The 288,358-nt window shown below is 40.9% G+C and overlaps 2 protein-coding genes across 9 annotated transcripts; one reads left to right on the forward strand and one right to left on the reverse strand.

Moving 5' to 3' along the window:
- Positions 1-18,748: 18,748 nt before the first annotated feature.
- Positions 18,749-54,032, forward strand: THOC3 (THO complex subunit 3). 4 transcript variants are annotated; one of them, XR_014491165.1, is made up of 8 exons: positions 18,749-18,974; positions 21,162-21,318; positions 21,715-21,919; positions 23,347-23,508; positions 25,957-26,057; positions 49,629-49,799; positions 52,054-52,094; positions 53,047-54,025. XR_014491165.1 is itself a non-coding variant. In XM_083352273.1 (6 exons), exons 1-6 carry the CDS (start codon positions 18,792-18,794, stop codon positions 26,682-26,684), a joined length of 972 nt encoding a protein of 323 aa, XP_083208399.1. In that variant the 5' UTR covers positions 18,749-18,791; the 3' UTR covers positions 26,685-27,245. The 4 variants fall into 4 exon arrangements, 1 of the variants encoding a protein (XP_083208399.1); XR_014491166.1 differs by having other exon boundaries at positions 49,629-49,836; positions 53,047-54,023; XM_083352273.1 differs by lacking the exons at positions 49,629-49,799; positions 52,054-52,094; positions 53,047-54,025 and adding an exon at positions 26,521-27,245.
- On the reverse strand, positions 33,323-186,094 carry CPLX2 (complexin 2). 5 transcript variants are annotated; one of them, XM_083352284.1, is made up of 6 exons: positions 186,001-186,094; positions 185,664-185,823; positions 169,562-169,649; positions 47,487-47,601; positions 44,662-44,837; positions 33,323-37,946 (listed from the first exon to the last, which is right to left on the reverse strand). In XM_083352284.1, exons 4-6 carry the CDS (start codon positions 47,515-47,517, stop codon positions 37,749-37,751), a joined length of 405 nt encoding a protein of 134 aa, XP_083208410.1. In that variant the 5' UTR covers positions 47,518-47,601; positions 169,562-169,649; positions 185,664-185,823; positions 186,001-186,094; the 3' UTR covers positions 33,323-37,748. The 5 variants fall into 5 exon arrangements, with proteins under 5 accessions (XP_083208410.1, XP_083208407.1, XP_083208408.1 ...); XM_083352281.1 differs by lacking the exon at positions 185,664-185,823 and adding an exon at positions 117,471-117,556 and having other exon boundaries at positions 186,001-186,062; XM_083352282.1 differs by lacking the exons at positions 169,562-169,649; positions 185,664-185,823 and adding an exon at positions 117,471-117,556 and having other exon boundaries at positions 186,001-186,026.
- Positions 186,095-288,358: the final 102,264 nt, after the last annotated feature.

A 288,358-nucleotide genomic window follows, 5' to 3' on the forward strand; every position in this document is an offset into this window, starting at 1 on the left:
ATCAACAAAGTTCTTTTGAAATGTTAAAAAGGATACTCACCTCAAAAAGGTGAGTAAAACAAGATAGTGTAGTGACGGATGTAAGGAAGTTGTTACAATAAGTCTTTTGGAAGTAAAGGTTCAAAGAAGATCTTCTAGAAATGTAAATGACTTCAAAGACTAACTTAAGTTTCTTAGGGGGGGCATATATCGAGAAAAGAAAGTATAAATGCTTGCTTTGAAACTTGCTTAGGGCGCTCTTCGAACCCAATCCAACTTGGGAAGGGTCTAAGAGGCCGCGTTTGCAAACGCTTTCTTTCTTTATTATTTTCAATTTCTTTTCAATAAATCTTGGTTTTTGTTAACCAGAGTTGTGAGTATCAAATTTTGGGTTTTTAAATCTCACAATCTTGGCGCCCAACGTGGGGCTTGAAAGAGCCTCTTGTGGGGAGCTGTTCTCAGTAAAGTCCAGGGGCGCGCCTGTTGATTTCAACTGCCTGGAGTTGTCTGAGATCTAGCTTCCCATTGCAGGCTCTGAGCCAAACTAAATTAACAATTCTGGTCTACAAAATCAAAGAATAGGAAAAAAAAGGAAGAGAGTCAACAACTGAGGCCCAGGACCAGGTAACCCAGTGCACTGGCCCAGGTAAGAAACTTTTGCCCCGAAAGAGGGAAACGCGCAATTGTACCTGGGTGGTCAGGAGAGCGATTGTGGGAGGTTTCTGCGATAATGGCTGTGTGAGTGTGATGGGCTGTGTTCTGGGAACACTGGTAAGTCCAAAGCGAGTGCGGACCTGAAAGGTTGCATTTCCTTAACCTGCGAGGGGAAAGGACAGCCTGAAGGGAAGCGAACTGGTGTTGAAAATTTTGAGTGGCCATAAAATCGAGAACCTCAGGGAACCATAATCAGGGAAACTCTCAAAGAAGATGGGCAATTGTAGTTGTTGTTGCAAACCTGAAAAAAAGAAAAAAAACTACAAAATTAACTAATCGAGATATAGAAATTCCTTCTGATAGTCCATTAGGACAATTACTAAGTCAGTGGGATGATGAAAATTTGGAAGCATGGACTTGTAAGATAACAAAGAGCAGAATGATAACTTTGTGTTTAAAGAAATGGCCTCATTATGTAATTAGTCCACCTGCTTATCATTGGGACCGGTTGGGAGAGCCAAATAAATATTGGATAGGAAAGTTAGAGCAATATATTCTTAAAAGACCTACCCTAAGCAGTGAAATACCATACGTAAAGCCATGGTATTTTGTGAATTGGGAAGGACCAGTACCACCAGAGGAAGATAAGATTTTTAAATTGAAGGAGGAAAGACCAGGATGAGATCCTTTAGAATGCCTCCCTTTCTCACCTCCTCCTCTTGCTCCCCCTCCACAAGTAATACCAAATGCTCCAGCCTTAGAGGATGATCAAGGAGCAGTAGGGGGAGTTGAAGAACAACCTATAGCCGAAAGAACACGAAAGAGAGAGAGAGAGAGAGAGAGAGAGAGAAAATGAAAAAGAAGAAAAATTATATCCTTTGCGGCAAGTCCCTCAGGGCATAAATGCACAGGGACAGCCAGTGATGGGTTATGTAGCAGTAAATATCACAGCTACTGAATTAAGGGAATTTAAGCAAAGAATAAAGAAGGTTCAAGAGGAACCCCAAACAGTAGCTGAGTAGTTCTCTGCCTTTTTAGGTCCCAATACATACACATGGGATGAACTCCAGTATTCTCTGGGTTTTCTATTTACTCCAGAAGAGAGGGATCTAATCCGAAATGCTGCTATGGCATATTGGAAAGACCATCATTCGGGGGCAAATGATCCAACTCCTGAGGAAAAGTTTCCATTACAAAGACCAGATTGGGATAATAACAATCCCGCCCATAGGCAGCAAATGGATAATTTAAAACAAATAATTATAGAGGGCATTCGGAACTGTGTGCCCCAAAGCAAAAATATCAGTAAAGCTTTTAATGTAAAACAAAAGAAGGAAGAGTCACCAGGGGAATACTTAGAGAGACTTAGAGATCAGATGAGAAAATATGGAGGAATGAGAGAAGAAAGTGAAGGTTTTAGACAATAAAGAGTCAGTTTGTGATTGGAGCATATGGAGATATACAAAGAAAAATACAGAAGATGGAAGGATGGGTAGAAAAGAGTATAATGGATTTGTTAGCAGAGGCTCAGAAAGTATTTGTGAATCGTGATATACAAGAGCGAAGAGAAGATAAGAAAGTGTTATTGTCAGCAGTAGGACAAATGATGGATAAGGAGATAAGAGGGGACAAAGAAGAGAATTTGGGAATCAAGAGAGAGGAAGAGGAAGAGGAAGAGGCAGGAAAACTATGGGATTGGGTAGCAAGAACCAGTGTTTCAGTTGTGGAAAGGAAGGGCATTTCACAAGAAATTGCCCACAGCTAATGAGAGAAAGGGAAAGAGAGCAGCAAGTATATAGGCTAATGGATGAGGATGAAGAATAGGGAGGTCAGGGGCCCTTGATATTAAGGTTCCACCAAGAGCCCTTGATAAACATACAAGTGGGACCCAAAAAACAGGAATTAGTGTTCCTAATAGATACCAGGGCTTCTAGGACATCTCTGACAAATATACCCCAAGGCTGCCATTTAATTAATAGTACAATAAGAATTTCGGGGGTAGCCGGACGATCTTTTGAAGTCCCTCAAATAGAAGAAATAACTCTTAAATGGAAAAACTATGAAACCAAGATTCAACCATTATATGTCCCAGCGGCTGGAGTAAATTTGTTAGGAAGGGACGTACTCAAATATTGGGAGTGGGGAATACAAATACTTAGGGAACAGATGTTAATATTGACTGAACAAAATGAGGAAGAAATAACTCCAATAGTTTGGGCCACAAAGGGAAACTGGGGAGGATTGCAAATAACTCCTATAAAGATTACTCTTAAAAACACAGAGCCCATAAGGCAGAAGCAATATGAGATTAGTTTAGAAGGAAGAAGAGGGTTAAAACCAGTAATAGAAGAATTAATACAAGACGGATTGTTGGAACCAGCCATGTCTCCATATAATTCTCCTATCTTAGCAGTTCAAAAACCTGATGGAAATTTCCGCTTGGTGGTGGACTTGAGAAAAGTGAACAAGATAATTGTATCTCGACACCCTGTAGTTGCTAATCCCTACACATTATTGAGTAGAATCCCTCCAGAGCATCAATTGTTTAGTGTAATTGATTTAAAGGATGCTTTTTGGGCTTGTCCACTTGATCCTGAATCTCAGGATGTGTTTGCATTTGAGTGGGAAGATCCAGATACAGGAAGAAAAAGCCAACTCAGATGGACAGTGTTGCCCCAAGGGTATACTGAAAGCCCTAACTTATTCGGCCAAATCCTAGAACAAATTCTGGAAAATTTGAAAAAGATCCAAAATTATCTTTGATACAATATGTGGATGACATATTGCTCTCAGGGGAAAAGAAACAGGATGTAGAGAAAGGAACTAACGACTTGCTAAATTATTTAGCATCTCAAGGGTTGAGAATATCTAAAAACAAACTCCAGTATGTAGAAAGGGAAGTGAAATATTTAGGGCACTTGATAAGTAAAGGCAGCAGAAAAATTACTTCCTCTAGAATAGAAGGAATAAAAACACAACCACTGCCAAAGGATAAAAAAGCCCTTAGGAAATTTTTGGGATTAGTAGGGTATTGTAGACAATGGATTGTAAATTATGCAGAAACAACTAAACCATTGTACTCAAAACTGATAGATTCTGAACCATGGGAAATCCAATGGTCGGAGGAAGAGAAAGGGAAATTTCAGGAACTAAAGGAGAAATTAGAAAAGGCACCTGTCTTATCGTTACCAGACTTAGAAAAAACATTTCATCTTTTTGTCGCTGTAGAGACTGGAGTAGCCAAAGGGGTTCTAGCCCAGAAATGGGGAGGACTGAAGAAACCTGAGGCATTTTTATCAAAACTGATGGATCCAGTAATAAAAGGGTGGCCGGTCTGTGTACAAGCAATTGCAGCTACTACCTTGCTAGTTCAAGAAAGCAGGAAGATAAGTTTTGGAGGGGCAATTGTAGTGAGTAGTCCACACCAAGTAAGGAATATTTTGAATCAGCAAGCTCAAAAGTGGATGACAAATTCTAGGTTAATGAAATATGAAAGCATTTTATTAGAAGATCCAAGTTTAGTGATCGTGACTGAAGCTAATGTAAACCCAGCTCAGTTTCTAAGTGGAGAAAGAGATTCACAAGAAATAGAACATGATTGCCTAGAAGCAATTGATTATCAGACCAAAGTGAGGGATGATCTAAAAGAAAGTTGAATAGGAGGATTAAGGACTTTGTTTACAGATGGAAGCTCCAGGGTAATAGAGGGGGAGCGAAGAAGTGCCTATGCCATAGTTGAAGGGGAAACATGGAAAATTGTGCTAGCTGAGAGATTACCAAGTCAGTGGTCTGCTCAGACTTGTGAATTATATGCATTAAAAATGGCTCTGAAGGAACTGGGAAAGGAAGGTGGTAACATATACACAGATTCTATGTATACTTTTGGAATAGCGCACACTTTTGGAAAAATATGGAAAGAAAGGGGGTTGGTGAATAGTAAGGGGAAGAGATTAGCAAAAGAAGAGTTAGTCATTAACATTTTAAATTTAATAACTATACCTCAGGCATTAGCCATAATACATGTAGAAGCACACCAAAAGGGAGAGAGATTTGAAGTCTATGGCAACAATTTAGCAGATGGAAGAGCCAAAGAAGCAGGACTCATGGAAAAGGAAAAAGAAAAAGTTTTTATAATGGTACCTGAAATGGAAGAACAAAGGGTACCAAAGTTTTCCAAGGAAGAGGAGGAAGAAATGGGGAAAGAGGGGATAGTTCAAAATGCAGATGGGGAGTGGATATTGCCAGATGGGAGAAAGATGTTAAACAAACCTATCATGAGAAATCTGATTGAGAGGTTACATGAAGGGACACACTGGGGGGCACAGGCTTTAATAGATTTGATACACAGAAAATATGTACGTAAAGGAATATATAGCCTGGCCTTACAAATACTTAGAAAATGTATGGTCTGTCTAAAAACAAATAAAACAGCGCTCTTCGAACCCAATCCAACTTGGGAAGGGTCTAAGAGGCCGCGTTTGCAAACGCTTTCTTTATTATTTTCTTTATTATTTTCAATTTCTTTTCAATAAATCTTTGTTTTTGTTAACCAGACTTGTCTTTGAGTTGTGAGTATCAAATTTTGGGTTTTTAAATCTCACACTGTCTTCCTTCCATACCTTGGCAATCTAAAGACATGCTAAGAAACAGGGGATATAAGAATGATTCTTTTTGTATGCCTTTTCTTCCAGCAAAACTGAACAGGAGCATTTCTAAAGAATGACACGGTGGTTGGGGAAACACAGAGGGGAATCAAGAGATCTTCAAGTAGTCTTTCTCTAGCAGAGTTCCAGCAGTCCAAAGAGAGAAACTGGAAGGCAGACAAGAAAAGACTGTGATCACTGTGTTTGGTTCTAATTGACGAGGACTCAGAGTGGTTTAACAATGAACGAGTTTATTGAATACACAAAGTCAACTGTCAACTGTCAAATGTTGCAACCCTTTTATAGAGAAAGCCTTTGAACTGTAACCAATCAATGGAGTCTCTTTTCCCGCTCCTAGGTTGTGGCGTCCAATGAATGCACCTTAATTTCCCGCTCTGAACCTTGCTAAGCTGCAATGTGTTTGCAATCTCTTGCTTGCCCTGTTAATAACTATTTACATACACAACACCCCTTACCCCCCCGTTGATGTTATTTCTTTACGAAATCCTTTAGGTATTTTGGTGGCCTATGTATTCTAGAAGGGTATCTGTTACTTTGGCTGCTAGGGACCCCTCTTCCTGGTTGACTGCTTGGCTGCTTGTCACTGCTGGGCCTGGGCTCTGGGTTACTGGCTTCAAATGTGCTGTCTTGTGTATTAGTTTGTGTTTGTAATTCAGTGGTCACTGGCCTACTTTGCAGGGGTATTTCCCGTTCAATTTGACTGAATTGTTGTTGTTGGGTGCGAGGGGATGAGTCCTTTTGCCCCTCCTCTACGCCACTCTCTGGCCTGTTGTTATCTGTACTGTTTCCCTTACTATGCTTAGGTCCCCCTCAACTGGCACACAACCACTGGATCTTTTCCTCAGCTGGTCTATGTGTCTTTTACAGATCCTGTTCCCTTCCCCCTCAATAGTGTACGACAGGGGACCTAAGATTTCAGTCACCACCCCTGGAATCCATTTGTCCCCTTGGGCATAGTTTCTGGCCCAGATCAAATCCCCCACTTTAAATGTTCTGTTAGGAATGTCAAATTCAATGTTTGTTTGCAGTCTGTCAGGGTGCAATCTGTCCAATTTTGTGGATAGTCTCCTGCCCCACCTCATTTCAGCTGGACTTTTCCCTGTAGCAGAACATGGGGTCGTGTGCTGAGCCAACAAGAACTCTGCCAGTCTCTGATGCCAATCACCTCGAATAATTCTTTTTAAAGCGTCCTTCGTGGTCCTCACATTTCTTTCAGCCAATCCGTTGGTGGAGGGGTGGAAGGGTGCTGAAGTCTTGTGCTTAATCGAGTTGGCCTTGAGGAAATCCTGAAATTCAATAGATGTGAATTGTGGCCCGTTATCAGACACAATTAAATCCGGCAACCCGTGAGTGGCAAAGAGGCCCCTTAATGCCTGTATTGTTCTGCCTGAAGTTACTGAGCTGACCGGTACTACCTCTAGCCATCTAGAGTGGCTGTCAACCACTACTAGGAACGTTAACCCTTGGAAGGGTCCAGCAAAGTCAATATGAATCCTGGACCAAGGATTCCTAGCTTGTTCCCATTTATGTGTGCGGATATGTTGTTGTTCAGGCCTGGAACGTTGGCACAGATGGCAATTGGCAACACATCCCTCAATGTCGTTGTCCAGTCCTGGCCACCACAAGTGACTCCTAGCCAACGCCTTCATCCTTACTATTCCAGGATGTCCCTCATGCAATTCAAGTAGAATAGCTGATTTGTGGATTCCTGGAATAACTACACGAGTTCCCCAGAGTAAGCAACCCAAATGAACTGACAGTTCATCTTTCCTCCTGAAATATGGACTGTATATTTCATCCGGTTTGGCGTTAGGCCAACCGCTCATGACCCAGGTCATTACTCTCCTTAAGGTGAGGTCCTTATTGGTTGCCTCAGCAATGTCTTTTGCAGTTAAGGGCAAATCAGGAATGTCCTGTAGGGACATTATTTGTCCCACTGGGGCAGGGTCCTCCTCTGTTGTGCTTAGGGGCAATCTGCTAAGAGCGTCTGCATGACCCATGTCCTTGCCTGGTCTGTATTGGAGGGAAAATGAGTATGCTGAGAGGAAAATGGACCACCTCAGCATCCTGGGTGACATAATTTGGGGAGTCTGTTTATCTGTGGTAAACAGTCCCAGCAAGGGTTTGTGGTCCGTCAGTATAGTAAAGTTCCTACCATACAGGTAGTCGTGGAACTTTTTAACTCCTGCCACTATGGCTAATGCCTCCCTGTCTATTTGCGCATAGTTCCGCTCTGCCTTGGTTAGTGTGCGGGAGTAGTATGCAATGGGTCTTTGTATTCCCTGGTTGTCTAAGTGGCTGATCACAGCCCCTACGCCATAGGGCGAAGCATCGCACGCCAGGTAGATTGGTTTGTTTTCTATAAAGTGGGTTACAGTTGAATTACTGGAAAGGATGTCTTTTAAAATTTGGAAACTTACTTTGTGCTTGTTCTGCCACTGCCAAGGGGTCTTCTTATCTAAGAGTCTGTGTAAGGGTTCTGCAATGGCAGCCTTGTGTGGCACAAACGTGTGGTAAAAATTTACCAAGCCAAGGAAGGCCTGTAGTTCCGCCTTGTTCCTTGGTTCTGGGGCCCCTTTGATTGCTTTAATTTTTTCAGGGGTAGGGTGGATTCCACTTCTGTCAATCCTGAACCCCAAAAAATCAGTGGATTTAACCCCTATGCTACATTTTTCCTTCTTTAGTTTCAACCCAGCCTTCCTAAACCTACCCAGTACCTGTTCCAGCCGCTCTACTAATATTCCTTCATCCTTTCCAGCTATTAGGACATCATCAAAGTAAGGGCATACTCCAGGTATGCCCTTTAAGGTCCTCTCCATCACTTCTTGGAAGATGCCTGGAGCTGCTGCAATTCCAAATTGCAGTCTGTGGACTCGGAACGCCCCCTTGTGGGTAACGATCGTCTGTGCCTCTGCAGCCTCTTTAGAAACAGTCAACTGTAAGTACGCATGCGCCAAGTCTAACTTGGCGAAGATGGCGGCGTCCTGGATCGTGGCAAGGACCTGCTTCACCGTCGGGACCGGGTAAGCATGCTTTTTCATTCCAATGTTGAGGGTGGCTTTGTAGTCAGCGCAGATTCTCACATCCCCATTGGGTTTGAGGGGTGTGACAATCGGCGTTTCCCACAAACCGCCCTCAACAGGTTCTAATACTCCTTGGCCTACAAGCCGGTCGAGCTCGGCCTCGATTTTTTCCTTTAAGGCAAAAGGCACCCTTCGGGCCTTAAGCCTGATTGGTTTTACTGAGGGGTCTAGGTTGAAGTTAATGGGGGGCCCTTTGTACATGCCCAGAGATCCATCGAATACGTCTGCAAATTCATTGCAGACGGATTCGAGGGTCTTATTTTTAATCACTGAATTTATTCCCCCGATCCAAATTCCTAGGGCAGGGAACCAATTAAGTCCGATTAAGCTAGTCCTATTCCCCTCTGTAACTATTAGTTCTAAGACCCCCTTAAACCCCTTAAATTTTACACTAAGGCTGGTCTTTCCTTTTACTTTTATTGGACTTTTTTGAAAGTCCATTAATTGAATATTTGTTGGACTAAGTGGAATTCTTTTTCCACTTCTTTGTTCAATTCTCTCAAGGGTTTCAGTGGAAATTATCGACACTGAAGCCCCTGAGTCAATTTCCATTCTGCAAGGGACCCCTTGCAGAAGGACTGTGATTTTTAATTTTCCATCCGGAAAATTGTGACCACTTCCCAGCCTTCTCCTATTGACTCGCGCCACCTCCCCTAGATTTGGAATTTTAACCCGGTTTTTAGGGGTCTCCTTGCCACTAGCAATAGGGGTTACCTTACCCTCAGGCCACACATCGACTTCGTTCAGACGGTTGTCGCGAGCGCGGTTTCTGCAGATGGCCTGGATGTGGCCGGTCTTGCCGCATGCCCTGCACTTGGCGGTACGGAATCGGCAGGATGCGCGGGGATGGTTGCCGCCGCAGCTGCCGCATCGGTTCTGGCTGTCGTTGTCGCGCGGTCTGGTTGCGGTGTCCCGCCACGGTCGTTGTGCTCCGGTCGGTTGTCTTTGCGGAGTTGCGGGTTGTTGACGGCGGCCAGGTTCGGGCCCCTCGCTTCTGGGTTGTCTAGGTGCCATCTTTCCAAATCGCCTGGAGACTTCGGCGATCTCTTCCTCCCACTGCTGGTCCACCTCCCCGCAGTCCACATAGCCCGCTTGGTTGATCTCGGGCGCTGCTGCCATGCTACTGCGGGGGGGGTCGCGATACCCGGTTGACTCGTAAGTTAGAAGTTCGTCGAGCACTTCCTGCAAATCGCCGGTGGGTTTGGCGATTATTCTGTTTTGTAGTTGTTCATCACGCAAGCCCAGTACTACTCTGTCCCGAATTCTTATTTCTAAATTATCGTATTTACATCGTACTGCGGCTTCCCTGACGGCAGCGACAAACTTTTGTATGGACTCTCCCGGTCTCTGATTCCTCTTTTCGAAGATGCGCCGCCAAAAGAGTTCGGACCTTCGGGGTGTAAAGTGGACCTTTAATTTAGCGAGGAGGTCGGCATAAGGCACGCTAGAGACTGGTTGCGGTTGACACAATCCGACAGCGACTCTGTAGACCGGTGTGCCACAGATCGTCAATAATGCCGCCGCTTTTTTACGGTCGTCTGTGATTCCGTTCACTAACAGGAACCCTTCGACTTGACCGATGTATTCTTCCCAATCTTCAGTGAAGTTTGGGTCGAATTCCTTCAATGACCCGATTTGCGCCATTCGGAGAATTTTTTTCTTATTCTGCCGCGGCCGCTCGGTTGACTGTGACTCGCTCTGAATTTGCCGCCTTTCGCGACAATTCCGCCGGTTCTCTGGTCTTCTGTCAATCCCACCTTCGTCGCCAGTTGTTTGGTTCTAATTGACGAGGACTCAGAGTGGTTTAACAATGAACGAGTTTATTGAATACACAAAGTCAACTGTCAACTGTCAAATGTTGCAACCCTTTTATAGAGAAAGCCTTTGAACTGTAACCAATCAATGGAGTCTCTTTTCCCGCTCCTAGGTTGTGGCGTCCAATGAATGCACCTTAATTTCCCGCTCTGAACCTTGCTAAGCTGCAATGTGTTTGCAATCTCTTGCTTGCCCTGTTAATAACTATTTACATACACAACACACTGAGACACCATAGGCCAGACGTGTCAAACTCGCAACGTCACGTGACGTCGCACAATGTATCGGCACAGTTTTGCCATTGCTGGCAATGGGGTGGGCGTGGCTTCCGGATGATGCATCTGGCCCGCGTGGGCTGGGAGTTTGACACCCCTGCCATAGGCAGTCCATCCACTGCTGGCTGTATGCTATAAAAGCAAAGATGGGTAACTGGAAGCCTCAAGATCACATGTGGCCTCCAAATCTCGTTTTTCCAAAGATCACATTCCTTATAGTCATAATTACAGAAAATCAAAGGCAGGAGACAGGAAATACATGAAAAATGTAATGTAAGCCTTTAAATAGATTAATTAGCTGTTCACCCAATTGACACTAATTGTTTTTCTGTAAAGATGAACAGAATAAAGGAAGCCATTAATGAAGGTAGAACAGACATTTCAAACACAAGTGGTTTCATATGGCCCGCGAAGCCATCCTGGAAACAGTAAGGGAACAACCCCTGCTGCCTTGGCCCCGGCCCAGACTGGCCGGGAGCCAATGTACAATTTCATGGTGGCCATCTATGCTGACATGCATTCAGTCGTAGCTCCACAATGCTGTCTGGAAACAGCGAGGGACCTGCCCCTGCCGCGTCGCCCCTGCCTCCTGGGCGCGCGCTGGGGAGGTATCACCCTTTGTGAGGAATGAAGAAATGCACCATCGCCTGGAAGTGGCCAGCACATGGCCCCGCCTACTTCAGGCAGGCTAGGGCAGTGATGGCAAACCTTTTAGAGACCGAGTGCCCAAACTGCAACCCAAAACCGACTTATTTATCACAAAGTGCCAGGGCTGCATCAGCATTGTGGTACTCTCAGGGGGTTGGGGGGGGCGTGGCCCACTGGGTGGGTGTGGCTGCAGTGGTCACGGCAGACCTTCCCTTTCACTCCCTTCCTGAGCCAGACAGCCATGCTACGGAGGATGGGCGGGGTAGGCCCGGTCCCCCTCCTCAAGATGTTGGAAAGTCTGACTGAATTTTTTTTTAGTACCACAAACTCCATTTCCTTGCAGCAGGAGAGAAATGCACCAGAGCTAAAAAGGTTAGTGAAGAAATTCACAGGTTAGTGAAGAAATTTTTTGCTTTCAGAAAGAGGGAGGAGTTGGGCGGTAGTGCACCAAGTTCTATAGAAGTGCCAGGAGAAGTGGCAGGAAACGGGGCTACCATTTCCAGAACAGAGAAGGGAGACATGGGACGATGCAGGGCAGCAAGCAAGTGCTCTTCTCTGCTCTGCATCGCTGTACAGAGCCACTCCACTCCCCGTTCTCCATTCTCTCCAGTGGCAGCAGGGGAGGCTTGCGCCGCCCGGTCACAATGCAAGCCATGGGAGATTTGGCAGAGGAGAAAGAGGAGGCCGCTGCCACTGAGCAGGTGATCTGTGGGGTGAAACGTGAAGCCCCTCCAGCAGAGCCTTTTGCTGTCACTCTCCCCGGCTCCAAAATGGCGGAGGGGGACCAGGCCTACCCCCCCATCCTCTATAGCATGGCAGTCCAGCTTGGGAGGGGAGTGAAAGGGAAGGCCGCCGAGCAAGGAGTGGCCTGGCTGGGGGAGCTCTGAAGGAAGTGGATGCGGGGTGCATGGGGCAGCTCCACCCTCTCCCCCACCTGCCTCATCTCATTGTGCCTGCAGTGGCGTGATGTGCTGTGCGGCCTCCTGACCCACTGTGGCAGCGAGGTGAGATGGAGTGGGCGGGGTCCTAATTAGGGCTTATTTTTGGAGTAGGGCTTATATTAGGCCCATCGCCAAAAATCAGGATAGGTCTTTTTTGGGGCTGGGGCTTAATTTTGGGGAAACCGGTAGAAATACTTCGAAACAAATATAAACAAACCCACCAACGTCTTGGCATTGATAATGCAACAAAAACACTTCCACGCTTCTGTTTGCATGGAATCTATCTGTCTTATAGACACAAAATTCTTCTCCCCTACTTCACAACTGGGAGAAAAAATGGTTCATGTGGAATCCAGTTGACAGGAAAACAGATAAACAAAACATAATGTTCTATTATTTATATACAGTATGTAATGGCATAATAATATTTCTCTTTTTACCATTAGCTTTGATGGCTTTCAACTGCAGCTTTGCAGTACTGCAGCAAATTAATTAACACATACAAAAACTGCTATAATTAAAAAAAATCATCTTCAGTTGCATTTCAACTCTACGTTGCACACGTCTCAAAGTTCTTTCAACGTGTGGTGTAAAATCCATCATGAGTTTCATCAGAGCGCTGAACAATGGTGCTTCTTTGAGTACCCTTAATAGGATTAATTTTGATTGACCAAATTACAAAGAAAAGGTCTGGAGACAATGATATGTTGGTTGCTGAATTGAAGCAGCAAGTTTCATTCAAAAGTTGTGGCCAGAAATGCCAGTAGCGCCCAGTTTTATGTTATTGTGGCTCAGTTTATGTTACGCGGTGGCTCAGTGGGTTAGGATGCTGGGCTTGTCGATCAGAAGGTCGGCAGTTTGGCGGGTTGAATCCCGAGTGCCGCGTAACAGAGTGAGCGCCTGTTACTCGTCCCAGCTTCTGCCAACCTAGCAGTTCGAAAGCACGTAAAACTGCAAGTAGAAAAATAGGGACCACTACGGTGGGAAGGCAACAGCGTTCCGTGCGCCTTTGGCGTCTAGTCATGCCGGCCACATGACCACGGAGACGTCCTTGGACAAGCGCTGGCTCTTCGGCTTTGAAACGGAGATGAGCACCGGCCCCTAGAGTTGGAAACGACTAGCACGCATGTGCGTGGGAACCTTTACCTTTACCTATGTTCTTTTAACCAACCAACCAACCAACCTACCTTCATAAGTTTCAGTTGACAACAATTTAAAGTTCTCCAGTTTGTCTAATTTATTATAACTGTCCAAAAGTCTCTGCCAATTTTTCTGTAAATAAGCTTATCTTTTTATTTTGAAAAAGAACAGTCCAGCTGCTTCTGTGGGATGTCGGCTGCTTTCAGCTGTGCTAGCTTTTTCATGTTCTTTTTTTGTGATTTCATTATCTGCAGCCTAATTCTTTTTTTTTTACAAAGTGGGAAAGTTCTGAGGCTTTATCCCATAAGTTCATACATTCCTTCCTGATTTGATCTGCTGTCAGAGCTGAGTATAGCTCCTCCTTCAACTGGCCTTCACCCCTTTGTTTTGCAGATTCTGCACTCCCCCTCCACTGGTATCTTCCTGGAGGCCAAAGACTGGAGCCAGGCCACCGATATCTCGTCAAGTAGATGGGGCTAGCAGATCAAGGGAAGGGGTGAAGGGCACAGTTTTTTTAAACCACCACCTCTCCTCCCATGAAAGGGATTCAGTGTATTTGTCAATTTCCCTGTGCACAATATGACCACTCATTTTTACTCTTTCCATTGCTCCATGTATTTAATCACTCCCAGTCCAAATCAGTGTTTCATAAACTTTGGAGCCTCCTGTACAACTCCCTGAGACTGCAAATTTCTCATTTGCCTTCCTCCCAGAGATTCTTACATTTCCCCTTTCTATCCACATTTAGATTTGGACCCTATTCCTTGCTGGGCTTCCCTTTTCCTTTCCTGTATTGATTATTGTGGTCCTTGTATACATGTCTCAGTTTGTTTCTGACTGGGAAGGAACAAGACTTGGGGACAGTCCTTGTTCAACACAGAAAGGTCAATACTCACCCCTCCAAAGCCAAATTTCCCCTTCGTTTCCAATGCCTTCAGTCACTGTTCAGCACAGCAGGGGCAGCTGGGAACTGGAATGAAAGGGACCACACTCAACAAACCTCTCTAGCTAAAATAGACTTTTAGACACAGACTGTTGCCTTACATCTGTTCCTAAATGGTGTCCTTATGTGGTAGTGGAAATGGACATGGAATCAATCTCACAACACTCACCCTATGGGGCGCCCCAGCTGTTGTCCCTGGCTGCAGCTCAAAGATTGTAAATCCCACTTCTAACACCAGTTTCTGTTTAATCAAACAAAGAACACTCCCCCTAATTAATTAAGGCTCACTGCAGTTATTATTTATTCAATGTACACTGGAATTCCCTCCAGAAAATAGTGGGAGGGATTCTTACAAACAAAAGGATGCACTCCTAAATACATTTCAGGAAAGGAAGAGAAAAATATAGCTATACATAGGTACTGGATGATGTAAGCATAAATATTCATAATCAGCAAGCCTCAAGTTACTTCTCCATTCATTTTCTGTTATTATCCTCAAGAAGGAGTTACAGGTAGTCCTCAACTTACAACAGTTCATTTAGTGACCGCTCAAAATTACATCATCATTGAAAAAGGTGACTTTTGACCCTTTTTCACATTTAAGACCATTGCAGCACCCCCATGGTCGCATGATCAAATTTCAGATGGTTGTCAACTGATTCATATTTATGCGTTGCAATATCCAGAGGTCATGTGATCACCTTTTGCAACCTTGTGAAAAGCAAAGTCAATGGGGAAACCATTTTCACTTAACAACCGTGTTACTAACTTACCAACTGCAGTGATTCACTTAACAACGATGGCAAGAAAAGTTGTAAAATGGGGCAAAACTCAAGAAATGCTTCGCTTAGCAACAGAAATTTTGGGCTCAATTATGGTCGGAAGTTGAGGACTAAAAAGAAAATATCAGTTACATTGCCACAGCAGTTTCGATAAATATACTGAGAAGTGAAGACTTCAAGGCCCCAGTTAGCATACATTCCTTATAGGTTTCTGTCTTGCTAACATGCTCCCACCCGTCCAGGAATTGTTCTCCTTACAGTATACAAAGCAAACCTCATCTTGAAGAGAGAAAGCTTGTAAGCCACAAATGGGATGGAACAGCAATCCATTTGTGCAGATTTTTTTTTCAAAAAAATGTACTTTACACAATATATCAATCTTTGTGTGTATTCTTGATGGCATAAGATTGTTAAACACTAACTTCCTTAAAGAAATATATCACTCCATAAGCACACAATCTGGATTATTTATAACATCTTATATGGTAACAACCTATAGAATATGCTTTTGGTTAGTACCAAGACTCAGATTATATGTCAATGATCCCTTGAAATCCCAGTTTTGTACAATTTTGATTGCATTCTATTGCAGTACTGATGGGCTGGATGCCAAAATAAAGCAAGAGCCAAATATCCATCACAATTTTGTCAGTCACAATGGCAGAGTGTAGGTTTTTGTAGGTAAAACAGAGGAGCAGTTTGCCACTGCCTTCTCCTATAGAGTATGAATTGATGTCTTTGCCATTGTCACTAAAGTGACCATCTACCTCCAACATCTTTCTGTATCTCTGCTACGCAAAATAGGTACCTGTTTGCTTTAGCTGGGCTTCTAAGAGTATAAACAGTCTTGATGTACTCTCACAACATTTTTGATCCATCCCTTACATAAATATCAATCTCCAGTATAATAAGGCTTGAGGGGACTCCTCATAGTAAGTTACTCCAATAAAATTACCCCTTAATTCGCTCAATGTTTGCAGCTTCCTCAATTTGGTATACTCCAAGTATGTTGGGACTGCAATTCCTAGAATTCCTAGGTATCTGGGAACACATTTTCAAATTCCACATTTGAAAAGCCTGTTTATGGCATTATAAATTAAGTGCCTTAAATTTAAGGTAGACAATTGGATAAGCATGAAGGATTTTAGACATTCAGCTACAAATGGCATTTTCTTGCTTAGCAACCAGAGATACCAGATTCTAAAAACTAGATCGTTTTCTTCTGTGATCTCTCTCTATGTGCTATCTCTTTCTAAGTTCTAAGAATATACATCTGTATAAACAGCCTAACATCCATTCCTCTTTTCATTGTATGCCGCATACGGTTCAAGAGTCCAGGAAGTCTGTAATTCGGGAGTTTGTCTGGCAAGAATAAAGAATGCTTATTCACAAGATATATGCACCTGTAAAGCTTGTAACAATTCTGAGTGATTAGAGAGCTGATAAAAGTAATGAAGAGTTAGGCATTTTTCAGACTCAGCTAAAAGTTAAGAATAGGGATAGCCTGGAGCAAACAGGATGTGTATTAGATAACTCCTGAAGCATTCATTAGCCAAGGATTAGGAATAGGGATGGCTAGAGACCAATAGAATAATTGTTAGATTATTATTGAAATGTTTATTAGATGATATTTCTTATATATACCACCTTATATCGCTTTCTGCTTTAGAGAAAATGTATAAAGCTTGATTAATTCTGTGGTTAGGGGTTCCTTGGCATTTTAGCCAGGATCCCTTTTCTTGGAGTGCTTCAATAAAAGACAACAAAACCTGCACCTCGTGTCTGGTGTTCTTCATCAGGCTCAGACCCGAATTGGGGACAACAGTACCATAAAAAGGAACAATACCAATGAACCTTAATATGTTAAGCAACACTACACTATTTCACTGTTATAAACATATGTATATGCAAATTAAATAAAATAGCAGCATCAAACATTTATAACTGCTAGTCCTGAAGATTTGGGAAACTTTAGAGTGGCTTTGGAGTCACTTGCAGTAAGCAGAAAATCAGATGATATTACTAATTCCATGGTACTGTTTTCTTAGTGACCTTATATAACAGTAAGGAAGACAAAGGAGAACTTTTGTCTACATTACAAAAATTGCATAACAAGCCCGGTTTGAACAAATATAGCTCTTGCCTCAGAATGTTGGAAAGAACTGCAGTTTGAGAGCAAGAAAACCTTTCAAAAGCACTTGATTTTCCTAAAAGGATACCCTGGCCACATCAAAGATTGGTATTTCAATAACCTCAAACTTCTGCAACCTAACTTTTTTCGTTTGCCAGGGTGCAGGTATCAGCCTTATTATACATCATTGCTTGGAAGTTAAGTCCGGTGAATTGCTCACTTCCACACATGCATAGATGTTTCTTGAAAATCTTAGAAATATTTTTCATTTATTTCCCTTTTGACTTTCCTGCATAAACACAGATTTTTGAGTTTTGGATGGCTTTGAAACAAACATCATTTCAGCTGAAGAGGATCTATTTTTGGTGCACAGACCGACTTCCCACTTTCTCTTTTTTTGATACTATGTGATAGGAAACAGGGCAAATAAATGAAACTTTACAGTGTATGTCATAAGTAGGGCAGCATTAATTAGGTTGAGCAGCAGTTATAAAACGCATTTTTCATTGAATTTCTCATTGTGCAGTCTAAATTTTATCATACAATATGGCACTTGACAGGAGTAGACTATTAATCAGAAATGTCTAGTGATTCTAAAGGTCTGCAGGAGAAGCCACCTGAAAGTCATAAACTCTTGACAAGTTAACTATATACAAATAAGAAAAGCAGCAGTTGCTGCCTAACTGAAAAGGCAAGTAAACACAATAAACTGAAGGTAAAGTTTAGAGCTTAAGCTAGCAAAGGTATAACTGCTGCAAAGAAATATATAAATAATTATAAGAATTGAGCTTTGTTAGCAGAAAACTAGATGGTGAGAGATAAGACGTGCACAAGGGGGGGGGGCTTCCTGGGACATGGGGAGGGAGGAACGGTTTAGGGCGCTTCGAGTTAGTTTATCGGATGTTCAGACGAGAGGTGTTGAGAGCGATAGGGAAGGGGGGAATCTACGTCAGGGGTAGGATATAAAAGTGTGTTAATATCTCTTTAAGGCAGGGGTAGGCAACCTCGGCTCTTTTACGACTCGTGGACTTCAACTCCCAGAATTCCTGAGTCAGCTACGCTGACTCAGGAATTCTGGGAGTTGAAGTCCACGAGTCGTAAAAGAGCCGAGGTTGCCTACCACTGCTTTAAGGTGTGGCTGGACTTCTACGTGTGCTTCCGCCCACCAAGCCTTTGCAAATACTTCTTTTCAAAGAGCGTTTTGTTTCTGGAACACCAAGTGAGTTTGTTTGTTTGGGGATCTTGAGCCACGTTCCAAACAGCATTCTTCCTTCTGTTAAACCAGGAGTCTTCAAACTCGGCCCTTTTATGGCTCATGGACTTCAACTCCCAGAATTCCTCAGCCAGGCATGCCTGGCTGAGGAATTCTGGGAGTTGAAGTCCACGAGTCATAAAAGAGCCGAGGTTGCCGACCCCTGTGTTAAACGAACGGACGTCTTTCCTTTAGAAGCCACAGCGGACCTTCCCAAGAATCAATAAAAGAGAAAGTTTCACCAACAAGATAAATTAGCGCACCAAAGAGACCCCAAGCGATACTAGCCAAAGGACGTCTCTCTGGTAAAAGTATCACTCTTTCCTCATATACCTCTACAGCGCTCAGGAACCCGTTCCTCAAGAGACTCCTCCCTCTTGCCCACGTGAATAATCTACCGGAAGTAGAACCTTTGCAGCTCGGAAGGAAAGGCGGGGGGTGGGGGAGAAGGGGGTTCTGCTGGCTCGAGCCTGGCTGAGTTGCCATGGCTGTTTCTCCTTACGTGAAGAACATGCAGGAGCAGTTCCGGGCTAACACGCGGAGCCGTGAATTCCCCGCGCACGGGGCCAAGGTCCACTCGGTGGCCTGGAGCTGCTGTGGCCACCGTCTGGCCTCCGGCTCTTTCGACAAGACCGCAAGCGTCTTCGTGCTGGATAAAGACCGGCTGGTGAGTCCAGGGACGGAGGAGTGGAAGAAGTGGCGAGTCGGTGCCAGCGCAGCGGCTGCAGAGAGCGTGGCGGGTTTATTGGACTCTCGACGGCAGATGTGGGAATTGGAGCATATATGTGTGTGTGTATATATATATATATATGTTTGTATGTGGATCTTTGGTCATTCGGGTTTTTTCCCGCGTAGAGTTGAAGGTGTAGGAGCAACGTTTCGACGGAATCCCATCCGTCATCCTCAGGCTGGTGGCTTCAGCTTCCTTCCACATGCTTCTCCCAGAAGAAGGAAGCTGAAGCCACCAGCCTGAGGATGACGGATGGGATTCCGTCGAAACGTTGCTCCTACACCTTCAACTCTACGCGGGGAAAAATCCGAATGACCAAAGATCCATACACACACACACACACACACACATACACACACAATTTTTGGGTGGCTTACGGATGCTCGTAACGGATGCAAATCGTTTTGTCTGAATTATCTGCCAATAAATCCTCTGACTTCATAAACTCATCCTAGTGTTGGCGGTGAGGCTGCTTTCCAACTTTCTCTCCCAATTGCCTCTCTTTGGTTGCGTTCGATTTTACCAAGTCTCAGGCTCTTCTCTAGTGATTCTTTCCTTAACGTTACATATTTTTTTAAAAAAAACATTTAGACTTTAGCTGCTTTATTAATGCTTGTACTGAGCTCTATAACTTCAGTTGTTATTGAAAGATTTGTTCTTGGGGGTATTCTCCAGTTTTCTCCAGTGCTGTTATTGAAAAGCATCAATTTCCCAGCTTTCATGACCATATGTTACAAAAGCATGGTCTTAACAGTACATATCTGTGTGATTACTTTCATATCAAAAGTTTGTCTGGATCTGTTATGGTCTACCAAGCAGCAGACATATTTTTATTTCATGGCTACAGTCACCGTCTATGAGTTTTTGAGTCCAGGGGGGTAAAGTCAGCGTCAACTTATTTTCTGCTTATTTGTATTTCTGCGTTGACATCAGCTTAAATTTCTTAAAATATTGGGCAGCAGACTAGCTTTTGTATTCCCTTTTTTCACCTTCAAAAAGTGATTCCTTAAGTCTTCCTTTCTTATGGCCATCAATATACCCGTGGTGTTTCATTTTCTGATGAACAGTTTTACTTTTAATTACTATTTCCTCTGTTCCAGCATTTCTCATAATATATTTTGCATGTGTTACATGAATAAGATGACAGATTACATCCTTGACACACTTCTTTCCCTATTCTGAACAATTTAATTATTCTATATTTAATTCTAACTGTTGCTTCCTGATCATCATATAAAGTGACCAGTATACCTATGAATTATTTTAAGACTATTCACGGTTTTTTATATCTATATAGTCAAAAATCTTAATAATAATCAATAGAGGAAAAAAAAGACGTTTTTAGAACACTCTTGACTTTTCCACTATCTGTGTATACTAGCAGTCTGATCCACTATCCATGGATACTAGCAATGTGATTGCTTCTACTGGATTCAGATTGTTCATCTGTTAGGTCTTGTTCCATAATATGGTTGAAATATGGATTGTAAAATCTTGATCATTTTTTATTGATATGTGACAGGGCAATTGTTTAGTAATGTTCAGTATTCTTTAATAAAGCCTCTTTTTAGTATTGAAATAAAAATGGATGCTTTTAAGTTTTTGGCCATTTCTTTGTTTTCTACATAGTTTACAAAGCACAAGTAACACTTCAGAAACATAAGATTTTAAAAATCACTTTCTAGTATGTTTGTTTCCAGTTCATTGATCTAAACTTTGTATCTTTGATTTTGAGATATTTTTAAATATAATTCTTCTATGTTTGGAGTCTCATTTCTTGGGGCAGAAAGATAAATTGGGAAGCTGAAAAACCATCCTAGGAGAAGGTGACAAGACTCTTCCATATTAGTATCAGTAAACTAAATTGTTATCTTTAAACCATCTGAGACCAGTTGATTAGAGAGGAAGACAGTAGGGTGAGAAGTGAAGTAACTTCTACCTTACTTAGTCAACTGTTCTTCTATAATTGTATATAGAGAATCAAATCCTGCACAAATCCTTGAATCAAATCCTGCACAGACAACTATATACAGTGGCATTTAGATTATGATGAAGTGTAGGTGATAAAATGATTGTGAAGGGCAGAAGAGTTTGTTGAAGATTTTTGTATTTTTTGCTCTTCAGGTCAAGGAAAACAATTACCGTGGCCATGGAGATAGTGTGGATCAGTTGTGTTGGCATCCTAGTAACCCAGATCTATTTGTCACAGCATCTGGTGATAAAACCATTCGTATATGGGATGTTCGAACCACTAAGTGCATTGTCATGGTGAATACAAAAGGTATTTTTCTTCTTAATTAAATAAGAGATCTTGGGGGCAAAATTACTCCATATTTATTTCTAACTGTTGCTTCCTGATCATATAAAGTGACCAATATACATATGAACACATGCTTTTAATATATGTTGCTTTTAAGGGAGAAACAACTTGTTTTTCATGGTATTTGACCAAATTATTCTCTTTCTTTTCTCTTCTTCTCTTTTCAGATAAACGGCCATGGCCAAATCTGAAATGCACTCGTACTGTTGTATTATAAAATTGTTAGTTAATAATTGTATTAAAAAGTTGCCTTTTCTGTTTATCATCCTTGCTTTGCAAATACAAAAGCCTGTATAAATTGTTCTTGCTGCAATTAGTAAATCAAAAGATTTGTTTTTCCCTTTTTCTCCTTTATAGGTGAAAACATTAACATCTGCTGGAGCCCTGATGGTCAGACTATTGCAGTAGGGAATAAAGATGATGTTGTCACATTCATTGATGCTAAGACATATCGGTCCAAAGCTGAAGAGCAATTCAAGTTTGAAGTGAATGAGATATCTTGGAACAATGACAACAACATGTTTTTCCTCACCAATGGCAATGGTTGCATCAACATCCTCAGGTACCTTCACCACGGTCTTCTCTAGGAAGGGTAGCAAGTGAGTTGGCTGTCCTGTCTTTTGATCTAAGTGGTGTTGGGAAAGTGGATTTGCCTTTTACGTAGATGCAGCCTTGTTTATAGATATTTTTTATTTGTTCTGCCTTCCATTTTTGCTTCTAATTGGAGTTCATATCATGATTTCAGTGATACCATTAACAGCTGCAAAGCTTTTGGCAATATCTTCTCATTTCAGGATTGTACAGTTTAAAGCAAATAGAAGACAATATATATATAGCTCAAGTTGAACTGTTGGGTTCTTGGTGTTCTCTGAGCTTGGCTGCTTTCTTGCACGCTGGTCAGGCAGAAAACAAGCTCAGAGAGTACCAAGAACCTAACAGTAATATAAATACTGTTCTTTCATGGATATCTCTGAATACTGTTTCCTCATAAGAGTTCTTTCTGTTCCATTTATTATTCCTGATATATTAATGTTAAGATCCAAGATATCATGAATTTAATTCTTCTTAATAGTGGCCATTGCTACATTTTTCTTTCTTCAGCTTAGATATTCATTTTTAATTGCTCTTCAAGGAAAGTGAGATGGCACACCTGGAGATATTCCCTTGTTTTCTCAGCAATCTTCTGAGAGGCCCTGGAGTTAGAGTCTCCTAGTGAGCTGTACGGTTAAGTGGGGATTTGTATTTCAATTGTCTGCTTCATTTTGACACTAATGAAAGGTATTCCAGTGAAGGACTACTAGTCAAGTATTTTAAAAACTAAATAAAAATGTCATATTTTATTTTCCTCTTTTTTAAATCAGTTTATCACTTAACCAGATGAGGAATATTGGGATATGATCTCAGATCCAGAGTGTTATTCAGGCATCCAGATCTGCTAGCAGAAGAGGAATTTCACTATTAGGGCCTGCTTAGATCTTTATTATATTAAAACAAATTTCCTTCTTGTATTTGAACTGACTTAAATAAGGGCAATTATTATCCTGTGCGTTCTCATTTCCTTATGTCTGCAAACCATGAAAAAACCTCCTTTTTCAAAATACCTCAGTTTTCTTTGTCTTTGAGCAGACTTTCCAGATTAGGATAGATGTGCTTTTTGCAGCAATGAACAGAATCTTGTGGTATCTTAAAGATCCTTATATTGGTGTAGCATAAACAGTTATGAACAAACTTTTCTGCCTTTTTTTACTTTACATTTGTTTAAATTTTAAAATGTATTAAAGGGGTCGTACATGCTCTTTTATATTTGCTTATAACCCTTCAGTGCTAAAAGAAAGTAAGATATGCTATTCAACTATGCAGCTTGTGGTTCCTGATATATAATAAGGAGCCTGCCTTACATTTAGACATTGTTAAACAAGATTTCAGGGTATGTCCTAGTTAGTGAATTGTATGTGCATTTAATAAACTGTTTTTATTTCTTTTCTGCAGCTACCCAGAGCTGAAACCCATTCAGTCAATTAATGCCCACCCCTCAAATTGCATTTGTATCAAGTTTGATCCAACGGGCAAGTATTTTGCTACTGGAAGTGCTGATGCATTGGTTAGCCTCTGGGATGTGGATGAGCTGGTATGTGTACGATGCTTCTCTAGGTAAGTTGTATTAAAAGTGTTAAAAAGTACTTTTCCAGATTTTGGGCTTGTAAAATAAATGGTGCTTTTCTGAGATTAATGGAATGAAACGTATTTATAATCAAAATACTATGCTAAGTCCAAAGTAATTAGAAGGATATACTATAGAAATGCAATAGTGCAATATGTGAGCTATGCAGTATAGCTTAATGTTACATAATGGAAGCATATCCTAGGGTTTGGGATGATATAGTTATCCTGAAAAAATGATGATGGTGATGACTACGGCAATGGAAAACAAGAAGAGATTCAATGTAACATTTATTACACTGTTTTTAAGTTCCATTCTTGTTCTTTCATTGCTGCTGTGATTTATTATTGTATAGATCGTATCTGTAGTAAGTTGATTAAACAGTAAATCCTGCTTTGTCTTTAAAAAAGACAGTGAGCTTGGATATTTCAAACAATTTCAAATTTCAAATTAAATTTAGAATCGATTTAAAATAATTTGAAAACAAATTAATAAATAATATGAATGCTCCATCTTAGTGCTCATGTAATACAAGTAGTCCTCGACTGTGGATCAAAACTGAGCACAAAATTTCTGTTGTTGAGTGAGACATTTGTTAAGTGAGTTTTGCCCCATTTTATTAACTTTTCTTGCCACAGTTATTAAGTGAATCACTGCAGTTGTTAAGTTAGTAACCCGGTTGTTAAGTGAATCTGCCTTCCCCATTGATTTTGCTTGTTAGAAGTCACAAATGATGATCCCAAAGATACTTTTTCATGAAGCAACTGGACTTTCTTGTTTTGCTTTGAAGATGTTTCGCTTCTCATCCAAGAAGCTTCTTCAGCTCTGACTGGATGTTGGGGAATGGAAAGATTTATACTTCTTGCAGACAGCTGTTCATCTGCATTCTTTTAGCAAGTCCTTAAAGGTACCTGGAGGCTTCTCAGGGTCACCTTCAAAGAAAAACAAAGTCCAGTTGCCTCGTGAAAAAGCATATTTGGGACAACTATGACCTGGATGACTGAGAATCTCCATAGACATTCACAAATGATGATCACATGACCTCAGGACACTGCAACCGTCATAAATATGAGTCAGCTGCCAAGCGTCTGAATTTTGATCACATAACCATGGGGCAACACCTGTGGCCGGCGTCAACTTCCCTCCGTCCAGTGCGCTCCCACAGAGAGGGCCTCCTCAGGGTGCCTCCGATCAAAGAATGCCGATTGGTGGCCCCCAGGGGGAGAGCGTTCTCTGTGGGCGCGCCAGACCTATGGAACCGCTTACCGGTCGAGCTCCGGATGGCCCCCCGACCTTCGCTCCTTCCGGCGCGATCTCAAAACCTTCTTTTTTGAACAAGCTGGCCTGGTCTGATGGGATGGGGTTGGGTTTTTTATAATTAGTTTTAATTTTTAATATGTATCAATTACTATGGGCATAGTTGTTTAATCACTTTTTAATTTTTGTATCCTGTTTTTTATTATGTATTGCCCTGTTCACTGCCCTGAGTCCTTCAGGAGAAGGGCGGTATACAAATTAAATTATTAAATTAAATTAAATTAAATGTTGCAATGGTCGTAAGTGTGAAAAATGGTCATAACTCACTTTTTCCAGTGCCATTGTAACTTGAATGGTCACTAAATGAACTGCAAGTCGAGCAACACCTGTATTAAAGTGTAACTGCATTTCTAGTGTGGGGTCAAGTAAAGGATTTTCTCTTAAGAAAAAATAGAGACCAGGATGCAAATGAGTTAACTATTATTTTATACCTAATATAAATTAGGTAGTATAGTTACTAACTAGGGAGAGTTGTCCTTCTCTGTCTAATAAAATGAGAAATAGGAGTAATCCAACAAAATCAGTTGGCAGTAGATTAAGTAGATTAAGAAAAAAAAATCATACAGCACAAAATGTGTTACTACAAGACATTGTGATCTCTGTCTTAGAGAACTTTAAAATGATATTAATAACTGAGATACAAATTAGTTACTGTACTTAAATGACATCTCCATAGTGAGTGGCAATATAATAACAACAACTTTATTGTCACTGAATGTACACCAATTGGCATACATCAAAATGAAATTTTGTTGCATGCAGCTCTCAAAGGGTCACCACCTCCGATATACACTCCTTATTCATGGCCAGCTCAAGTTACAAATCTTCCATTTTAGTCTCTAGGAGGCAAACTGGCAAACAGGATAGTTGGAAATGGAGCTCCAGGTGGATTTGCCCTCAAATTAGCTTATATTCCTGCACGACAACCTTGCCTCCTTTCCTTTTTCTGATCCTGTCTCTTCCACCTTTTTCTTAAATATTTAATATTTAAAATTAATATTTCTACTTTTGAAAGACTAGATTCTAAGAATGATAAACTAGACTGTTTAGTGGTGCCCAAAGGACTTATCTCGTCTCTTGTAATCTATTTCTCTATTTCCTTCTTTGCTTCCTGATCTTAGACTTGATTGGCCTGTCAGGACTTTGAGCTTTAGCCATGATGGCAAGATGTTGGCTTCAGCCTCTGAAGATCACTTCATTGATATTGCTGAAGTAGAAACTGGTGAGTATGGCTTTCTTGCTGCCTAGCTGGAAAGTAATTTAGCCTTTATTAGGAGAAGAGATCAACTGAATGAAGGCATTTTTTAAAGAAGGGTTAGTAAAATATATGCACAGATTGATGTATCATATGTTTTTTCCCCTATCTTCTGCTTTTTGGTTTTGATTTTTGATCTCAGTTTAAACAGTGTATCTCTCACAGAATTTTATCCTTGGGTAAGCATAATATCTAGGCAAAATATCTATGAATGTAATATATAATGTAATGTATGCCTTAAGCTGTTTTGAAAATCTTGCTGTTTTCTTGTTGAAAGAGGTTTTTTTTCTGAACTGCCCTTTTGATTCTGAATAAAAGGAACACTTATTCAACAGTACTTCCTAACTTGCATTCTTGTCTATAGTGAGCTACGGATATAGGGTCTGAGTTGTCCCAAAGACAGTATCTAATTATGTCTTTGTTTTTTTAGGGGAGAAGCTCTGGGAAGTACAATGCGAGTCCCCAACTTTCACAGTCGCTTGGCATCCGAAATGTGCGCTATTAGCCTACGCCTGTGATGATAAAGATGGCAAATATGATAGCAGTAGGGAAGCGGGCACCGTAAAGCTCTTTGGTGTTCCCTATGACCCTTAAGAGAAAGCTGCTAGAGACTTTATTTATAATCTAGGATTATAAGCCAGTGTAGAACATTCAGAAGACACTCAGCTTCTCTCTGGGTTTGTTTTTCTTTGTGGAAGAGAATAATGCCATGAATTTTAATTCCCTTGTCTGGGAATTAGGTTTTAAAGACGTTTTTATGCATTGTTAACTGTCCTAGAAGACAGAGAAGCTGAAATGATCTGGACTTCTTTGGAAGGCGTGGGTCATTCAATATTTTGATTGCAGAATTATAGGGGAGCTATCAGTATTCTAGCTGCCAATGCATTTGTGTTCTCCATCATAACAGTCTCTGTCCTCTGTTTAATTGAGAGAGTCAAGAGGCAAAAATTGCTGCAAACACGGATTATACATCACTGTCATTTTTCTGTGTCTTCTTTTGAGAATGGAAATTCCGATTGAGAATTATGCTAGTTTCTTCTAGACACGTTTGAAACTTTCCTTTTCATAGTTAACTTTTGAGAAAATGTATATAAGTATGTGTCCAATTCTTTTTGTACCTTAGGATAATAAAAGGAGTAAGGCTGGAAAATGATATTAATTTTTGAATGATCCTGTTTTTGTACCTTGGATAAAGATGTTTGCTAAAATATTGTGTATTATGGTTTAAAGGGCAATTTACTGAACTTCCAGAAAACTATTCATACAGTCTTCGAATATTGATTCTCTCATCTTATCTTCTGTGGAATATTGCAGCAGCACTCAAAAGAGGCAAAGAAAGGTGGACTTAAAGGATGTTGTTACCTTAATTGAAAGCGTTCTGGGAGCAATTTGTTGATGAGTGAGAATCAGGACATTGACTGGATCAAGCTTTGATTTGACATAGCTGGCTGTTGTTACGGATGAGTATGTACCGTGGTTCTGCGGTTTTTCATTTTCAATCAAAAAAGTTGTGCTGTTGGAAAACTCTTTCCAGAAAAGGAAATGTAGCAGTATTAATATTTTTAGTCTTGCCATTATTACCCCAATTCAGGTGTCTCAGCTCCAGTTTCCTAATGTGAAAGCCCTTTCCTTCATTATTTGTAGAAAATCCAGACAATGAGTAGTTGTGGAAGAGCCTGATGTCACGATATGTTTTATCCAATTTGTTTGGTTTTATGACGTACTAATGTTAGTGAAGATGACTGAAATCAATTCAGAATGTTCCCTGCACAAGAGAAAATACTGGAAGCATTATTGGGGGAAAAGTTAAAAATAGGGTAGCACTTTTTAATTACAATAGCATGCATTTTTATTCAGGTTTAGTAATTCACTCTGTGAGTAAAAATACTAGAAGATATGGGAAGAGACTTCAGGCTTGCAATAGCTACTTTGTTTTCGGGTAGCTATAACCAAATCCTTAAGCAGACCCTCAAACAAAATGCCTCTGAAGATATTCAACCCAGAATTTGCATTTACTTAGTTTAGAATTTGCTTTTCAAATCTTTTTTTTTTTAAAGAGGAAGCCATTTGTGACTGGTGCCAGATACTAAGTTCATTTACACAAAATACACACTTTAACTACCCCAATATTCTTTTTTATTTAAATAATTAAACTTTTGTTACTGTCATTAGGTGCCTTGAGCTAGAAGCAATTGGCCCTTGCAATGCAGTCATTTATGCCCTACTCATTTCTCAGTTGGAATATTGCAACACACGCTACATGGGCTATTTTTGAAGATTATTTGAAAGTTACAGCTGGTACACAACGCAGCAGCGTGTCCAGTTCTGGGGGCCCCCTCAGTGGGCACATATAACCATTGTTGCGTGAACTGCATTGGTTACCAGTTTGCTTCCAGGTCCAGTTCAAGGTGGTTGGTTGAGTCATTTTGCAAACATCTTTGTGCACGGTTGTGTTTGTAGATGTGTTTTAAATATCATGGATATTTGGACTGATTTGTTATGACAAAGTGAAAATATTGTTCAGTGTATAAATAATCAGCATAAGCATGAGGGTTTGGGGGAGGATTCTGTATAAAAAGCATGCAAATAACCAAGGGACTATTTTTAACTTACAAAGGCAGGGTTTTGTGCTGTTCCCTTTTTCATGTGGCAGGTTTCCCTGATCTGTTAAGTTAGCCATTCTAATTGGGCCCTTGAACCTCACTCAAAATCCAACATGCTGCTGCATACATACAGAAATTACATAATGAATATATTGGCAAACATCTTAGGGTCATAAGCTTTCTTTTGCAGCATTAAACTAAACTGGATTTTTTTAATGAAGAGGAATATAGTACCTATCCCTACCTGGGACAGGTAAGCAAGCATGTCTTGACCTAAATACTGAAAGGGAAACCCACCAACTTAAATTGGGCTCTTATCCATTCCATACTTTCCTTTACAAATGGATTTCTAAGCGTATTTCTTCTATTGGCCTTCTATCTGCCTGATGGGAATTAATTATTACTGCCATTGGAGGGCAGTGTAATGCTTAAGTTGGGAGTTTGGAATAAAATAACAATTTGGTTGTTTTTCTTCTAATTGGTTCAGCTTGAAACCTTTGTATTTGTGGTTGCTTTTTGTATTTTTCTTCCTATCAAATCTCACAGTAATTTTCTAAAAAGTGTCAGTTTACTGGAAATAAGCCTAGGACTGCAGCCTGTGACAATTGCGAGCTCCAATTATTGGCCTTTGTGTTATGCATGCACAAGGAGCTGGTAGGTATTTAAGCTGGAAGGCATTAATCCACTGGTCAATGTTACTAGCCTTGTCCAAGAGCCTTCAGCCATACAGAGTGAATGGCAATTACCACACACTTAACAACAGGTGTTCTCTTGACCTCTCTGTAGGCTCTCTTTGAAAAACCTTAAACACAATGAACTCAACTGCTAGCCCTCCATTCAGGATCTGAAGTAAATGTTTGATATCTTCCATGATTTCTGCCTGAAGCTGTCCAGCTCTCATTCTCCATTTTGAAACTTCAGTTGGATCTTTTAGGGGGTCTTAGTTGGCCCACTCCCTTATTCCTCTGTCTAAAGTTCCTTCGGACCAGCCAGCATGGCTAAAAGCAAGGGATTGTGAAGTTGTCGTTCCCTTCGCATAGCAAGTGGCAGATGGAGTAAAAGAGACAAGAACTGCTGTCGTCAGACTTGCAGTGGGATATATTTTCTCCCTTGGGCTCATCTCTGCTGTACCTGTTCTGCTGAGGGCTGTGAGGAGTGGAGAAATGGTTCCAGGCTACATTATATATAAAAGAAAAGAGAGGGAGGGTGGTTCAGAAATGTGAAAAATAAAAATAAATGACCCAACGAGTCATGGGTTGTCTAGTACAGGGGTAGGCAACCTCGTCTCTTTTATGACTCATGGACTTCAACTCCCAGAATTCCTGAGCCAGCTATGCTATGCTGGCTCAGGAATTCTGGGAGTTGAAGTCCCTGAGTCATAAAAGAGCCGAGGTTGCCTACCCCTGGTCTAGTATAAATTTAATATCTTTAGAAAAATATATATATAAAAGATGTACAGTATTAACTTTTGGAACCTACTGTATGTAGTGTGGCTATATGAAATTACATTATTTACAGCCGATCAGTCTGTTAGGTTCTCCTGTGTCTCAGAGAAGAGAGATACTTTCCCGTTCTCTTTTTTTTATCGTTTTAACTGAATTTGAGAATGTTGATTTGCAAAACATTTGCTCCATTCCAAGCTATTCCACCCCCCACCCCCCAGGGTGCTCAGTAGACATCTCTCACTGAAGCTGAACTTAAGATTTGACTTTGCTCATTAAGCCATTGTGAAATAACTGGACCAATTGTCGAATCTATTTATATAACTTACATTTATATAAGTTATATTTATATAAGTTATATTTATATAACTGCCGCACATTACTGTTTATAGACAAAAAGATCAGTAGGATTTTTTTAAACTTATCAGATCCAGTGTACCATTTCTGTTAATACACACGAGATGTCTCTAGGAAGTCTAGAAGAACATGAGTTAATCAAATGAGAGAACTTTCCATCTCTCACTTACGCATAACCCCAAGCACACGAAATCTAGTTTTTTGTCGTCTCTGGCTACTGTCAGAGGAGAGCCAGCAGAAGAGGTCATTTGGAAAGGTATAGGAACATCGCAGCCTGGGCTAATACCAGAGGCCTGCCAGGGATCTTAGCAGGCAGCCCACTGCCACGGCTTTCCAGGAGACTAATCACAGCCATTACTTAATTTTAAGCTGAATAGGGTGGAACCCTTTCTCCCAGAGAGCTGCTATTATCCTCTCTCCCTCTAATCACGGTTGCCTTGGTCCTTGCCTTGGTCCTAATGCTGCCTTCAGGAAATTAGCAGATCAAGAGCAGTAGTGCTTCCTACTCCGTTCAGGCAGGCTGCATTTCTGCCTCTTTGTGACCCCGCTCAGCTCTGCATGGCTTTTCTCCTATAGAATTTGCAAGGAGCAAGGCAAGTAGTATTTGGCATCCTTCCACTGTTACGCATCAGGACCTAACCGCTGAACCCTCTTTCTGAACTAGAGGAGAGTTTCTCTCAAAAATGCTGTAGAGGCAACATTTAGAAAAGGATTGAGTCAGTGTTGGTAAGGCAAGGTTTTTGGGTTGGGAACATATCTGGAGAATTTGGGTGTTTAAAAAACGGCAGCAGGGAGGTCATGATTAACCATAAAATCCTTGTTCTGACAAATAGCTTCCCAGGTGCTCTGTGCCATCTCTTACTGGTCCAAAGGAACTGAAAATAAATATGAGACAAGGGTCTAGCTCAGGGGTGTCAAACTCAATTTCACTGAGGGCCACATCAGCATTGTGGTTGCCCTCGGGGGGGGGGCAGGTGGGTATGGCCAGGGTGGGCGTGGCCTACTGGGTGGGCGTGGCTGGAATGCGTATGGCCTACTGGGTGGGCATGGCCAGCTCTACATCATTGGCATCAAGGGTGCCTATGGGGGCCTGGGCAGGAGTGGGACAGATCTGGGGGTCTGGCAGAAGGAGGGTCTCTGGGCCAGGGCCAAGGCAGTGGGGGCCGTTCCCTGTTTCCAGGATGGCTTCGGGGGCCACACAAAACCACTTCGCGGGCCGGATCTGGCCCCCGGGCCTTGTGTTTGACATGTCTGGTCTAGCTGAATGGGGCAGTTTGATGGCAGATGCTACCAACACCATATCTAAACGATATAATAATCAGCAATGATGAATGCTGCAGCAGTGACAGCCTTTAATTATCTTTGGCTGATCTACAGCCCTTCTTCCAAAAGCTTTAGACCTGGTTAATAGTTAAGGCACCACCATGAACTCCATGGGTTATATAGTAGATTTGTCAAGAAAACGTATTAGAAGAAGGTAATGAGGAATTTTTCCCTATTATTTCTATATTACTAATTATTTTATATTATTAATTGTCCCAGCAACGATACATAATTCCCAGCAACTGAGTTCAACCATGGAAGAATTTACCTTTTTGTATTAATGGAAATACTACTCTATTAAGTTAGCCACTACTATCTTTAGTCTAACAGTTAATATGGCAGGCATAATAGATAGCACTTTCTTATTAATATTGGTTTCCATTTTTTGGAATTTAATGGACAAGCAATATTTGTCAGATTCCATTATTACTGATTTCTAGCAGGCTAGATTCTGACTTCTATATAAAACACAGCAGGGGCCTTAGAGGTCTTAAACATATCTAGAAGGGAGGGAGAGTGCTTGATTTTCAACTATGTTTCTTATGAATTGTTGTGAATTGCCTAGAATCATTATATGAGACAGGAAGCCATATAAGTCTTCTAAATGAACAAATAAGTAAATAAGCCATGCAATCAAAGCCCTGCCCCTTTATGTGCAGCACATGCATGTTAAAAATGAGCAGGGCACTGATTGTATAGATTTGGCTGCCAGCTTGATTCACTGTGCACACTCTTGCTACTGTTACTTCAGCAAAGAAAAGACTTGCAAAGAGACATCATCTCCACTTTTTATGACCCAGTTGAGGGTGCTCTCCATGTTCTACCAAAGAAAGGCAGAGGAGGGGAGTCAAGTGCTTCCCATTGGAAAGCTTTCACATTTGCAGAAAGTGTAAATTTCTTTCTGTCAGAATTCTGTCTTTTGCTTTGTTTTTGTTCTTGCTACACTTTGCTATGAAGGAAGGAGGAAATATCCCAGTTAGGGATGTGCACATTTTAAGATAGCTTCCAAAGATGGCTTTAAAGCTTGAGCAACCACAAACTGCACTTTTATGCCATTCAAGCACACAAGACATTTTCAATGCTCCACACCAGCCTCCCCCACCCCCGAAAAATAGAGAGAAAAGCTGCTGTTGTTGCCTTAAGAGGCAAAGTCAGTGATTAATGTGACTCTTAACTATATTAATGATGGTAATTATTTGATTTGCTAATGCAGCAGTATAAGCTTTTTTTAGACTAGCACAGGATTCACCTTTGAAGTACACACAGCTCTAAGCTCAGTTCCGTCTCTGGCATGTCCCCCTCAGAAAAACAGCCTCCCTCTGTAGCCTCTACAGACACGCAAGCCATGGGCTTCTTCCAGGCTTCTTCTGACTCCCTGATCATCCATCCCCCCCAGGTGCATCACTGGGTCAATTCGCTGTGTGTTATGAAGCTGTGCTTGTGTCGAGGGTGGCCAGAATCTCTTCTGGTTGGAACTCAGAGACAGTTGACACAGGGCAATGTACAAACTTCTTTATTTTATTATTTTTCTTCAAAGACTAGGTAGAGCAGAATGGTCACCATAGGATGGATGGATGGAGCCCTTCAAGTCTTCCCTGCCCCTTTTGCTTGCATCTTTCACCCCACACAGACCGGGAAAGGGGCGTAACCAAATCTCTGCCAGCTCCCCAGGTTAAACAAAAGAGTCAGAAATCAGGTATCCCTTTGGCTCAGATTCAGCTACACAGCTTGCCTTTCAGCTTCCCCCCACCTTCTCCCCCCCCCCCCCCGGCCTGGCAGCAGTAACCTGAAGGGCCTGAGGGAGCTGTATTTGCACTGGATTGGCCCTATAACTCATTTGCCCCATCGTTGTGACAGATGCCCTTGGTGGTTGCAGGTGGGACGAGGACTAGCCAATTAGACACAATGATTCTAGAAAGCAGATGGCACGAGCAAGGCAGAATGGTTCATACAACCCCTTGGCTTAGTGCGTGGGCAGTCAACTTCCTCAACAGATTAGTGAGAGAAAAGTAGAGAAGAGCAACTCCATGCTTATGACAACTAGCTCTTGGGCACCAGCCAAGGAGGGGACAGGATGCATTGGAAGGCTGGAGTCAATTATTTTGTGATAATAGTGAATTCCCAAAGGATGTCCTATTGTAGAAGCCATTTGAAAAAAAAAGGCCCATATTTTAACTGATTCTTGGGAAACAGATTCAGACATTTCTCCTGGTTTCATGGCAAGACATATTTGTTCCCCGAGGCCTTTACAGCACATAGACAGATACACTACTAATTTGTCTTGTGATCTCACACATCCATGTGCTTGGAGGAAATGTAAAAACATTCAACACGCCTTCTCACCCTGTTATGCTATTTTCTCTCATTCACTTTTCACCCACGAATGCTTACAAATGGTCATTCTCTGACATTTAAACATTCATTCATAGCAATGACAAGCAAATGCATCAGATTGTGTGATACACATGTACCTCCCATTGTAGGCAAGCCTTCTATGTAAGTTCTATGGCTGTAAAAAGTGATGGAACCAAAAAAAGAGTCTAATCCTCAGCCTCTCTAGGGAGTCAAATTGGTCAATCTGAGCAAAGCAGAACCATGACACGGGATACGCCTTCTGTACACATGCATGTCATATTGTCTGTATGTCCAGAAGGGACTTTCAACACAATAGTATGACACTGCTTTTATCATTTTGGCAAAAGCAGCTGCAATCTACAGATACCCATCAGTCTGGTGACCTAGAAGGATATCTTAACCTTTATATGTGGGATAAGGTAGAATTCTTTAGATATGGTGAGATTCAACTTGAAAATTCAGGGAAATGAATCCCAACACAATTGCAGGACATCAAGTTGGGAAAAGCTGGTTGAGGGAGACTGATCAAAAGGCATCACTAAACTTGTTTTGACTTTTATCTCTTGTTCTTTTCTATCTTTCTCTTATTCATTTACTCACTCATTCACATACATATATACATACATACATACATACACACATACATACATACAACACATATACTCTCTGCAGTTCATGTAGATTTCAAGTTGGAAGCTGATCCAGCTCCATTAAGTAAGATTTGAAGAAGAACATTAGGGGTTTCTCCTGACTTCTTCAGTGACCTGGAAACTGCGTCCTGCAGCTCCCTCCCCTGACATGCAAACAGTGTCAGAGGTCTGAGGTCACAGATCAAGGGGGACCAACAGAGGATGCTGAAATGAGGAGCTGCAACACAAGTATGTCTCCTGTGGTTCAATGCTTCTGCTCTTATCCTAGTAGTTGATGAGGCTTAGATTTCAGATTTGTATATTCTTTGTGTGAGACTGCCCTACTGACATTTGTCTCATTTTTGTGGGCATTGCTACTTCATGTCCTTCCAGTATTTTACGACATGGGTTTTTTTTTGCCTCTTCTTGCCCAGAATGGAGTTCTCAGATTGGTAGGGTCCAGAGACTTACTGGTACGTCTCTCTGCCTAAATACCAAAGAATGAATATAGTGGTAATTTTGTCAACTGAGAGCAACAGCGTCACCACAGTGTGGGAAGCTGGCTTCAGCATCAGCCCTTTGCCCCATGTGAAAAGTAGATTTATTGCAATTTTCAACATTCAGTCAGGAGGATTATGTAGACAATAAACAACTGGTGTCGCCTTGGCAAAGTCCTGCCATTTTGGCACAGAGTTTACTTGCCTAGCCACCAGCATGAAACTTGCAAGACTCTCACAGTCACACTCTTTTGTCCTATGGGATGACTGCAGACAAGCTCACATTATATTGACAAAACAGGTGCTAATGGGCTGTCCCCTGACCACCTCCAACCTGGTCCCCTTTTCACTTTACCTGAGGACCTTTTGTTTCAGCTCCATGGGGCTGCATGATGACCATCTAATGAGTGACTAGCAGAGACAATAAGACAAATAACAGGTGTTTTGGGTGATTTACCCTGTTACAGAGATACCTATGCAAAACATGTTGGGCGGCCAGAGACACAGACAAGCAGGCAAGGGGGTAAGGGGATGGTCCCCAACCCCAAGACGCTCCTTTATACAGCATGACAGAGCGCAGCCTGCAGAGTTTTTAGCGTTGATAGTATTGCAGTCTAACTGATATGGCTTTAACTATTAAGGAAGAAAGGAAGGATAAAAAAGAAAGAATGGTGGATTTTGGATGCAGAGAGATAACTCCCAAAATCAAACTTGACCCCATCCCCAAACAAAAGTAGAAGGGACAGAGTACCAAGAAAATTTACCAAATAATCCAGGCCTTCCTTCTTCCCAAATAAACACAAGAATGAAAACTACAAAACTTCCCCATAGAAGGATGGACATTTGATTTTGTTTTCAGCAGTGGCCAAGGACTCTTGGTACTGGGGAGAGGGCAGTAGGCCAAATCAGCAGTGAGGCTTCCTCCTTTTCTCATAGTCACCCCTTTTTGCGTAATGTTGTGGCTTTGAAGAAACAATGGGGAGAATCGGCCTCGGTGTGAATGCAACAACTGTGAAGTGAAGGGGAAGGCGTATGCTGGAGAGTGGGTCGGATGCCCACCACACTCCCAGGCCACATTGGGCTGCAGAGATTGAAAAATGGGAAGGTTTTCTCATAGACCATGAAGGACCCATCCTTTGGAATCAGCATGCGTGTCTGGGTATGCATGCCTGCAGTCTTTCTAGACACTTCAGTGAAAAAGAAAAGGGAACAATTTCTATCTTGGATGCAAGAACAATTCTGCTAATATTTGGGCTTGCCATTATGTTTCCATTGGGAAAGAGATTATCAGCATCCTAGGATCAAGATATATCAGGGATGGGTTTACTGGCTTTAACATAGACCCTTTGGTCTAGTAGTAGGCAACTGGAACTCCCTGGCCTTGAGAGGCTGTGCTGCTGTCTCTATAAGTGTTAGTGCCGGGCACTCCTACAACCTCCTAAAGAAAGCAGGGATCAAGCAGCCCAGGTAATTTTCTTCTATTAGTAACTCAAAATTCTTTGCAGTGGGCCTCCATGCTAGGCGTGTGGTAGGAGTTTGATTCTTTTCAGAAATGAGCTCTTCTTCCACAAGCATATGACCAAGCTATGATTTGCCAACAGCCCTAAAGTGAGGCTCGAGAACTGTGTGTGTGTGTGTGTGTGTGTCCGTATCCAACTGGTCCTTCCCTTGGTCAGAGATGGAATGTGCAGGGGCTGCCTTGGCCCCCATGAATTAGGCAGGAACAGCAGAACAGAGATTAACAGGCCACAATCTCTGTTTGGCAGTCAGCACAGGGCTAAGGAATATGGGAGAAGGAGGCAGGCTCAGAGGATTGTGCTGGGGCCTGGCCTTCCTCTGTTGCCTCCTCCTCAAAAACCCCATGAGGTTGCGTAATTGAATTTGGTCCCAGTTCCCATTTGTTTTTGCTTTGATTTGACCTTCTAGCCAGCTGGCCCTTTGGCACCACAGAACTCCATTTCAGCTCTGTGTTGGGAAGGGAAATCTCAGGTGAGGGAAAGGAGATAAACTCCTGGCAGTGCCCAGCCTGTGACTCCAAGGAATCCAGCAGCCTAGAGCAGGGGTAGGCAACTTTGGCTCTTTTATGACTCGTGGACATCAACCCCCAGAATTCCTGAGCCAGCCATGCTGGCTCAGGAATTCTGGGAGTTGAAGTCCACGAGTCATAAAAGAGCCAAGGTTGCCTACCCCTGGCCTAGAGTGATGATAGCAAGAGGACGGGGTAGGGAGCACGTCCCGTGCCTGATGTGCTTCTCTTGGGGACCGAGAAGAAGGCCTGGGAAAGGCCTGTGGCACAAAGACATGTACGAAGTCTCCCCTTGAAAGAAAAACTGGAAAGGAAAATGCCCCATGAAACCCCAAAAGGAAGTCCCTTCACCACCCAAAAGCCTGAACCAAGTGTTGAGCTGGCAACACCAGGAAACTCTGGGTGGGGCTTGGGCTGGTATGGCGGCTACTTCTTGAACATGTCCTGCAATGGACCTGGCAGATACTTGAGCACCGTATCCAGAATGCTCTCCTCATCCTCATCTTCATCATCTCCACAGCCAGCTGGGATGGCTTTCTTGGGTCGCGTCAGGCTCCCCTCACAGGGCTGTTCCAGCGCTGCCTTCTCCTCTGCCTCTTTCTCCTCTTTCTTCTTCAGGCCGTACTATGTGGGGGAGACACACAAGACTTAGAGAAATGCAGGAGAAGGTGGAGCTTGACTGCAACAACGTTGGGCCTTGGGTCATAGGTCTCCTAAATTAAGATTGCATTAACTTAATCACTGAGGCTTCTGAAGACTAACCAGCTGCTCCAGTAAATGACATCAGCTGCTTCCATAGTGATACAGTCTGTTCTTAGGGTTACAATCTGGCATCTGAATGCTGTACAGAAAAGACCTTTAAATTTTACTGATAATTGAGACAAAAACTGCAACTTCTGTTGCCTTTATGTATTTCCTTTACCATCTAAGCTAAGACAGAATCTACACTGTGTGCACAATTATTAGGCAAGTGAGTATTTTGACCATATCATTTTCATGCTTATTTTCCACTTCCAAGCTGTATAAACTTGAATGCTTAGTGGATATAAGCATATCAGGTGATACGTATTTGTGTAATGAGGGAGTGTGTGGCCTAAGAAGATCAACACCCTATCAAGATATGCATACTTATTAGGTATGCATACATCTTTTCCTCAGGCAAAATGGGCCAAAAAAGAGAGATTTAACTGACTCTGAAAAGTCAAAAATTGTAAAAAGTCTCTCAGAGGGATGCAGCACTCTTGAAATTGCTAAGATATTGGGGCGTGATCACAGAACCATCAAACTTTTTGTTGCAAATAGTCAACGGGGTCGCAAGAAACATGTTGAGAAAAAAAGACGCACATTAACTGCCAAAGATTTGAGAAGACTCAAACGTGAAGCTACCAGGAACCCATTATCATCCAGTGCTGCCATATTCCAGAACTGCAATCTACCCGGAGTGCCCAGAAGTACAAGATGTTCAGTGCTCAGAGACACGGCCAAGGTAAGGAAGGCTGAAACCCGATCACCACTGAACAAGACACATAAGTGGAAACAGCAAGACTGGGCCAAGAAATACCTGAAGACAGATTTTTCAAAGGTTTTATGGACTAATGAGATGAGAGTGACTCGATGGGCCTGATGGACAGGCCTGTGGCTGGATCAGTAATGAGCAGAAGCTCCACTTCGACTTCGAACCCAGCCAGGTGGAAGTGGGGTACTGGTATGGGCTGGTATTATTAAAGATGAACTATCTGGACCTTTTTGGGTTGAAGATGGACTCAAAATCAACTCCCAAACCTACTGCCAGCCTTCCTTACCTTGGCCATGTCTCTGAGCACTGAACACCTTGTACTTCTGGGCACTCCAGGTAGGTTGCAGTCCTGGAATATGACAGCACTGGAGGAATAATGGGTTCCTGGTAGCTTTACGTTTGATTCTTCTCAAATATTTGGCAGTCTTTTTTTCTCAACACGTTTCTTGCGACCCTGTTCACTATTTGCAACAAAACGTTTGATGGTTCTGTGATCACGCCCCAACATCTTAGCAATTTCAAGAGTGCTGCATCCCTCTGAAAGATGTTTTTCAATTTTTTACCTTTCGGAGTAAGTCAAATCTCTTTTTTGGTTCATTCTGCCTGAGGAAGAGAAGCTGCCTAATAATTATGCACACCTTGATATAGGGTGTTGATCATCTTAGGCCACACCCTCATTACACAAATACACATCACCTGATATGCTTATATCCACTAAGCATTCAGGTTTACACAGCTTGGAAACAGAAAATATGCATGAAAATGGTGATATGGTCACCAAGTATTGAAACAATACATGGACCCTGAATTAATCAGAGGTGACACTAACCCTTCTCTTTCATGTTAATGGAAAATCTGGAAAAGTATTTTATGCTTTTTCATTCATTTAGAAAGTAGCTTCCTTGCCCACTCTGTTAAGTATGGCTTACAATAACCACAGGGACGCGGTGGCTCAGTGGGTTAAGATGCTGAGCTTGTCGATCATAAGGTCAGCAGTTTGGCAGGTCGAATCCTGAGTGCCGCATAACAGAGTGAGCGCCTGTTACTTGTCCCAGCTTCTGCCAACCTAGCAGTTCGAAAGCATGTAAAAATGCAAGTAGAAAAATAGGGACCACTACGGTGGGAAGGTAACAGCATTCCGTGCGCCTTTGGCGTTTAGTCATGCCGGCCACATGACCACGGAGATGTCCTCGGACAAGCGCTGGCTTTTCGGCTTTGAAGCGTAAATGAGCACCGGCCCCTAGAGTCAGAAACGACTAGCACACATGTGCGGGGGAACCTTTACCTTTACCTTTACAATAACCACAGCTAGCATGCCAAATGACTATGCTGGATGTAAGCAATGACAGTTATAGTTTGAATGACATTAACGCCCCATGTTGGAAGATGGATTAAATGGTGTACGTTCTACACTGGATATCAGACTAAAATATTTGAGGGTGCTATGTGCCTGCATAACATTTCCCTCTCTTCTCATGACACAGTGAAGAAGGGCAGGGACATATAAAACCTAAACTAATGCAAAATATGAGTTCCTTTGCATAATCTGCAGTCTTCTCGTCTGCCCCCAGTAAAAAACATACCATGGACTGGTACCTGGCAGCCACAAGTGCATTATCTACATCTGGAGAAAGATCTTGAGAATTGCAGATAAGGGCACATTGCCTTAATATTGCCACTTCTAGGGTGAATAATAAAGATAGACCTGCAGCACCCCTGCTCATAATTTGAGCATGACTGGAGCCAAAAGGGGTGTTATGATTGGAAAAGGTAAGGACTCTGGAAAGACAGCCTACCCTATCTTCTAGCAACCATGCATTTTGTGGAATTGATGCTAATTTTGCATACAATTATCTTTATACAAGTAGTCCTCGGTTTACAACAGTTCATTTAGTGACCATTCAAAGTTATAACGGCACTGAAAAAGTGACATGGCCATTTTTCACAATTACAACCTTTGCAGCATCCCCATGATCAAGTGATCAAAATTCAAATGCTTGGCAACTGATTCATACTTATGACCGTTGCTGTATCCCAAAGTCACGTAATTACTTTTTGCAACCTTTTGGCAAGCAAAGTCAATGGTGAAGCTGCATTCACTTAACCGTGTTATTAACTTAACAACTACAGTGATTTACTTAACAACTGTGGCAAGAAGGGTTGTAAAATGGGGCAAAACTCACTTAACAAATGTCTCACTGAACAGAAATGTTGGGCTCAATTGTGGCTGTAAGTCGAGGACTACCTGTATATATATATATATGTATATATGTATGTAATTTTTTTGGCTTGCTAACAAAAAGCCAAAAAATTTACACAAATATGAGCTGCCACTGCTGTGGCTACTGCCTGTAAGATGGCCTTGGGCTAGGCCGAAACAGGAAATAAGATTTGTCCTGTGTCTGGGACTAAGCAAGTGTATTCTGAATGCTTAACAAACATTTAACGTATATATGTATGTATATATATGTATATATACTGCTCAAAAAAATAAAGGGAACACAAGATAAGACATCCTACTATTAAATACAGTACATTGTGTTGTTTAAGTGTTCCCTTTATTTTTTTGAGCAGTATATATATGTGTATATATGTGTATATGCATGTATGTGTATATGCATGTATATGTGTATGTATGTATCTGTATATATATGTATGTGTATGTATATGTATGTGTATGTATGTATATATGTGTGTGTATGTGTGTGTATGTATATATAGGTGTGTGTGTGCGTGTATGTATGTATGTATGTACTCTCAACTTCAAATCTTCAGTAGCAATAAGAAAAACAGGAGAAATTTCCTGGAGGATGTGCCTTTAAGAAGCTTACTAACAAAAAACGAAGACAATTTCCTCTTCCACTTAGGTCTTCTTCATTCAATTTTTGGTATGCTATCAATACAGAGGTTCTGTGATCTTCTCTTCCAGCGAAACGTATTCTCAATCTTATTGGGCAATTCCTCCAATTTTACTCCTTCCAGTTTAGCTGATGCTTTGCATTTATAGCAATTTTTATGTATACAATATTTCTAGTCTATCCCTTTTTGATGCACATAATGTTTTCAATTCACATTTCTATAATTGCTTCCTTCAGCTGGGATAATTTCCCTTTAATTCTTTCTGGTATCAGCTTTGACATCCAGCCCTCCAAGCTTGATTTGCTCTGGAAGAGCTCAATAAGAGCATTTCAAACTTCAGAAGATGCAGAAGACTGATGGAGTAATCGTATCAGTGCTGCTTCTGTCTTGGTGCCATAGAATGAGGAACTGGCCTAAAAGATGTTAGGGAAATGAGTGACTAGGTAACCCTTATGATGAATTGGAGCGTGTCTTCATTGGGCTCACTGTCTATAAAGAAGGGCCAGGCATGAATACTTTTAAAAGCAATGTAAAAAAAGGGCAGATACACCGAAGGGGAGCAAACGATATTGGTTCAAATTCTCCCATCTCTGCATAATTATTTAAAGGGACAGCAGAATCTGCTCATGCTCACTGTTACTGTCTTAATTTTAATCTTTTAAAAAAGGCAGATGACAGAGACTGAACTTTAGTTATTCCCAGTCGTCTATATTCTTCTCTTAGAAGACAAATACGCCAGGAGGAGAGGAATGACTGAGTGAAAGAAAATGGCAAAAGAGGATGCCAAAGAACACTCTAACAGCATCCAGCTTCAGCGCAGGATATGATGGCTCATGCCTAGTCCAAAGACCATTTATTTATTGAATTTACATGCCCCTTGAGACCATATGCCAACACTTTATGAATGATTCTCCTCTTGCTACAGTGCAAACAGAGAAGCGGGACCCAGAGAGAAATCGTTCGTGAGCAAGTACATATAATGCAGGGAAAGAGCTGGCCTGGAAGCGGGGCTGGATCACATCACTCTGCTGAACAGACTGTCACTTTTCCAGGGATGTGGCTCCTAGGTCTGCCTTCTGGAGATGAGAAAAGAAAAGTCAAAGGAAAAAAAAAAGAAACAGTGGGCGGGCACTGAAGCAGTGAGTCTAGACTCAGCTGGATGAATGACAGTTGCTAATAGCAGAAACCGGCCTTTTGTCTTAACATCAGGAAGCTGAATATTGGCCAGCTTCAGTACATTTAAGGATTATCAGCAACAAAAAGGAAGTTCACATCAAAGGAGCTCTAAGATGGTAATCTTAAGACGGCCTGGCAGAGACCACTTCACCTCTAGTTGTTGGACTCCAATAAAAGCTCTTTAAACAATTACAGCTGGCCCTGGAATAAGAGCTTTGGCAAAGAGGAAAGAAAAAGAAGGAATAATGTTTAGAAGGTGAATGAGTGTAACCATGTTGTGTGCAGGTGGGTTTCTCTTTCTTTCATCTGGAACTGCTGCAGCAATGCTGGGATGTTCCAGTGGGGTACAAATAGATTCAAGGGCTCATGGCAAGAGTCCTTGTTGCTTTAGTTCACTTTCCCTCGGGGGGGGAAGAGGGACAAAACTGTGAGGCTTTGTTCTCAATAGGCAGGGTCAACCTACTGGCATAATGTTGCCAATCAAGGGGGAAAACAGGATTCAATCTCTTAGCAGGGAGCAGATGATTTCTTGGCTATGGTCTGTTTCTCTTCCCATTCTCTGGATGCCACCCTGTTTCTGGGGAGGAATCATTTCCAGGTATCAGAAACCCTTTCAAGGAGCTGATCCCTGAGGGTATCTTTCAGGAATTCAGTTGTTCCATGCATTTCCCAAGGCACAGGGCAATGAATGGGTATAGCTGGCTGAACCCCATGGACATCAGGTTGAGAATGGAAATGCTGGAATAAAATGGGCCTTGGTCTGATCCAGCAGGGCTATTTTTATATTCTTACCTTCAGGTGCTGGCTGCCCAGGTGCATCTTTGCCCAATCTTCATTGTAAAGGGGAAGCCACATTTCAAGTGCAATAGAGACCTGAAGGTGCAGCCCTTCATTGGGAAGGCAGATGGGGGCAGGGTTTCAGGGAGAGAACAGGGGGTTCAAGGAAGGAGAGGGACTTTGCTTGGGTCTCTAAGGGCCAGATGGAGCAACTAGGAAGGGTTTATCCCATGGACTGGAAGATCTCCATTCCTGCTGTAGATAATTGTCCAAGATGCTGGACCTGTAAGGGATATTATCTATTGAGTTTTGCAATATTCCCATCTCCTGTAATTGCTCTAGCCCGTGCTAGACAGAAGCCCTGTGCCATGGGAAGGGTACATTAGATATGACATGGTTATATGACAACATTTCTGGCTTCCTTTCTCCCTTTATTAAAAAGCTGATGCATGAATGGAGTTGGAGTGGCCATCCAAATGTCAAGCCTTTGGGGCAGAATTACTACACCTTCAGATGTCGTTAAACTACAACTCCCAGAAGCTGATGCATGGCCAATATTAAAGAATGGCGGCCTCTGTAACAAGGCATGAAGAAGTCAAAATGATGACACTGATTATGGAGTCATCATGAAAACGGCATGCTGATGTAATGACATCATGATGTCTGAGGCAAGTATGTTCCCCTCAATTCTTGCTCCTTCACGGATGACCAGTAGGAGAGATGCTCAGTTATAGTTTAAGAACAACTGCTTAAAAGTTACAACTTTTTCTGGGTAATCAATGCATATCTCAAATAATTCAGGTTAGATTGAGTGGCTCCTCAAAACTGAGTTTTGTACTTTAAAAAAAGAAGCCAAGTCTTGGCCATCCTGATCAAGAATAATCACTTCTTCAGTTTCCTGAAGCTCAGTCTCCTTACTCTCAATCCTTTTCTTGCCATTTCTTCCAAACCACTCCCTCAAGATCTTAATGACAGAGAGATTATTTGGAAAATGGCAGGGAGGTGACCCACCTTATCACGTATTTGCTGCCGAACCTTTTCCCGTTCAGCCTCCATGCGGGCATGCTTTGCCTTGCGCTCTTCCTCTTGCTGGCGTAAAGCTTCTTGTCGTTCTTCTTCCTTCTTTTGCGCATCGGGGTCTTTCTCCTCTTCTCCTCCCAACATTTTACCCATGTCCTTCGTGGCCCCTGCACATGGCATGGTTGAAAACATAGTAAGAGGGACTGCTGTGGGAAATCCCCATTTCTTTTCAGTATTTCCCAGAAGGCTGGTGTTACCCACTTCTACTATTAAGGAAAAATAAGGAATTGGTGGATTGACAGATGAAGTTTCTTCAGGCAGGCAAAATGGCTATGAGCTTTTCCATCAGCCTTATTTTTAAAAAAAACCCTGAGTAGACATTATTATTATGCGCACTTTTTTCCCTAAATGGAAATCTAGATGGGTGCTTTAGGCCTGAAAGAGTGACCTTGGGGCAGTCACAGAATTGTTTTTGTGAAAAAAACAAAGTATAATCCCAGAAAAAAGAAGAAAGAGAATATTTTCAAACTTGGGACCTATTTTATCAATGGTTAGAAAAAAGATGTAGGGATTAGGAATTTAATTTGTATTAGTGAATAAGGTACTCAGACAACACGTTTTTGTTGAATAATTATTATTGAACTCTGTTAAAGTAATAAAACTTTTTTTAAAAATTGTTTTTTGGGGGAAAATGGGAGGAGTATTAGATATGCTCACTGCCTTCAGTTATTTATAACAATAATAAAGAGGATAAAAGCAAGCAAACAAGGCAGGATCTCAGAAACAATAATCTTTCTGGTTGTGAGAAGTCAGTATTTTCACCGAGACAATTAGTAAATTTCTTTGGCGGACCTCTAGGGGGAGCTCAGATGTCACAAGACATCTGAATAAGAACCCTGAATTTTTCAGAAGGGCCTCTCTCATATTTGTCTTGGTTTTCCCATTACTGCAACATTTCTAAGCTTGAACACAATATTATATAAGCAATACTTTTGTACGTAGGAATAGCCACGATTGTGTCATTGTGGGCAAATGCCTGGAGAGCTCTATCTGCTTAAAGAAAATAAAATAACAAGAGAAAACTTCTATATTAGCAATGAGTCAAGTCCAAAAGCTAATCAGACAACATAGTATACAGTAGCTGTTAAGGAGTTGGTCTGGGACTCAGAAATCCAGGTTCAAATCCTATTTTGACATTGGAGCTCATGCAATAAAAATGAGCCAGTCTTTTCTCTCAAAGCCACTACTTTATAGACTTTTTATGGTGAAGACACAGTGAAAGGGGATCTCCTTTGATCTCTCAGAAGCTCTAAAGCAGAGATGGATAACTTGTGGCCAAGTCCTCTTTTTTTAATGGACCTTGAAACTCTCTCCAGTCACATCCATGGGCATTCACATTCTGTAGTAGATGTCAGCTGAGAACTTACCAGGATACTTTTTTTGGCCTTCTCTATTGTAAACTCTATGTCAGCACTGCAACGATCCTGGCCAAAGCCATTTTGTTTCATTTTCGGTTGCCACAGGACTGGGAGGGGGGGGGGTTGGGTGATTTTAATGTTAGCCTAAACATTATTTTGTCCTGTGGGAACCAAGGTCATCGCTGCCTGGGAATACATTGGAGGGAACTCCAGATTTGGTTTCACTTTTGACTTTGCCTATACTTTGTAGCCAATAAACATGTTCTTTAAGGAAACCTCTAGCCTTGGAGTTCTGCTTTTACTGGTCTCATCTGTTGGAACAATGACACTCTTATGTTTCAGCCATGAGAATCAGTTACTTTTACTTCCAGCTGTGCAAGGCATCTACAAATTTGATAAGCACTATACATATGGGAGATCCTGCCTTATTTCTGGATATTCACTGTAAAGTCTGATCTTCATAAGATAGGTTGTAGACGTGTGCCACTGCTTGAAAAAAGATTTCTGAAGAGCTTGGAAAAACAACTGTTGATGCCTATCAGACTGAAAAAGTTTACAAAACTATTCCCAAGTGTTTGTCAGGAAATTCATCACCATTGTTACCCTCCCTAGAGTGGATGACCAATCAAGAGCAAGAGCACGGTATATTATATTTTCAGACGTCTCAAAAAACCCCAGGGTAATGTGTAGGGAAATAAAGGCCTCTTTTGCATTGACAAATGTCAGTCTTTGTGATACCACTATCAAGGAAACACTGAGCAATAAAGGTGTGCTGCATGGCAAGGTTGTGAGAAGAAAGCCACTGCTCTTCAAAAAGAACATTGCTTCCTATCTGCAGTTTGTGAAAGACCATGTGGATAAGCCAGAAGACAATTGGAAGTATGTTCTGTGGATGGACAAAATCATAATAGATTTTTTTTGGCCTGAATGAAAAACATATTTGTTGAGAGCAAATACTGCATTCCAGCATAAGAATGTCATCCTATCTGTGAAACATGATGGTGGTAGTATCATGATTTGGGCCTATAGACCCAAATTTGCTGCCTCTGGACAGCAAATGATAGGAATATGAATTCTGAATTTTACCAGCAAAATTTACAAGAAAATGTCAGGGTATCTGTCCTTGAACTGAAGCTCAAAAAAGTGGGTAATGCAGCAAGACAATGACTCAAAACACACAGGTTGTACCACCAAAGATTGGCAAAAGCAGATGAAAGGAATGGCCAAGTCAAAGTCCTGACCTTAATCCTATAGAAAAGAGGAACAGAAGTAGACTTTCATGCAATGAAGCCCACCAGCATGCCTGGATTGAAGCTGTCTGCTTCCACCAGAAATTCAGTCTTATTAAGTGCTTAGAATAGTGGAGCTAAGAGAATATTGTGAGGAGGTAAGACTTACCCCCTAAAGCTTGTTTCATCACAAAATCCATACTGCTGGCCACGTCAGTGAGCTCTAGGAAGTTGTTGAATTCTCATCCAGTGCTGCTGATGGAAAACTTGGAGTCAAGGGCTACCTGGAAGGGAAGTGAAATCAAATGAGCTGGATGAAGTGAAAATATATATACACAGTGACTGTTGAATTAAGCTCTGACCAGTGAGTCATCCATTCCTTCACTCTGTGTCCAGAAGCCCAGGTCTAATGCAATGAATGTAATGAATAGCAATAGAAGAGTAACTGAGCTGTTAAGGAGCCTTGGTGGAGCAGAGGGCTAATACCTCCTTAAGTAACACCAACTGCCTGCAATTATTGCAGGTTCGCATCCCACCAGGCTCAAGGTTGACTCAGCCTTCCATCCTTCCGAGGTAGGTAAAATGAGGACCCAGATTGTTGGGGGCAATAGGCTGACTTTGTAATAATGCCGCTTGGGGGGGCGAAAGCCCTAATAAGCAGGCATATACATAGAATGAAGGCTATTGCTAAGCACATTGATTTGTGCTTTAAATTGTAAGCCGCCCTGAGTCTTCGGAGAAGGGCGGGATAATGGGATAAAAAAAAAGAGACACAAGTGTACCAGACTTTAGGTGTGTTTAAACATATTATGGTGTCATATCCATCCTTTCTACAGAAATGAGCATAGCTTCAATATTTTTTTAAAGTCAAAACTACAATCAGTTAAATTTATGGATGTATCCCTCATTCTTTGGACCCTGTAGCTTTTCTGGCACCAAGGATAATGTTTAGATAATGAACACAACAGGACTGCAAAACTGCAATTGTGAACCAGCATAAAACTTTAACCATGGAACTACAATGAACTACATGCTCTTTAAAATTCTGCCTCTTGAATCTTTTTTTAGATGTTTATCGCAATATTTTTTAAGAATAAATGTACCAAATAAGCAATGCACAGCCACATGTCTGAGTTTTGTAATGAAAATGCATTAAAATTACCTCTAAGTGCTGTTCAGCTAAACTTGAATTTAAAATGTCCCATCTTTTAAAATTTGACGACTGTCCATTAAGAACAGAGGCAGTTTATGAAATTATGAAATTGCACTCTATGGATTGTGCTGACACTTCACAAGCAGCATGTAGGAACTACCATGGCTCAAATGAAGTTAGCATCTGCTGACAAAAATTCATGCCATGAATAATTTGTTACTATTTAAGCCCCACAGATGAATATCAGAACTAATGTTTTTGCTGCAAGAAGCAAATATAGCCAACTTTCTAGAATGCATTTATTTTCTCAAGTAATGTTTTAATATTAAATTGAGCTGACCACTGATAAAAAATATTTTAATGGTTTTGATAAAAAGTATTGCAAACCTTCTTGTTTTGTAGATTAACTTCTACCTATATCTCTTGTTTATGACTGGTCCATGTCTAATATTGGCTGAGAATGTGATTGCTAGAATATTAGATCTCAGGGTGTGAGGAAGGAGATTCCATCTTGAAAATACTTGATATCCTGCAAACCATATCTAGACTTATAAAGAATTGATGAGTGCCACTCATTTTCCACCTCTTGATACCAAATAATCCCTGATTATTCGTATATTCCAATTTTCATCAGCCTCTGCCCACTTCCCTGAGTCTGAAAATTAAAGCAGCCTCAACTACAAAGAAAAGGCTTATACTGCTCCATTTAAATGCCATAAATACTTTTTTTTACTGATTACTTTCTTTAGGCAATGCCTTGCTGGGAGCCAAGGGAGCATTTATTAGGTACCATCTCCAGAGAATGAGATACGTGCTCCAGTGCATGTTGCATTCAGGATGAAGCCCTACCCAATTTATTGGAACTCAGTCCTACGTTTGTGTCAGTTTGAATTATGAAAGAAAGGTTTACTCCCAAGAAGACTTAACATAATTCTGAATATAAAACTGGAAAGTTCACAAAGATAAATACACATATGTATAAAACTAGTTCTCATTGTTATTGATTATAATTCTAACCTGTCTTTTTTCCCCCTGAGGCTGATTGCAACAGTGATCTGGGTGGCTGGATCGCTTTCAAATACCTAGCATGATAAGCTGACTTTAGTAAGTAAATGCAAGTCCTTTTTCCATATTCTTTTTTTCTTGGTCTTTCTCCAGATATAGTTTGCCAGGGATCAGCTGATTCTAGGAACAGATCTTTGAGGAGCTGGAGCAGCCTGAAAGCAACTGTCCATGTGTGATATATCTTGAGAAGACTAGATGTGAGCCAGGCTCCATCCTATAAAAATGGCCATGGGCGAAGCTTAGAGGATTTTAAGGAAGAGAAAGGTATATCCACACACCTCTCCCCAAGTTTTCATTTCAGGTAGGGTCTTTGTGTACCATTTTCACTTAGGTTTGGGATAGGAGAACAACAGAGTATTGCTCTACAATCATAGAAACTATAGGGACATAATTTTGAAGGCTTGATCTTAGATACTTCAGGTACAGATAATTCTTTATATATTTATTACATCATAGAAAGAGGCATCTTATAAGGCAGTGACTTTTGGATTCATTTCTCCTCCCACAATATGACATTGTGGAAAAAGAGGGCAGAAAACCTCCAAGCATCGGAACTGTATTTTATTATGTGCAATTTATTTTAAATAAGGGTTTTATGCAAAGTGAATCTTAATCTTTCATCAATGTTATTGTTTCAAAGTAGTTCCTGACAGCGAAGCAAATTCCATAATTTGAGTTTAGATTTGGAACAGACTAGGGATTATGCCCAACTTAATTAGTTTGCAATCAGGGAGTGAATCCCACTGACCTTAGTGGAACTTAGTTCTGAATAAAGATGTTTAGGATTGCACAGTTGAGTTTTGGATGGTTAAACTCAAATGGGGTAATAACAGCAACAACAATAATAGGAGTTGGAAGGGACCTTGGAGGTCTTCTACTTGAACCCCCTCCTCAGGCAGGAAACCCTATGCCATTTCAGACAAATGGCTGTCCAGTCTCTTCTTAAAAACTTCCAGTGTTGGAGCATTCACAGCCTCTGGAAGCAGGTTGTTCCACTGATTAATTATTCTAACTGTCAGGAAATTTCTCCTTAGGTCTAGGTGGCATCTCTGCTTGATTAGTTTCCATCTGTTGCTTCTTGTCCTGCCTTCAGGTGTTTTGGAGAATAGCTTGACTCCCTGTTCTTTGTGGCAACCCCTGAGATAATGCTAAATGACTTTGTTGTTATATGCTGCCCATATGATTCAGTATTTGGTTCATGTAGTACTGCAGCGATATTGTTATGGAATGCGCAATCCAGAAGAACAGAAAATAGCAATAGCACTTAGACTTATATGCCACTTTATTGTGCTTTACAGCCCTCTCTAAGCGGTTTACAGAGTAAGAATGTTGCCCCCAACAATTTGGGTCCCCATTTTCCTTGGAAGAATGGAAGACTGAGTCAACCTTGAGCCAGTGAGACTCGAACTCAGCAATCAGCAGAAGTAGCAAAATATTTACAAGGATAATAACAGTGTGCATGCCATTCAGTTCTTTAAGGTGTATTTCAATTGTCCGCCCCCGAATCACCCCCCCTTCCCCAAAATATCTGTTTGAAGCAACTAGAAGTAAAAAAGAAGACAAAAGAAACTGGATTTTATCAGCCTCCTTTGCCATATAACTATACTATTAACCGATGCTCTCTTTATCATTTGGAATGTTTATGTCACTCCAACATTTGCAAACTTCCATTTGTAAAAATGTGGCCTGATTGGGGGGGAAAAACCCAACATTAGCTGATGTAGAGACCTTAATCTGACTCATTTGCTCTAATCTTGAAATGTGGGTTGCTATCTATCTCTAAAACAGGGATGCGGTGGCTCAGTGGGTTAGGACGCTGAGCTTGTCGATCAGAAGGTCAGCATTTTGGCGGGTTGAATCCCGAGTGCCACGTAACAGAGTGAGGGCCTGTTACTCGTCCCAGCTTCTGCCAACCTAGCAGTTCGAAAGCATGTAAAAATGCAAGTAGAAAAATAGGGACCACTACAGTGGGAAGGTAACAGCGTTCTGTGCGCCTTTGGCGTCTGGTCATGCCGGCCACATGACCACGGAGACGTCCTCGGACAAGCGCTGGCTCTTTGGCTTTGAAACGGAGATGAGCACCAGCCCCTAGAGTTGGAAATGACTAGCACGCATGTGCGGGGGAACCTTTACCTTTACCTTTTCTATCTGTAAGAAACTGTGCCAACAAAATAATAATAATAATAATAATAATAATAATAATAATAATAATAATAATAATAATAATAATAATAATAAATAATAATAATAATAATAATAATAATAATAATAATAAGTTGGAAGGGACCTTGGAGGTCATCTAGTCCAACCCCCTGCTAAGGCAGGAAACCCTATACCATTTCGGACAAATGGCTGTCCAGTCTCTTCTTAAAAACTTCCAGTGTTGGAGCATTCACCTCTTATGGAGGCAGGTTGTTCTACAAGTTAGTTGTTCTAACTGTCAGGAAGTTTCTCCTTAGTTCTAGGTTGCTTCTCTCCTTGACTAGTTTCCATCCATTGCTTCTTGTCCTGCTTTCAGGTGCTTTGGAGAACTACCTGTAATTGCTGTGGTGAGCTGAGGTGAGAAATCCATATCATCTCTATGCTAGTTTCTAAAATGGAAAATATGAACTGATTTCTTTAGATGTTGGGAGTAATGCATGTCCTTGTATGCATTTCCCCCCCCCTGCTGTTGACTTTCAGGCAGCCTCCCTTCTAAGTTGATCCTGTCCTGTCCACCATAGATTAGCTACTGCTGTTTCTTAGTAATTAAGATTATTTTGGAAGGCAGAGAACACTGCAGCGGTCCAGGTCACAGGAGATAATGGCTTGTTATTAGTGTGTTACACTTAACATCAATGCTCTATTTTCCACAGTGCTTTTAAGCCCCACCACAAAAGCAGTATTTGTAGTTCTGGGCTCTCTCTCTCTGATGCAATGCTTTGGTACAGAGTCAGTCCAAAGAAGAGGAGACTCATCTGAGCCAGTTGCAGCAACGTTTGGCAGAAAAGTGTCCCAAGTCTCTGTTGACTTGAAGGAGATGTAGCATTATTAAGCTACAGTCTGGAAGGACTGTATTCTGGAGGGATAGTCTCATTAACAGAAATGAACTTCCTTTAGATTAAGCACTGACAACGGCAACTTAATTTTTTTTAGAAACCACATAGAGAGAAGGAACCACCTTCATAGGAGAATGGAATTCCAATAGGATGCAGGAGAAGAGCTGGAATTGTTTTCCCCCACTTTGAGTACATACTGTCCGTGGGGTAGTCTATATCTTAATAAATGAGGCTCGGAAAATAAGGTCCGTATAATAATTCCCATTGAGCAATAGGCAAGATAAATCCTAGCAATAACAATAAGCCAGGGAATAATAACTGTTGGGAGACATAAAGGGCCTATGAGCTCATTTGTTGCAACTGCCCACTAATGGCAAATAAAACTGTTTAATATGTTCCGAGCCTACAGACCATCTGGCTGAATGCAACTTTCTTTTCACCAATCAGCAGCATTTGTATTTTGTGTTTTTCAGACTGTGGGAGAGAGACAAATTAATTATAAACTAATCAATAATGCACCTCAGAAATGAAAAAGAAGAGGCACGGAAGGTGATACTTTCAACAACTGAGTGATTCACTGAACAGTAGTGGCAAAAAAAAGTCATAAAATTGGGCGCAACTCAATTTTAACAAACTATCTTGCAGAGCAATGGAAATTCTGGTCTGAATTGTGGTCATAATCCGGGGAGTGTAAGGCAATTTCTCTTTTTTAAATATCATTAGGTTAAAAAGAAACTTTATAAGGGCTTACAAAATTATAGTAACAGTGCACAGTTAATAAGCAGTGTGGCTTTTTAAATAATTCATTAATGTAGTAACTAATGTATCCGTGAACTTTTACAGGATAAAGTTCTTCTTTATCACCACAATTACCTTATGTGTTACAATTTTAGTTCCAATATGTTTTATTTGTCACCATTTCTCTCACAAATATTCCCCCTTTTGTAACAGAAAAGTGGGGTTAGGCAAAAATTTGGCAAACCTATAACTAAATTTGACTTTCTCTCTTTAGAAAGAGTGTATCAGTTTGGTGTAGTAGTTAAGGCATCAGGCTACAGACTGGGAGACTAGGAGTTCTAGTCCCACCTTAGGCATGAAGCCGATCAGGTGACCTTGGGCCAGCCAGTTTCTCTCAGCCCTAGGAAGGAGGCAAGGGCAAACCACTTCTGAAAAATCTTGCCAAGAAAACTTTAGGGACTTGTCCAGGAAATCTGAAACTTGGACATGATTGAAAGGAAGAAAAATAAAAGAGACCCAACTATCTCTGCTGATATTTCATCATGCCAATAAATAGAATGGGATGTAGCAGCTAGATATTGTATAAACAGGACAGAGTGAGGATCCTGGTATAATGACTGATCATCACAATAAGAGAAATACACCCAGAGATTTTATGGAACTTTCTATAAACAGCTCCTGTCCATTCATCCTTGGACACATGCAGCAGAAGAGAGGTTTTTTTCCCACCAACATGCCAATAAGCTCTCTTCCCTCAACAAATCACCTATAGAGCTTCAACAGCTTGCTTCCTGTGTGAGCTGATGACAGTCAAGCAAGCCCCTCTGTAGATCTGCCAGGAATGCCAATTGCCTGGCCTCAGGACCAAGTTCTGCATTGGCTGCCACACACAGATTCAGAAATTAGTTCTGCTGTTGTGTTCTTTATCTGCACTGCCCTGTTAATTACACAAGCATGCTTGCTTCCTCCCCGCTGTCTGTGCATGCATGTCTCAATGTGCCTTCAAGACACACAATCGTACGATCTCCTACAAAGATGCTTCTAGAAAAAACACAAAGAGTAAAATTAGATTTAATATGTGCAAAGATGGACAACAATTATAATGCCAGATGGTGGGAAATTTAAGCCCTTTCTCTCTCAGGAGATTTGAGGAGCCTGAGGAAAACACCTTCTTAGAACGGAGATTTCCTTTGGATCGGATGTCTGATATTTAAATGGGACGAGATCATCATAACATGGGTGTGCTGCCTGACTGGTTGGGAATCATGGGAATTGCACTCTTAAGACATCTGGAAAGCATTAAGGAAGGAAAAATTGTGTTACACTTTGCAAGTAATGGTTTGATTGCTTACACATACCCCTTTCATTTTTATACCAGATCCTTGCATAAAATATTTACGTATAATACATATTTCCCCCTTTTTTTAATAGACAAATTTCTTTATGGTCTCTCTCCATTTCTTGCACAAGCACACATACGGTAATTTTTCATTGTTACACAGTCCACTAGAGGCTTTTATAATTATTTTCACTGGCTACACTTGCACACTCTCTCTTTCCCAACAATGCAGTTCTCTCCTTCTTCCACCCACACGGTGTCTACCAGCAGCCATACACTCATGCTGTCTTGCACAGAATGGACACATGAAGAGACATATACATCCATAGTTTCTTTCGCACCTATCAAACGCCCCCCCCTCCTCTTCCACTTCCTTTTCTGTCAGTTTGGTGAAAAACATGACTCTCCCTTTTCATTTTTCCTCTTGGCACACCTTTCACTGCCTTAAACTTCTTCAGCTTTCTCACATATGTGATATATATATTTATATGCACACGTATTTATGTTAAAGACACTTCAACTTGACTAAATAATGCACAGTGGTGATGTGGGGGAGGGGAACACAAGAAGGTAAGCTCTGAGTAGGCTGAAGCTGGTCAATTTACATTACTATTGGGCAATGGGTGGTAAGAGGAAACCATGAGGAAATACTATCTACGTTGGCTTTCAATCTATAGATTCATGAATCATTAAAATGCCGCAATGTGTGGGCCTCTGTATTGACCATTCTATCATGTATTTCTAGTGAGAGTAGTTTATTTTGACAGTATATAAGATTATGAGTATTTCCTCCTGCACATGACCAGCTCACCTAAGGCAGACAACCAATTTCCAAATTCTTTCACACAAAGATATTGTGATCTACCCAGTGTATATATATTTTAGCCAAGTAAATCAATCTTCAGAAATCCAGGTAACTCAACAGGGGTTTGCTTTTTCTACAAAACCCATATGCTTATCCTTTCCAATCCCGTCTCAATTCAGTAACGATTGAGAGAGTGAGAAATACTAGTCAGCTTTTTGCATAATGTGTGAATTGTGTGTGCAAGAGGGTGAATGACTGAATGAAATTCCATTTGGATACTGATTTCTAATCTCAAAGGAGCCACAGGTGGCAGCATCCTTCAGCATCTGTCTAGTTTTCCTACAGAAACTTCCATTGCAGAGTCTGGAACCAATGAAAGTCAAAAAAACCCAGCGGGATTTGGACTTTTGACACAAAGTAAGTAGATTGGAGGTTGGTTGACATAGCCATGTTTTGTACTGCACTGCACCAAACATGTGACCAATAAAAAAAAATCACAAAAAGACACGCAAAATGTTCTAAGACAGATTTAACCATTTTAAAGCAGCATCAAGAAATGTTACATTGCCAAACCTGCTAGTAGATTCCCCCAATTAAAACTATCCTGCAGCTGAAATGCTCCCTCTTTAACATTTTCAATAAATTCACGCACAGAATAAAAACATAATTTTTTTGACCCACCTGATTTAGGCTCTGCTTCCTACTCCCTAAAAGAGGGCTGACTCCTGCTTTCCTTGCTTACACATGTGCTGAACCTAAGAGCTATCTGTATTACATAACCACACTTTATTTACTACTGGGAAACAAACATATGGTCAAGTTGTGCCGAAGCTGCATTTTTTCTTTATGAATGTACTCAGGTGATACAATGTGAAAAAACAAACAAACACATTGTATATGCAACAGGTGCGTAAAGGTTGGGCTGTAGTTTTTAGTTTTTGTATATATAAAAGTCAAATAGGACACACGTAGTAGATAAAGGTCCAGCACAGAAACAAGCACAGCACTGAATTTGAGCCAAGATTCTCAATTCTTCTCTAACTCAGCCCTGATTTCAATATACTAAAATACACTGAAATATACTAATATACTAAGGATATAGTGAATGAATTTTACACATCAGCAATTTTGATATCAACAGAATTTTGGTAAATGGGCACACTAATAATCCTCAGTGAGTATGAGCAGTTAATGTGTAAATGGGGACATTAACATCCAAGGTCATCCCGAGTTTCCTCTCAAAACTCCAAGATTGAAAGTTTTGTTTCAAACAAAACCCAATATTTCTATGAAATTATTTACGAGAGGCACATGAGTTCCTATGACAAACATGTACACCCAGCACACAATTGATGCCGTTATTGTTAAACAGTGGTAGAAGTTAATGAAATATCAAAAACTGTAGAATATTCTAAGAGTAGTGCATGCCATGTTAGATTGAGTAGGAATGCTAAGCAACCTTTTGTAGGATCCACACTTATACATTATCTACAAATAATATGCTGTAAGATACATGAAAAGAGATACATGCGCAAAACAAAACAAGTACAAAGATGCTTATAAAAGTAACTTGCTACAAAAGTAAGAAACCAGAAGAGGTGCCTCAAATAATTTGAAAGCCATAACAACCATGATCTGAATGATGGAGGCAAGCTAGTTTGTGCTCTGGAGAACTGTTTGCACACAAAATATAATCCATTTGTTTTATATGGCAGGGAGATTCCTCCCCCCCCCCCAATTACCCAAAGTGTGGGATCCATATCTGTGAAATAACCTTTTCAAGAAATATTCTAGGTAGGAAAATGGGCAGGAGGATGAAGTAAAAGCATCCCAGAGAAACTATACAATTGCTTTTTCTTGGAGTATTTCATGGAAAGACTGGGTCTGAAGGTATTGGTTGATATTGGTATAAAAAAAGAAACATATCACTCAAGGGCTTTTTTTTAAAAAAAAGTTGTATTTGACATACTTTATGAGTGTCATATATGAATATTCACATACACACCCATACACGCGAATAGAAAATTGAGACGGAGAGATTCCCTATTTTATTTTTTTTGTTTTTTCCCCCTGCTGAAATCTGAAGAATTTTGAATCTCTGAGCCACCTTGCTAGGGGTCAGTGAGTCTCTTGCCGATTTTCTTAATATCTCAGGAGTTTGAAGATGAGATATTGCACCATTTGCAAGCTCCAACTGCTGGAAGGAGAAAGTGAGGTAAAAAGAGGGCGGGTTGGTGGTGGTAATCCACTATGAAGGGAAGCACGGGAGTCATGCAGCAAGAGCTTTCAGAGGGTTGGGGCAGAAAAGATGACTGGGGGGGGGGAGTCCAGATGGCTTCAGTCCCACCAACTGAACCTCACTGACTAAATGAAAAGAATACTACGGGGAACCTTAGGGTTCATTTCTCACAAAGCTGTCTGGCTGGACAGAGAAACTCTGTTCATTAGTTCATTAGTTCTCTAGCAGATGAATTAAAGCCATGGAGAGCAGAGACCTCCAAAACAAGAAACACCTGGGGGAGGTCAACCGCAAGCAGCCCCTGGGCAAAACATAAAAGTGGGCGTGGCTGGAAATCTCCTTTTCCCTATCCGGATAAAGATACGGACACAAGTTCTCCAAATACCTCACCCCAGGATTTTGTCTCATTTCCTGAGCCAGAGGAGCAAGTGAAGGAAACCCATGGAACGTTTTTCCCAGGTTTTTACTTTTGTGCAGCTAAAGCTGTACTACTTATGATCCTGAAGACGGGCTTTTTCTGGCTTTTCAGTCCACCCCAGTTTGGATAACGTCATCCAACAAATGTGACATTGAAGAGATATTGTGTACTCAAATGAGGGATAGGGAAGGGAGATGGTGGCGGCTAAAATCTACAATCTCGTTACGGTTGAGCCAAAGCTGGTTCTTCTCCATCCAGACCCAGACCAGCCTTGGCAGTGTCACTTGGCTGGCCTGGGATTGAGTATCGCCAGCATTTCATTCCTGTCAGTGAGAAGCCTCCCATCTGGGCAGAAGCCTGCCCTATTGCCCTTCTGTAAGGCTGGGAAGACACGGCCCTCCTCCTGGGCACTGGGTTGGGATGTTAGCAGGGCAGTTCTGACATTTTATTTATTTATTTTATTTTAATTCCATTTATATCCCGCCCTTCTCCGAAGACTCAGGGCGGCTTACAAGCGTAGCAGTAGCCTTCATTCTATGTATATGCCTGCTTATTAGGGCTTTCACCCCCCCAAGCGGCATTATTACAAAGTCAGCTTAATTGCCCCCAACAATCTGGGTCCTCATTTTACCTACCTCGGAAGGATGGAAGGCTGAGTCAACCTTCAGCCTGGTGGGATGCGAACCTGCACTAATTGCAGGCAGCTGGTGTTACTTAAGGAGGCATTAGCCCACTGCTCCACCAAGGCTCTTGGTCCTCTCCCTTCAGTTTTCACTCTCTAACTTCTGGTCCATTTCTCCCGCTCCTGATACACGGCGAAGACCGTGCAGTTTTCCCTCACCTTCCCTCTCCGCATCCCGCAAGACATGGGCATATCCGCCTGGTGTTTTATTATGAGCATCGAGCATCGACGCAGTTTTAGTTTTTTTTTTAAAAAAACAAATTTGCTTTTGTTTGCCATTCAGAGGCTCTTAGATAGCTGGATGAATAAATGAAGTGTTTCCACCTCTTGCTCACTGGCCACCTGTCTCATATCTCCAGAGTTTGCCTTCCTATCAACGAGCAGGTGCAACAATTGTTCATTTATTTCCACGATTCACCTTTCACTGGCCGGTTCCAAACTACCAGGATGACGGTGGGAGTTGTGGGGAGTACAGGTGCACAGAGCAATAGGAGAAATGGGCAGAGCAGCCATCCGAGCCCTGTGGACCCGTGTGTGTCAATCTTTCTGGGACTTTCAGCATTTCCTAGGGCTCATGGAGGGGGGTGGGGGAGGGTGTCAATCCACCAGCTACCAGGTAGGTCGGTGCCTTCTCGTTTGCTTGGAAGACCGCGTGTGACAGGTTGTAGGCAAGTTAACTTCACTGCACACGACACCCCTTTTTTCTCCTCTCCCTTCAGTTTTCACTCTCTTAACTTCTCCCGGTCCATTTCTCCCGCTCCTCATACACGGCGAAGAAGACCGTGCAGTTTCCCCTCACCTGCCCGCTCCGCATCCCGCATTCTCCAACCACCATCCGCACTGCCGACTTATTCAACATGCAGAGCAGGAAAGCTCGCGGCTCCGATCCGCCCCGGGTAGCGGGCAGAGACCGCAGCCTCCCTGCCGGGTCTGCCAGCCTCGCTTCCCGCCAACGAAGCAGGGAGCTCAGTCCCAGAACTTGGGACAGCTCCTGCCCGGGGAAACTCCCGGCTTCCGGCGGGGCGATTCCCAGCACAGCCTCCAGGCAGCGGACACAGAGAGGCGGCAAGCTGGGACCCTGCCCGGCGCGCTCGGCCAACTCGGCCCGCGCGCTGCAAGTTCCCGCTCAGGGCTTTAACTCAGCGTTTCCCAACCTTAGGAACTTGAAGATGCGTGGACTTCAACTCCCAGAATTCCCCAGCCAGCATAGCTGGCTGGGGAATTCTGGGAGTTGAAGTCCACGCATCTTCAAGTTCCTAAGGTTGGGAAACGCTGCTTTAACTAACCGAGGCGAGGAGCGCTGGCGGGGCAGCCCCGAAACCTCTCGCCCTACTCAGCCTCGCAGAGAGGCTGTTGCGGCAAGAACGTACAAAACCCCCCCACCAACCCCCGGTTTCGCCACTCCACCACCCCCCCCCCCCCACCCCGGCCAGGGCGAGCTTCCCGAGGCGACTCTTGGCTCTGCGGGTTCTTCCCTGGACGCTCCGCGGCTGGAGAGACCCCTCCGTCCGTCCCCTGGCGGCCCGCCCCTGCCCTTCCCGCGGGGCTCCCGCCTGGCCCGCTGGCCCACTCACCGCAAGCCCGCGGCCGGGAAGAGGGAAGGGGCTGCCTCTCTTCGGTCTCCCGCGGCGCCCAAAAGCCCGCCTCCCGCTCTTCCCGCAGCCTGACGGGACCGCTCCAATCACTCCCCTGCAACCCTGACGCGCCTGCCCGTCCGTCTCTCTCTCTCTCTCTCCCCGCGCTGCCTGACGGAGTGGGCCGGCTCCGGATGCTGGGGATCCTGCGAGGGGCTCAGCCTCCTCGGTCTCCCTGGCTGCCCGGCTCGCTCTGCCCCCCCCCCCACCTTCGCATCTCCCCGCCAAGCAAGGGCATTCCTCCTTTCCCCCTCCTCACGTCTCCCCTTTCGCCCCGCCCCGCCCCCGCCCGGCTGGCTAGTACGAATCACGCGTCCGAGCTCTTAGAAGCTCTTAGAGCCTTGGTGGAGCAGTGGGCTAATGCCTCCTTAAGTGACACCAGCTGCCTGCAATTAGTGCAGGTTCGCATCCCACCAGGCTCCAGGTTGACTCAGCCTTCCATCCTTCCCAGGTAGGTAAAATGAGGACCCAGATTGTTGGGGGCAATTAAGCTGACTTTGTAATAATGCCGCTTGGGGGTGTGTGTGAAAGCCCTAACAAGCAGGCATATATACATAGAATGAAGGCTACTGCTAAGCTTGTAAGCCGCCCTGAGTCTTCGGAGAAGGGCGGGATATAAATGGAATTGAAATTAAAATAAATAAATAAATAAATAAATAAATAAATAAATAAATAAATAAATAAATAAATAAATGTAGAGTAGCCTTCTCAACCGATGGCTCGTTTGGCTCTCTGCCCCCCCCCGGCAATTAGGCACAGAGCCACCGACACGGACCGCTGGCACTTCGGAGGGAGTATTCCACCAGCCCCCCCCCCAAGCGTATGGCTGGGTGTGGGTGTAACAGGTCAAGGATGCCAGTAGGGGAAACCGCTATCACTTTGCAGCTCCTGAGACTGGTGTCCGTAGGACCCCTTTGCTTTTCTGCAAACCTTAAAGGTGATTGCAAAATATTGAGGGACAAGGCAAGGACAAACCCACACCCATACCAGGGGGGGAAAAAAACCCCAGTCTTACTAAAAGTGTCAGGCTGCAGCTAAGTGAAGCAGCGGGATACAGTTTGCCCAAGCAGAAATCACATTAGCCCTTTCTTTCCCTATTCAAGAACTCCCAGGGAGCAAGCCAGCTGGTCAAAAGCTTCTCTGGTCACTAGTGGGACTTTCAAGAACAGAGAATTGCCCTGGGGAGGATCTGGTATTTTTCAGACAGATCCTCTGAATCTAAAAAGCTGAATTTCATCTCACTTTAACAGGGTTCCCTGAAGGACGAACTCTGGTGTGCCACTATCCTTCACCTCATTTGTAGCACTGGGATAGTAATCATGATTACTATCATGAAAGAGATGAGACTGAGCAAAAAATACATCACAAGAAAAAAAAGAGAGAAACAATTTCCTAATCTCTTTACTTTAAGGAACCTCAACAGGTGGCAGCATCTGACTGACCTGTCTAGGTTTGCAGGCTGAGCCCTGGTTAGTCCTTGGTAAGAAAGTAAGAAATTCCAAGCCCAGAGCATGATTTTTAAATTTTTTTACACGTGTGTTTATGGAGTCACCAGTCGTTCAGCCAGCTCAACTTGAGGATATCTTTATTTTCTCTCTCTCTTTTTATGGAAGGATTATTTATTCTTAAAGTTTGACTAAGCAGCTGGCACAATTAGTATGTAAAAGAAGCTCAGATTGTGACTCCATGGATGTGCACAGACAGTGTCCTTGAGGGCAATGTGGAAGGGGTTCCTTTTTCCTAGGCAGGAGTTTCCTTGATTTTCTAGTCGGCAGGACTGCCTATAGGCCTGGTGGTATGAAGGACTCCTTCTGGGCAGGAATAATGGGGATACTTGTCGGGTATCAGGAGAAAATTGTGGGGCACTGATTAACAATCCACCATGACTGGGAGAACAAAATGCTGAGGTTCTTTCAGGTAAAGAGCATAGGAAATGGTTTATCATTACAGGTAGTCCTCGAGTTACGACCATGACTGAGCCCAAAATTTACTTTCCTAAGTAAAACATTTGTTGGGTGAGTTTTATGACCTTTTTACAACCCCATTTTATGACCTTTCTTGCCACAGTTGTTAAGTGAATCTCTGCAGTTGTAAACTTAGTAACACGGTTGTTAAGTGAAACCGGCTTCCCCATTGACTTTGCTTGTCATAGTCACAAAAGGTGGTCACCTGACCCTGGGACACTGCAACTGTCATAAATATGACTCAGTTGCCAAGCATCTGAATTTTGATCAGGTGACCCTGGGGATTCTGCAACAGTCGTAAGTGTGAAAAACAATCATAAGTCACTTTTTTCAGTGCCGTTGTAACTTTGAACACTCACTAAATGAACTGTTGTAAGTCGAGGACTGCCTGTATTATTATTTTGCTGTTTTGCATGGAACATGCATTGCCTCTTTTTTCCTAACATATTTATATCCTGTCCAGATTCTCTTTTGATTTTTGGTTACAATGGATTAATGTGGCTCTACTCCTACAAAGTCCTGAATATTAACTCTGGAAGCTGGTTGTTGAATACCAGGGTTACAATTAATCCAGAAAGGTAATAAGATATAAAAGTAGAAAAATTGCATTATTTAAAAGCCTTTTGCCTTTGCTCTTGGAATCTGACATTCTCATGCTAGTTCATTATAATTTTGTTATGTCTTCAAGATCAGCTGAATTAACGAATTGCAACAATTATTCTTTTATACTTCAAATACAATCCTAAAAAGTGCTACCAAGAATGGCCTTAAATTTGAATTGTTCAAGAAGATGGCATGCAAATGTTAGAATTAATTAACTAGCAAAATTCAAGCTGATCTGTTCCTCTTTTTTTTACTCTAGCTTTCTTTTTGTAGTTGTATACGTAAAAGAAAATCATACATACAGTACACATATCTATCCCTCCATAACCATCCTGCTATTTATTTTTCAGGTAAGCAACATTATGCAAAGTCTAGAAGAGAAGAAAAAAATATATGGAAACCTTTAGAAATTCAAGGCAAGAAACACGGTTAAAAAAGAAGAAAAGGGTCTGTAGCTAAACCAGGTTTAGCTGTACCTTCCAAGTTACATTTGGGCTTTACAAACCATCCTATTCTGTACCAGCCTGCTACCGGCCCTGCAGAAAAGGCAGGGACAACCCCTTTACAAACGGCAAGAGGCTGGAATTACGCCTGCCAAATTTATAGCTACAAAAACAAACAAGACACGAACCAAGAAACAGGAACTTTAAGAAACACGAACTATCCAAGCGGTTGCCTTCAGCAAACCAGCCCTCCCCACACATTCCCCTTATATAGAGTTCAGGGCGTGGCTTCTCTCTGCCTCCTTCTGAGAAGCCCCATTGCCTTCCTCTGTTTACTCCTAATTGACTGCCTCCTGCGTCGGGCATCCTTGAACAGGGCCAGCTGTGGGTCATCTTCATCCACGCTGTCAGGCTCACACAGCTGGGTCTCCGTGGTGACCAAGTGGGAGGGGCCTGGCTGAGGGCTATCATCAGCAAGATCCTCAACCCCCTCAGCAAGGTCTTCAACACCCCCCTCCTCCTCCTCTGAGTCATCAGACCCAACTGCCGAACCCACAGGCTGACCCTGAATCACAACACATCCTTTCTTCCTCCACATTTATATATCACTTCACACACATTGTATTTTGTTCTTTAAATTCTGTCACCTCCCTTTTGGGAATATTATTGTCTCCACCCAACACAGAGTTTCTCATCCCTCTGTATCTTCTCAACCCATTCATTCTTCCTTCGTATATTTTGTTTTGAGATTTTATTATTCTCTCTGTATGACCAAAGCATTTCTGAGTACTTCTTTTCTACCAAACACTTTTGCATTCAGTACGCATTCGTTCCAGAACCATTCAGGCTTGACCTCCTCCTCTCTTCTGGTTTTATCACATACTTCTTAAGTCCTCCATTCCCACACGATTTAGTTTTTGTTAATCCTGCCGCATTCCGCATTTATTTCCATATAACATAATGGGCACAAGCACGCTTCTGCAGGAGTTTTCACTTATTTCAATAACATATAAACAATGTCAAGACTTTTTTCTTTTCTAGTTTTGATAAATGTCCTACCAAATTATACAAATGCATTTATTATGCTACACTTTCGCCATGAATACATAATTTGCAATTGTTCACTCTGTTCTCTACAGAGTTACTTGATCTTGGGTGCACTACATTATAGATTCATACGCTTTGTTGCATTAGAACCATGGAAGATTTTCAGAGGTCATCATGTCTAACTCTCTGCTCAGGAAAGATCCACCACAGATGATACTGTATCCAGACACTTTGGAAGAGCTCTAGTGATGGGAACCTTACTTTATGTGGAAGAGCTGGTGGACAGCTCTTATAGATAGGGAGTTCTTCCTGATGTGTAGCCTGAAATACCTTCCCTTAAAAATTAACCTATTGTTTCTGGTCCTTCCCTTTGGAGGAACAAAGAATAACCCATTCTTTCTATGTGACAATACATTAAATATTTGAAGACTGTGACTTTTAATATTAACTGTTCCTCGCTCATTTTTTGTAATTATCCTTTTCTCTCTCTATATGTTATGCAATATCTGTCAATTTTTTTTTGGCATGCACATTCTCTTAGTGCTTTTCCTCATCCTCAGCCCTTTCACCTTATCATTCCTCCTTTTCATTTCTGTACTTTATAGCATAATTCTTTTTCTTCTGTGAAAATGAAAGCTGTTTTAACATCCTTTTTCCTTGTCTGCTTTCTATTCATTCAGTTGAGATTTCTAATATTTTTTTCATACAGGACTCATACTTACTCTCATTGTGGTCATTATATTTACATTTTAATTTCTTTCACTTCTTTGATTTTCTTTCTTATGAATGGTTCTGAAGATCTACTTGTAACACTACCTTATAATCGTCTGTTCAGGTCTCCAAATATTCCAGTCAATTTTTCCTGAATATTCTTTTTTCTGTTCTTACCCATCCATTCGTAACAACTAACAGAATATTTCCTCCTGTCCCCCCAGATTACATTCATTCAACCACTTGGGCAATTTTTATCAAAACCCATATCTGGTTCTCCAATATTATGTGCCCTCAAGTCCTTTTTCACTCTATATTGTAATGATGGACTTCAATTCATCACAACTGAAAAATATGAAACTGAAGACAAATGATGTAAGGCTTGAGCACCTTGAACTGTTTCCCCCAAAAGTTCAACCAGACCTCCAGTGGCGTAGTGTGGGGGGTACAGGGGGGGCCGGCCGCACCAGGCGCAACATCTGGGGGGGCGCGCTCGCACTCGCAGCTCTCTGCCCCTGCCTGGCTCACTCACTCTCTCTCACTGCAGTGCTGGCTGTGCGAATCCGATCCGAGCCGCCGGGTCGCCGCCCACTCTGGAGGGGTGTGTGTGCCAGGCGTGCGGTGCCTTGCCCCGGGTGCTGACAACCCACGCTACGCCACTGCAGACCTCCAAATGTTCAGCCTGAAATGCAACTATGAACAACAAATCATTTCTCTGGAAAACTGAGGTGGTCCTGTCTCAGTGCTTCTTTTGTAAAAAAAAAAAAAAGGTGCTGGAACTCATACACATCATACAACCCACCTTGCCAGCCCTTCAAGGTTCCATCCAAAAAATGTGCCAGAATGTGATAAGGATTTAAATTCCAAGGTATATCCTTCCCTTCCCCTTCCCTTTCCTTTCTTCTGTCCTGTCCTTCCACTTCCTTTACTTGCTTGTTCATTTATTTATTCCTGTATTTATAAAAGTAATTCACGCAATTCCATCTCTCCAAAGATGACTGGTTATAATTTAAATGACAGTTCTAAGAGTGCGCAAGTTTTCCTACTAGTTCTGGATTTTTCTGTAAGAACAAGAATGTTGTGTAAAAGGTAAAGGTAAAGGTTCCCCCGCACGTGTGTGCTAGTTGTTTCCGACTCTAGGGGCCAGTGCTCATCTCCGTTTCAAAGCCGAAGAGCCAGCACTTGTCCGAGGACGTCTCCGTGGTCATGTGGCCAACATGACTAGACGCCAAAGGTGCACGGAACACTGTTACCTTCCCACTGTAGTGGTCCCCATTTTTCTACTTGCATTTTTACGTGCTTTCGAACTGCTAGGTTGGCAGAAGCTGGGACGAGTAACAGGTGCTCACTCTGCTACGCGGCACTCGGGATTCGACCCGCCAAACTGCCGACCTTCTGATCGACAAGCTCAGCGTCCTAACCCACTGAGCCACCGCGTCCCTAATGTTGTGTAAGAAGGTGCTAAAAAGTGAGGTGTGTGCACACTTTTTGCTAACTCACGATTAATGTTTCTGTGCAACACTCTTCCAAACAGCTGCTGATCTGAGGAGCCACTGGGGCTCAAACAATTGGCTTCTATCAGCCTGAGGGAATATCCTCCCTCACTCCCTTTGAACAGTAGATTCCCACATTTTAAACCAGCAGCTTTTAAAATTGTAAGATATACAATTCATTGTAACAACATAATGTGTATTGCAAAATAAAATGAAATAAAAACAGCATACTGCATACTTCTAGGTATTTTGATCACATTGCACAGTGGATTATCAGCTGTATTGACCCCAATTTATTGCTGGGCTTGGTGTAAAGCTGTTACTTTAAGATTTAAAATAACTTGGGACCAGGTTATTCTTATTTCTGTCTCTGAATATATTTGAACCCTCTTTAGAAACTCTGCTCCAGTGCTCCCTTCAATAAAGTGGGACAAATAATGACTGGAATGGGATCTTTTTGACTATGGTGTTCTGCTTTTACAACAATCTTTTCAGAAATTCTTCCTTGCAACCACATTTATATATGTCCAAGTTTTAATGCCTTTCCAGTAAGATCAGATAGGGTTGGTATGTTCTGGATCCTGTTGATTAAAAAGTGTAAACTTGTGGAACCCAGAATGTGAATCTTCTCTTTGAAGTGTCTTCCTCCCTGATACTCCTCCCTGAGATTCCTGTGTCTCCCATCCTAATGACATTCAGAAAATCATTAAACACTTGGTTGTTTTCTTATGCCTTGAGATAGGGTGGCTGGCCCCTGGTCTGGGTTTTATTTGAATCAGTAGAGTGTAGTCTTATGGTTGGTTGTGATTTCCCCGCCCATATAACTTGTTTTTCCTCTTTTAATTGCCCAGAGTCATTAAAGAGATAGGCACTCACACTATTCTTTTCAAAACCAGATAAAGACCTATTTATTCAACCAGAACTCTAAAATTACGGATGCCTTTTATTTTAAACCTCTTTGCTCTGAAATTATACTTCTTTCTGAACAGTAATAATTTTATTGATTTCAATTGTACTTTAATGCTGTTAGTGCTCAAAGAAATTGTATTTTAGAGAAACCTAACAAGAAACTAAGAGAAAGGAAATCTCTTTTGTGATGTATACCTTCTGAAAAGGAAGGGCCAGATAAGGAGTCTTATAGCTTGTTCATTGGTTCAAGTCACTTAATGGAGTATGCATCATTATTCATACTCTCCAATCAGCTAATTTGTTTTTTTTTAAAAAGCCAGACCTTATGGCTCTTTCCTGGTTTACTCATTTCATATCTGCAGGACCATAACAATCAGAAAAGAAATAGTGAGGGGCATAACAAGGAACATATATCTTTGAAACAGCAGGTTTAGGCTCCTCTTATTTAGGGGGTGAGCATTTCAGCTCTTAAAGGTATCTGCTTACAAGTAAATATTCAAATTCATCTAGGGGTAAATGTGCAGTGAACTCCCTTGTTTGAAAATAGCACAGGATTCAGAGCATCATGAGAAATGTCACGGTATAAGGTCTGGCAAGGCAGTGGCTAGTGCTGGCATCATCTCTGACATGGGAAGAACTTGAGCCCTGCTGAAACTGCAGCTGGCATTCCATTTCTTCATTTTGTAGAGTGGTTCCATATAGTTGAAATGTAATTCATATACTCTCTGATGCCTACTCCTCCCCATTATGCCTCTTTCCCCACATACTCTGCTCCATTGGCCATGGATTGTGTAAATTAAATATCAGAGCCTGCAACCCTAGACAGAAATTAGTAAGAGGTAAGCCCCACTGAGCTTAGAAGAATTTGTTTCTGAGTAAGCATTTCTACCACTGTGTGCACATCTGCATGAATGTTTATAATGCTGAATGATATTTGCTTTCTTCTCTTATGCTTGCTTTGGATTTTGGAATGCCAGCTTTTTAGGGTTTAGTATTCCTAAAAATCTGAATTTGTAAAAATTAATGAATCTAGAAGCTGTTATTGCTGGGCAATATTATTGTAATGATGCCTATTGAGTCACAAAGTGTTGGAAGTGAATGAACAAAAAAAATGACAGTAAAATGGATCTAAGGTATATTCAACAAGTTATGTCATTGCAATCAGGGTAAAAAATGCCCATTTTTCTCTAATAAAGAATTTATTTAAGATAAAGCAGCATGTCTATTATCCCAGAGAGCAGTTTAGCATGCCAAACCTGGAAGCGTTATAACATCAACTTGTCTCTCCATAAAAACAGATTTGTTCCTTAGCCACAATGAAGTTATCTGAAAAAGCACTATTCCCTTTTGCATAACTAATGGACCATGGCAAGAAATACAAGGTAGGTTTCTTTAAGAAACTGTGGAGATGGTGATGGCTTTGGAAGAAAGATTAACGAGATAGTGATGTTATTCATTTCCTTGAGCAGGAAGGAGAAAGATGATGAAAAAACCTCCCATCAACCACTGCTGCAACCTGAGGACTGTTAAATTCTGCACTAGTTTTTGTCAGAGCCTTTCACTTAATGGTTGGTGCACATAGCAGAGCATTACAAGGAGAGAATTTGGAAGTTGATTAAAACAATCCCTATGGGAATCTCTAGAGATACAAGTTATTTGTGATGATAGGCACAGATACAGCAGAAGGACTAAACCTAAGAAAGCACTCTTCGATGAAACATTGTTGAATGCAATCACTCAGCTACAGCTCCGTGGTGTTTTACTACCTAACTACCTCAGATGTCTGGCTGCAAGACACAATTGAATTATCAAACAGTGCCAGCCTAGCAGAAGCTACAATCTTACTCTATATCACTATTAACACAGCTAGTGCTTACAGGCCCTGGAGGCAACAGAAAGGAGGAGAAAGAAACAGAACCCAAAGTGGGTTTCCCTTCTGCACATGTTTAATGGAACTGAACCAGTGTCGAAAGAAGCGAGTCACTCGAGACAAGCGGGGGAATGATCCAGCAATTATCTCCTGCCAGCTTCCTACTCACATTAGGACTGTTGCAGAAAAGTTATTTTCTCTGTCCCAGGTACTGATGCTTAGGGGGAAGCTACAGTAAGGAAAACATAACCCCAGAAGAGCAGATGAATGGCTTGAAGACAGGTTGGTCAAAGCAAGCTGCCCGTAAGCAGAATTCAGATGTAATAGATGATGGATAATCCTGCTCAGGTTTTGCTCATGTAAATGTGTACTCATTGGGGGAAACATTTTCAAAAGGGCAGATTTGGATAATAAGCATACAGAGCCTCCCTTTAAGCAAGCCCTACCGGAATAAAAGGCTTTTGATATGAGAAACATGCTGTTACATAACTACCCAAAATGGCTTATGCAAGAGACATTTCCAGCACCACTTCACTTCCTGAGAATGAGAAATGTGGGAGATTCCCAGTGATAGACTTTATTGCCTTACACAAACAGCAGAATCCAATGGCAAAGAGGTGCAAATCTATGCTACGTATGCTTAAATTTAGTTTATGGGAAAGAATCGGGGTGGAGGTAAGTTCAAGCTACCAAAGGAATTGGAGTAAAATACATGTTTTTCCAGCAATGATTCCATTTAAAAAGTTTACATTCCCTGCATTTCGGTTTGGACTACAACTCAAAGCGTATTTCCTTCTCATGGATCGAGCTTTCTGAAATACTGCTTCATTGGTGCACGTTACGGAGATTTTTACTGTGAACTACATTCTAAACGAGGTCTGCCTGCCAAAGCGACTAACAGAGGAAAGGCTTTCAGTTTGAAAATAGGAAAGAATCCCTCAATTGTCCCTTTTTTTCCGGGTCGCATTTTTCCAAGGTTAGGTTGCTTCAACCAGAGGCTGCATTTTTTAAAATTGGAAAATTTATGAAACGTTTCTCCAAACAAAATTTTGTATGCACTATGTCCTAATTTGCCCAGATCTGATAAGTTTCCCAACATCTACATGTTCCCCAGTATAATGTATTTTGGTGTGTATATTTTTGGGTTGTGATATTTTTCACAACTGAAAAACTCAAGACTGATATTTCTGTTCCAACTTGGCAACAGTCAGGAAGTGTGAATTGAATAACTTTGGACTTCGATGGAATTTGAACAAATTCTGTTCCTTTCCCCTACTCTCTCTTTTCTGTGGGCTGAATATCCAGGATCAGTTCTGCTGCAGTGCTTGAGAAGTTACTGGCATTTGTACTTTGAACAGCTTCATTAGAAACACATCCAGTAAACAGGATTCCATTTATTTATTGCCAAATTCAGTTGCTGACTCAATTTTTTGTCCAGTAGAAAGGCTGATTGCCAAAATTCAGCCCATGGATGAGAAACTCAGCCCCTTTTACAGCCGTCTCCATTTCCCAATATTAATTTCTTCCAGTACCTTGCTCTGAGGTAACATGTCCTCTGCTTTCCTGCTATGATGCTGCTGTCAAGAGCAGTGGCCAATAGCCCCTGAATTAAACTCATTAATGAACAGGACTATGAAATCCTTAACATGGTATTACTGTCAGCATTCTCACTGATATCAGAAAGACAAACCCTGATAGACAAAACAGAGCAGCTGCATTCTCTTTTTCCATTAGTCCAGTCAAACAAACCCTCCCCTTAGAAAGGAGAACAAAAGCCCAACCTTCTGGAGCCACCAAGCAATCCAATAATTGCCAGCAAAACTATGGGAGCAAGCTATGAATGAAAAAAAAAACAAACGACATTTTGTAGGGGTGCCAAGCTTTTGCAAGAGCCACGGTGGTGCCTGTGTAGATCATGCCCCAAAGTGTCACTCTTCTCGCTTCAGCCTTCGGTTCTGTGACAACAATTAGACGACTGCATGTTATGTGGGACATGAACTTCCTGGATGTTTTTCTCTCTCCCCCCCCCCCAAACTGAAGGGCAGTTAGTGTATGTGTGTGCATGCATCCATTTCTGTGGAGAAATAGCAGAGGTAATGGAGAAAGCTATTTAACCTGCCTGCCTTTGTTTTGCTTTCCCCTTTGCACATTTGCCCAATTAACAGTCTGTCTCACTGGCATGCATTTTTTCACAAGCAAACACACAGAGCAACAAGGGGGTATTTTTAACTGAGAAACTGCACAAGGGATCTCCTGTAAAACATTTAAACAACCCTCAGATCTCCAGAGAAATGATTTGCTCTTCGTAGTTGCATTTGAGGCTGAACTTTTGGAGGTCTGGTTGAACTTTTGGGGAAAACAGTTCAAGGTGCTCAAGCCTTACATCATTTGTCTTCAGTTTCATGTTTTTCATTTGTGATGAATTAAAAGTCCATCGTTACACTACAGACTGGCCTTTGAAAATGAAGACACATGTGGTTTAAGATATCTTGAGAACACTTCATTGGGGGTTTGTGGCATTGGATCAGGCAAAGACATTCAGTTTGATAACTCATTTGCTACAAGTAGTCCTCAACTTATGAGCACAATTGAACCCCAAATTTCTGTTGCTAAGCAAGATAGTTAAGTCAGTTTTGCCCTATTTTATGACCTTTCTTGCCACAGTTGTTAAGTGAAACACTGCAGTAGTTAAGTTAATAAAACAACAGTTAAGTGAATCTAGCTTGCCCATGGACTTTGCTTGACAGTGCAACTATCATAAATATATGCCAGTTGCCAAGTATCCAAATTTTGATCACATAATCATGGGGATGCTGCAATTGTCATACGTGTAAAAAATGGTCACAAGTCACTTTTTTCAATGCTGTTGTAACTTTGAGTGGTCACTAAATGAATGGTTGTAAGTGGAGGCCTACCTGTAATGGTATATGAGAATGGCATTGAGAGACAGGAGGAAAAGCCGCAGCTTAGAAAACTGTCATGCAAAATGTATCTCAGCCCACAGAAAGGAGTGGGACGCAGCTGAAAAAGGACACTCCTTAGTTTTCTGGAAAGTAGAAGTAAAGGAGGGGAGAAATACTTTCAGACTTGTGAGATTCTGTTACTGTAACCTCACAATAAAAGTAATGTTAGTACCCATGGTTGATGCTCCTTTCTGGATTACCTTGAAGGGCTGACATTTGCATAGCATCCCAGCCCTGGCTTAAAGATGGCCCATCTACCATTTGTCAAGGACACATCCTCACAAAGGGCTTCCATATTGTTGCCAGCCTGTTGCTGAAGCAGGCTGAAGTTGGATCAGAAAGATCCAGCAGGAAAGTGATGGAAGAAGATCTCCTACGCAGACATTCTGTACTGCATATAGGATGAGTCTTCAGAGGACTGGTGATCTGCTGGGATCTACCTGGCTCATTTTCAGGACCTTTCCCTACTTTCTAAAACAGACGAAGGATTGTGTGCCTTTGTCCCCAGTTTTACTGTGGCTGCCAGAGAGAACAGGCATCTTTTTAATACAGTTATATCCTTTTCTTTTGTTTTCAGTTTAAAGGCAATTATTCACCTTTTGGGAAATCAGATGTAGGGTTTTCCATGGATATTCCCATTTGTAAGCAGGCAGTTGGGCCTCACCAGTAATTTTTACTTAGCCTACAATTTGAGTGTTTAGTCCATACATTTTATCATAAGATGCTTAAGATGTCCTCTCTTCCCTTCTCTCCCAGTCACATCAAAAAGTGTACACAGTAAAGGTACTTATAGCAAAGCACTCACCAGATAGTATTGTACAGAGTGATCAGTTAAATAGCAAGCTGTCAGCCAACTATCAGCTGGTAAGAATTGAGAGGCAGGTGTGGAAAGCCTGTGGTACTTTAGTGGTGTCTTCCCTCCTCACCACCTGGCACAGATGGGAAAATAAGAGCAGCTGCAGGAAAACTGAGCAAGGTGGGGAGAGATGGCTGAGTTCTGGTGAGCAGAACTCAAGGAGAATAAAGAGAGCTCTTTTGCTACTCTTTCTTTGCAGCGACTCAAAAGAGATGCTCAGGCCAAATCATCCTCGTCATTTTGCTCCCTTTTAGGCCTCTCCAGGCCTGGTTTGCTGACCTTCATGGCAGCAGCTCTACCAGCCTTCTTGCTGAGGAATGGTGAAATATATGCTAGAGGTTCATTGGATTTCAAACTGTCTTGTGAATAGGAAGAAAAATATGTCAGCCAGGATGTGTGGATAAGTTCCTAGTTGGAGCCAAATATGCTAAAAAAAAAGTTGGTTTCACCACTTTTGATGGTTAATGATATCATTTAAAAAATAATTTTCATGAAATTTCAATCAAATCATAATAGATCTGATATCAACTTCTTTTTATGGGCTTTTGCCCTGCTCCTCTAATGTTCAATTAGATGCAATTCTTCAGGCTTCTTTAGTATTATATCACTTTATTTGTATCTCCAACTTGCTCGTGGCTGCTCTTCCCAAAGCAATGAGGGTAGTTGTAAGTTGAAGTATCTGTCTGATGATCTATCAAGCACAGATGCTGCATTAGGGTTAGTGTGGACCGTTTCTGCAACCTTTTTCCATCTGCATCTCAGCTCAATATTCAGGGAGATCTGCCCACCTTAAGCTTTTTTTGTCATAGAAATACTGTCAGGAGCCTGGCTCTCTCACTCTTTTTTTTATTATGGTAATTATTCTTGTTCTCCCTCTTCTGTTGCAAGTTGGGTGGGAAATTATAGGCCTTTTATTCCCTTGCATAGCAAATATTTCCTTTCATCTCTCTTGCTAATTACTTCCTTCCCCTTCATACTATTGTCTAAGCAGCATTAATAATCCAATCCTGAAGGTTCAAGGATTGTAAAACAAAACAGGTAGAGCCATTGCTGGAAATAAACCTCATACACTCCAGAAGAACAGGTTATCTTTTAAACTCAAAGGATTACCTTTCAGAATAAAGCAATAGGACCATGAGTCCTTAGGCTACTTCTGTTATAGCCCAGAGATTTACAAAGAGAATTGCCTATTTGTAAGAATTCTTCAAACTTTTGCCTCATATGCTCTAAGCCAGACATGTCAAATACAAGGCCCGGGGGCCAGATCCGGCCCGCGAAGTGGTTTCATGTGGCCCACGAAGCCATCCTGGAAACAGTGAGGGAACGGCCCCCACTGCCTTGGCCCTGGCCCAGAGACCCTCCTTCTGCCAGAGACCCCCAGATCTGTCCCACTCCTGCCCAGGCCCCCATAGGCACCCTTGATGCGAACCATGTAGAGCTGGCCACGCCCACCCACTAGGCTATACACACTCTAGCCACGCCCACCCAGTAGGCCACGCCCACCCTGGCCATACCCACCCGGCCCACTAAGGGCAACCGCGATGCTGATGCGGCCCTCAATGAAATTGAGTTTGACACCCCTGCTCTAAGCAATCCAGATCCAAATGATTTTCTAATTGAGATTGCTGGTAGGTTAATGAACATCAGTTAGGGAAAAAGGCACAGCTATCTAGAAAGTAATAAAACCACCATGGAGAGTCCCAGGGACACAGAACTATGGAAGCTTGAGAGTTGAATAATTACAGATGGTATCCTAAAAGCACTTGACAGGAATCAATGAATTTAAAGAATGGGCTACAAAGAGAGATTTTTTGGGGGAGGTGCCTTTGAATCAGTGTTGACTCCTGGTGACTGCCTGGACAAGTCCCTGCAGTTTTCTTGGCAAGATTTTGAAAATGCTTTTTGCCACTGCCTCCCACCGCTCTACCAGCTGGGTCAGCTTTTCAAAAGCAGGCCATTACTATTTCCCTTTTCTTCCATGGTTGGGTATGGTTCTTTCCCATCTTTAATCTGAATCAGTAAACTAAACTGAAGGAAAAAGCTGGGATCATTGAATTTGCACCAAGGAAGTAAAAGGGGAACCAGTGATTTATTTCTGAAGGCCACCAGCCTTGGCAGAGTTACAGAGGGAAGGTAAGCTTCTTTTGTGTTCCTTTGTGTGTCTGGGGCTTTGGCTGAGCACCAAAGAATTGAAGCCTTTGAACTGTGGTGCTGGAGAAGACTCCTGCGAGTCCCTTGGACTGCAAGGCGATCAAACCGGTCAGTCCTAGAGGAGATCAATCCTGACTGCTCTTTAGAAGGCCAGATCCTGAAGCTAAAATTCAAATACTTTGGCCACCTAATGAGAAGGAAGGACTCACTGGAGAAGAGCCTAATGCTGGGAAAGATTGAGGGCAAGAGAAGAAGGGGACGACAGAGAATGAGGTGGCTGGATGGAGTCACTGAAGCAGTAGGCGTGAGCTTAAATGGACTCCAGAAGATGGTAGAGGACAGGAAGGCCTGGAGGAACGTTGTCCATAGGGTCACGATGGGTCGGACACGACTTTGCAACTAACAACAACAAAATTCTTTTTAGTGTATCTCCATCTGTGTGTCTGTGTCTGCAGGCACACTTCCATTTATCCATTAAAGCAGGAAGCAAACAACACGGAAAAGAAGGAAGAAAAAAATTGTGTTTGGAAGATGCAAATTCTAATGGGTGTAATGTTGAGGGAGACAAGTATAAAAGTGAAGTGCCTGAGGAGATGTTACCCACCGACAGAACCAGCAGACTACTGAAAGATCAGAGCATGCTAGTAGGAATCACTTTAAAAAATAAATAAATCTGATTCTTCCTTTCTACTTCCAATAGATCCACGGTCACTTGGTCAAACAGCAAGTTTCCTTTGGTTTTTTGATCCAGGCAAAACATTTGATCATTTCAGCCTGAGCTGTGAACTTAGTCTTTAGCTTCTAGTATTCCCCCCTTTCTCTTCCCCTGGAAGCTCCAGGGGAGCTCTACTCTCACCACCACGAATGATACCTCTTGGCCACAATCAGCCAGTGAAGATCTTATGAAAGTACACATCTGGATGCCATCGTACCCTGGGAGGATGGCAGAGCCATTGGCCAAGCCATCTTCTCATCATCCTCTGGGCTCTCCCTAGAGCACAGGTGTCAAACTCGCCATGTCACATGATGTGTTGCAACATATTGTGACTCTTTCTGCATTGCTGGCAATGGGGTGGGCGCAGCTTCGGTATGATGAAACTGGCCCACGGGCTGGCAGTTTGACACCCCTGCCCTAGAGGGATTGCTAAATGAAAAACCACCTGAAAAAGGACCTTGTTCTTTCCAGAGAAGTAAATGCTCATTCCACATATTTCTTTTCCTTTCAATCTTGTCACTTTGTGTATGTGGGTAGGGAAAAAGGTTTATTTCTTAAAGAGGAATGATTGTATTAAAAAAAAAACACCAAAGGGAAGAAGGATTTTAAGCATCCTCCCCCACATACTTGGGTGCTCTAACACCATGGAAATAAAAACCAAGAAGCCAAATTAGCTGCATTAATGGAGTGTGTGTGGGGGGGAAATTTCTGCTAAAGCAAAGGGACAGCCCAAGTTAGTCTGGCTTAGGGTTCTCAGATGAAAACAGCCCTACATATAAAAGCAATGCAGGTTTGCCTTCCTTTTTTCTATATAGTCTTTTTTATTATTATTGTATACTCTTTTTTAAAATTAAAGATCTTTGTGATCTTTACTGTAAAATTGGTTGCAACTCACTTAACAACCACTTTAGTGCCAGTTGAGGTTGTAAGTTGAAGACTACCTGTAACTACCTCCCCGTAAAGGGGGGCTTATATTGTTTTAGATTTTAAATTAGCTACTGACCATAGGATGCACTCCATCACTAAATTTGTCTTTATTGGACTCTTCAGTGGAGAAATGTGTTGTGAAAATATTACAGTTTGCAGAAATGGTGAAACTGCCCTGACAAACACATACTTTTCAGAAAGCCTGGAACCCTATATGAACTTTCTGCTGAATGAAGAAAAAAAATATATGAAAGGATGATTTACAGATGTGAAGATTAAGAAAGAAGCAGAATAAATGAGAGGATGAGAGACCTCTAAAATATTTAAGAAGTATGAGGGATAATAAGATTGCAATTATCTCTTTAAAAGGTCAGAAGTCAGTTATACAGTATATTTCTTTAGTTTCCTTTTTCTTTTCTTGTACATTTTTTGGTTTTTTTTCTTTTGATTTGGCTTTTATTATATGAAAATTTTTAATGAATATAAATAAAGTCTGGGTCTCTTTGGGTGTAGTTATCGTCCATTCAACCCTTTAGCAGGATTTGAACTTAAAAGCCTTGCACTTGATGCTTATGCAGTGTATTTAGCTTTACAAGTCTGGGTCTACTTGTCAGTAGCTTACATAAAGGGAAACTTTATGGAAGCTACATAGTTTATTTATTGATTTATTTAATTAGTTTTCTATACCGCCCTATTCCCGAAGGACTCAGGGCGGTTTACAGGGCAGCATATAAAAGACAATTTAAAAAGATAATATAAAATTAAAATGAATTAAATTAAATAAAGCCCAACAGTTAAAACAATATTAAAAAAGCTAAAACCCCTTCAGTCCAGGCCTGATAGATCGAAAAGCCAGGTTTTCAGGTCCCGGCGAAATGAACGCAGATCGGGGGCGGTCCGGAGTTCCACAGGTAAATCATTCCAAAGGGCAGGCGCGCCCACAGAGAATGTCCTCCCTCTGGGGATCACCTGCCGGCACTCCCTAACCGGCGGCACCCTAAGGAGGCCCTCTCTATGGGAGCACACAGGACGATGGGAAGTTGATGCTGGCAGCAGGTGCTCCCTAAGGTACTCCGGACCCATGCCATGTAGGGCTTTATAGGTCATCACCAGCACCTTGAATCTCACCCGGAGGGCAACTGGAAGGCAATGCAGCTTGCGGAGAAGAGGTGTTACACGGGAGTATCGGGAGACTCCCATCACAACTCGCGCGGCTGCATTCTGTACCAGCTGAAGCCTCCGAGTGGTCCTCAAGGGCAGCCCCATGTAGAGAGCGTTGCAGTAGTCTAACCGGGAGGTCACGAGCGCATGAGTTTTTCCTTTCCTTTCCTTTCCTTTCCTTTCCTTTCCTTTCCTTTCCTTTCCTTTCCTTTCCTTTCCTTTCCTTTCCTTTCCCCTTTCCTTCCTCATAATATTTTTTATTGATCTCGATCTTATGACAGAGGCCTCAAAACCACCTCCCTTATGGGGAGGCTTATAACATCTAATTCTATATATGTACAACAAAGTTCAGACTAATTTAAATGGGGGAATTCTTCACATAACAAATAAAATTGGGTTTATGGAGGACTTCTATTAACAGATTTTGTTCCTGTACTTTTCCTCCTCTGGCTCTTGCTGCCTGGAGCGTTCTTCTTTTTGGGTTGGATTCTGAACCTCAGCCGGGAAGAGAGGACAAATCCATTATTTGCAAAATGGCGAAAGGATGCAGAAAGTGTGGAAGAAAAAAAAAATCACACTCTCTCTGATATGTTCCTCTTTCTATGAAACAAAAATAGCCAACCTTTTGATGCTAGGAGACAAGTGGAATTTGAAGTTGTAAAGTGCTCTTATGAAATGCTTGCCTATTGATAAAAATAACTGCCATCGTGAACATGACCATTCACAAATTTAGAAAGTAAATATAGTAGATGAATGTATAACTAAATATGCAGCATCTTTCTCACCATCATAGCTCTAGGATGTATCTTAGCTTCGTTTTGTATTTTTTTTTCTCCTAAGTAGATACTTTTCCAGTGAAGGGTTTTGGTTGCAGCCACCAATCTTTTTATTTTCTAAGGAAATCATTAGAACCCCTATGTCATTCCCAGAAATGTAGATGATACTAACAACTTGTAGCAAATCAGCTCTTCCTTATTTTTAATGGAAAGATCTTAAGCAAAACTAGAAAGTTGGCTGAAGCAAGGAACTCAGCAACTACTAAAGGATATATAAGCAGGCACAGTGATGGCTACAAATGCCAGGTTGATTTATCTCTACTATCTTTGCATGACTTCGATATCTACTCTAACCCAAGAATCTAGGTGGGACATGGTGGTACATTCATCTAAAGGAGCTGTTACAGGGACTTTTGTGTGAAAGTGATTGAAGGAAAAACAGAGGGTGGAACAAAGTGTTATGAAGTGGGCATCATAATAATATACAAACAAACAAGGGAACAATGTGGTATATTTGCTGTTCTTGTTATATACAAATCTCCTCAACGCATGGGAGGGCTCCAGGCTGCTGAAAAAGTAAACTTTTGGTTCCTACCTATTTGTCTCTATGGACTTGCTGGCCGTTGCTCAGCTTCCTGATGATTTAAAGGAGGATATATGTTTGTGGAAGGGAGGAGGTTGAGAATACAGTTGTTATTCACAGTACTTTCATTGTTCTTCTTCCCAGATGGTCTTTCTTGCTGATTTTCTGAAATGTAAATACTTGGATCTAGAAATTCTTGCTGCTGAAAACTCAGTCTGCTATTGTGTTTTTTGCAGCCAGGGGCTAGGTGCAGGACCCAGATTGTTGGGGGCAATAAGCTGACTTTGTAATAATGCCGCTTGGGGCCCCCCGAAAGCCCTAATAAGCAGGCATATACATAGAATGAAGGCTATTGCTAAGCACATTGGTTTGTGCTTGGATTGTAAGCCGCCCTGAGTCTTCGGAGAAGGGCAGGATATAAATGGGATTAAAATAAAAAAAAATAAAAAAATAAAAATAGAGAATTCCATGCAATCACCCAAAAAATCCAAAAGTGTGACAGAAGGGTTTTAAATTTCTAGCTTTCATATATGCAAAAAATAAAATCAAATGAAAGACTAGAAAACATACAAGGGATGCTTATTAAAATGTCAGGTGTACTTTCATAAGATCTCACTGGCCAGTCCCGTTTTCCTCATGACAAGGAATAGAAACCAAATAAATGATGCAAAGTCATGAAGTACATTATAAATTCAGTTTGATTGATTACATATTTCAGGTTTCTTGGCTTGAAACAGTGGTTTCTTTTGCAGGACACACATAAATTTGCTTATGGTTGCTAGCATTTTATCTATAGCTTCTGCCTGTCTACAGCCAGCCATGGTGGGGAATATTGGGTGTTGAAGTCCAAGCATCTCAAAGTTGCCAAGGTTGAGACACTCTACTCTAAAATAAGTAGTGTTACCAGCAGAAGAACAGCATGATCTTCTGCTTTTTGTTGTGCATAATAATGTCTTCAGGATACCAATAGGAACACCTTGATGTGGCTTAATTCGGTGGAGAGAGAGATATGTAAGGGCAGTTGTTTATCAGAAGAGTTGGAATGATAGTGTCCTGCCAGGATTGATAAAGGCTCAGTGAGCCTGATTTTAACTTGCATAGAACTGCTAGAAGGAAAGCAGAGGCGAATTGATTCTGTGTGAAAAGAGAGAGGCAGTGGGGAGGGGGGGATTCCATTGGGCAGATGCAACATATAGTTGAAAGTTTATGGAGATTCTCAGTCATCCAGTTCATGACTGTCCCAAAGCTGCCTTTTCAGAAGGTAACTGGACTTTGTTTTTCCTTGAAGAGGTTTCGCTTCTCATCCAAGAAGCTTTGGGACAAACACTACCTGGATGACTGAGAATCTCCATAAATTTTGGGATATGGTTGAAAGTCATCAGGTCTGGCCGAAATGTTGGGACAAGGAGGAATCCTTCACAGTACAGTATTGGAACCCATTAGCCTCCAATTGCTCAGCCAGCCCTGTGAATTTCTCAATAATCGGTGCTTGGCTCCTGGAACCTGATAGTGATTAATGGGAAAGAGACAGAGGGGGGTTGCATCAAAAATGATTAAAAGGCCTGATAAATAGTGTCACAGTGCCCCTTGCTAATGGCTGCAGTTTGATGAAGAGCTGTGTTCCCCTGTGCCTCGAGGTGAAAAACTGATCTGAGTGACAAACAGGAAAGCAAACTCAATCTGGAAGAGTGAAAGGATCATTGGATTTTGCTGCTGAGCTAAACACTTGAGTGACCCTCTGCATATTGAATACCGCACAGCAGCCTTTTAAGAGACATGCAGAGCTCTCAGGGCTCCACATCTCACAGCATATCAGCCTCTGCCAACCTGGTATCTGCCAGACAGCTTGAACTTTTGCCTTCCATCTTCCCCAGCTAACTGGTGGGATTCTGGGTCACAAAATGCAACATATCTGAGGGCTCTGGGTTTGAAAAAGAGGACATAAATGGGAGTCCTCCTAGATTCACGGCTCACCCTGGAAGACCACATAGGAGCTGTGACTAGGGGGGATTTCGCCCAGGTTCGCCTGGTGCGCCAGTTGCGGCCCTATCTAAGCCGGGATGATCTATGCACGGTCACTCACGTGCTCGTGACCTCTCGACTAGACTACTGCAATGCTCTCTACATGGGGCTGCCCTTGAGGACCACCCGGAAGCTCCAACTGGCACAGAATGCAGCCGCGAGAGTTGTGTTGGGAGTTTCCCGATACTCCCATGTCACACCTCTGCTCCGTGAGCTGCATTGGTTGCCAGTTGTCTTCTGGGTGAGATTCAAGGTACTAGTAATGGTGTTTAAAGCCCTACATGGCAGGGGTCCGGAGTACCTTAGGGAACACCTGCTGCCGGCGTCAACTTCCCTCCGCCCTGTGCGTTCCCACAGAGAGGGACTCCTCAGGGTGCCACCGGTCAGAGAATGTAGATTGGTGGCCCCCAGGGGGAGATCTTTCTCTGTGGGTGCCCCGGAGCTATGGAACCAGTTACCGGTTGAGCTCCGGACGGCGCCCGATCTTCGCTCCTTTCGCCGCGATCTGAAAACATACCTGTTCGAACAAGCCGGCCTGGCCTGAGGGGGGATTGGTGGGGTTTTTATTATTATTTTATTGGGGTTTTTTATTAATGTACCAACTGTTTTTATGGGCATGTATTTAATTACCTTTTAATTTTTGTAACTCTGTGTTTTATTCTTGCCCTGTACACCGCCCTGAGTCCTTCGGGAGAAGGGCGGTATAGAAATATTAATAAATTAAATTAAATTAAATAAATGGTTAGCATTACTCTGGCACTGGTAAGACTGAAAAATTTCTTCTCCCCCCCCCCCAAATCCAAGGCACTTTTCTTTAACCTTGTGCCCTGCAAATGTGGGTGCTCTCAAGTGTTAATAACTATAGGTAGTCCACGACTTAGGGCTATAATTGGGATTGGGATTTCCATCGTAAGTCAGTATTGTCATAAAGCAAGTCATCACATGATCAGACTTGATTTTATGACCATTTTTACTATGGTTGTTAAGTGAATCCAGCTCCCCCCCCAATTGATGTTGCTTTTTGGATTGTCACAAATTTCAATCATGTAACTGCAGGATGCTGCAGCTAGTTGTAAAAATAAGCCAGGTGCCAAGTGCCCAAAATGTGATCGATTGGCTGCAGGGATGGTGTGATGGTCATAAGTGTGAGGACAGGTCGTAAATCACTTTCCAAGGCTTTTCCACTTTCCTGTAACCCAATCTCTCTAGAAGCCTAACTTAAGATCTCATGTACTAACTATACAGTATATCAAATTAACCCACCTGAAAACAGCAGATAAAAAACATGGATATTATGGATTACCCAACAGTAGTACTATTTCTTCTTTGAACCATTAACCTTTATGCAAATTTAGGCAAGTGACCTGATACTATAACTCTGTTTTTCCCCACCTTCTTTTGTCCTGACTCCCGTGAGCCAATGGGCAATCCAGCCAAACTGTAAATTATATTTTATCATGGGACTTGAGCATTTAGTCAGGAGGAACTAACACCTAGCAATAATTGAACACTTAGTAATAATTCAGACCTGACTGTTAGGTTCTGACAGACGAGGACTCAGAGTGGTTTAACAATGAACGAGTTTATTGAATACACAAAGTCAACTGTCAACTGTCAAATGTTGCAACCTTTTATAGGGGTAGTGTTTGAACTGTAACCAATCAATGGAGCCTCTTTTCCCGCTTCTAGGTTATTGCAACCAATGATTGCACCTGAATCTCCCGCTCAAAACCCTGCTATACTGCAATCTGCTAATTCCCTTGTTAGTAACTATTTACATACACAACACCCCTTACCCCCCAATTGTTGTTATTTCTTTACAAAATCCTTTAAATATTTTGGTGGCCTATGTATTCTAGAAGGGTATCTATTACTCTGGCTGCTAGGAACCCCTTTTCCTGATTGACTGCTTGGCTGCTTGTCTATGTTGGACCTAGGCTCTGGGTTACTAGACTCTGATGTTTCCCTGTTGCTGTTTTGTGCATTGGTTTGTGTTTGATAATCAGTGGTCACTGGCCTACTTCGCAGGGGTACCTCCCAGTCGATTTGACTAAATTGTTGTTGTTGTTGTTGGGTACCAGGGGAAGAGATGTTTTGCCTTTCCTCTACCGCACTCTCTGGCATGTTGTTATCACTGAACCTGGATGTACTGTTTCCCCCAAATATGCTTTGGTCCCCCTCTACTGGCAAGCATCCGCTGGATCTCTTCCTCAGCTGATCTGTGTGTCTTTTACAGATCCTATTCCCTTCCCCCTCAATAGTGTACGACAGGGGGCCTAAAATTTCAGTCACCACCCCTGGAATCCATTTGTCCCCTTGGGCGTAGTTTCTGGCCCAGATCAAATCCCCCACTTTAAATGTTCTGTTAGGAATGTCCAATTCAGCGCTTGGTAGAAGTCTGTCAGGGTGTAATCTGTCCAATTTGGTGGTTAGTCTCCTTCCCCACCTCATTTCAGCTGGACTTTTTCCTGTAGCAGAACATGGGGTCGTATGTTGGGCCAACAAGAACTCGGCCAGTCTCTGATGCCAGTCGCCCCGAATGATTCTTTTTAAGGCGTCCTTCGTGGTCCTCACATTCCGTTCAGCCAAGCCGTTGGTGGATGGGTGGAAGGGTGCTGATGTCTTGTGCTTAATCGAGTTGGCCTTGAGGAAATCCTGAAATTCAATAGATGTGAATTGTGGCCCATTATCGGACACGATTAAATCCGGCAACCCATGAGTGGCAAAGAGGCCCCTTAATGCCTGTATGGTTCTACCCGACGTTACTGAACTGACTGGTACTACCTCTAGCCATCTAGAGAAGCTGTCAACCACTACCAGAAATGTTAACCCTTGGAAAGGTCCAGCAAAGTCAATATGAATCCTGGACCAAGGATTCCTAGCTAACTCCCACTTATGCGTACGGATGTGTTGTTGTTCAGGCCTAGAGCGTTGGCACAGATGGCAATTGGCAACACATTCCTCAATGTCATTGTCCAGACCTGGCCACCACAAGTGACTCCTAGCCAACGCCTTCATCCGTACTACTCCAGGGTGTCCTTCATGTAATTCTAGTAAAATGGCTGATTTGTGGATTCCTGGAATAACCACACGATTTCCCCAGAGTAAGCATCCCAAATGAACTGACAGTTCATCTTTTCTTCTAAAATAGGGAATGTATTTTTCGTCCGGGTTGGCGTTTGGCCACCCACTCAGGACCCAGGCCATTACTCTCTTTAAAGTGTGGTCCTTATTTGTTGCCTCAGCTATGTCTTTAGCAGTTAGGGGCCAATCAGGAATATCCTGTAGGGACATTATTTGTCCCACAGGTGCAGGGTCTTCCTCTGTTATGTTTAGGGGCAATCTGCTAAGGGCGTCAGCGTGTCCCATGTCCTTGCCCGGTCTGTATTGGAGGGAGAATGAGTATGCTGAGAGGAAAATGGACCACCTCAGCATTCTGGGCGACATAATTTGGGGAGTCTGTTTATCCGTGGTAAACAGTCCCAACAGGGGTTTGTGGTCAGTCAGTATGGTAAAGTTCCTACCATAAAGGTAGTCGTGGAACTTTTTTACTCCTGCCACTACAGGGAGTGCAGAATTATTAGGCAAGTTGTATTTTTGAGGATTAATTTTATTATTGAACAACAACCATGTTCTCAATGAACCCAAAAAACTCATTAATATCAAAGCTGAATATTTTTGGTAGTAGTTTTTAGTTTGTTTTTAGTTATAGCTATTTTAGGGGGATATCTGTGTGTGCAGGTGACTATTACTGTGCATAATTATTAGGCAACTTAACAAAAAACAAATATATACCCATTTCAATTATTTATTTTTACCAGTGAAACCAATATAACATCTCAACATTCACAAATATACATTTCTGACATTCAAAAACATAACAAAAACAAATCAGTGACCAATATAGCCACCTTTCTTTGCAAGGACACTCAAAAGCCTGCCATCCATGGATTCTGTCAGTGTTTTGATCTGTTCACCATCAACATTGCGTGCAGCAGCAACCACAGCCTCCCAGACACTGTTCAGAGAGGTGTACTGTTTTCCCTCCTTGTAAATCTCACATTTGATGATGGACCACAGGTTCTCAATGGGGTTCAGATCAGGTGAACAAGGAGGCCATGTCATTAGATTTCCTTCTTTTATACCCTTTCTTGCCAGCCACGCTGTGGAGTACTTGGACGCGTGTGATGGAGCATTGTCCTGCATGAAAATCATGTTTTTCTTGAAGGATGCAGACTTCTTCCTGTACCACTGCTTGAAGAAGGTGTCTTCCAGAAACTGGCAGTAGGACTGGGAGTTGAGCTTGACTCCATCCTCAACCCGAAAAGGCCCCACAAGCTCATCTTTGATGATACCAGCCCAAACCAGTACTCCACCTCCACCTTGCTGGCGTCTGAGTCGGACTGGAGCTCTCTGCCCTTTACCAATCCAGCCACGGGCCCATCCATCTGGCCCATCAAGACTCACTCTCATTTCATCAGTCCATAAAACCTTAGAAAAATCAGTCTTGAGATATTTCTTGGCCCAGTCTTGACGTTTCAGCTTGTGTGTCTTGTTCAGTGGTGGTCGTCTTTCAGCCTTTCTTACCTTGGCCATGTCTCTGAGTATTGCACACCTTGTGCTTTTGGGCACTCCAGTGATGTTGCAGCTCTGAAATATGGCCAAACTGGTGGCAAGTGGCATCTTGGCAGCTGCACGCTTGACTTTTCTCAGTTCATGGGCAGTTATTTTGCACCTTGGTTTCTCCACACGCTTCTTGCGACCCTGTTGACTATTTTGAATGAAACGCTTGATTGTTCGATGATCACGCTTCAGAAGCTTTGCAATTTTAAGAGTGCTGCATCCCTCTGCAAGATATCTCACTATTTTTGACTTTTCTGAGCCTGTCAAGTCCTTCTTTTGACCCATTTTGCCAAAGGAAAGGAAGTTGCCTAATAATTATGCACACCTGATACAGGGTGTTGATGTCATTAGACCACACCCCTTCTCATTACAGAGATGCACATCACCTAATATGCTTAATTGGTAGTAGGCTTTCGAGCCTATACAGCTTGGAGTAAGACAACATGCATAAAGAGGATGATGTGGTCAAAATACTCATTTGCCTAATAATTCTGCACTCCCTGTATTGCTAATGCCTCCCTGTCTATCTGAGCATAATTCCGCTCTGCCTTGGTTAGTGTCCGGGAATAATATGCAATTGGTCTTTGTATTCCTTGGTTGTCTAAGTGGCTGATCACAGCCCCTACACCGTAGGGCGAAGCATCGCACGCCAGGTAAATCGGTTTGTTTTCTATAAAGTGGGTTACAGTTGATTTACTGGAAAGAATGTCCTTTAAAGTTTGGAAACTTACTCTGTGTTTGTTCAGCCATTGCCAAGGAGTCTTCCTATCTAAGAGTCTATGGAGGGGTTCTGCAATGGCAGCCTTGTGTGGCACAAACGTGTGGTAAAAGTTTACCAAGCCAAGGAAGGCCTGTAGTTCCGCCTTGTTCCTTGGTTCTGGGGCCCATTTAATTGCTTTAATTTTGTCAGGGGTAGGGTGGATTCTGTTTTTGTCAATCCTAAACCCCAAAAAATCAGTGGATTTAACCCCTATGCTACATTTTTCCTTTTTTAGTTTCAATCCAGCCCTCCTAAATCTACCCAGTACCTGTTCCAGCCGCTCTACTAGCATTTCCTCATCTTTTCCAGCTATCAGGACATCATCAAAGTAAGGGCATACTCCAGGTATGCCCTTTAAGGTCCTCTCCATCACTTCTTGGAAGATTCCTGGAGCTGCTGCAATACCAAATTGCAGTCTGTGGACTCGGAACGCCCCCTTGTGGGTAACAATCGTCTGTGCCTCTGCAGCCTCTTTAGAAACAGTCAACTGTAAGTACGCATGCGCCAAGTCTAGCTTGGCAAACATGGCGCCATCCTGGATCGTGGCGAGGACCTGCTTCACCGTCGGGACCGGGTAAGCATGCTTTTTCATTCCAATGTTCAGGGTGGCTTTGTAGTCAGCGCAGATTCTCACATCCCCGTTGGGTTTGAGGGGTGTGACAATCGGCGTTTCCCACAAACCACCCTCAACAGGTTCTAATACCCCTTGGCCTAGAAGCCTGTCGAGCTCGGCCTCGATTTTTTCCTTTAAGGCAAAAGGTACCCTTCGGGCCTTAAGCCTGATTGGTTTTACTGAGGGGTCTAGGTTAAATTTAATTGGGGGCCCTTTGTACTTACCCAGAGATCCATCGAATACGTCTGCAAATTCATTGCAGACTGATTCGAGGGTCTTATTTTTAATTACTGAATTTATCCCCCCAATCCAAATGCCCAGGGCAGGGAACCAGTTAAGCCCAATTAAGCTAGTCCTATGTCCCTCCGTAACTATTAATTCTAAGACCCCCTTAAATCCCTTAAATTTAACGCTAAGGCTGGTCTTTCCTTTTATTTTTATGGGGCTTTTTTGAAAGTCAGTTAATTGAATATTTGTTGAACTAAGTGGAATTCTCCTTCCACTTATTTGTTCAATCCTCTCAAGGGTTTCAGTGGAAATTATTGACACTGAAGCCCCTGAGTCTATTTCCATTCTGCAAGGGACCCCTTGCAGATGGACTGTGATTTTTAATTTTCCTACTGGAAAATTGTGACCTTTTCCCTGTCTCCTCCGGTTGACACGCGCCACCTCCCCTAGATTTGGAATTTTAACCCCGGGTTTAGGGGTCTCCTTGCCACTGAAATAAGGGTTTACCTTACCCTCGGGCCACACATCGACTTTGTGAAGGCGGTTGTCGCGAGCACGGCTCCTACAGATGGCCTGGATGTGGCCGGTCTTGCCGCATGCCCTGCACTTTGCGGTACGGAATCGGCAAGAGGCGCGGGGATGGTTGCCTCCACAGCTGCCGCACCGGTTCTGGTTGTCCGTGTCGCGCGGTCTGGTTGCGGTGTCCCGCCAAGGTCGTTGTGTCCCCGTCGCTTGTCTTTGTGGAGTTGCGGGTTGTTGACGGCGGCCAGGTTCAGGCCCTTCACTTCTGGGTTGTCTTGGCGCCAATTTTCCGAATCGCCTGGAGACTTCAGCAATATCTTCTTCCCACTGCTGGTCCGCCTCCCCGCAGTCCACATAGCCCTCTTGGTTGATCTCGGACGCCGCTGCCATGCTGTTGCGGGGGGGTCGCGATACCCAGTGGACTCGTAAGTTAAAAGTTCGTCGATCACTTCCTGCAGATCGCCGGTGGGTTTGGCGATTATTCTGTTTTGTAGCTGCTCATCACGCAAGCCCAGTACTACTCGGTCCCAAATTCTTATTTCTAAATTATCGTATTTACATCGTACTGCGGCTTCCCTGACGGCAGCGACAAATTTTTGTATGGATTCTCCCGGTCTCTGGTTCCTCTTCTCAAAGATGCGCCGCCAGAAGAGTTCGGATCTCCTAGGTGTGAAGTGGACCTTAAGTTTGGCTAGGAGGTCGGCGTAAGGCACGCTTGAGACCGGTTGCGGTTGACACAGTCCGACAGCGATTCGGTAGACCGGTGTGCCGCAAATCGTCAATAATGCTGCCGCTTTTTTACGGTCGTCTGTGATTCCGTTCACTAACAGGAACCCTTCGACTTGTCCGATGTATTCTTCCCAATCCTCGGGGAAGTTTGGGTCGAATTCCTTCAATGACCCAATTTGCGCCATTCGGAGAATTTTTTTTTATTCAGCCGCGGCCGCTCGGTTGACTGTGACTCGTTCTGAATTTGCCGCCTTTGCGCGACGCTTCCGCCAATTCTCTGGTCTTCTGTCTATCCCACCTTCGTCGCCAATTGTTAGGTTCTGACAGACGAGGACTCAGAGTGGTTTAACAATGAACGAGTTTATTGAATACACAAAGTCAACTGTCAACTGTCAAATGTTGCAACCTTTTATAGGGGTAGTGTTTGAACTGTAACCAATCAATGGAGCCTCTTTTCCCGCTTCTAGGTTATTGCAACCAATGATTGCACCTGAATCTCCCGCTCAAAACCCTGCTATACTGCAATCTGCTAATTCCCTTGTTAGTAACTATTTACATACACAACACTGACACAGAAAAACTTGAAGGGAGTTGGAGTGGAGGTTGTAAGTATCCTTTGAGTGTTCTCCCTTCCCTCAGTGCTGTTTCCGATATTCTATTTTTCCATGCGTGGAAAGGGCTGGGGGGGGGACAGAGCCCAATGTACAGGCCAGGGATGCCCAACCTCGGCAACTTTAAGACTTGTGGACTTCAACTCCCAGAATTCCCCATGTTGGCTGGGGAATTCTGGGAGTTGATGTCCATAAATCTTAAGGGTGCCAAGGTTGGACACCCCTGGTTTAGGCTTGGCATGTAGTACGTTTCTACTTCATCCCATGGTATCACCAGTTGTTGCTAAAAAAGAGAGACAAAGCTTATCAACATAGGCATAGGTAGGCAATCTTTTTCATATGTTAGGTATAAGTCAGTCTCCTGGCAGCTGACCATTTGCAAGACACCTTTGAGTGTAAATAGATGTTTGAGGGCTATGTGTGGCTATGGTTTATCTTCCCTTGGGGTTAACAGAGAAAATTAGATGGTGTAATGGTTTGCTTCCCTCACTCCTAAGTATCATATTAACTAGCCTTTCTCGAGCAAAATCCCACTCAATACTGTGATATGTGTACCTTGACCAACTGGCACCAGTTCTATGCACCTCTTATAAACCAGAAAGCCCAAAATAATGAGGTTACTAACCACATTGTTATACCCATTCAGTAGAGGAAATAAAAACTAACCTATAAAGAATAGTGCATAAAATCTGCCTCAAATAGGAAAACAGCATAACTAGAAACAAGCTAAAAATATTTATTGTATATGGACCTTGCTTAGCTTGGAATTCAGCCAAGGTTACCTAACTGTTGCTCTGCTTTAGGCACTGCCCCAATGTCCCAACCAAATGATCTCAGGAGCACAATAATAGCACAAAGACAGTGTCTCATTCAGAAACTTCTACACTATCAGTAGAGGTGAAGTTATGTCCTACCTCTCAGCCCAAACAGAGGCTATGTCCCTAACTTAGCACTGGTACTTTAGAGCTGGGGAAAGGCCTGTACCCAGGGTCAAGTTGTCAATAGTTTTTCTATGAGAAGTAGCAAAAGAAGTGAGAATCTTATTTTTAGTGATTATGTACGAACTGTGTACACAAGAAAGGAAGATTACATAATGCCAGCTGTTTGATTAGCACTATATCTTGTTTGTAAACAGGAAAGCACATTTGCTGACACACACTATAACAGTTCTCTTAGCAGATATGGAATGTATCTTTAAAAAAATCCAAACAAATATAATGTGTGAAGCAGTTGATGCTCTAGATCAGAAACCACCCAAATTTTGCTGTTGGAAATTCACCTAATTCTATGGAGCTACTTTCCACTTTTCCTTCATCATTCCCACTTGCACAACAAATACCATCAACCAAGAGCCTTACGCTTTATGATTCAAGGAGGTTGACCTTTCCTCTTCCTCATTCTAATATGTAGGATCATATTATTCATATTATTCATAATATTCATAATATTCAGATCAATAGGCTAGGAGCTTGGGGATATTGCAGACAGGAACTTGGCTTGAATTTGAGCAAAGTATTTCTTAAGATGCTCATGAGTAAAGACAAGCTTCTTGTCAAATCTCCTACAGGTAGTTGAGAGAGGCAGATCCATTGTGACAGCCAGTTAGAATGCAAAGCTTCCTTAGTCTGATTTCGTGTCCAACCTGGGACATAGGGCTCATTTGTTTTTCTCGCATTAGAAAAAAGAAAAATCCCAGTGATTTATCTAAAAGCAAGAACTTTTTAAATTCCAGGCATGCAACTGGCAACAAGTTCAGAGTTGTATTCCCTTTGCAGCTGAGGCCCAGTAACTTGTTCTTCATCAAAGTTGATCAGTGAGTATTAATATGCAATTGATGAAAGGGAAGAATATATTCATTCTAAAATTCAGTGTCCCCATATAAAGAACACAGAGGATTTTGTCTTTTAATTTCATCCCATCTAGCATTTAGATCATTGGGTCCCTCCATCCTCCTCTCGATGGATACCAAAAATAGTTTAATCAGTTTTAATAAGAGTCCACTAATTAGAGCTGGGTGTGTTCATTAAGTTCAAGGATTGAAGATTAATACACCAGTACTTTTTCCTATGGGATCAGACTTCACTCAGAATAAAAGCTGCTCTGGTGGTTAATACGGCTGTGTAACTGGGTATGATAAATTATGGACTATTCCTGTTCTAATGTCAAAATAATTCAGTGAGCAGAGCAAGAGGCTTTTGATTTGGCTTACTTGGCTTCATCAAGGAACACTGAAGACAAGATCGAAATGCTGCTATACTAAAACTGGTTATTGGTTGATCATCCAGGCTTAGTTTGGGCTTCTCTGGTGTAGATAAACTCTGGTTATCTCTTTATGAACATAACACCACCTATGCTTTGTACAACCTTAGCAGCCTTGAAAGGATTAGCTGGTGACATCATTGTCACCCAGGGGGACATCTGAGGGGGCTACTTTCATGTCCTTGGTATTTTCCCACCAAAGTGGTACCTATTTATCTACTTGTATTTGCATGTGTTCAAACTGCTAGGTGGGCAGCATCTTAGGGCAAATTGACAAGAGCTCATTCTGTCATGTTGCTTGCTCTTCGGTTTTGAACTGCTGACCTGTTGACCTCTCAATGGACAGTGTTCTAACCACATGAGTCATCCTGGTCCCTAAGGTTTACTACTTACACCATCTTTAACAGCTTTCTACCTTAGAAAGTCCATTTTCAAAGACATGCCTTGGTCCATACATAGAGATTTGTTGCTTTCTCTCTACCTCTAGAATCCTCAAATATTTAAATATCTTCAAGGTTCCTCACTTGATTTATGAAAATAAGAAATTAATTTTTAGAGAACAGGTGTTACCATGGTACAAAGAAAAATAATAACAGTAGTCTTTATTTCCAAAAATGTCTCTGATTCCCACTAGAGGCTCATAAGCTAAATTAGAAAATGATTTGAGGCCAAATCCAATTCATTACCTGATTAGGAGATATGTCCTTTTTCCAAGTACTGTATGAGGCAGGGTTGGGTGGGGATGGAAGCTCAGCTACGAAGGAATTAAATGGAATGCACTGAGTTAAGCTGGCATGGAACAACTGTGTGAGTTTTCCCACAAACCAAAATATTGGATTCATACAACATTCTAACAACAAACAAATTTTGGTTTAGCTTGAAGTGTCAGCCAATCCATAAATTCTTAAAAATACAAGTTAATCTAACTTAACCCTTAATTAGCAGCAATTATTCTCAATACCATTTTGTTTCTCTCACCCCCTATCAGGTCACCCCCCCCCCACTACATTCAGTTGTGTTTTAAAAGTTTTAAACTTTATCGTCTTCTATCCCACTAACAGATAAAAGTAGGGTCTAGAATTAGGCGGTGTCAAAATTAAACAAAGTGACACCAATCTCTCTTCCCAAACTTATAAGCACAACTCTGTAGCAAAGAAAACTTCCAAAAAAATAATTGGTAAACATTTGCTTATTTGTTTGTAGTTTATTTATTTGTCCAATTTATATGGGCACCCATTTTAACATACTCCCAAGAAGAGAAATGATACGGATTAAAAATGTAATAATAATAATGAAAACTGAAAAAATCAAAATGTCTCATGGAAATAACATCAAGAATCTGGATGAGAACAATCACTACAAATACCTGGGCATCTTTTAAGCTGACAACATTAAGTGCACTGAAGTCAAGAAAAAGGTTAGAAGTGAATACATCAAGAGAGTGAAGAAAATCCTAAAATCCAAACTCAGTGGAGGAAATACCATCAAGGCAATTAACATTTGGACAACTCCACTCATTAGATACACAGCTGGAATAGTGGAATGTACTCAAGAAGTCCTAAAAGTCCTGGATAGGAAGACCAGAAAAATAATGACAATGAATCATGTCCTTCATCCATAGAACAATGTTGACAGATTTACTTACCGAGAAAAATAGGTGGACATGGAATGTTGCAAGTATACCAGACAACTGAAGAAGAAAAAAGGGCATTGGAAGAATATTTGAAGGACAATGAAGAAGATGTACGGAACCTAGCAAACAATGAAGGCTTACTGAGGACTGGAGAGACCAAACTGGCTTACAAGAAAGAGCAAATGAAGAATAGAAAAGAGACATGGCAAGGCAAAGTATTACATGGCTAATACATTAAAAAAAAGAAGAAGGCAAAGCAGAGGACAACAAGACCTGGAAATGGGTAACAGAAGAAACCCTGAAGAAAGAGACAGAAGGGCTAATTCAGGCTGCACAAGAACAGGCCTTAAAAACAAATGCATACAAAGCCAGAATTGAGAAGGCAGCAACAAAGAGAAAATACCATCTCTGCAAAGAAGCTAAAGAAACCGCTGGTTTTCACTTAATTAGCTGCTGCAAGATGATCACACAGACAGACTACAAACAATGATATGACAAAATAGCAACAATGGTGCTTTGGAAGATGTGCAAGAAATGCCACTTGCCTGCAAACAAGAACTGGTGGGACCACAAAATAGAAGAAATAATAGAAAATGAAGATGCTAATGTGCTTTGGGATTTTAGAATTTAAACATACACCTCCACATAATACCCGGGCTTAGCAATTTCAATAAGAGAGATTAAAAATAAGCCTGGATAGTGGATATGGCAGTACCTGGAAACATTAGAAGAGAAGAGAAAGAAGTGGAGAAGATAACAAAACACAAAGTCCTGCAAATAGAAATAGAACAATTATGGCAAAAGAAAGCAATGGTAGTACCAGTAGTGATACAGTAGGTGTCTTTGTGCAATCCCAAAGCAACAACAGTTCCACTTGAACACCATTGGCATTAACAAAACCACAATCATTCAGTTGTAAAAGGCAGCTTTACTAGGAACAATACCTTTATGCCAACCACAGCCACTCTTTAGTAGCTTAAGTCAGCAGCGTTATTGACTTCTACCTATATTACAAGAATGTCACCAGACTGCTTGCCTTCCTCTGGAATGAAGCAGATAAGGTTTTGTGGATCTTGAGGAAGCAAGGAGTCAAGCTTATTCCTCTTGTGACTGTATAAAAACTCAAAGCTAATTCACCACTTGAACTCTCCTCCTAGCTTGGCTGGCAGTTTCCCAACTCTTTAATACATCCAAAAACAACACCTGCTTAAACCCAGGTTCTTGGGAAGGACTAGATAGGTAGATAATGCCAAATCTAATCTAAACATCTAATTAACTATATGAATAATAACAACAATAACAATAATACCTGATTATACCTAAAGGATTTCCTTGATATCTGGAAATGATGAATTTATCAGACCTGAACACCCTAATTTTACAAAAAAAACCCCAACCCCAACCCCACCCTGCTTTGAACTGCCTATATTCTTAGATGTTTCTTTAATAATGCTTAGGTCCTTGGTTAGGACTTGAATTATTAAGTTTCCACCAGTCTTAGACTGAGAATCTAACTGTAGATTACCCACAGATATAATATACAGCAATGGTTTTTGAAAAGCACAATAAAGGAAAAGAAAAGGCTCATTTTAGCATCTCAAGAACAGTTGTGTACAACTGAAATGAAAGCTAAATTTGAGAAAACTCAGCACGACAGTAAATGGCAGTTATGCAAACAACAGGAGGAGATTGTTGAACACCTCAAATGGATGTAAGAAGATTGTGCAAACTGTGTATTTAGAAAGACACAATAAAATGGCAATTTGATTCATTGGAATCTTAATAAGAATTACAATTTAGCAGCAACAAAGAATTGGTCAAATCAAAATATTGAAAAGATGGTTGAGAATGAACATCCTATGGTATTTCTAAATACAAACTGATAAACATTTGGCTCACACTATGCCAGAGATTACTGTAGTTACAAATAGGGAAATATAGATATGAAGTGAATATAGATATGAAGTGAATGTAAAAAAAGGAAGTAGTGCCAATAACGGTTGATATACCTGGTGCTACACCACAATATTTAGAAAAACATTTGGACACAATAGGAATGAACAGAATCTCAACACATCAATTACAAAATGTTGCATTACTTGGAACAGCATGTATATTACAATGGCATTTTTAGCTATCCTAGATTTTGGAAAGGATCCAATTCAATCAGAATTATCTCATGGAGTTATCGGAATCATCTAATCATAACAATCACCACTGCCGCTGCCACAGAATATAAGTTTGAAGTTATCTACTTTAATTTCCTGTCAAGCACAGGAATCACTACTACAGCATTCTCAACAAATGGTTTATCCAGGCTCTGTTTAAACCTCTCCAGCAAAGCAGAGTCTAGACTTCCTAAGGCTGTCTGCTCTACTGTTGAACAACTCTTATTGTTATGATTTTTTTCTGATACTCAACTAAACTTTCCTACCTTGTGTCTTATGAACAGAAGTGCTTTTGATTCAGAAGAAAACTTTCTAAACTGCAATCAATATTGTGGTTCTTAGAATCATTTTCAACAAAAAGCCATAATCTCTCCAGGGGTAAACTTTCCCCTAATTTTCTGTATTTTTAGAGTTCAACTGTATATCCACTCAAGTTCCTTTTACAAACCCGAAGTGTTTTGCTGTCCTTACTGGTATTCAATAGCTCTTGAAATATCACCAGACTAGCCTTTTTTGAGATGGACTCTTTACATACAAATGAATGTGTGTTTCTGACTTTGCTGTGATAACATGTGTTTCGCTGTCCCATGGGAAGAGGCAGACATGGAAGAAGATTCAAATGCAAGGTGCAAACAGCCTTCTAGCTTCAAATTAAATCTTGGCTCTGTGGAATCCCTGTGGAGGTACTTTTACATGTTCTTGAAACCTACTGGAGCATTCCAGTTGTATTAGGGAATGAGATTAAAGTGATTGTTTTCACACACAGTTAGGTTTCTATTGGGCTTTACTCCTATCACCATTTCATTCCAGGAACCTCTTGGGGTTTTACAAGAGGAAAACATTAAGTCTGGTACTTACTGTTCCTACTACAGGTTATATGAGTATGTTAAAAGGAAAACCTGGTCACTGAGTTTAATACCCTAAAATGGTAAAAATAGGAGCTGTTATCTATTCTGTAGAAAGGAAGATGGGAGCAGCCGATGTACTGATCCGTGAGCCAGCAGGAATGGAAACAAATTCCATGAATTAGTTCTTTCATACTAGCAGATTAAAAGTAGGAAACTTCAGATGTTAAGTCCACATATTAACATAAATGTGCTCTCAAAGGCCTATATTAGGCGGTGTCCCAAGTCAACAGCTTCAGAAGTCAAAATTGCCATTCTTCACCTGACTTCCTAGCAATTCTTTAATGACATTCATTGATGGAATATTTGCTTGCATCCATGGGCAAGCTATCTGCAGTATTTCAATGAATCAACCATATGATCAGTCTCAAAAGAAGCGCTATAGGAGTGTTATCTAGCTGGTTCAGTCTGATTCATGAGAACCGGTTATTAAAATGTTATACACATTGGAGCAGATAAGCCAAAAATCTCCTATTTTTCTTGCCTGTCCTGGCAGAACAGGAAGGAAAGCCTGGAGCATATTTGGCAGGGACCGGGCTTTGCTTGTACAAGCAAAGCCACAGACTTGACAGGATTGCACTACAGGCATTCTGGACTGTCAGCTTGTTGAGACACAGTGGGAGAAATGTGAGTTTATGGCTTAGCAATAATTGTATTGAAAACACTGGGAGTTAAGCTCCTAATGAAGAATGTAAAGAATGTTACTTCTATTGATTCCTTTTTAATATAACTTGATGTGTGTAATTGTGGCTTATCAATGAAGAATTATCGTATTTTATATGTGTACTGTATTAGTTCAATAGGACTTTAGGAAAAATAATTATATCTACCTGATAAAATATGCCAGAGAGTTTAGGATTACAGTTGCTGCCTCTAGACTTCTACACTTGTTTATATATCAAGCAGTATGACATAACATATAAATATCTATTTTCATTACCCATGCTCAAGAGGGGTATGAGATAGGTTTTTCTATGCCTTCAGTTCTAGGATCTATACTAGCAACAGATAACTTTTCTCACATTTTATTACCAAGAAATGCCATCTGGTTCAAAATATAATTTTTATATGGAATAATATTTTTGGTCAGTCTTACGGTATATTAAAAAACCAATATATTTCTCAAGGAGTTCAACTTAGATCATTTTTAAATGACTGTAGCGATACCAAAGTAATGAGAAAGGTCAATCTGAGTAAAATGTTAGGGGCTTGTGGCATTGCAAGGTTTAAGAAATTCCATCAGAATGCTCTTATTGTGATTCATCTTGCAAAAAATCTTCAGTGTAATAAGACAGCTTTTTAAAAAGCCACGTTGATACAACTTACTTTGATATTTCTCACTTGGAAAAGTTAACATGATATATATAAGAGCCTTGGTGGAGCAGTGGGCTAATGCCTCCTTAAGTAACACCAGCTGCCTGCAATTAGTGCAGGTTCGCATCCCACCAGGCTCAAGGTTGACTCAGCCTTCCATCCTTCCGAGGTAGGTAAAATGAGGACCCAGATTGTTGGGGGCAATTAAGCTGACTTTGTAATAATGCCGCTTGGGGTGTGTGTGAAAGCCCTAACAAGCAGGCATATACATAGAATGAAGGCTACTGCTAAGCTTGTAAGCCGCCCTGAGTCTTTGGAGAAGGGCGGGATATAAATGTAATAAAAATAAATAAATAAACAAACAAATAAATAAATAAATAAATAAATAATTGTCAGCAATGGGTGTTGCTTGATTTAGATAACACTGCTGGAGCATTGCAGGAAAAAAAAAGAACAGCTCATGGAAACAGGAAGGATTATGAGAACTTCTTGACCTTCTCGTTGCAACAATAGGAGGGCTTTTCATGGATTTCAGCTATGGTTGGAGAACTGACACTACATTTTTCATGTATTGCCTACAATAATGCAATTATTATCCTTCATCATCTGATGATTTACCAGTTCTTTTAGATTTCTTAAAGATAACACATAAAGGGTTTAGCTAGATAACACCTAGTTCTTTCAGTTACCTAGCAGGCAATTCATCTGGTCCTGGAGATTAAACAGACTCAAAATAAAGAGATATTCCTGGTCTATGTCTCTAGTTTCAATCTTCCCCCTTCATCCTGCCCTTCACAATGTTCGGTTGGATTACACAGCATTTTTATGGGAGAAAATTGAACCAAGATAGGTGTTGAGTAGCGTTATGTTACCCATTTGTGTTTTGCTTGTTCATGGAGCATCTGGTATATGGATTCTTTTATTTCCCTTTTCTTTGGACTTATCTAAAGAAGCCCTGTGCCAACCTGAGTTCATTCTGACTTTGTACCTTCTTGACACAAGTTCTACAGTTCTAAACTTTCCATCCATGAACTGGTGTTTCCACTTCCTAAGCCTTTTTGTATAGCTTCACTGGCTTATTGAGCTAACTTAAATTTTTCTTTCTAATCAGACATATTCACCAAAAAATGTTTACATTTGGACAAAGCATCACTTGTCTATTTTCACCCCACACGTCTTTTGGCATGAATAATTCACTGATTTAGCAGTCATTTTCAAATGATGGAAAATCAAGTAATGTATGGATATGTGTACAACTGTCTTAGGGGTAATTAGGTTTTGGAAATATGTGCTAGATAATATGTATTTTTCATACAGTAGAGTCATAAAAACCCTGATTTTGCTGTTTTGTAAAAGACTGGATGTTTGGGCAATTTTAAGATAGTTCCTGTCATAGCTACTAATTAGACCAAGACCAGGAAATCAGCTGGAAGTGGTCCTTGACTTACAACAGTTTGTTTAGTGATGGTTCGAAGTTACAATGGAACTGAAAAAGTGACTTATGACTGTTTTTCAAAATTAAGACTGCTGGAGCATCCCCATGGTCATGTGATCAAAATTCAGACATTGGGCAATTGACTCATATTTAAGACAGTTGCAGTATCTCAGAGTCATATGATCACTGTTTCCGACCTTTTGACAAGCAAAGTCAGTGTGGAAGTCAGATCCATGTTATTAACTGAATAACTACAGTAATTCACATAACAACTGTGGCAAGAAAGGTTAACAAATAGGGCAAAACTCACTTAACAACTGTCTCACTTTGCAACAGAAATTTTGGGCTCCATTGTTGTTGTAAGTTGAGGACTATCTGTACACAGGAAATCTAAAACCACTGCAAAAGACAAATTAAAAACAAAAATTAAAATAAGCAAGAAAATGATAAGAGAACATCTATCCGACCTTGACGAATATAAATCACCAGGATCTGACAGATTACAAATCTGAGTTCTGAAAGAGCTGGCAGATGTTATCTCAGAACCATTGCACCACATCTTTCAAAAATCCTGGAGCACTGGGGAAGTACCTGATGATTGGAAAAGGGCTGATGTGGTTCCCATCTTCAAGAAAGGGGGGAAAAATGGACCCAGGAAACTACAGACCAATCAATCTAACATCAATACCTGGGAAGATCCTGGAAAAAGTCATCAAAACACAGATCTATGAACAACTAGAAGCAAACAAAGTTATAACTGGTAGCCAGCACGGGTTTGTCAAAAATAGATCATGCCAAACCAATCTTATTTCATTCTTTGATAAAGTGACTAAATTAGTTGACCAGTGAAATGCTGTGGACGTAGTATACTTAGATTTCTGTAAGGCATTTGACAAAGTAGACCACAATCTACTGCTTGGTAAATACAAATAGGTGGAATAGACAACATCACCACCAGATGGATTTGTAGCTGGCTGGCAAACCATACTCAATGAGTAGTCCTCAGTGATACTACATTCACATGGAGAGAACTAAGCAGTGGGGTACCACAAGTCTCCGTCTTAGGCATGGTACTGTTCAAAATCTTCATTAATGACTTAGATGAGGGAATAGAAGGGGAACTCATCAAATTTGCAGATGACACTAAACTGGCAGGAGTATCCAACACCCCAGAAGACAAGCTCAAAATCCAAAAAGACCTTAACAAACTTGAACAATGGGCCCTATCCATCAAAATGAGTTTCAATGTGGAGAAAAGCAAAGTTTTACATTTAGGCAGGAAAAATCAAAGGTTTAAGTACATATTAGGTGAGACTTGGCTCAAAAACAGGAACTGTGAGAGGGGCCTTGGAATCCTAGTGGTCAATCACTTGACTATGAGCCAGCATTTTTGGTGTGCAGCTGCCACCAAAAAAGCTAATACAATCCTGGGTAGAACCAAGATCATGCGAAGCATTAGTGCCACTTTATAAAACTCTAGTGAGACCACAACTGGAATACTGCAACCAATTTTGGTCACCATACTACAAAAAAGATGTTGAGACTTTGGAAAAATACAGAGAAGAGCAACTAAGATGATCAAAGGCCTGGAGACTAAAACATATGAAGAACGGCTGCAGGACTTGGGCTTGGCTAGTCTAAAGAAAAGAAGAAATAGGGGTGACATGATAGCAGTATTCCAGTATTTGAGGGGCTGCCACAAAGAAGAGGGGGTCAAATTATTCTCCAAAACTCCAGAGGGCAGGACAAGAAACAATGGTTGGAAACTGATCAAAGAGAGAAGCAATCTGGAATTAAGGAGAAACTTCCTAACAGTGAGGACAGTTAACCAGTGGAACAGCTTGCCTACAGAAATCGTGGGTGCTCCATCACTGGAGGTTTTTAAGAAGAGGCTGGCCAGTCACTTGCCTGAGATGGTATAGGTTCTCCTGCTTGAGCAGGGGGCTGGATTAGAAGACCTCCAATGTCCTCTTCTCTTCTCTTCTCTTCTCTTCTCTTCTCTTCTCTTCTACTCTACTCTACTCTACTCTACTCTACTCTACTCTACTCTACTCTACTCTACTCATTTCTAATTCTATTGGCTATAATAAAGGAACCTTACAAATCTGATTGTGTTGTACCTCCTATCCTTTCTTATACTCCAAAGAATCAGGAGTTATCTGTGTGAGTACTTCCAAATATTATCTTGTTGCTCTGAACTTGACAAAAATGTTTCTGCCCTGTCTGCTTATGTAATTATTGTTGTATGTTTCCATCAATATCACCTTTCTTACTTGCTACATTTGTTAGTAAGCAAACTGACAGCATAACAAAAATACACCTGAAAAAGAGTAAGAAACCTCAATTCAAAAAGAAAGGAAGAAATTACAGAGAGCTATGATTTGCCAATAGTGTATATGCTCTGGAATAAGACATTTTGACATCTGCATTAAATAAGTATCCAGTAAGCTACTGCCAGTCCTAATCATTGGTGTGGACAAAAGACTGGTTTGTTTCAACAGAAGACATCCCATTAATTACTAAACAAGATTATATACTCTGGCAGTTTGCTTATCAGGCATCAATCTGGTTTTTTTTAATAGCAGTGAGCTTTGTTGGTTGGTTAGAACTGAGCAGATTCCCCTGAAATCTGATTTGTTTTTCAATTCCCCCTTTTTCTGCATTATAGTCTGTGTGATACTGAGCACAACGCTTCTCAGAATGTCTTTTATATTAAGTGAACATCAAGGAAATTAATCCTGACACCAACTTGAATTGCAAATATATTTTGAAACAGGTATTTTAAAAAGCTACCTTTTAAAAGAAGAATTGAAAACTAATTACTTAAGTGAGAACATTTCTAAACTCTTTCTAATAAATGGGCCCAAGCAGTAGATGCAATGGCTTGCCCACCCAGGAGAAAGTGAGATGAGAAACATGAGGCAAGGGAAAATAATTCTGAGGGGTCCTTGGTGCTCTCTGAGCTTGATTGTTTACTTGCAGACATTTCTTTTTTTAAAAAAAATAAAGATTTTATTAGTTTTTTTTCTTACATATATGTGTTAAATTTTTCAACTAGCGTGCTGTCTGGATTCAAAAGCGCTAATACATAATCAATTCCTAATCCTTGGTTCTTTCCTGTAGCCATTTGTAGAATGACTCCCAGATTTGGTAGTATTCTGTTTCTTCTTTATCCTTCAGTCTCATAGTTAATCTGTCCATCTCTGCGCATTCCAATATTTTTTTAATCATTTCTTCCTCTTGCGGTACTCCTTCATTTTTCCAGTATTGCGCGAAGACTATTCTTGATGCTGTTATGACATGTAGAACCAAATATAAACTTTATTTATTAATCTTTTCTGGCATTATACCTAATAAAAAAAGTTCAGGTTTAAATTCCACATGTTTTCCCAACATTTTTTCTAGCCAAACATGTATCTTTTTTCCAATAAGCCTTTGCTTTATCACATGTCCACCAAATATAATAATACGTGCCTGAGTTATGTTTACTTTTCCAGCATCTATCTGACATATTTTTAAACATTTTTGCTAGTCTTGCTGGTGGCAAGTGCCATCTATAAAATATTTTATATGAATTTTCTTCATACGAAGTTGACATTGTCAATTTATAATTTCTCTCCCATAATTCTTGCCATTTTTCTAGTTCTATATTATAACCAAAGTTTTTCACCCACCTTATCATTGTTTCTTTAACTTGTTAACTTTCCATCTCCTTTTACTTGCAGACATTTCATTCCCTAAACTAGGTAACATAATCAAGAACACTGATGATGTTGCCTAGTTTGGGTAATGAAACATCTGCAAGAAAACAGTGAAGCTCAGAGAGCACCAAGGACTCCTCATTTCAATCCTGAGCTACAAATATTCTTTTATCAGGAAATAAATATGTTCTTACCAGAGGAAGATGTGTTAAATAGTAAGATGCTATACAGCTGTGATATTTATGATGTGGTATATGATTTGAACATTTAAGAACCACTAAAGCCTTCCATGATGAGTTTTCCATGATGAATGGGAAATCTAAAAGGAAATTATAACTTCCTTTTTGCTACAGTAATGTATACCACACCTTTCTACTCCCAGGTGCTCAAGATAGAACAAAAGAAAACATAAAAGGATTACAACAGCAGGTACAGAAGTCCCAAACAGAACTCAAACAAGTCTCTGGAAAAGGAAAACCTTGATATATCTCCGAAGAAGGAGGGACAGTGGGGGTCCCAGCATAATTCCCACGGCAGTGTGTTCCACAGCTGGAGAAAATGCTTTGGAATCCTCTGTGACTCTGGGAGCCCACACATTCAGAATCAGTGCTTACCTGGAGGCTGTAACTGCCTCCAGTCTGATGTAATTTCAATCCTTTTGCAGTTCTTCTAATTCAACATTAAAAGGGCAGTGGTACAGGAGGCCAGGACAATACTACTACCTGTGTCCCTTCCCAGACAGGCCCTCCAGACCAAATGCATGGGATTGAATTTACTAGTAAATGTGTATCAAAATACTATGCTCCAAAGCACCTGAAAGCAGGACAAGAAGCAACGGATGGAAACTAGTCAAGGAGAGAAGCAACCCAGAACTAAGGAGAAACTTCCTGACAGTTAGAACAACTAACCAGTGGAACAACCTGCCTCCAGAAGTGGTGAATGCTCCAACACTGGAAGTTTTTAAGAAGAGACTGGACAGCCATTTGCCTGAAATGGTATAGGGTTTCCTGCCTGAGCAGGGGGTTGGATTAGATGACCTCCAAGGTCCCTTCCAACTACTTCTTCTTCTTCTTCTTCTTCTTCTTCTTCTTCTTCTTCTTCTTCTTCTTCTTCTTCTTCTTCTTCTTCTTCTTCTTCTTATTATTATTATTATTATTATTATTATTCTTAGTCAAAATACCACCCAAGATTGGAATGAGAGTCTTTCTGGTCTAAGTTGTTCAGAAAGGATATTGAAAAACTGGAAGAGTCTCAGAGCAAAGTGATGAAAATGATTAAAGGCCTAGAGTGTGTGTCATATACAGAAGAGCTGAAAATAAAAGAGATTGCTTCCTTTACAGAGGAAATAAATAAGATAGTTGCTAAGATGAGCAGAGAAACTAATGAATGGTACAGAGTAGGCAGACAGAGAGCTATTGTTCTTGTGATCCCCTAATACAACAAAAAGATGAATAAAATCGATCTCAATTTTAACAAAAGGAAGTGTTCTTTGACAAAGTGCCACTGGCTGATGGAACTCACTGCCTTAGTATATGACTGAAGATAACATTTTAAGAAGATGCAAAGAAGATGGAAAGAAAGGCAATCTATTAGCATAACAGAAAAAGTATGAAACTTTTGGGTATTCAGTGATGTAAGAGTAGACTAGCAAATTTAAAACTGACAGCTAAAGGAGAGAACCTTAAATAAAAAACAAACATCAACTTAAATGTAGTTGTTTAAAAGGCCAGTTCAAATTAGGAATTGCACCTAAAATCTTGGGTTCAGATTCTGATTATCTCCAGGGAAAGGAAGGCAGTTTCAAAAATATGGGGTAGTTTGGAAATACATGCATGGAAGGAAACCATGCTGCTTTTCCTCACTGTCTTTTGTGGGACAGTTTTTCTTGCTTCTGAAAAGGTTAACTAAGTTTTTGGAGTTTAGTACAATGCTGTGCGATGTGACACAAAATATAATGATTTGGGCTCTTGGGGAGAGAAAATCAAAACTCTATCCCACTGTGTACATGTATGACTCTTTTGAAATAATCTCCAAATAAATGGAAAGCTCATGGAAACAAAATAAGCTTACTTCCAGATGTAATCAGTTGTAACATGTTCCTTCACAGGTTGAGCATTTTTCCAGATCCGATGCTTTTCTAAGTGTTGGCAACTATCACCACAGATTAAGGTAGATGAGCTGCAATACCTGACTTAATAAGAGATAGCATTCTTTGTATACAGTCCAAAAAAAGTGAAAAATTAGAATTTCTTACAAAGTCATCTATATTTTGCAGAATTTCTATTAATCTAACCCCCTATTAAATGCTTTGGAGAATAGCTTCAAGAATATGCTACATGTTTCCCATAATGTGGTTGAGATCTTTATAGAAAATATATGCTAATTGAGACTTATTTTCTTATTTATTAAATTTATATGTCGCCCATTTCACTGTAAGGTGATTCTGGGTGGCTTACAACATCAAAAAAGCAAAAATAGGAACACCAAAACTTTAAAACACTCAAGTGTTAAAATTAGCAGATTTTAAATGTTAGAAACCAGAATACAATGGGGTGACAGCAAGCTCTTCTTCCTAGTCCACTAATTACATCCAAAATTGAATGTGGAACCCATCTGGGCCCCAGATCAGTTGGCAGAGGCAGGTTTTGAGGCTCTTCTCAAAGGCCAAGAGGTTGGGGGCGGACCTCACCTTGAGGAGTAGGATGTTCTAGAGGGCAGGAGCCATGACAGGAAAGGCCTTTCTCCTGGACCCTGCCTCCTGGAATTCCTTGACCAACAGGGTCTGCCATATGCCCCTTCTGCTGGAACAAGTGGGCCAGGCCAATCTTATTGGGGTGAGATGGTTCTTCAGGTTGCCCGAACCCATGCTATGAAGCCTTTATCATTCTCTTCATTAGGCAGGTTTTTCCCATTAAAGTATGGTCTGTACAACTACAGAAATGCCACGTTAGTTAAGTACAAAGAAAATCCCTGCTGAATTAAAATCATGTTTGTTTTATTCAGCAATCTGCTTCCCACCATGGCAAGATCGGATAGTTCTGGAATACCTAACTTTACTAGCTTAGCTAATTATATCAAACTCTCGGTCCCTGGCTACCAAAGCTGCAGTTATGATTGATAATGTTTCATGGCTAAAGCTAGGAGAACAAATTATTTGCTATTGTTCAAGTTCACAGAGGTCCTGTGATGAGTGGGTTACCTCCTGTTCCTGATCAGAATAAGGTGTTTTATTGGACAGGGTTTTGTTTGGAATTATTCTTATGGTTTTTAACAGCTATTGCATTCAGAAGTACGTAGGTCTTTTCAGTAGGGTTAGCAGTTCTTCAATTTTGAAATTCTACCACTCCTTCCATTTTTATTTTTGTGAGTTTGTGTGTCTTCAAGTCAATCTTTACTCCTGAGGACCGCCTGGATGAGTCCCTGCAGGTTTTTTGACAACATTTTCAGAAATTGTTTGCCACTACCTCCTTCCTAGAGCTGAGAGAGAATGATGGAATCAGGGTCACTCAGCTGGTTTTTTTGGAGGTTGAAAACTCCGGACAGTCTGATCTCCCCTTGGTTGTAAGATAGAAAAACAGCTGGAGGCTTGCAAGCTGCAGCCAGCCTGATCATCCCTTGGCTGCTGGGTAAGAAGGAAGCTGAAGGGTTGCAAGCTCCAGCTGATTTGCACCCACTACAGCCAGCCTGATCTTCCTTGGGTGGATGAGTGACTGCAGGTACCCATCAGGGTGGGATGGGATGGGTACTGTAGCATTCCTGTTGTTGGTCATAATGGTGAATGGCTGCGGGGATGTTGCAGTTGCCATAACCATGAAACTGATTGTACATAACTTTGGGGGAGTATGTCATAACTTCAAATAGCTTCTAAGTGACTGGTTGTATGTCAAGGACTATCTGTATGAGCTTACCTATGTGTTTCTATCCAATTCAGTGGCAAAAACCTGCCCTTCTTGATGGGTTGCACCAGAAGCTAGCTATTTAGCAGAGCAGACAGATGGAGGCGATGCTGAGAACAACATATTTGCTTCCTTGCTGTGTGTTTTTGTGTCTTTGCCTTGCCTTGCCTTTGCCTATGGATTTGTCTTTGTCTTGGAACTTGCCTTTGCCTTAGGAACTTACTTTTGCCTAGTGGACTTGCCTTGCAAACTAGTGCTGGGTTCATTTGAATAGCATGTGGAACTCATTGGGGTTGAGCTGGTGCCGGCACAGGGAATTGCTGGGGAATGCAAGTCAGGTTTGGAAGCCTTAATGAAGACTCCTTACACCGGTGGTGTGTGTTTGTGTCTGAGTGGGACAGCACACATATTCTGACAGTTTTCAGCAAAGTATCAAAGCATGTTACCCTTTGGGGTTTATGTCTAAGGAGATAATCCTCTGTAGATCTCTGATTACAGCAAGCTTTTATTATGCTATATCAGAAGAAATGGGAAATCATTGGCTAGGGTTTTTTTTTACTTTAATCAAAGCTAAGAACTAAGGTCATTTAAATAATAAAAAAGGTTCATAGCCAATCTCTAATAAGAACCCAGAAGAGGAACAAGGTTAGTGTCTCTAATTAATCTACCTCTAAAAGATAGATAGGTAGATAAAGAGTTTTTCAGATCAAATTAATTGGCAAAGGAAGGGAAACTACTGACAATATTTATTATTTAAAATTCATATTACTGCAGGCTGAAGCCTACTAGTAGTGTGTGCTGGAGAAATCTTTCATTCACTTTATTAAATATACAAGTGACACTGCCCTGTGCCCAGATCTCAAATAATTTTGGGAACTCAACTGGGAGCTGGGAAATGCACAGCTCTCAACAAAGGTCAGGAGATCTGGGATTTGTGGAAATGCAGCAAGGAGGTGGGCAACTAAACCAAGTCTTCCAGGGATCCCTGCTTTCCTATCTCAGGGCCTAAGAAAGGATAATCAGGAGATGGCAGAGTTATCAGCAGCTGGCACCAACCCAAGAAGTTAAGTTAGGCTATGATGACCATTATTATATTTTCCATCTCAACCCTTCACTGAGGATCTACAAAAGAAGAGCTCAGGTCACTGTGGAAGATGTGATAGTAGGCTTTGGGTATGGACTTGGTTGTAAATGTTTCTCCATACCTTTGTATCTTCATCAATGATTGCTACTTTCTGAGATTTTATACAAGCAGTCAAGAATTGAAGAGAACCAGTATCATAAAACAGAAATTTACCAGGCCACTGAATGAAGATTGATCGAATTTGCAGATGCTAAACTAGGATAATTTGGGGAAAAAAATCTTGATTATCCACAATGTAAGCTGTGACTAGAGAAGAATTCATAGAGAAAGGAAGCCCTCTGATTTTGATTTTAGCATGAATTAAAACCATTAACAAAGGATGAAACTTGAAAATAACCTAAAATAAATTCATACACAGTATGTAGCCAGACCAAACAAAAAACAAAAAAAAAACAGAAAGAAAGAAGATTGTAAGATGAAAGCTCTTCTATCATAGCCAAAAATGTAACAAAACTAGGCAGCCTTTTTGTGTTCTTCCTCTAATGTGGTATTTGCCACCATCTACCCACAATAGTGGACTGCAAGACATTCAAACCGGTCAGTCCTGGAGGAGATCAACCCTGACTGCTCTTTAGAAGGCCAGATCCTGAAGTTGAAACTCAAATACTTTGTCCACCTAATGAGAAGGAAGGACTCACTGGAGAAGAGCCTAATGCTGGGAAAGATTGAGGGCAAGAGAAGAAGGGGATGACAGAGAATGAGGTGGCTGGATGGAGTCACTGAAGCAGTAGGCGTGAGCTTAAATGGACTCCAGAAGATGGTAGAGGACAGGAAGGCCTGGAGGAACGTTGTCCATGGGGTCGCGATGGGTCGGACACGACTTCACAACTAACAACAGCAACCCTCAATACTCCTCTGGAGTCTATGTAGGACAAACAGACCAGACTTGTGAAAAAGAATTAATGCACATAAATATGATATCAGGATTCAAGATAAGGGCAAAGTAATTGGAGAGTATTTTAACCTCACGGATCATTCCATTACAGATCTCAAAGTAAATATTTTACAAAAAAAAGTCCTCATCATCACAACAGAGACAGTTGAAGCTAGAAACATCACTAGATTTCAGGGTATTTCAGAAGGTCTGAATAAACTCAGTGGGTGTTTTAACACATTAAAATTGTTAATTAGCAAGGTGATTGTAATCTCTTCCCCTAGAATCTTCATCTGCATAACCACCCTATCTCTCCCCCCTCCCTTACTGCTATTTATTTAAGACCTACATCAGTTAAGGCACTCCACATGAAATAATTGGCAGCTCAGGAAAACTCATGCCTTGTCAAATTTAAAAGCAGCTACCAGCCGCTTTCCGAGAAAGAAACAGAGAATGATGAGCAGATGTTAGCATAAAGCCATTAATGGAAGATATTGGCTTCCTTTTAGGAAGGACAGCAGAACCTATCTGATATTAATGAACTGGAACGATTTGGTTGCTTTTCTTTGTACTTCTGTTGTGACAAAAGGAAATCTATAGTTTTCAAAGTAACAGGGTATTAGCCTGAAAATAAACCATTCTATGTAAATCCCAACAGCACACAATTAAAATGATCATGGATAAGCTTAACCTAGTCTCACTGTTTCTCCAATTCTCAACTTAATGGCAGAAGAGCAAATATTGTTTTAACATCTATGATAATGTTAAATTTCCTTCCCCACAATAGGTTATACCAAAATGTTATATCTAACAGTTCCACAGTAAGATTGGAATAAACTTGAAATCTTTGTCCTTTTTCCCTGGAAGGCTTCATATAAATCCAAAATGGAGAATTTTTCCATTTGCAAGAATGTGTTTGTCTTGATAAAAATTTATTGGGAGCAATAGGCTAGTAGTCTGTAGAATCAAAGACACAGACTCACCAATGGAAATAAGTAGCATTGTGAGTCTTCCTACATCATATATACAACTGCACATAGATCAAATGCATATTAGGTGGGCGCACAAATGCACCATTTTCTCATACTCACGCCTACATAAGCAGCAAATAGCTTAAATGGGAGCAAACAGAAAGATTTAAGTCTCCCTTTCTCTTATTCCTCAACTAAAGAGCAGGAATATGAGAAACTGTGAAGATGGAGAGGGCTAAGTGACCCTTATTCATGGTTTTCATTCTTTGGTGATGCTCAGCTTCCTGGATGAGAGGCTTATTTCTTTGGGAACTAATTAAAACTTCTTGATTCTTTGAGGCAGTTTTACCGCATACTTCCCAATGAGGCAAACAAGGTATTTCTTTGTACTTAAAAATGGTCCAGGAACCTTGTATCCCATTCTCCCAATCACATCTACCCAGGGGGACTTCTGAGCCATAGGCTGTCTGAGGCTGGATTATTGCTGATATATCCCATCAGGAGGGAAGCTGAATAAAATAAATATTAATCCCATCTTTACCGGGCTAATTAGCAACCGTTAAAAAGCTCTCAGCCACTCTTGTTGATGGACAGCAAAGGAGAAAAAGGTTTTGTAAAGGTTACCAGAGCATTAAATTTCACAACTATCTTTATCTGAGATGAGCAGCGATGCTTGAGTTTTGAGTGGCTTTCTGTGTAAAAGGAGAATAAGAAGCAATCATGTTTATTAATTCTAGCTTTGCCTATACATATCTCAAAGGTGACAATAGATGAAAACTGAATTCTTTTATTAGTCAACATAATATTCCACTGGAACGAAGTGTAAACAACTGACACTTCTCTCCTCTTACAGAAGGCAACAGTGGGCTCTCTGTGCAGGCATGCATTCTCCCTCAGTCCTGATTAAGTCCTATATCTTGAATAGAGAACTTCTCCTGTGTCTCAAATCAGCACAAAACCCAATTCCAATTGCCATTGGTCTTATTCAGACGCTGATGCTCTTGAACCCAGAGACTTCGGTAAATCAAACATGCTTAGGTACCAACATGCTAGATTTGTAGGAAGATGGGTGTCAGAATGCTTGAGATCTCAATTACTGCATCATACCAGTTCAGAATTAACAAATGAATAGAAGACTGAGAAGGCAGGAAAAACTGAGACAGTCTTCAAAGGCAGGCGGAATTAAATTGCTATAATAAGCACAAAGGCAAGGCTTTAATTTTGTCAAATAAAGCTTGCAGCCTTGAGACTGCAAACAATGGATAAATGTGGTCCCAGGTTAATTTTGTTGTTTAAAATTTGAATAATTGAATTTGTATAACCATGATATAATTATTTTTACTACGGTTAAAAAAAGTAGAGAAATGTTATTGAACTACATGTTTTCCTTTTTTTCTTTGCAGCCTATATCATTCTGTTTTATTTTTAAATACATAGAAGTTTTGGACTAGTTTGGAATGCAATTTATGAGTTTAGTCTCCAATTGCTGTAAAATTATATTAAAAAGTTGCAAATTTGGGATACCATCACCCCTAGTGTAGAGACAAGGAAATACAACTTAGCAAGAGATACCGGTAAGAGTTAATGTACATTCATGGAAAGTACAAGTAAAAAGGATTAAAAGCTACTTCTAACGTTGAAAATTTTTGATACAGAAGAAGTTTTGTACTGCAATCAAACATGTAAAATAAATGTAATGTAATGACAAGCTTCTGTAAAATTCCATGTTGCCACACACTAATCTACCTCTATTTCCCCAACCTGTGTGCAATTTGTACCCATCACAGATTACAGACTGAGAACACTGATGCTTGTAATCCACCTGGGTGACACCAAATTGGAAAGACTGTTCTGCGGGTGTGTCTCATACAGGTGATTTGTAATTAATGAAATTACTTTCCAAGAACAGAAGGAGTGACATTTTGAGGCTTTATAAGCAAGCAATGAAATAACTGCTTGTAAACGTTGTGTGTGGGTTGTTCTGTGTAACTGGGAATGACACTACTGTAGGTTTTTTTAAAATGGGGATTTGCCCCCCCCCTTGAAAAAAAGCCTTCTGTCTTCAGCAGAGTGGCTGTGAAAAAAAATGAGTAGAAATATTTGTCTCAGCATCAGGGATGATGACTAAGATGAAACAAACAATTTAATACAGTCTTTTGTCGGAAAACAGCAGCCTTTCCTTAATGTGAAAGGAATATTTGACATGGAGATGAGGTTTGCCTGGGGAAGTCTTGTTATTATAAAAAAACCCTTCTTGATTAATAAGATTTGTAGGTTTCCCATATCCAGAACCTTTTGGAAATTAAAATCTTTGTTTCAAATGCAGACATTCCCCACATCACATTCCTTTTTTCTTCCCTTTAATGGGTTTGAAAATGAACACCTCTTTTGGGTGGTGGTGGTAGAGGAGACAATAAAAATTTTAAAGGAAAAGCTCATAGTTGCATCTGAAGGCCACATCCCTTCTAAATAATAATAATAATAATAATAATAATAATAATAATAATAATAATAATAATAATAATAATAATAATAATCCTTTATTGTCAAAGTACAACTTGTGTACATTGAGATTAGCTGAGCCTCCCCCCCCCGTGCTCTCTCCCCCCAACACACAGTGACAACAAACCCTCCATCCTACCACACCATGTGAACCAACTACACCACACACCGGCCTCCCAAGTCAATTCTGCATAAGTTCACAGAGATTATGTCCCATTTAAAAGCCTAACAGCCCACGGATAAAAGCTATTTTTCAGCCTGTTGGTACGGCTGGCTATATTCCTGTATCTCCTACCGGATGGTAGGAGAGTAAAGAGATACCGTCCAGGGTGTGAGTCATCCCTGAGAATCTTCCTCACTCTTCCAAGGCAACGAGCCCTGGCGATGTCATCCAGTGGTGTCAGGGGACAACCCGTCTAACAATGTTTAATGTGCAATGATGCAACACATTAAGGGGAGAAAGAGGAAAAGCAGACCTGGTTTGTGACAGAGAATTTTGACAGTAAATGCCCAATATAAAGGTTGAGAGAGGAGCAGTAGTGGGAGAGATGGACCAATGAGAGTAGATAATTTGTGGCTGGCTGTTTTTTGGGAAGACTCCAAAGACATTTTTGACTCTGCCTGAAAAAGCCTTGGTCTCCCTTTGGTAATTGGATTAATCTGTAAACTGACATGATGGTTCACATCCACAGTGAAAGGAACCAGGGATAGCAGATCTGCCCAATTGTTTCCAATGTGGGCAGATAATCCATTAATGGTATGCAAATGCCTGATGTAGAACCAAATATGCCTGACTAATCTTAAAGTCGGAGTGGGCATGAGGAATTTGAGCTTAGTTTTCCCATTTTAAATTCATTCTGTCTTATTTCCCCAAGTTCAGCACAGGAAAATTATGCACATCCTGGCGGGGCTTTTGCTTTATTACATATTTTTGTGTGTACTTTCTCCTCTAGATAGATTTTACATGCCCTTTTTCTAATATGCATATTTTATCAAGAGATCTGTTCCTACAGTCCAACAGTTGTGTTCAATTTTTGTAAAACAATTTTTACTCAAAAAACGCATCCTTATGGAGTTTAATGTACGCAGTTTTGTACATGCTGTCCACAAATATACACATTTAAGCAAATTTCTGGAGTTGTAAAATTCATCACATTTGCATCCAACTGCTCTGGTTTACAGATAAACTGGACAAAAGTGAACTTGGTAAGACTGCATTAAAAATAGAATAGAATAGAATAGAATAGAATAGAATAGAATAGAATAGAATAGAATAGAATAGAATAGAACAGAATAGAAATAACTTTATTGTCACTTTGAATGTATACTAATTGGCATATATCAAAATGAAATTTCATTGCACACAGCTCTCAAAGAGTCACCACCTCTGATATACAGTACATTCCTTGTTTGTGGCCAGCTCAAGTTTCAGAACGTCCATTTTAGTCTCTAGGGAGCGAACGATGGCAAACTGGACAGATGGAAATGGAGCTCCATGTGAATTAGCCCTCAAATAATCTTGTATTCCTGCACGACATCTTTGTCTCCTTTCCTTTTTCTGATCCTGTCTCTTCTACCTTTTCCTTAAAGGGGCCTTGCTCCTTTTCTCCCCTGGAGCAGGCTGCTGCCGCTTCCAGTTCCTCCAAAAGCATCTCTCCCTTCCTCTGGGCCTGCCAACAGCCTCATCCAGTTCCTTTGCTCCATAAGCCCTGGGGACCTCTCCTCCTCAAATACAAGCCCAACCAATTTCATTTTCTCTCGTTTTAATACAGAGCTTTCTAGTCTGGTTTATGAGACCTGTACCGTGTTTCCTGAAAATAATAACCACCCAGAAAATATGTCCTAGCTTGATATTTTTTTTTGCATACGACTAATATAAGCCCTACCTCAGGATATTGGCACAGAACGTTTTAATGTTAGGCTAAGATAAAGAAAAATGAGAAACACTTGACAACAAATGTGGCTTTTTTCATGTAGTTTCAGAAAAGCATGAAAATCCTACCTTTTTCTCTCTTAGAATGGAATTCTAAAAACATGTAATGTTTAGACAGATAAATGAACCAGTTAATTAATCTAGCATGCAGAAACTGACTTCCTCTAATTCATCTGTCAACAAGGTACAGCTGAACCATTTTACAGGTAGAAATGCAGGTTTGTTTTCCAAGGTAAAGTCAACTGTCCAGTACCCTTTTCTCTCATTTACCAAGAGCAACAATTTGTCAGATATTTGGGTTTCCCCAACAATTCTGCTTTGAAGTACAGCAGTGTGCTCACGTTGTCCACATTTAATGGGTTGACAGATGTATCAGAGGAGGTCCATTTGCTGCCCACTCACAAGATGACTTACTACCTGACCTGGAAAGTTAATTCAGTATTTATATGACTGGGATATTTGGCATTCCTGATAGGAACAGCTGCTGGATGAATTTTAACTTTCATTTTGATGGCAGGTTCAGCTCCAATAAAACCTCTTACTCTTGTTCCTCATTCTGGGATCACATATAGAATTCAAACACAAAGCTGTGACAGAGCTCCACGCATTAATCTATACCCAGAAACATCACTGGATATAACATGGGACAGGGTAAAATAATAACATCCTCCGGGCTGGGTCCCCAATGAATGCAGATCTGGAAGCTTTCTCCATCCTCAAATTAAAGAAATCTTTTGCCTTGATTAGGAGATGGGAACTGGGCACAGCTTGTTCTGGTAAGAACCCATCCCTTCTTCCATGACAGTTGCTCAGTTTTAATCTTATGATTGGGAAACACATGGTTACTGGTGTCTCCCTCATCCATCCCTCCGATTGCCTCTACTCACTTGTCTTGAGACAGCTTCAGAAATTTGGAAGGGAGTCTTAGTTTTACTGTTTGATCCATCTTATTTTCTATTCTTACAGTTATTTGATGATGTTGAATGTTGATGATGTTTTGTGAGCTGTTTTAGCTATCTGATTGGCTTAACAACTATTTTATAAAAAGGAACAGTGAATTAATCTCTTGTACTTCTCTCCATTCTCATCCCTTCAATCAGCTCCATCACATCTAGGAAGAGGTCTCATTATTTCTTAGCATTAATCCTTCCTTTGTGCAAAACTCCTTCAATATATCCATTTAAGGTTTGTAATGGTATTCTTTGTACTGTAATAGGAATATTTCCTTATTATCATTGTAAATTTTCCTTCATGAGCATTAGAAGAAGTAGTGAAGCTTGGAACTCCTACATCTTTTTTTGTAAAATACAATGCATTTTATCTCCTCACTGTACCTAAAATTCTTCTGCAAATTTTATCCTGCATAGTTAAAAAAATAGTCAAATCTATAGCTGCCATTAGATTTTTTTTCCATGCTAGCTGACAAAATGGCAGAGCTCTCTGGTTTTCCTAACTGCATTTTAAACTTGGGCTATGTTATACCTAAACTGACCTGAGATAGGATGGGCTACTTTAGGAACAACCAATCTATCACTTGAAATGAATTAAATGGTCAGTACCAGTCTTACTGAAAATCTAATCAATTATTATCTGTTAACAACAGTGTGAAATCACAGCTGCCAGTTCTCTGGTGTGGGCCTTGATACACATCAAGTTTTTTCCAAGAACTAGGATACTGTAATGTATCAACACAGTATATGTGCAAATCCAAGCAGAGTGTACTTTTGTAATTGAAGATGGAAATTGTGCAAATGCATGGATTTTCTAAATGCTATCCAAGTGTGCTGACTGGAACCACAATGGCTGATTTATGCCATAATCACTCAATTTTGATTTTCATATCTTGATACTTTGTGATCTTCTCAAATTCTTTGTCTTCTATTATCTATTACTACATCAATTATCCACACTTTCCTTTTTTTAAATCACAGTTATATCTGGTGTGTTATGAGTCAGGATTTTCTCAGACTATATTGGGAAATCCCACAATATTTTAACCTCTCCTTTTTTCAATGACTTTTTCTATTATATGTTTACACCAGTTTTTCCCTACTGGTATATGATAATTTTTAAGATGTTCCAGGGAATGATTTTGGCAACTTTGTTATGTAATTGTTTATGATCAGTTTATGTGATCTTCTTGCACAAGCTGAGTAAACGAGCTATTATTTCTTCTGCTTCTTTGCACAATCTGTACTTTGAAACATTTTATCATTATGCCACTTTTTCTGTATATCGCAAGGCAACATATATATGTAATACTCCTTCCTCCCCCACAGCTTCTTTTTGGGGTGGGGTGGGCTGAAAAAGAGTGACTGTTGTAAAGTCACCCAACCAGTTTTCATGCCTAAGGAAATCTAGAACTCACAGCCTCCTGATTTCTAGGCCAATACCTTAACCACTACACCAAATGGCCCTCATAATGTCCAACGTACTGACAAACCACTTCTATATTATTGCCAAGAAACTACATGGACGAATCAGGTAGTCATTAGAAGGCACACTAAACTTAAGAAAGTCTTTAACTTTAATCTAATGAGAAATCCTGCAGAATAATACCTAACCACCCCCCCCACCCCCACCCCCATTCTCTAGCACTCTGCCAATACTGCTGAAAATATATTGCAGGTTAGGTACCACAAACATTTTCAGCTGGCAATAAGGAATCATAGTCTCAATATTCCAGTCTAGGAAAAGGAGAGATTTTTTTTTAAACACAGAAAGGTCCCTTTACCACCCATGCAGGCCATTACAGGTAATCCTTGAGTTACAAATGTAATGGAGACTGATGACTACATTCACAACGTGAGGATTTGTAGGAGTGAATGATGTAACTTGAATGTGATCACTCCCTGCTTTCGCACACGCATTCGCTAATCAAATGCACGGTTGTTAAGTGCACGAGATATCTCAGGGTGGGGAAGGCCACGGGGGGCCTAGTGCTTCTAACCACCCAAGACCTCCTCCAACCCACTGAAGTATCTCATTCTTTCCCTTCTCCCCATCCTACACGACCGGGTCACTTACCTTATGTAGATCTCAATGATCAAGGGAGCTGTCTACTCTCCAGCCTCTCTGCCCTGGTTTCACCTTGAGCAAAGGCTTGCCAACGCCTGCAGGGACAAGAGATGGCATCTCTATAAGCTCCAGTTGTCTTTGCAAAAAGCTTTTCACCATCGAGAATGGAGGCCAGGAGGGGTGCGCATGTCCCTATGGGCCTCTGTTTGAAGTTACAACATCATAGCTCCCCCAAGTACATACGACACAGTCCTGAAGTTATGAATGTTGCAGCACCGTGGCAGTTGTTCACCCTTACGGAAAAACCGCAGAGACACTGCAACAATCACCCTGCCTATTTCCCCCTACCCTGGGCGGGTCTCAACAGGCACTGGGCTTGTGGACACTCAACTTGCGAAGATCTAGCGAGCCTTCAGTTTCTTGTCCAGGATCAGTGCTTCAGGTCTTTGGTGCAGTTGCAGAGAATGGAGACCTAAAATACTGCAAGATCAGTAGTGTGAGATCTCGTGCTACTGATCTTGCATGATCTCATGGTACTTTAGGCCTCTGTTCTCTGGACAAGATCTGTGGGAAAAGGCTTTGCAAACAGAGGGAAGGCCTGGAGCACCGAAGCCTTCCCTCTGTTTGCAAAGCTTTTTGCCGTCTTTACAAAAAGCCTTTGTCGATGAGAATGGAGGCAGGGAGGGGCGCGTGTGTCCCTCTGGGCCTCCATTTAGGGCGGCGAAGTTCTTCCCACACTTCAGCACAGGTCAAAGTTTCACATTTACTGGATTATTCCTCCAGGAAAAGGCTCTTCTTTTTACTCCTGCTTTGAAGTAGCAATATTACAATAAAGGGTAAAAAGGGAAACTACTGACTGACATTCTTAAGGCGAAATATTTTTGTATTTTGGACAAATTGCTTTTATTTTGATGTCCCAAACAAGAGGATGATGCTTTCTCATTTTTTTCTCATTTTTTTCATGACATTTCTTTTAGATAAAATTTTGAATCATCATAGGAAAACATGTCAGTGCCTGATGTTGGACTGGTGGAAGCATGAGTTGACATACAAGCAAACTGAATATCCAATAGCAAAGATCCACATGATGCTTGTAAATTATACCTTTGACACCCAATAATTTCAGTGATGGTACAGGCACACATCCTATTTTAGGGGAACTTACTAGACCACGTTTAACTTCTTCACCCACAGAATCTATGTTTTAGTAAAGTTAAATTTTTTTACTACTATACCTCTCTACACCTGCTGGGAGAAATGGGCTGAAGTTTGATTTACAGGTAGTCCTCGACTTACAACAGTTAGTTTAGTGAATGTTCAAAGTTACAACAGCACTGAGAAAAGTGACTTATGACCGATTTTCACACTTAAGACTGTTGCGGCATCCCCAAGGTCATGTGATCAAAATTCAGAAGCTTGGCAATTGATATTTATGATGGTTGCAGTGTCCTGGGGTCATGTGATCACCTTTTGCAACTTCCTGACAAGCAAAGTCAATGGGGAAGCCAGATAACAACCGTGTTACTAACTTAACAACTGCAGTGATTCACTTAACAACCGCAGCAAGAAAGGTCATAAAATGGGGCAAAACTCACTTAACAAAATGTCTCACTTAGCAACATAAATTTTTGGCTCAATTGTGGCCATAGGTTAAGGACTAGCTGTATTTAAATTTCAAATTTTAGACAATACTGCAGACTACATGGTTCACCACTAAGAGGGTCCAACAAAACTCTCTGTATAATATATTCAGGAAATAGTTGCTGGAATCAATTTGAATCAAAGTGCACCTCAAGCAATTTCCCACTTACTGGACTGTAGTGATTAAAACTTGATACAGCCAGCAACATGCCTCATTCCAACTATTAAAATCCCAATTCATGAATAATGGAACTGAAAAGGGCCATTTGAATCATGACCTAACACAGGGGTGTCAAACTCAATTTCATTGAGGGCCACATCAGCATTACGGTTGCCCTCGGGGGGCCGGGAGGGCATGGCCAGGTGGCCGTGGCCGGGTGGGCGTGGCCAGGTGGGCGTGGCCAGCTCAATGCTGCTCACTCAGCGCAGCTTACTCAATGAAAGAAAGTTGGCAGCAGTGCCCCTGAGGGGCAGGCAGGGTGACAAAAACAGTTTTTAGCGCTCAGCTCTACTATACCAGCAAATCAAGCAATCACACCAGGGTTACCCTTGTAGGTAGGTGCACTTGAAGCAGGCAGAGTGCCACTCAACCTGGTTCCCAGAGGGCCAACTTCCCCCTTCGGCCTCGAGTCCCCCGAAAAAGCCTAGTGGGGTGGGGCCGGATATTGGCTCATTTGCAGGCACCCCAATGAGCATTGCATAGCCGTAAGATAGGTAGTCCTCGTTTAGCAACAGTACAGTTACAACAGTGGTGACAAAGTAACTTTGCAGCCAATCCTTGCATTTAGAACTTTTTCAGGTTTGTGTGGCAAATGGCAGCTGAAGTAAGAACCTAAGTCAGTTGCAGTTTCACTGAGTGACTGCATTGCTTAACAACCAAGTGGCTGGTCCCAATTGTGGTCGGTAAATGAGAACTACCTGTATTTCTATGTCCTTTTTGGTGTGGTAGAGGGCTTCAAATTCAGGAAACCTTCCTAAAAAGGACCAGAGACTTACTTTCCCCAGGCTAGGAGTGCCCCTGAAGTACACACACTTGAACAGCAATTCAACACATAATCACACTTCTGTACCCATGCCAGCTTTTCAAAACCACACCGGCAGCAGGGGATCCCACTTCAGTTTCCATTTTACAGCTTTACCCTGTGCAGCAGAAACCCAGCACCTGCAAAATTACCCGTAACACAGCCTGGAATTAAAGGATTCTGCCCTCGGCAGTGATAGGTAGGCAGTTGAAGCAATCAGTGAAGGTCTTCCATAATTTTATGTTATACCGCTGTTTACCACAAATCTTGAGTGGGGCTTCTAGTTCCAACAAAATGGGCTGGCTCAGAAAGATCTCTCGTGACTTCAGGCATATGCCCAGAATCTCATTTTCTGTGAGCTGAACATTCTTGCCTGGATGTGATCCTTGCACTTCAAGCACCCAGCACAGGAGCCCATGCGTGAAAGAAGCCCGGCAGAGGAGCTGGAGCGGCTCCACTGCTGGGGGCGCCTCTTGGCCGGGCCTTGCAGGATCTGGGCTGGGCGCCTCTGTTCGCCCTCAGCAGCGCCCGGCAAAGTAGCTCGCATGTGAAACAAGCCCGGCAGAGGAGCCGGAGTGGCGAGCAGAGGCGCCCGGCTTGGATCCTGGAAGGCCCCAGCCAAGACGCGCCCCCAGCAGTGGAGCCGCTCCGGCTCCTCTGCCAGGCTTCTTTCACACAAGGGCTCCTCTGCCGTGCTTGTTTTGCGTGCGAGCTACTGTATTTTTCGGACCATAAGACGCACCTGACCATAAGACGCACCCAGTTTTTAGAGCAGGAAAACAAGAAAAAAAATATTCTGAACCAAATAGTACCAGTATACTAAAACAGGGCTTTTCAACCTTTTCATTCATTGTACCACTTTTAGGACAAGGCAATGTCACCCAGCAACGTGTCAAAAACTTAACCCCCCCTAAAAAAGGGAAAAAAAAGATAAAGTACAGGTAGTCCTCGACTTACAATGATTCACTTAGTGACCGTTCAAAGTTACGACACTGAAAAAGTGACTTATGACCATTTTTCACACTTATGACCGTTGCAGCATCCCCAGGGTCATGTGATTTACATTCGGATGCTTGGCAATCGATTCATATTTATGATGGTCATATTGTTCCAGGGTCATGTGATCGCCTTTTGCAACCTTCTGAGAAGCAAAGTTAGTGGGGAAACCAGATTCACCTAACAATCATGTTACTAATTTAATTTCTCTCTCTCCTTCTCTTTCTCTCCCTCTCTCCCCCTCCCTTTCTTTCTCCTCACCTTCTTTCTCTCTCTCCCTTTCCTTCTTTCCCTATTTTTCTCTTTCCCTCTATTTCTCCCTCTCCGTTTCCCTCCCTTTTTCTCCTTCTCCCTCTCTATTTTTCTCTTTCCCTCTATTTCTCCCTCTTCCTCTATTTCCCTCCCTCTTTCTTTCTCCTTGTCTCTCCCTTTCTTTCTCTCCCTCTTTCTCTCTCCCTCTATTTCCCTCCCTTTCTCCTTCTCTCTCTCCCTCTATTTCTCCCTCTCCCTCTATTTCCCTCCCTCTTTCTTTCTCCTCTCTCTCTCCCTCTTTCTCTCTCCCTCTATTTCCCTCCCTTTCTCCTTCTCTCTCTCCCTCTCTCTCCCTCTATTTCTCCCTCTTCCTCTATTTCCCTCCCTCTTTCTTTCTCCTTGTCTCTCTCTCCCTTTCTTTCTCTCCCTCTTTCTCTCTCTCCCTCTATTTCGCTCCCTTTCTTTCTGCTTCTCTCTCTCCCTTTCTCTCCCTCTCTATTTTTCTCTTTCCCTCTATTTCTCCCTCTTCCTCTATTTCCCTCCCTCTTTCTCCTTCTCTCTCTCCCTTTCTTTCTCTCCCTCTTTCCCTCTCTCCCTCTATTTCCCTCCCTTTCTTTCTGCTTCTCTCTCTCCCTTTCTCTCCCTCTCTATTTTTCTCTTTCCCTCTATTTCTCCCTCTTCCTCTATTTCCCTCCCTCTTTCTCCTTCTCTCTCCCTTTCTTTCTCTCCCTCTTTCCCTCTCCCTCTTTCCCTCTCTCCCTCTATTTCCCTCCCTTTCTTTCTGCTTCTCTCTCTCCCTCTCTATTTTTCTCTTTCCCTTTATTTCTCCCTCTTCCTCTGTTTCCCTCCCTCTTTCTTTCTCCTTGTCTCTCTCCCTTTCTTTCTCTCCCTTTCTCTCTCCCTCTATTTCCCTCCCTTTCTCCTTCTCTCTCTCCCTCTTTCTCTCCCTCTCTATTTTTCTCTTTCCCTCTATTTCTCCCTCTTCCTCTGTTTCCCTCCCTCTTTCTTTCTCCTTCTCTCTCTCTCCCTCTCTCTCTATTTTTCTCTCCCTCCCTCTCCCATTGTCCCTTCCTTCTTTCCTTCCTTCCTTCTTCCTTCCTTCCCTCCCTCTCTGTCCTTCCCTCTCCGCGTTAGAGCAGTACCTACGGAGGCAGCCCTGCGGCCCGGCTTTCTCTTGCAGAAGGCAGACTGAAACGGAGCAAGGAATGCGAATCGCCCGATCTCGCGCTTCAGTGATCTCCTCTTCTCGGTTTCAGTTTCTTTTGCTACAAGACAAAGCAGGCTGAAACGGAGCGAGGGAATCTCCCTTGCTTTGTTTCAGCCTGCTTTCTCTTGTAGCAAGTGAAGCTGAACCCGAGCAGAGGAGATCCTAGGAGCGCGAGATCGGCCGATTCGCATTCCTTGCTCCACTTCAGCCTGCCTTCTGCAAGAGAAAGCCGGGCCGCAGGGAGATTGCAGGAGCCAATTGCAATCTCCCTTGCTTTCACTTGCGGAGGTTGGGGCTGGTCTGGGCATCTCTCCCCCTCACCGGCTGGGTGTTGTTCGTCCTCCCCCCCCCCCGCGTCCCACCTCACTCCCTCCTACCTCCTCCTCCTCCACTTTTTTTTTGGAGCCGCAGGAGACTAAGATGCAAATAGTGCTGGGTTCCACCAGCCCAGTGCACTTGCCTCCTACTGAGCAAGTGCTCAGCCGGGCCGGCGCCAAGGTGGTGGGGGCCGGACCTTTGTAATTTCTGGGAGAGTTGTGCGGGCCGGATTCAATCATGTGGCGGGCCGTTTGTGGCCCGCGGGCCTTGTGTTTGACATGTCTGACCTAACATGATTGTAAGGCAGTCAGCTGGAGGATTATAAGCTTTATCTTGGAGTGCAGCTAATGGGGAGAAAGGATTAAGTGCAGTACCAAAACAGCTGTTACTTTATAGTTTTGGTTTTTTTAAAAGAAACAATTAAATTATTGTTATGTTTTTGGTTAGTTTGTCATATTGATTTTGTGCTTTTAATTTTGCAAGTTGCTCAGCATCAGGTATCTGAGATGCGCAGCTAAAGACAGTTTTTCCCCCATACCATCACTCTGCTAAATACCGGTACATAATTCTCACAACACTGTCTTATGCCTAAGGATACCTAACCATGTAGTAGGACTGTATTACTATTATCATCCCCATCTTTCCTATTACCTACTCCTATTGGTATCTTATGACTATCGCTTTGTTTGGTGATTATGATTGTATCTTATGATTTATGTTGTATCTCTTTGTTGTATGTACACTGAGAGCTTATGCACTGGAGACAAATTCCTTGGGTGTCCAATCACAATTGGCTAATAAAGAATAATCTATTCTATTCTATTTATCAGATAAACAAACAAAAAAACAACAACTCTGGGATACAGCTAAGTGGATAGCAATGCTGAACAGGTGGCATAGGTTACAAAATAAGTCTACCTTGCCAGATAAATAACTCAGCATTTGTACAGTGCTGAAGTAGAAATCTGTAATTTTATGTGGGATTTGGTTCCAAATTTCGCATTAGTTTATCAAAGTATAAAATTCAAAGAAAAATGAAAATAGTGGAAAAGTAGAGGAGGAAAAAATATAGGGGAAAGGGGGAAAAAGAAAAAGCATTGACTTCTGTTTCGTTTTGGTGCAGAATAAGAATAAGCCTCAGCTTTTTACTTTTACATAATAATATATACCAGTCATTTCTATAATGACAGGCTATAAAATCAGCAGAACCCAAAGTCAAAGTTTCATTTTTTTCCACCTCAAGCACAAAATCCAGAAGTGGTTTCCAAGTGGAAACAAAATTAACTGTATTCTTTTCTTTGATTAAGATGAAAAACACAGGAGGGGAGAAATATTTCCCGTCTTGCAAGATTCTGTTTATTTTACTTATTAATTTTTTATGCTTTCCATCTCTCCTATAAGCTGATTCTGGGTGGCTTACAAGTTATAAAACAAGTAGAAAAATAGTTAAAATATTAAAACATTAAAACGACACAGATTAAGATTTTAAAATTATTCTGAAACCAGAACTAAGAGACTGACAGGGCGGGGAAGAGGTCTTCTTCCCGTGAGCCAACTCCAGCAGCAGTGAGCGCCCCACTTTACTGTAACCTCTGATGCTCCTGATTGTGCTTGTTTGGATTACCTTGAAGGGCTAACGTCACTCTTGCAAGCCTAGGAAAGTCGCTTCTGAAAAGCTTCCCATGCTTTCCCTCCATCTGCAGACTGAGCTGTCCCTTATCAGTCCGTGGCCTAGGCTGCACATCTTTCTCCTGTCTCCCAAGGTCCTTTCTCACATACCATCACACAGTTCCTCTACAGGTGGTCCTTGTTTAGTGACCACAATTGGGATCAGCAACTTGGTTATTAAGCGAAGTGATCATTAAATAAAACTCTGACAGTGCTTATGATCTTACTTCAGATTTTCTTTGCTTTACAGACTGCGAAGGTCATAAATGTAAGGATTGGTTGCCAAGTTACTTTTTCATCATCGTCATAACGGCAAACAGTTGCTGCACAAGTCAGTCGATAAACAAACACTGCCTGTATTTATAAAGTGGTACTCTGCTAAGGTCAGAAGGCTTCCACTCTTATTTAGCGTGCTCAGTGGTGCAAGATGGCATGCTGTTGCTGAATCTCTGTACAAGTTGCTACAGATTCGCAATGCTACTACTCTTTTCTCTTGCTGCCATTCACTAACCATTAGTAAGCTTCTCTAAGCTTAAATAACTTGTTGTGAACACTGCTGTGGCTCTTGTTTTATTTCTCTTAGGGGCAAACTGAATAGCAGATGGTGTATGCTAAGAATTACCTAGTACATAATTGTTTTCCTGTCTAAATTTCCCAATAAGGTTCTGAAGTATGTCACAGGATGGGATAGAATTTCTTTTGTAGACCCCTGTGCTTTCTTTCAGCTATGGAAATAAATTTGGAACTATTTTCCATAACTTCCAGCAAAGTTGGATGCCACTCTCATCCACTGAGAGGTTCTCCATGGAAATCTGGAACCCATTCTATTGGGTGAGTTTCCAAACCTGTCATGTTGAGCTTGCTCCTAAACCAAGAGCTAAGAATCCAGAAGCTCTCATTAGTAGCATTTATTAGATGAAGGTTAAGAATTACACCAGGGATTATATTTTCAAATAAGACACCTATCTGTAGGCAACTGATAGTGACAAAACTCTTGCCCCTTTCCTCCTGTTTTTTTGAGGTACAAGGGAGGAGGCTGGTCTCCTTGGCAAGGCCTGCATCTGTTCATATTTTATTAACAGCTATTACAATTTAAGTAATGTCTGTGTGATGCAAATTGTTCGTTTGGTTGCCTCTGAGTCATGGTCTGCTTTCAGGTTGTTTGGTTGGCTAGCTGTTGTTATTAAGATGTGGTCTGGTTTCTTGTGGGGAGTTGCGATTTTTGTTGCCCTGTAGTGGGGTGCCTGTTTGTTTGCTTTAAATGCTGCCTTTGGGATTGTGGTTGTGGTTGAAGTATTTAAATAGATACTTAAAACACTGAAGACTATGGCCCAGCAACAACAACCAATCAAACAGCCCGAAACATCTGGACAAATAACGCCAACACCAATTTACATCACACAAAAAGGTATTTAAAGGCCAGTGCTCTGACAGACAAGCACAATTCAAAGCACACTGAAGATGTCTCCTTCCTCCGAAATGGAAATGAAATGTTTGCAGCCAAATCGCCTAGCTCAGAGATCATCAGAGAATGTACACCATGCAGTATTACAGAATTTTCCCTATGCCTCAAGGAAGCTTTGATGGCTCTGCTTCAGAGCCTTGAAATCAGAAGACATTTCTGATGTCTAGAAAGGAATCTAGAGGGTTCATTCTTTAGAGATTGTCACCAAGAGATTCAAGTCAAGATCTTTTTCATGTTTTAGAAACTCCCACATAGCTTTTCTTTCAACAAGGTGTGTATGATTTAAAATTAGAAAAAGACTGATAGCAAATATCAGCTATGTTTACACTTTAGGTGATTGCTAATATTCTTCTTCTTCTTCAAGTAGTTGAATCTCTGTGAGTGTTCTAATTATTAACATGACATCCATTAAATAAATGATGTCATTGTCACTATTTATACCACTTACATGATGAATATATTATGATACATGCCACATAAATTTCATAATTTAGGTAACTCTTAGTTGCATATTTTGGGCTTTAGTTTTTTATGTTTTGATTTGGGTTCTTGTGCTTGAAGTTACAAACCAGACATGTCTGCCATAAGTAAGGAGTCCCTGCAGATTTTACTCCAATAGTTGTTGCTGACTATAGGAGGCAGTACTCATCTCCGTTTCAGGGCGTTTGAGCCAGCACTGTCTGAAGACATTTCTGTGGTCATGTGGCCAGCCTGAGCACTATTACCTTCCCTATTTATCTATTCTCCTTTGCATGCTAGGTTGGCAGAAGCTGGGGCAAAAATGGGAGCTCATCCCATCACATGGCACTTGGGTCTCAAACCTGGGCTGCTGGCTTTCCAGCCAACAAGGATGGTACCTTAACTGCTGAGCCACCAAACCGCCCATCTGTCATGGTATAGGCTTAACTATTACCCCAAATTTCTTTTGTTGTTGTTGTTCAGATTTTATGTTATCTCTAGAATTATTGATTCTTTCTTGGCAGTTTCTAAACATAAGGCACAGCAGCTCTTTAGCCTCTCTTTCACGACCTCCTACTTTTTCTCTCTCATGTGAATGCCCTGTACAACAGGTTCTTTCAACTTCTGCTCTCTTTTCTCTTTATAGAAAGCCTACACTTTACTCAAAAAATATATTACATGTTAATTAAGAACAGCTGTCTTGATCTCCCATAACCTCACTTTAAGGTGCACGTTCCAGGAGGTCAATAATTGATGCACACACATATCGTATTTGGGACAATGGAATATATTAATTCATACAGAATTTTCTTCTTTAAAGTTTCTAGTTCTTCTGTTGAAATCTGAAAAGGCAGAGGGAAGGTTAAATAAACAGGAATAAAACAAATGAACTGGATTTGCTGGCTAACCAAATCTTTGAAATAATGGCTGCTTTCATGACCTAGCAATGTTGGGATCTCATTTTAACATCCCATTAAGCCTCTCAAATAAGACTTCTGGTTTGGTGTTCGACAAGACGGGTGGAAGAAGCTGGGGCTCCGGCTTCTTAGCCCGATTTCATTCTGCCTGGCAACCCCAAGGGGTCAGAAAGTTGCCCTGGAGGGGAAACGAAGAAGGAGGAATGCCTCAGGAGTCCAGACCAGATGGCGGTCAGTCCAGATGGACTGAAAAAACCCTCTAAAAGGATGGAGGAAAGGCTGCCTGGTAAGCCCAGACAGCCCAAGTCGTCACCAGCCAGAAGAAAAGCGAGGAGCTGCAGCACTCCGCTAAACAGCTGATTGTCAACAGCGTGCTGAAACTGGGTGAGCCTGCTTTTTTCCTTTTCCTTTTGGACCTAAAAATGTTGATCCCCTGATTGGGAAGAGCTATAAAGTAAAGAGCCCAGAATGACTAGATGAGAAGAGAGTTAAAAGCGGTGAGCAACTACAGAAAGGGAAAGGATTTTAGGAATATAAAAGAACTCTTAAAAATTGAACTTAGACTGACTCAAAGAAAGACTACTTAACCTACAGAATGTGAAAAAAATTTTTTATATATAATTCCTAGGGTAAATAACCTATAAAGAACTTTAAAAGAAAAACTTTGTAATAATCTTTTAAAACCAGATATTGACAAACCAGTGTATGAGGACATCTAGTGGTGAAAGAAGATACTACAGTAACACTAAATAATAAAAGAATTTGAAAGTGTTTGACCTTGAAACAACACTTGGTGTAAACAAAATGCCTTTGTGTGAGTTTACAAATGAAAAAACTTTCTACAATTATATTTGCTGATTCTGGATATAACTAAAACAGGAATTACTTGGAGACAGCAGGTGTTTTACACCTGAGACTCGACTGGTGGATTTGGATTTGGCCTAAAGCAGTTGGCTCATTCTTTTTGGCTGGACTTTAGCCTAAGATAGTTGGCTTTTTTTCTTTCTTCTTTTTTTTCTTTTGTTTTCTCTCCTTGAGATACTGGATTTAGCCTAAAGTAATTGGCTCCTTTTACGGTTTGGATTTTAGCCTAAGATAGTTGGCTGGAAAAATGAGTACATCAAATCTCACCAGACTTATGAAAAAGACTTCCTCTGCACTCTCTGTTGGAACATCTAGCCCAACAACCCAGGGATCTATTGAAACAATGTTGCAGCATGAGAAAATAAGCATCGCTCAAAATGAGATGCAAACTACATTAAAATTACTTCAAGAATCAATACAAAAAAATCACAAAGAGACAAAAAGTAACTTTGATAAATTAAATGAAGAAATCTTGGACATAAAGACACAATTTGAAGTCCACCATCAAATGATTGTTAAAAATGAGCAAAGAATTCAAAAAGTGGAAAATAAATCAGATGATATTGACAAAAAAATGGAAATACTAATACAAGAAAATGAAAAATTAGAACAAGCAAACTAAAATTTAGAAAGTATGGTGGTGATCTTAGAAATGGAGAAAGCGGAACACTACTTAAGATTTCAAAATATTTCTGAAGATAGAAAAGAAAATATATCAGTTGTGATTTTTGATCTCCTGGCAGAGGCTTTGAAAGCAGACAGAGCAGAGATGCAAATGGAGATAGTTGAAATATTTTGAATGAATTCAAGCTATGCAAGGAAATACAAACTACCCACAGAAGTGCATATAAAATTTATAAAGAAAACAACAAGAGATGAAATACTGAGAAGAGTTAGAGATGAGCCATTACAATACAGAAATAAATTGTGGTCTTAAAGCAGATATCCAAGAGAGTAAGAGATACTCGAAGACAATATCATTTCTTAATTACAAAGCTGATTGCAAAAGGCATAAATTTCAGATGGTTAATGCCAGAAGGGATTTTAAACAACTGGAATAATATAAGATACCGATTGGATTCAGTTTGGAAAGCAGATTTTGATGAAAGAAATTGAGCATTCTTAGATGAAGGAGTGCAACATCGACAAGAGGAGAGAAAAGACCAGAAACAAATAGAAGAAATAATTATGCAAACAGGAGAACAGAAAGAGAAATCTGATCAAGAGAGTGAAGGAACTGCTAGAGAACAGAGGATCATGAGATTGACCAGACCTAAATATAAATAATTGAAATGGAGAAAGAAAATGATTTTTTCACTGAATATAAATGGATTAAACTCCCCATCAAAAAGAAACATTTTTAATAAAAAACCTACAGTAATTAAATACAGATACAATTTGTTTGCAAGAGACACATATGTTGTGATTCAGGGTCAGCCTGTGGGTTTGGCAGTTGGGTCGGACGACTCAGAGGAGGAGGGGGGTGTTGAAGACCTTGCTGAGGGGGTTGAAGATCTTGCTGATGATAGCCCTCAGGCAGGCCCCTCCCACTTGGTCACCATGGAGACCCAGCTGTGTGAGCCTGACAGTGTGGATGAAGATGACCCACAGCTGGCCCTGTTCAAGGACGCCCGACGCAGGAGGCAGTCAAGTAGGAGTAAACAGAGGAAGGCAATGGGGCTTCTCGGAAGGAGGCAGAGAGAAGCCACGCCCTGAACTCTTTATAAGGGGAATGTGTGGGGAGGGCTGGTTTGCTGAAAGCAACCGCTCGGATAGTGTTTCAAAGCTCCTGTATCTTGGTTCGTGTCTTGTTTGTTTTTGTAGTAATAAATTTGGCAGACGTAATTCCAGCCTCTTGCCGTTTGTAAAGGGGTTGCCTTTTCTGCAGGGCCGGTAGCAGGCTGGTACAGAACAACATATAAAAAACCAATATTATAAGCTGTTGGAATACCCCAAAATTGGGAAACTTTATCATGCATCAGCACAACAGAAAAAAAGAGGTGTTGCTGTATATCAGTGATGGAGAACCTTTTAGAGACCGAGTGCCCAAACTGCAACCCAAAACCCACTTATTTATCACTGGGTGCCAGGTGGTACGTGGCCTACTGGGTGGGCGTGGCTGTGGTGGTCATGGCTGACTGAGTGGGTGTGGCCAAAGTGGACGTGGTCACCTCAATTTTGCTCATGGGGAGGGATGCTTGTGGGGGCCAGGCAGGGTTGGGGGAGATGGATAGACTGATTATGAGAGTGAAAGAAAAAGAAGAAACAGAATATTATCAAACTTGGGACTTATCGATGGCTAGAGTAAAGAATAAAGGATTAGGAATTAAATATGTATTAGCGAATGTAAGCTCAGCACGTTTGTTGAAAAATTATTACTGAATGTATGGGAAAAAACCCAATAAAACCCTTACAAAAAAGGCCTCTCAAATAAAGTGGAAGGTCAGCCAAAATCTTCTTTAAACTGAGGGGGAAGTTTCTGAATTAGTCTTAATCCTCCTATCCAGCTTGGACCTTTTGGAAGGTCTTGGAAGCTCAACAATATTACGAAGAAAATCTCTCCCTCTAGCTCTAAAGTTCAAGATGTGTGGGGCAAATATCCTCCTAGATATTAATTTAGCCTTTGTATTTCATCAAATATATTGGGAAATATAAGTATCAGATTTCCTCTGCAAACTGCAGCTGCAGCCATCTTTCTTTGCAATTAGTGACTAAGGTGGGAGAGATCCTTTCTACAGGCGCGGGTATTTAGAAGCACCCCATGGCTGCAGAGATCAGCTATGCTGGCTCACATACCTGCTTTGTACCTTCAAAAGTGAGAGAAAGGATGAGTGTCTTCAACCTCAGTAGGCTGCAGAAATTGCCCACTAGAGCACAAAATATGCAACTTTATCAATAGGAATTTATTATGCTGACATGGGGCTTCAAAGCTTAGATGACTCATTTTACTTTCCTGGGGCAATCAGAGCTAGCACAGTTTAAAATAAACCACGCACATTAGTTAATTTGTAGAATTTAGAAAGTCATCTAATTTATTTTTCATTACAGAATTTGCATCACTCAGTGCTAAATATTCACTAACTTGATAGTTTACAATTCCTTCCAGAGGATTACCATCTTGATATAGAAGGATCAGTTGCTTTAACAACCGTTAGAGTAATATTAGTGCAAAAAGGAACAACTGGTAGAATTGTGCTTTCTGGTAAGGGTAAAGGTAAGAACAATCTATAAAGGGACTGAAAGCACATGAAGCTCTAAAAACATGAGGAAAACAAAATTACTAAGGGGAAGAAGACAATGGTAAATTGCAACACTACTGGTGGCAATTAAAATATATTGTGTGGACATGCTAGATATGGTAATCATGGCTGTACCTAGAAAAAATAGTTTTGATTAAAGTAGTTTTCACAGATTAAACCAGTTATTAGAATGGGCCAGATTCTCCCATCCTTTTATTCCTCCAGCTAGGAAATGACCAGACTGAGCCAGATGGAACAGTCAAATACGTCACCAGTCTCATGTCCCTTAATGCCCACATGAGATCCAAGTCGGCTGCACCTTGAATTCCATTTACTCTTATCTACCGCCGATTTGCTTTGACCATTAGTAGTTCAGACTCTTGTAGAGAGCAATTAGTGCAGGTTCGCATCCCACCAGGCTCAAGGTTGACTCAGCCTTCCATCCTTCCGAGGTAGGTAAAATGAGGACCCAGATTGTTGGGGGCAATTAAGCTGACTTTGTAATAATGCCGCTTGGGGGTGTGTGTGTGAAAACCCTAATAAGCAGGCATATACATAGAATGAAGGCTACTGCTAAGCTTGTAAGCCTCCCTGAGTCTTCGGAGAAGGGCGGGATATAAATGGAATTAAAATACATAAATAAATAAATAAGCTTGCAATAAAGTTTTACATTTGAACTGCCTGGACCTCCTGATTTTCCCATGCTTGACAGATAGATTGATTGACCAAATGACCATAATGAGTGTTTGGGGGTAGACCAATGAATGTTTGTGGGTAGCTATTGAATCAAAAGTGCGTATAGTCAAGGCTATGGTCTACCCAGTTGCAATGTATGGCAGTGAAAGTTGGACCATAAGAAAGGCTGAGCACCAAAGAATTTAGGCCTTTGAACTGTGGTGCTGGAGAAGACTCCTATAAGTCCCTTGGACTGCAAGGCAATCAAACCGGTCAGTCCTAGAGGAGATCAACCCTGACTGCTCTTTAGAAAGCGAGATCCTGAAGCTAAAACTCAAATACTTTGGCCACCTAATGAGAAGGAAGGACTCACTGGAGAATAGCCTAATGCTGGGAAAGATTGAGGGCAAGAGAAGAAGGGGACAACAGAGAATGAGGTGGCTGGATGGAGTCACTGAAGCAGTAGGCGTGAGCTTAAGTGGACTCCAGAAGATGGTAGAGGACAGGAAGGCCTGGAGGAACGTTGTCCATAGGGTCGCGATGGGTCCGACATGACTTCGCAGCTAACAACAACAACAATTGAATCAAATTGGTTTCCATACTATTACCTTCCTCCAACCCTTCCTCCACACTTCTCTTCAGAAGTATGCAGTTTTTTAGTTCCACAGGCAATCAAGTTGGCCAGTTGTTCTCCAGCAGATGGAAGGAGTAGATGGTAAAAAATGATTAAAATCCAAAAAATATAGAGTTGGCTGCATCATATTTGATTCCTAGTGACGTGCACATTCTTGTCATTTTCTCAGTAACAATAAATTGTTGGCCATGGCCTTTTTCCAGATTGTGTATGTACATACAGTATGCACGTATGTGGCATAGAACTCCCTGGAGCTTTCCATCCAGTACTAAGCAAGCCGGACTCTGTTTTTCTCAGAGGAGACAAAGCTCAACCACCTACTACATCTGCTGAGGCAATAACCTGAGAGGTCAGCCCAAGCTTATTAGTGTTAGGCATTAAATACTGACACTTTCTCCTCTCTCCTCATGCTGCCCACAGCAGGAAATAACTATCGAAGTGCCTAATCTTTTGAAAGGATTAAACTTGTTAACTCAATTTTCAGAGGCTTTTTTGTGTGGTTTTCCCTAGGCTGATATATAAAGAGATTTTCACATAGCCACTTATGCTGCTTTTTTTTATCTTGTTGCCTTTTAGTGATAATTGCATTTGGTGAGATGCCTGCTTAGGATGGGAAATGCAGTCTCTCAAATAAACAGCAATAAAGCCAGGCAGAAAGATGGCAGAAAACCAACCCAACCAGCCACCTCTAGATGGGCTTATCAGTCTGCATTTCAGGTTTTTATTTAAGTGAAATTCTTGTATCATCAGTTAGAGCAAGGGTCCCGAAACCCCTGGTCCATAGCATACCAGTGACCGGTCTGCGCAAACAAGTGAAGCCCCATCTGCAGGATGCAGGCAGCACACAAAACCACCAACCCTGTGGTGTGTAGAAAAATGTCTCTCCATGGAACTGGTCCCTGGTGTCCAAAATATTGGGGGCCAATGAGTTAGAAAACTATCCTGGGCTATATCTCATCAATACTTGGAAATAGGTAACTTGCAAAGAAAACAACAAACTGAAAAGGGACCTTTTACATTTAAGAAAAAAAATAGCATTGCTGTCTCAGGAGAAAACTGATGAAGTGAACTTCAGCTGATGAAAGCTTATGCCTTCTCATAAAATATGTTAGTTGAAGTTACCAGAATCTTCTTAATTTTTTACTGCCATAAACTAATGTGGCTCCCCTCCTACTATGTGTCCAATGACAAATGGTTGTTCTTCAGTGGTTCACATTGAAATGAAAAGCTCAATTGTCATAAATAAAGGAAATCTGCTTGAATTTGAGATCACAGATGAGATACTAGTAATAGCAATAGCAATAACATTTAGACTTATATACCGCTTTACAGACCTCTCTAAGTGGTTTACAGAGTCCCCAACAATCTGGATCCTCATTTTATCCATCTTGGAAGAATGGAAGACCAAGTCAACCTTGAGCCGATAGGAATTGAACTCTGGCAGTCAGCAGAACTAGCTTGCAATATTGCATTCTAACCACTGTGCCACCAAGCAATGGTGAAAATACTAGCACACTTTCTTCCTCAACAATTTTAAGACAGGAATTGTATAATACAATATGCTATGTGAGGGGAATGGCAATTTTTAGGTGCTTAATACCTTCTTATGGTAATGTTCAATCTTTTGCAAAGTGCAGAATGTTTCAAGATTTCAAGCACAAATTTGGCTTTCTGATGAAGTAAAGAAATTCAGCTTGTGCTCTATGCAACTCCACTTATAATAAATAGCCTCATCACTTTGTTTTGAAAGGACAGGATAGTTAATCAATGACAAGATGGACTACACTGATGGGTAGTTTATGTATCAGATACTTTTTTTACATTAGAGTTATTTATTCTCAAGATTACAGAGCACACACGATTGTGCTGCATTCCCAAACTGGACCAATTTGGAAATTTAAAAAGTTAAATGGATGCTACCTAAGGTGCTTGTTTATTAGCTTTCTCTAGTTCCCCTGGGACAGGAAATTTAAAGGGCAAGATGATATATAATGCACAGTGATATGTTTATTTCTTCACAGTGAGAAATATCTTTTGGTGGCTTTTTCTCCCAGGCACAGACATTTCATTTCCAAAACCATGGGTTGTTCTCTCTAATGCTTGATGACATGTGATATTTATGAGCTAGCTTTTCTTTCTTCATCATAGTATAATTATTTCTTCACTTGAGTACTTAAAGATGCTTCCTAACAACTGCCCTAGCTTGTTAAGTAAGTAGCAAAAGATCAAGGATCTCTCTCTGTGTGTGTTTTGCCAAGCACTCATAAAAACTGAAGACATTTCTGTTAAGGAGGGATGCATTGTGTGTACATCCCATAAGTAAAGAATTTTAGTGAAGTACTAGGAATATGTGGAATTTTCAAGGATCTGGAATAAAGATATGCATTTGCTTAAGCATGCCTTCATTGCAGTAGCAATTTAATATCTTGTCCATTTCTGCTTTCAGCTCTGCTGGGAATTCAGGATCCCAAACTTTTATTAGGAACAAAGGGACAGAATGATAGCAGGAATGTTCATAAAAATAACTGCCAATTTATTAACAGGAATTATTAATTGTCTTGCTTTTAGTCAGCACAAGAGTCAAAATTGATGAAAAGAATCTCAAGCAAATTCTTTAATTCATATTTGCTTGTAAATATTTCAGTGTATATCAGGATTTATTTTTTTTATAATGTTCTCAGTAAGGTGTACATTTCTCAGCAAAAGTTCCTTTAATTTTCTAAAAAAGATTTTTAAAATGTTGAATGTTGAAATTATCATCTTCAAGTTCACCCTGAGTACCTACACCTACTTTTTTTCTTTTACATTGCTTTGTTTACACTAGTAAAATGTGTTTTGGCCTCTGTGCTACCCACTACAGAGGCCCTTTTCCACCCTCACTTTGGTTTGAAGTCTCGAGGCAAAGCAAATGGATTTTCTGAGTCAAGAGACACCTTCACATTTCAGTGTTAGGAGTCCAGATGAGAGGATTTCTTGAGATGCTTTAGAAGAATCTGCCTGCAGGACAGAAGTTATCAGAAGAGATGCCCAGGAGGGGATTATTTGAGTTTGGACCATTTTTTTCAACCCAGGGCTCTGTACACAGCAATAGCAATAGCACTTAGACTTATATACCGCTTCACAGTTTTGCAACCCTCTCTAAGCGGTTTATAGAGTCGGCATATTGCTCCCAACAATCTGGGTCCTCATTTTACTTTTAAAGCTGAAGGCTTCCCACCAGAGGTGCCTTCTGATTTTCAGCTGGAGCCATGCTGATTGAGAAGTTCTAGAGGCGGTAATCTACAGTATGGAAGACTTCCAGCTGGGAAAAGAAAGAATGGGGTACAATGATGGGAACGGGATAAAAAGAACGGTTTTCACTGTACAGCTACAATCTTGTCATATTATTATTATAAACTGACACATCACTAGAAGGCTTGCATAAGCAAGCAAGCAAGGAAGGAAGGAAATCTGCTATGTTTCAGCAACTAGAGTGATAGCCAAAAAAAGAGAGTAGAAAATGTAATGGGGCAGATAAATATGAAGATTGCCACAGTTTCAGAGATAGTACAAAATAATGAACTTCCAAATATTCAGATTTCTGGATGTCTGTTTCATGGAAGGCCTACACAGATTCACAGAATGTTAGGCCTTCCTTCCCCCCCCCACTCCCAGAATCAGTGGGAATAATCTCAAGAGTTTTCTTTGTTTTCAAACTTCTAATAAAGCTCTTCTACTTCCGACCTCCCACAGCCTCTCTGCCAGTCCCACAGGCAAGTTGTTTTATCTTTTTGTCCTATGTTTGTCTATTTGTGACTCAAGGAAAAACAATGCATCACCTGCTGCCGGCGTCAACTTCCCTCCGCCCTGTGCGTTCCCACAGAGAGGGCCTCCTCAGGGTGCCTCCAGTCAGAGAGTGTCAGCTGGTGGCCCCCAGGGGGAGGGCCTTCTCTGTGGGCGCTCCGGCTTTATGGAACCTGACCTTCGCTCCTTCCGACGCGGTCTGAAGACCCATCTATTTGAACAAGCCGGCCTGGCCTGATGGGGGATATGTTGGGGTTTTAATGGGGATTTTTATATTGTTATTGATTGTTTTAGCTGGGCTACTATTTAATTCTTTTTTAATTTTTGTATTTTGTATTTTTTATATGTGCCCTGTTCACCGCCCTGAGTCCTTCGGGAGAAGGGCGGTATATAAATATAATAAAATAAATAAATAAATAAATCTTCCTGGTCAGGAACAGGTCACAGCAACAAAAACGTATCTTAAGACTCTACAGATCACTCCATACCATCCCAGACTTCCAAGAGGCATTTCCCCCAACAAAATAAAAATAAAATAGTTATTACAAACCATAAATACTTTACATGCAAGAATTTTGAGAGATGTTCATTTATTTACTTTGGGGTATTGAGGCAACCCCATGGAATGGTGCTCAGGAATGAAAAAGACTGCCACTTGCTGTCACAGCTTTTTTGCTCTCTGTGATACAGACAGCAGTATATAACGAAAGTTCTTCCCCTGCTTACTATGACCCACACAGAAGGAGCTTACTCTCTGCTTGTCTGAAGGGCTTCTGCCAAACTTGCTTGGGGTCAAAATGTCACACAAATTTGTGCAAGAAGCAATACTTTACAACTGCGAGAGAGAGAGTGCCGCAGGAATTTTGGCTTTTTTGCTGCCCCTTTTCTCCTTTTGTGCCTCCTGTCTACTACTACTACAAAAAAAGCAAAGCTTTTATTTCCCAAGAACAGCAGTGGGTGGTAAGTGAGGGGATCAGAGAGCACTAAGTGGGAGAAACCATAAGCACATTCCTATTCTTGGTTGCAGAAACAAAACAATTTTCTAGATTGCCACCCTAGCAACCCTCACATTCAGAGTGACCCTTACAAAGCTTAGCCCCAAACAGGGCAGGACAATATTCAGGTACGAGGCAGTTTTCTGTTCCAAGTAATTCAGTTTTATTATCTCATTCTTCTCATTGCGGTTTTCTATATGCTGAGAGCACTTTCAGCAGCACATCAAGCTTTGGGGAAAACATCTTCATCCTATAATCCATAGATCTATATCTATCTATCTATATCTATATCTATATATCTATCTATATCTATATATCTATCTATAGCTAGATATAGATATAGATATGTATATAGATACATAGATATAGATAAAGAGATATGTATATTTGTTGTTGTTAGTTGTGAAGTCATGTCCAACCCATTGCGACCCCGTGGACAACATTCCTCCAGGCCTTCCTGTCCTCTACCATCTTCTGGAGTCCCTTTAAGCTCATGCCTGCTGCTTCAGTGACTCCATCCAGCCACCTCATTCTCTGTCGTCCCTTTCTTCTCTTGCCCTCAATCTTTCCCAGCATTAGACTCTTCTCCAGTGAGTCCTTCCTTTTCATTAGGTGGCCAAAGTATTTGAGTTTCAACTTCAGGATCTGGCCTTCTAAAGAGCAGTCAGGGTTGATCTCCTCTAGGACTGACCAATTTGAATGCCTTGCAGTCCAAGGGACTCGCAGGAGTCTTCTCCAGCACCATAGTTCAAAGGCCTCAATTCTTTGGTACTCAGCCTTTCTTATGGTCCAACTTTTACAGCCATACAATGCAACTGGGAAGACCATAGCCTTGACTATACGCACTTTTGTTGGCAGGGTGATGTCTCTGCTTTTTAGTGTGCTGTCTAGATTTGCTATGGCTTTCCTCCCCAGGAGTGTCTTTTAATTTCTTGGCTGCAGTCCCCATCTGTGGTGATCTTGGAGCCCAGGAAAATAAAATCTGTCACTACCTCCATTTCTTCCCCATCTATTTGCCAGGAATTGAGAGGGCCGGATGCCATGATCTTGGTTTTCTTAATGTTAAGTTTCAAGCCAACTTTTACACTCTCCTTCTTCACCCGCAACAAGAGGCTCTTTAGTTCCTCTTCACTTTCTGCCATTAGAGTGGTATAATCTGCATATCTTAGGTTGTTGATATTTCTCCCGGCAATCTTAATTCCAACTTTTGATTCATCTAGCCCTGCCTTTCTCATGATATGCTCTGCATATAAGTTAAATAGGCAGGGCGACAGTATACAGCCTTGTCACACTCCTTTCCCAATTTTGAACCAATCAGTGGTTCCGTGTCCAGTTCTCACTGTTGTTTCTTGACCCGCATAGAGGTTTCTTAAGAGACAAATAAGATGGCCTGGTACTCCCATCTCTTTAAGAACTTGCCACAGTTTGTTGTGATCCACACAATCAAAGGCTTTAACATAGTCAATGAAGCAGAAATAGATATTTTTCTGGAGCTCCCTAGCTTTCTCCATGATCCAACGTATGTTGACAATTTGATCTCTAGTTCCTCTGCCTCTTCGAAATCCTGCCAGTACTTCTAGTAGTTCTCAATCCACATACTGCTGGAGTCTAGCTTGTAGTATTTTAAGCATAACTTTACTAGCATGTGAAATGAGTGCAATGGTGTGATAGTTTGAACATTCTTTGGCACTGCCTTTGTTTGGAATTGGAATGTAAAGTGATCTTTTTCAATCCTGTGGCCACTGTTGAGTTTTCCAAATTTGCTGGCAAATTGAGTGTAGCACTTTTACTGCATCGTCTTTTAAGATTTTGAATAGCTCAGCTGGAATGCTGTCACCTCCAGTAGCTTGGTTGTTGCTCAGCTTTCCTAAGGCCCACCTCACTTCACATTCTAGGATGTCTGGCTCGAGGTCAGTGACCACCTCATCGTGGTTATTAGGGACGTTAAGCTTCTTCTTGTATAGTTCTGTGTGATTTTGCCACCTCTTCTTAATCTCTTCTGCCTCTGTTAGGTCACTGCCATTTTGGTCCTTTATCATGCCCATTTTTGCATGAAATGTTCCCTTCATCTCTCCAATTTTCTTGAAGAGATCTCTGGTCCTCCCTATTCTATTGTTTTCTTCTATTTCTTTGCACTGTTCATTTAAGAAGGCATTCTTATCTCTTCTAGCTATTCTCTGGAATTCTGCATTCAGTTGGGTGTATCTTTCTTTTTCTCCCTTGCCTTTCACTTCCCTCCTTTCCTCAGCTATTTCTTTGGGATGGTTTTAGTTGCTACTTCTTGTACAATGTTGCAAACCTCCATCCATAGTTCTTCAGGCACTCTGTCTATCAAATCTAATTCCTTAAATCTATTTGTCACCTCTACTGTATATTCATCAGGGATATGATTTAGTTCATACCTGAGTGGCCTAGTGCTTTCACCTACTTTCTTTAAACCTAAATTTTGCAACGAGAAGCTCCTGGTCTGAGCCACAGTCAGCTCCTGGTCTTGTGGTCTCCATCTTTGGCTGCAGAGCATGTAGTCAATCTGATTTCTGTGTTGACCATCTGGTAATATCCATGTGTAGAACCATCTCTTGGGTTGCTGGAAAAGAGAGTTTACTATGACCATCGTATTCTCTTGACAAAATTCTGTCAGCCTGTGCCCTGCTTCATTTTGTACTCCAAGGCCAAACTTGCCTGTTATTCCGGTTATCTTTTGGCTTCCTACTTTAGCATTCCAATCCCCCAAGATGATAAGGACATCATTTTTTGGTGTTAGTTCTATAAGGTGCTGTAGGGCTTCATAGAACCGGTCAATTTCATCCTCTTCAGCACTGGTGGTTGGGGCATAGACTTGGACTACTGTGATATTGAAAGGTTTGCCTTTGATTCGAACTAAGATCATTCTGTCATTGAATTATGCAAGCCCCTTCGCCACAACAGGGCAGTAATCCATGAAGGAGGCTATGTATGTAAGTGTGTGTGTATGTGTGTGTGTAAATTATTCAAATTGCTAATAAAGAATTTAGGGAGGCTGATATGGCCATTTCGAACTTCTTATGTTCTCATTAGTCAGTCATACCCTTTATCTGAGATTCAAACCTGGGCTGATTATATATTAGGCAGTTGTTTTAACTCCTGAGCCACAGGTTCTTTCTCTCTTTATTAGCTAGGAAGCAAGGGAAATATGTGACAATACTTAACACACACACACACACACACACACACACACACAGAGACACATATATATAGATATAGATAGATAGATAGATATGTAGATCTTTGGTCATTTGGGTTTTTCCCCACGTAGAATTGGAGGCATCAGGGCAACGTTTCGACGAAATCTCATCTGTCATCCTCAGGCTGGTGGCTTCAGCTTCGTTCTTCTGAGAGAAGTGTGTGGTAGTGGCTGTTTTTTCTTCTTTTTTAAACTGCCAGAGGAGGTGTGGTCTGTGGGTGGAGGTGTGCTCTGATTGGGTGGGGGGTTAGCTGTGTTCTGATTGATACAGATAGATATATAGATATATAGATATATAGATACAGATATAGATATGGATAGATAGATATCTATATAGGTAAAGGTAAAGGTTCCCCCGCACATGTGTGCTAGTCGTTTCCGACTCTAGGGGCCGGTGCTCATCTTCGTTTCAAAGCCGAAGAGCCAGCGCTTGTCCAAGGACGTCTCCGTGGTCATGTGGCCGGCATGACTAGATGCCAAAGGCGCACGGAACGCTGTTACCTTCCCACCGTAATGGTCCCTATTTTTCTACTTGCATTTTTACGTGCTTTTGAACTGCTAGGTTGGCAGAAGCTGGGACAAGTAACAGGCGCTCACTCTGTTACGCAGCACTCAGGATTTGACCCGCCAAACTGCCGACCTTCTGATCGACAAGCTCAGCGTCCTAACCCACTGAGCCACCGCGTCCCAGATATCCATATATAGATACATAAAGATATATATAAAAATGGATGTAGAAGGAAAATATCTTTAAGAGTGTTTGAGTATCTCCCCACTGCCGAGATGCTTCTGTCCTCTTTTTATTCTGTCTCTTACTGTCTACTACGCTGGGCAGCACACAACCTGGAGAAAACATTTGGGTTTTAGCAACTACCTCTCTGTGTCCTTGCTTGTTCTCCTTCAAACATTTGTTGATCATCTTGTTTCCCCAGCAAAATATTGTGTACAATGCAGCCCTTGAACAGCTGTTAGGCAAGCAGCCCAGGGAAAGTGTACTATTAAAGTACAAACATATTTTTTCTCAGCCCAATAACAGTCACCTGCAGCTCTTTCAGTAGGCTGCCAGAGACCTCTTTCCCAACACAAATGTTCGGATGGGGTGGGATGGGGAGAATCTCCTTCCCTCCTTCCACAAATCTGGAGGCTGAATATTGGAAACACAACATTGATCTGCAGAAAGACTGCTGGGAGGGATGACAACGAGGTTTTCTCTTCCAGTAAATTGGTTCAAAATGTGGACAAGACAGAGATACTTGCTTGGATCTGTGCAAAATTGGCATGGGGAGAAGGCTTACCTCAGATCATTCCCAACATATTTCCTCCAAAGGTGGTGCAGAAATAAGACAAGCCAATAAGACATAATTAAATCTGATGGCCAGGGCAGGCTAGTATGAATATGAAAAAGCAGGGAGGATAAAATAAAATCCCTCAGCCCCGCAGGACAAAATTATCATGGGCTGAATGTTATTTGCTCTGTATCATTGTCTGGAAATCCTTCTGCAGATAGAATACCGTGATACCTTTGAGAAACCAGGAAAAGCAAAATAGATTGACATCTACTGTCTTTCATTGGAAGAAATTTTTCGGAGCAATCAAAGCAATTTCAGCACAAAAATTGCCTTAATGGTTAAACGGCAGGATAAAAATGCCGAACATAAATAATGGATAAAGTAAATAAAACTTTGACTTAGAAGGATTTTGGAAGAAGTTAATGTCTGCAGCAAAACAAAAGGATGAGATAAAGGAGAAAGAGACAGAGAGAGAAAGGTTCATCACTATTTTAAGATGTACCAAAGGGTTTTTGAACATAGCAACAGTGTAGGAGATAAAGCAGGCAGGGCTGAAACAATACGGCTAATTAAAACCAATCCTCAGGATCCGTGTGTTTTTTCTGATCCAGCATCTGAGCAACCCAAATCCAATTGCCTAAACAAGTGAACTGAGTGCACAACAACTGGGTAGGAGCCTAGGCCAGAATGAAATCTTGGACACATTTTAAAAAGGCAGAATAGAAAATAATTTAAAAAGATAATCTCCCAGGAAGCAGTTCGGAGAGATCTGTTTTCCATAGTGCCCTGCATAAAAGACCTGCTGTGGCTATGAGATGGTCTGTATAGGTGCCTGATTCACTATGCTCCGAACATCCTGGAGAGGTATCCTTTTCACCTGACAGAAGCAGCTGCTCTGCACCTGCTTTTAAGAAATATGCCATGAATTGCAAAAAGGAAAGAAAGCTTCCTTTCTCGCTGCAGGTTTCCCAAATAAATAAATAAGAAGATGCACTTGAGGTGTATAGTACAGCTGTAGTTGCTAATGAAATTGATTTTACCCTTTTAGGCTAACTTGTTAGTAGGAAGAGGCTAGTTCTGCCTACTCTCTGCTCCTTCTTAATGAAAGAACTATGTTACACATTATACTGTTATTATTACTGTTATTTCTGACTGCACATAAAAATATAAAATCATTGATATTTCCATCCCCATTAGAAATGCTAGACTCAGACTCATAATATAATTGAAACAGAATAAGTAAGAAAAAGAGTGGTAGGTCATTCAGTGCTTGTTTAACTCTTAGTATTTGCTGTACTGCAAATAGTGTTAGCAGGATGGGGCTATGGCAGTGATCCAGGAACAGGCAAAGAAGATGTCAAGATAGAGATCAAATCAAGCAAAAATCAAGCACTCAAAACCCCAGTTGTTTTACACAGTGTTTTAAAAGTTCCCAATGTCCCAACTTTCCTTAATGGAATCATTTACTGTATACCAGCACAAATATTTAGTGCAAATAAGATACATATACACTGGTACTTATCATCTTCTCCAAGACATATAGCATCCTCCCCATTCTGGGCATCTCAAATATTCTAGTAGCCTGCTGTTGGTGCTTCCTTCTCTCTTTCTTGCGCATTCATTCCAAATCTTTAGCAAGGCAGATTGCCCCACTGTAGGTTGGGCAAGCAGTTACGATAGGCAGTTTGCAAGAGAACAATATAAGACCCAGCCCTCGGCTAGAGTGTTGCTATGGCATGCAATGGAAAAATCCTGCAAAAATCTTAAAGTAGCCTGGAGGGCAACACATGGATATTTCTTGCCTTTTCAGACATAAGACGATTTCCTATTGGAAAACATGTGCCTTGCTGCTGATCTGCTAGGATGACAAGGTTTATGCTGGTGTCCAGAGCAAAAAATATGAAGACATGAGCAGAGCTATTAAAGGGCATTGTATATGCTCATGTGTTTATGTGTAAGAGGATTTCTGGAGCAGAGGCAATTTTCAAAACAGAATCAGCACATGAAGGAGCATTTTGTAAGTGTGAGGATGGATATTGAATGTTTCTGGAACTTCACCAAATTTTAATACAAAGTGATCTCACCTGAATCTCCTATATTAATGTTGGAATACAATCTTAGATGGAAGCCATATGGATATTTATTTTTTCTTTTCTCAACTTCTAATTTTATTTTTTCTTCTATACCACATTCAGCGGGCTAGCAGGGCCAGATGAATCATTTCTGGTTTTTTCTTTTGTTTTTTGGCACAATTGTTACATTTTCTGTGAATCCCTGCACACAATTCACATCAAATCTGTAGGAGAATTGATCAAATCCATCCAACCATCCGTCCATCCATCCATCCATCCATCCATCCATCCAATTTAGAGAATGCCCAACTCCCAAGAGATAATGATACTTACAATACACAAGAGAAAGCGGATTCCAACCTCAAACAATAAAAAAATGTGTATCCACAAAAGTAAAGCAGTCAAACATATCCAAAGCCAACAAAAAATAACCACGGCTTGGCATCCATTCTACCCCAAGTTTTAGAATAGACCCACATTTTTAATGTCTTCTGGAATAATTGTAGTGTGAGACACATATGAATGGGGGAAATGCTCTCACAGAAGGCAGGCAGGCAGTCACCACAACAGAGAAGGAGTGCTACCTAGGTCCCGATAGATGATATTGTTTGATTGAAGGGACCTGGTCCATACAATCTTTGCTCAATTTGACTGGTTGGGCAGAAACTAGCTGACACAGGTAGTCTCTCAAATACCAGACCCCTTGCTATGAAGGGCTTTATGGATGACATGTAACTGAATTGCAACTGGAAGTCAAGTAGGAGCTAATACAATTCGTGAAGCAGGGATGACATATGGCACAATGTGACTAGCCACTGCTGCTCAGGCTGCTGCATTCAGGACCAACTGGATCAAGTGATCTTTGAGGGTAGCTGCATACAGAACATATTGCAGTAATCCAGTCAAGAGGTATAAGAGAATGAGTGGCTGCCTGAGGGATGGGCAGCAACTGGTGTGCCATGAGGCCTGTATAAAAGGCCTTCTTGACTACAATTGTCACCTATTCTTTGAGCAGGAGATGTGAGTTCAGAAAGACCCCCAATTGCACACCAGTCTTGAATAGGAAGTATAGCCCATATGAGACTATGAAAAATCCTCAGATATATGAAGAACCACGTTCAATTTTGTCAGGATTGAGCTTCAGTCTGTTCCTTCCCATCTAGACTGCAAGAACCTTCAGACACTGGGTCAGGATATGACAGACACTAGGTCGGGATATTGACAATATCACCTGGACAGGACAGGTATGAATTAGACATTAGTCAATGGACCTCAAATTGATGGATAACCCTACCCAGCAGTTTCATGTACATGTTGAACATGAAGGATGAAAGTATTAAGTCCTGAGGCACCCCACAGATGAGAGGTTAGGAACATGACATCTTCCCCTTCATCAAAATTCACTATGACTGGCCAAGGAGGAAGCAGAAGCAACATAAAACAGTACCTCCCACTCCCAGTGAGTCTAGATCAGGGGTAGGCAACCTTGGCTCTTTTATGACTCGTGGACTTCAACTCGTGGAAGTATACTGAGATTGAAGGTACAGAAAACCACTGAAAGATCACCTCCCCCAAATTAGCAAACATAATCATTTCCATATTGTACCTGACTGTAGTGGATCCAAATAATCTACTTCCTCCAAAATCCTATGCAACTCTTATTAGACTAAGGTCTTACAACTTTCACTAAAAAGGGGAGATTGAAGACTGCACAATAGCTATCCAGCATTGTTAGATCCAATAAGACCCCTCCCTCAGAGAAGCTGATAACATAGCATGGACCCAACTACCAGTCCCTTTCCACTTTAATAATCCAGTAGGGTCTTGAGTCTAATAAACAAGTGGTTGAATCAGAGGGCCTTGATCATGTCTTCAGGAGTCACAGGTTCAACTCTATCCAGATCATTCAAAAGATTCTGCTCGCCAAGGCACCTCCAATACTTACATCTGGATGGAGTCCACTTCTGAGCAAATCTGATCAATTTTGTCCCCAGATTTCAAGAAAATTGCTCATAACAGCCCTGAAGATGTTCCTGTGGACCAGCACAGCACAGAATCCATCACCTTAAATAGGATCAAAATTTTTATTGTAAGATGTCCAGAGTTGTTTAACATGGGTGGCCCTGTAAATCTTTTAAATGAATGAATGAATGCTTATTGATGGATGTCACCAAGCAAATGGGTCAAACCTGTGAAACTCGGTGGGTGTCAAAATTACCATTTCAGAAATAAGTATCTGGGAAAAGCAGAATCAATTGTTTCTTTGAAGTATCCCAAAGGGGCAGATAAAAATATTTGTGTTAACTACTCTACGGCCTTTTGCTTCATCAAGACAAATGGACAATCCAGCCTGTCCCTTATGCTGTGACTTTGCATAGTACAACCTACTTCTCTCTATCACTGTTCTGAAAACTCATGCATTTCAATTTTACACAGTGTAGAAGGTGTACATTCAGCTGAAAGCAAAAGCTGATAAAACATTGCATGTGCCTTCAAAAGTGTGCATTCTTATGTATCCAGCACTCCTCCTTATCCTACTCTGATAGCCTAAAGAGACTGAGGTACCTTTGGCAGGTGTGGTTATCTTTAAATGAACCTCCACTGAGGCCCAACCTACATCTGGTGCTCATTCACATGGATGACACATCAACAGTAAGAATTATTTTTGAACAACAAAGCACTCCACTTGGCAGAAGCCCAAGAGAGTAGAAGCTCCTCCTGGGAGCCCAAGAGAAGACAATCACTTTTTAATGATAATTATGGGACTGTCATCTAAAACAAGCTCCTGAGGCGCGAGGACTGCAGAGACATGAAGCTTGTGGGCTTTTGCACACCTGAACGTTTGTATGAAAAAGTCCATAATTTTGAAGGGCTTCTGTGCCCAACGCTGCCACAGGGTCACCAGAAAACAAAGTACTGGTAAGAAACCTGACAGGGAATTTTGTTCTCTAGGGAACTTGAAAGGTTAGCATTGGAAATTCAGAAAAGAGAACACTGTAATATAGTTTCCATTAGTTTTCAACATCAGAATGGCAAGATATGATGCACAGTTTTCAGCATTAATAATCAGAGTAGGCTCTGATGGCCTCAAAAAGAGGAAGGGGACTAAGTGTAATCCTAAACTGCAAGTAGCCTGCTCTTATGTTTATTGCTTGTCCATAAAACTCTATTTTATTACTGCAGGAAACAGGATAATCCACTAGGACTTTCCCTACGTTCTTCTCAATGGCAGGATTTTGCAAAGTTAGAGGACTCTTTCTTGGTCCGTGTCCATGCAATAGTTTAGCTCTTTTGTAATGAGCTTAATAAACTTCATCAATGTAACATTCTGAAATATTATTATCCAGTCAGGAAATAAAATGTTGAAACCAACAATTAAGAACTGTACTAAAAATCAGCATCAACATTTTTAAGTTCCTATGGCTTAATATTCATCTCTTTAAAAATGTTAATATTTTCTAATGATACAAATGGAAAATTGATTTCCAGTCAGCTACAATATTTGCAACTAAAATTACATAGGGGATAAAGAAATCCAATTGCATCTATTTATGCACCCAAATTGAAACTGCCTCCAATAGCAGTCCAGAGAATGGGGACAGGAATATTTGTGTGATGGAAATAACCATAAGATTTTTGAAGAGATGTGATACAGTAATCTAAGAATTTATTTCTATTGCTGCAATGGAATTCTACAAAAAATGGGGACAGAAACACACCAGCTCATATTTTCTATAGATCAAATGTTATTGTGTGTCTGGGATTATATAAACACGAGAATACTCCTACATCCTGACATAATCTGCATGCAGAATTTGGTCCAAAAATACACTACAAGCCGCAAGAGCATGACGGCTAAAGCAGTTGAATCCAACTACTTCTTGAAGTAGAATGCCTAAATTGAAATGTTTTGTCTTGATCCAGCCTTCAAAGTCATATTATATGCTTCATGATAAGTCTACCAAATATTCAGCAAGGGAGCACTGTAAAATAAATAGCTCACAATATTACGTGGAAAGAAAACAATTTTGCTCTTAGCTTATAACAAACTGGCACATGGCAGACTCTTTCATTCCTTAAGCGATGAAAAGCTTCCATAATTGAAACTTGAAGGGATACAATTTTATCAAAGGCCTGGAGACTAAAACATACGGAGAACGGCTACGGGACTTGGGTTTGGCTAGACCAGGGGTCGGCAACCTCGGCTCTTTTATGACTCGTGGACTTCAACTCCCAGAATTCCTGAGCCAGCTATGGGAGTTGAAGTCCACGAGTCATAAAAGAGCCGAGGTTGCCGACCCCTGGGCTAGACTAAAGAAAAGAAGAAATAGGGGAGACATGATAGCAGAATTCCAGTATTTGAGGGGCTGCCACAAGACAGAGGTTGCCAGGTTGTTCACCAAAGCACCAGAGGGAAGGACGAGAAACAATGGTTGGAAACTGATCAAAGAGAGAAGCAACCTGGAATTAAGGAGAAACTTCCTGACAGTGAGGACCATGAACCTGTGGAACAGCTGACCCCCAGAAATTGTGGGCGTTCCATCACTGGAGATTTTTAAGAAGAGACTAGACATTCACCTGTCTGAGATGGTGTAGGTTCTCCTGCTTAAGCAGGGGACTGGACTAGAAGACCTCCAAGGTCATTCCAGCTCTATTCTATTCTATTCTATTCTGTTCTGTTCTGTTCTGTTCTGTTCTGTCTGTTCTGTTCTGTTCTGTTCCGTTCCGTTCTATTCTATTCTATTCATGCAGCTCTACAAAAAAAAAGTTTCACAAAATGGGGAGGACAATAAAATTTCAGGGAAGAGGGGAAATCAATAATGCTTTGATCACAATGAAATTATTTAGCTCACATTTTTTACAATTTTTAATATAAACTTTATTAAATTTTTTAAAGAGAATATAAAAATCGAACATGAACTAATACAGAAGAAAGAGAGTCAGAAAAAGAAAAAAGAAAAACTAAAATACAGAAAGGATAAAAAGAAATAGAAGTTTCCAATTTCTTTTACAGCAAATATACCATAAATACAATTACAAAGTTATCTCTTACTCTATGATTATAAAAAGCTCATTTTTTTCTATTATCCATTTTTTCTTAATCATCAAAACCACAAGCCATAAGTTTATTATTTTCTGTTTCAAGCAAAAAGTCTATAACTGGCTTCCAGGCAGTCACAAATACAGATATTCTCTTTTCTTTTATCAAAGAAGTTAATTTAGAAACATATCTGTAGGTTTCTTCATCTTCACTAATCATTGCTCCATTATTGGTAGTCTTGAACATTTCCACTTTTGAGCATAAGATTTTTTTTTGTTACCTTATATGTATATATAGCTATTTCAAGCCCCTTTGCTATTAGATGGCATCAACTATTGTGCTTTAGATTGTAAGCCACCCTGAGTCTTCGGAGAAGGGCAGGATATAAATGGGATTAAAATAAAATAAATAAATAAACTATGCAACAAGGCTTAACCAGATGGGAAGGGTGTGAATTTGTGCATGCTTGTGTGTGTGTATAAAGGTAAAGGTAAAGGTTCCCCCGCACATGCGTGCTAGTTGTTTCCAACTCTAGGGGCTGGTGCTCATCTCTGTTTCAAAGCTGAAGAGCCAGCGCTTGTCTGAGGATGTCTCCGTAGTCATATGGCCGGCATGACTAGACGTCAAAGGCGCACGGAACGCTGTTAACTTCCCACTGTAGTGGTCCCTATTTTTCTACTTGCATTTTTACGTGCTTTCGAACTGCTAGTATATGCCTCTCTTCTAGACTAAGACCTTTTCTTTGAGAATACAGAAAACCTGATGAAGACCTGGAAAAGATAATTTCTGATCACAAATCACAGAAGACAGTGGAACACCCTGCCTCCAGAAGCAGTGAATGTTCCAACAGTGGAAGTTTTTAAGAAAAGACTGGACAGCCATTTGTCTGAAAAGATATAGGGTTTCCTGCCTGAGTAGGGGGTTGGACTAGATGACCTCCAAGATCCCTTCCAACATCATCATCATCATCATCATCATCATCATCATCATCATCATCATCATCTAGCTGTAGTAATGTTTGGAACAAAAGCTGAAGAAACATAAAAGGTAGTTTAGCCTTGCATTCATTAGCTTATTACATATCAATGGGTCCCTCCTGTATTTGACAAGAGAGAAATGTCACACAGAGACATCACAAAATCTTATTCAATTATTCAAAAACTAAGATGCTCTCAATGGGCTCTCTCCTCTGAAAATTCAACTCAAGGACAATAAAATTCAAGGATTAATTACTATTTGTGTGCAAAGTATAGTCTTTTGTTTTTAAAAGCAAGTTCATATAAACTCACTTTAAAATACTATTTGGAGGAAGGAATGTCTGTTAAATCTGAATTTACTGTACATCATTTGCCTCAATACACATCCTTTGTGTAATTATGTAACTGATGTAAATGACATCTTTTGGAGGAAAGCAATTTAGCAGATATGGGTCTTACTGTGAAAATCCTCTTATATTTAAGAAATAAATGTAATATAAATATAATATCTTAGCATTCATTTATTCCTACCAGGCTGATTTTATGTACTTTTGTTCATTACAGCCGTGAGGCCCAAAAGGGCAGGCTGCATCTGCTCCTTGTCACTCATTTAGCACTGCCCAGGGAGCATGTGTAGCTTAAAGAATGCTATAGACATGGGCGACTAATAGGTAAATTACCAGCCTTCAGTGAAGTTCTGGAACCAGGTTTAACAATGTAATAACTCTTTGAAGTGCCTGGGCAGATCACTAACCTTCGGACAACAGCTGGAAAAAACAGCTGCAAAATTGAAAAGCTGCAACAATTTACTGAACAAACTGGCTGGAACATCCTGGGGTGGTGATGCTAACACCCTATGAACAACAGCCTCAGCTTTGGCTTATTCCACAGCTGAATATTGTGCCAGCATGTGGTTTAACAGCACCCACACCTAAATGCCAATGTCCAACTCCAACAGACAATGCTTAACATCTCTGCCACTTTGCATCCCACTTCTGGGCATGGTTACCAGTACTTAGCAATATCATACCATCGCACATTAGAAGACAACAAGCTGACATTAGGCTGTGGTCAAGGATGCTGAACAACAAAGCCCTTACTATTCACCAAAACAATGCATAGCCCATCACAAGATTGAAATGCCATGGGCCAGCTATTCACTTAACATCTACCCAATTTAACCCAGAACAGAACACAATAGTATACAATAGAACTGAATTCTTTATTAGCCAAGTGTGATTGGACACACAAGGAATTTGTTTCCGGTGCATACGTTCTCAGTGTCCATACAAGCAACAAGTGATAAATCATGATCATAATCATAAATACAATCATCATAAATCATAAGATATAACACTCAGTGGTAGTCATAGGATACTAAATAAACAATCAACATTGCCATCTAGTGGTAATCCAGAATGAAGCCCCAATATGGCATCTTATCCTTCAAGTTAGGTCCTGTCAGAGGGACTGGCAAAGGTAGTATTGACTGTACAATCCGGCAGAAAGAGCGGGTGCTTCTCATCAACAGCTGATAGAAGAGCAGAAGGCTTCCCTTCCTCAGCCTGTAAAGTCATCTCTGGGAAGAGCCAGGAATGCATGCAACTCTAGTTCAACCTAAAATATAGCAGGGACATAGGAGATTGGTAGGACACTAGGAGACAGAGAAGCAGGTGGGGCACAGGGTAGGAGGGATGTTTGGGGAAAGCCCTCCCCCAAAGAAAAAAGTTTTACGATGCTTGACACAGCCACTTACCGTATGGCTCTCTTAAAGCAGCTGCATTTAGTCCTAATGAAGATTTTTTAATAGGGTTTTTTGGCTACTTTTCTTAATTTTTTTTGTTTCTGAATCTCCCCCAGGCTTTCCAGTGTTTTGTTTTTCAGTCTCCATATCAACCAGAACTCAGCATCCAAGTGTGCTTTTGCATGCATCTGATGACATACGTAAACATTTTTCTCAATATAGATTTGTGAAAATGTATTTCGGCATTTCGTGGGCAGGGAGCAAGAGTGAGAGATGTTGTTAATTGCCTTTCTAGATTAATGGCAAAGCAGTTGCTTTGTGGGCAGAAGAAGTTCAGTTCCTGACAGCTGCACTTAATGGATCTGATGTGAGATAGAAAAGCCCCTCTCTGACTTTGGAGGATGATCTTGGGGAAGCTAACACTGACGAGATCGACAAATAACCAGACTGGGTTTCAGATAGCGTCCTCTGATTCTAAGTGGGGAAAAAACAACTGCAAATGAAGAGACACAGAAGCCACAGGATTATAAGTGCCAAATAATAGCAAGGAATCAGGCAAAACATCAGTAAATGACACATATCTGAAATATTCTGATATCCTAGGCAACAGTCTTCATTTTGCAATAGTTTAAATCTGCTTATTCTGAACTGCACTGCATGAAGCATTTTACAATAATAGATCTTTTTAATTATGGAAAATCTTCCTTGCAAAGCTTTCACTACTTCTGTTTAAATTCAATATCAGGCACAGATTTTTGCTCAAGCGTCTCAATATCTGCATAATTTTTTTATCTTTCTGAATTTGATGTCTTTGTTTCAGAGACTGCTGCTTCTGCTTTTCTATCTTCCACTGCCTGATTTATTTACTTTTCATTGTTTCATTGACTGCTGTCACGGCCCTTTCTCTCTTGTTCCTCTCCCTTTTAATGAAGTGCAATAAAGAAATAAAAAATACATAACCTTGTGATGTTGCATATACAAATAAAAGATGGGCTTGCAACAAACTTGCTGAAAAGATAATAATAGCTGAGAATTGGGAGAGGAAGAAAATGTGTAGCCTGTCTCTTGAGTTACAAGATCTAATGGCATAAGAGTAGATGTTATAACTTAAGGTTTCCTTGGACAAATCACATTTTTCTAGTTATATAGGAACCATTATTGTTATTATAAAATCTGCAAGGTAATTCAATGGCTAAACAGCTGCAGCATCAAAAAAAACCTATGTACTAATAAATGAAAATCAACACATATAAAAAGGTTTATATGTTCATTTATATCAGAAGAACCTAATCTGAGACTCTATAATGGTGTTTTTCAAATTTGACAACTTTAAAATGTATGGAATTCTGGTAATTGAAGTTCCAGAATTTTAAACTGCCAAGTTTGAAAAGGCTAAACTAAGAAACTGCTCTAGATACTCTAGCAATCTAACAATGTTGTCTTGCAAGCACCTTTCCCGAGGAACTCCAAAATTGCCACCAAATTGTAATTTTAATGAGAAAAAAATAAAATTAAACCTATAGAACATAACATAGTTATGTTTAATTCCATTAATTGTAACTAAATGTACAATACATATTCATATATATATGATGATCTCTTGGCATAGCAAGAATGGATGGGAGACAGAACTGTCTCTAAACTCCAGGAGTGTAAGATTTGGCTAGGAGATGTTGGCAGCCTACTACTATGCATCCACGTTAGGTTGCTTTATACAGGCTAAACTAAGATAATGAAAAATATGTCTTGAAAGAAAGCAAACCCTCTGTGCAACACTGTAAAGAATACTGCATGAATGTAGTTGAATTTGACTACAAATATCTTCATATTTTATATTTATATTGTCAGATTTAGTTTTTGTCCTGTATTTTTTTAATTTGGATTTATCTACCATTTGGAGGGGCCCTAGCAAGTGGCGGTTTTGGCCCTGCATTTTTGATATGACGTATACTGTTAGCCATACTTTGGTTATCTTCAACCTATTCATATTTTGAAACCCACTTTTATCATATGCATACAGTAGCTTAGAGAAACATATACATAAATATGATTTGTGATTTAATTCTTCATAAATATGTGTAATGGTAATTATGGCTGTTCAAGCTTCAGAAAAGGGATTTTCTGAACTCTTTCAAAATAGTTGCATCTCTTTTTTTCAAGCTTCCATACAAACTTGAAAAAATATCTATACGCTTGAATCAGCTGACTTGTTAAAGTAACTGTGTCTGAGAAAACAAGACCCAGCTATTTTAAAGAGGCTGTACTTGTATTCATATACATTCTAAAATATCTTTTCAAAACAATTTTGAAACATTCACTGCCACAGCTGTAATACTTCTGTGACCCAGTTAGATATGACTGTAAACCCAATCTGCAGATCAACATTGTGGCTATTCATGCTCTGATAATATTCTGTCAATGCTGCTAACATCAGATGTTCTTGCTTTGACAACAGATGGAAATGCAGCCATTTTTCTCTATTGCCTTTAGAGTTAGTTGATGCTGGGAGGGGGAATGTGGATGAGAGTCCAGCTAGTCATGACAATAATAACTCAGCCATGGGAACCTAAGGTCATTGGGCCCAGAGTTGATGGAAATTTGGTGGGCTGGAGAGCTGGTGAGAAAGCCTGCACTTCAAGCTAATTGGGGAATGTAATTTATGACTGTTTATTGGAGGAGGGAATTGTGCTTTGTTACTTTGTATCCAGGGGAGGGGGATTTAGTTTTTGGTTTTGACTATGTAGTGCCGATACTTTGTTTCTCGAATAAAAGATTCTTTAAGGTAAATAATGCCTTGAAGTTCTTTTGAAGAGTTTCATCTGTCGGAACCATGACATATTCCATAAGAATTAAAGCTGAATAGGCATGGACTTATCACTGATTCTCACACCAGAACAAAAGCAATTTGGTAAACTAGCGATACGTGGTAGAAATCTTTAAGGCTAGGAAATAAGTAATCATATAGCCAATGAATCAAAAAATACAGGAAGATCTTGAGACTAAAATATATAAAGGGCAGGATTTCTGGGTGTTGTTAAATGAAGAAATTTGTATATGAATGACTGCCTAATTCTCTGCAGTTAATCTACTTATCTAAACATATTGAGACTGCTTGAATTAGTATAACAGGGAGATTAATTATTGTACTTGGTACGAAGCCTTGACATATCAATTATAGTACTATAATGTGTTAAAGGTATTTATCTATGCATGTAATTTGGAAACTTCAGTTAGTACATAATGAACTGGTTTGAGATTTGACTGGCACTACTCACTAAAATAATCTGGCAATCTTCACTGGCTATTTACTTCTGGATAAACTCAAAATGCTAGCCTTCTCTAAGTAATTTGTAGTCCAATAATATTCAGAATGAAAAACAATAATTTAGAGCTCAGGCACTTAAACACATTTTTAGTATTTCAATTTATTTTAAACGATCCACATTTGAATCATGTTTTCATCATCTGGTTGTTTTCTATGGATATCTTGTTTCACTTTGACATTTTGTCTTGTTTAATTTTGTATTGTGGGAAGGTGTATAATGATGTAAACTTAAAATGTTTGTTTATGTGATGAAAATGGCTAAACTGAAAAAAGAGATATTTTAAGAAGCGGCAGAAAAGTGTTTAGCCACCTGCTTCTCATATCTCCGCCGGCTCATGTAAACATACCTTGTTTAGCAATGACAGCTGCTAATGTGCATACTGCCCAGAGTAAAGCAAGCTGTTCTGTAAATTGTAGACAATAAGACTGTAGCTCCACAAATTAGATAATGGATAGCTTAATGTATTTTTTCGAAACCAAGCTTTTCAGCACCTATTGAAGCTGCTCTTGCTGCTATGAAATCAGAGAACGGAGTCATGTTAACAACAATCTCCCCCAATCTGCATGCCCTCTTGATGTAAGGACTTTAACTTCCAGAATTCTCACAAACGGTGATACCAATTGGGGAATTCTGGGAGCTGGAGTCCACACATCTGCAGGAACTCTGGAAGGAAGGGCTAGGCTGCCACTGTATTCTTTGAGCCAGGCTTTGAATTTACTTCTTGAAGCAGATTCTCTGTTACAAAGTGGGGAGACCAGCCAGATGTTATGATCTATAATCCCCACTACTGTGTCTTTCACCATCCACTATGCTGATTGAAGTCATATAAGAAACGAAGACCAACATATCCAGATAACATGAGGTTGCCTGCTTTTAGCACACAGGCTACATAAATTTAATGTGGAAACCATCTAAATAAAGTAGGCATGTGCACAATGATAGCATGTCAATCCTGGACATGGTGGATTTCCAAGAATGCCCTTTAGAAAAGCTTTGCTGGGTCAGGCCAAAATCCATCATAACATATTCTGTTTCTTACTGTGGCCAACCAGATGCCTCTGGAGTGACCTCCATTGCAAGAGATGGAAACCTACCATTCTCCTGTAATTGTTCTTTAGCTACTGGTATTTGGAAATATGCTGCCATCAATCTTGAACCAATACTGAATCCTTATGTATTTTCTCTTTAGACAGATGTTCAAAACCTTCTGATAATTTCAGTTGCCTCTTCTGCACATTTCCTAACTATCATCTCCTGCATCAAGTACACAGTAGAGCCCAGTCAGTATACAGTATTCCAAACACTGATAATGCCTAGCTTGAAATGAGGGATTAGAGGTAGTTCTCAATTTATAACCATTCATTTAGTGGCAGCTCAAACTTACAACAGCACCAAAAAAGTGACTTACAACTGCTCCTCACTCTTATGACCGATGAAGCATGCCCACAGTACACGTGATGAAACTTTGGGTGCTTGGCAACTGGCAAGGTATTTTACAATGGTTGCAGCGTCCTGGAACCATGTGATCACCATTTGTGACCTTCTCAGCTGGCTGAGAAAGAAAAGGCAATGGGGGAAGCCAGACTTGTTTAATAACTGGGGCGATTTGTTAAGCAAATGTGCATGCTTAAAGACAACCACATTTGCTATTTGGTCGACCATTTATCCAATTTAGAGAGACCCCTGAACTCCTCACAAATCATTTTTCAGGTTTTTCATCCTGAATAATTCGATATCATCTATGAACTTGGCAGCTCACTGCTTGAGATCATTTATGTTATAAATGTCAAGATCATTTATGAACAGATTAAAAGGCATCCTTAAAATACTTCACAATTTACTTTCCTCCACTGAGTATTTACATTTGTACTCTTTGCTTTCTGTTATTAAATTAGTAGTCCACAAAAGGATGGACTCTTTTCTGTTAGACTAGGAAACCAACGTCATACAGGCCAATACTACTTTTATTATGAGTTTATTGTAACAGAATCTTGCAAGTCTGAATGTGTTTGCTCCCTCCCTCCCTTGATCTGTGAAAGACAGGGAGGGTCCTGACTGAGATGCTTTCTCAGGTTAAGTTTCTGTTCCAAGCTCACATTTCTTTTATCTGATGCTGTCTTGGCAGTGGCTCTTCCTCCTGCTCCTCAAGTTCATTCCTTCTACCCATTTCACTTTTATCCCTTGATTGCTAAATTTACCCAAGAGACTTTGCTATGGAACATTATCAGAGCTTTTTGAAAACCTTAAAATATAGCATTAATAAGGCCACCTCCATCTGCAATCCTGCTTTTTTTAAAAAAAACAAACTCTTGGATTGATGCTATCAGGACCTAATGATTTATTACAGTGTAATCTCTCAAGAACTCCTGAACTATCTTGTCTTATTTGATTAGTTCAATTTACCTTAGTTGTTTTGATCCCTTCCCTAAAAAATCAATACCAGTTCAGGTATCTATCTTATATTTTCTGAACATTCCTTGCTTTTGTTATCTAACAACCAAACTATTTTTTTGGCTCCTTTCCTGCTTCGGATATCTTTAAAGAAGTTATTATTGTTTCCCTTTTTGCCATATGCTCCTCAAATTATTATTATTTGCATTACTTATTACTTACTCAATATCTTTTCTGCCACTTTCTTCATTTGTGTTGTCTTTCCCCCCCCCTCTCTTTTGCTTAATGATGGCAAGTACATTGTGTAACAGCAACAGGACATCTGGTTACCCTGTTGTACAGCTAAGCATGGCATATTGATCAAAGTGTTTAACTTGGAGAGGAAACCTGGTTCGACTCCACTCTCAACCCTGGAGCTCATTAGACGATTTTGAATAAAAGTCAGGCTGTCTCAGGCCAGCCCCCTTGAGAAAGCTGCTGTTGCAACAATTAGAGAAGACCCCCATGCACCCTGTCTTTAGATTCCATAGAAAAAACCACAATAAATATGTCTAAAAGTGACTTCCAAGTATAGACAAGAATAAGAAGAGTGTGGAGGTTAGAACAGTTTACAGTTGAAAGCCAATCTGTGTCGAATGAATTCTGTGCTAGCTTTTCTTTTCCAAAATGCATTTGATGTCTGAAGACATACTTTAATTAACCCACACAGTATCTGTACTTTCTATAATGCAACCAAGTGCCTCATATCAAGGCACTGTGTTGTTATTATTGGAGATGGAACAGAGCTATGAAAGGTTATGCTGTTCTTTCTGGTTGTTTTATAAGAATCTGGTAATTGTATCTGCAGTTATGAAGCTATGCAGGAATGCAAGTTTAAAAAGGAACAACTGCCTGGTTATTCACAGCTGGGTAGTGAGCACTGAAAAATAGCATCTGAAAAGCCCATCTCCCCTGAGGTGCAAATCCTCACCTCTGATCTGAAGTCAAAGGAAAATGTTGCAAAAAAGGAGCTGTAGTTTTACATGCACTTCTCCTGGGAAGGATTCACATACCACTAGATCAAAAAGCCTGGAGTTTGGTAGAAACTTGAAATCACAACAAAAAAATTATAAAAGTGAAGGGTTAAGAAAAAGGGAACGCTGAAGGGAAAATAGTCTCAGGTTGGCAAATGCATGAAACACCATGATAGTAAGCCAAAAAGCCAGCATGAAACACAAATATCCACTGGCCTCAAGTCTTTGACAACATAATGAAAAGAAGAAAGAAAAAAGCCTTATATCATGCTACTTTAAAGCATATACACAAGATGCATTAAGTGATTTATACATCCTCTCCATAAAAAAAATCTCAGTCAAAAACTCATCAAAGAAATCTCTGTGCAAAATTATAATATGCTTCTCCTTCAGGGAAGAGACACGAGAACAGGAGATGCAAGGTACTCTTTTACTTTGAGAAGTTGCAGGGTGAATGCTAAAGGATGCTAAATTCTGCACGGAAGATTCTTGATCTTATGTATTAGGCTTTATTGGAACACCTAAAGCTTGCATAAGAGTCACCACCAGGAGGTGTTGAACTGTAACTGTTTTGGTGGGAAGCATTTTCAGCGGGAAACAGAGGTTCAATCCGATTGGTTGGTTGAGTACCTGGCCAGGTACTGGCCAGGTATATATAAGAGTTCTGTTAGCCCCTATTACCCAGTACAGGCACTTCCACCAAATAAAGAGCTGTTATGTTGTACTCATCAGCCTGGCATCTTTCCTGCTCTCCAGAACCCACTACACAACACTTGACTTGAACGCTGGCACAAAATGTACCCACTCTTCCAAAATGGTAAGCTGTATGTGGCAAACTGCTGATAAGACTCTGGCCAAAACAATAGTTTGGGAGAAAGAAAGGCAATCAGTGGCAACCTGAGCCATGTTTCAAGATTTACAGTTTATCAATTCTTGCTTTCCTAGAAGTGCCATTCGTACATTTATGCTGACCATCCACTGTGGCTTTAACATTTTCCTGAGTGATTGTTTGACTCTGAAATTCCTTCCATTTAGGAAGTCTAAATGGAGAGAACTAGGGCTCCACTCTGAAAACTGGAATATTAGGTACAACTGCCAGCTTTAAAACCGGGCACTGGGGAGGAGTCTTTCAGCAGTTATATTTTAGGCTTACTGTAGCAACTGATACATTGGAGGCATGGGGAGTGATGTGTGGTTATGGAAGCGGCTGTAGAAACACAAGTGGCTAATAGAGAAGTTTGAGAGTGACATCACAGCTGGAACTAAGCCTGAAGTGTGTTTGGCAAAGACAAGGTTCCTTCTTGGCCTTGGAAGTTAAACAACAATAGAGTAGATTGTGTGCTAGAGAGTCTTACATGTGAGCAAAAAAAGAAGAAAAAAAGAAAGGCCACTCCAAGTAAGATAAGACTTTCCCAACCTGGTGTCCTAAAGCATCAGTTGTGACTATGAATTTGGTAAATGCAGCTCCTACACATCTGACTGATAGACAAGATTGATGTAAATAATTACTCTAATTTAAATTAAAACACCAGCTTTCTCAACATTGGGAAGACTGTGTCCAGATTAGCCTTTGTGCCTCTTTTTCTCTATTCAGATATTGTGTTTTAATGGCTAACTTCAAATCTCATGCTATTTCAAGTTTTTAAGAACATTTAAACATTAAACATTTAAATCATGGCCGATGGTGACGGATGCTGACACTTGCTGTTTAGCAACAACCAAAACACTAAAGATGATTAGTATTGCTGCCCAGGAGAGATCCACAGAGGGGTTGAAAGAAGTCATGAAGGCAACAAGTGTGAGACTGAATCTATCCCTTCTGTATGTGTGTGATTTTGAAGCCACAATTGTTACTTTGATTTTTTGGGGCCACTCCACAGATGCCATTGATTGATCCACATCACACAGTGAGCTAAATGAAAAAATCTGAGATATTTTAAGGACATATTTTCTATTCACTCCTTTTTTAACCTTTCCAAATACTTTGATCACTCCTAAAATATGCTTATAAATATGCATATACCAGCAAAGCAAAAGCAAGCAAGTGTGCAGCCACCATGCGTATTAAGTATATCAAAGTTTTCTTCATATTGGTGTGCTCTATTATTAAAAACTTCCATTGCTAGGAAAACCACAGTCTTTGTTGCTACATTGTTGTTCTGATGAATTGCTTATATGGTAGGAATATTCATGTGGATTCAGTTGTAAAAGGTTCCACTCTCATTCTGTATTTTATTTTTTTAAAAACAGGAAGTGTAAAATAACAATCACCCCTGGAATATTACTTAGTGAAATAGGACTTTTAAAGTCCGCAAAGACAATACACAGCTGGAGTGGGAACTGTTGCAAAACACGACAAAGGTGGAATTATATCTGGGCAGAAGTAAAACCTCAAGAATTGTAAAACTTTTTAAATAAATAATAAAAAAAAAGAAGTAAAACCTCAAGGCAAGCTGTTCAGGGATCTCACATTAGGGAATGCGTGGATGCCAGCTTCATTTGGAATATTTGTAAAGGGGTGCTGCTGACACCAGAGGAAGTTGAGAGCAGAATCGAGTCAATCCGGCAGGATTAAATATTAAACTGGCAAAGCACAATAGTTTGTCTCTTTTCTTAAATTTTTAAAACCCTATTCATCCTGTTAGAGTATCAAGCAGACAGATGCTAAATACAAGCAGAGTGTCCTCTCCAGAGCTGCTGTCTAGGAATGTCATTCTTGGGGGAGAAATGATGGCACAGTTCGAACCAGTAGTTCAAAACACACAAAAAAGCCCCTTCTCTCAGTAGGATAACCTTTTTAATCTAGGTGGAAAGAACAACATGGCTTGGCCTCTGTGCTTTTCTCAAACAGAGTTTACAGTAATTGAAAAGAAAGAAACAACTAAATTGGTGCTCCCCTGGTTAGATGCTTTGTGTTTGAATTGTCACACCCCTGCTTATGAAGCAACCACCTATTCCCTCCCAGGCAAAAAAAACAACCCCAGGATTTTCATTTTAAGAAACCTTTAGGGCAAGGCTAGCCAGGTGCAAATGAGGATGGGTCTCTTTCCCCTTGGATTGTGGGACAGAACAGATTATTTCAGTCTATCTTGCAAAAGTATCCCAATTAAAAACTTTCTCCTCTTCTACTTTAAAGGTACAGGACCCTTCTACTCTTTGGATCAACCCATATTCTCTATTTTTTGCTGCAATAAATAGGCAAATGTGACTGCTAACTCAAATGCACCCATAAATTGCCATTTAAAATAACCATCTCTGGTTACACACACACACACACACACACACACACACACACACACACACACACACACACTTAACTGTAAAACCTTTAGGGCTGGAATCTATATTTTGAGCTTATTGTACATTGCTAGCCACTGCTGTATACATTAATTATATAAACAAATAAGTGTTGTTTCTCATCTATAGCACACTGTCCATTGGTCTTCCCTTGAGGTTATGCTTTTATTGTAAAGAAAATATATTTTCCCAGCATTCAAGCCAAAACACTTTATCATTGGGAAAAATGAATATAGTTATAGCTTGTTATAGAGAAATACTGTTGCCTACCTGGCTAGTAATAATGTGCAACTTATATATATTTATATCCCCTGTCATTGCATTATTATCATTTTTAAAAACTCAAATGAGAGGTTGAAAAGATAAAGATACCACACCCTCCTACATCTTCCCCAAGAGAAATTTGTTCATGATGAACAGCTGCCATTAGGTATCAGAGGATGTATGAACATTTCCCTTTTGTTCAATTAGCTTAATTGCCCACCATCTGAACAGCAAAGTATAAAACTAGTTGTTACTTTTGACAACTTGCAGCATATTCCTTTGAATGCCTGCTGAAAAGTATAGTAAATGCATTAAACTAAATTGGGCTTGCTCACAGATTAATGTGCTTAAGATATCTCAGCCTAAAGTACCCAAAGCTTCTTCCCAGAAGTGTGAGCCCCAATCACCTTGGGGGCAGAGTATTTTTTAAAATAATTTTTATTGAAGTGTTTAAACCAGATTAAAAACAGTACAGATTTTAAATTCAGAATAAAGGTAGTAAGAAAGTGAAAAAGAAAAAAAAGGAAAAGATTCTGAAGAAGCTACTTCAATCTTCTTGACAGCAATTATAAATACATAGAATATATACCCTCTCTCTCTAAGGTTACATCATAATTCCTCCTTTTTATAAGCTATCTTTTCTAATTTCCAAACCCATAAATTACAAGTTTGTTCTTTTCTTTTTTCAGCAAACAGTTCATAAGGAGTGCTCAGTGGCATAATATTAACCCATGAGAGCAAATATCCAACTTGCCTCTACCTCTACCCATAACTGTGTGCACCGGATCATGAAAACCACCAAGAAAGCCACCACTTCATGCGTGTCTGCATTTCCTTCTCTGTCCAAGGGAAAATAGAAAGCTCTTTTCCATTATGGGGTTACACTGGTAATTGGCATATAATCAGAACTGCCCAGAAATCATGCATGCTTTTAAATCTGCTCATGGGTGAATGGGAAGAGAGCTATACTCCAAAGGAACACATTCTATTCATGTTGCACACAGATGGGCACAGCGTTATGAGGGGAATGCTATGGAAAGAGCTGTAATGGGCTATAGACGAGTAATAATACCAACCATGATAAAAGCGCTTGCATTATGAGATGCATTTTATCATCACTATCTCACCCCAAAGCCTAAAATCAGTCCCATGAATTATTTTATCAATACCTCTAAAATTTGAAATTTGGGACAGCGAAATATATAAAGATAAAGAGATTCAAGGTGCTGGTAATGACCTATAAAGCCCTAAATGGCTTGGGTCCAGGATATCTGAGGGAACACCTGCTGCCAGCATCGTTCCCTTCGTCCAGTGCGCTCCCACAGGGAGGGTCTTCTCAGGGTGCCACTGGTAAAAGATTGCCGGCGGGTAACGCCCAGGGATAGGGCCTTCTCAGTGGGTGCGCCCGCCCTCTGGAACCAGCTGCCCGTGGAGTTGAGGACTGCCCCCAACCTCCGTTCATTCCGCTGGGACCTGAAGACCTGGCTCTTCGAGCTCTCTGGCCCAGGCTGAGAATTTTAATTTTAATTTTAATTGGGGTTTTTACTCTTTCAGGGACTGTTATAATCTTTTTAATTGTTTTTAATTTTTGTATTTCTTGTTTTAATTCCCTGTAAACCGCCCTGAGTCCTTCGGGAAAGGGCGGTATACAAATCCAATTAAATAAATAAATAAATAAACTATTTTAATGTCAATGCTGTAAATACAGTAATCTGATGGATACATAGTAGAGACTTTCCCTACTCACATGGATTTCCCAGTCAATTTACAGAATGGACCTGAACATCTAAAGGCTGCTTCTTTCCTTCCTTCATTTCACTGAAACCAAGTGTACATGTTGTAGGCACAGTGGCTCACTGTATAATCAGGTTAAGGGCCATTTGTTGATTATTTTTAGATTATTTAGTCAAGGTAATACGTTCCTTGTAGAGGGGCCTGTTGCAATGAGGGAAAGAGGAGAATCCTGCAATACTGCAAAGGCAGTGTTGATAAACCCTCATGCAAACATCTGGTTCTATCATACAGAATTCTTGTTACTATACCTCAATGTGTATCGCTGGAAAAAGTGATTCCCCTATGAGGTAAGTTTGGGCAGAGCAGTTAGGTAGGAAAAATAGTAAGACAGGACCTGAAGCACATATATCTCTGCAAGGGGTGAAGGTCGGGAGTTTTCCCCCTTATTTTTTTAGGGGATGTCCACTGTGGAAAATTCAGGGCATTTTAAAGGAAGTTATAGCTACAGGGCATAGTGAAATTACAGAATTAGGTCCCTTGAGATAGAGCAATGGCTACTACTTTAGATTGTTTTATAGAGGATTAGACAAAGTCACGGAAGAGAAAGCCATGGATGTTTACTGCCTAATAGAATTCCATGCAACTTTTAGACCACAGACATGAGTGGCCTACAGAGAAATGCTGTGAAATAAATGTTTCCTTGTCACGAATAACCAATAGTATTCTATGAACCATGCACCTAAGGGAAAGAGGAATGCATCATTACTCAATTCCCACCTGCTAATCTTCCTGAAAAACCACCAGCACCACAGCACCTCAGGGCTATCTGTCCTCTGAATCAAAATAGATGACAGTGAAAAGTATTGCAAACAGGCTTACAGGCAACACTCTGCCACAGATCTACATTGAGGCTGCTGCCAAAGGGTCTTGCTAATCCTCTTCCTCCCATTCTCTCATCCTCCTTCACTTCCCTCTCCTCCTCTTCTGGCCATATGCCAGGCAGCATGCATCTGAATATGGAATCAAATAAAAAGGTTGTTGCCCTGAGACCTCTCAAGTTTTCCATTTGATGGTCATAGCTAAAGGCAGAATGAGGGTAGGACAAAGCCACAAAATAAATACAGATTTGTATTCCAGTCCCAACACATATGCATATTCCTATACATTTCCCCCCATTCATTTTCAATTGCTATTTATTCAAGCTCCAAATTTATTTTCTGTCTAAAGGTAAAGGTAAAGGTTCCACCGCACATGCATACTAGTTGTTTCAAACTCTAGAGGCTGGTGCTCATCTCCGTTTCAAAGCCAAAGAGCCAGCGCTTGTCTGAGGACGTCTCTGTGGTCATGTGGCCGGCATGACTAGATGCCAAAGGCGCACGGAACACTGTTACCTTCCCACCGTAGTGGTCCCTATTTTTCTACTTGCATTTTTACGTGCTTTTGAACTGCTAGGTTGGCAGAAGCTGGGACGAGTAACAGGTGCTCACTCTGTTATGCGGCACTCGGGATTCGACCCGCCAAACTGCCGACCTTCTGATAGACAAGCTCAGCGTCCTAACCCACTGTCTACAGCCCCTTAAATTTATTTCAGATGATTTAATTCTGTTTTGAACTCAATAAATGAAGCCCTATTTTGCCTGATTTTACACTCAGCCAACACTTAGGGTCCAGGTTGCTAATTTATTTCCTTTTCTCCTTTTAAAAGTGCAAGTATCTTGCTGCTACTGGCCATTAAGACTAGCATACCCAGACAGCAAAATGTATCTAAAGGAAGCTTAGTCCTTATGAACATCTTAAGAAGGGGCTCAAACGACAACAATCAATGTGAATTGATTTTCTGAGTAGGGGTGGAAATGGTATTGACTCCTAGATCAGTATTTCTTAAGCTACATTCCAAAGAATTTCAATGTTTCCTGAGCAAATTGAAGGTGTTGTGCCATTTCATCCCAAGGTCCAAGACAAGCTTTTGAAAATGGCTTTTTGATCCTTTCATTTCACTAGTGAAACAACTTGCCCTGAAGAAATGTTGGCAGATATTTTATCAGATGTCACACTGAAACAATTGAGAGGAATTTTTTTTAAAAATCACCAGAAAATTTTTGGATGAAAATGTACGGAGAGTATGAGTTTTTAAATGCCACTGACAGCTCCACTAACTCTTCCTTGAACACAATTTAATGAAAGCAGGTTTTCAACACTTTTTATAATCAAGACAAAATATCAAAACAGGCTGAATGTTACTCCCATAATCAGTCTTTTTAACAAAGCTAAACTCCTACACTGATGAAATTTGATGTCATCTGCAAGATCATACTTCCCCTACTGTTTTACCATTAGTGTATTAAATGTAATGGAAATTTAATAGATTATTAAATACATTAATTAATAGTCTTAGATCAGGCATGTCAAACTGCTGGCCCATGGGCTGGATGCATCACACCAAAACTGCACCACTATTGCTGGCAATGGGGAAAAAGTTGTGATACATCACAAGTTTGACATGCCTGTCTTAGATATTTCTTGTGTTTATAGATCTCCCTAGCATCAGAACAACATAGCCAATTTCAGCTCACCCTCTATGGTTGTAGAATAACCTGCCAAGGATGGTAAGAAGCTTTCCCCCAGACTGGTGCCCTCAACTTCCAGCTTCATAGGTGCTATTCAAGATAAGTGGAGGTCACCAAGTTAGAAAAAGGTAGGCTATTATTATCACTAATTCAGTCCAAAGCAAACAAAAAAGTTGTTGGTATTTTCTATCTTTTAAAAATCAAAGTAACAAAACAACAACAACCGTGTCATGCAAAAGAATTTAACTCAAACTGTGGCAGCACTACAGAACTTGGATGATCTTGAAAAGCTAAGTAGGGTCAGACCTAATTAGTACTTGGGTTGAAGATCACTGCTAAATTCCAGAGCTACAGAATAGATGAGACTGTTTTAAAAAATCTTCCATCCTATGTCCTGATAGTCATCAGAAATCAAACTGACTAAAATGGAACTTGATTATTTATCTAAATCTGGTCAGACTTTTCTCTTAGTCTGCAAATTCCATTCTATTAAAAAATAAAATTGACAGCCATTCTTATGTTACTCCATGCGAACTATAATGGCTTGGTTTCTAAAATTCCTGCTTAAATTAAGTCAGAAGCTATCTTTCAAATCACCAAATTGGGCCCACATCAAATTTTGTAGTTAGTGATACAAGCATTTATCCTCTCCTTATTTTTAGGCCCTTTATTTTACATGTCCATTTCTCTATTCAATTATAGGACATACAGTATATACTAAACAACTCTAATGTTGGGATACTACAGGAGCAATAGCAATAGCACTTAGACTTATATACCATTCCATAATGCTTTAAAGTACTCTCTGGGCGGTTTACAGAGTCACATTTTACTGACCTTGGAAGGATGGGAAGCTGAGTCAACCTTGAGCCTGTCAGGATTGAACTCCCAGTTATGAGCAGAGTTTGCCTGCAGTATTATATTCTAACCACTGCATCACCAGGGCTCCAGTAACTGGATCCATAGGAGTTTGCTTGGTACTTAGTTAATATTCTTTACTACTGCTTCAAATATTCTCAGGAGAAAGAACTGGGATAAGCAAAGGATACAAAAACCTATCTTCTTCTGAAACTCTGCCACCTGTTTTGAAGACAGAATCTCCTCTCAAAACATCCTACAGGGAATGCAGAATTATTAGGCAAGTTGTTTTTTTGAGGATTAATTTTATTATTGAACAACAACCATGTTCTCAATGAACCCAAAAAACTCATTAATATCAAAGCTGAATATTTTTGGAAGTAGTTTTTAGTTTGTTTTTAGTTATAGCTATTTTAGGGGGATATCTGTGTGTGCAGGTGACTATTACTGTGCATAATTATTAGGCAACTTAACAAAAAACAAATATATACCCATTTCAATTATTTATTTTTACCAGTGAAACCAATATAACATCTCAACATTCACAAATATACATTTCTGACATTCAAAAACATAACAAAAACAAATCAGTGACCAATATAGCCACCTTTCTTTGCAAGGACACTCAAAAGCCTGCCATCCATGGATTCTGTCAGTGTTTTGATCTGTTCACCATCAACATTGCGTGCAGCAGCAACCACAGCCTCCCAGACACTGTTCAGAGAGGTGTACTGTTTTCCCTCCTTGTAAATCTCACATTTGATGATGGACCACAGGTTCTCAATGGGGTTCAGATCAGGTGAACAAGGAGGCCATGTCATTAGATTTCCTTCTTTTATACCCTTTCTTGCCAGCCACGCTGTGGAGTACTTGGACGCGTGTGATGGAGCATTGTCCTGCATGAAAATCATGTTTTTCTTGAAGGATGCAGACTTCTTCCTGTACCACTGCTTGAAGAAGGTGTCTTCCAGAAACTGGCAGTAGGACTGGGAGTTGAGCTTGACTCCATCCTCAACCCGAAAAGGCCCCACAAGCTCATCTTTGATGATACCAGCCCAAACCAGTACTCCACCTCCACCTTGCTGGCGTCTGAGTCGGACTGGAGCTCTCTGCCCTTTACCAATCCAGCCACGGGCCCATCCATTTGGCCCATCAAGACTCACTCTCATTTCATCAGTCCATAAAACCTTAGAAAAATCAGTCTTGAGATATTTCTTGGCCCAGTCTTGACGTTTCAGCTTGTGTATCTTGTTCAGTGGTGGTCGTCTTTCAGCCTTTCTTACCTTGGCCATGTCTCTGAGTATTGCACACCTTTTGCTTTTGGGCACTCCAGTGATGTTGCAGCTCTGAAATATGGCCAAACTGGTGGCAAGTGGCATCTTGGCAGCTGCACGCTTGACTTTTCTCAGTTCATGGGCAGTTATTTTGCGCCTTGGTTTCTCCACACGCTTCTTGCAACCCTGTTGACTATTTTGAATGAAACGCTTGATTGTTCGATGATCACGCTTCAGAAGCTTTGCAATTTTAAGAGTGCTGCATCCCTCTGCAAGATATCTCACTATTTTTGACTTTTCTGAGCCTGTCAAGTCCTTCTTTTGACCCATTTTGCCAAAGGAAAGGAAGTTGCCTAATAATTATGCACACCTGATACAGGGTGTTGATGTCATTAGACCACACCCCTTCTCATTACAGAGATGCACATCACCTAATATGCTTAATTGGTAGTAGGCTTTCGAGCCTATACAGCTTGGAGTAAGACAACATGCATAAAGAGGATGATGTGGTCAAAATACTCATTTGCCTAATAATTCTGCACTCCCTGTAGAGCCAAGTTAGTATTCTGTACCTTTCTCTATGCAAATTCAACAAGTAGCTGGGAAAATCGCATTTGTTCTCATTGACAAAACCATAATTGCAAGAAAATCAAGAACAACATCATATAATTGCTAAAGTCAGCCTGGGAAGGCTAGGTTCAAATCTCCAGTCCACCACAGCACTTATTAGTTGATGCCACTATCTCTCAGCCCAATTGATTATTGCTGTGTTGATAAAATTAGGGGTGATCTCCCATGCAAACTATATTAATCTCCGAGAAAACAAGACAGGATATAAACACAATAAATTGATAATCAAATAAGCAACATGGGAGCAGAATGGAAACACACATACCTTTTTGAATTGCCAAGGCAGTGCTCCTTCAGACAACTAATATAGTAGTTCCTCAGCCAGGCAGTGCATGTCAAAGGTAGCTCATACCCTGAAAGTGCATACAGATGAGGAGGACAGGGTCAGATAGCCTGAACTTGCATTCATGTCACTGTTGAGTGTCACTGTTATTCTTTCAAGCAATTATGGAGCATTCCTAAGATGACCCTATTATCTTTACTTTAGCAGCAGGAAGAACCTGCAACTCTAATCATTATGGTAACTACTACTGTGACTATACAGCCATAAGGCATGGAAAAGAAAAATGCACAACACATATGCTTAGCAATGGCTCTCTTGGGACATCTTGTCTTCAAATATTGACTTCAAATATTCTTCCCTCTCCAGCATATAATCTTTGGTATCTGTTAAGGGACAGCTCTAATATTAAATGGGAGTAGCAGTACCATGAGCTGTTTTTCTGTGAATTATTTGGCTGCCAAGGTTTCAACACTCTTATATCAATGTGTGAATCCTGCCAAGTTCTCCAGAATAACAGATTCTATATCCTGTTCACTGTGATGTTCCCCCTAATCCCTGCAAATCAAAATCCAAATGTTTGGATAGCAATGAACATTGACATGGAGGAATCAAAAAGTGTGCTTCTGGATGAGATGGGCAATACATAAATCTAATAAATAAATAAATAAATAAACACATGAGAAATTAGTGTAGTTTCATCACCTGGGAAGAGTCCAATCTGATAGGTAGGTATGAATATTAAATCCCTGTATCTCTTCCTTATCATAGCCTATTTATTTGAGTAGATATACACTATACAGTCTTCCTTAAATTATTCCAGTTGAGTATTGAGGAGAGGGATTTTTTTAAACAAAAAATCAGTGCTGGAAACTGTAATATATAATATATAGAGAAAAAGGTGGAGTTAGATTTCTAAAAAGTGCTGCTCTAGTTGAAACAGGTAACTGGGCTAAACAGACAGCTGGCTACTAAGCTATAGTAAGTCACTTTTCTATGTTGTAAGAACTAGTGATACATTTTAAAAGGAAAAGTGTCATCTTAGGGATATCAATCACACGTGTTAACTTGACACTGTATTAAGCAAAAAAAATCCAGCTTTGCAATGTCAATACCATCACACACATTCCTAGGAAACGGTCCCACTCTGATAAAATAAGAGTACTATATTTTGTGAAACATTTTATTAGATATGTCTTAAGACTTTCTTTCAAATAGGAGATATACCTAAAGTCAAAGGATCTTTGATTACTTCAAGTGCAGTTTGGAAAAGGCACTCTTAAAAAGCAATAAAACTTGAAGCAAATATATCCAGCATATATCCAAGACATATATGGTTTAAAATAAAAAGTAAATGCTTCATGTTTCTTTTTTTGAGCAAAATATTTATTCTTTTTTTAATTTTCAAGAAAGTGCTATATTTTGGATACACAAGAGAATGCGTAGATAAATTTTAAGAATAAGACAAGGATGTCCATTATCCCCATTGCTATTTATCTTAAACTTTGGAAGTTTTAAATAGAAACATTAGGCAAGATCCAGAAATTAAAGGATTGAAAATAAAAGGTGAAACCTACAAACTGCAAGCATTTGCAGATGATTTGGTATTCATTCTAGAGGAACCTTTAGAGATGATTCCTAAACTGTTGAAAAAGATAGAACAATTTGGAGAGAGAACAGGATTAAAGATAAATAGAGAAAAAACTAAAGTGATAGTTCAATTTTTTACAGATAAACAAAAAACTAATTATCAGAAAAAATAGAATTGCAAATAGTCAAAAAGGTCAAATATTTGGGAATATATTTGACAGCAAGATGTTCAACAATAAAAGAAGATAATTATATTAAATTGTTAAACCAAATAAAGCTTGATTTGAAAAAAACGGAAGAATCTTCAACTGTCGATGTTAGGAAGAATTGCTATGGTGAAAATGAATATATTACCAAAAATATTATTTTTATTTCAAACGATACCTATAAAACTGCAGAAAAAATTCTTTGAAGATTTAAACTCTTTCATTCAAAAATTTATCTGGGAAGGAGAGAAAACTAGAATTAAATTGAAAATGTTACAAGAAGCCAAGGGAAATGCCAGATTGGGTTTTATATTATCAAGCATCAGTGTTAACATGGATAAAAGGATGAATCACTCTTAAAAATAAAGATTGTTGTATCTGGAGGGACATGACCTGCAACTTGGTTGGCATGCTTTTTTATGGTATGGAAAAAATAAAATACATAAATACTTCCAAAACCATAACATTAGAAATGCAGTATTATTAAATTGGGAAAAAATAAAATGTAAAATTTGAAAATTCTAGGATGGCTTTCAACAATGGAAGCATTCGTACATCCAAATCTAGTCAGTCTCGATAAAATATGGACATACAAAGATATTCTAAATTCTAAATTAAAATCCAGGCAAGAGATGGAATATCAGGGCATCGATTTAACATGGTGGTCACATTTATTAATGCAGGTCAGATATGATAAAGATATTATCAGACATTATTAACTTCTGATGAAAAGTTAATTAAAAATGTACAATTTCTTATTAAATTTCAAAATGGAAAATGAACAAATAAAAGAGACAATGATAGTATGGGCAAAGAATTTTGGACATAATATAGACTTAGAAAAGTGGCAAAGTTTGTGGGAAAGAAACTATAAATTGACAATGTCAGTTTCATACAAAGAAAACTTACATAAAATGTTTTATAGATGGCATTTGCCACCAACAAGATTAGCAAAAATGTTTAAAAACATGTCAGAGAAATGTTGGAAATGTAAACACAAACCAGGTACTTATGATCATATGTGGTGGACATGTGTTGAAGCAAGGAGAGATTGGACAATAATCCACACTTGGTTAGAAAAAATGTTAAGAGAAACACGTAGACTATAAACCTGATTTTTACTAGGTATAATGCCAGAAAAACTTGATAAGCAAAGTACATATTTGATTCTACATGTGATAACAGTGGCAAGAATTATATTTGCACAATATTGGAAGAACGAAGAAATACCACCAGAAGAAGAAATAATCAGAAAAATATTAGACTGTGCAGAAATGGACAGACTTACTTTAAGGTTGAGAGAAAAAGAAGAAACAGAATATTTTCAGACTTGGGACCTATTTTATCAATGGTTAGAGAAAAGATGTAGGGATTAGGAATTTAATTTGTATTAGTGAATAAGATACTCAGACAACACATTTTGTTGAATAATTATAATTGAACTGTTAAAAAGAATAAAAATAAAACTTTTAAAAAAATTCTTTGACGTGAGTTTCATTTGTTTCTCTCAATCTGCTCCAAAATAGAGACATGATTATATGGATAGCACCAGCCCTTATGTAATCAACCACTTCCTTACTGAAATGCACTCTTTATATTCTTCTGAAATACAAATGTTAAAATATGGCACTTATACTTTTTCAATTAAATTGCATATGCATTTTAACTTGAAAGAATTTTTTTAAAAATTGAAAATTACACTGAGTAGTAGCATTGTGATGCCACAGGAATCAGAATTCTACACAGGATTCAACAATTCTCACTCTTGAAACTCAACCAACATTCAGGAGAACTTGCATCTATAACCGTCGTGGTAACTGCTACTGTGAGTAGCTATAAGATATGGAAGAAAAAAGTGTACCTCATATATATTTTTTTAAATTTTAATTCCATTTATATCCCGCCCTTGTCCAAAGACTCAGGGCGGCTTACAAGCTTAGCAGTAGCCTTCATTCTATGTATATGCCTGCTTATTAGGGCTTTCACACACACCCCAAGCGGCATTATTACAAAGTCAGCTTAATTGCCCCCAACAATCTGGGTCCTCATTTTACCTACCTCGGAAGGATGGAAGGCTGAGTCAACCTTGAGCCTGGTGGGATGCGAACCTGCACTAATTGCAGGCAGCTGGTGTTACTTAAGGAGGCATTAGCCCACTGCTCCACCAAGGCTCTATGGTTAGTAATGGTTCTCTTGGGACAGCTTGTCTTCAAATATTCTTCTCTCTCTAGCATATCAGTTTTACTATCTGTTAAGGGACAACTCTAATATTTCATGGGAATAACAATATCATGTGCTGTTTCTCTATGAATTATTTGGCTGCCAAAGTTTCATCACTCTTGAATTTAAAGCATTCTTCACTGTACAAATGCTTTAGATTCTTTATTATGTCTTGTCTTAAATTATAAGCCACCCAAAGTCATTCTGCAGTCAGATGATTTCTAAGTCTAATAAAATGAAATGAAATATTAAAATAAAATAGTCACGGACAAGCTTTGGATAGGTACATTGCTGAGACTGTTGACAGAAGATATCTAATAACAAAGATCAGCTACAGAAGAATATGGCAACCTATCCTATAATTTATAATGGTGCCAAGGTTAAATTTTAGGTTTCTTTCTCTTGTCCTTACGTGCTGTTTGTTTCTCAACCTTGGACATGGAGGTCATCTACACCATGTTTTGATAATAGTCTTGTCTGCCTCAGGTTCTTTGTTTCTGGTGTTGCCAGCTTCACCTTTCAACTCTCACCAGAGGAGAAAGCCACTCAGCACGAACTCAGTTTTCACTGAATTCAAAACTGGTTGGAAATAATCATTCAAATAACAACAGACAGGCATTTGGTACACAACACCCCAGACTTAACAATTGTTAAGGGAAAAAAAAGACAAAAAACTCTGGATAATGGACACTGCCATACCTAGAGGCAGTAGAATATTGAAAAGTGATCTCCAAGATTTTCAGGAAAAAAACAACTCAACAAAACAAGGAAAGCAGGAAACCAACTCCCAGACTGAGATTTGGGCCAGTTATGCTACCATGAAATTTAGATAGTCTGATAGTAATATAGCTGGTTCTGCAAGAAGCTCTCCATGGTGCTGTTCTTTGCTCACTGCTTGCTCTATTTGCGAATTTTGCCTGGAATGGATAGCTGACCACTTACAGGTGAAACTCGAAAAATTAGAATATCGTGCAAAAGTTCATTTATTTCAGTAATGCAACTTAAAAGGGGAAACTAATATATGAGATAGACTCATTACATGCAAAGCAAGATAGTTCAAGCCGTGATTTGTCATAATTGTGATGATTATGGCGTACAGCTCATGAAAACCCCAAATCCACAATCTCAGAAAATTAGAATATTACATGCAATCAATAAAACAAGGAGTGTACATAGAACAATATCAGACCTCTGAAAAGTATAAGCATGCATATGTACTCAGTACTTGGTTTGGGCCCCTTTTGCAGCAATTACTGCCTCAATGTGGCGTGGCATGGAAGCTATCAGCCTGTGGCACTCCTGAGGTATTATGGAAGACTAGGGTGCTTCAATAGAGGCCTTCAGCTCTTCTGCATTGTTCGGTCTCATGTCTCTCATCTTTCTCTTGGCAATGCCCCATAGATTCTCTATGGAGGTCAGGTCAGGCGAGTTTGCTGGCCAATCAAGCACAGTAATCCCACGGTCATTGAACCAGGTTTTGGTGCTTTTGGCAGTGTGGGCAGGTGCCAAGTCCTGCTGGAAAATGAAGTCAGCATCCCCATAAAGCTCATCTGCGGAAGGAAGCATGAAGTGCTCCAAAATCTCCTGGTAGATGGCTGCGCTGACCCTGGACTTAATGAAGCACAGTGGACCAACACCAGCAGATGACATGGCTCCCCAAATCAACACAGACTGTGGAAACTTCACACTGGACTTCAAGCATCTTGCAGTGTGTGCCTCTCATTCTTCCTCCAGACTCTGTGTCCTTGGTTTCCAAATGAGATGCAAAAGTTGCTCTCATCAGAAAAGAGGACTTTGGACCACTGAGCAACAGACCAGGTCTGTTTTTCTATAGCCCAGGTAAGACGCTTCTGACATTGTTTGTTGTTCAGGAGCGGCTTGACAAGAGGAATACAACATTTGAAGCCCATGTCCAGGATCCATCTGTGTGTGGTGGCTCTTGATGCACTGACTCCAGCCTCAGTCCACTCCTTGTGAAAGTCCCCAACACTTTTGAATGGCCTTTTCCTGACCATCCTCTCCAGGCTGCGGTCATCCCTGCTGCTTGTGCACCTTTTTCTTCCACACTTTTCCCTTCCACATAACTTTCTATTAATGTGCTTTGATACAGCACTTTGGGAACATCCAACTTCTTTTGCAATTACCTTTTGAGGCTTTCCCTCCTTATGGAGTATGTCAATGATGGTTTTCTGCACAACTGTCAGGTCAGCAGTCTTCCCCATGATTGTGATTCCTACTGAACCAGACTGAGAGACCATTTAAAGGCTCAGGAACCCTTTGCAGGTGTTATGGCTTAATTAGCTGATTAGAGTGGGACACTTTGAGCCTAGAATATTGCACCTTTTCACAATATTCTAATTTTCTGAGATCGTGGATTTGGGGTTTTCATGAGCTGTACACCATAATCATCACAATTATGACAAATCAAGGCTTGAACTATCTTGCTTTGCATGTAATGAGTCTATCTCATATATTAGTTTCCCCTTTTAAGTTGCATTACTGAAATAAATGAACTTTTGCACGATATTCTAATTTTTCAAGTTTCACCTGTATTTATCTTTATAAAAGTTCAAATCCCGATCAGCTTTCAAGATGACTGGTTAATAACAGCACATTGCAACTCTCTCAAATATCAATTAATTTGTACCTGTACATAACTTTCCTGTGTATTTTTTGCTTGTCACTATATAATAATAATATAAATATTCACATACACACAAAATAATTACTCCACACATTTAAACTGAATGTGTCTGAAAAAGATATCATATCAGTCTATTTTAATGGACTAAGCCAATCTACTACTATTGGGTTTGGTCTAGGAAGCATTAACAACTCACCTCACTAAAGATAAAGCTAATGAGCTTTCAAACCCTGAATAGGTTGAGAATTGGAATGCTTAAATGTAAAAAATATTCTTAAGTGGAGGCTCTCAGTGGATACTATGTGAACATGGAGAGACACAGAGCCCGGCTGGTTTGTCGGCTACCAGAAACATTTACCAATAATGACTTAGTTTTGACCAACTCATTCTAGCAGTTTAAAGTTTGATCTAGATGAAGATAAAGAGGAGGAAGATTATTTCAAAGTGCTCAGTTTTGGCTGGCTAATGCACATTAATTCAAAATATTGCATCAATATTTGGCCAAGTAGGAATTTTATAGGTTTTGTTTAGGCATTAAGACACCTTAAATATGTCTAGCATAGTCTAGCATGTCTAGCACACAATCTAGCAGTTTGGCAAGATATCCATTTATACAAGACTATGGAGCTACAAGTAGCCAGGATGTCTAAGTGGTGGAAAAAATTCTATTGTCTTTCATGCAGAATTTTTGGAAGAAAGATTTTCCACAATTTCATCTATGGAACTGGTTTATGATGCGGAAGAGGTAAAGATTGAAACTGAATAAAGTTTTTTAAAACTTTTAAAAAAGAGTAAATTTCTCAATGGCATGTAGGTCAAATTGGCCAGGAAATAACAATGTCATTTTCCAGGACCATTTTGCTTATTTGGCCAAAGCTTATAAGTGAATGATAGACTCTGATTTGTTTAGGTAAATTGTTTATTTTGAAAATTGAAATGGCTCTCCATCTTACATACCAAACCATCCAGTATTTGCTATACTATCTTGCCTTCTATATCTATAATGAATTAAGATGCCAAGGTTGGAATCCAAGAGCCTGAAATCAGATATGATTGTTATTGAAACATGGAGCAATTGCCCTCCATATACAAAACCAAGCGCTTAAGCCCATTATCACATAGGGGCAAATGAAAGGGATATAAAATAAAACTTGGGTTTATATATAAATGGGCTGAATTGCTAGATTCTACAATAAGTGATCTTGTTAGTTGGGCTTTTTTTCCTGCAATTAAAAGCAATTTGTCTAACTGATTTGTGTCCTTGACTTTTTTGTGCTTAGCTCCCAAGTGTCCTTGAGTTTTTAAAGAAACTATGACTTGGTTCAAGCTCTGACTGACTATTAGAAGCTATTTTGGCTATTTGAACCATTGTTTTTATCTGGAAAACAAACTAAGGTATTGTAATATTGAGATGTTGAGCACAGAATGCAATGAATCAACTATGTGGAAGTATATATAGGTAGAAATTCTAATTCCTTCTCCAGAATAACTTCAGGTACCACAGCAGTTGTGAAAATGACTTTGCTGGCAAGACTCAGCATTTTTCTTAGTAATAAAGAATTTCTGAAATTGTATCAATCTCAATGACTGCATGTCATCTGCAATCATTCTACGTGGAGGACTTAAACTAGACTGAATAGTGCAAGTACATGCCTGTATATACAGTACCTCCAAGATATATTCCTCATAAAGCCTAAAGAAACATGTTTAATAATATTAATGAATGAAACTATGTAGGAAGTGATATTTCTCTGATGTTGGCTTGTTCAAAATTGGCTACTATTACACATTCTGAATTGTTATTGAAACTGTGGCCCTTACTGCCCTGTCTAAAGGTCAGGCAATAGCCCTAGCCTGGAAAAAGGAACAATTTTATGAGTCAGATTTGGAACAAATATATTTTTGCACTTAATTGCCTAGGTATTAGAACATCATTGCTTCATATTTATTGAATTATCAATGAGAATACAACCTCTCTGGATGTAATGCTGCAGTTGAATAACTTCCTCATCAAATGAAATCTGGGACTTCTTGTCACCCATATTAGATTGGTATATTATAATAAAGTTCAAGGGGGTTCCACTCATCCTTCATTATAAAGATAATCCATCTTTGAAAAGGAGACAAAATGACTATGCACCCAGTGATGCCCTCGAGGTGATGTCCCGTTGCCTGGAAGCGGTACGAGTCTGGATGGGGAAGAACAGGCTCCAACTCAACCCGGCCAAGACCGAGTGGCTATACGTGCCGGCATCTCGGGTAATCCAGGATATTCCATCTTTGGTTATGGGGGGGAGAGGTGTTACCCCCCGTTGAAAGGGCAGACAACTTAGGTGTCCTCCTGGAGGCACGACTCAGTTTAGAAGATCATATAGGAGCCGTGGCCAGGGGGGCATTTGCCCAGGTTCGCCTGGTGCGCCAGTTGCGCCCCTATCTGGACCGAGATGCCCTACGTACGGTCACTCATGCACTTGTTACCTCCCGTATAGACTACTGCAATGCTCTCTACATGGGACTGCCCTTGAAGACCACCCGAAGGCTTCAACTGGTGCAGAATGCGGCTGCGCGGGTTGTGATGGGACGTCCCGATACTCCCATATTACACCCCTCCTGCGTGAGCTGCATTGGTTACCGGTTGTCCTCCAGGTGAGATTTAAGGTGCTGGTTCTTACCTATAAAGCCCTACATGGCTTAGGTCCAGGATATTTGCAGGACCGTCTGCTGCCAGGAACGACTGCCCATTGCCCTGTGTGCTCACACAGGGAGGGCCTCCTCGGGGTGCTGTCGGCCAGACGATGTCGACTGGCGACCCCCAGGGGAGGGCCTTCTCTGTGGGGGCACCTGCCCTTTGGATCTCCGTTCCTTTTGTCGCGACCTTAAAACATGGCTTTTTCCACAGGCCAACCTGGATTGATGGAAGGGAGGTTTTCTTAATTTTGTTTTATTGTGTTTTTAATTGGACTATTTATGGGATAATTTGATTTAATACCTTTTAATGTTTGTATTTTGTGTTTTATCGTTGTTAGCCGCCCTGAGTCCTTTGGGAGATAGGGCGGCATACAAATCCCATAAATAAATAAATAAATAAATAAATAAATATTACCAATGCCTCCCACAAACTGCTTTACTTTTGAAAAACTTGAGAAGGACGAGGAGGACAAGGAGAGTCCAAAAAGCTTGCCAAGACTTTTAGTTAGTCAATCCCGGCTAGAGGGCTGGCCTAAATGTCCTCCAAGTTATGTTCCAACTCTCAAAATAAAAATCCTGATTCACTGTCCGGCAGCGAGGTAAAAAGTATTTAATTTAGAGGAAGAAATCACGAATGACAGCATAGCTCTTTATTGAGAGAATCTGGCACATTTTAAATTAGTTCATTACTATGCACCATTTTCTGACAACATTAAGAAGAACTGTGCTGGATAAAATTAAAGAACCATCTATATTAGCATCATTTCTTACAGGAGCCAACCAGGCAGGCCTATGAGAGGACCAAAAGCAGAACAGCTGTGTAACAGCAGCCTTCTGCTCACTTCCCCTCCCCCAGCTAGTATGGAGAATTGTACTGCCTTGGAAATGGGAAGCAATAGAGAGCATGTGTATTGGTGCCTTGCAATCAGTGTGGATTCCCTGCAGTTTCTGACACTTTCCTAGAGTAAGCAGCTCAAAGTCACCCAGCTGACTTCATGACTAAGGCAGGACTAGAAATCACAGTCTCCCAGTTTCTAATATGCCTGAACCATTGCACCAAATTGGCTGCCTCAACAGATAGAAACCACCAATACCTATAGCATCTGTTAATTTGCCTGATTTTTTGAAATCTAAATTTTGGGCATTGCTATTGCTCATGATAGTAAAATATATTTTAAAAAATATTTTATTCACCTGGAATCTTCTATTGTTTAGATTCACAGAATCTGAACATTGGGTGACTTTTATGAAAAGTAACCTAAGACCTATTAAGGAAATACATAAGGCTTCTCCATTGAGGGAAATGCAATGGAAATGCTCATATTACACCTCAAATGTTAATTTTGAGGGCAAAAATGTTTTGTTACTCAAGAGAAAAATAAACCTATCAGATTAGTAATTTATAAAAAAAATAGATTTTCTTCCTAGCCATGTCACTTATAAATTGCTATTTTTATTTTCTCTCAAGGAATAAGCTGTTTCCATGTACATGTGCACGTATAAGGTGACTTACTGCCCAGCAGATGAAGAATTTTAACTGCAAAAAGACAACAAAAAACCCACAAACAAATATAATCTGCCAGTTGGAGGCTTATTGTCTTTTTGCACGTATAAGGTGACTTATTGCCATGAGCAATACTGTTGGGCCTATTTAGTAAGCTAGAGTGCAAAATGCTCCAAGTAAACATTAGGAGGACTTAAGGTGTGAATTCAATTTCTCATCTTTCTCTCCAAGGCATTAATAGCTGTGTCTAGTTGAGATCATTTCAAATGAAACTTCAGGGTATACAGCAATCAAAAAAGCTTAAACCCTTTGATGCTTTCAAAAAAGATTCAGACATCCATTGCTACCTATCATTCTGCCCTTGGGGGGAAAAAGCTTCATTCAGGAGTTCTGGAGCAGTATGGTATGTAAATATGTAGAGATGCTCTCATCTCTGCATGGTCCTCTCACATGGTGAGCAGAAATGTCCTCAGGAGCAAAGCATCTTTACATAGAGCTGCATTATCAGGGTTATTGCTCACATGGAAATCAAAGCAATTTCTCATGGAAGTCCAATTTAGCTATTTTCTTAGAAGCATTTACACTGGATATCACATAAACACTTATAGATTGCATGCTTGAATGGGGCTAAGACCTCCAAGTTTTTCCAAAACAGGAATTATAGGTGCCATTAACATTGTGAAATTAACACACTCATCATAATACAAATTAGCTTCCTACTACCTGTCTCCCTCCAGATATTATCAAACTTTAATTTCCTTGTCCAAGGGAATTCCACATAAGCTTTAAATGGATTAACGATTCCAGTTTAAAAACGTGTCCATCTAAATCAGCGTCTACAAGTTATTTTCAAGTTTTGAAATTTCTACTGATAGTATCTATATTGTATAGTCATGACATACATATAGTCCTTGACTTATGACCAAACTGGTACCTACCTGGTCATGATGGATGTAAAGTAAGCAATCACATGACCAATCAAATTTTATGACCTGTTTTTTTGGCGATCATTAAGCAAATCACCATGATTGTTTAGTGAATCTGCAGTCATTAAGGAAACCCATTGTTCTCCATGGGGCATTTCTGCCGAAAACTGAAAGCAAATGCCGGGTTTTGGCAAAAATGTTATAAATTTAGTCATGTGACCACATGAAATGAAAATGTGGTCACTTAACGGTGGGATGGGGGACGCCATTGGAACTTCAGAATTGGGTTGTAAAAATCTTTGGGGGAGGGGTCTGTTGGAAGTTCAATCTGTCACCATAGCAACCAGTTGTAACTTGAAGACTACCTGTATGCACTTCAAAAATGTCCTTTTTCTGTTTTATGACCATCTAATTTTTTTTTAATCCCATTTATATCCCGCCCTTCTCCGAAGACTCAGGGCGGCTTACAATCTAACCACAAATCAAATGTGCTTAGCAATAAACATGAATTAGGATAAAATGACAAAGCAACATATCTAAAGATTACAAATGTTTATATTTATTTATTTATTCAACTTATAATATCTTACATAAAAGTGCCTACCTTTTCACACTCCCACAGTTTTTTTATTCTTTTTTCTCTGTGTTTTTGCTGACCTCTGCTTATCCATCTGGATAAACACATAAATTAGGAGCTAGGCCAGACTGCTACTTAGATGAGGTCCTGTTCTCTTCACAGCAGAAATCTTTACTGTTTAATAAGCTTCAGATATTGCATAGATTCTTGTCACTTTTTATACAAGATTCCTCTTTTCATCAAAACAATGCCAATATCACATGTGGTCACAAAGTCCGTTGTAAAACAATTTGATTAACAGCCTCAGCAATTACTCAGAGAAAACTATGTTGTCGCTTTCTACATCGGGAGTTAACATCTTCTGATCAGAAAGATGTAAGGTAAAGGTAAAGGTAAAGGTTCCCCCGCACATGCGTGCTAGTCGTTTCCAACTCTAGGGGCCGGTGCTCATCTCCGTTTCATAGCCGAAGAGCCAGCGTTTGTCCGAGGACGTCTCCGTGGTCATGTGGCCGGCATGACTAGACGCCAAAGGCGCACGGAACGCTGTTACCTTCCCACCGGAGTGGTCCCTATTTTTCTACTTGCATTTTTACGTGCTTTCGAACTGCTAGGTGGGCAGAAGCTGGGACGAGTAACAGGCGCTCACTCTGTTACGCGGCACTCGGGATTCGACCCGCCAAACTGCCGACCTTCTGATCGACAAGCTCAGCGTCCTAACCCACTGAGCCACCGCGTCCCTTCAGAAAGATGTACATGCCCTCAAACCCCATCAAGATTATTTTTGCCAAAATCCAGAGGCAAAATAGTTTGAATATACATGTGTGCTTTTTTCTTAAGCCTGAAATTCAACTCTCAGCTGGCTTACACCTAATACAGCTACCACAGCTTTCGTTCATTCATTCAGAGTGATTGGATCATCTGAAAGAAGTAGCTTCTCTTAGTTCTTTGGGGACATGTTCACAAGTCCCCTCTCCAATCCTAAAGAAATTGGATTTATTTTGGATTAGCAAACCTTGAAAATTTATCTTAGTTACAAAAAAGACTACAGTTATTACTCCAGTCTTTTAAATCCTTTGAAAAAGTTAATAAAACTAATTTCGTCCACTAATTTGGAAAGAATGCTTAATGAGAAATTGTGTTTAAGTGACCTGTATTAAATTAAAATGTGATTATTCCTTTTTATCATAATTAGCCAAAGAAGAAATGTAGAACAGGCAGGCAGATTAGCAGAGTGTATCCACGAACATCAACTATCAGTCAGAAGACACAAAGAAAACTCATTAATCTCAGAACACATGGACAGACTCAACCATAGTTTCAACTGGGAAACTGTCAGTATCCTAGACCAGACATGTCAAACTTGCAATATCACATGATGCCGTGCAATGTATCGGGACGATTTTGCCATTGCTGGCAATGGGGTGGGTGCGGCTTCTGCATGACGCATCCGGCCCATGGGTCGGCAGTTTGACACCCCTGTCATAGACTAAGGCTAAATCCAAAAATATTAGGGAATTCCTGGAAAGATGTCATCCAGACAAATCAGCCATCATCAGACAGATAGATATAAAACCATGTTTACACACCATTGATAATAAAAAGTGCTAAGAAGGCTAAAAAGGAAGCAAAAAGACCAGAATACATCCCCTCTACAACCAACACCCAGAGAAGCAGAGACTAACACCAGACAAAACCTCAGACAAATCAGTGAACTAATCAAGGAACCAGCAAGGAGAAAACGACATGCTCACCAAAACTGACAGAGCAAGCTAGAGGTAACCCTCAACTTATGACTGGTTGCTTAGCATTCAAAATTAATGTATTTGAAAAAAATATTCAGGAGACCTAGGGTCAGATTCACCTTCAGAGAATCAATTCCACGTGACTTTAGTTGTATTTTAGTCCTCTCCCTCTCCTTACAAACTTTTCAATGCTTGGTGGGGCTGAAGTGAAGGTGAAGAAGACATTGACTCAAACCGTCCTGATTCACTTTGGATAGTGAGATGGGCAGCATGTAAAATTTAATAAATGAATAATAATAAAACGTAGGAGATGAATAGGGGAGCCCAGGGGAGGAATCAAACTCATCATCAGTCTCAAGTCTCTTCATACCCACAAGAGTTCTAAGTCCAGTTCACCTTGACTTCCACTGACTCTTATCTGCTGCCAATTTGCTTTGACTGTTAATAGTTCAGATTCTTGTAGAGAGCTTTAGCTTACAATAAAGCTACATATATTTGAACTGATTTCCTGTGCTTGACATAAAAAGCATTCTGTAAGGCTCCAAGTCCTCGACTTATAACAACAACTGAGCCAAATTTTCTGTATGACAGTTAAGTGAGTTTTGCCCCATTTTATGACCTGCCTTGCTATAGTTGTTAAATGAATCCCTGCAGTTCTTAATAACAGTTGTTAAGTGAACCTGGCTTCTCCATTGACTTTGCTTGTCAGAAGGGAGCAAAAGGTGATCCTATGACACTGGGGTCCTGCAACTGTCAGAAGTACATGCCAGTGGCCAAGCAACCACATTTTAATCACATGACCATGGGGATACTGCAATGAGCATAAGTATGAAAATCCAGTCAATTTTTAAGTGCCTTTGTAACTTTGAAAGGTCAGTAAACAAATGGTTGTAAGTCAAGCACTATCTACCTATATACCTAAGGCTGTGCTCTTCCCATTACGTGTTCAAAGGACAACCAGCCTGGCACTTCAGTGTTTCTTCCAAGTGGAACCTGAAAGTCTCGTGGGGCGACAACCAGGGTGGTGATGGGGGAATGGCATCCATGTGCCAGGGTAGACGCTGTGGCACACAGCTCCCTCTCACCCTTTTGGTGTTGTCTCTCAGAGGTTGCCTCTGCCTAAGGATAGAGCTGATCCGACAGGCCTACCATACAACTTGCACACAGCCTTTCCAGCAAGCAGAGCTGTGTGTTTGCGGGTATGCTGGGGAATCCCAAATTACCCCCACACCCACTAGGCGGCTGCTGCCAGACCGCCCTGCAACTGCTCTTTTATTACACTGATTACATAAGAAGGGAAGAGGAGTCTGTCTCCTTCCCTCCCCTCTTCTTCTATTTGTGAGCCTCTCCTCCCTCCCCTCCCTTTCCTATGCCAGTCACGGGAATAATCAACGGGTGCAAAGAGAAAGACAAAAGCTTTCTTGCTATTAATAGGAGCTGGGAGGGAAGAGGAGAGGAAATGGGAGGCTTGCAGAAGCTTCCGTGACTTACGGCCGAGGCTGGCCTGCCTGTTCAACCTAAACGCAGCCCGGAGCCGTTTCCCCATTGCACACAAAAACAGAGGGGAAAAAAGGGTTGGCTAGAAAAAGGAGGAGGAGGAGGGAATGGGCCGGGAAGGCCCTTAAACAAAAGCCATTTCCCGCTTCGGATGAGGAGTCCCGGGCGGAATAGCGGCGGGGAATAGCTCTGTGTGAAGAGACGACGGAGGAGGCTTTTCTCCCCGCGCCGTCCACCCCCCCCCGCCCGGAAGAACCGGGGATTAGAAGCCGCGCTGAAGCTCCCGCCAGCTGGAAAAGCGGAGCGGCGGCTGGAGACACGCCCAGCCCCGTGGGGCTTAAAGGAGCCCGCTCGTTCGCTCTTGTTCTACAAGCAAGCAAACGAGCAAACGAGCAAACGGAACAAACAACGCCGGGCCTCAGCGGCCTCGGCGCCGGAGAGCGACCGAGGACGAGGAGGCGGAAAGGGGCGACGGGACTCAAAGCGTACCTACCTACCCGCCTGGGCGCTGGGCAGCCGAAAGGCTTCGCTCTGCTGGCTGGCTGGCTGGCTGGCTGGCTGGCCGGCCGGCCGGGGGCAGTTCCGCCAGCGGGGCTCGCGGCGGCGTTGGCGCTTAAGACTGGCTCTCCCGGCGCCGCTCTTCTAACTCCAGGCTTTGCGAGGGGAGGGGAAAGTGGCGGGGGGGGGGGAAGAGAGAGAGAGAGAGAGAGAGAGAGAGAGAGAGAGAGAGAGAGAGAGAGAGAGAGAGAGAGAGAGAGAGAGAATTGCAGGGCTTTCTAAAAATAGCCGCCTCTCGCGCCTGGCAGGGAGGCTAAGCACATCATCCGCACCTCGGGCTCCGGCCCATCGTTCCCGGTTGCAGCGGGCTGGGCGAGCCCTAGCGGCTCTCGCTTCAAGCCGACGACCTGCGCGCGACGACCTGCGCCATCCCTTGTCGGAGCCCCGAGCAGATGTGTCGGAAAGATAAAAGGGGAGGCGGAGGTTGTGTGTGTGTGGGGGTGGTGGTGGGAGGAAGAGGAGAGGGGGAGAGAGAGAGAGAGAGAGAGAGAGAGAGAGAGAGAGAGAGAGAGAGAGAGAGAGTGTCTCCGTTTCACACCGCACAAGGCTCGGCGTTGCGCCGGCTGCCTGGGGGGGGGGAATCCCGAGGTTGCGGGATGAGGGCGTGGATGAAGGAACTTCGGACGGAGAGCGGAGCCCTTGATCCAGCTGAGCTACGAAGAGCGCAATTAGATCGCTCGCTTGGACTGTCCAAAAATGCGTCCCCCACTTTAATGAAACTCCGGCGAGATGTAAATTGGACAGCGAACTGCTCTGTTCACTTACCTCGCCGTCTTGGTCCTCTTTATTTTCAGAGGGCGGCATTTTCTCTTAGTTTGAAACTCCTTGATCCCTCTTTCCAAGCTGGGCTTCAAGTTGATTATTCTATGGGAGGTTTAATGTAGATAAGTACACCTCGGAAGGAATGGGGTTTTGCTAAAGTCATTCCATCTGAAAAATCTGAAGAATCAACTTAAGAACCACGAGGAAATAATTAGTAGATTTACAATTTAGGGTGCAGCATTAATTAAGAGGAAAATTGCTGTCCATCGTTAAGCTTGGAAGAGTTGATCTTGAGCAGAAATCGCCATGAGATCATCTACTGTGGTTTATTCTTCTTTAATTAATTCTACCCCGTTGTGGCCTCTTTCCCCAGAATGAATGCATGAATGAGTTCAAGAAGTGTAAGTTATTTGGCCATATAATCAACTTAAACATTTTTTTTTAAAAAAGAAGTGGTTGGTTATGTAAATCCCCTCAGAAAGGTTGTAAGCATTCAAAGTTCCATATGATTGATGGCTTCCAGTTAAGGGAGGCACTAGCAGAAGTCAGTTCAGTTACAATTCAGGGATACAGAAAGTACTGTAGTACTTCTAAGAAGTGATCATCTAGCTATCTGCAGAAAGATCTGAAAATCAGTAGTTTCACCTTCATCTGTTATAGCAGCATCCATATTCTCCATTTTATCATATCTACAAGTAGGGTGGGTTAGTAAGAGCAGGGCTTTTCAACCAGTGGTATGGGTACCACCTGTGGTACATTGGCACCTGGCAGGTGGTACATGACCATCCTAGAAAAGTGATAGCGGGGGAGGGGAATGAGCTGAACCGGTGGCAGCACTGCACAAGCCTGAGCAAGAGATGGCTGGAGCTTCTGGGCTGTCAGAGCTCAGTGGAAGCGCTAGGATCAGTGCTTCTTTGGGGCTGTCAGGGCTCAGCGGAAGTGCCAGGATCAGCGCCAGGATCCAGCTGGAGCTCAGCGCTGATCCTGGCACTTATGCTGAGCCCAGAAGAAGCACCCATCAGCTGGAATGTTGCAGCATCTCCAGGGTCTTGTGATTTACAGTCAGATGCTTGGCAACTGATTTATATTTATGATGGTCACAGTGTCCCAGGGTCATGTGAAGTGACCAAAACCTGCTGCAACCACCCAGCAGAGGGGGGAGAATAAAAACCAAACACCCCACCCCCACCCCACCCCTGCTGCCAATCCTCAACAGAAATGCTCACAACATTGAAAACCTCAGACAGGAGGAAGAGCGTCACCAGGCAGGCAGGCAGGTGTCTTGGTTGGCTGTGGCTTGGAGGGCACTTTTTCAGTGCCGTTGTAACTTTGAACAGTCATTAAGCAAACTGTTGTAAGTCAAGGACTACCTGTACTTCACTTTTTCCCTTTTTTTTTGGTCATCAAGTTTTTGACACCTTGCTAGGTGACTGGTGGTACTCTGATGTTGCCATATCCTAAAAGTGGTACAATGGGTGAAAAGGTTGAAAAGCCCTGATTAAGAGTACGTCTGCCCAGATAGCATGTGTGTGCCTGTTTTTCATGTGTTGGGATAAGGTAGATGGAACCCCCTTGTTAGAGGTTTTTAACATGTATACGTTTTGATGTGATTCTGTTTCTTCTTTTCCTTACTGTATTTCTATTATCTTAATATATTTTGTTTTTATATTGTGAGTTGTCTCTTTGTAGTTAAGCAGTTCCACAATTGAATAAAATAATAATAAAGAATTTTGTTGATATAAATCAGAGGCTACCACATATTCCTTTTAACTTGCTACCTTCCAAATATGTTGAACTTTTCAGTGCTATCACAGGATAATTAGAATTATTCTATTATCCATGCAGGGCACCTACAAGTTATGACAGACATGTCAAACATGTGACATCACGTGATGTCGCACATTGTATTGGGAAGGTTTTGCCATTGCCAGCAATGGGGTGGGCACAGCTTCCGCATGACGCATCCAGCCTGCGGGCCTGCAGTTTGACACCCCTGAGTTATGGGAAAGCTTGCAAAGCAAAAAAAAAAGTTCCATTAAATGATCTAGCATGGAACTAAAATTTAATGCACAAACTTGAATCAAAAGTCTTAAATAAATAATATTTTTAAAATGACATCTTTTCTGGCATGCTGTAGTCCATCAGAAGCATGAAGTGTTTTTATTTGTAATTCCAAAAATTTCTAACAATAATTATGCATGATGTCTGGTAAATAGATTAAACAGAGATGCCAATCAATAAGGACAAAAATAAAGGCTTCCCTTTTATTGAAGAAACTCGTGTGCTTCATAATTGTTCTTCTGAAGCACCGCAGTCTTTTTTTAAAAGAATATTTCACCACATCCAGCTCATTTTAAAAATTATTATTGATAGTTTTCACTGAATGCATTTTTAAGAATCTTCATCTTGCTGCTATATCACCTTATAAGAATTGTTTGCATCTTTATAGACATCATCATGGTATACTTTCAAATGGAAGGGCATCATAAATATCTAAAATGAAATAGGGTAAAAAGAAAAGTTAAATGGTATTTTTTAAAGGTCACTGAAGAATAAGAATAGATAGAGCTGCAGATGGGAGTGTTAGAGGCTGGAAAATGGATGAAATCAAAATATACATCTAATAAACATTCTATAAAATAAAAATATTATTTTAAGTTTTAACATAAATTCTCTGGAAGAAAAATACAAGAATAATTTTCTCAGCAGTGCCTACTAATTATGGCTTTATGTAGAGCCTGCATGCTGAAATATTATAGAGAATTAAGTCCTGATGATATTATGTCTTCATCTCCAAATGTTCAACATCTAGTTGATATTCACAAGTTCATCTCATTGTTACAAGAACATTCACTTTGGAAATGGTTGATGCAACCACCATCAGGGATCACATATCACTGCTGGGATGTGCTAATGAGCGCTTTGTTCCCAGTGGTAGGTCAACAAACAGGTGGAAGATGCAAGCCTGGCAATAAATGTTTGCCAGAAAATATAAAATTGGTTTTAAACTCCAAAGAATTCATGGTTATTTTAAACATAGCTGTTGATGAATTTCATAAATTCAACCATACCTGAGTGGGAGTGGGGGGGTGAGGGAGAATGTTCTCATGACTGTATAATAACGAATGATGTCAAGGCACTAAATGCACAAACTGGGAAAGTTTTCCAGTGCAAGACCAAGAAGTGAAAAGATCTTAGGGCAAGTGGTCAGGCCTATTTGGAATTTGCCCATCAGTCACATTTCAAGAGGCTTTGATGGAATTACAGATGAGACCAAGAGGCTAAAATTCAAAGAGATTGTGACTGGTATGGCATCAATCAATACTATAGTTTGTTTACATTTCTATGGTACATCTCAGGAAGAGTATGCTGATGAACACCTTGACTTTAGAACAACTGGAGGCTCTGTTCTATGGTAACCCTTGTGACAAAAGGCCAGGGAGAAGAGAAAGCAGAACACTTAGAGTCCATAGAAAAGTCACTTTGGATGATTTCTTTATCATTGCTAGAATTAAAGGCTGCAACTAGTGATGTAATACAATTGTTCTTCTTCTTTCTTTAAAGACCTCTTAAGACCTCTTAAAACCTACAGTACTGAAGGTCAGGTAGGGGCAAAAGTGTTGAGCTAAGCATTGAGACTGACTGCTGTGGCCTGAAAAATCTTTTCACAGTGAACCTTTCTGAAGGACATGTTAAAGCTGAAATGGGGGCGTGAAGTGTTTCTATTATGAATAAGTATTCTGACTAATGTAGGTTTTGTACTGAAACTGAGAGAAGCAAAGAACTGTTTGCCTGTTTACACCCTAGAAAAATGCACTGGCAAACCACTTCTGTGTTGCTGCCAAGAAATCTGCAGGATGTCAAGCTTGATTTGAAGGAGACTTTACTTTTGATCTTATTTATTCTCAGGCCATTCTTCTGTCTGTGTAGTTTGAAAATTAAAAGAATCGACTTGATGCTCTGTGTGTAGCAGGATTCATTAACTGCAAGGAATTCCCCAAAGAAATATAGCATAGCCAAAGCATTTTAAACAAACAAACAAACTGAACAATACTAAATGACTTTTTAAAAGTCAGATTTCTGGAGCCCTACTTGCAAAGTACAGCTCCACAGCTGGCAACCTGCTAAGAATAGTATAAATTATGTTCTAACATTCTTCATTGGACAGAGAAAGTCAACTCAATAGTGACAAATAAGTTATACAAATCCTGACCTAGCAATTTGGGGCAGTGCAGAGACTGAGCAGTTATGATGCTAGGCTTGTCAGCTGGAAAATCAGCAGCCCAGTTCAAGACCCAAGCATGACGTGATGGGGTAAGTTCCTGTCCTTTCCCCAGCTTCTACCAACCTAGAAGTTTGAAAGCATGCAAATGCAAGTAGATAAATAGGTACCACTTTGGTGGGAATGTAACAGTGCTCCGTGATGTCATGCTGGCCACCTGACTGTGGAAATGTCTTTGGACATAGTTGGCATTGATAGTGGAATAAAATCCACAGGGATTCCTTTACCTTTACCTAATTTAGCAATTTACCACTAAGAGTGTGTCCTCCACAGCTCTTTATCACTTGATCATAGTAAGTAATCACATCTGTACAGCTATGGTTGCAGTAAATATAATAATGGACAATGATAGGGATAGCCTTTTTCAGCCTGACACCATCTAGATACATTCGGAAAACAAATCCAAGAATTCCCAGACAATCAACATGGCCCAGGATGATGGAGAAAGCTCTGAAATTAAATAAAAGAGCTTTGTGAAAGCTTACAAAAAATTATATCCTGTTTCCAAGAATAGCCATTCATACATTTCTAGGAATATTGGGCCTTAATGCTATTAAGCTTCTGAATCTTAAGACATTTTGTTTACTTATCCATTTTAGCAAATAGTTATTAAAAACAAATCCTCCCTTTTATTTTCATAGATTTCTTTAAAGCTAATTATTAGGGCATAATTATATCTTGGACAGAATCAGCTACTCCGTATAGTCATAGGAAGCCATAGGAAGAATTATGTTCTAATACTAAAGGAAAATCAAACGGGTATTTCTTTTTATTCATTTTCTGTGAAACATGCATAATTTAACCTCCAGCAATATAACTTTTTAAAATATTGATTATTTTTTTTAAAAAAAATCACTTAGTAAGCAAAGGCAAACATATTCAGCTAATGGCTGTTATTTTTACACTATTATGTCTGATGCATCTGGACTGGCAAGAATTGTAATTTCACAGTTCCGTTCATAAACTACTTAGATGGAAGTGAATATAGAGTTTAGTTAATCATCTACTTGTAAGTATAAGTAAGGAACTGGTGATAAACATCCTTCTCTGTGTAAAATTGTGCCCTATCAAAAATATATATTACCCTGACTGGCAAAGAGCCTTGGTGGAGCAGTGGGCTAATGCCTCCTTAAGTAACACCAGCTGCCTGCAATTAGTGCAGGTTCGCATCCCACCAGGCTCAAGGTTGACTCAGCCTTCCATCCTTCCGAGGTAGGTAAAATGAGGACCCAGATTGTTGGGGGCAATTAAGCTGACTTTGTAATAATGCCGCTTGGGGTGTGTGTGTGAAAGCCCTAATAAGCAGGCATATACATAGAATGAAGGCTACTGCTAAGCTTGTAAGCTGCCCTGAGTCTTCGGAGAAGGGCGGGATATAAATGGAATTAAAATAAATAAATAAAAAAATAAAACTGTGGCAAATCCTACTTTAGTAGGGTTCAACAGTGTTCTCTGAAGCATTTGATAACATGATCTCAAATTGACAGATAAATGCAATTTCCTGAAACAAAACCTCTCCCATTTAAATACTAGTATAAAAACTAGTCTGCAACTCATTTCATCAGGTGTTATTAAAACATGGGTTTAACTATTAGACCTAGGTCCTAGAACATCAGAGATAGTCTTTTGCGTGACAGGACAAAACAATTGTCTAGCTTCTAGTTATGTTCAGTATTCCATAAAACAGAGGAGTGTTCTCAAGATAAAAAGAAAGATCAAGAACTATCTGAGTATTAGCTTTCAAGCAGAGATGCTCATCAGGGTTTCTCAACTTGAAGATGGGTGGATTTCATCTCCCAGAATTCCCCAGCCAGCTCCGCTGCACTGAAACCCACTAGCTCACAGATGTCAAACTCGATTGTGTCACATGATATGATGTATCAGGACATTTTTTGTCTTTGCGGAGCTGGGGTGGGCCTGGCCTGCGCATGACGCATCCGGTTCACAGGCCGCCAGTCTGACACCCCTGCAGTAGTTTATTCAATGAGATAACAAATAATTAGCTAGGATGTCATTAGCTATTGATGTCACTTGGAATTCTCTGTGCAATTATTGTCTTCTTTTGTTTTCCTCATTTTCCCCAGTAAACCCATTTTGTATATAGAGATCTGGCTTCATTATTTAGTAACGGGATTTTTCATTAAATTATTTATGAATTAATGAATTATAAATTATTTCCATGTGCACACTGTTCTTTCTGTGTTGCAGAAAGTTTGTTAAGTTCTGTGTTTGTGGGTTGGGATAAGAAGAACCAAAACACATTTCTTTCTATTTTTTCCAGAGCTGGTGAAGAGAGAAGTTCTTTAAAACAAGATCCAACTGAATGGATCAGAGAGTATTAAGAGGATCAATCACTGACAGCTTATCAAAAGCTTTATTATTTACCAAGGAACCCCAGAAGAAATTGCCCCTGTCATATTTTGAACAATTTCATCTTTCTAAGTATTGTTGTATTATGCATTCTTTATTCTAGACATTTAAAAATGATTTATTCCATGGGTGGAATTTGATTTAAGGTATTTATCAGGTCTCCCTCCCCAGCTTTCTGCAAAGTTAAGTTGAAAGCCTCTTTCTTGCCTTAGAAAATGTTTGAACTCATAACCTTAAAGTCTATCTTCTGCCATTTATATCTGAGAATCACTTAAACTCATTGAGATCAGGAGGTTCCTGAATTAAGCAAACCAAAGATCAAGGATGAAATCTGTCCCTCAGTGAATTTATGGCAAGACTTCTTATCTTTACAAATATATTCAGAAACAAAACCTGCAAAAATCTTCTTCAGGCTTAGTTATCACAAACATCTTTTTGAGTGTGCTTCTTAGGTCCTAGCAACACATTTTTTTGATTCCGTGGAATACATCATATTTCATGCTGAAGTTGAGCTCTGTGTCACACTGTTACTTGAAGCTATATAACAATGGAAAACAGTATATAATCAGCTAAACTCAGGAAATGAAAAAAGTTTCTCCCTGTTTTCTCCCAATACATTAGTTAAAGTAATGCCCTGGAATACTGATGAATTATGCAACCTGTTATATTCTCTTCAAGGACTATTGATTACAAAGGGATCAAGGAGAACTACAGATTCAGAAGGAAAAAAAGATCATTTGTTAGCTGACATATCAAATAAAAAAGTAACAATCAGCAGCAAGTTTTGATAGTGTTATAAATAGAAATCTACACAGTCGTGCTAGGTTATATTTTATTTTGTCTATTTTTGTTAGATATTTGTAAAGTAAGGCCACATTTGGAATACTGCATCCAGTTTTGGTCACCACAATATAAAAAAGATGTTGAGACTCTAGAAAGAGTACAGAGAAGAGCAACAAAGATGATTAGGGGACTGGAGACTAAAACATATAAGGAATGATTGCTGCACCAGTTGAAGCCTCCGGGTGGTCTTCAAGGGCAGCCCCATGTAGAAAGCATTGCAGTAATCTATACAGGAGGTAACGAGTGTGTGGGTGACTGTACGTAGGGCATCTCGGTCCAGATAGGGGCGCAACTGGCGCACCAGGTGAACCTGGGCAAATGCCCGCATGGCCACGACTCCAATATGATCTTCAAAACTGAGTCGTGAATCCAGGAGGACACCTAAATTGCGTGTCCTATCAACGGGAGGTAACATCTCTCCTCCCATAACCAAAGAAGGAACCTCTTGGACTAAACTAGATGCCGGTACGTAAAGCCACTCAGTCTTGGCCGGGTTGAGCCGGAGCCTGTTCTTCCCCATCCAGATCTGTACCGCTTCCAGGCAACGGGACATCACATCGAGGGCATCACTGGGTTGGTTCAGGGTGGAGATGAAAAGCTGGGTATTATTTTTATTTTTATTTTATTTTAATCCCATTTATATCTTGCCCTTCTCTGAAGACTCAGGGTGGTTTACAATCTAAGCACAAATCAAATGTGCTTAGCAATAGCCTTCATTCTATGCATATGCCTGCTTATTAGGGCTTTCGCCCCCTCCAAGCGGCATTATTACAAAGTCAGCTCATTGCCCTCAACAATCTGGGTCCTCATTTTACCTACCTCGGAAGGATGGAAGGCTGAGTCAACCTTGAGCCTGGTGGGATGTGAACCTGCACTAATTGCAGGCAGCTGGTGTTACTTAAGGAGGCATTAGCCCACTGTTCCACCAAGCATATTGATGATACCTCACCCCGAAACCATGGATGATCTCACCCAGCAGCTTCATATAGATGTTGAACAGGAGGGGCGAGAGTACCGACCCCTGAGGCACCCCACAACTAAGGGGCCTAGTGGTTGACCTCTGCCTTCCTGCCAACACCGTCTGCGAACAGCTTGAGAGGTAGGAGGAGAACCACCATAAAACGGTCCCTCCCACTCCCAGCCCCTCAAGACGTTGCAGCAAGATACCATGGTCGATGGTATCAAGAGCTGCTGAGAGATCTAATAGGACCAGGACAGAGGAATAACCCCTATCTCGGGCCCGCCAGAGGTCATCCACCAGCGCGACCAATGCCATCTCTGTGCTGTACCCGGGCCTGAAACCCGATTGGTACGGATCCAGATACTCAGTTTCCTCCAGGACCAAAGGGAGATGCTGTGCCACCACGCTCTCAACAAACTTCGCAAGAAAGCGAAGGTTGGAGACAGGACAAAAGTTATTTAAAATAGCTGGATCCAAGGCAGGTTTCTTGAGGAGGGGCCTTACCACTGCCTCTTTCAAGGCAGCAGGGAAGCACCCCTCACTCAATGAAGCATTGATAACTGCTAGGAGTCAGCCTTGTGTAACTTAATTTCCCCATGATCCTGTCCACTTCATCCGGAGTCACAGGGTCAAACTCTTCCCAAATGTTCTCGGCCAAACCCATCGCTTCCCCCTCGTCAGATACTGCCCAGTCAGAGTCCAGCCCAGCCCAAATCTGAGCGATTTTGTCCACCAGATACTCACTAAATTCCTTGGCCCATCCCCACAAGGGGTCCTCTCCTGTCCCTTGATTTAAAAGGGAGCAGGTCACCCTAAACAGGGCGGCTGGGCAGTTATCTGCGGACGCAATGAGGGTGGCGAAGTAAGCACGCTTCGCCACCTTTATTGCCACAAGATAAGATCTAGAAAAGGATCTTAACTGTGTTCGGTCAGACTCGGACCGACTGGATTTCCAAATGCTCTCTAGGCCCCTTCTTCTTAATGTTAGACTTCCACGAGGACAGCGTGCAATTGGTTGCAAGTGGGTCTATAAATTGAAGAAAGGTGTAGATGGGACTGTTACCCATAAAGCACGTTTGGTTGCTCAAGGATTTGCTCAGTCAGACAAAGACTATAATGAAGTGTTTGCACCTAGTCTGAGGGCTACTACGTTGAGAGCAGCATTAGTTTGGGCAGCTAAGAATCGGTATAAAATAAACCATGTAGATGTAGAAACAGCATATCTGCATGTGCCCTTACAACACACTATCTATCTTACAAAACCACTAGGAGTAAAAACTGATCGGACAACTGATTGTTGGAAACTAAAGAAGAGACTTTATGGCCTGAAACAATCAGGATATGAATGGAACAAGTGTATTGTAAACGAGCTAGTTGCAATGGGCTTTGTTGCCAGCATCGCAGATCCATGTTTGTTTAAGAAGGAAACTAGTGGTGTAATTTCTTTGTTGTTGCTATTTACTGACGACATAGCAATTGTTACTAAGACTGAACAGGAAGCAACTAACATTGTTGCACAATTGCAAAAGAAGTTCAGAATTAGAAACCTAGGAGAAATTAATCACTATTTAGGTCTGGATATTGTGAAGACCGATAAAGGTTACAAGATTTCACAGGCTGGAAAGATAAGCCAACTGCTGAAGCGATACAACATGGAACTCTGTAAGCCTGCAAAGACTCCAATTGCACAGGACTTTAAACATGCTAATGTAGCAAGTCCTGCATTTGACAAATTGGTATATCAATCTTTGATTGGTAGTCTCTCATATCTAGGTAATTGGTCTAGGCCAGATATTTCGTATAGTGTGAACCAATTAGCTAGATATAGTGATGAACCTACTGTTAGGCACTGGCAGGCAGCGAGGCGTGTGTTAAGATATCTAAAACAAACCATACATTACTCATTATATTTGGAACCTAATCGTGATTTGGTTTTAACTGCTTATGCGGATGAGAGTTTTGCTACTGATGTAACTACTCGGAAATCAACATCAGGTTTGGTGATAATGTTAGGTAATTTGCTAATAGGATGGAAATCCATTAGGCAGAAACATATCAGTCTGTCCACAATGGAAGCTAATTTTCCTGTTTGTCTGTTTTGTGTACTGAACTACTATGTTACAAACAAGTATTAACGGACATGGGACTAACTGTAGAAAGTCCATTTCTCATTTATGAATATAATCAATCTGCAATCAAGATGGCAATGAATGCAGCCATCAGAACACGATCTAAGCATACTGAGGTATGATACTTAAACGACAGTGTATAAAAGATAAACTAATACGGTTGGAATACTGTGCAACCGACGATAACATTGCAGATCATTTTACCAAAGCTCAGGGTGCAGTTAAGCACAAAGCTTGTTGTGAAAGTTATGGCCTAAGGTTGTAAGAGCAATATATTGTCCTACCCAAAGGGGAGAATGTTATGTAGATGACTATAGCCTAACTGGTTGGGTTGGCAATATATATAAACTATGATTGCATTGTTGTAATAGAAACTGTATTGTATCACTTTAACTGTGTGATGATTGGCCAATGCTGTTTTTCCAACGGCCATAAGAGGGAGCTAGAGACATAGCTTCTTTCTCTCTGTTGTTCTCTCTATTACGTTTGCTGTTACTTGCTGATTATTGTGGTTTGTGGGTTTGTTACTGTTTGCTAAACCTGAAGAACTGTGTTTTGACTTACGGACTGGTAAGAAGACTCTGTTTTGGATAATCCTTGGACTATTGTTATTTGCTATCATCTCTTTACTCGTGTATGACATGGACTGACTTTTTCTTGGATTGTACTAGTGTATTATTCCACAAGTAAACCTTTTTACACACCTCAGTGTATCTGTGTGGTTGCTGCGTAAACTTGACTACTCTCAGTATCCTCTTTTTCTGTGCAAATGCTTGTTAGCTCAAGAGGTACTCTGCACATCCTTATCAGCTGTGCAAAGCTTCAAGAGGAAACCCTTCCCTGAAACTTCATCATTAAGTAACACAGCCTTTCACTTCTAAAGCATGAGGAGAAGCTAGCCTTGTTTTACCACATATTTCTCATCCTCCACCTCCAGAAGCTGTCAGGGTGACAGAGAAGAGACTGGATAAATTACTGCATCTCAACAAGGTGAAAAATATCACCTCTGTGGCACAAAGTTTCTGATCTTGGGGAGTTAAGGCTGCTTCATACAGTTGTGACTCATTTCCATCCCTGGACTTTAGAATACAGAGTTAGGTTAAAAGTCGTTTTATTCCACCTTCACCTTTGGATTAATAACATTTACGTATGGCTTGATTTATACAAAAAAGGGAGTTAAATGTCTGTGAAGGATACACTTTTGCTTGCTGTGTCATTAAAAAGTAATCTGCTTAGCTCCGGCCTTTTAATTTCTTTTCAAGGTTATAATCTCTGGCATCTAATTCTGCTGGAATGTTATTAAATTGAAGGAGTGTTAGCTACATTATTCCCTTAAAAAACAATTCCTCCATCCTCTCTCAGCCCTGTTCACTTTTACATATTAGAATGGTGTTGCTTCTTAAATAGCAATAATACCTGTGATTGTCAACTCTTAGTATGTACTCTTAAATAATGACTTTGCTAATGTGCTCAGTGATTGGTGGAGTCTATATAAGAATTGTAATAGGCCATTAAATCAGGTGAGTAAATCTGTCTACTGAAAGTAAATCTGGATCATATAACGGTCAGGATGTTGGTTCATGTAGCAGTCCTATTGAATGACCAGTATGGTGTTCTATCAAGGATAATTGTAGCTTGTTTATGCTGGTATTTGACCACAATAAAAATGGATTTGATTTTATTTGGTTGTAATTAATCTAATAGAAAACTATTTTAGGACTGTACTTCAGGTTTCTGGACTAAGGCCTTTGTTATCCATAAACGATTTTTGATCCTAGTCTTTATGAGTGATTTCTGGGTAGGTCTTCTCAGTTATAGCACTCATCTTATGGATGAGAAGACTAAATGGCTAGGAAAGGCTGAGGCCAGAAGTCAAATATCCTGAGCACAAATCTAAATGAATTTATATGGTGATGAGATACTCAGTCAAAATCTCAGAGAAAAAATGTTTCTGGAGGAGAAAAAGTACAAGTTGGAGAACTTTCAGTAGTATGTTTTTTAATCACAACTTGTGAAATCAGAAATAGGAAGTCAGGCATTTGCTTGTCAAGAACTGCCATAAATTTCCACCAAAAACCCCCACATTTGCTTGTATTCCCATTTGAATACAGCTGGAATTCCCATTCAAGCAACAGCAGAGATCTGCATACAAGCACACTGATGTCTGAACTAAACTAAATCATCTTTGCTCTAGTGCCATGGTGGCGAACCTATGGCACGTGTGCCACAGGTGGCACGCAGAGCCCTCTCTGTGGGCGCACACGTCGTCTCCCCAATCCTAGGCCTTCAGCTGGGTTTTATAAAACCTTTTCACTTTAGGCCTCCGCTGCCGTGTGCAAGAAAAAAAAAGTTTCAATCAATCAACTTCAACTTCTCACGGGAAAAAAAAATCTTGCAAAGGTGGAGTTGATTGATTGAACTTTTTAGTCCCACCCAGTCTGCTATTACCACTGCAGCCACACCCACCCAATGGGCCACACCCACCCAATGGGCCACACCCACCCAATGGGCCACACTCACCTGGCACCCGACAATACATAAGTGGATTTTGGGTTGCAGTTTGGGCACTCGGTCTCTAAAAGGTTCGCCATCACTGCTCTAGTGGAATTGACAAGACTTTTTGTTTATAATTTTCCCTTGTGCTTATAGATTACTGCAATGCTCTCTACATGGGGCTGCCCTTGAAGACCACCCGGAGGCTCCAGCTGGTGCAGAATGCGGCCGCGTGGGTTGTGATGGGAGCATCCCGATACTCCCATATTACACCCCTCCTGCGTGAGCTACATTGGTTACCGGTTGTCCTCTGGGTGAGATTTAAGGTGCTGGTTCTTACCTATAAAGCCCTACATGGCTTAGGCCCGGGATATTTGCAGGACCGTCTGCTGCCAGGAATGACCTCCCATTGCCCGGTGTGCTCACACAAGGAGGGCCCCTCAGGGTGCCGTCGGCTAGACAATGTCGGCTGGTGACCCTGAGGGGGAGGGCCTTCTCTGTGGGAGCGCCAGCCCTGTGGAATCAACTTCCCCTTGAGCTCCAGATGGCCCTGGATCTCCGGTCCTTTCGTCATGGCCTTAAAACATTTCTCTTCCATCAGGCTGACCTGGACTGACGATAGGGATTTTTAAATAGAATATTTTTAATATTTTATTATTTTATCATTGGGGCTTGTTAGTTTAATCTTTTTTAACATTTGTATTACTGTGTTTTATTGTTGTTAGCCACCCTGAGTCCTTCGGGAGATAAGGCGGCATATAAGTCCCAAAAATAAATAAATAAATAAATAAATAAATAAATAAATAAATAAATAAATAAATATGCTATTTGAATGATGAGCAAAGGTGGACAACATTGCTTTATTTGACAGTACAGATTTTCCTTATTAAAAACTCTTGGGGTGAAAATGAAAAGCCACAGCTGCTTAGTTGGGTTACTAATTCATATGCCAGAAATGGGAACAATTATTTTGATAAATGCCTTGAGAAAATCCTAGTTGATTTCACTGCAGTTGGTCTGTTATGTTTGCATTTGCCTCCACCAAATGCAAAAAAAAAAAGATTTCATAATCTTATTAATTCACTGTATGCAGTATGGACTTTGAATACCAACATATAACTTTATTGTTTGCAATGTTTATCTGAATCATTACTTCTTGCCCTTTCCCAAATGTTGGGAAACAAAGGAAGATGAAGAATGTGGGTTCTCTTTCTTTTTCCATATTAATTATTTGGTCTTTTGCTTCCCTTCTGGCTATTCCCATGGACCCTGGTCCCCAAACATCGGCATTGTTAGGAATTAAAGTCCTAACCTGGTTTGGGTGAAATACATATAATATGGTTGTGTAACTTTAAGAAGAGAGATGGCCTAAGGGTGTGACTAATTCTATTCAGCATAAATGAATTTCAGATGTTAGACTTACTCTCTCTCTAGTGTTTTTTCTCTGACTGACTTGTTACTGTGTGTATTGATATTTGACTTTTAACTGGTAAGGATTTTTGACTTTGACTTTGTTTACTCCTGAACTGTTATTCAACGGTGATTCTTCGTTACTGACCTTGGAATGAAAACTGGACTATATGTAATTGTGTTTTTTTGTTTTGTGTTATATTGTCTGAGTAAAAATATTGTTATGATACAACTCAAGTTAGTCTGCCTTTTACTGTTTGCTTCTTAAAGGTCCCAGTACACTTTCCTTTGTGCATTGCAAGCCTTGTATAAGGCATTCTGCACAATTTAATTTTGTTTCCTTTTAACAGGCATGACAGAGTACACCTCTCTCTTCTTTCTATCACCATTCCATGCTGCTAAGAATTACAAGGCAGCTTTTTGTTGGCTTTGATCACTTTCTCAAATAGTGTATTATGAAAGGAAGCATTCCAATATTTTTTAAAATTTCAAATTATTACATGCAAGTGGAGAATAAGGCATCAAATGATCAAAACAAATATTGTATGTGTTAGATACTGGGTTCGTTGCTTCAATGACAAGACAAGGCGAATGAGTTCAGCAAAGATCATTGTTTATTGCTTGCAGGAACTGAACTGAGAAACAGGGCTGCGAATGCAGCAATTTATACCCTGGCCTCTAGGTGGCGGCCAATAGGTTTAAAGCAACCTATTGCCGCCCTAGAGGCAGCCAATGGCGGCGCTGGAGACGGGTTGTCTGAGGAGCTGGGAGTCCTTAGCCAGCTTTCCTGCTTGAGCAACCTTCCAGCAATTAACCCACGTGATATTCCTTTAGCAAGACAAAGCCCAATATATTACACCCCTCCCCCTAGAATGTACATACATTATAATAACAAAATACAAGTTTCACAGAGTTACAACAGTTGCATGCAATGTGCACATTTTCCATACTGGCTAATACATAGAGTTTCCTGGCTAGCAGCACGTGAATGATACAAACAACATTATAGCTCAGTTATTTCAGAACAAAATCTTGTAGATATGCAGGAGGCTTGCGAACCTGTACTGTTCCAGCCTAAAACGGGCCCTGTTTGAATGTCAGGGACAACCCTTTTTTATAGTCAACAGGCTGGAAAAACCCAACCAAATTTATTTACAAAGAAATCAAAAGTTCAAACAAGAGTTAAACCAAAAGTTCAAACAAAAGTTAAACAGAAATAACAGACCAGGACTCTAGCAGAAGATCTTCAAATGGTTGCCTTCAGCAACCAGCACCTCCCACAACTTCCCCTTTTATCAGCAGTCCCAAGGTATGGCTTCTCATTGCCTTCTCCTCCTCTCACCGAGTTGCCTCATTGCCTTTTTCTGTTCTACTCTGCTGGATTGCCTCCTGCTCCTAGCATCCCTGAATAGATCCAGCTGTGAATCATCTACGTCCAATACCTCATGCTCAACCGGCTGAGTCTGATGAGGAACATGATGGGAGGGGCCAGGCTGAGAGTCCTGCAGTGCATCAGAGCCTCCCTCTGACACCAAAGGGTCTCCAAACCCCTCCTCCTCCTCCTCTTCAGAATCATCAAACTCAGCTGCTGGTATCACAGGCTGACGCTGAATCACAACAGAAGCCTCGTGGGATGACTGGGAGAGCCAGGCCCTCCCTGGCCTACTAGCTTGCCCGCCGGGCTGGGTAAACCAGGCTCCATAAGTTCCAGCGAGTCTGACTGACTCGGAATTCTCTGGCTGGCCCTTTCAGGTCAGCCCACCCCAGAGTCCAATCGCTCCGCAGAGTTAGCGTAGCAGCTGTAGTGTTCTGGTTGGCTTTCTCCATCAGGGGCCCCATGTTGCACTCCTGGGCTTTGCTTCCCTACAGCCACCTCCCCATTGCTCTGACTGCTTGGGAACTCAGAGCCTATAGATTGATTGGCCTGGCTGCTGGTTTGTGGTCCGTGGCTGGGACCTGGGACAAAGTCCTCGCTTTGTGGCCGTTCTAGAAAAAGCTTCCTAAGCTGATTGATATGGCGATGGATGATTCACCTGCCCTCTAGGCCCACTTCGTAGGAGAGAGGGCCTGACATTTTGGTGATTTTCCCTGGTATCCACAAGTTCCCATGCCCATAGTTTCTGGCCCATACCCCATCGCCCACTTGCAGCCCCCTCGGGGGTTTTGGGTGAGAGGCCTCAGCTGCCACCCGATCTGGGTGCAACCTGTCCAGTTTAGTGATTAGTCACCTCCCCCAGCGCAGTTCTGCTGGGCTCTTACCCTGTTGCCGTGCATGGCGTGGAATGTTGGCAGAACAAAAAGTCGGCCAGTCTGTGGTGCCAGTCCCCAGTCACTATATGCTTCAATGATTCTTTCGTGGTGCACAAACATTCATTCGGCTTGACCATTAGTAAATGGGTGAAATGAAGCTGATGTCGCATGCCTAATGAGGTTTGCCCTCAGAAAAGCCTGAAATTCTGCCGCAGTAAATTGGGCCCGGTTATCGGACACTATGACATCCGGCAGCCCCTGCATTGCAAAGAGTTTCCTAAGCACCTGGATGGTCCTAGCAGTAGTCATATTTGCGATTGGTATAACTTCTAGCCATTTAGAATGGCTGTCGACCACTATAAGAAAGAGCTGTCCCTGAAAGGGCCCAGGGATGTCTATATGAATTCTCGACCAGGGTGTGTGTGTCTCCTCCCACCTGTGGACAGGAGCATGCGGCATTTCAGGCCTAGATTGCTGGCATGTGTAACACCCATGCACTTGAGCCTCAATGGCTGTATCTAATCCTGGCCACCATAAATAGCTTCTTGCCAAAGCTTTCATGCGAACAATACCTGGATGACCTTCATGAAGCGATTTCAATACCCTGTACCTTAATGAGGTGGGAACAATGACCCTGTTCCCCCAAAGAATACAACCTTTATGAGGTGAGAGCTCATGTCTCCTTGTGAAATAGCTCTGAAACTCAGGACCTGGGCTTTTATCTAGCCACTCTGTGTGTACCCAAGGGAGCACTCTACTTAGAGTCTTATCTGCTGCTGTTTCTGCAGCTATGTCCCCCGTGTGGAGGGGAAACTCCGGCAAATCCTGAATGGACAAAATGTGGGCTCCTGGGGCCAGATCTGGTTCGATTTGAGGCAGTGAAAGCCTGCTCAGGCCATCTGCATGGCCCATATCCTTGCCGGGTTTGTGAATTAGCTTAAAGCTGTAAGCCGATAAAAAATGGACCATCTTAGCATCCTAGGGGATAAGATGTGGAGAGTCTGTCTGTCTGTAGTGAATAACCCCAATAGCGGTTTATGGTCTGTGAAGACCGTGAAGTCCTTGTCGTATAGGTAGTCGTGGAATTTTTTTACTCCAGCTACTATGCCCAGTGCCTCTTTGTTGATTTGAGCGTAATTACGCTCTGCGGAAGACAGTGTCCTCAAATAAAAAGCAATTGGATCTTGAGTTCCATCGCTCTCTAAGTGACTCAAGACAGCCCCCACCCCATATGGGGATGCGTCACATGCAAGGCATACAGACATCGATTCCTTAAAGTGAGTAATCGTGGAACTGACAGACAGAAGAGCCTTCAATTCCTTTAAGCTTCTTTTGTGAACACTAGTCCACTTCCATGCAGCATTTTTGTCCAAGAGCCAGTGTAACAGCTCTGCCACTGTGGCCTTGTTAGGAAGGAACGTGTGTTAAAAATTTAGGAGGCCTAGGAATGCCTGCAGCTCTCCTTTCGTTTTGGGGCTAGGTGTCATCTGACAGAGTCTCTTTGGTGAAGAGTTTTTGCTGTAACTCTCAATTCTGGAGACCGCAGACAAGTCAGTCTCGTAGTCTCTCCTCGACATTGGAGAACTTGCACAGGCATGCAGTCTGCCTCAAGGCTGCTATGAATTTGGATGCTGTTTCACCTGGTTGCTGAACTCTCTGTTCAAATGCATGGCGCCAAGCGATTACCGACAGCTTGGGTTGAAAGTGGTCTCCAAGCTTCTTCTTCAAGTCCTCGAATGGCATTGGCGCGAACAAGTTCTCCATGATGTCGAACGTGGCTGGGCTGCACACACACAGGAGCGTAGCGGCCTTCAGGCTGTCCTTGGTAACTTGATTCGCATAAAGATAGTTCTTGACCCTGGATAGATACGAGGACCATCTTTCTGGGTGAGCTATGTCAAATTCTTTCAGCTTTCCAACCTTGGCCATTTCTGCTGGTCTTCGTGGCTGAGGCTCGTTGTCTTCGCGTCCTGCTCCTCCATGGCCCAGGGACTGGTCCTCTGGGTGCGTGGCCGCTTGCATGGCTGTGGTAGGCCAACTGTAGGGGGGGAATTGCTTTTCCCACCAGGCGTGTTCAGCCTCTCCCCTAGTGACTCTTCAGCTCAGTTGGAGGAGCAGGATCCCACCCTCGTTGCCAGTGTTAGATACTGGGTTCGTTGCTTCAATGACAAGATGAGGCGAGTGAGTTCAGCAAAGATCATTGTTTATTGTTTGCAGGAACTGAGAAAAAGGGCTGCAAATGCAGCAATTTATACCCTGTCCTCTAGGTGGCGGCCAATAGGTTTAAAGCAACATATTGCCGCCCTAGAGGCAGCCAATGGCGGCGCTGGAGACGGGTTGTCTGAGGAGCTGGGAGTCCTTAGCCAGCTTCCCTGGTTGAGCAACCTTCCAGCAATTAACCCACGTGATATTCCTTTAGCAAGAAAAAGCCCAGTACATTACAGTATGTAAAGAACCAAAAGGAATATATTTTTTCTACAGGCTTCACTTGATATGCTGAAATAGGAGATGCGTTACCATAGCAGGCATAGACACAATAAATCAGGTGTCCTTTTCTTCACGCTTTTATAGTTATAATGATTATTTAACAAATTATTCATAGCTGAATGGGCTCCAAAAGGATCAATGTGGCCCAGTGAGAGAGGATGCAGTATTTTTCTGTTGCTTAATCCCATTAATTTGCGCCTTTCTTTTTCTTTTATCTGAAGGATCTTGCTTTTTAAAAAAAACTTTCTTTCTCCTTATTTTTTCCTTTCTTTCTTAATTGCCAAGGAAGTGGTGTACCCAGCAAAATGCAGCCAGTGGTAAATGCATGCTCATTTCAGTCTCATTGAACATGTAAATAATTTCAGAGCTGTTTCCATGGAAAGTAATAACTGCTGTGCAGTTAACAGGTAAACAAGCTGAGGTAAATACAGTATATCTATATATATATTTACCAGTAGCTATGAAAATGTCTCCATTTGGTTTATCCCTAAATTTGGCCTTAAATAGGATGCTTGATGCAGCAGTTTTGTCTCATTTAAACCTTCTGCCAATTAAAATCTTACTTTAAAAACCTTTTTCCTGTCTTCAGTGACAGCAGCCAACGGCAGACTATCCCCATGGAGGCCTTCTCTAAGGGGTTTCTGACAAACTATCTCACCTGATGAGGGAAGAGCTAAGTAAACAGTTTGGTGAGCCGCTATCATACCTCTCATGGTAACCACTTTTTTCTCTCAGGAATTTTTGAGAAGCTTCTCCTCTTGAAAGGAGTAGAAGAAAAGAAAATTAAACCTGACTTTAAGGCGAGAAGTAAAGTTCCTCTCAAGTCAAGCTAGATTTCAGATGACTTCATAGACACATCCATCTTGTTTTCTGGGTGATAAAACAGAAGTGATTAATCATTGCTTTATGTATGTATGTATGTATGTATGTATGTATGTATGTATTTATTTATTTATTTATTTATTTATTTATTTATTTATTTATTATTCCTAGTTTAGCCTACAGACCTGGGCTCTCCCATCTATGTTCTAAATAGGTTTGACTTTATTGACAAAGATAGCAAAGTGTCTGTCTGTCTCTGTCTATCTATCTATCTCTATCTATTTACATCTATCATTACAGGCCAGTCAAGGCAGAAAACATATGCAGTGCTGAATGAACTGCCACTATAAATATCTGTCCCATTTCTCTAATTCCTTTATGGTTGTTTGTATATTGCATGTGTGTTAAAGGATAGACTTTACATTGTATAAGTAATTCTAAAACTTCTTTTAGGGAAGCATGGAAACAGTCAAGGTAGCATGATACAATTTATCATAGATAGGAGATAGGTTCTAGTCTATTCTCAAAATTAATGTCTGAGGTTTTAACTGGTCTCCCAATCTCCCAGTGTTTTGACTTGCACAATTCATTGTAGCATCAGTATTGTGTTTTTATGTTGTATGTATTACTGTGATCCATTTTAAACCATCTTCAATAGAGTGCCAAGTGTAAATTACTTCAATCAACAAATAAAACATATAACTTCTCAATGCTTGTACTATGGATACAGATTTATCTTCTGTAATACAATGGATCAAAATAGAGGTTATATCAGTTTTCCCAACTGTGATTATAAATGTCTACCAAGGTTTTGATATGTTATCTAGACACACAATTGATTTGTCAAAATTGTGTTATAAAGATATTTAGGTTCCATTCAAGGAAAGCTCGGGGGGGGGGGAGAACTCATTTTGAAGAATTACAGCAGAATACAGTAGGCATGCTTTGGATATGGGTTTATTCTCCTGCTTGACCTTTTTCACTTGAATTATTTATTATAAATACTTACGAGGACTATCTAGAAGATCTTATGGTTCCAACAGACAGAGATGAATAAAGCAGAACTCTGAGGTTTGCAAATTCCCCTAAGAACATGTTTACTAGTACAAAGTATTGGCACGTCAAAAGCGAAACCAAGTCTGGAGACACACATAACAATTCCCCAATACAAAGTTAAAAAACCCCTCCCCTAAAACTATGTAAGCAACTATGTTCCCCAATACATTTTCTTGGTGGGCTTTTAAAGCAATGCTGAGCCTGCAGTCTCGGGAGCAGCCAATGACCTTGGTTCTCACAGGACAAAAGATTATTTAGACTAGCAAAGCACCTGGGCAACCCCCCTCCCTTCGCTTGATGTAGCAACCAAAAATGGTAGGAAAAGTGGCTGTAGCCATGTTCATTTGTAAAGTTGACAGTTACACTCCATTAGAAAGCAATAGAAAATACTAAAACCACATAAAATAAATAACTGAAGGGTGATCTTCAAACTTTTTACCACTTCTTTCATTATTTCCCTATGGCTTCTGAGCATCTTCAAAGGCAGATGTTAAAAATAAATTTATGTTAGTACACTCTTTTTGTCTTTTATTGTTATATTTCATTAGTAAACATATTCAAATTTATGTTTAAAAATGTATATTGACTTTTTCCATTAAACTGGAAATAATTGTCCTATTTTCTAGACTTTGAATAGTGCAAATTTCATGGGATTCATTATCAGCAGTAATCAAGGCTTACCTGTACATTGCTGGACCAATAAAACCTATATCCTAATGTAAAAGATGCTTTAACTGATTTTTTTCCAGTTGACAATTATGCAGTTATAGTGCATTTCATAGAACTGTGAAATTTATCACAATCTTACAGTTTCAAAATCCTGACAGATAGCAATTCAGGTCATGACCACCTGAGACATATTGTGCCATTGGTAATAGCCATTACTATTAGAAAGTCTCTACTGCTTAGCTAGAATCTGATTTCCTGCAATTTTTTCACTCTATGATTCTTTTCAGATCTGTCTTCCTGACACAAACAGAAGTGTGTTACTGTTTGCTCCAGCAGTAATTTAGCACAAAACTATTATAATAAAGTGAGACTTCTGCAGGAGGAATACAACTATCCTTAAACAGATCCAGCATTGTCTTTGTGAAATGTTAGCTCCTTAATATCATGTATCTCAGGGACTATATCATCAATTTATAATTTGCTTTCAAAAGGTGATAGATGAATGGATTTGAGTTTTGTGCAATGAATCACTCTTGAATTTTGGCAAATGGATGTCTGAAATAACACTACTGAACAGGTCTGCACAACAATGGTTCCATACATCTGAATTTGCCATTCAGATTTGCAAATCATACTTACTGTTGTAGTTGTCCAGATGAACATACACATGCAAACCATTTCCAGGTTTCCAATGGCCAAATGTCAGGGGCATGTACAGCAATTCCAATAGTAAAGCAATGATAAAATTATATCTAATGATAAGAGCATTAGATATTTGTCATAGAATAAATATTATCTATATTAAGCTTATTCTACTTTTATGAAAAATAGTCAAAATAAAAACATAACCTATGTTTGTATTTTGACAATGATGTGGTACTTTTTTTCTTTCAGTTCAGTCACTCTGTGGGCGCCCCGGCTTTGTGGAATCAACTGCCGGTTGAGCTCCGGATGGCACCGGATCTCCGCTCCTTCCGGCGCGGGTTAAAGACCCACCTATTTGAACAAGCTGGCCTGGCCTGATGGGGAGTTAATTTGGGTTTTAAATATTTGTATATTTTATTGTTTTATTTTGGGCATTAATTTAATTCTATTTTAACTTTTGTATTTTTGTATTTTTATTATATGCCCTGTTCACCGCCCTGAGTCCTTCGGGAGAAGGGCGGTATAAAAATTTAATAAAACTAAACTAAACTAAACTAATTATTCCCTCTTATTTGTGTCTCTGCATATACAAAGTTAAATGTGGAGGCTTCCACATAAACTGGAATCCCTAGGGCACAGGTTTCTATCTTCCATGTAAATGTTGTCCATTCAGCTACATGCACAACAGCATCTTTCCAGAATTTCTTTGCACTATGTAGATAGATCTGATGGGAGGCCATAGAAAAATAGGGAAATAACCTTGAGAGAAATTGGCAAGAACTGTTACATAAATGATGGGAGATGAAATATACCTTAGGCCCTAGGAAAAAAGATAGTATTCAGAAGAGACTCAGGCAGGGTCCTCCCTAATTCATTGGAAGGGGAGCAAAGGTAAGCATGAATAGGCTTGTAAGATTATGTTACTACAGCCTATCTCCATACAATAGAAATAAAGAGAAGAAGAGGATGACCAGCAGCAAGATGGAAGGACTCAATTACAGTGGTGATGAGAATATGGCTGGAAGACCTGAAACACAAGTTAGTAACACATCCTCATGGGGAAAAAAACCTTTTATGTTGTCACTAACAGTCAACAACTACTTGATGACAGATAACCAATCAAATCAAAAGGACTTTCAGAATCACATGAATTATACTTAAGCGTAGCCAAAAATAGCCTCTCCTGCTATACCTAGGATGATCTGATGAATGGGATTGTGTTTCTCTGTCTTTCTTCTATCATATACTTGTAAACATGCACTCGCTGAAACCTAGGTCATGCTAAGTTTATCTCTCAAGGAAAAAGCAGTAATCCATCATACTGGGTGACCGAATGGTGGTCTTGGGGATTTATGTTACTTAATGCATTTAAATGAGTTGTGAGTGGATGGATTGTAACAGCTAGAAATGTGCATTTGTCCTTGCTGTTTTCAGGTTTTCTTAGTATCACTAATATAGCAAATGGAACTCAGGCATTCAAAGGCATTACACTTCAGAGTTCATGAATAGAATAAGGAGGGTCATTGCTGTGTTGTGTTAAAAAGATCTGCATATTCATCCTGCTTCATAAAGACAGAAGAAAGTGCAGCCAGTATGAGATGTCTACACTTGTTTGGGCAGGTGGCCACTGGCTTCTAAACAGCACTGAAGTATCACGCAAAGGAAGGGAGGGAATACATCACCTCAAGAGGACACAGATTGTATAACTTTGCACTTACTAATACTTCATGCCAAACCCATATTACTATAATCTGCTGTCAGAAATTGTTTTAGCATGGTGGGGAAGACAGTGAATATATGCCTTACTTTCTACTCTACTTCTGTTCCTGTGTTTGTGGTTGATAGGTTCCTTCAAGAATAATCCCTACTCTGCTCTCTTTTTAAGCCACTTTACCTTTGGACATTCTTCAAATCTAATTTGCCTTCAAACAGAGATTAGCCCTTCTAAAGTAGAACACATGGCCATTCAAACACTAGCCTGTTCCACTCCTCCTAGCTATACAGCCTACTTTGCAAATTATCGTTGGTTAAGAAAAAAACTCACAAATACAAATCATCAGCAAGTCCTAAAACAGTTAATTGTTCAGAATGCATAAACCATATCTGAGCTCCTGGGAGAGTGCCAAGATTTTTTAAAAATGTGATATAATGAAACAATCTGCTTTTATTCTTGGCAACTAGGTGTTTATGTACAGTGCAGAGGCACTATGGAAGGCAGCCCATAATCCTCAATCTTATTAACAACAACAACAACACTAATACCAATACCAATACCAATACCAATACCAATACCAATACTACTACTACTACTACTACTACTACTACTACTACTACTACTACTACTACTAATAATAATAATAATAATAATAATAATAAAAATAAAAATAATAATATTGTTGGAAGGGACCTTGGAGGTCTTTTAGTCCAATCCCCAGCTCAGGCAGAAAACCCTATGCCATTTCAGACAAATGGCTGTCCAGTCTCTTCTTAAAGATTTCCAGTGTTGGAGCATTCACAGCTTCTGGAGGCAGGTTCTTCCACTGATTAATTGTTCTAACTGTCAGGAAATTTCTCCTTAGTTCTAGGTTGTTTCTCTATTCAGTTAGTTTCCATCTGTTGCTTCTTGTCTTGCCTTCAGGTGCTAAAGGAAACTATTGGCACTTCCATTTAAAAATATTAGCAATTCCATTTAAAAATGGCCAATTATTTCCTCTTTTTTATTTATACACCTGTTCATATATATTTGGTACTGTATCTTCTCCAACTTGCAATATTTTACAAGGAAAAGGAGCTCTAACTTCAAATCTATTCTTAGCTATGATAGCAGAATATATCCAGACCAAGGTAATTAAAGAAATAAGTTTTGCTTTCAGTACCAAACAATATGTTTTACCTGCCCATTGAAACTGACCTGTTATATCTGCTCATATTTAACTAGGATCAATAAATTATCTTTAGCTAAGATCACATATCAATTCTAAAAGCTAAAAACCATCAGCTCTGTTAGGATTATTACCTAATAATCTGATGGCTTCACTGATAAATAAAAGATAAAAAAATCCTTGAAGATCAATCATTTAATAGCATATCTATGTCATCTCCTTTCAGGAGTGGAAGTGCCAGTTATATTTGCACAAAATCCTGCTAAAGGCATGCATGAAAAGGTTTTGGACCATTTGTTATCATTTTAGACCAATCAGAAATCATGAAGATGTTGTCTGCTAGTCTAGACATTGAGTTTTATCTAATTGTGGGCCATAATAGAAATCATTACCCTTTAGAAGAGGTATTGAAAGGTAAAGCTGCTTAGGAGTTTACTACCATCACAGAATCTCCTTGAAATTCTTAAAAAGGATTCAGCTGTACACTTTTAGCAGGCATGTTTCATGTGTCAATGGGCATCTGACTTTATTAAATAAAGCAAGAGAAGTTTTTCTTTGAAAATTTCTAAATGATCTAAATGGTGACTTCTTGACTGCAAATGTTACATCCTAATCTTTCACCAAATTCTGGACCTTCCTTTGAAGAGATTGACTTTAAGAGCAACTGATTCGAACTTCATAAGATATCATGATTTTATATAGGGTAATAAAAATGAAATGGATTTGTCCACAGTCATAGCATGAAATGGATTGGGTACAGAGAAAGAGATTCAGACATTTACCGCTTATATCAGTTGGCTACATTAGATTTTCAGGTATAAGTCTTGAAGAGCCAAGGCAGAAAGTGATGGATCCCAAGCTAGAGAGGGCCAGTAAACATACTAGACGTGCATAGCTTTAAGGAGACCAAGCACCATGTCCAACATCTATTAATTTGGAAAGATAAGAGGACAATGCTTCAAGAATTTAAACTTATACGTGTGAATATTATAGCTTTCCATTATTTATACTAATCAATTGTTGTAAATGGCTTAACTTTTGCTTAGTAAGAATTCTTATCTATTTGATGTATCTGGGAATCTTCTGCCAAGTGAAGGTGAGAAAGTGAGCTAAGCCATGAAGTAACAGGAGCTCTGTGATTAATTTGGTTTCCAAGTTTCAAGTGCTGGCAATAACCTTTATGAAATAAAACCCTAAATCTGACAGTGGAACTGGGTCTTCACTTACATTTGTTTGATTGTACCTGTAATCTAAGATGCACACTAAGATCCCACTTGAGTACTTGACAATAAAATTGGTTAGCTTGTCTGAACACAACAGATAGATCTGATAACTGGTAGCTCTTCTTGGTGTTTTCTGTTCTGCCACCTAAGGAAAGACTAAGCATTTATTTTTCTTAGGTTTTCGTTTCCTTAAGTCAATTGTGCTGTCAGTAGTAGTCTTTCACATACATCTATGTTGCTACATCTATTTTATGTTTTCCCTATTATGTTTATATTGGGGAATATGTGTTACATTGTCATGAAAGATGGCACTGAGGAGCAATAAGTAAATTGTTGAAATAAAGGAATAAATACTATATTTAGAACTATCTGTAGCAATATCTATTTAGCTTCTTTGGTAGCAATCTGGACAAGAAATGGTCAAGCTCATGTCTCTTAATACTTCTTTAAAAAATGTTAAAGTAACAACATAAGAATTCCAGTGAGTAACTATCAGTATACGGTACTTTCAAAACCTATAGATCGGGAACATAGACTAGGGAGATTCAAGTTCTTTTTCTTGGGCTCTTTTGGAAGAGGAAGCTTGTTTTTTTGTGATGTGAAGGAGGGGCAGATTGTGTTGTGGATTGTTTTGAAAATGGCTTGTAGAATTCCTGTTGTTCTGAAGATAAGCTCTTGCAGTGTCTCAGAACTACAGTGAAAAACTATGGTGGTTAAGTAACAGAATAATCCACAGACACCATTCCTTTCCCTTCCCTATCAACTGATCTAAATAGTCCACTTCCAATTTTTTCCACTTTATTGGAAGCTTGGGAATACTTACCAGAATAAGAGAATATTCCCTTTCAAGAAAATAGATATACCGGTACTTTCAAGCCAGTCCAAAGAGCATGTTTTTTAAACATATTTTATTAGATTTTTACAATAACAATCCTTAGTGCTTAGTGAACAATATGTTGTCTGGGTTCATATATTTAAAAACAATAATAATTAATTTCTATAATTGATCAATATTTTGGTTAGTAATATATTTCCTTGATCCTCTCTTTTTCTGGTGATATTCTCATTTGTCTACATTAAACAAATATAATTCTTAATACTTCCAATACATACAAAGTTGAGTATAAACATTTTTCTAGTATTTGTACAGATAACAATAAAATCAACATATAACATCTTTTCTAATCAGTTTGCGTTTCAATTGTATTTATAGAAGTCATCTTATTAAATTGTTATATGTCCTGTGTCAATGCTGCAAACATTGACATGTTTTTGCACTGACAATATAAGAGGCAGTCTTTTGCTTTAACTGTTTGGTTTTGAATCACTAAAGCATGTGAGGAATTAAACCCAGATGTTTTGAGAAGTTAAGAGCGTACTTCAGAAGGGAAGTGAAACTTTGTGTGTTAAACTAATTGGTGAATGTGATTTATGACGTGTAATTAAGGGATGGAGATTCTGTATGATATGATGTGTTAAGGGGAGGAGAATTCAGATATAGAGTTAGCAGCATCCAGTGTTTCCTCCTATATAGTTTAAATCGTAAAGATGTTAGTGCATTCTATGTATTATGCTGTTGTCATTTTAAACACAACTTTGAGACATTAGACAAATGAAATAAAAAAAGAATCAGTATACAATGAAAATATCAACAGTTGGAATTACTCATCCAATTTTTATAACAGTTTTCTCCAACAAGAGCTTTTGAAGAGCAGGATGGAAAGGGAGAACTGAAGGTTGTGATTGACAGAAGCAAAACCAAGGAATGTCTCTAATATTCCACTGCAGATACTTGTTAAAGTAGCTGAATCTTTACCTTCAGAGGCCCTGGAAATAGCAACTGGAAAGCTACAAAGTTTGTCTCTATCTTCAACATGAAAGAAAAAATTACAAACCAATCAGTCTGATATGATCTGAAAAGATTCCACATCAGAGCATAAAGTGGTTGTAAGCAGGTTGAAAACACGGCAGTGAATGCCAGTAGTCATCATAGCTTTATCCAGAGCAAACCTTGCCTATGCAAAAACTGTAGGAAAGCTACAGACATTGTATTTTGTATTTATTTATTTATTAAATTTATATTCTGCCCATCTCACTATCAAGCAACTATGGGGGGCTTACATCGCAACATAATGATATAAAACAATTAGAACACTTAGAATATTAAAAGCATTAAAAACATTGAGCATTAAAAGTTGAAACCTTAAAATTAGTATAAATTATACATTTTGATTGCAGCAAAGTGTTTGACAAAATAGATGTGATATCAGGTTAGCAGGCTAGCACTGGACAGCAGGAAATGTAGTGGACATATAGGCTAGCTTGAAAATTATATGAAAAGATAGTTATCGATCTGTCCTCATCAAATTGGAAGAGTGTATCAAGTGGGCTTCCACAAGGTAGAGGTGGAGAGAAGGGTCTCTGTCTCAAGCTTCCCAAACTGCACCGTGGTGCCTTGGGGCCCAAGAGCAACTTCAGAGAGCCACTGGAGGATATTTAAAATTTTAATGCTGAAAAGTAGCAATACTGTACTTGATATCAGTTGGACACTGCATGAATACTAGCCTGAGTTCCTGTTAAACCCCAATGAACTGATAAAGTTTGGGAGTCTCTCTACTAATAATAAAAGCAGTTCAACAACACAGATGATTATCCAGAAGGATGGGGCTCCTCCTAACCTAACCTAACCTAACCTAACCTAACCTATACAACACAACACAACAGTATAATTTACAGTATGTTGTTAATTTTCCCATTACTGCATATTCTCCAAGTCTACATTCCCAGTCTGATATCATCAGTAATGTACAATATGACTTTTCAAATGTTGTTGTAAATTTATCCTTGTGGCCATCAATATCAACATATATTTTAGTAAATTGTGATGTTTTTTTTTTAATATGGCAGGATCCAATCTGGGTCAGTCACCGGGACCAGAGGTTTATTCTTCTGAGCTTTCAGACTCATGCTGGGCATTTCTCTCTACTGGAATGTGTGCTTTGGGCTATTCAATGTGTTGTATTCATGTGGTGCCTGGTTAGGTGGGCTTCTTACTGGTTGATTGGGCTGTTTTATTTTGATTTTTTATTATCTCTAAAATTCTCTGCTTGTGCATTTTTCCAGTACTTTTGAGGTTTTAATATGTCCACCACTAATGGTAATACGTTTCATCTGTCCTATGTAGGAATTTCTTCAAGGTAAGTTAATACTACTAATGTTACCATGCACGGTGTGGCTTTAAATTACAAGAAGGCATTTTATTAATCTTTTGGAACATTTACCACTGGCATACTCATATAGTTTAATGAGTGGAAATGTCAGCTTTCTATGTGGAATGAAATTGGCCCAATAAAACAAAATTTGGTTGCTTGTAAAAGATTGAATTATTTTTAAGAAGTTGTCAGTCAAGGTGGAAAAATTTACATTTGGAGTTTACTATGGATATTGACTTGAAACAAATTAAAGTTGAAACTTTGTCAGTGAACAGACTACTTTTAATTTACCTTTAAGTTAAACCCAATTTAACAAATAGATCTGATTAAAACTCATACTGTAGGTCTACCTATACATCTGACCAATACATAATTAATATATATTATTATTAATAATAATACCTCCAAATCACAAGACATTGGCTTTATTCTTATTCTTCCCCTCTGCAGTTTGAATATAAAGTATAAAAGACTAAAAAGAGATTTTCATAGACAGCCCAGCCTTTGAACTACCCAAGGAACTGAAACAGCAAAGTTTCGCTGTCGGGCAAGCTGCCACGCCAGCCTCACACCCCACCTTCTGTAAGGGAAGGCAAAAGGCTCACTCAACCTCTCATGAAAGATGGCCTCCATGTTTATGTTTCTTCCACCAACACCATCGGCTTCCACACCACATGGTCCAACCCAGCCATCAAGCCACGCTCTGGCTGTGGTGCTCCGGCGCCTCATGGCTCCTCCTAGAGGAGGCAGACAGGGCTGGAGGGGACCCTGCTTGCACCGTACTGCCAGCAGGGTATTTTCAAAAACAAATGAGGATAGGAAGGGAAACAATAGGAAAAGAATGCAACTCTGGAAAATTGAGAACTCTGTTCTGGTGGTTCTATGACAAAAAAAAGCCCTGCCTATGACATTTAGTTTTCTTGTGCAAAACACATGTTCATACATATTGATAAGGATATAATCATTCAATGATGTGAACCTGATCTGCAATTTAAAGTGATACAGCTTTAGTGTGGAGTACTAAAATATGAATTTAACAACATTTGCTTCTGCCTTTCTATAGTTCTATTTTACACAGAGATTCTTTTTCAAGTTATTGTGTATCCTTTTAGTTATGTTTCTGCAGAAGCTGATTTAAGTGTGAAATTTTACTGCTGCTGTGCTGTCAATGATTCAGATGCTTACAGAATTTACGCCTTTAGCTAAGCAGCAGATTTAAAGATATGTGGTGTTGCCTTCTTATCTCTTGCCTCCTTCTGCAGTAAAGCACAGAATCAGCCTTTTAGAATATCAGAGACTTGGCACTTCTCATATATCAAAACTGCTATGTTACATTTCAAAGAATGTGCAGTATCTATTTGTCATCTTGGATCCTTATATTTTGTGAAGCAATTCTCTTTGCATTTTGAGGTGCCTGCTTCTTTATACATGTGTTTATACTGCCTTTGAGAAACAAAGACCCTAAGTTATGTTGGGGCTCTTTCTCCTGGCTCTTTTGAATGCCAAGGACCACTGATTCACTGTAAGTCTTAGTTTTAGAATTAATGAAAAGATTGTTGGATCCTCTCCAGTTGTTGGTATTTTTTTGGTGAGTTTTTCACCATACTGCAGCATAGGTTTGCCACTTAATCTTTTCATATGGCTGACTGGAGGGAGGACAGGGGAGTTTAGATTGGGAACTAAATTTGCATATGCTAAATATATCACATGCATCACTGATTTATCTTCTCCCCCTTTGTTCATTATTCTTACCTGTGATCAGGAGGAAAAGACACTTAGAAGTGACTAGACTAGACAGTTATGGACTAGGATGAGCAAATAGGCAGTAGCAAGTTTTTCTGTTTTGGGGGCCTTACTCTCTATCACTAGAGGATGAAGTAGTAGAACTGGAGGATGCATCAGAACTGTCCCCAAAGGTCACTGTCCTAGAAGATGCAGTGCAAGAGTTGCCTTTTTGTCAACTTCTCTCTGTGTTTCTATCTCTATTTCTGAGGATTCTAATAGTTTTCTGTACACTTTTGGATTTAATGGCTATTGGAGAAGGCTAGGTGCCTTGAACTGAACAGGGTTTTTCCAGTTGAATTGGATCGTCATGGATATGTATGCTTCAGTTTGAGGACATACAGTATTCTTATAGATCTACAGCCTGAAACTCACCATGGAGCTGTCCAAGGTGCTGCTCAAATTCTTCTTTTGAAAGACTATGGATTCCACTAGAAATTAGAACATCTTCAGCTTTCTTTTGAGGTGGAGATCAGGGCCAATATTATGGTAGCCTTTTACTGTTCCTGGTCCCACTTCAACATTATGTCTAAAACTTGCTGTTTGCAAGAACTCACAATTCCTATCAGAATTGATTGCATCATTTTGGTTACATGCTGTGTAATAGGCAAAGCACTGAATGGATTTCTCAGCCTGTTTGTGATGCTGAATAGCCTGTTCCCCTGCATGTTCCTCACTCTGTTCCAGGTCTAATTTTCAAGCCTTTCAGGGATTTTGCCTATTCTTTTCATGCAAACATTTTCAAATGTGGAAGTATTGATACTCATCTGGCAGGAGAGTAACAACACCTAGTGCCTATTTATTTATTTGCTACAGTCATTTCTTGCCTTTCATTCATGAGCTCAAAGAGGCATACATATTGCTCTTTCCTCCAATTTCCCGCTTCTCCAAAGAAAACAAAACCCCTGACTCTGAGAGTGAATGAGTCATCCAAAGTCACCCAGTAAGCTTCCGTGGCTGAGCATGGTCTTAAACCTGAGTCTCCCCAGTCCAGGTCCACATGACAAACAAAGGAACCACATCATTGAGAAGATAGTGTCATTGTTATCAGGTGAAGTATCGCTTCTCGGCCTTTTGGCTAGATCAAGTGTATTATTAAGTTTCTTGAATTGAGATGATACCAAGGCTATATAATTGTGACTTTCTCAATCAGCCAGATTTATGTAACCAGGTTCAAAGAGGCAAAAGGGGCAGTAGATTCTAACAGAGAGACATAAACAATATATTACACTTCCCTAACCAAACAGGACTCTTTTGACTATAATTTCCATTGGCTTATTTTTAGGATTGGGGGTCTGTTCCCATAATTCGGGCTATTTACCTCATTTATTTTTAATTTATTTTTGATTCATTGTATCTTAAAAATATAATGTGCATGGTTTATGCGTGCATATGTTAAACGTTTACACAGTTGTGGCCCAATTGTCCTAGGAGCAGCTTTATTGATCTTGTTAGTGGTATGCAAACCTGGATTTAAAGTTATATTCCAATTATGAAACCTTGCCTGCATTTATAAGAAGTAAATTAAGTGGACATGCAATGACAGATCGATAAAAATATGTCAGGGTTGTCTATAAGGTTTGATCAAAAAAATCAAGATGGTGGCTATAACAATAACATAAATAAAAGCTCTACCAGTATGTTATTGTGTCTAAGTTTGTGAGGTATATAAAAAATAGTGGAGCTTTGGTGACATTGTTATGGCTGCCATCTTGACTGCTTTGTCTGTATTCTGCAGGAATCCTGGAACGTGCTATAAGAATTTATATTCTAGTCAGGGCTTTTTTTCTCATAGAACGCTCAGAACGGAGTTCCGGCACCTTTTTTGGATGGAACCTTGTAGGGTAGGCAAGGCGGGTTGTATGACACGTGTGAGTTCCGGCACCTTTTACAAAAAAAGCACTGATTCTAGTCATATTGTGGAGATGTTGAAGTCCCTTAACTATGTTTCTGTGTTATGTCTATAGAAAGGGCGTGCAGATGAGGAAGACTACATGTTACATAGCACATAGCATCTCTGTTATTGATTACAGTAATCCTTTTTTTAGGCTTTAGGACCAGCATGAAGAAAAAGCAAAGTGGATTTGTGTTGCATTAATTTTAATGTTGATTTCTTAAAGTAACCACCCCTTGTGTCAGATTAACCCAGAGGCTTAAAAGGTGGATACTTTTCTGAATAGTAGAGAGGTGCTGTGCTCACACCTGTGCAAAATTTAAAACACTTCTTCCAAATCATATTAATGAAATATGCAGTTTATTGCAATATTTAGTTCTTTAAGTTCTAGAGTCATTTGTATGTTATCTCAGAACCATTGTACCATATTTTTCAAAAATCCTGGAGCACCGGGGAAATACCTGAGGATTGGAAAAGGACTGATGTGGTTGCCATCTTCAAGAAAGGGAAAAAAATGGACCCAGGAAAATATAGACCAGTCTGTTTAACATCAATATCTGAAAAGATCCTAGAAAAGATAAAAAAACAGATCTGCGAACAACTAGAAGCAAACAAAGTTAGAACTAGTAGTCAGCATGGGTTTGTTAAAAACAGATCATGCCAAACCAATCTTATTTCATTCTTTGATAAAGTGACTAAACTAGTAGACCAGCAAAATGCTGTGGGTGTAATATACTTAGATTTCAGTAAGGCATTCGATAAAGTAGACTACAGCCTACTCCTTGGTAAGCTAGAAAAAGGTGGAATAGACAACATCACCACCAGCTGGCTGGCAAACTGTACTCAATGAGTAGTCCTCAATGAGACTACATCCACATGGAGAGAAGTAAGCAGTAGGGTACCACAAGGTTCCGTCTTAGGCCCAGTACTCTTCAATATCTTCATCAATGACTTAGATGAAGGGAATTAAAGGGGAACTCATCAAATTTGCAGATGACACTAAACTGTCAGGAGTATCCAACACCCCAGAAGACAAACTCAGGATCCAAAAAGATCTTGACAAACTTGAACAAAGGGCCCTATCCAACAAAATGAGTTTCAGTGTGGAGAAAAGCAAAATTTTACATTTAAGCAGGAAAAAAATCAAAGGTACAAGTACAGATTAGGTGAGACCTGGCTTAAAAACAGTAACTGTGAGAGGGACCTTGGAGTCTTAGTGGACAATCACTTTACTATGAGCCAGAAGTGTGCAGCAGCAGCCAAAAAAGCTAATACCATCCTGGATTGTATAAACAGAGGCATAGTATCAAGATCTTGCAAAGTATTAGTACTGCTTTATAAAAACCTAGTAAGACCACACCTGGAATATTGCAGCCAATTTTGGTCAACATATGACAAAAAAGATGTAGAGAGTTTGGAAAAAATTCAGAGAAGAGCAACTAAGATGATCAAAGGCCTGGGGACTAAAACATACAAAGAATGGCTGCAGGACTTGGGTTTGGCTAGCCTAAAGAAAAGAAGAAATAGGGGAGACATGATAGCAGTATTCCAGTATTTGAGGGGTTGCCACAAAGAACAGGGAGGTCATGTTATTCTCCAAAGCACCAGAGAGCAGGACAAGATACAATGATTGGAAACTGACCAAAGAGAGAAGCAACCTAGAATTAAGGAGAAACTTCCTAACAGTGAGGACAATCAACCAGTGGAACAGCTTGCCTCCAGGAATCGTGGGCGCTCCATCACTGGAGATTTTTAAGAAGAGGCTAGACAGTCATTTGTCTGAGATGGTATAGGTTCTCCTGCTTGAGCAGGGGGCTGGACTAGAACAGGGCTTTTCAACCTTTTCACCCACTGTACCACTTTTAGGATATGGCAACATCCGAGTACCACCAGTTGCCTAGGAAGGTGTCAAAAACGTGATGACAAAAAAAAGGAAAAAAGTGATGTACAGGTTGTCCTCGACTTACAACAGTTTGCTTAGTGACTGTTTGAAGTTACAATGGCACTAAAAAAAGTGCCCCCCCAAGCCACAGCCGAGCAAGACAACTGCCTGCCCACCTGGTGGTGCTCTTCCTCCTGTCCGAGGTTTTCTCTGTTGTGAGCATTTCTGTTGAGGATTGGCAGTGGGGGTGGGGTGGGAGCGGTGTTTGGTTTTTATTTCCCCTGTCTGCTGGGTGGTTGCAGCAGGTTTTGGTCACTTCATATGACCCTGGGACACTGTGACCATCATAAATATGAATCAGTTGCCGAGCATCTGAATGTAAATCTCAAGACCCTGGAGATGCTGCAACATTCCAGCTGATCGGTGCTTCTTCTGGGCTCAGCAGAAGCACCAGAATCAGCACCGAGCTCCAGCTGAGCCCTGACAGCCCCGAAGAAGCACTGATCCTGGTGCTTCTGCTGAGCCCTGACAGCCCTGCAGCTCCAGCCATCTCTCACTCAGGCTTGTGTGGTGCTGCCACTGGTTCAGCTCATTCTCCTCCCCTGCTACCACTTTTCTAGGATGGTCGCATACCACTCCAGGTGCCAATGTACCACAGGTGGTACCCATACTACTGGTGTCGCGCCCCATGGGCGCAACGCCTAGCGGCGCCACGGACGCGACATTCACCTGGTACCTGGCACCGGACCGAGAGAGCACCCCAACGGCTGCGGCAGCAACGACGGCCGGCTGACATCCGCCCTTCCCCACTTGTGCACGCCGAGCCGGCTGGAGCTTCTACGGTGGCCTCGCAGGGTCCTAGGCCCCGCCTCCCTTGCCTGCCGGCTACGGTGGCCTCGCAGGGTCCTAGGCCCAGCCTCCCTTGCCTGCCGGCTACGGTGGCCTCGCAGGCTCCTGGGCCTACACCAGCTGTTGATTTGGCCTTCGCGGCGTTGGCGGACGGGGCCCACGGCAGCGGAGGCCTTTCCCCATACAAGAGGTTCGCCAGCTTTGAATAGGGACAGCAAGCGGCAGGGTGAAGGTGTATTTGGTTGCCGGGTCCAGGGACGGGTGTGGGGGTGGCGTCGAGCGGCGTCAGGACGAGCGTGCGCGAGGGGATTCAGCTGGGAGGTGGAGGGTGATGGGTGGCAGGGGTGCCGCAAAGGGAGTTGCTTGGGAGAAGCGGGGGTTAAGTAAGGGATGGGCGGAGGTGGGTGCAACCGGGTGGGGCGTGGGTGTGTACCTGCAATGTGTATTTAACAGCGTTGGATGCAGGTAGCAGCCAACGCTGGCTTTGTTCCGTTTGGAGATCGTTTGCTTTTGCTCATTAAACCGTTTTGGAAAACTCAGCTTTCGTCTCGGTTGCTTGAATCTCCAGACGAGGTTTGAGAGAAAGCCAGCGTTCATCCAGCCAGCACGGTCTAGAATGGCGGCGCCCGTGCTGTTTCGTGAGAAAAAGGATGGTGGGCTTAGACTGTGCATGGACTATCGCGGTGTGAACGCGGTGTGTGTTGAGCACCTTTACCCGCTCCCACTAATGAAAGATTTGTTGGCCCACCTGGCTAAGGGTCGGGTCTTTACCAAACTGGACCTCAGGGAGGCCTATTATCGTGTTCGAATTAAAGCAGGGGACGAATGGAAGACGGCGTTCAACTGCCCTTTGGGTAGTTTCCAGTTTAGGGTGATGCCGTTTGGGCTACAGGGTGCTCCCGCCGTTTTCATGCAATTAATAAACCAGGTCTTGCATGAATTCTTATATCGTGGGGTCCTGGTTTACCTGGACGATATCCTGGTTTACACCGAGACGATGGAGGAACACGTCGCCTTGGTTAGGCGAGTGTTAATGAAATTGCGGGACGCACGGCTCTTTGTGAAACTATCCAAGTGTGAGTTCCACCGGCAGCGACTTGACTATTTGGGGTACAGAATCTCTGCAGGGTGGGTAGAAATGGACCCAAAGAAAGTGGAGGCCATCCAGCAGTGGCAGGCCCCGCGGACACGGCGGCAGTTACAAGCGTTTTTGGGTTTCGCAAACTTTTATCGCCAATTCATACCCTGTTTTGCGGCCATAGCCCTGCCACTTACGGACCTTCTTCGCACACGACAACTAACCGTACGACCACGTCCTGGATTACGGGTGGGGTGGACTGCAGAATGCCAACGAGCTTTTGATACGTTAAAAGCTCTTTTTGCTAAAGAACCAATTCTACGACACCCAAACCATGCCCTGCCTTTCGTGGTCCAAGCTGATGCAAGCGATGTTGCCCTCGGAGCCGTCCTTCTCCAACGAAACAACGACGGGGTGCTTCAACCGTGCGCTTATGCGTCTAAAAAGTTGTCTCCTGCAGAGCGTGCCTGGGCAATATGGGAGAAGGAGGCATTTGCGGTACGCTGGGTGTTGGAACTGTGGCGACATCATTTGGAGGGGGCTGTCCACCCGTTTGAAGTGTGGACGGATCATAAGAATCTGATGGCGTTGCAGACACCCTGACGGCTATCCCCCAAACATGTACGGTGGGCACTGTACTTCCGTCGATTCCGCTTCACATTAAAATATATTCCGGGGGGGAAGAACTTCCTGGCGGATGCGTTGTCACGTATGCCACAGTTTGAAGGGAAGAGGGAGGACGTTGTACAAGCGCTTGTGCCTACCGGAGGTTCAGATCAGGAGGGGGACACCGTTTTAGCAGCACAGGACGAGTTCTGTGAAGAGCTTCGGAAGACCCTTCAGGGGGATACTTGGCTACAGGCCCACCCAGAATTTGTTGCCATGCGTGATGGTTTGGCCTGGCATGGGACCCGACTTTATGTACCAACCCCTTTGAGGGAGCGAGTGCTGTATCGGTGCCACGACACCAAGCAAGCTGGGCACTATGGGTTTCTGAAAACCCTGCATTTGGCACGTCGGCAATTCTGGTGGCCGCAAATGGCAAAAACGGTGGAGGACTATGTACGGCGATGCCACATTTGTGCCACCACAAAACCTATGGTGGGAAAACCTTTGGGCCTCCTACAGAGGGTAGCTGACCCTACTCGTCCATGGCAGGACATAGCCATGGACTTCATTGTTGAGTTACCCGACAGCAAGGGCCATAACGTTATTTGGACAGTGGTGGACTTATTTTCTAAGCAGGCCCACTTTATCCCCTGTAAGGGGTTGCCCTCAGCACATCGATTGGCCTGGCTCTTTGTAACCCACGTCTACCGTTTGCATGGAGTGCCGCGCCGTATCATTTCGGACAGAGGAGTTCAATTTACCGCACGGTTCTGGAAGGAATTCGTTAAATTCATCGGGACAACCCAAGGACTCAGTACGGCGTACCACCCTAGCACCAATGGCGCAGCAGAACGAGCCAATGCTGCCGTTGAGCGATATCTACGTTGCTACGTGTCGTACCAGCAAACCAACTGGGTGGACCTTTTAGCGTTTGCGGAAGTAGCATATAACAACGCTGTACATAGCAGTACGGGGTTTTCCCTTTTCAAAGTGGTTATGGGTAACGATTTTGTCCCCATCCCCGAATGTAGCCCAGGGCACGAGGATCCCTGTCAGCCACAGGAATGGATGAGGCAGATTGAGGGGGCCTGGGGTGCGGTGACAAAAGCATTGGAGCGGGCTGCGATAACGAATAAGGAGCAGGCTGATAAGAAGCGAAGAGTGTTCGCAGTCCCGAAGGTGGGGGACCTGGTCTACCTGTCTACTAAGTACCTGCATAGCCAGGTTCCCTGTAAAAAGCTGGGGCCTAAATACATCGGACCATTCCGGGTGGTACAGGTAATTAACCCCGTAACAGTACGGCTACGGCTACGGAAGATCTTAGGCAAACTTCACCCAGTGTTCCATAGCAACCTACTGAAGCCTGCCACCACAGCCTCAACGGCAGTGGGGGAGGGTGGGCCTGGACCCACTCATAACAACCATTATGAGGTCCAAGAGATCCTTGACTCCAGGGTTCGTAGGGGGGGTGTCCAATACCTAATCAGGTGGAAGGGATATCCTGTGGAGGAAGCGACATGGGTAAGGGATGCAGATGTACATGCTCCTCGGTTGCTGCGGGCATTCCACCGACTGCACCCTGATAAGCCAAGGGGAGGACGGGGGAACACCGCGGACTGGGTGGATGATTGCTTACCTCTTATGTCTTCCCCTGCAGGAGGGGCCCTGGTAGGAGGGGCGGCATGTCGCGCCCCATGGGCGCAACGCCTAGCGGCGCCACGGACGCGACATTCACCTGGTACCTGGCACCGGACCGAGAGAGCACCCCAACGGCTGCAGCAGCAACGACGGCCGGCTGACATCCGCCCTTCCCCACTTGTGCATGCCGAGCCGGCTGGAGCTTCTACGGTGGCCTCGCAGGGTCCTAGGCCCCACCTCCCTTGCCTGCCGGCTACGGTGGCCTTGCAGGGTCCTAGGCCCAGCCTCCCTTGCCTGCCGGCTACGGTGGCCTCGCAGGCTCCTGGGCCTACACCAGCTGTTGATTTGGCCTTCGCGGCGTTGGCGGACGGGGCCCACGGCAGCGGAGGCCTTTCCCCATACAAGAGGACTAGGGGTTCGCCAGCTTTGCATAGGGACAGCAAGCGGCAGGGTGAAGGTGTATTTGGTTGCCGGGTCCAGGGACGGGTGTGGGGGTGGTGTCGAGCGGCGTCGGGACGAGCGTGCGCGAGGGGATTCAGCTGGGAGGTGGAGGGTGATGGGTGGCAGGGGTGCCGCAAAGGGAGTTGCTTGGGAGAAGCGGGGGTTAAGTAAGGGATGGGCGGAGGTGGGTGCAACCGGGTGGGGCGTGGGTGTGTACCTGCAATGTGTATTTAACAGCGTTGGATGCAGGTAGCAGCCAACGCTGGCTTTGTTCCGTTTGGAGATCGTTTGCTTTTGCTCATTAAACCGTTTTGGAAAACTCAGCTTTCGTCTCGGTTGCTTGAATCTCCTGCTCTCCGGATGAGGTTTGAGAACTGGTTGAAAAGCCTTGGACTAGAAGACCTCCAAGGTCCCTTCCAGCTCCGATTCTATTCTATTCTATTCTATTCTATTCTATTCTATTCTATTCTATTCTATTCTATTCTATTCTATTCTATTCTATTCTATTCTATTCTATTCTATTCTATTCTATTCTACAATAAGTTCTGTAAGTTTTCACATGCTCAGTGAAAAAGTCTTCAAGTTGCATTTTGTTTTTTCATAGAATTTTGTAAGTTAGAATAGATGACTCTTCAAATGATAAAATATATGGCAAATCTTTTAGGAAAAATGAATTCATATATGCACATTATTTTAAGGCATATGATAATATGCATAGCTTGGGTCTAAGCCTGAACAGTTTAATAATGGTTTCATTAGCCCCCTGCCTTCAAGCCAAATGCTGTTTCTAGAGCAACAGGAGAAGCATACAGATGAGTTCCAATAAATCTAGTAAATGCCTAGTGAATCTCAGACAATCCATTTCATTTGGTAGAGTTTTGCAAATAGCGGGATGGAAGAACAGTCTTCAAATATTATTATGATTTGATATGGGAGGCTATATAAATCAATATAATAAATGTGACTGAGGTGTACAGTATCTAAATTTGACAAATAAAATCTTAAAAAATGTCATGCAGAAGAAGAAGTTTTCTCTGTCATCTCAAACCAGAGGATGTGGAATTCAAACTACAGGAAGGCAGAGTCCAGCTGAAAGTTAGAAGAATATTCTTAACAGCAAGAACAAGTTTAGGGAGTTGAAAAGATCAAGATGTTAGCCATGACCATACAGATAACCCCCCCTCCCCACACTTTACATACATTGCACATGCAGCATACAAAGTGTTGAGCTTCACTGTCCAATTTCAGCTGCCTTCTTGACTTTTTTGACCTTTTGGATGTTCCTAAGATCATTTTGATAATGCTGTAAAGTAGCTGGGAATGTGTGGCTTATAAACACCAGTACAAGAGTTACTTTGATAATTTTGAAGGGATCCTGGAGAAAGCTCAGAAAAACTTGAGAACCATTTTTCTGAATCCAACTCTTGTTTTGATCTTGAGGGGAGGAAGAATTTCTTTTTCTTTCTTTCTTTCTTTCTTTCTTTCTTTCTTTCTTTCTTTCTTTCTTTCTTTCTTTCTTTCTTTCTTTCTTTCTCTTTCTTTCTTTTTTCTTTCTTTCTTTCTTTCTTCTTTCTTCTTTCTTCTTTCTTCTTTCTTCTTTCTTTCTTCTTTCTTTTTCTTTCCCTTCCTTCCTTCCTTCCTTCCTTCCTTCCTTCCTTCCTTCCTTCCTTCCTTCCTTCCTCTTTGCTTAACACTATATTTTCCTTTATTTCCTCCCTTCCATCTAAAACAGGCCATTCCACTTTTCTTTCCTAAGTTGATCTCTCTTCCCGCCTTGGAATTTCAAAACTGAAAATAATCAACTTGCTTGGAGAACAGAAACCCCTACAGCACATAACAGTGTGCTTGGATTAATGGAGGTGTGTGTGATGCTGCTTTTGTTAAAGGTAAAGGTAAAGGTCCCCCCACACATGCGTGCTAGTCATTTCCGACTCTAGGGGCCGGTGCTCATCTCCATTTCAAAGCCAAAGAGCCAGCGCTTGTCTGAGGACGTCTCCGTGGTCATGTGGCCTGCATGACTAGATGCCAAAGGCGCATGGAACGCTGTTACCTTCCCACCGTAGTGGTCCCTATTTTTCTACTTGCATTTTTACATGCTTTCGAACTGCTAGGTTGGCAGAAGCTGGGACGAGTAACAGGCGCTCACTCTGTTATGCGGCACTCGGGATTCGACCTGCCAAACTGCCGACCTTCTGATCGACAAGCTCAGCGTCCTAACCCACTGAGCCACCGCTTTTGTTAGCCTTAAGTAAAAGCAGCAACAGTCATCACTGAGTTCTTAAGAAGCCTAAAGAGAATTGCTTTAAAGTCCTGCTGAGCAACTGACTGAAGAAGTAGATTCAGCCCTTAGTTTCTCATCCCAAATACTCCATGGAAGAATTTACACTTCTGAAAAGGCTTTGTGCTGTTGAAGTAAACCAATTTGAAAAGCACCTTTTGCACAGGGCTGGGAAATACGCTATCATCATTGAACTGATCAAGCAGTGGAATGGGATTTAGTGGGAAATATCTTCTCCCCCATTGCTATAGCCACCCTCTAAGTGGCTATAGCAATAAAAGGAGGGAGAAATAGATCGATGCAGCACATTTTATCTTTCCAGTTAGTGAAAAGATTACTCCATGGCTTAAATTTTACAGCCATTTTCTTTAAGTGCTTGTGAAAAGGTCAGTTCTAAGGTCACATTAAAAAAAAGTAAACTGCAGAGTTTAAGAAGCTAAAATTGCTAAAAAAAGGGAGAATAAGATGCTGGTTTTGAACTGAATTGGGAAAAGATATCATTTTATTGGATAATCAATCCCCAGTTTAGATAAAGTTAGTTGTAGGTGTACTCCATTGATCTAACTCAATACTATTCAGTGCGGCCTCAGATGTTTTATGAATGTTTATAAGATTTATAAGTTTTCTCCGTAATACTTATCAGACTGAAGTTCTATTTGCAATTAACTTTTATTTGATTGAGGATTGTAGTTTTATGTGGCTCTTTTATTATAAAGCTTTGAATATGTTCTCCAGCAGAAAGCGCATGGCTTACTTGAAAACGTCACTCAGAGTGGACTGAACCGTGAGATGTGTGACAAATAATTTTGATAATTTCCTATTATGGTTCATTTATTTAGTATAGTATAGTATAGTATAGTATAGTATAGTATAGTATAGTATAGTATAGTATAGTATAGTATAGTATAGAATAGAATAGAATAGAATAGAATAGAATAGAATAGAATAACTTTATTGTCACTTTGAATGTACACTAATTGGCATACATTAAAATGAAATTTTGTTGCATTCAGCTCTCAAAGGGTCACCGCCTCCGATATGCACTACATAAATATGACAAAAATAAATAAATAAATAAACACAAAATTATGCATATACCACATATATTATATAACACAGAGAAACAACAGTCTAATTTGGGTTAGGTATACATGTGAATGGCAAGAAAAACGAATCTTGAGAGTTTACCAGAAGGATGTCATAGGGAACAAAGCTATTACAGAATCGGGTAGTCCTGCTAGAAATACTTCGAAACCTCCTCCCAGAGGGGAGCAACAGAAACAGACCCTAAAGTGGGTGTGTGGGGTCTCCAGCAACGCTTTGAGCTCTAAGCACATAGCGCTTATAAGCAGCATCCTGAATACCAGGAAGCGAGCTTCCTATGATCTTCTCGGCTGTCCTTACCATTCTCTGTATGGACTTTCTATCTGAGGCACTGGGTTTCCAGGCTCCTTTCTGAATCATAGCTTTTCACCCATGCATTCCCCTGCTGTAACTGAGTAACCTGAATATTTTGGTATCAAATGCACACATTGGATTGAAAGGTTCTGAGGAAAGAATGAAATCTGACATTGATGGAATTTTGGTTCTTTTCCAATTCTATGATTTTTATGCTTTGTTGAGTGGGAATTGTTCCTCCAGAAAAATAATGAAAAGTATCTGCTAAAAAAAAGTAAGTTAGAATTACAGGATGTTTGAAAGGCTGTTCAAATTCTTTGAAAGAGATATTTCATAAAGAGAAGTAGTTCTACATACACACTTGTGCATCAGGCTGGAAAAAAGTCAACCATTCAAAAACTGCACTCATTTGAGCTCTGCCTAATTCCATTATAAAATGATAAATAATGTTCCATTCAATACTCTTAAACTGGATGCTGTCTTATATGACATTAGTATCTGGAAGGTACAGGGAATGAAGAAGAAGAATAAAGAGACAGTGAGAGAGATCTATCTTCACATAATATTTTTTTTTATTGAAAAGTTTTACAATATATTTTTTAAAAAGACAAAACCCCTCCCAACCCCCTCCCCTCTCCCCAACCCTCCCCAACACCTCCCTCCCTTCCCCCTCCCCCCTCCCCGACTTCCCAGAGCTCAATACAGGGTATAAAAATACAAGCAATCATAGTCTACCTTATGCAAACAACAATAAACTATTAAATCTATCACACTTTAACTCTTATAAAATAACTACAAGCAATATAAATATCACATCAGTACTTATTCAAATGCTAGATGAAACTTTTTAGTCCCATATTTATTCTGAATATAATCAATCCATCTTCTCCACTCCACAATATATCTCTGTTGCGTTTGATCTTTCAAGTACGCTGAAATCTTTGCCATTTCCGCCAGATTGGAGACTTTTAAAGTCCATTCTTCTATAGTCGGCAGTTCTTCCTTCTTCCAATATTGCGCTACTAAAAGTCTCGCTGCCGTAATTAAGTTCAACATCAGCGTAGTGTCCACAACAGTAGTATCAGTAATAATGCTCAGTAAAAACAGTTGCGGACAAAACTTTATCCTTTTCTTGAATATCTTTTGCATGTTCCACCAAATTTTAATCCAAAGAGCTTTAACCTTTTTACATAATATTCTTTTGAAAGGAAGCCATAGCAGAAAAAGATACCTATACCAATTTACAATTGGAGTGATTATGTAAAAGTATTGCTTCAAAAACCTCTTAAGCAGTAAATCTGGTATCTGACCTAATGTAATCTTAAAGAAACTGGTCAAACAAAACAGACTAAAACAGACATGTCAAACACAAGGCCCGGGGGCCGGATCCGGCCCGCAAAGTGGTTTCATGCGGCCCGCGAAGCCATCCTGGAAACAGTGAGGGAACGGCCCCCACTACCTTGGCCCTTGCCCAGAGACCCTCCTCCTGCCAGAGACCCTCAGATCTGTCCCACTCCTGCCCAGGCCCCCATAGGCACCCTTGATGCGAACGATGTAGAGCTGGCCACGCCCACCCAGTAGGCCATACGCACTCTAGCCACGCCCACCCAGTAGGCCATGCCCACCCAGGCCACGCCCACCCAGCCCCCTGAGGGCAACCGCAATGCTGATGCGGCCCTCAATTAAATTGAGTTTGACACCCCTGGACTAAAAGAACTTAACTAGTATCTAAGGGCCTCTAACATGCCGTGTGGTTAAAATCAAAATTAGCTTAGATGGGGAGGCAAATATTTAATGGGATCATAACAGGCACAACAGTCTCCTTTGTCTCTTTCCTCCCATGTTACTCCCAAGCAAAATACTTTCTTTGGAGTTACTATTTGGTTTGAAACAAAATATGCTATCTAGATTCCTTTGTTCTTCAAACAAATGTTCATCTAAAGCAAATGTGACTTTCACCCAGGTGTATTTTCCAGATTTTTTTCTTGCAATTTTACTTTGTATTATTGTTGTGGTCTGCTGATTATATTTATTTGCATATTTTATTTATCGCTTTAACATATCATTTTAATTGCTTGCATTTTATTCTAAATCATTTTGATTTTTTTAAAATAGAAAGCAATATACAAATGCTTTAACAAACAAACAAAACAAGTAAAGTGCTACAGCAAGAGAAGAGTTAAATTTCTCCCTGATGTCTAGTTCCAAATATTTGCCATGAAATCTCAGTGCTGTGTGCTAGTTTGTCTCTTTTCATAGTCTATAGATGTTGTTAATGTCTATGTGTCTATTGATGGCTGGTTTGTCAGAGTGCCAGGCTTCTAGAAATTCCCTGGCATTTTTGGATTTGGCCTGGTCTAGGATGGTCACATTTTCCCAATTGAAACGATGGTGAAATCTGTCTATATGTTGTGAAATTAAGGAATTTTTGTCATGCCTTTTGACTGCCATTTGTTGTTCATGGATGCGTTATTACTTTTATTTTTTATTTCTTTTATATTGTGCTTTTATGTCTTGTAAGCTGCCTTGAGTCACCATATCCAAGTAGGAGGCCATGTAAATTTTCTAAATAAATAAAATAAATAATCTGAAAAAAGCAATTGAATTGGCCTGATAAATAGTCCAATCCTTATAAGGAAACTCCCAAACTGGAGTACTTCTGCAACCCCTATAGAACTACTGGTTGAACGCCAACAGATTATTGAAACAGGAACAAAAATGAAACTTTGATTTGAGGCTTTGATGATTAGTTTGTTGTTTTAGAAATATCTAGTATTTAATAAATATGTATAGGTAGTCTTCGACTTACAAACATTTGTTTAGTGACTATTCGAAGTTATAGCGGCTCTGAATAAAGCGACTTATGATTGTTTTTCATACTTATGACTGTTGTAGCATCCCCTTGGTGAGCAGAATTCAGGTGCTTGGTAACTGGTGTGTATCTATGACAGTTGCCCTGTCCGGGGGTCATGTGATCATTTGTAACCTTCCCAACTGGCTTCCCACAAGCAAAGTCAATGGGGAAGGCAGATTCACTTAACAACTCATGATTCACATTGCGGCAATTTACTTAACAACTGTGGCAAAAATGTCATAGAATGGGGCACAATCCACTTAACAACTGTCTTGTTTAGCAATAGAAATTCTGTTTTTTCCATTGTGGTCTTTAGTTGAGGACAACCTAAAAAGTAAAAAATTGAGGTTGTGATTGTATCTTATATTTTACTGCATCAAAAAAAAAGTTGGCAGTCACTGATTTTTTTTCCTTTCCCTTTTACTTTGCATTCCTCTTCTCTTTCTTTTCCCCTATTCTGTTATCTTTGTTTCTATTTTTATTTTGTATTATAATAAACATCAATATTTTTTTGAAAAAGCCAACAGGATGAAAGTGGAGAACTTTTTACTAATGATCTTCAGTTGTGAAAGTAATCTTCAGTGAAAACTCCTCCAAGCCATCAGAAATCATTGTAGAAGGTGCTTGTGAGCAGCAGAAGGCTGCTCAGGTCAGACCCCTGTCTGCAGTCTCAGAAGCAGTTGTCCAACCAAGCCAATACAATCATATAGCAGCCTAACTGATGGCATAGTAGTTAGAATGCAGTACTTCAGATTAACTCTGCCCAGAGCCAGGAGTTTGATCCTGAACAGCTCAAGGTTGACTCAGCCTTCCACCCTTCTGAGGTTGGTAAAATGAGGACCCAGACTGTTGGGAGGCAATATGCTGACTCTGTAAACCATTTAGAGAGGGCTGTAAAGCACTGTGAAGCAGTATATAAGTCTAAGTGCTATTATAAAGATCATACCTACATATAGATTACAGGAAATGAGTCAACTTATGCTACTGCTGTGAGACAGATATAATTTAATTTAACCTGCTATTTATTTGTCATGTATATAATAAGGGAGTGCCAAACATGTAGACTCAAACAAAGGCTGCTCACAATACTTAGAATTGTTTCCAAAAACTCTTAATGTTGAAGGGCGGGGAAATTACTAAACACAGTACAAAGAATAATTGTATTATCACAGTACAAGGAATAATTGTAGTCAATACAATCAATCATTGCAATCAACTTTAGGTCCTTCCCCAATGCTTCTTGCTTCAGCCACCAAAAAAGCCAACACAGTCCTTGGCTGCATCAACAGAGGTATAGTATCAAGATCAAGGGAAGTGATAGTACTTTTCTATACTGCACCAGTGAGGCCACATTTGAAATACTGTGTCCAGTTTTGTTCACCACAATACAAAAGAGATGCTGAGGGTTTAGAAAGAGTGCAGAGAAAAGCAGCAAAGGGTTCTGGAGGCTAAATGCTACAAAGAACGGCTACAGGAACTAGGTATTTTAGCTTAAAGCAGGGAGTGGAAGCTCATCAGAGGGAGGTCCAACCTGGAAATTAGGAGGCATTTCCTGACAATGAGAACTATTAAGGAATGAAACAGCTTGCCTTGCAGCATTGCTGGAGGTTTTCAAGAAAAGATTGGACAAGTACTTCTCCAAGGTGGTGTAAAGACTCCTGCCTTAGGTAGAGGGTTGAATTAGAAGATTCCAAGATCCCCTCTAACCCTGTGATCCCATAGTGTCCTCTGGCATGCCATTCAAAGCTCAAATGCTGCCCTTAGCCTAAACCAATAAGTATGCACCACATTATAGTGTGACCTGCTCTAGTTTCTTATTGTATGGTTGCATCCTTTTATAGATGGGATTCTAGGCTATTAGGTGAATTGAACCTATTTTTTTTTACATCAGCAAGATGTTTATTTACAGGACAAGCAATATCTACTGAAATGTTATGTTCTGCACAGCTGTTAAAGATATATGAGCCCTATCCAATTTTACAATTGGTCACACTGCCAACAGGCAAAGAAATCAAATGTATTATTTTATCACATTACATGTTTTGCTTCACTTAACTTTTTATATCATGGCATATGATGCTTTTGGAAATCCTTATTGGAAAATAGGCCAGCATTTTATTGTCCCTTTACACATGCTTGGAGGATTCATTTAGGGCCTTGGTTTTGCTTGTCTCAATAATATTTTCGTCAAGCTTGAAATGCAGAAGTTGCTTGTTTGCAGTTTTTTTTAAAGAGAGGGATCATGCTAAGAAATTAATTACACACCTGAAAACAAAATCTGGCTGTTAAAATGCACATTAGGAACAAATTGTGTACTCAAAATTAGACCATTCTCAGCTTGACTAAGTAGCCTGAGATCATAGAAAAACAGCTGAAGTTGCGGAGGAGGGATTTAGAGAGATGTGGCACCCAGCATCTTAAGTAGAGACACTTGTTTCCAGCTGGCAACAAACATATTTAGTCAAATGGCAACCGGACTTCTAAGAGCAACCCTTATATGCTTACATTGGGCAGCCCATCTTAAAGAGCCAGGAAGGAAAAGCTGAAGGTTTCTTCTTTAATGTACAGAAGACAGATGGTATGATATCATTTTAAACTTGCTAGGCATTTGGGGGGAAAGAAATAGGAAAACAATGCAGAAATGCTTAAACAACTACATACTGACTTTGCTGCAGTCCTGATTCCTCGCAGCTTAGTTTTATTTAAAAGGGACCATTAGAGAAAGGGCATACCTACCTATGGGCAACCGCTAGCAAAAAATCTTGAAGTTCTCTGCTGGCATGTTTAGCATCCTATGCAAACAAAGTATTCTGTTTAGAAGAATTCTGGAGCTGAAATGCATGCATCTTAAACTTGCTGAGTTTGAGATGCACTCTTTTAGAGGAACATGTCTACAGAAGGTTTAAGGATGAGGAACCTGTGGCTCTCTAGGTGTTGCATATAAATTTATTAAATCCTAATCCTAATCCTCTTCTATAATTTCTAGCTTTTTTCAAACTATTGGTCAATTCAGCTGGACAACTGGAATGCTACCTCAGCAAATCGGGGGGGGGGGGCTGTTTTCCTTTCTTCAACTCACAGAAACATGGAAAAAACTGCAGAATTGAAAACAATGCCTACGTGATGAAAAAGTGCCAATTCCAAATTGTAGAGCAGCATTTCTCAACCTGATATCATTTGTTGGGAAAACAATTCCTAGAATCGCCAACCAACCGGGCCAACATTAGGCTGGCTGGGAATTCAAGGGCTGGCTTACTCTAACACCTTTATATATATCTTAACAAGGCACATATTGCTTATCATTCTCCCCTTCCCTTCATCAAATACCATATAAAGGTATAACAAAGAAAAGTAAATGGGAAAACACTAGGATCAAAATAATCCAATGAAGATGATTAGATATTTACAAAGGAAAATACTTCTCGCCATTCATAATTAACCTGAGGAATTCATCACCACAAGATCTGGTGATGCCACTAACTTGGATGTTTTAAAAAGGGAGTGATAAATTCATGGAAGACTTGTCTATGAAGGGAGACAAGTCTTGAGATCCAGTATTATCATTAATATCCGTTACATGGGAACAATAGTGAGAAAGGAGTACTGAAGTATTGAAGTCTGATCTTCTACATATTTAGAATCCTTGTTGAGTTGATAGGAAGTTGAGAGTTAACAGAAAAGAAGGAAATGTGGAGGGGAACTTGAGAAGCAACCTAGAACTAAGGAGAAACTTCCTGACAGCTAGAACAATTAACCAGTGGAACAACCTGCCTCCAGAGGTGGTGAATGCTCCAACACTGGAGGTTTTTAAGAAGAGACTGGACAGCCATTTGCCTGAAATGGTATAGGGTTTCCTGCCTGAGCAGGGGGTTGGACTAGATGACCTCCAAGGTCCCTTCCAACTTATTATTACTATTATTACTAGTATGAAGAGGGATGATCTTTTTTTTAAAGATATATCTCCACACCAGGATTTCCAAACTGGGTTCTGCAGAATCTAGGTTCTACAAGAACTTCATGGGGGGGATCTGTGAGGGACTGAGGGCCACAAAAAATAATTCACTTGAACCAGCCATTTTTTTTTAAAAAAAAATCACTACAGCTTTGGCTCTCAATCAAAGATGCAGGATTTTTTTTTTTTAAAAAATAACAGTTTCTATGACTTGAAAAGGTTTGAAAAGCACTGCTCTGGGCAATCTTGCTGCTTGGGATTTCTGGGATTCAGAATACATCTGGAATATATCAGGAAAGTTGATTTGAGCAGAATGCATACAGGAGCAACAGTAACCTTTTTTTAAAAGGAAAAACAGCTTAGGAAGAGAGAATGGGAACATAGGATATAATAAAATGTCTGCCAATTTTTTTCTCTTAAAATATTTAAACATTGGATTATCCAGCAGATGCAGAGTAAAATATTGTACACTTATGCAACAGTGGAATCAGCGTTTGCTTTGAAGCACAATTTGTACAGTTGCCAGAGACATCTGGCTGACTAGTGTGGGAAGCCAAATGGTGGATATTGGTCTAGCCCAGAAGGCTTCTCCTCAGTGCTTTTTTTGTAAAAGAAAAAGGTGCCGGAACTCACACATGTCATACAACCCGCCTTGCCTACCCTACAAGGTTCCATCCAAAAAAGGTGCCGGAGATCCGTTCTGAGCGTTCTATGAGAAAAAAAGCCCTGCTTCTCCTTATGTTTTTGCCTGGCTCTAAGAACTTGAGTATAAAAGTTATGTTCCCCTCCTAAGCCAATAAAATTACTCTTGAACGTGTTAGAGAAACAGCAATAAGAGCTAAAAAAAAGTAGCTTCAAATGCAGTTCTGCTTCAAAACTGATGTGACAGCCCTGCTGACATGGAAGATGTTTTCTGCTTATATAAGCTAGGGAGAGCAAATGAAATCAAACAGAAAGTTCAGATGCCAGTTCATCAGTTGAGATGGGGTATGCCTGTAAAACCCTGAATTAAATTTAGTAGATTTTATATTAATTGCAGGGTAAGCTAAATCACTATTGCATTAGTAGCTTTGACCCTTACTTTACATGGCAAATGTCTATGGAGATTCTCAATCATCCAGGTCCTGGCTGTTCCAAAGGTGCTTTTTCAGGAGGCAACTGGCCTTTCTTGTTTTTCTTGTTTTGCTTCTCATCCGAGAAGCTTCTTCAGCTCTGACTGGATGGTGGGATTTATATTCCCTGCAGACAGCTAGTGTGCTGTCCCAAGCAGATGGGGTTGCTGGTTTCACATGAAACAGCCAGAATAAAAGTCAAATGGATGGGATAAGCAAATTACTTTATTCACAGGTATCCTCAATCAATAACTCACGGTTGGACCAGAAGTTCTTCCAGAATATAGATTGTAATCTGGACCCATCTCATTAGGTAAAAGAATAATGGACTTTCCCATCCTGTGCACATGTTACATATTGATACGGAGCTTGTTGTCCCCCAGCCGCATGGCTAGGGTTCATGCAGAGAGATGATACAAAGGCACAAAGCCAGGAAGTCCTGCAATAAACTTTGAAACTCCTCCCATTGTTCTAGATAAGCTATAGGATTTACTAACTAGACTACATTTCCTATATTTTGTTCCATTTATTTTGATGCCTCACTTGGATTCTGTGGAAATAATATATTAAAAAATGATACTCACAATTCCTGCCTGTTTCCAGAGTATAGAACAGCAATTATAAAACAACAAATGAGCTCTTCCATAACACAGGACAAAGATAGTTTGAGCCTTTCCAGGTACAAATAATTGGCTTGTCCTTTTTCTCTCAAATATGATTTATGACCAACTACAGAATAAACAATGTACATTTCACTGTCTTAAACCTGGAGGGATCAAAAAATAGCAAAGACATCCTTCTTGATATTACTAGGTAAACTACTTCTCTTGCCTAGAAACTTACACACTCAGTTTGTGTGGAGCTGAAGACCTACTCCCTGAATCTGGAAAAGAAAACATTTATACTTTTGCAAAGAGGCTTTTTTCACCTTCCAAAAATAAGAATCACCAAGTAATTCAGGAAAGCAAAAAGCATTTATTAAGGGAGGGTTTCAAATAGTTTTATAAGGTACAGAAACAAATGATACATATATTCAATAGGGGTGATATGTTAGAAAACAAATGACCAAACATAAAGAATTGATTACATGTGATAACTGAACAACAACGACAACAAAACATTGATTCTAAATAACATTTCACAAGTGGCAAAGATATGGGTTACATTACTTCCTTTCCAAACCAGGTTTGTATCTTTCTTAAAACTGGCAAGTGTATTCAAGGACTTCCAGAATATGCTAACTATTGTTTAGTCGCTGAAAAGGCTAGATTTAAAAGTAAAGGAAAGAAATAGTTTTGGATAAAAGGAAAACATGATTTCTTCAATTCAAAGGAGATATGCTAAAATGTTAAATATCATCTTTATTAAAAAGCTACTCTTTTTTCCTTCTGTTCAAGTCTGATTCTCAGAGACTTCCTGAACAATTTCCTGCGGTTTTCTTGGCAAAGTTTTTCAGAAATGATTTGCCATTGCCTCCTTCCTAGGGCTGAGAAAAAATGACTGGCCCAAAGTCACCCAACTGGTTTTGTGGCCAAGGTGGGACTAGTACTCAGAGTCTCCTGATTTCTAGCTCGATGCTTTAACCACCACACCAAACCTGTTTTCAGGAAGGTAATAAAGAAACCTAAAATTCCAGGTTACACCTCAAGAAACCAAAGGATTATAAGCAGAGGAGAGAATTGCACCACTGAATAATGTGACAGTTGGCTCAAAAATGAGATGGGATTCTGACTCAAACATCAATACTGATAAATATGAGCCATATGGATAAGCTCTCTCTGATCATTGCTAATAAGGCCTTCCCAAGGTAATTTCTGAAGAATGAAACCAACCTGAGCAATATGTGAACCTCTAAATGTTGCTGGCTTGCAACTCCCTCCAGTCCCTACTATTGACAACATTTGATAGAAGTTGTAGTTCAACAACATCTGGAGGGCCATCTGTAGCTCACTTAGCAAGCAGACAAGGAGAGCTAACAGCAGTCTCCCTGGAGTGTTCATCAGGAAGGAGAAAAATGAGTAATGAAGTAGTGTGTCCTGAGGAATTGTATGTTAAACTATGAAAAAGATCACCTGATAAGTGCTGATTGCAAAGGGGAGCAGTATATTGCTCTCTGGTGAATAGGTGACTCTTGAATAAAAAGAAGCCTGTAAGAGGATTACTTACTTATTAGATGTTTATCTTGCCTTTATCACATTATAAATAACCCAAGGTGGCAAACATACATCATACTCCTTCCACCTATTTTCCTGACAACAATCGCCCTGTGAGGGTGGGTTGAGAGAGAGGGATTGACCCAAAGTCACCCAGCAGTTTTCATAACCAAGGCGAGATGAGAACTTGCAGTTCTTTAGTTTTTAGGCCAGCACCTTGCAGGAAGTGAACTTACTCAGTGAGAACAGTTGAGAGTTTGCTGGGCATTTTACAAGAAAATCTCCAACAAACCTGTGACCCAGAGTTCTTTTTAGTAGATAGACAGCTATTTAAATTGGTTTAATGAATATTTTCCCTTTAAGAGTTCATCCATATACCCAGTTGTCCGGTTGCCAAGAAGCTGGATATACATCTCAGTGGAGTCTTCATTCTGATATCTTACCAAGAAAAGTGAAGCTAGATCAAGGTGACATAGCAAGAAAATAATATTTTCTGTCAGAAAATAGAGCAGGTTCTGCTATGCAAACATTCTGATTGCATTGAAAGTAGCCTGTTCATTTGCAGGGTCTCCTATTGTAAGCCAGCTGTAGGACCATCCCTCCCTTTTGGCCATGGGACTCTGGGCCAGGAATGCCCATCTCTCTCTTGCTGATGGAGAGAACAGATCTATCAAGTCCCACAAAGCTGGAAAAGGAAGGAAGAACTAAATAGATTTCAATAATATATCTTTAATGCTAACCTGGGTTAAATACAGAATCTTAGAAAGGTTTATAGGCATTTCCCAGACTCATTTATAGTGAAATAATTAAGATGGAGCCTCTCTGAATATTTTCAAATGCTTTTTGCCAGATTTTTCTTTACCTGGATTAAGTTATCATTTCTGAGATAAACTGTGAACTCCCTTGCCCACAATTTCTTCATATCAATCAATTGTCTATGCCTGCGTTCTCATCCACCCCTTTCCCAGGCTTTCCATAAACTCTCCTATGAGCCTCCTATGGTAGCCAATTTTATTTATTTTGTTCTGCCAACTCTTGCCCTGGGGATGGTGCCTGCTGATTTAATAATTTTAGAATATTATTTAGAAACAATTACTTCCTTTCTTAGCTCATTGATCCAATACCATCTGTTTTGTGCACACTTTTCATAATTTGATATGTCTCAGAGCTGCCCCCTTTTCAAACTGTCAGTGATAACTGACACAAGTTCTATTTACTTTTGCCTTTTAGTCAGAGCAGAAACTTCAGAATTATGTTCCTTTCAGCCTTGAATATTTTCCATTAAAATAATGAATGCTTTCAACCACTGTTGGAAGTATATGATGAAAATGGGGAAAGTTAGATTGTTTTTCCTCTCTTTAAGAATATTGGGTCTGAAATTTCATTTCTTCACAGCATATAGCTATAGAATAGCAATAGCACTTAGACTTATATACTGGCTCATAGTGCTTTACAGCATTCTCGAAGCGGTTTACAGAGTCAGCATATTGCCCCCAACAATCTGGGTCCTCATTTTACTGACCTCGGAAGGGTGGAAGGCTGAGTCAACCTTGAGCACTGTCAGGATCGAACTCCTGGCAGTGAAATGCAAAGTTAGCCTGCAATACTGCATTTTAACCACTACACCACCATGGCTTCTATGCTGCCTTATCAGTTATTAGTTCTTTCCTTATGTGGCAAGCTAAGCTTATTATGTGATGATGATGTTATATATTCAGTCATGTCCAATTCTTGGCGATTCCAAGGGCCAGATCTCTCCACATCTTCCAGTCTTCCATTACTTCTTTGATATTATGTGAAAACCTGCAATAAATCTGGAAAACTTGTACAAAACTGGTTATATGCCAAATATCATGGAAAGAGCCATACTTGCTAATGGAGGCAAACTTTTCAAATAATAACCCCCGATTTAAAACAAAACTGCCATGAAAAGACAGGTCAGAAGATGAGGAATTAATTAATTCCTTAAATATTATTCATTTCCTGAAATCTGACTGCATAAAGAAACAAATCTTTCCTTCCTTTAAGAGAAAGTGTGGGATGATCTTCCAGCAGCCTTATTTTTTTGCTTTTAGAAAGACTTTGCTGTTCCAGCACATTTCTGTGCAACACTGTTATCTAACAAAGCCTGGGGGCTGAAAACGTTTTAATGTTCATAACCAGTGATCTAAGCATATGGAATATGAATGCGAATAATGCTAATTTTGCTTGTATAGATTTAGCAGAATAAGCTTCAGGAAATGTGGGGGGTGGTGGTGGTGAGGAGAGCAAGGGAATAAGAGAATGAAAAACCTCAAAACCTAAGGTGTCAGGTTAGTTCAAAGAAGAAAGTGGGGAAATTTCTGAAAATTCAGGACATGGCTAGATCATCCAGTGCATTGTGGGGTCAAATGAAGTGATGGAACAAAAGTTTTTGAAGGCAATCATAGGATGTGATGCTGTTGCTAAAAGAAAGAAAATGCCTTCAGCTGTAATCTTAAATGTGCTTGCTAGGAAGTAAGTCTCACTGAAGATGGAATAAACCTGTGTTGAAAGAAAAATCTTCCTCAGGGTCCAGTCCAAGCTGTGAATAAACAAAGACATGTTCCAGAACAGTGATGGCAAACCTTTATAGACTGAGTGTTCAAACTGCAACCCACAACCCACTTATGTATCATTGGGTGCCGGGTGGGCGTGGCCCATTGGGTGGGCGTGGCCCATTGGGTGGCTGTGGCCCATTGGGTGGCTGTGGCCCATTTGCTGGGCATGGCTTGGTGGTCATGGCAGATTGGGTGGGTGTGGATGGGATAGGCGTGGCCACCTCAATGTTGCTCATGGGGAGGGACGCCTGTGGGGGTCAGACAGGGTTGGGGGATATCCAGGGGGTCTATGGTGGGTGGGACTGTGGGCAGAAGACTCATCCTGTGGGGTGAGGCGAGGCAAGGCATGGGGCAGGGCAAGGGGCCATTGCTGCAGGGCAAGGTAAAGCGAGGCAGGGGCTGGGGCAGCTGCTGCCTCACACCATCGGTCCCCACACACAGCAAGAGCATTGGGGCCAACTGTGTCCATCAGCCACCACAGCCTGCCGGCCCCTCAGTTTTGGAGTGACATGGCTGTTCGCTGCCTCCCACATTGCACCCAATGCGGCTGCCATGAGGCCGTGGAACAAGCTGGGTGGAGGTAAGGAACTGGTATATCGGTTTCTTACTGCCGACCAGCTTGTTCTGTGGCCTCATGGCAGCGGCACTGGTCAGGAAGTGGCAAATGGCCAGTTTCAGCACAACATGGCTGTTTGCCTCTGGCCGCGGCCACTTGCCACCTCACTCATTGCACCCACCCCCATCGCAAATCTTTCCAGAAACTCACTGCAAAGGACACTTGGCATGAAGGATGCCAGCACAACTCCCAGGAACCAGAGGGGTGCTTCATGGCAGTGGCACTGGGCAGGACATGGCAAACGGCTGCTTTTGGCCGAGCCACATTGCAGCAGCATTGGGCGCAATACGTGAGGTGGCAAAACAGCTGTGTCATGCCAAAATTGGCCGTTTGCCACCTCCTGCCCAATGCCGCTGCCATGAGACTGCGGTGCAAGCCAGACAGTGGTAAGAAACCAATATACTGGTTCCTTACCTCCACCTGGCTTGTTCTGCAGCCTCATAGCAGTGGCAATGGGTGCAATGCGCGAGGTGGCAAATGGCTGGAGGTAAACAGCTGCATCATGCTGAAACTTGCCATTTGCTGCCTCCTGCCCAATGCTGCTGCCATGAGGTTGCAGAACAAGCCGGGCAGAGGTAAGGAACTGGTATACCGGTGGGGGTGGGCGTGGCAACCTTATCCTGCGTGAGTATTGATGCAGGTTGCTCATGGACAGGACTGAAGGCCTAGGACTGGGACGACAGTGCACGTGCCCACAGAGAGGGCTCTGCATGCCATAGGTTCACCACCACACTTCTAGAATAACAGGCACATTTTTTAAAGCTGTTAATGATTTTAGAAAATCTATGGAAAAATTAATTTTTAGTACTGTATGAGTGAGATTTTTTTGAGGGGGAGATGAGTTGGAATATTTTTTGCTTAGTTTGTTTTACATTTTATGCTAAGAATGATCAATTCTAATCCCATAAGAAGCTTTTTCAAGACTCATTTAAAACAAGGAATGTTAATTGCCCAGTTCACTCAAATAAGTAGGCTTTCACATAGTTTTATTAACTGCATATAAATGTAAGAAGAAATGAATTTTACTGGATTCAATTTCTTCAGCTCTCCAGTACTGTCTTCTACAACTGGGTACCTTAGAGCTGTGTTTGAATATAACTCTGATAATTCACATGTGACATGACCAAAGGTTTGGGAATATATACATCAGGAATTGAAAAGGGATAGCAATTAAGACCTTATTTAGCTGGTTGGTATCTCCTCTCAGATCTAGACTTCTAGTCCTTTTTTCTCTTGTTCTCTAGCTGCCTCCTGGGAAAAGTTCAAGAGCTCAGGAAAGGAAACATAATTAAAGAGTAGAGATAAAGTTCTTCCTTTTCTCACAATAAGTGTGTCAGGACGACAGACAAGAACTTGGATGTAGTTCTTGGACACTCTTTCTTTGCATGGCTTGAATTCAGGTGAAGACACCCAGAGTCAATAACACAGCATGTCTGGGTAAGCATTTTTATTGCATACCTGGACAAAACCACTTAAAATAGTTAACTGCTCTTGTGAGCTTGAAAGTATCGTCTTTCACTGTCTTCACTATCTTTGGAGTCTTGTACTTCTTTTTCCTGCCCTTCAAAGAAGTTTTTGCATTGCATAATTGATGTCTCTGCTCTGAGAAATTCTGGGTCTGAATTCCCACAGAGCACTGGCTGGCACAATGCAGTTATGTTATGCAGATGTCCTGCCTTTTAACAGCGTAGTAGAACTTTCTAGACCTTTTAACTCCTTGCCATGTATTTAGGTATTTAATAAAGGTAAAGGTTCCCCCGCACGTGCGTGCTAGTCGTTTTTGACTCTAGGGGCCGGTGCTCATCTCCGTTTCAAAGCCGAAGAGCCAGCGCTTGTCTGAGGACGTCTCCGTGGTCATGTGGCCGGCATGACTAGACGACAAAGGCACACGGAATGCTGTTACCTTCCCACCGTAGTGGTCCCTATTTTTCTACTTGCATTTTTACGTGCTTTCGAACTGCTAGGTTGGCAGAAGCTGGGACGAGTAACAGGCACTCACTCTGTTATGCGGCACTCAGGATTCGACCTGCCAAACTGCCGACCTTCTGATTGACAGGCTCAGCGTCCTAACCCACTGAGCCACCGCGTCCCTAGATTTAATAGGATACATTAAAATAATCCATGCAAAATTGAACAGAATCTGACTGATCAGCTGTGAAGGTTCGGCTACAGGATGTTGCCAAGAACGTTCATCAGATTGGCAAATCAAAGGCAAGCCGTTTTATGCATTGGAGCACTGGTGTGGGAACTAAGGAGATGGACTTACCCGATGATTTCATTTTCCTGTAAGCTTCATGCATCCCAACTGCCCAAAAGGGAAATTTCACAAACTCTCTATGCCATGTTTCAGAAATGTAAATGAAGGAAAATACTGTTATAAGAACTTATTTCCAAGAGATTTCTCCCTAACCCTTTCTATTGTTCTCTATTCTTCCGTAGTAACTGCTAACCCATCTACTGTTTTTTTTCAAAAAAAATGTGATTTCCTTCTCAGAGTTGTGCTCTATGATTTTAAAAAAGGCCTTGTAAGTAATCCATCCTTCATGTAACCAAAAGAAAAGTAAAAGGAACGTTTATAACAGACATTTTGCTATTATGCAAAATTGGGTCTACTGCAGTATGCTTTCATTTAATACAATTTAGAAGGTTCTTAGGAAGAAGCATATTTAAACAAGGGAAAATCTACTAACTGCACTCATTAAAACAATGACAATGAAGAGGAGATTAAATATACCTGTAAATCTTTTGTACAGATGCAGACTATTTAGGGTTTAGATTACTTTTAGATGCATCTAAATAGAAATGGAATTAAAAGGATATGAGCCTACTTTATGCAAGTATTAGATTCCTAGTGAACCTTTTTATTTCTTAGACTTTTTCAGTTTCAGGGATAGAGTTGCAAATTCATAATGCACCTAACGTGAGTGTGAGCTAAAATAATTACCTAGATAAGATTTGCGTTTGAGTGACATTCCACAATATTTCTGTTTTGAACTGGTTTTTTTGCCACTTGGTGAGAAGGACTAATTGTCTGATCTCCTGTAAGATAAATTTAATCATATTGAATTTATCTGGGTTGACATTCCTACATTGGAAATGAGCTTGCTGAGTAATATGCACTAAAGGCAGCCTGTAATAAATGAAATGTATTTATATTCCATCAGACTAAGCAGCAACCCTACTTTCTCATGAATATGTTTGGAATGTAGCACAAATATTATTCCTTATGTTCGATATTTTAGGTGATTTTGGTAGAATATTAAAATCTCAGGGTTGGAAGAGAACCTTGGAGGATTTTTACTCAAATACACTGACCAAGGCAGGAATCTTCATAGCATTTTGGATAAATGGCCATCCAATCTTTGTTTGTAAATGTCCAGAACATTCCTGACTACAGGAAACAGGCTGTCCAATTCTTAATGTACATCATAGTCCAGAATTTTCTCCTGCATTGAGTTTAGATCTCTCTCTATAAAGTATCCAATTGTTAATACTTGTCCTATCCTCAGGAGCTACAGAGAATAAATCCATATCCAATTCACTTTAACAGCTCTTCAAGTATTGGAAAACTGCTATCATGCTTCTCTTTGGCGTGAGAGATTACTGGACAATCTGTGACCCTTTGGATCATTCTTCTTTCCACATTATAATATAGCCTTGCACCATTTACTCTTCCCTCACAACCCTCTGGAGAACTTGGGTGAAGCCATCTCCTCCTCTTCTTCCTTGGTTGACCAGAGGAATTGCTGCCACTTTGCTGGGGGAGGGGGAGGTGAGGTGGAAACAAAGCAAGCAGTGGACTGTGGAGAAATCTTCACATTTGCTCCCCTCTGTGCCCCCTCCCTCCAGAGAAGAGGAGGGCTCTCCCATCACCACACCTTTCCTGCCTGCTCTACCTCACCTGCAGGCATCCCATTTGCTCCCCTACCCTTCTTCTTTCCACATACTGTATAATATAGATTTGCACTTTTTCCTCCTCCACTCACAACCCTCAGGAGAACCCAGATGAATCCTCCTCCTCCTCCTCCTCCTCCTCCTCCTCTCCCCCCGACTGACCGATGGAACTGCCTACCACTTTGCTGGAGGGGCAAGGTGGGGATACACCCCCCATCTTACCTTGTGCCCCCAACTGAAGGGTTTCTAAGAAGTGTAAGTGGATGGTGAGATGATGCTGCCAAATGTCAGTCCCACAGAATCTTGATCCCAGATTTTGGACACATTCCTTATGTGAGGCAGGTTGATTATTATTTTTTTGCTCTTTTGCCCAATTGAAGGTTACAACATACCAAACAGACATGAGCATTTTAGTGGTACATAGATGAGAATTTCCATTCAATGCATCTGAAAGGCCCAAGTCCAACTATCCTTAGTCTAAGGCACTGTGACAATGGTATTTTCATTTTCAGACTTTCTAACAAGAACACCTAAGAAATATGTCCTCCACCCCCACCCCTCCATCCTGTATATCTCATATAGACCTCACACTTTTGATTGATCTAGCCATAAGAATCCTGGTTAGACAATACCAGTTTGAATCACATCAGAACGAAACTGCAATGTTTTACAATTATTTGCGCTTAGCTTCATTTTCCATTTTTGACTAGAATACTTGTTCTATCCCAGCCTCCATGAATACTGCTCAACTGCTTACTCGTGAGGAAAAGCCCCTTTGCACTGAACAAGGCAGGGCTGGGTAAGATAAACCCCTTTTATTTTGACACAGCTTTTATGGAACAAAACTCCAACCAGTCCTTTAGATGTTGAAATGAACAAGATTCAGTCTTTGAGTTCTCAGTTAGAATGCTCAAGGTTTAAGTCACTCAAACACACAGAAATCCAACAAACATGGTTAAATATCCAAGAATCCTGAGGCAAGAAATCCAATGACAGAAGCACGAAGCCGTAGCATGAACGGTTGCCTTCGGCAACAGCCCCTCCCATGTCTCTCCTCTTTATAGTCCAGCCAGGGTGTGGCTTCTTAGAGTCTTGGAGAGCCTCCCCACCACCCTCCGCTGTCCTGCACGCCTTACCTCCCTGCGCATCCTTGCATCTAGAACAGGCCCCAGCTGCTCCTTGTCTTCACTCAGTTCAGGCCCCCAACCCAGGTTTCTCTCTCTCTGAGCATGAGTAGATGGGCCCGGTGTCACATCTAGCTCTGAGTCTTCATGCTCCTCAGAGCCTTGCACAGACTTCGATGTGACCCCAGGCAACCTTTCCCCCTCATCCGATTCATCTGACTCGGCTGCCGGATCTGCTGGCAGGTGAGGAGTGACAACACTACTTCACAATTTGCTTGAATGCTCATTACTGTGAGTAATTTAGTGTCACCTGCAAACCAACCATTTCAGTGCTCATCCCTGACTCCTATCAGTAACTGCTATCAGATAGACATTTGTAAAATTCCACTCTTGATTGTTCACTATCTGAGAACAATCCATGTATTCCTATTGCTTATTTGCTCTTGGCAGTTAATCATACAAATAAAGACCCCTTCTGTCAGAATGGTTCAATTTGTTGAGGAACTTCTGGCAAGAGGTTTGATCAAGATAAACTTCATGTGTATGTCTGTACATATGTGTCTTTTGCTTAATAGAGGAGCCCTAGCCAGACATTTGTTTACATTCTTTTAAAAAACCAATAAGGTTCATGAGGAAGACATTTCAAGTGACAAAAATGCTAATTTATTCTCAACAACTCTTGTTCTTCTAGCTGCTTAATGATCCTACCAATACCATTGATAAATAACGCTTTCTATCATTTCACTTAAAAGGGAAATTTAATTCATGTATATTTCTTGGATTTCTTATGGATCCATTTTGAAATGATTTTTCTATCTGGACCCTATGTGAGGAGACACATCTTTAAGAAATTACCTTTGAAGCAATGGACAAAATTATATGTCAGAATAAAATAGGTGGTAAAAAGTAACATGTATGTTTCTTTCCTAAAAAATGGTTAATATGATGCTTTTGAATGACTAGGCAAAAGTGAAAGGATGACTCTAGAGAAAAATGAAATAAATAACCAAAAGCAGGTACTGTCTTTTGTGAAAGTGCAAAAAGGACTAGAGAAATGAGCATTAATTTAATGTTATGAGAAACATTGATGTTAGCTACCATTAGTATCAAAAAGGAAGGTGGATGAGGAGTTCTTTAAAGAAATGTGCTCCAATAATATTAATTTACATTATATTTGTAATTCTTTGTATCATCTTGTAAGGTTATATGACCTGTAACCTTGTAGACTTCATGGTTGTTTGGCAATGCGTCAGTCAGGAAACCAGTTATCATTGTACATGCCAATAAATAATATTTTATTGCATTTACCTCCAAGTGCTTTGATTCTTTATTTAGTCCACATCTTTCCCATAACAGTGTTTTTGAGGACGAGATCCATCCATCCTTCCTTCCTTCCTTCCTTCCTTCCTTCCTTCCTTCCTTCCTTCCTTCCTTCCTTCCTTCCTCCCTCCCTTCCTCCCTCCCTTCCACCCACCCACCCTCCCTCCCTCCCTCCCTCCCTCCCTTCCTTTTTTAATTTTATGTATTTGCACAAAAAGAAAAGCAGCACAACGTCTGTAAATTTTCACTAGCATTCTTGCAAGACAACTGGTGAACAGAGCCAACATTTTTCACCTTTTAGCTTCTGCCCAGTTTACAATCTATCTCGTTAAATATTAAAATGTTAAAAGTGAAAATTGCTTACAAGGTATATGCCTAAAAATCTTGTTCTTTCTCTCTTTATGATGACAAGCAGAAGTCCTAAGTGCCTGATAATACAATCCCTTAGTGCAGATGTTTAACTGTTTCAATATGTGAGCAACACTAACAATTTCTCATACATTCATGACAATGGAAAATTACATGCTTGGGCAATTTCTTGAAATTGGGGCTCAAAAGTTAAGGTTTCCATGGCAATGATAACTCATTCCTGTCACAGAGATGTACAGGAGTATTTCTGAGTATTGTTTCTAATGCCTTTAAAATGATTTTATAGATTGTAGCATCGGGATTTAGATTTAAAGGCTTCCAAAAAGTGGATTGCATTCATGAATGAAGATTTTTTAAAAATTAATTAGACATTGTATATACAGATGAAACTAATACAAATGATTAAAAATAAAAGGATAAAATAAAAAAGTGTAAAGAACAAAGAAAGAAAGAAAAGAAAAGAAGGAAATGCAGGTTGTGAGTCCTCGTCTTTACAACCTTTTGTTTAGCGACCGTTCGAAGTTACAATTACACTGAAAAGCGGGACTTATGACCTCACTTATGACCATTGCAGCATCCTCAGGGCCACATTATGAAAATCCAGGCCCTTGGCAGTCAGCATGTGTTTACCACAATTCAAGCATACCCGGGGCAATTTGCGATCTTCATCATTTGTGATCTTTCCAATTCAGTTGGCTTCTGTCCAACTGAATTCAATTAATGACCACACGATTCATTTTAACAACTGCAGAGATTTGCTTAACAACAGTGGCAAAAGCTTGTAATTTTAGGTGTCATTCACTTAACAATCACCTTGCTTAGCAACCAAAATTTGGGTCCCAATTGTGATTGTAAGTTGAAGGCTACTTACTTACATAATTTTAATGATTTATCACTATATTTATCACTATAAAATGCAACAAACAGACTTCTGGTTTTTGCATCTGCAGTGCATGGCCGCATGAGAGCGGTCCTCCACTCCCCTCGGCTAGTTTCTTCCTGCTTGGGGGATCCTAGATGGGTCTGAAGTTGCCCCGAAGACATGACTGTGAAGGAGGGGTGCCCTGTTGGTCATGAAGCAACTGCAATTGCTTCGTTTGATCCAGGGAAAGCACTCCAAACCCGACAGGAGAAAGGCTAGTGTGAGATCAGCGTCTAGCCCAAGCTGCTTGCAGCCAAAGTTCCAGAGCACAAACCTAAACATTGGTAAACAGCGTGCTTGGAATTGGTGAGAATACTGATCTTCTTTCTTCTATCTACTATTTAAATCCTTGAAAAGATCCCCAAAGCAAGAAAAGCCACAGAAGTGAAGGGAGGGGACTATATCCCCATTCCCTTACAGACGGAAGTGGCAAATTAATATAAAAGAGATATACTAACATTTGATTTAAAACATTTCAATCTGGACAAATCTAGGAACTAAAAAACTATCAAGATTATATCTTTAAAAATTTCTGATGTAATTATAAAAATATATAACAAAAATGACTTTTTGATTGAAAGAAAAACTGAAAAAAGAAATAACTGCTGACATCTAGTGGAGAATCAGAGAATAGAACACTAACAATAAGGACCCAGAAATTGGCAGAATGCCCAGAAACAAAGAAAAAGTTGTTCCTTTGAATTACAAATAAACTTGAAGACAGCTGGGAACAAAGGAAGAGCCAGCTATAAGATTAAAAAGTGGTTGAAAGAAAAACAACACCAACACCTGGACTGTTGCTTAAACCTAAGAGCTGTTTATGGAAAAAAAAACCTTGGCTTTTTGGCTAATCTATTAGAGGAGAATTTGCAGGAAGGATTTAAAGAGGCTTAATATACTGAATCTGTAATTTTGACTGACTGATAAATTGACTTTTGAATTAAAACATTGATGAAAAATTATTTGAAGGGGGGAGACAACATGGAGATCACATATGTATCAAAAATGACAGGATGCCATATTCAATATTTTCTCCTAAAGGACTTAGCTTGGAAAATCAATATGCTTTCCCGGAGGAAATATACGCAATGTTAGGACAAATACAAATGACAATAGATTCAAACCACGATGAAATTTGAAACAACTTTGAGGATTTAAATAAGCATATTTCCAATTTTTGCAATGTATGGCAGTGAAAGTTGGATCATAAAAAAGGCCGAGTGCCAAAGAATTGAGGCCTTTGAACTATGGTGCTGGAGAAGACTCCTGCGAGTCCCTTGGACTGCAAGGCGATCAAACCGGTCAGTCCTAGAGGAGATCAACCCTGACTGCTCTTTAGAAGGCCAGATCCTGAAGCTAAAACTCAAATACTTTGGCCACCTAATGAGAAGGAAGGACTCACTGGAGAAGAGCCTAATGCTGGGAAAGATTGAGGGCAATAGAAGAAGGGGACGACAGAGAATGAGGTGGCTGGATGGAGTCACTGAAGCAGTAGGCGTGAGCTTAAATGGACTCCAGAAGATGGTAGAGGACAGGAAGGCCTGGAGGAACGTTGTCCATAGGGTCGCGATGGGTCGGACACGACTTCGCAACTAACAACAACAACAACAACAATTTCCAATTTTAAATCTACAATTAAAAAATACCCAGGAAATAACAACAAAGGAACAAACAAATCAGACAGCAGATTACAAACCAGAAGAGTATGATCAAATTGATGAAATAACAAAGGAAAAGAATTACAATTTGACACAAACAGGGGAAAATCTACAAGGTTCTGATACAACAAGAAAAATGGGATTATTAGGAGAACTATTAAAGTTTGGGGGACAGAAAGAATTTATCTTACTTACTTGTATTCCCAACAACATTTGTAAAAATACAGGAACTGTTGGGAAATTGGATTACATCAACTTAGAAAATTACTTGGAAAAAGAAGATCAGAGACAGATACAAGAGATTTGACTTGCCCTACCAGATGGACTATTATGTGAATAAACATTTGTTTGAATATGGCTAAAAAAACAAAGAATTTCAAACCTAAAGGGGCATTATAACAAGAAGGATAATGAAATTTAAGAAATATAGTATGTTTTAAAATATATTAAATGTTAAAATAGTAGATTGATGTAACTTTTATTAATATATAAGTAAAATATAAACTGATTAAAAAGGACGTTATATATAGATATTATAAGACAGATAAAAAGTATAGTATTTTTATAATGCATGACATAAAATAATGAGATGATGTACCTAAATGGGAAAATTTAGACAGTGAGATGACTAATATGAAGAAATTATGACTGATAAGAAGTGGATTGAATATAAGGGAATCTAAGTGAACAAAAATTATAAAAATAGGATGTATGCTGAACTAATGAGATGGTGGTTATGAGAATAATGTAAGCTGAAAAAAATGCTATATAGAGAGATTATTATTATTTGTATAAATATAAAAAATGCCTATACCTAATCATTTATATATTGAAAATATTAAGAATTATATTTTGGCTAAGGTTGAAGAAGGAAAATACAAATGGGAGAAGGGAAGATCAAAGAAATGTATTATTAATTTATATATTAAATATGGAATTATCAAATTTAATCATTCTTGACTGTTAATTAATTATTACTGTCCTTTTTTTTCCTTGTTAAAATCTAAACCAAAGCAACACACTGTACATTAGGCACTGGAGATTGTTATAGTTAAAAACCAATAAAATATCTATAAAAAAATAAAATGCAACAGACAATCATTTCATTCCATATTTCATCTCATTCTCTATTAACAAACAAAGCTCCTCCGCATATTAATCAGTAAAAGTCTATTAAGGAGTATCAGAAATAACAACATATCTATTATAAGCTTTACCTAATAAACCCATTTTAATTCTTTATATCTCATTTTTTATTTTTCAAAGAAATCCACCAAATTTCATCATTCAAATCCAGTTTGTAAAACTCTAATTGAAGTTACTGGAGATAACGATATATATAAAACCATTTTAACCTCCATCAATAAATTTAAAATGTATTCAATAACCACTTTCCTGTACAACTCTTAGCTATCAGCAAAACCTTAAAACATCATAATCAAGTCCTAACTAAAAAAATCATTAAATTTTTTCAGAGGTAACAACATATTTATTTTAACATTGGTAAAACAAATCAACTTCATATTCCTTCCACTTAATCCAAACAATCCTTTAGATAATGTATAAACACTTGATCCCCCCCCATTTTCTCATTGTCTTTTCTCAAGAACATTAACAAATCCTTTTTGTATATCCAATATAGAAAGATTATCCCAGTTATTCTTCTAGTCTATTATTTGCATGTCCTTCTTAGTTATTAAAATATCAGCATGTATATTCAGTATTTCATCTTTTTCAATATCCTTCTTCCAACCTGTTATTTTCAACTCCACACTTCAATCAATTTCAATCTTATCCAATAAAATATATTTTTTCCCATAGCATTATTTATATCACGAATGGCAGATAACTTTCAGACTAAAAATTCTGCACCCATTTTTCCAAATTCTCTCTCTATGCATCTATTATTTTGTTTCCTTCTGGTGCCCTCTAGTACCCAAACTTCAAAGTCTCATATTATTTTTACTTTCCTTTTGAATGCAAGCACATGAATAATTTCCCACAGGAAGTATTCTTAATTTCCAAATTTTATTAAATCCATCACAATCTTTATTCCATTTATAACTTTCTAAAATCAACATTCTAAAAATCATGTTGTTATTAATTCCAGAAAAAGAATTCTTTAATCTTTAAACACATATTTAAAGCTTCTTTCAAAGTGGATTTAAGGAAACTCACCTAGTGAAGTCTATAAAAACTTGCTTTTCTAGAGGTTTCAATGAAAACGATAACAAAATTAAATTTGAAGTCATTAAGAAATAAAGATTGGCTGAACCTTGAGTTTTTGAGGGCTACATTCCATCTGTGCATGTAGATGTGATCCCTCAACTCATAAGCAGGCTCCAAAAATGTCAGTTTCTGCTGCCAACTCATACAGAGCTGCTGTGTGGAGTACAGGTGGACTATCTCATGAGCTCCCTTTTCTCCTGAGACTTTTCACCGATTCAAATCCAGCAGATTTCAGGTGTAATGTTGTCCTCATTTCTTCAAGGACATCTTCATTTCACCATTTCTTTACCAAAAGTCACAATCATGAATGATTTTTTTTGAGTAATAGCACTATTTTATATTTTCTCCTTTAAAATGGGACATTTGCCAAGAAATGTGGTTGCAATGTGTATTTTAAGAACTTAGTTGAGGAATACCGAAGGAACAAAAATGCTTTATATCTGAATATTTGGAAAATTTTAAAGCATTCCCATACATTTTAACTGTACATGGCACATAGGCTCATGAGAAACACTAGCATTCTTTCTGAGATTATAGCTGAGAAAGAACTGTGATTTGTACATTTGCTTCTTAGAAAGCCTAATGCTAGTGACATTGTGCTACAGTATGTACTTGCCTCTTTTGAAGGGCAACAGCAAAGTTAAATTTTCTGGTGTGCACTGCTATAAACCAGGTCTGGACAAGCAGGGCTCTTTCTAAATGAAGATTCTTTCATGGTGGCAGAATTGTAGTTGTGTGCTTATTAAAGAATGCAGCAATCACATCATTGGATTTGGATCTATTTCATGATTCAGAAAGAAGATTAATTCAGGCCCAACTTATTTGGAAAGTCTCCAGCTTGACCTGGGGCCAGTATTTGGATCTCAGCTGAAAAAAACCTAAAGTCCCATATCACTCCTCGACTATAATTGGAATTCAGGGAACAGTATTAAATTCTTGTGCCTCAAATTCTTGATTGATAGCACAAAAACCTCTTCTGAGAGAACAAGCCACACCAAATTTCAGGTAAATAGATTATCAACTTGATTCATAACAACCAGCAAGTTGTTTTTTTTTTACTTCTAGCAACCACACAGATAGATTTTCTCCACGACTATCTATCTCTAATCTGTACTTTCAAGTCTCCCAATGGTGCACCCATCATCGCTGTAAGTCCATCCCTCTTGCCGCCAGTTGTCTTCTCTTTCCGTCCACCTTTCCCAGCATTAGAGCCTGTGCCAGAGGGCTAGGTAGAAGCATTCTTTCTTTCCAGCATGTAAATAGTTAATAGCTAAAACTAGGACTTAAATAGTAAATTAAGTCTGGACAAATGAAAGGGATAACCAGCTTTATTGTGCTCTGCTTGGAAACTTCCCAGGGGCACCTTCTGGGCTACTTAGAGAGAAATATTAAATCAAATGGAACTCTGATCAATCAAGCAAAACAATTACTTTTTCCTCCTTATCTCACTTACTCCTTTCAGTGTACTCGAGGGATGAGGAACCTATGGCTCCAACTTAATTTCATGTTTTAATTTAATGTGGCCCACAGAGACAGGATAAGAGAAAGCAAGCAAGCTGGAGAAGCTATATAATTCCACAATATTTGCCCATTTTAAGTCTTGCCTCACGTCCATGATTGACCTGCACTTTACCCCTGGGAGAAAAAATTGTTCAAAAGAAAAAGATGTCCCATCTCTTGATGGCCTCCATCTTTCTGGTGGGATAGGAATAATATGCTCTAGAGCAGGGGTGTCAAACTCAATTTTATTGAGGGCTGAATCAGCATTGCGGTTGCCCTCAGGGGGCCAGGTGGGTATTGCCAGGGTGGGTGTGGCCTACTGGGTGGGCGTGGCTAGAGTGCATATGGCCTACTGGGTAGGCATGGCCAGCTCTACATCGTTCGCATCAAGGGTGCCTATTGGGGCCTGGGCAGGAGTGGGACAGATCTGAGGGTCTCTGGCAGAAGGAAGGTCTCTGGGCCAGAGCCAAGGCAGTGGGGGCCGTTCCCTCACTGTTTCCAGGATGGCTTCGCAGGCCACATGAAGCCACTTCGCGGGCCGGATCCGGCCCCCGGGCCTTGTGTTTCACATGTCTGCTCTAGAGTCTAGGCAAAGACATGCATCCCTTGCTCTCCTGAATACTTAAAAAAGGTGGGATTGGCTTCCACTTTTGAACAGATGTTTGAACAGATTGGCTTCCACTATTTGAACAGATGTCCTCTCTTCTGTCTGTTTCTGTCCTAAGAGACACACAAAAATATATGCTCCTCTCTGTTCTTCTATTCTCTGTCCTTCTATTGTCATACAAAGTCTTGACTTCAAAGGTCTGAAAGAAAATGATAAGAAAATACAGAGACTCATTTCCCCTCGTTTCAAGCCTTCAGCACTTAGATTCAACTAAAAGTTCACTTAGGCCATGGTGAAGACAGTTTAGTCAATAGTGGCTACAAGTTGAGAAGATAATGACACTGATCTGGCAGGAGAGGCTACTCATGTTATGGCTAAGATAAAAATCAATGGCTTTCATTCAAAGCTGCTTGTTTACTCAGGAAAAGCTTATTAGAGGCAGCAGAACAAAGTAATTTTTTGTGTTTGAGGCACATTGATAAACACTTCTTAAATCTGAGTATTACATTAGTAACGTTATTTAATTTCAGTGGATTAGGTAATTAATTATGGCATCCAGCAATCTATCAAAACATGAAAAAGCCATAGCAAAGCAAGAACAAGCCAAACCCACTTTTTCGTATGGGAAAAAAGGCAACAAAAAGCAAATAATTCTCTTATTTGGAATGTTTACTTCTTTTAGTTCAATTATTACCTAACTAATCTGATAGTTTTAATTAAACTGGATCAATACTGGTATACTTTCCACAATGGCATACACTTTTCAGTCAGAGATACACACCAGATTTATGTTTTAACTGGGAGGCATAAATTTGTGTTCTGTACACACAATTCAATCATCAGGAAGAAACCCCATTGTAAATTCTTTATACCATTTTTTTGTGTTAATGGAAAAAGTCTGGAGTCAGCCACAGTTCTTGGTTTTAAGACAAACTAAAGATCAAATCAACATAGATGCTCTCAACATTTCTGTTCAGATTACAGTATTATTTATACTGTAGCTCCATTACTTTTGTTCCTTTTGAACATATTACCTCCTTCCATTGTGCATTCCAGTGATGAAATTCATCACACAAGAGCTCAGCTATGAAATCGTATTTGCTTTCTTATAATGAGATGAGCTCATATTTTTCATATTCTATACTTCAGTGTATGTAGACAGCAAGGGCTATACTTGTTCTAGTATTATTCTGGATTTTTATTGGACTGTTAAGTAGGTTCGGGTTTAATTATTCTGTCAGTTTCTCCTGCAGTACGCATCTTTATTTTCAAGCCTCACAGATTTAGTCTTTCATCCAGCTAACATATTTCAGGTTTCCAGCAGTCAATACCACTTTCCATAGTCAATGTCTTTTTTCCCCTTTTTTTATTTGTAATGTACTAGCAGAAAAGCAACTGAGTCTCCATAGTCTTCAAGTGTCTTCCTACAGCTTTGAAACCCAAGGTGATGTCATTGCAGCAGCTGTTGATAGCACAATCATTCTCCCTTGGATAAGTAGAAAGGAATATTTTTCCGTGTGTTCGATGACTCTTGTTTATTACTGTTTATTACTCTCATCCCCCCTTCATGGATTATTGCCTTGTCGTGGTGAAGGGGCTTGTGTAATTCAATGAAGCTATGAGCTATGCCATGCAGGGCCACCCAAGATGGACAGGTCATAGCAGAGAGTTCTGACAAAATGTGATCCACATTTTGAAGGAAATGGCAACCCACTCCAGTATCTTTGCCATGAAAGCTCTATGGACAGTACCAAAAGGCAAAACGATATGACGCTGGAAGATGAGCCCCTCAGGTCAGAAGGCGTCCAATATGCTACTGGGGAAGAGCAGAGAGCTAGTACTAGGAGCGCCATAAAGAATGAAGCGACTGGGCCAAAGCCGAAAGGACACTCAGCTGTGGATGTGTCTGGTGGTGAAAGGAATTTCTAATGCTGTAAAGATTTTTTCTCCATAGGAACCTGGAATGTAAGATCCATGAATCAAGGAAAGCTGGATGTGGTCAAACAAGAGATGACAAGACTGAACATCGACATCTTAGGAATCAGCAAACTAAAATGGACAGGAATGGGTGAATTTAATTCAGATGACCATCAGGTATACTACTGCGGGCAAGAATCCCTCAGAAGAAATGGAGTAGCCTTCATAGTCAATAAAAGAGTAGGAAAAGCAATACTGGGATACAATCTCCCAAATGACAGAATGATCTCAGTTCGAATCCAAGGCAAACCATTCAATATCACAGTAGTCCAAGTCTGTACCCCAACCACCGGTGCTGAAGAGGATGAAACTGACCGGTTCTACGAAGCCCTACAGCACCTTATAGAACTAACACCAAAAAATGATGTCCTTATCATCATGGGAGATTGGAATGCTAAAGAAGGAAGCCAAAAGATAACTGGAATAACAGGCAAGTTTGGCCTTGGAGTACAAAATGAAGCAGGGCACAGGCTGATAGTATTTTGTCAAGAGAATACGATGGTCATAGCAAACACTCTTTTCCAACAACCCAAGAGATAGACCTCACCAGACGGTCAACACCGAAATCAGATTGACTATGTGCTCTGCAGCCAAAGATGGAGAAGCTCTATACAGTCAGTAAAAACAAGACCAGGAGCTGACTGTGGCTCAGACCATGAGCTTCTCATTGCAAAGTTTAGGCTTAAACTGAAGAAAGTAGGGAAAAGCACTAGGCTACTCAGGTATGAATTAAATCATATCCCTGTTGAACATATAGTAGAAGTGACAAATATATTTAAGGAATTAGATCTGATAGACAGAGTGCCTGAAGAAGTATGGATGGAAGTTCACAACATTGTACAAGAGGAAGCAACTAAAACCATCCCAAAGAAAAAGAAATGCAAGAAAGCAAAATGGCTCTCTGAGGAAGCTTTGCAAATAGCTGAGGAAAGGAGGGAAGTGAAAGGCAAGGGAGAAAAAGAAAGATACACCTAATTGAATGCAGAATTCCAGAGAATAGCTAGAAGAGATAAGAATGCCTTCTTAAATGAACAGTGCAAAGAAATAGAAGAAAACAATAGAATATGGAGGACCAGAGATCTCTTCAAGAAAGCCTTGGTGGAGCAGTGGGCTAATGCCTCCTTAAGTAACAACAGCTGCCTGCAATTAGTGCAGGTTCGCATCCCACCAGGCTCAAGTTTGACTCAGCCTTCCATCCTTCCGAGGTAGGTAAAATGAGGACCCAGGTTGTTGGGGGCAATAAGCTGACTTTGTAATAATGCCGCTTGGGGGGTGTATGAAAGCCCTAATAAGCAGGCATATACATAGAATGAAGGCTACTGCTAAGCTTGTAAGCCGCCCTGAGTCTTCGGAGAAGGGCGGGATATAAATGGAATTAAAATAAAATAAATAAATAAATAAAATTGGAGAGATGAAGGGAACGTTTCATGAAAAATGGGCATGATAAAGACCAAAATGGCAGACACCTAACAGAACAAGAACAAATTAAGAAGAGGTGGCAAAATTACACAGAAGAACTATACAAGAATGAGCTTAATGTCCCTGATAACCACAATGAGGCCAGACATCCTAGAATGTGAAGTGAAGTGGGCCTTAGAAAAACTGAGCAACAACAAAGCTAGTGGAGGTGAGAGTATTCCAGCTGAGCTATTCAAAATCTTAAAAGACGATGCAGTAAAAGTGCTACACTCAATTTGCCAGCAAATTTGGAAAACTCAACAGTGGCCACAGGATTGGAAAAGATCATTTTACATTCCAATTCCAATGCCAAAGAATGTTCAAACTATCACACCATTGCACTCATTTCACATGCTAGTAAAGTTATGCTTAAAATCCTACAAGCTGGACTCCAGCAGTATGTGGATCGAGAACTACCAGAAGTACAGGTAGGATTTCAAAGAGGCAGAGGAACTAGAAATCAAATTGCCAACATACGTTGGATCATGGAGAAAGCTAGGGAGTTCCAGAAAAACATCTACTTCTGCTTCATTGACTATGCTAAAGCATTTGATTGCGTGGATCACAACAAACTGTGGCAAGTTCTTAAAGAGATGGGAGTACCAGACCATCTTATATGTCTCTTGAGAAACCTATATGCGGGTCAAGAAGCAACAGTGAGAACTGGACATGGAACCACTGATTGGTTCAAAATTGGAAAAGGAGTCCGGCAAGGCTGTATATTGTCGCCCTGCCTATTTAACTTATATGCAGAGCATATCATGAGAAAGGCAGGACTAGATGAATCAAAAGTTGGAATTAACATTGCCAGGAGAAATATCAACAACCTAAGATATGCAGATGATACCACTCTAATGGCAGAAAGTGAAGAGGAACTAAAGAGCCTCTTGATGCAGGTGAAGAAGGAGAATGCAAAAGTGGGCTTGGAACTCAACATTAAGAAAACCGGGGGGGCGGAGCCAACTGTCAGAGCGGGCGGCTGTGTGAACGGAGCTCTCTCCTCGCACAACCTCTCACCCAGTGTTCGCGGGGGCTTTTCGGAGCTTCAGGAGGTCCTGTAGGGACATCCGAAGTTGCAGGCAGCCCGGAGAACCTTCATGAGCGGCAGTTCGTGTTGAAGATCCGGAGAAAGTCTGATGCGAGCGAACCGGGGAGAAGGAGGCCAGTAATGGCCGACATGAAGATCTGACAGAGGGACGGAGCTAGCACGTAAGCAGCGGGACAACGGTAGAGCGGAGCTGACGGAGAGTGTATCCGAATATTAAATAGGAAGCGCTTGTGAAAGAGGTACTGGTTCGAAGTGGGAGCCTCACGGAGAGGGAATAAGCGGCGATAGAAGTCTTGAGGGAGGCGTTTGGCAAAAACAGCAAGGGAAAGAAAGCCGAAGACTATATGACTGTATTCTAGCTGGAGAAAAGCTACAACAAGTCAAAGTCTGAGCTTTGGAGCCTTAGAGACTGAACTCTGGATTGTCGGGCGTGGAAAGCGATCAGCTTGGTCTAGTCTGGTCTATCCTGGTAAATTTTGAATTTGTGAACTTTTGAAACTTTTGAAATTCTACTCTACTTGTCACGGGCGGCCATTTGATATAGCAATTTAGTAACTGGAGGTTTGTTTAGTGGGACACCTACTGGTCTTTGACAGCAGAGGAAGACGGAAAAGGTGCCAATTTCTGCGCCGGAAACGGGGGGGGGGGGAAAAAGAAGAAGAACGTGACTTTGATTATATTCATACTATAGAATTTTATTATATAAATTGCTTAGTTGGTAATAAGTATCTGGTGGTAACTGTTTTATATATCTTTTGTCATAGAGTTAAAAGGTTTATATAAGACTCAGGGTATTATACATTGATAAAACGCTGTTAAAATTGGGGAAACATGACAAGTATCTCGGGAGCAACTAAGCCTAGCGCTGGCAAAAAGGCAGCAGCACAGGGACAGGGGATGTCCTCAAGTCCCTCCAATCAGAAATCTATAGAGGATATGCTGCAAAGGGAAAGATCTAACTCGAATTCCTTTAAAGATTTACATGCCCTTTTGCAAAACCTACACGAGGCAATGGCCAAAAACCACGAGGAGATGAAGAGAGAAATAGGCCAAATAAGAAACGACACTGGTGAATTAAAGGGGAAAATCCAAGCGATAGATGATAAATTTGAAGGGATTCAACAGCAATTAGTCAAAAATGAACAAAGACTTCAAGATATGGAAGCTAGAATGGAAAAAGAGGAAAAGAGAGTAGATGATTTAAATGAAACACTCCTTCAGGCTAATAAGGAATTAGAAACAACAGTCATTTTTCTGGAAGCAGAAAAGGCTGCTCATTATCTACGCTTCCAGAACGTTCAAGAAAAAAGAGGGGAAGATCTGTTGGTCATGATGGCAGAACTGATGGCAAAGGCACTCGGTGTAGGGAAGGAGGAAATGCTGGCGGAAATTGATGAAACATACAGGGTCCAAACTAATTATGCGAGAAGGCACAACCTCCCAAAAGAAGTACATGTAAGGTTAGTTAAAAAATCAATTCGGGATGAGCTTCTGCATAGATCTAGAGAGGAACCATTAGAATTTCGGGGCCAACCAATCACCATCCTTAAACAGATACCTAAAAGGATGAGGGATCTGAGACGCGGCTATCAATTCTTAACATCCAAACTAATAAGAGAAAATGTAAACTTTAGATGGCTAACTCCAGAGGGTATTCTTGTTACGTGGCAGGATAGAAGGCATAGACTGGACACGATAGAGAAGGCAGAAGATTTTTACAAACGCCACTTCCATAGCCAAGAGGAAGTAGATTTAGAAGATCAAGATGGAAGGGAGGTAAGAGAAAGAGATACAATACGTGTGGCAATGGATGGGAAGATCTTAGCTACAGAGGATAGAAGGAACAAATCCGGTGAGTTAACAGAGAAACATGGAACTAGAGACAAGGAAGAGAGAGAGCCCCGAATCACGAGATCCACAAAAACCAGAAATAAGTAAGATGAAGGGAGGTGAGTGTAGTATTATGTCTGTGAATATTAATGGATTGAATTCGCCAGTGAAAAGGCGGAAATTTTTTAATAGGCTTATTCACCAACAATTGGATATCGTGGCAATACAAGAAGTCCATATAAAGGAACAACAAAAATATTTGTTAGTACAACCAAGAATAGGGAACCTATTCGTTTCCTTAGACCGACACAAGAAAAAGAGAGGAGTGGCACTATATGTAAACCCAAAATTGACTGCAAAACTAATTTATAACGATAAAGAGGGTAGAATACTGATAGTCGAGGTTATAATAAATCACAGGAAGGTCATGATGGTAGAGATATATGCCCCAAACCATAACCAAGAACAATTTTTCAAAACACTTCACAATAAGATATGTAGCATTGATTATGAGGAGATTTGTTTAATAGGAGATTTTAATGCTATCCTAGATATAAATTTGGATTATATGGGAAAGACGCTTAGGAAAAAGAAGAGAAGAACTCTACCGAGATCTTTTCTTAACTTGGCTGAGGAACTAAATATCCAAGATGTCTGGAGGGAAAGAAATCGTAAGGCTAGACAATATACATATTACTCCAACCGACATAACTCATGGTCTAGAATAGACATGGTGTGGATGACGAAAGAAATTAGTTCAGAAATAGATGAGGTACATATAGCGACAGGTACTTGGGCAGATCACAATCCTATTAAACTTATCTGGAAAGGTTCCAAAAAAATATCCAGATGGACGCTTCAAAGAGCAATTTTAAAAGAAGACGAATTCAAATCTAAGATGGAGAGAGAACTAAGTTTTTTCTTTAAGGAAAATAAAGCTATAGACACCTCAGTACAAAACAATTGGGATACAGCTAAGGCTGTGATGAGAGGGGTAGCGAGGGCATATATGGTATATAAAAATAAGGGGAAAAGACAACAACGGGAAAGATTAGAAGAGGAATATAAGAGCTTAGAAGTTACACTCCAACAAGATCCACAAAAAGAGAATATTAAGCAATCTATGGATCTGATTAAACACAAACTTAACATTCTAGACAAAGAGAAATTGGCACAACAATTGAGAAACACGAAACAAAATTTTTTTGAAAATGCAAATAAACCGGGCCGGTGGCTCGCATACAAATTGGGAAAACAAAAGGGGAAAAACTGGATTCACGAACTACGAGATGAGGAAGGGAGAATATTCCACCAGGAGGAAAAAAAAAAAATTATAGCCCAGGAATTTTATGAACGTTTATATAAAGAAGATAGCCAGGCAAGTGTGGAGAAAATGGAGGAATATTTTCAAAGAGCCAAACTACCTAAGGTCACAGAAGATACCAGAAATATGTTAAACGAGGAAATTCGACTATCTGAGGTGATAAAAGCTATTAATGCACAAAAGAATAATAAAGCATCGGGACCCGACGGTCTTCCATCAGAGATTTATAAAGAATTACAAAATATCCTAGCTCAACCCCTAGTGGAGGTATTTAACGCAGTATTAGAAGGCGCAAGGACGCCTAAATCTTGGCTAGAGGCAAACATAACCCTTATTCCGAAAGATAACACAGACCATACATTAATCCAAAATTACAGACCCATATCACTTCTTAACTCGGACTACAAGATATTTACATCAATTATAGCGGAACGATTGAAACGATTTCTGAATGATTTCATACACGCAGATCAAAATGGTTTTCTCGCTAAGAGACACACTAAGCACAACATTAGAATAATATTAGATACATTGGAGTACTATGAATTACATAGCGAACAACAGATGGCATTACTTTTCTTAGACGCCCAAAAGGCATTTGACAATGTTAAATGGTCTTTTTTGTGCCAACAGCTTAGCTTTATGAATATGGGTGAAAAATTTATAAATATAATTAGGGCAATTTATGACAATCAGGAAGCAAAAATAATTATTAATGGGGAAGCATCTAGCAAGTTTCAAATTCAAAAGGGAACACGGCAAGGCTGCCCCTTATCACCGTTGCTGTTTATATTGACTCTTGAAGTATTAACGAGAACTATAAGAAACGACCCAAAGATAAAAGGATTAACCATTAAAAAGGAAACCTTTAAATTGCAAGCTTTCGCGGACGATCTAGTTTTTATTATGGAGGATCCATGTCAGACGGGACCAAAGCTATTGGAAGAATTATCTAAATATGGTGAGGTTGCCGGACTGCGAATAAATAGAAATAAGACCAAGATGATTGTTAAAAATATGACCAATAAACAAAAAGGTAATCTGGCCGAAATCACGGATATAGAAATAGTCAAGAAAATAAAATATTTAGGGATTAACATTACGGCTAGATGCACTTCACTCAAAAAGGATAATTATGATAGTGTAGTGAATCAAATAAAAGGTGACCTGGAAAGATGGGGAAACCTAAAACTCTCATTATTGGGAAGAATCGCTGTCATTAAGATGAATATTTTGCCTAAAATCCTGTTTCTGTTTCAGAATATCCCAATTCAACTCGACTCTAAATTTTTTCGAAATTTGGATAAATTATCACTAAATTTTATTTGGCAGGGGAAAAAACCAAGAATTAAATTGAAATATTTACAAGACACGAAGGAAAATGGGGGTTTTGGATTGCCAGACTGGGAATTATATTACCACGCCGCGGCCCTGAGCTGGATTAGAGAATGGGTAATCTTGAGAAATAGAAGACTATTAACTTTAGAGGGTCACGATTTGCAATATGGCTGGCATGCTTTCCTATGGACGGAGAAACAAGGTCTTTTCTCGCATTTTCAAAGACACCGGATCAGGCAAGCGCTACTCAATACTTGGAAAAAAATTAGATCTCACAATTACACCAAAATACCGGTCTGGCTATCCACCCTTGAAGCGATAGTTTACCCAAATCTGTTTGATTTGGGTAACATAATCTCATACAAGGATATTCTGAATGAGGAGGGGGAATTGAAACTTAGGAATGAACTAGAATTACAAGGTATAAAACTCCATTGGTGGGCCTACTTACAAATCCAATCGAGATTTAGGAAGGATAAAAATGAATGGGGGATATATACCTCTGAAACAGCATTGGACAAAATATTATTGGGACCGGACTCTAAACAAATAAGGAATTTTTATAAATTACTTTTGGGATATAAGCTGTTTGAAGAGCAAGTGAAAGACCCCATGTTGATCTGGGCTAACAATTTAGGACATAACATCGACCTAGATACTTGGCAAACAATTTGGGATAGGAATAAAAGGATAACACTGGCCTCATCGTATAAAGAAAATTTATTTAAAATGTTTTACCGATGGCATCTTCCCCCAGCCCGCTTAGCAAAAATGTACACAACAGTATCTCCCAAATGTTGGAAGTGTTCTGAAGAGATAGGCACATACTTCCACACGTGGTGGTCTTGCAGTAAAACACAAAAATTTTGGAGAATGATTTGGATTTGGCTGAAAGAAATATTGAAACAAGATCTGGAGTTTAGTCCAGAACTTTTCTTGTTGGGAATCACGAAAGAGAAATATCCTAAAGATGTGCTATACTTAACGATCCATATTATCACAGCAGCTAGAATATCATTTGCGCAAAAATGGAAAAAGAATGAGATCCCAGGACAAAAAGAGGTTATTAGGAAAATTTGGGATTGCGCTGAAATGGACAGATTAACTTTGGAATTAAAGAATAAAGATCAATCAGACTATTATAGAATTTGGAACAAATTGTATCTTTGGATGGATAAAAAGAAAGGTCTCTATTAGGTTTTACAGACTAGCTCACTGTTTTAAATATTGTGGTATTTCACCGATTTGTAATCTAAGTGTATTTAAGTGTATTTTTGATGTATATATATACATGTATATATATATATATTTAAACATTGTAGACAAAAAGGTTTGTCAGCTCGCTGGTACTGTGTCCAATGTTTTTAAATAATAAATTTAATAAAAAAAAATTAAAAAAAAAAAAACATTAAGAAAACCAAGATCATGGTATCCAGCCCTTTCAATTCCTGGGAAATAGATGAGGAAGAAGTGGAGGTAGTGACAGATTTTATTTTCCTGGGCTCCAAGATCACTGCAGATGGGGACTGCAGCCAAGAAATTAAAAGACGCTTGCTCCTGGGGAGAAAAGCTATGGCAAATCTAGACAGCATACCAAAAAGCAGAGACATCACCCTGCCAAAGTCAAGGCCATGGTTTTCCCAGTTACAATGTATGGCTGTATACTGTCACCCTCCCTGTTTAACTTATATACAGAGCACATCATGAGAAAGGCAGGGCTAGATGAATCAAAAGTTGGAATTAAGATTGCCGGGAGAAATATCAACAACCTAAGATATGCAGATGATACTACTCTAATGGCAGAAAGTGAAGAAGAACTAAAGAGCCTCTTGTTGCGGGTTAGGGTAATGGAAAATCTAGACAGGAGAGGCATCACCCTGCCAACAAAAGTACACTCGACCGAGTTGTACCCATGCGGCCCCTGACCCGGTGCAGATCCCAGTGGGCTCCATGGTTTTCCGTGGAGCTCTGGGAAATGAAGCGTCGGAGACGGGGCCTAGAGAGCTGTTGGAGATCCAGCCGGTCTGAATCTGACCGATCGTGACTAAGGTCCTTTACAAGGTCTTATCTTGCAGTGATGAGGATGGCAAGGTCTAAATACTTTGCTACCCTCATCACGTCCGCAGATAACCACCCGGCCACTCTGTTTAGGGTGACCCGCTCCCTCCTTAATCAGGAGGTGAGGGAGGAGCCCTTGCAGGGCTGTGCCAAGGAGTTTAGCCAACATCTGTCAGACAAAATTGCTCGGATCTGGTCCAGTTTGGACTCTGACTGGGCAGAGTCTGACGATGAGGACATGGGCGGTCTTCTTGATATTATCTGGGAGGAGTTCGATCCTGTGACCCTGGATGATGTGGACAGGATCATGGGGAAGCTGAGCTCCACCATGTGTTTATTGGACCCGTGCCCCTCCTGGCTGGTTTATGCGGCTCGGGATGGGACACGAGGCTGGATCCAGGCAGTGATAACTGTTTCCTTGAGTGAGGGTAGTTTTCCTGCCGCCTTGAAGGAGGCGGTGGTGAGACCTCTCCTCAAGAAGCCTGCCTTGGATCCAGCTGTATTAAACAACTTTCGTCTGGTCTCCAACCTTCGCTTTCTTGCGAAGGTTGTTGAGAGTGTGGTGGCGCATCAGCTCCCGTTGTTCCTGGAGGAAGCTGATTATCTGGACCCGTACCAATCGGGTTTCAGGCCCGGGCACAGCACGGAGATGGCATTGGTCGCTCTGGTGAATGATCTCTGGCGGGCTCGGGACAGGGGCTGTTCCTCTGTCCTAGTCCTATTAGACCTCTCAGCAGCTTTTGATACCATCGACCATGGTATCTTGCTGCGGTGTCTCAGGGGGTTGGGAGTGGGAGGCACTGTTCTTCAGTGGTTCTCCTCCTACCTTCTGGGATGTTCACAGTCAGTGTTGGCAGGGGTGCAGAGGTCGACCTCGAGGCCTCTCGTTTGTGGAGTTCCTCAGGGGTCTGTCCTCTCGCCTCTCTTGTTCAACATCTATATGAAGCCACTGGGTGAGATCATTCATGGTTTTGGGGTTGGGTATCATCAATATGCTGATGATACCCAGCTTTTCATCTCTACCCCAAACCACCCCAGTGATGCCCTCGATGTGATGTCCCGTTGCCTGGAGGCAACAGGCTTCAGCTCAACCCTGACAAGACTGAGTGGCTGTGGGTGCCGGCATCTCGGGAAATTCAGATTATTCCATCTCTAACCATGGGGGGTGAGATATTACCCCCCATAGATAGGGCTCGCAACTTGGGTGTCCTCCTAGACTCACAGCTCTCTTTGGAAGATCATATAGGAGCTGTGACTAGGGGGGCCTTTGCCCAGGTTCGCCTATATGGACCGAGATGCCATGCACACAGTCACTCATGCGCTCGTGACCTCCCGTTTGGACTACTGCAATGCTCTCTACATGGGGCTAACCTTGAGGACTACTCAGAGGCTTCAGCTGGTGCAGAATGCAGCCGTGCGAGTGGTGGTGGGAGTTTCCCGATACTCCCATGTAACACCTCTACTCCACGAGCTGCATTGGCTTCCGGTTGCCCTCCGGGTAAGATTCAAGGTGCTGGTGATGACCTATAAAGCCCTAAATGGCATGGGTCTGAATTACCTACGGGAGCACCTGTTGCCGGCATCGACTTCCCTTCGTCCAGTGCGCTCCCACAGAGAGGGCCTCCTTAGGGTGCCGTCGGTCAAAGAGTGTTGACTGGGGGCCCCCAGGGGGAGGTCCTTCTCTGTGGGCGCGCCAGACCTTTGGAACCGTTTACCGGTGGAGCTCCGGACGGCTCCCGACCTTCGCTCCTTCCAACGTGATCTAAAAACATACTTATTTGAACAAGCCAGCCTGGTCTGATGGGTTTGGGGTTTTTAATATTTACTGTATTAATTTTATTGGAATTGGGCTGTATTATTTAATTCTTTTTTAACTTTTGTACATTGTATTTTTACTGTATTTGCCCTGTACACCGCCCTGAGTCCTTCGGGAGAAGGGCGGTATAGAAATTAAATTATTATTATTATTATTATAGTCAAGGCTATGGTCTGTATGGCTGTGAAAGTTGGACCATAAGAAAGGCTGAGCGCCAAAGAATTGAGGCCTTTGAACTATGGTGCTGGAGAAGACTCCTGCGCGTCCCTTTTGACTGCAAGGAGATCAAACCGGTCAGTTCTAGAGGAGATCAACCCTGACTGCTCTTTAGAAGGCCAGATCCTGAAGTTGAAACTCAAATACTTTGGCCATCTAATGAGAAGGAAGGACTCACTGGAGAAGAGCCTAATGCTGGGAAAGATTGAGGGAAATAGAAGGGGACGACAGAGAATGAGGTGGCTGGATGGAGTCACTGAAGCAGTAGGCGAGAGCCTAAATGGACTCCAGAAGATGGTAGAGGACAGGAAGGCCTGGAGGAATGTTGTCCATGGGGTCGCAATGGGTCGGACAGGACTTCGCACCTAACAACAACAACTCTCATCCATCATCTAGTACATGCATTCTAACAATCTAGTCGAATTATCACCTTCAGAAATGGATACAATTATTGAATTAACAGCTTTGCAACCATACTTTAACCTCCACTAAATCCAGAAGTATATTGAAGTTATGAGTTTTGAATTTTCAGAAAAAGTGTAATTGCCATTTAATGTTGCCTGAATCTTTAGCTTTCTTTGATTCTCTTCCATGCAAGAAAAATATTTCTGCCACAGTACAGTGTTTGTTTAACCTGAGATAACTGGCCTCACTTATGAGCTGAAGTGAGGCTGTTTGCTGATTTATTCATCTTTTAAAGCAGAAATACAAGCTTGAACTCTTTGAAAATACAGTCCATATTTTAGGCAGCATCACAAACATATCACAACCATACCATACTCATGAGGGAGGCCACACCCTTGACTTGGTTTTTTTATCTGGACGGTGGTTGGATGATCTTGGTGGGGGCTCTCCATTTATTATGCCCCTGTCATGGACCGATCATCACCTCCTGCGGCTGGTCTTCCGTCTTGCCATCCCCCACCGTGGGGATGCGGAACCTACTAGATGGTACCGCCCCAGACGCTTAATGGACCCTCTCGGGTTCCAGGCAGCGCTGGGATCCCCACCTGCCTCCGTCGCTCACAGCTCGGCAGATGCCTTAGTGGAAGCCTTGGAAAGGGCAGCCACTGAGGCACTGGACCGAGTTGTACCCCTGCGGCCCCTGACCCGGTGCAGATCCCATCGAGCTCCATGGTTCTCTGCGGAGCTCCGGGAGATGAAGCGTCGGAAACGGGGCCTAGAGAGCTGCTGGAGGTCCAGCCGATCCGAATCCGACCGGTTGCGGTTAAGAACCTATATTAGGTCTTATCTCGCAGCGATGAGGGCAGCGAGGTGCAATTACTTCTCTGCCCTCATCGCGTCCGCAGATAATCGCCCGGCTGCCCTGTTTAGGGTGACTCGCTCCCTCCTTAATCAGGAGGTGAGGGAGGATCCCTTGCAGGGTCGTGCCGAGGAGTTTGGTCAACATCTGTCGGATAAAATCGCTCGGATTCGGACCGGTTTGGACTCCAGCTGGGCAGAGTCTGATGATCAGGACACGGGCGGTCTTGTCAATGTTATCTGGGAAGAGTTTGATTCTGTGACCCCTGATGAAGTGGACAGGATTATGGGGAGGTTGAGCTCCACCACATGTTTATTGGATCCGTGCCCTTCCTGGCTGGTTTATGCAGCCAGGGAGAGGACACGAGGCTGGTTCCAGGCGGTGATATCTGCTTCTTTGAGTGAGGGTAATTTCCCCACCGTCTTGAAGGAGGCGGTGGTGAGACCTCTCCTCAAGAAGCCTGCCTTGGACCCAGCTGTCTTGAACAACTTTCGTCCAGTCTCCAACCTTTGCTTTCTTGCGAAGGTTGTTGAGAGTGTGGTGGCGCATCAGCTCCCTCTGGTCCTGGATGAAGCGGATTATCTGGACCCGTACCAATCGGGTTTCAGGCCCGGGTACAGCACGGAGACGGCATTGGTCGCTCTGGTGAATGATCTCTGGAGGGCCCGGGATAGGGGATATTCCTCTGTCCTGGTCCTATTAGACCTCTCGGCGGCTTTCGATACCATCGACCATGGTATCCTGCTGCGGCGTCTCAGGGGATTGGGAGTGGGAGGCACAGTTCTTCGGTGGTTCTCCTCCTATCTCCTGGGACGTTCGCAGTCGGTGTTGGCAGGGGGGCAGAGATCGGCTCCTAGCTCTCTCGTTTGTGGAGTTCCTCAGGGTTCGGTTCTCTCGCCTCTCCTGTTCAACATCTACATGAAACCGCTGGGTGAGATCATTCGTGGTTTTGGAGTTGGGTATCATCAATATGCTGATGATACCCAACTTTTCATTTCGACCCCAAACCACCCCAGTGATGCCCTCGATGTGATGTCCTGTTGCCTGGAGGCGGTTCGGGTCTGGATGGGGAGGAACAGACTTCAACTCAACCCTGACAAGACTGAGTGGCTGTACATTCCGGCATCCCGGGACATTCAAAACGTTCCATCACTTTCTATGGGGGGGTGAGCCTTTACCCCCCGTAGATAGGGCTCGCAACTTGGGAGTCCTCCTTGATGCACGGCTCACCTTAGAAGATCATGTGGTAGCCGTGACCAGGGGGGCTTTCGCACAGGTTTGCCTGGTGCGGCAGTTGCAGCCCTATCTAGACCGGGATGCCCTGTGTACGGTCACTCATGCGCTCGTGACCTCTCGTCTTGACTATTGCAATGCTCTCTACATGGGGCTTCCCTTGAAGACCACTCGGAGGCTCCAACTGGTACAGAATGCGGCCGCAAGAGTTGTCTTGGGAGTTTCCCGGTACTCCCATGTTACACCTTTGCTCCGTGAGCTGCATTGGTTACCAGTTGTCTTCCGGGTGAGGTTCAAGGTCTTAGTGATGGTTTTTAAGTCCTTACATGGCATGGGTCCGGAATACCTCGGGGAACCACCTGCTGCCGGCGTCAACTCCGCTCCGCCCCGTGCGTTCCCACAGAGAGGGCCTCCTCAGGGTGCCTCCAGTCAGAGAATGTCGGCTGGTGGCCCCCAGGGGGAGGGCTTTCTCTGTGGGCGCTCCGGCTTTGTGGAACCAGCTGCCGGTTGAGCTCCGGATGGCACCGGATCTCCGCTCCTTCCGTCGCGGGTTAAAGACCCATTTATTTGAACAAGCTGGCCTGGCCTGATGGGGAATCACTTAGGGTTTTAATATTTATATATATTTTTATTGTTTTTATTGTGGGCAATAATTTAATTCTTTTTTAATTTTTGTATTTTTGTAGTTTTAAGATATGCCCTGTTCACCGCCCTGAGTCCTTCGGGAGAAGGGCGGTATAAAAATTTAATAAATAATAAAATAAATAATACCATTTAGGACATAAGCTGCAAAATTATATATGTTCATATTCTCCAGTACCTCTAACAACAATAACAACAAGAAATTATTTTTCCTCCTCCTCCTCCTTAATAATAATAAAGTTGAAAGGGACCTTGGAGGTCATCTAGTCCAAACCCCTGCTCAGGCAGGAAACCTATACCAGTTCAGACAAATGGCTGTCCAGTCTCTTCTTAAAAACTTCTTCTTCTTCTTCTTCTTCTTCTTCTTCTTCTTCTTCTTCTTCTTCTTCTTCTTCTTCTTCTTCTTCTTCTTCTTCTTCTTCTTCTTCTTCTTCTTCTTCTTCTTCTTCTTCTAATTCTTCTTCTTCTTCTTCTTCTTCTTCTTCTTCTTCTTCTTCTTCTTCTTCTTCTTCTTCTTCTTCTTCTTCTTCTTCTCCTCCTTCTCCTTCTCCTTCTCCTCCTCCTCCTCCTCCTCCTCCTCCTCCTCCTCCTTCTCCTTCTCCTTCTCCTTCTCCTTCTCCTTCTCCTTCTCCTTCTCCTTCTCCTTCTCCTTCTCCTTCTCCTTCTCCTTCTCCTTCTCCTTCTCCTTCTCCTTCTCCTTCTCCTTCTCCTTCTCCTTCTCCTTCTCCTTCTCCTTCTCCTTCTTCTTCTTCTTCTTCTTCTTCTTCTTCTTCTTCTTCTTCTTCTTCTTCTTCTTCTTCTTCTTCTTCTTCTTCTTCTTTTCTCATATTGGCTAGTTACAGTATGCAAAAATGTTACCAGGAAAATATGTTAGTGATTTTCTCTCCTGTATATTGTTGTGGAATTTTTGATAACTCATTGAGGTCCCTGCTTGAAACTCACTGTCTTATATTTCTTCTCATTTTTGCAGATATAATCTTTAGGCCCAAGTTCTGCTGCTCATATCTACTGCATGTTGTGGCTTCTGCAAAAAAAAAGACAAAAAGTGTTGGATATCCACAACCTTAGGTAGGAAACTTCAAAATAACAAAGATGAAGGAAACCTTGTATACTTTAATCTGTAAAACCTGTCACATTTGAAATTTAGACCTACAACTTCAAGGAACAATGAAAAACTGCATTTTCAATGACTAGCTGAAATTTTATCATTTAATCTTTCACTGTCTAGGTAATAGTCATTATAATCCAAAAGTTATAGTTATAGGGCAGTTGGAGGAATTTGCTGTAATTTGTCTGAATGGGAAACTGTCAGCTTCAGAGTTGGTGATAAAAAGAACCAGGCTGGTTTTAATTTCCTCACTCTCATAATTCTTGGTGAAGATCATTCTTTAGCATGAAGATCTTTTACTCATATGAGGACCCAGATTGTTGGGGGCAATTAAGCTGACTTTGTAATAATGCCGCTTGGGGTGTGTGTGTGAAAGCCCTAATAAGCAGGCATATACATTGAATGAAGGCTACTGCTAAGCTTGTAAGCCGCCCTGAGTCTTCGGAGAAGGGCGGGATATAAATGGAATTAAAAAAAAAATACAATTAGGTAAGTCAATGCAGTATTGTAGCTAGGAAACAATCAAGAGGAAAAACACTGAAGGAGACATGCACAGGATCTTTAGCTTCTAGCGGAAAAGCAAATTGAAAAATTCAAATAAATAAGTCCTTCCTCTGCCTCAAGAAAGATTTAATATCCTCGATCCTCTGGCTTTGCCCAAGGAATAAAGATATAGGGCAGGGCTTTTCATCTTTTTCACCCATTGCACCATTTTTAGGAGATGTCAACATCCGAGTACCACCAATCACCTAGCAAGGTGTCAAAAACTTGATGACCGAAAAAAAGGAAAAAAGTGATGAAGTACAGGTAGTCCTTGACTTACAACAGTTCACTTAGTGACTGTTCAAAGTTACAGTGGCACTGAAAAAAGTGCCCCCCCAAGCCACAGCCGAGCAAGACACCTGCCTGCCCACCCAGCGGCGTTCTTTCTCCTGTCCAAGGTTTTCATTGTTGTGAGCATTTCTGGTGAGGATTGGCAGCGGGGGTGGGGGGGTGATTGGTTTTTATTCCCCCTGTCTGCTGGGTGGTTGCAGCAGGTTTTGGTCACTTCACATGACCCTGGGACACTGTGACTATCATACATATGAATCAGTTGCCAAGCATCTGAATGTAAATCACAAGACCCTGGAGATGCTGCAACATTCCAGCTGATCGGCGCTTCTTCTGGGCTCAGCAGAAGCACCAAAATCAGTGCCGAGCTCCAGCTGGATCCTGGCGCTGATCCTGGTACTTCCACTGAGTCCTGACAGCCCCAAAGAAGCGCTGATCCTGGCGCTTTCGCTGAGCCCTGACAGCCCTGCAGCTCCAGCCATCTCTCGCTCAGGCTTGTGCAGTGCTGCCACCAGTTCAGCTCATTCCCCTCCCCCGCTACTACTTTTCTAGGATGGTTGCGTACCACCTGCCAGGTGCCAATGTACCACAGGTGGTACCTGTACCACTGCTTGAAAAGCCCTGATATAGAGGACTATAACCTGTATAACAAGATTTATTTAGTTGCAAACTAACCGGGGTGCGGGGGAGAACTGGTCTAGTTTGCTTCTATAACTAACAAAAACTATTACACCAAAATTGTCAAGTAAAGTTATTTACAGGTAAACATCATTACCTGTTAACTTGTATAGGTACAAAATGATGCCATAAAAACAGAAAGGGCTGTTAAAAAAACCATTGCTAGCATTGGATGAGTATACCTTCAGTGAGGACTGTGCTTTCTTCTCAATAGTGTTATCTCTGAACTACTTTATTACAGTAGTTTAGAATAAAATCAGAAAATCCCCGGGAGATCAAGGGCAAACTTTAGCCAAGTATGCTTCAGAAGGCTGTTGTGGAGATAATTCAGCTTATGAGATCTTTATTGAAAGGGAAAGGGAAATATGTGGTACATAACTATAGGATATTGCTCTGCCATTGGTTCATTCCCTTCCAAATTCCTACTGTAGAGATAAGGAGCCTATTGGCCTTCAGTTATTCTGGGATTATGACTCCCATCTCTACTGGCTATTGACCATACTTATTGAGGATGATGGGATCTGCTCCTAATGTTCTGGAGGGTTAAAGTCCCCTTTCAAATGTTGTAGTGCCTGCATTTCACCTATCCATCCACCTGCATCTCTTGATTGGTTATCTCCCTAGGCTTTAATATTGCTTTAATATTTGTTTACTATTGTGCTTCTAGCCTATACTATAACCCCTATGTAGCTTGCTAACTTACTGCACATTTGTCTTGTAAGGACAGGCTAGATCTTAGGTCACAGCTGCCATTCAGCACCTCCTAGAGTATTTTCAAAGTATCTCCAGCAGCACAATTTTCTGCCTCAAATGCATGCATTTGAGGATATGAAGATTTCCTCCAGGGATATTCTGCATCACCAAGCATATCTAATCTAAATAATGCAATCCATCCTTTGATGCAAACAAATGAGCCAAATATAACATGCTCTAGAATAAAATCCATCTTTTGACCTTATTCTTTCCCATGGTCTATAATGTTGGCTAAGAATTCCAAGAATCACTAATTCTAAATCCTTTCACATACAGAATGGTCTTCAATCTGTAGCATGAGTTCTGGAAAATGAGTATGCTCAAACCTGTTACCAAGAGAAAGCCATTTCATACGAGAGGTCCAATCGTTTATTTTCCACTCTTGCTTGTATTTTGCAACCCTCTCCAAGGAGCTGATTCATAAAGAATGATAATGTCATTTCCCACAGGGAATATGATAGCAAATCTCTGAAGGAACAAGCCTGAGAAATTGTATGAAAACAGCCCCAGTGTCAGGCACTGTTCCACTATAGCTTCCTGCCGAATAGCATTTGTCATTCTGGAAGATATTTTCCCCCTTTCCATCAGTGGGAGGGAAAAATAATACTCATGATTTGTGTGAAAGCTGTAGTGAAAGAAGAATTCAACATAGAGCAAGCTCTACAAATATTCAGACCTTGCAGGATCAACATGTTTTATTTATTTCCGAGAAACTACTTAGCTGCTTGTGACAGGCAGTAGAGAGAGAGAATTGCTTAAGGCCAGCATACTGTAAGGTTGAAAAAATAAAAAGAGAATCCCATAGAACTTAATTTTCTTTTTGCCTTATATTGCTATCTATACAGCAACAAGGAATTGTTTGCAAATTATCTTTGCATTTCAAAGTTTCAGAATTGAGTAAGGGAGACATAAATATTTTTTAAAAGATTCCTGAAAACTTATTTGGGTAGTGTCAGCAGCAATAGCACTTAGACTTATATACCGCTTCATAGTGCTTTACCGCCTTCTCTAAGTGATTTTACAGAGTCACCATATTTCCCCCAACAATCTGGGTCCTCCTTTTACTAACCTCAGAAGGATGGAAGGCTGAGTCAATCTCGAGCCCCATCAGGATTGAACTCCAGGCTGTGGTCAGAGTTAGCCTGCAATGCTGCATTCTAAGCATTGTGCCACCATGAGAAAAAGTATTCTCCAAAGGTCCCCCAAAACCTTGAAGGATTAAATCTCTAATTATAGATAGTTCTCAACTTACAACCATTCATTTAGTGACTGTTCAAAGTTATAACATCTTTGGAAAAAGTGACTTATGATCTTTTTTCACACTTCACACTCCCCATGGTCACGTGATGAAAATTTGGATACTTGACAACTAATTCATATTTAGGATAGATGCATTGTTTGAGGGGGTCATGGGATCCCCTTTTGCAATCTTCTGACAATGGAGAAGTCAGATTCACTTGTAACTAACTGAACAACTGCAATGATTCATTTAATAATTGTGGCAAGAAAGATTGAAAAATGGGGCAAAACTCAATAACTTTGTCACTCAGCAACAGAAATTTTGGGCTTAATTGTGTTTGTATATCAAGGACATGTTGTATGCTCTTTTCTGTTTGGGAGCCCTTTTACTTGTTTAATTTTATTTGCCCTATCAAGTCTCTTTCCAGTATTAAACACTGTTTTGGAAGTGAACAACTAATCGGATTGTCACAATTGAGTATACTCAGAATTATTATTGGTATCAGACTCAAAAATTCAGAACAGTGTTTCCCATATTTGTCAATTTGTGAAGGGTGACCTTTGGCTCCCGGTATTCTCAGCAATGGCTATTTTGATTGGGACATTTTGGGAACTGATGTTTATAACAGTTGTCAAATGTGGGAAAGACACTGTGAAGCACATTGTCCAGTTTCTCTCATCCTGGAACCAAGAGAGAATTCTGAGAAGTGACCACGAGATTGATCAGGAATCTTCTAGCATCCCTTTGAGAAATTTCCCTTTGGGAAATCCCTTCTCAGATGGATTCAAGTGTCTTGTAGCAGCCCATCAGCTCAGAAAGATTCTATGCTTGATGCTATTGAAAACCAATCAAAGGGAGATCTGAAAAGAAAGTCACCTGATCCCCCACTAAGTTTTCTTCATCACTTATCCAACTGCTTTGCCTTTTGTTTGGCTGGCAAAGTTTGGACTTGGAACTTTTAAGCTTTCATATTTGGTGAAGTAGGTGTCATGGTTCCGATAGATGAAACCCATCAAAAGAAGTTCAGAGCAATAATTCTTCCTTAAAGAACATTTTATTCAGGAAACAAAGTATCGGCACTACATAGTTGAACCCAAAATGAGATTCCCTTACCCCAGATACAAAGTAACAAATTGCAAGTCTCACTCCCACAAAGCAGTCATAAATCACGTTCTCCAATTAGCCAGGAGCATGGGCTCTCTCCCCAGCTCCTCAGCCCGCCAAAACGTTATTGGTTTGTGTCCTTGAGTTCTCACGGAGCTGCATTGTTATTATGGCTAGCTGAGCTCAAGCATTCACCCCATTCCCCCCTTCCACACTTAATTTCTAAACAGAAGACAAAGCATGTTAAAAGCAAAGTAAAAATAGTTGCAATTTCCATCAGTTGTCAGAGCAGGAACATCCAATGTTACAGCGTTGACAGTAGGTTTTAACAGATGGCTGGCTATTATTTCTCTTTCTGATTTTGTTTACCAGTTTTTTTTAAGAAAATAAGCAATTTTGTATTTTATCTGTATTTTATCATGATTCTTGGAGCGCCTAAAATTAGGGGACTAGGCATGGAATATTTTTTTTTAAAAAGCAAGGATTTACAAGCCCTCAACAGCAATTTGTATGCGCCAAATGTTTTGCTACCTGAAAATATATATACACCAGCTAATCTCCTAATTCACATAATAAAGGATGTCAGAGAAGCAAAGACTAATGCAGACTAAAGCTATTAACACCATGGAAATCAAATGTGCCTGAACCAACATTTGAATCCTTTGATGAGCAGACTTGCCTATGGGGATGTTTCCATGAACCCTTTTTTGTGTACAGAGGGTTTAGCAGGGAGGTTTTAAGGACATGTGACCTTTGAAGTGGGAAAGGAACATAGTTGTCAATGTAGCTTTTTTCTGAATTTACTTTGATCCCTTCAATTTAAGCTGCCTTAAAATGCTAATCTCTCAGCAAGCCATTCTGACATCCAAGAACCTTCAGACTTAAGAATATATAAACAAAATCTCAAATGTGAAATTTACAAAACCAATAATCTGTGAAGCTTGAATCATAACCCACCTGTTGCCATGAGTATTACATAGCCATGTGGGGGCTCATGGAATAAGCAGGCAGGGGAGGAGTGGGGAGAATCTCAGTGAAATGTTTACTTGGTTTCTTAATCAAATCCCAAATCACATATTGGCATGTATGCTTTTTTATTTCCCCAACCTGATCCACTTCCTTCTTGTTAGGGGATGCTCTGATATTCTGCTTATTTGACACACGGGATGAGTTTGGATGACATTTGTGAGCTTCATTATTTAAAATATGACTCTTCTGCTTTTGGGATGCTGTACCTCATTGAGCGGTGGCTCAGTGGGTTAGGATGCTGAGCTTGTCGATCAGAAGGTCTGCAGTTTGGCAGGTCGAATCCCGAGTGCCGCGTAACAGAGTGAGTGCCTGTTACTCATCCCAGCTTCTGCCAACCTAGCAGTTCGAAAGCACGTAAAAAATGCAAGTAGAAAAATAGGGACCACTACGGTGGGAAGGTAACAGCATTCTGTGCGCCTTTGATGTCTAGTCATGCCGGCCACATGACCACGGAGACGTCCTCGGACAAGCGCTGGCTCTTCGGCTTTGAAACGGAGATGAGCACCGGCCCCTAGAGTCGGAAACGACTAGCACGCATGTGCGGGGGAACCTTTACCTTTACCTTTACCTCATTGAAATGAGTTCTTCAGGGAGGAAAAAGGTAGTTAATGTGCCCATCAAGTGCATTTTTTAAACTTATAGTAACTTTAAACAAGCAGGCAAAAGCAAGAATAAGCCTGATTTAATTTAATTTAATTTATTAATATTTCTATACCGCCCTTCTCCCGAGGGACTCAGGGCGGTGTACAGGGCAAGAATAAAACATGAAGTTACAAAAATTAAAAAGTTATTAAATACATGCCCATAAATAAAAGCAATAAATACATTAATAAACCCCCCGATAAAATAGTAATAAAAACCCCAGCAATCCCACCCTCAGGCCAGGCCGGCTTGTTCGAACAGGTATGTTTTCAGATAAGAACAAGTAATGAACTCTTGCTAACAATATAACTGATGTTATTGGCTTTGTCTTGCCTATTATTGGATATGCAATTTCAGAAAGAATGTGAGGGCAAATCATACCATAATGTTCTTATAACTAGAAAGGAAGGGATTTTAACATACATTAGATGAAAGTTAAAATTCAGAGTTGCCTTTTACTGCCTGTCTGCAGAAGACTCAAATAGAGATTTATTTTGAGTGAAATTTATTTAGTTGAATCTCAAAATATGCTTTAGAAATTGAATTGTTAAATAGAACAACTCAAATTGAATGATCTAGATAAGCGATACAGGTACATAAATAAATTTTGCATAATTGATTCAGTTATCAGAATGGAATCAATTCACTTTAGTAATGTGACTCAAACATCAGAGAAAAAGTCAAAACTGACATCTTGATTCAGATTTTGTTGGTTGTGCAAGACTAACAGTTCCCATTGTTTTGTGCATCTGGCTAGAGTAGTCCATTGACTCACGTACTTTGAGATCTGCACCTATTCTGCAGACTCAAACATTTTTATAAGGAACACTGTGCATTTGTTGGCAGGAGAGGGAAGTATGGGGATCACAAGGTGACCTCTGGGAATTAGACTTCCAAAACAACTCAAACTACTTTCACTATATTGTTGTGATTCAGGGTCAGCCTGTGGGTTCGGCAGTTGGGTCAGACGACTCAGAGGAGGAGGAGGGGGGTGTTGAAGAGCTTGCTGAGGGGGTTGGACAGCTTGATGAGAGCCCTCAGCCAGGCCACTCTCACCTGGTCACGACGCAGACCCAGCTGCGTGAGCCTGACAGCGTGGATGAAGATGACCCACAGCTGGCCCTGTTCAAGGACGCCCGACGCAGGAGGCAGTCAATCAGGAGTAAACAGAGGAAGGCAATGGGGCTCCTCGGAAGGAGGCAGAGAGAAGCCACGCCCTGAACTGTATTTAAGGGGGAATGCATGGGAGGGCTGGTTTGCTGAAGGCAACTGCTTGAAAAGCTCCTGTTTCTTGGTTTGTGTCTTGTTCTATTTGTTTTTGTAGCAATAAATTTGGCAGGCGTAATTCCAGCCTCTTGCCTTCTTGTAAAAGGGGTTGTCCCTGCCTTTTCTGCAGGGCCGGTAGCAGGCTGGTACAGAACATATATATCCAAATGCTATAAAATCCAAATCCAAAGACAATCAGGTGACTTTTGGTAGAGCTGAAAGCTTCTATTCTCAGGTCATGCATGAGTCTGTGGGTAAGAGAATCTTTTAACATTGACAATCAATGGAGTGACAAAATTTGCAGTCAAATCGCCCTCATATCCATATGCTGACAATGCTGTAATCTTACCTGCCTTCCTGCCACTAGCATGAATGCATTACTGCTAATCTGAAATCCTAGAAATCAGCTGTGCAAAACCATAAGGTGTTTGCATTGATCAAGGGCACATTAACCATCCTCATGCTAGGAAGATCAATAATTATCAAATTGACCAGGTCAAGGCTTTCAAATATCTTGGCATCTTCAGTACTTCCTTGCACCTTCATCCTCCAAGATTCTCTCTTCAAACATTTTGTTGTCAGCCCGAGCAGCACCTAATAAAATGATTAAATATTCAGTCCATAGGGACAACAGCTATGTTCTTGCAGTTATTACTTTTTTTAAAGCCATAGTGTTAATTGTTTTATTGTATGGCAAAAAAAATTATGATTCTTCCAGTTGAAGCACTGGTTTAAACAAATTTGGGGAAGTAGAATAGAATAGAATATAGAATGAGAATAGAATATGAGAATAATAACTTTATTGTCACTTTGAATGTACACTAATCGGCATACATTAAAATGAAATTTCATTGCATTCAGCTCTCATAGGGTCACCACCTCCGATATACACTACATAAATATGACAAAAATAAATACATAAATACAGAATTCTGCATATGCCCACATATATTATATGACACAGAGAAACAACAGTCTAGTTCAGGTTATGTATACATGTGCATGGCGAGAAAAATGAATCTTGAGAGTTTACCAGAAGGATGTCATAGGGAACAAAGCTATTACAGAATCGGGTAGTCCTGCTAGAAATACTTCGAAACCTCCTCCCAGAGGGGAGCAACAGAAACAGACCATAAAGTGGGTGCATGGGGTCTCTTACAATGCTTTGAGCTCTAAGCACAAAGTGCTTATTAGAAGCATCCTGAATACCAGGGAGCGTGCTTCCTAAGATCTTCTTGGCTGTCCTTACCATTCTCTGTATGGACTTTCTATCTGAGACACTGCTGCCACCAAACCAGACAGTGATGCAGTTTGTTAAAATGTTTTCAATGGTGCCTCTGTAAAAAGTGGCCAGGGCAGAAGGAGCAAGATGTGCTTTCCTCATCCGACACAGAAAATGCAGATGCTGGTTTGCATGCTTCACCAAGGATGATGTGTGGAGAGATCAATTCAGATTGTTAGTTATCTGCACCCCAGATACTTAATACTGTTGACTGCCTCTACAGCTGCATCCTTGATACGGAGTGGAGTATGACTATGCTGGCTCTTTCTGAATCTACAATGATCTCCTTTGTTTTATCAACATTTAGAACCAGGTTACTTTTATTGCACTAGTCCACCAGAGTCTTCACCTCTTCCCTATAAGGATCTGGATAGGGACCTTGGAGGTCCTCTAGTCAAGCCCCCTGTTCAAGCAGAAAAACATATACCATTTCGGACAAGTGACTGTCTAGCTTCTTCTTAAAAACCTCTAGTGATGGAGTGCCCACAATTTCTGAAGGCAAGGTTAATTGTCCTCACTGTTAGAAATTTTCTCTTTAATTCCAGGTTGCTTCTCCCCTTGATTACTTTCCATCCATTGTTTCTTGTCCTGCCCTCTGACCCCCTCTTCTTGGTGGCAGCCCCTCAAATATTGGAATACTGCTATCATGTCTGTAATGTATTGGGATTTACTTGAACTGCTTTCACGTGTCTTTTGAATGCTGCTTAAGGTTGCTCAATTGGTGTGTCTGTGTAACGGTCACTGACTTGCCAGACAAGCTGTCTCCAAGAAGATCATTGGAGGATTTGGGGTGGGAATTGGTTCCCTTAAACCTATTGTCCACCGTCTAGTGGCCAACCATATAAGTAGCTGTGCAGAAGCTTCTGTTTTCAGTTCTGTTCCTGTTTGCCTCAATAAAGCAATGTTCCTGTTTGCAACCTCTCATCTTGCTTACTGCCTCCAAAGAACTCACTACACAACAATGTCACCCCTATTTCTTCTTATATTTAGACTAGCCAGACCCAGGTCCTGCAGCGTTTCTTCATATGTTTTTGTCTCCAGGTGTTTACTAAGTAAATCATTAAGATCCAATCTGGGTCAGTAAGTGTGATCAGAGGTTTAATCTTTTGAGCTTTTGGACTCGTGCTGGTGCCCATCTTCAGAGAACTTCTCTCTCACGAGAATGTCCTGCAAGAGACACTCTGCTGGAGAGAAGTTCCCCAAGGATGGCCCCAGCACAAGTCTGAAAGCTTGGAAGATTAAACCTCTGGTCTTGGTGACTGATCCAGATTAGATCCTTCAACATTATCCTGGGACAGGTATATTTGCCTTCATTCATAAATAAAACTAGTTCTAGACTAATTCTAAATAGTTCGGAAATTGCTTTTCTTGAAAGAAATAAATAACGGATGACTTGGCTTTTTGTGGACTTATTCTCTTCCCCCCTCCCCCGCCCTAGGCTGTACCCCGGCTAGGCTTGGATAAAGTCTGGATAGAACTCAAGCAGAGAATTTTAGACCTTGATTTACAAAGAGACAGAACTAACATTTCTCCTCTTAATGGCATTCCTTACTATTGATGTATCTGCTCAGACTCTGAAATGGAGAAAGTAGTGCAAATGCTTCTAAAATGTCCTATCTACCTTTTTTTGCAGGTCAGAATTAATTTCCCTTCTAATTAGAAATGATTGAGACCACTACCTATTAAACAACCAGGAACAGGAACTTGTGACATGGTAGCCAAATTTTATAACATCACTGGTCAACCAAACATTTCTGGACCTGATTGCTTTTTCTAGATATATCTTGGATGGCCATGAACAGAGGTTTTGTTTGTTTGTTTTAATTGCATTCAGTGTGATGCCTTTTTAAATTTTTGTATGTTTGCTCTATAATCATATTTTAATAAACTAAAGAGGGTTATTTTTTAATACTGCCTCTCAGGCTGCAAATTATTAGATAGCATCAACCTCTTTTCCTAGTCTTTTAAACTTTAGCTTAACCAAGTACAGAGAGCTAGAGACAGAAGAACTATGGTCAAACTTTCAACTCAGAAATTTAGGGCATAAGCACAAGTGCTAGCTTCACACATTGCATTAAACTACAGGTGGTTTTAACCAAGGTTGTCAGAATAACCCATCATGAATCATGATTTATTAGCCACTATTTCTGGATTAACATATCATGCTACATGGTAGAAATGCTGTACAATAGATTAAAAAACATGGATTTTAGGCTGGGTCACCACTGACTTTAAGTATTAAATCAATTAAAAATATTATCTCAGTTGTACTTTGTGCTTGTTGTTGTTGTTAGCTGCGAAGTCGTGTCCGACCCATCGCGACCCTATGGACAACATTCCTCCAGGCCTTCCTGTCCTCTACCATCTTCTGGAGTCCATTTAAGCTCACGCCTACTGCTTCAGTGACTCCATCCAGCCACCTCATTCTCTGTCGTCCCCTTCTTCTCTTGCCCTCGATCTTTCCCAGCATTAGGCTCTTCTCCAGTGAGTCCTTCCTTCTCATTAGGTGGCCAAAGTACTTGAGTTTTAGCTTCAGGATCTGGCCTTCTAAAGAGCAGTCAGGATTGATCTCCTCTAGGACTGACCGGTTTGATCGCCTTGCGGTCCAAGGGACTCGCAGGAGTCTTCTCCAGCACCATAGTTCAAAGGCCTCAATTCTTTGGCGCTCAGCCTTTCTTATGGTCCAACTTTCACTGCCATACGTTGCAACTGGGAAGACCATAGCCTTGACTATACGCACTTTTGTTGGCAGGGTGATGTCTCTGCTTTTAAGTGTGCTGTCTAGATTTGCCATGGCTTTCCTCCCCAGGAGCAAGCGTCTTTTAATTTCTTGGCTACAGTCCCCATCTGCAGTGATCTTGGAGCCCAGGAAAATAAAATCTGTCACTACCTCCATTTCTTCCCCATCTAATTGCCAGGAATTGAGAGGGCCAGATGCCATGATCTTGGTTTTCTTAATGTTAAGTTTCAACCCAAGTTTTGCACTCTCCTTCTTCACCTGTAACAAGAGGCTCTTTAGTTCTTCTTCACTTTCTGCCATTAGAGTGGTATCATCTGCATATCTTAGGTTGTTGATATTTCTTCCGGCAATCTTAATTCCAACTTTTGATTCATCTAGCCCTGCCTTTCTCATGATGTGCTCTGCATATAAGTTAAATAGGCAGGGCGACAGTATACAGCCTTGCCGGACTCCTTTCCCAATTTTGAACCAATCAGTGGTTCCGTGTCCAGTTCTCACTGTTGCTTCTTGACCCGCATATAGGTTTCTCAAGAGACAAATAAGATGGTCTGGTACTCCCATCTCTTTAAGAACTTGCCACAGTTTGTTATGATCCACACAATCAAAGGCTTTAGCATAGTCAATGAAGCAGAAGTAGATGTTTTTCTGGAACTCCCTAGCTTTCTCCATGATCCAGCGTATGTTGGCAATTTGATCTCTAGTTCCTCTGCCTCTTCGAAATCCTGCCTGCACTTCTGGTAGTTCTCGATCCACATACTGCTGAAGTCTAGCTTGTAGGATTTTAAGCATGACTTTACTAGCATGAGAAATGAGTGCAATGGTGCGATAGTTTGAACATTCTTTGGCACTGCCTTTCTTTGGAATTGGAATGTAAACTGATCTTTTCCAATCCTGTGGCCATTGTTGAGTTTTCCAAATTTGCTGGCAAATTGAGTGTAGCACTTTTACTGCATTGTCTTTTAAGATTTTGAATAGCTCAGCTGGAATACTGTCACTTCCACTAGCTTTGTTGTTGCTCAGCTTTTCTAAGGCCCACTTCACTTCACATTCTAGGATGTCTGGCTCGAGGTCAGTGACCACCTCATTGTGATTATCAGGGACGTTAAGCTCATTCTTGTATAGTTCTTCTGTGTAATTTTGCCACCTCTTCTTAATCTCTTCTGCCTCTGTTAGGTCCCTGCCATTTTGGTCCTTTATCATGCCCATTTTTGCATTAAACGTTCCCTTCATTTCTCCAATTTTCTTGAAAAGATCTCTGGTCCTCCCTATTCTATTATTTTCTTCTATTTCTTTGCACTGTTCATTGAAGAAGGCATTCTTATCTCTTCTAGCTATTCTCTGGAATTCTGCATTCAATTGGGTGTATCTTTCTTTTTCTCCCTTGCCTTTCGCTTCCCTCCTTTCCTCAGCTATTTGCAAAGCTTCCTCAGACAGCCATTTTGCTTTCTTGCATTTCTTTTTCTTTGGGATGGTTTTGGTTGCTACCTGTTGTACAATGTCGCGAACCTCTGTCCATAGTTCTTCAGGCACTCTGTCTATCAGATCTAATTCCTTAAATCTATTTGTCACCTCTACTGTATATTCAACAGGGATATGATTTAATTCATACCTGAGTGGCCTAGTGCTTTTCCCTACTTTCTTCAGTTTAAGCCTAAACTTTGCAAGGAGAAGCTCATGGTCTGAGCCACAGTCAGCTCCTGGTCTTGTTTTTACTGACTGTATAGAGCTTCTCCATCTTTGGCTGCAGAGCATATAGTCAATCTGATTTCTGTGTTGACCATCTGGTGATGTCCATGTGTAGAGCCGTCTCTTGGGTTGTTGGAAAAGAGTGTTTGCTATGACCATTGTATTCTCTTGACAGAATTCTACCAGCCTGTGCCCTGCTTCATTTTGCACTCCAAGGCCAAACTTGCCTGTTATTCCAGTTATCTTTTGGCTTCCTACTTTAGCATTCCAATCCCCCATGATGATAAGAACATCATTTTTTGGTGTTAGTTCTATAAGGTGCTGTAGTGCTTCATAGAACTGGTCAATTTCATCCTCTTCAGCACTGGTGGTTGGGGCATAGACCTGGACTACTGTGATATTGAATGGTTTGCCTTGGATTCGAACTGAGATCATTCTGTCATTTTGAGGATTGTATCCCAGTATTGCTTTTCCTACTCTTTTATTGACTATGAAGGCTACTCCATTTCTTCTGAAGGATTCTTGCCCACAGTAGTATACCTGATGGTCATCTGAATTAAATTCACCCATTCCTGTCCATTTTAGTTCGCTGATACCTAAGATGTCAATGTTCAGTCTTGTCATCTCTTGTTTGACCACGTCCAGTTTTCCTTGATTCATGGATCTTACATTCCAGGTTCCTATGGAGAAAAAATCTTTACAGCATCGGACTTTCCTTTCACCACCAGACATATCCACAGCTGAGCGTCCTTTCGGCTTTGGCCCAGTCGCTTCATTCTTTCTGGCGCTACTAGTACTAGCCCTCTGCTCTTCCCCAGTAGCATATTGGACAC

Source organism: Vipera ursinii (assembly GCF_947247035.1).
Source record: "Vipera ursinii genome assembly, chromosome: 2".
Lineage (NCBI taxonomy): Eukaryota > Metazoa > Chordata > Lepidosauria > Squamata > Viperidae > Vipera > Vipera ursinii.

Excerpts from the sequence above, each read along its gene's own strand:
- THOC3 (XM_083352273.1), top strand. The coding sequence starts at position 18,792 with ATGGCTGTTTCTCCTTACGTGAAGAACATGCAGGAGCAGTTCCGGGCT. Across the intron at positions 23,509-25,956 it reads TGTGTACGATGCTTCTCTAG|ACTTGATTGGCCTGTCAGGA; the intron begins GTAAGTTGTATT and ends TCCTGATCTTAG. Across the intron at positions 26,058-26,520 it reads TATTGCTGAAGTAGAAACTG|GGGAGAAGCTCTGGGAAGTA; the intron begins GTGAGTATGGCT and ends TTGTTTTTTTAG.
- CPLX2 (XM_083352284.1), bottom strand. The coding sequence starts at position 47,517 with ATGGATTTTGTGATGAAACAAGCTTTAGGGG. Across the intron at positions 44,838-47,486 it reads GATGAAACAAGCTTTAGGGG|GGGCCACGAAGGACATGGGT; the intron begins GTAAGTCTTACC and ends TGCCATGTGCAG. Across the intron at positions 37,947-44,661 it reads GGCAGCAAATACGTGATAAG|TACGGCCTGAAGAAGAAAGA; the intron begins GTGGGTCACCTC and ends TCCCCCACATAG.